This window comes from Abramis brama, assembly GCF_963993115.1.
Source record: "Abramis brama genome assembly, chromosome: 22".
NCBI lineage: Eukaryota > Metazoa > Chordata > Actinopteri > Cypriniformes > Leuciscidae > Abramis > Abramis brama.
In genome coordinates, this window is record NC_139984.1 from 28,877,732 (window position 1) to 29,140,774 (window position 263,043).

The following is a 263,043-nucleotide window of genomic DNA, read 5'->3' on the forward strand; positions in this document are numbered from 1 at the left end:
AGATTTCATGGCCCCCAGAATATTTTTTTATACAAACAAACAAAAAAGATTTATTTTACTTTCATGCAGTCTTTTTTTTTTTTATCAACACTTGACTGTGGGTAAGTCTAATAAAAAAAGCAACGTTTTGAACAAAAAGCTGAGAAAATAGCGTTGTTTTTTTAAAGACTACACTGCGCATAAGCAATGCTGGAAAATTCCATCAATGGCGGGGAAGCGTTGTCTCATAAATGATGGAAAATTCTCTCAATGGCGGGGAAAGAGTTAATAAAAGAGTAAATAAAATATAGGCATTGTATTGTTAATCAAGAATGAAATATTCAATATTTTCAGCTCTGGTCCCATATCTATTAAGCTGCCAAAATAATGGCACAGACAATCCCTCTCGTCTCAGCAGCAATGCATGAATGCATGCAAGTTGTTTTCCATATTTTTCAGAATTCCGAACATGGCACTCATAGCGTGAGACGACAAAAAACAGCAAGATGTGCCGAAACAGCCAAAGACATCCATGTAGTGCATATGTACTAACATTCACATGGGTGAACGTGATTTCACCAAGTAGAACATGTTCCTTGGACATGAACAACATTATTTCAATCAACCAATCAGATTTGAGGGATATTTACAGTCAATGTCAAGTTTAGGGTTTAAACAAGGGTTAGGGACTTATATGCCATTCATATTCACCTATCATTTCCCTCTGATTTTAGGGATAAGTTATGGGTAGGGTTAGGTTTAGGGGTATGGATAGAGTTAGGACTATGTTTTTGGAAAGGAATGTTGTTCCAGGATCAACAAAAGATGTGGATCCAAGAACACGTCTTAATTGCATGATAGAAGACATGCATCCAATGTGAACAGATTCTAGAGAGTGCAAATGAACGCAGTACCAATATAACAATATGAGCATCAAGCATTCAAATCAAACTCTTCACACTGGTACAGTTCCAGTTAAATGGCACTGCCATTATACCCAACATTTACATTTAATTGAGTGCATGGCTTATTCATACAGCATACAGTCAGATTCTTGATTACTATTAATATAGATATCTATTTTTTTAGTATTAATTAACACTAGGAAAATGCATGAGAGCTGACACTTGAGAGCATACGTTTCAATAATAACATTACATCTTGTCTCTATTAATGAAACAAAGTCCTGATTTAAAAACCCTTCAGTGAAAGCATTAAACAGTGCATTTTCACTCGATAAGGGCTGCTGAAGTGCTGTCGTGCATATTAATTGGATATTAATTAGCCCTGGCTCTCTTGTCTCTAATGTGCTTATGAAGTGACGGGAGACGCAGGGTGGTCCTGTCCTTGTGCGCTCATTTAGTGCTCACTTAGGCTGCATTTACACTGCAGGTTTTGATGTCCAATTCTGATTTGTTGAATATATCTGATATTCTTGACAACCAGCTTACATCTTCTTTTAAAAGTGACCCCTATCCGATATCTGCATTTAGCCAATGCACTCGGCGAAACAACCTAAGGTAGAAGTACTGACCTGGAAAAGCTTAGGCCGAAAAGGAAGCAAAAATGGCATGATTTGCAAGATGAAATGATAATACAAGCTTTTCCTTTTAAGCTTTTTATCTTTAAAGGTCAGCAAAACTTTGGGTTGAGCCTTCGTCCTCCATTGAGCAATGGAAAAGAGTCGTGTGTTCACGGTTGGTGTCCACCTGAGTTGACGTCATTCGCCACTGCAGCTTTTTCAATGATGTACGACTCGCATTGAATATCCGATCTGTGGACATACATGGCAGATGCAAATGCACGTATCTGATATATATCTGATATATTTCCACAAATGAATGTGGCCTGAAACCGATTGGAGAGAATTTGCTTTTTTTCTGCTTGCATGTTCATGGGTCATATCCGATCTGTGCCACCTGGGAGGAAAAAATCTGAAAAAAGTAATGTAAATGCGGCATTATTATACGGTTGTGTTTTAAATGAAGCTGTAATTGCAACTTTGTTGTACACTGTTAACAATAAATGCTGGATAGTTGTTGGTCAAGCTGTCGGACCAGTTTGGCCGTGCTGTTCATTAGCAAAACTGTGTGTAACATGACCAACATGATTCTTCTGGTTATGCTGGTTGACCAAGGAAGTCTACTGGGGAGCAAAGTTGTTATCGTTTATTAAAGAATTATTACGAAGATGAAAACTCTTTGAAAATAAAAAATAACAAGTCAGCTTGTCAAAGAATGAAAACAAACTAAAACTAAATATGTAGGCTACTAAAATACTAACAAAAAGTATGCAACTAATTAATAAGGCCACAATATATATATATATATATATATATTTTTTTTTTTTGTCCTGCATGTCTGTTTAGCTTTTTAATGGTTTTGCTATTTTAATTATTTTGCTTTGATCTCTGTTTCAAAATTGAGTAAGATGCCTACCTAGACACTTCATCATAAGCATTACTGATGCAAACTCTGTTCCAAAAGGTAGTCAGTCAACATCATTTGCTGCCTTTTACTCATTTTGAATCATTTCAAAGGCGGAAACGCATGTAAACCTTTACAGAGAATGCTGTGAAAATACATTCAAGACAGCCAATTGAAATGTTGACTACAAATACTTACATTTCATTCAATACAAAAAAGCATTGATAAAAATTATATAAAATGATCTATTTTAGCCAAAATGTGTGATATCAGATTATCACCATTAGGTTAACAGCATGCTAACATCAAACAATGCTGCCTTAGAACGCAAATGATTTCCTGACTATTTTGGGACAGAGCTCAAGAATGTGATTTATTATGTTAAGATGAAAATGGCTTATTGTTGGTAGTGGTCTTTCATTCTTCTACGGATGATGTCAAGAACATGAAGAGAGTTTATGGAAGCCTTCCAGGAAATAAATTGGAAGAGAAAATCCTTCACATACTACCAGAGTGACAGTCGACGTTTGAGACACAAAGCATCAGTGCGTGAGAGAGACTGCAGTGATGCTGCAGAACTGTGGATCCGTCCCAGCCTGCATGACTCAGAGACGCGTGTCTCGCTGACGTGAGGGGGAATCCAAACAGCACGGAGATCTGATGGAGGCCGTTTCTCTTCAGACGCGATGGAAATCTGCTGCACACCAACCAGATTTCACTCACACACACACACACACACACACACACACACACACACACAGAGAGAGACAGAAAGAGAGTATGCATAGCACAGAATAGTTTATCCAAAAATGCAATAGAGTGCTGCAGGGATGACATATTTTTATATGCCAAAACACAGAAATGAGTTTTGCTTTTTACACTATCAGTTCCAACATAATGAAGTCAATGGGTTTTTTGAATGTGTTTTACCCTTTTTCAAAGTTTTGATTTTGTTTTGGGGGGTGTACTAGAAAAGGTTTTCATGCTTGATTGTTCAAAAATCTCATTATTTTCCACATATTTTACATTATTGCAGCTCCTCTCTTCCCAGTCTATCTAAAACTCTTACAAAAGCCACTACATTGACACTGTAATGTTAGCTAGCAGGCTAGCGAAGCCAAATCTTTGTTTACATCATAGCAAAAACATAAAACATATAATTGGAATGGTCAATAGGAAACAAAAAAATGTGTTGTTGTGTTTCCTATTGACCATTCCAATTATATGTTTTATGTTTTTGCTATGATCTAAACAAAGATTTAGCTTCGCTAGCCTGCTAGCTAACATTACAGTGTCAATGTAGTGGCTCTTGCTTTTGTAAGAGTTTTAGATAGACTGGGAAGAGAGGAGCTGCAATAATGTAAATAATGAGATCCATATTGTACCGACAAAATGGGAATTGCTCCGTGTTTCAAGAGAAGCTTATAAGCGTAGCCGACATTGTACTCTCATTGGTTCTGGAAGCTGTCCTTCGTAAAATGTGCAGCACACAGATAAAATAATACATTTTAACCACTGTTTTCCACCTTAGGAAGGCCAAACAAAAGGGTTTTGTAACTGGGGTGGAAAAAACTGCATCTTTTTCATTAACCCTTGTGCTGCATTATATATTTGACTACGTTGAGTGCATTAATGACCAAAAATGGTCACATATTAAACACTGCCTAAAATATTATATATTATTATTATTTTCCACTTTTACTAACTTAAATCTTTTAACCAGCATCAGTCCTCATCATAACTACCAAATATTTATTTAATTTCAGGATTTTAACCCTTTAAATTCCAGTTTTGGTGGCGATACCATCAATTTGTATAAGAGGAAAAAACACAAAAATGTAATTATTTTCCATACACTAAATGCAAAGAGAAAACTTTAACTTTGGATTATCACAGTCTTGAATATGTCAATGATTAGCGGCAACATTATTTCTGGTGCATTTAAAGATTTTGTGTTATCTCAGATAAAAAAAAAAAAAACACCATTCAGTGCGTTAATGACCAAAAATGGTCACATATTAAACACTGCCTAAAATATTATATATTATTATTATTTTCAACTTTTACTAACTTAAATATTTTAACCAGCATCAGTTCTCATCATAACTACCAAATATTTATTTAATTTCAGGATTTTAACCTTTTAAACTCCAGTTTTGGTGACTATACCATCAATTTGTATTCATTTTACATAATTGACATACTGCAAACATCTGCAGTATTGCAAACCTTTTCCTGAATTCTACTAGGTGACTATAACCTGTGCCTGTCTCCCTACACATCAAAATTTGCTCTAGAAAGAAAGCAAAACTACAAGATCACCATGAACATGAACTTTTATTTTTCTAAATTATATAACATAAAACATATCAAAAACTTCAAAACAAAATTGGCTTATCCTCTCATTTGCAGGAGCTGCAGAATTGCAATGTATGCTCCTTGCAGATATAAATGCCACATTTTGAGCAGGTGGTGGTGATTTTTCTTTTTTTGTTAGGGCACACACACACACACACACAGAGAGAGAGAGAGAGAGAGAGAGAGAGAGAGAGAATAGACAGAAAGGGTAAAATATGACCTTCATGATATTGTGATTTGTCACTCGCCTAAACACCATGTTTATATTTATGCCCTACACACACACACACTTTTGTCAACTCAGACACACATTGCTCTTAGACATCCACACATACCCAGAAACATCATTTTAGATCATTGGAGCCATTAAAATGCTTCATAACATTCAATAGTGCCCCTAGTGGAAACCAGGAAAATAACGTGCAATTTCACCCATAGGGAATACCTATGTAGTGACGTCATCTGGTGGAATACACTATATAATGCAAATATAATGCTTTGACTTCAAAATGAAAGGATGTTTCAACATAAATCATGATTCATGTATTAAGGACGGCCCCGGCTTTAAACGGCGTTTTAATGGGTTTCAATGGGCCATTTTTGGTCATTATGGTGCTGAATGGTGCTATTTGTTCTACACAGTGTGTGTTATACATATTTTGCAAAATGAGATCAAATATTTTAAATTTATCCAAAAAGTCACAATTTTGCCAAATTACATACCATTGGCATTAAAACAGCCAAAATGGTCAAAAAAAATTAAACTGAAAATGACCAAAAATGGTCAAATGCAGCATAAGGGTTAAATGAAAAAAACAGCTTCTTCTTTAGCGCAGCTCATGCTCAGGCTTTGTCCCAAATTTTCCTGATTCTGTAGGCTTCACAAGATCCGGAAGAAGTAGTAGTCCCAACGAGCCGTTTGGTGTAGTTCTTGAAAAGTGTTTTCTGTTAAAGTGAATATCTCCCTTTGGAGTGGACTTTGAGCTTTGTGACCTTGCAGATACTTTTAATGCTCAAACAGCAACAACACACACTACCTAAAGCTGAAAAAGCATAATAGGACCCCTTTAAATAAAGAGTTGTCTTAGTTGTAGCTTTTTGCTTCTTGTATTTAGGCTTCAAAATTAATAAAAGTTGTGTTCATTTGTGAAGAATTTCATGACGAACTAAATGTGTAAGAATCATAAACTTTTGTTGGTCACAGAGCTTATTTCCTGCAACAATACAAAAGCCAATGGAAAAATCCAATTGGGTTTTTGTCAAGGGAACCAGAGTGACGAAACACGTCATCACTGCAGCACTCTGTCATCTTTTACTCTTCCTCATGTCTGTTTTTCACACAAATCTATCATATGGCTTCAGAAGAGTTGGAAAACCATGCACAAAAATATGCAGTACTTTTATAATACCTTTTTGGAGTTGGACCGCGAACATATGAGGGTCAGGGTTTGACTCGTACTTCATTTCACTGCAGAACAATCCAGTCCCCTTGAGAAGTGAAACCCAACACATCCAGGCATGGCGGGAGACTCGTGCATGTCCCAGCTGCTCCGATAAGGCTTCACCAATCCTGTCATGAATAGCAGATTCATCAGTTTTACGAGACACTTCACGCCCAGCGGGTTTCAGAGATTTAAACTGCACTACATAAACCAGAGGACAAAGATTTACAGGAAAGTGAGATGAGTCACGATTACGGTGAATGAGGGGACTGTAATAGGTGCAGGCATTGCTGTCTGCTTTGATTTGTAACATTGTGATCACAGAGGAATTTTCGAGGTGAAAACCTCATTTGTGCACATTCGCACATCCACGCACTCTCACAGGAAATTAGAGTCAGAACGCTGACTCACATAAGGATCGGGCGCTGGTGCACGGTTTTACTAGAAACATCTTCGGTTGAAGACTTGCACCATGCTTTCTTAAAAGCATGCATACATGCAATATAGATTTTTTTAAATATTTATTTTAGCCTTTGTTTTGATAGTATAGCTGGAGAGAAGACAGGAAGCAAAATGGGGTTGAGATCGGTAAAAGACCATGAGCTTTAACTCAAACTCAGACCGCCCAAAGCACAACCACACCAAATGTTGGAGCGCTACCCATAAGGCTGTTGGCTCAGACCATGCAACATTGTTTTACAGGAACAGTTCAGCCAAAAAGGAAAGTTCTGTCATCATTTATTAATCATCATGTCATTCCAAAACGGTATGATCTTCTTCTGTGGAATGCAGGAGATGTTTAGCTAAATGTTTTTCCATATGTGACCCTGGACCACAAAACCAGTCACATAGGTCAATTTTTGGAAATTGAGCTTTATACATCATCTGAAAGCTGAATAAATAAGCTTTCCATTGATGTATGGTTTGTTAGGATAGGACAATTTTACTGAGATTTGAACTTCTGGAATCTGAGGGTGCAAAAAAATCGAAACATTGAGAAAATCGCCTTTAAAGTTGTCCACTTATGTTTGCGATTGTGCTGCATTCACTCACCAAAAAAAATAAATGTTTTATGTATTTACGGTAGGAAATTTACAAAATATCTTCATGGAACATGATCTTTACTTAATATCCTAACGATTTTTGGCATAAAAGAAAAATCGACCCGTTTTGACCCGTACAATGTATTGTTGGCTATTGCTACAAATATACCTGTGCAACTTCTGACTGGTTTTGTGATCCAGAGTCATATAATGAATGGGGATGGATTTTGTTGAACTTCAAAAATGAACAAAAAAACAAAAACCTTTGCACTTTTTTTTGTCATTTTGGAGCTTGATATTCTCCTTCGGGGTTCTGTATTGTTTCATTATAAGGAAAAGAGCTGTCTGAACAGGCAAAATATATAATTTTGTGTCCCATGGAAGAAAAGAAAAGTCATACATGTTTGAATGACATGATCTTAAATAACTGAACATTTTGTCATCATTTACTCACCAATGATGAAAAAAAAAAAGTTAAATTATTCGATATGAAGAAACATTGTTTTCTGAATGTCTCAGTCTCCCTCAGTCCTTGTCTTTTTGTCTCGTTTTCTCTCAGAATCTGGGAGACGGGCTCAAGCCGTGTGACCTTTTCTGTGGAAGTCACAGCTGATAGACATGTCACTGTGATCAATACCTCTGTAATGCATTTCCCACGCTTCTCTCTCTCTCTCCGAAGGCTCTTTGTTTCTGTTTCCATCTGCAGAGATTTCCTCCTGGCTCCGACACAACACTAATAATGAAGCATTTCATCTGTAGTCGCCTTAAATATTGCAGTAACTCCATGTGTTCATGTGAGAGGACGGCTGTCATGGTCACTTAAGGCTGATTTGTGAAAACACCCTGAAAATGGAGAAGAAAATGGTAATTATTAAATGGTAATACACATTTCTTGTGGATTAAATTCAAATTATACAATTGAATTCAACCTTTAAAAACTTTTTTTTTTAAAGAAAGAAAGAAAGAAAAAACAACAACAGTGCACGTAAAATGTATAATGAGGAAAAGACCAACAATGTTATTTCCTAAAATATATTTAAAATATTTATTTGATATTTAAATTATTTTAGGTTAAATCAATTTAAAATTCACTGTTAAAGCTGCAGTCCGTAACTTTTTTGGGTTAAAAATTATCCAAAATAAATTTTTGAGCAAGTACATATCCAGCCAGTGTTCAAAACTCTCTGCTTGCCTCAGCTCGATTCATAACAGTAAGCTTTTAATAATGTTTTTAATTCCAGTGGTTCTGGTGGAGCATGTCTTTGCGTCATTACGTCACATCTGTCCACATAAAGAAGAGTCTCGGCTAGTAGGCTATGAGTGTGAGGATGTTGGTGGTGGAGATTTATAGCCTTTTCTCACAGCACTTGATATAATTAAACTTATTAATTTGATGGCGAGTCCAGAAAAGTTCAAATGACAATCAGCAGTGACAACTGGAGATTCACCCGATGTAAAACGCAAAAGACTTCAGACTTCAGACTTCAGACTTCGGAGTGGCAACAGAAAAAGAGACTGCAACCGGCCCATGAAAAAACAAGGATAATATCGGAAGGGCATTAAATGTAGTCACGCAATGCTGATGTTGTTAACATTAACAATTTCAGAACAAAGTATAATTTGCACGGTTTGACGTGATATGATAAGTGATCGTTAGATTTAATCAGTGTGATTTACTGCAATGCTTTTTTTCCCCTTAGTTGGTCAGAACAAAAGTGGATGTTACTTACTTGTTCAGATGACATTTTCCAAATGACAGTATCCACATATCTCCATAATTCCGCGAATAACTGTGCAATTGCAGATTTCGAACAGAGATGGCGACAAAGAGGAAAAACTACGGACTGCAGCTTTAAATAATCTTCCATGCATTTAGCAATATTAACATTTATATTAATGACAATGACAATCAACCATAAAGGCACATTTGTTTAATTTAAAAAAAAGTAAATTCCTAAATAAATAAACACACACACTAAGAGCTAAATGATATTTCAGAGCCCTGCAGTCAAAATATGGTAACAGGGTAGAAATGTGAATAATAATTGCTTGCAATTTTCCACAAAAATATAACAACTCTGTACTGAAATGTGAATTTTCAAAGTCAAAGCCACTAGCACAAATAAAAAGTTATGTCGTGAAACTCTAGATGGCGGCGGCTGATTGGTCCTTAACTCAACCTGCTTGCAATCACATCATTCTCTATAGGGCACAGCTGATTGGTTCCTGCTGTATCAGTAGCCAATGAGATCACGGCTCAGCCCTCAAATACTGGTCAGCATTTGCTGTAGCAGTTGCAGTGCGCTTTCAGAAACCCTCCACCTTCCCCAGCTCCACCTGTACAGATCTGATACGGGTTATTCATGTATATTGTACAGCAGCAGCATGTCTTACTTGCTCACAGCAGCGTGGCGTGTGTGTAACAAATAACCAACAGCAGCAGCAATAACAGCAGTAATAACAGCAGCAGTAGCAGTGTTGCAGATCTATTCGGCCAAGACCAAACAATATTTTCACATCCATTGGTGCCAAACACTCTGAGAGTTGTCTTGACAGAAATCTTTTAATGAAATTCTGAACAATATTAAAATAAACAGTCTGTGATAGGACACAAAATAGGCTTTATCTGTCAGAGCGCTGTTAACTACACATATTTTAATTCATGTCAGTCAAAACAGACTGTTACCAGTGTTTACAAAGCTGGTTATTCCCATTTGTTTTGTGCAGATAGAAACTGCTGAACAGAAGCTGATAAAATCAGTACAACAAACAGAAGAAGGTCCTCAGTTACTGACATAGCAGATTTCAGCTAAGCTGCTTGATGTGAATTGCTTAACAACCGTCACATGAACGATTCCTGCTTTGATCTTATCATAAATCACAGACAAAGCAACAGTTGGTTCATATGCAGAATATATTCAGTTTTTGACAGAGATATGCTTGTTGACTCGTCAAGCAACTCTTATACTATTGCTCATACTTTACTCTTAGAACCCCAATGATACCCCAAATTGTGCGGTTTATTGAGGAGAGATTTTTTCACCACAGAATGTAAAAATAAAACAATTCTTGATATATTTAAATGCACTCAAAAGAACATTATGAACGTATTTTCAAGGTGACCTCATAAGTTGAGTTCGTTACGGTTAGATAAATTAATTTTTCAAAATCTATCAGCTACGAAATATAGCACAGATTGTGAACATAATCGTAAAACATTCAGCTGATAAATACAATACACACAGTCATTGAGGGTCGCCATTCAGGCTGTCAATCACAGGCATGTCAAACACACGCAGCTTTGTGTGAAATAATCAGGTGTGTGATAGCGTGACGGCCGAACACCCGCCACGCTACGTGAGACGGGAAATAATAGCATAAGAATGAAGATTAACAATCTTTGATTTAGCCGTTCCCCATCCACCCACCTCGAGAAAACTTTAATCACGAAAGGTTAAAGAATATTAAAGTTGTGCAGCAGTAATTAGCAGGAGAAAATTGAATCAACCGCATGGATTTTAATACGGAGAGATGAGGAGCGAAAGAGCTCACAGGGATTCATTTCAGTCACGACAATTTACCGAAGAAGAAAAAAAAAAAAAAAAGAAAGAAATATTGGACGAAATCTTTCTCTGCCGTATCTGCCTAAAAGCAGATCTCGCCTCCCCTTCATGGACAGGATTCATTAGGTCATTTCACGACCTTCCAGTGCCGCCCATATCTCAGCGCCGATAAAGAGCAACTCGGAACAAATAGGATTTTTTTTTTTTTTGTGGCATGCGGTCCCCTGATGAAACACATTTGTTTCACCCTGTCTCTATCTGTTCCTCCAGAGATGGATTGAAGGAGAGAGAGAGGGATATTCTAGGTGTTACCCCTGTGTCACAGTGGCAGTGCTCATTCTGGGAAATTTAATTATCGCCACCAAAAGTCTGAGGATCCGCAGCCGCATGAACTGTGTGTGTCACGAACATCGGCTAATGCAACACTCCTCGTTCACCCCCTCCCACAGTCTGTGGCCTACTTCCATAATTAAAACGTGTGATTTACATGGCATACACTGATTTATTTGATAAGTGCATAATCATTTTAGCAAACATCTGCAAAAGCATTTGCCACAGTCTGAAGATGTAAGCGGTGTGAAAGATTGGGCCTGTTTACACCTGGTCACTTTCGTGCGTTTTCTCATGATCGATATCTATATGATTGTGAAAAAACCAGGGGCCAGATTTACAAACAGCTTATGCCAGTGCAAACCCTCTTTCGCCGTAAAAAACTACTGTCAGGATTTACTAAAGACAGTGAAGATTTAGCGCTGAAAAGGCATGGACAGGGTTATTTTTGCGGCTGACCTTATTGCATATGCATTTGTAGGAGTTTCCCTTTCAGATGCAAAAGTTATGGGAGGAGAGTATTCAAATGAATCATGTAATGTGATTTACTAAGGTTTTCGCTTGTCAATTTACTGGTATTTGCGCCATTATTTACCTCCCAAAAAAAGCATGTCTTAAACTAGACTCTGATTTTCACGGCTCTTGATAGATTGTGTTGGTCATTCTGGAAATGATCCGGCTGCGTCTCTGTTTTTTAATTTGTGCGTCGTCATCAGTAATAACACGCAGAACTTTACACTCACATCAGCACTTTAATGAGATAAAAATCTGGCCCCAGGTGTAAATGCCCTTCGAAATTCTTTCGGCATCTGATCACTCAAACCACATAGGGCCTTCATGTAAATGTACTTCATCATGTAAATGTAGTATTGGTAATTACGAAATAAAATAAATATCAACTAAATATTACCTATCCCAATTCTGGGACTCATAGCAAATCTGGCCCTTCAAACCAACCTTCAACAACCTGAAGACCTCTGCACAACTCGAGACACCGTTCCCACATATAGGCCACACTTGAGCAGGCCTGCGTTACCGTGATCCCCATGGACGAAGCGGAGACCACTATTATTAATTAATTGTCAGGCGAAGTAATGAGCTCTGAATGAGAAATCCTTGGCAAGCTTGTGAAGACATGTGAAATATGTGCTGGCTGAAGTAAAGTGACTGTCAGCAACACTGCAGGGACGCAGAGTAGAACGACCTCTCTACACGCTCTTACAAACGCCTTCTCTTTAACCTGGGCCAATTTGTTTCAGGCACAGCGACAATTTATCTATGTCTGACGGTATGGATGGACAGTGCTTGTGTATGTGCGTATCATGTTGTATGGTCAGCCATAAAAAGATACGTAGATAGGAGACATAGAGAGTGAAATATGCAATATATCTTCTATTTTTCTCAGTTTCTCTATGTCTCTCATCTTTTCATTATCAACCATTAATAATATATATAACAAATATAATATATTTGAATATAATAGTAATAGTAATTAAATGCAACTAACCATTTTACACATAGAGGTCACTAAAAGCTGTAACATCAAGTAACATCTGAGTCATATTGTTAAATTTTCCAAGTATTGATTTTAGATTGGAAGGAAATTCTTGATTAATCATCTGTCCACTAAATTGGGTATCATGCATCACTGGCTATATTTCAGCTACAATTCTATTACTGTGACTGTTGCTCTTAAAAATACTTTTTGGCTGTAAATAAATGTATTTGTGTTATTGGAATGTAATTTGCCGTTACATCAAAAAAGTAATGTGATTACGTAATGTATGTTACTTGTAATACATTACTCGTTACATTAAAAAAGTAATCTGATTATGTAATGCATGTTATTGTAATGCATTACTTTACTCGTTACATTAAAAAGGTAATCTGATTACGTAAAGCACGTTACTTGTAATTCATTATTTGTTACATCAAAAAAGTAATCTGATTATGTAATGCACATTACTTGTAATACATTACTCGTTACATCAAAAAAGTAATCTGATTACGTAATGCACGTTACTTGTAATACATTACTCGTTACATCAAAAAAGTAATCTGATTACGTAATGCATGTTACTTGTAATACATTACTCGTTACATTAAAAAAGTAATCTGATTACATAATGCACGTTACTTGTAATACATTACTCGTTATATCAAAAAAGTAATCTGATTGTGATGCGTGTTACTTGTAATGCTTTACTCGTACATCAAAAAAGTAATCTGATTACATAATGCACATTTACTTGCAATGCATTACTTTACTGTATCTGTAATGCATGCATGTTACTTGTAATGTGTTCCTCCCAACACTGCTCATTTCAGATGAGACTGAAAACACCTGATCACTAGTTTTTCCACAGTCTGAAAACATAATTAGATCAATATAGATTATGTTATAACTTATAGTTCAACATTTTCATGAATACAGCAGTCTAACAAAAAGCGCAGGTTTCATACAACGTAGTGTCCTTGTGACCAGGGTCCATCCTCATGCGTCTCACAGCCAAAGCCTTATGGCATCGAACAACATAATTACAAATCAGGCCTCTCCAAGCCAGTGCCAGCGAAATGACACACACTGATAAAGATGGCACAATGATGGGCCACTGGCTGACAGATAGTATAAGCTCATGAATATTCATGACATAGGGTCAGACACCTCACAGTAATGCCAGGCTTCTTTCTGAAATGAGAGACACAAGCACACACACAAATTAATACAAATCTCTCTTGAGAGATCAGGAGAGAGGACACACAAATTGAGATAGCGAGAACGCGTTAAATTCCATGTCCTCATTCAGCGTTTCGATTGGTGGTTGTTTAATTCGACGGCTGAGTTATAATGACCCTCGTTATCAGTCCATCAGGCGTGCGCTTCCAAAAGGAAGTAATGATTACACAAACACAAACATGGCTGAATGAAATGGCTTTCGCTCCTCAATCACAACTGCTTGATGATATTACATAAATACATATGCAAGGAATCCAGTCAATGCATTTAAATCGCAAGCAATTTTACACACACTCTTTATAACACTACTCCTGCTGAATGGAAAGAGACATTCCTGTTATTAAAGCAGCTGGTCTGGGAGCACATGCAGGCAATAAATGAATAATTCACCCAAAAATACAAATTCTGTCATATATACTCACCCTCATGTCGTTTAAACCCATGAGCTGTTACTCTTTCTGTGGAAGAGAAATAAAGATGATACATGAAAATCTTCATAAACAAGTTTAATTAATGTCGAAGCCTAAATACAAGTAAAAAAAACTAAACTTAGGCTATAAAGGAACGTCACTACAGTCACATGACTGCCATGACCATCTTTAAGCTTCAAACATTTTTTTTTTGTCTTTATTTAAAAACATTTTCCCTGAAAGTTTGAGTTATTATAATTTGCAAGAGCGCTATTATAAACACAACGAGGCTGTGAATGCGACTGGTGAATAGATGAGTTTATCTGTTCGACTGATGATGTTTAATGTTCGACAACCTCTGTAGTCTCATTTAGCCAAACCTTCACAAGACAAACAAAAGCTTTAAAAAAATCACAAGGGTTATTACTGATTTTATGTCATAGAATTAAACGTAAAAAAATGTCTTGCGCTTGTATTCACCACAGACCAAAAAAAACCCCACTGACTTCAGGACGATGGAACTGTTAGTGCTAAAATGCAAATTCATGGCTGCATTTCAAAGTCTTACCGCAATACTGGATTTCAATTACAACCAACCACAAATCTCTAGTGATCCAAGTGGGGACTGACAGTGAATATCCAGCTTAAATATAACAGAATTATTGCACATAAAAAAACAAGGGCCATCTGACTGATTTTATAGGAGTCAACCAAATTTTTTTTTTTTTTTTTTTTTATGGCAACAAAATCCTTTATATAGTTTCAGGGAAGACTTCAGAGAAGGAATCATCAGTCCTGGCCTAAACAATTTCCTTATTGCAGAACCAGTTTCATGTGAACACACTTGTGCACTGCAAAAATAATATATTTTTAATTATTCATTTTGACATGATTTACAGTAGAACATATATAAAATGTGTGTGTGTGTGTGCGTGTGTGTGTGTGTGTGTGTACAGGTTTGACTATACTTATGAGGGCCCTTGTATAGTGAAATATTATGCAACCGACTAGTGAGGACATTTCACTAGTCCTCTCTAGTTAAAAAGTGTAATAAATTGGCCAAACCATGTTTTTCTTGAAATCTAGTGTTTTGCTCATGTTTCTGTGATAGGTAGGTAGGTTTGGGTGTAGGGGTTGGGTTAGATCATAGAAAATATTAACCTGATATAAAATCAGTGGAAGTCTATGCAATGTCCTGTAGTGAAACAAACGTGTGTGTGTGTGTGTGTGTGTGTGTGTGTGTGTGTGTGTTGAATACAGATGAGGGGACTGATCATTTGCGTGGTGCAGATAAAGCGCTCAGTGACTGTGGCATTTAAGCAGGTCAAGAGCACTGACCTCAGCTGCCGAGAGGAGACGAGAGGAGAGCGGAAACACACACACACACACATGCTCACAATCTCTCGCACTGCTTCTGTTTCCCTCGAATAGATGGTCTGCACACACACCACAACACACACACACTTTCTGTCGTCTTGATTTATTGAGCATGTTCAGTGTCATGAGTCACTGTATCCCCTTTTAAGATGTTCCCTCTCTGTCTCGTTCATCACTAGCATTAGCATATAAATATTTCCCAGATTCGGACTTGGAAATGAAAGGACCAGTTGGCACTAAAGGGTTGTACAGTCTGATGCCTCTGGGAAAACTTCAAATATTGGGCAGACTGTATTAATATAAACCTCACGACGATGGGCGATGGTCCACATACAACTGATACAGGTCACTTTCTATTAGGTGAACAAACCAACGTTTCAGAAGTCAGCCTTCATCTGTGTGTCGTAAATCAATGTACCCGCACTTTCTTGAAATCAGTAACATTACCATAACGTCATCGCATCATTAACGCAAAATTAAATCAAATACTAAAACCAAAATCAACAATAATATATAACTATATTACAAACAATCCACACACAAAATCACAATATCATTTACAAGTATATACTATTTCAACCACTGTAAACCTTTCAAACCAAACTGTAAAACTTTTGTGAAAAGTCTTTCACAATGACAGAATTTATTGTTAATATTAATTACCTGTATGCATGTTCAGCCACGTGAAATAAAGTCTCAAAGTCAACATGAAACACCATTTGGAACCAAATTTACTGTCATAATTTCGATATATATTTTAAATTTGATATACAAGTGAAAACAGGATACATGTAATATTTTTACTGTATATATATATATATATATAAAATTATTATTATAACTTAGATAGGAATTTAATATATACAGATATTTCAATAAAATATAAAATTATATATATATATATATATATATATATATATATATATATATATATATATATATATCACATTATACTATACATAATTATCATTATAACATAATTTCACGTGTTATTCTTGTTGTTATTATATACTTATTGTTCACATTGTTATATGATTAATATAATAGTATAATACAATTATAACATACTGTATATCTCCAGTTTTGAAATCGAAATTTTCACTGTAAATTTGGTTCCAAAAGGTGTTTCGTGTTGAGTTTGAGACATGTTTCATGTGTCTGAACATGTAAAGCATCATGAGAAGTTTTTAACCAGCATCTCTGTCCTTATTAAGCTCACTCATATCTTCCACACAGACTCAGTTTATGAACCTATCCGTGTTCATCATCTCATTTACAGTATGAACAGGAGACACTGCTGATCTGACACTACGCACTCCACACATTGCAGAACTCCCCCAGTGAGAGATGTTTGAGCTACATCTGGTGGTCTCGCCTCATTGGCTTGATAGAATACTAATAAAACCCATATGACAACAGCATACCAAGTATGCAATTAATATTCTAAAATATTCTACCTCGGCATGTGGCGGAGACCTGTTGCAGTCGCGATCCACACCGGACTGGCAGCTCTGTCTGTGTGGCGGTGAAAAGATGTCCTTATTAACCTTTATTACAGCAGACACACATCCACATACATACATTCATTTACTCAAGGCTTTAAAGGGTAACTCTCGCCAAAATGCAACCTAGGGTCTTTTTGTTATTCTACCCGAGGCAAACTTTCATTTAAAAGCATAATTAGGATGTAAACGCCACTTTTAAGTTTGACCGTATTTTCGTTTTCGGTCAAATTGCCTTGTGAATGGGAGTGAATGGGGCACTTCTATGATAGCATCAAAAATCACTCTTTTTAAAACACTAAGAAGGCTTGACACAACATGAAACTGTGCTCGAAGTATCACCAGGGGCTCTACACATTGAAAACATTGAGTTTACTAAACTAAACATGAGTTTACTAAAGAGAAAGATTTTGAACAACTCACTGTAAAGGTGTCCGCCGGCATTTTGACAGTCAACGTCACAGGGAGGAGAGTAAGGATGGAAAGCTCCTAAAGCTTAGTTCCATATAAATTCACGGATAATTTGTTGTTTTGTCATTAGTGAAAATCAATATTGACCTTGTATTTGAAAAAGGATCCTCATATAAGAAGCAATACTAAAATTCAGAATGAGTCAGTTCATTCACATTCGGAGATCGACTATTTTTGACTGACAAAATGCCGGCGGACACAGAGACAGTGAGTTGTTCAAAATCTTTCTTTTTAGTAAACTCTGTGTACACAAACAATGTTCTCAATGCTCGAGTTCATGTGTAGAGCTTCGGTGATACTTCAAGCAAAGTTTTATGTTGTGTCAAGCCTTCTTAGTGTTTTAAAAATAGTGATTTTTGATGCTATCATAGAAGTGCCCCATGCACTCCCATTCAAAAGACAATTTGACCGAAAACGAAAATACGGTCAAACTTAAAAGTGCCGTTTCCATCCTAATTATGCTTTTAAACGAAAGTTTGCCTCGGGTAGATTCACAAAAATACCCTGGGTTGCATTTTGGCGAGAGTTACCCTTTAAAGCAAACAAGAATGTTCGGAATAGCATACTACCAAACTACTCTGAATTGATATTTATGCATACACACAATATCCAAATTTTACTGTGCACAAAATTCGACTGCTGCAACTATTGCTATTCATAGTTTCAGTTATGTGACAGAGCCCTGGAGGGCAAAATATCTATAGAACTGCAGCACAGGCCTGTCAATCTCAAGCCACGAATATTTAGATCAACTATCAAAGGCAGAAAACATAGATGTGTGAACAAACTGCAAGTCTGGGACACTTGCACTGAAATTCATTTACAGCACCAGCCACAGTATTTCAGTCACACTCACCTAAAGGATTATTAGGAACACCATACTAATACTGTGTTTGACCCCCTTTCACCTTCAGAACTGCCTTAATTCTACGTGGCATTGATTCAACAAGGTGCTGAAAGCATTCTTTAGAAATGTTGGCCCATATTGATAGGATAGCATCTTGCAGTTGATTGAGATTTGTGGGATGCACATCCAGGGCACGAAGCTCCCATTCCACCACATCCCAAAGATGCTCTATTGGGTTGAGATCTGGTGACTGTGGGGGCCATTTTAGTACAGTGAACTCATTGTCATGTTCAAGAAACCAATTTGAAATGATTCGAGCTTTGTGACATGGTGCATTATCCTGCTGGAAGTAGCCATCAGAGGATGGGTACATGGTGGTCATAAAGGGATGGACATGGTCAGAAACAATGCTCAGGTAGGCCGTGGCATTTAAACGATGCCCAATTTGCACTAAGGGGCCTAAAGTGTGCCAAGAAAACATCCCCCACACCATTACACCACCACCACCAGCCTGCACAGTGGTAACAAGGCATGATGGATCCATGTTCTCATTCTGTTTACGCCAAATTCTGACTCTACCATCTGAATGTCTCAACAGAAATCGAGACTCATCAGACCAGGCAACATTTTTCCAGTCTTCAACTGTCCAATTTTGGTGAGCTCGTGCAAATTGTAGCCTCTTTTTCCTATTTATAGTGGAGATGAGTGGTACACGGTGGGGTCTTCTGCTGTTGTAGGCCATCCGCCTCAAGGTTGTGCGTGTTGTGGCTTCACAAATGCTTTGCTGCATACCTCGGTTATAATGAGTGGTTATTTCAGTCAAAGTTGCTCTTCTATCAGCTTGAATCAGTCGGCCCATTCTCCTCTGACCTCTAGCATCAACAAGGCATTTTCGCCCACAGGACTGCCGCATACTGGATGTTTTTCCCTTTACACACCATTCTTTGTAAACCCTAGAAATGGTTGTGCGTGAAAATCCCAGTAACTGAGCAGATTGTGAAATACTCAGACCGGCCCGTCTGGCACCAACAACCATGCCACGCTCAAAATTGCTTAAATCACCTTTCTTTCCCATTCTGACATTCAGTTTGGAGTTCAGGAGATTGTCTTGACCAGGACCACACCCCTAAATGCATTGAAGCAACTGCCATGTGATTGGTTGATTAGATAATTGCATTAATGAGAAATTGAACAGGTGTTCCTAATAATCCTTTAGGTGAGTGTACACCCTACCATATTACATACAGTACAGGCAAGCAGATGAGCTCTGCTAATAAAAACAATGGTTTGAGAAGGTTTTCCATTGTATTCATTAAGTTCCTCATGTTCTCTGAACATTCAAAATGGCCATTTTTTTAAAACATTCTTCCAGCATTATGGGAACGTTACTTTTTAAATGTTCTTTGAAACAAGAAGTAACATTTAAAAAATGTTATCATTTTAAAAATCTTGTGCCATGTAATCTATGTAATCTTGAATAAAAATAACTTCACCACCCTCTTGCAGCATCTCTTCTCTGATGTTGAGGGCGGGGCAACCTGATCCATCCATCCATCCATCCATCCATCCATCCATCCATCCATCCATCCATCTTCTTCTGCTTATCCGGGGCCGGGTCGCAGGGGCAGCAGTCTAAGCAGGGATGCCCAGACTTCCCTCTCCCTAGACACTTCCTCCAGCTCTTCCGGTACAGCGACCGCATTACTGCAGAAGCTGCGCCGATCCGTCTGTCAATCTCCCGTCTGGCAACATGATCCACCAATAGCAAATCATAACCATCTAATCAATTCCCCAAGCCCCGCCCTACATTTGTTCTTGTTCGAGACGCCGTTTCACTCGGATATACATCACAAAATAGAGAAGAATATTGCAACTTGCGTTTCATGACGACTTTAACAGAGTTGCTGCATATATGTGATACGTGATAGTGATACGAGGTTACGTGATAGTGAGGTATTATGAACATAATTTATGACTAATTTATTTAGTCATAAATTATTAATGTATTATTTCCTCTATGCAAATTTGTTCCAAAATCTTTTAGTTATGAAAAGTTACCAGTATAAATGTGTCCTATAAAATCATTGTCTTAAACATCCAGGAAGTTTCTTTTCAAGCACAATGAGTGCAGACACTACATGCCAAGAGAGTTGACCTACATATGAGCCTAATTAACTATTTGGATGGCTTTTCATTTGCATAACCTTCTATTTTCCATAAAATACGATCTGTATATGTACATGTTGAAAATATGTCACATGTTGAAAATATGTCACATGTTGTCAAATATGTTTAAAACGACTATATGTAAGGATTTTCATGTATTAATTTATTTTTTATTAATGTGAGCAGGCATTTACTCACCTCACATGCCCATTCAGTATTCCTCAAAATGAATAAAAACAATGTGAAATGTAAATTCAAACATGCAATAATTAAATGTTAAATGACACAAGTATACTTTATATAGTTAATCTCACTTTATTAACCAATGTCTTTGCTGGTGAACTTTGAGCATCCAATTCAAGCATACGAACGCACAACTTTTTTTATTTTTATTATTGCTTAAGAATGTTGGGCTGCATCCGAATTCGCATACTTCCCTACTATATAGTAGTCGAAAAGCAGTATGTGACAAAAGAAGTATGTCCTAATTCATACCTGTAGTACTCATAAAAGAGTAAGGCCCGGATGACCAACTACTTCCGGTGAGATTCTGAAGTGTGCATACGATGGACACTTTACTATCCCATGAGGCCACGGGAGAGTATTTATGAATGGCAGTGAAGCGACGCAACTGATGCTTTTAGGTCACAAAATAATGACAACATGGCGAATGTAGTACATCCGGATTACATTCCTACACACATTCATACTATATAGAACATTCTTTTTTTAGCAGTCTTGAAGTAATTACTTATTCAAAATAAGTACCTACTCAAGAGAGTATGAGATTTTGGACGTTGCCTTGAACTTCTTCTATTCTTCTGTGATCCAGAATGGCCGAACAGCTGAAAGGTTTGTTTGAGCTGCGCCCTCTATTGTACAGCCGTGAATATGCATTTCCTTCAGCCTGAGGCTTATTCATTTCACTTTTGATGTGAAAGGGCCTTCCCTTTACATTTGCCAAAAATATAACTTTTTTGTTGTTGTTGATGTTGCTGTTAAAAAACAAGCAAGCAAGCCCAGCCCAGGTAAGAAAAAGTAATGCAATGGACGGCGTCGGGATGTTCGTTAACAGTATATTGCTGCAAAGGTATTTATAACTTATTTTTACTTCTAAGCGAAGAACAAAAGACAATTTCGCTGTGAGTTTATCGATGCATTGAATCACATTCAGTCTCTTGTACGTTACGTGTGCACGAGTGCGAACACGAGCAGTAAGTCGCTGGCTGCAGTTCACTTAACGGCCACCGGTGTCACTAATAACAAGGGTTTCTGAAATATACGTATAGCCCCTTTAATACTTGATATTGCATTTAATACTTGATATTGATACTACTAAATCACAGAGCATGAGCAATAGCAATAGTGGTACTTGAATTAACAAACACCACTAAAAAAATCATAATGTGAAGTTTATAAATCTGAAGTTAACAGAAAAACTAAGCACATTTAGTTAAGTCACATCAAAGCATTTATATATAAAAAAAATACATTTTCTATTTAATTTTATGCCTTTTCAGTGCCGATTGAATGGCTCCTTCAGGTTCTCTTCAGGTGGATCCAGAGGGAAAAGGCACATGGCGTTCCCAGCAAACCCTTAAGCATTTCGGCTCTGAACTTCCATTATCCATCCTTGTCCCCTGGGTAAGCTGAAGCACTATTGCAGAGAGAAACCATCAATACTTCAGACCAAACAGGCTTTGTCCGAGTTTGAGGAACAGCTGGCATCCGTCATCCCCGCCACACATTACGGATCTAAAGTATTGTTGGATTGAAATAATTTGGCATAATTGAGATATAACAGTGAGGCTATTTGCATTTGTTAGCATTTAAAGAAACGCATGAGCACCTGGGATAAATCCAGCGCTGACCCCTTTTAGTAGTGGGTTAAACCGGCTTTTCCCAATGTGCAATGAGCATGACAGACCGTCAATCTCTCTGTCAGTAAAGCTTCCTTATCAATGGCGGATTCACACACTGCCATAATATGACACAGAGGTGGGAAGGCAATCATCCGTGAGCGGCGGCTCTTTGAAAATCCAACATTTACTCTTCAAAATTTCAAGGGAAAAAAAAGGTTTCATTCAAGTTTCATTCAGCTCAATATCAAACTTAATATCTACCTTTGAATTGTGGTTAATATAGTCTCATCCTTAGATGGCATACCTTCATATAGTTCACATTCATATATTCATATTTTAATCAAAACATTTTTGTATCAAAATATTAGGAAAGATTTTCATCAGCATTACTCCAGCCTTCAGTGTGACATGATCCTTCAGAAATCATTCTAATATGCTGATTTGCTGCTTAAGAAACATTTCTGATTATTATCAATGTTGAAAACAGTTGTGCTCTTTAATATTTTTGTGGAAACCGTACTACAACATAAACGTAATATAATCTGCAGACAGTGCCAATACTTCAAAACATCACGTAACAAAAATTGTAGTAATGCTGCATTCAAATCACATGGGAATGATCGTCAGAGGTATGTCAGCTACAGATTTATGATGAAAGAAAATTTATATTGATCATAAAAGAATGCTGGCAGTACACATTTTGTGTAATGTTGCCAGAAAACACTCATTTATCTGATTAATGAGGAGACAGACTACATCAGACTACATTTCCCATCATTCTCTGTGACACCAAGAATGACAAAATACAGAGGAAACATCAATTACTCAACTAATGCACATCCTTTGCTCTTCATGATGTTGCATTAGAGCTAAAATGTTTCCTGCATGTCTTGAGAAGTACATAATCGAGTAAAAGCATGCAAAAATCATTTCAACACACATCATGGTGTAATTATGATTTCTAGAGGACTGGAAAGAAGCATTAGTCATTTTACATGTCAATCAGTCAGTCTAAGTGGGTGGAAGATTTAGCTTGTATATTATTGTATATTTATGTATTGGTGCAATTAAAGGATATGGTCTTATGACTTTTAACATGGTGTCGGGCTGAAGATAAAGCAACTGAACTGACTGAGTGACCCTTTGTCTTTTTTCCTTCTGTGTTTTTACTGTCTTTCTAGGTCAGCTGCATCTGCAGGACTCATGTGAACCGACGTGTGAGTGCTCTCCTATATTATTTATCACCATTTCAAGAACAACTAAAATATCTCTGCAATACCGTAAAATGTTCAGAAGCATGAAACGTCATTCGCACGTGTTATACAACGATTCAAACCAAAATCATTGGAAAAAAAAAGCCATTTAGAGACAGAGTAGCTGAAAAAAGACGCACAGAAACACTGCAAACATATCTTAGTAAAGTAAGTCATGCCATGGATAAGCCTTATAACACGTCCCTGATAATGTCTGAATATTTGTTATTAGGAACAAGATTTGTGCATTTACTTAAGGAGTGACACTGATAAAGCTGTACAAACAGGCAGATAGAAAAAAATGTATCTGACTTCCTGCAACACATGTAGGTCAAGTGACCTTCAGAAAGATGGAAACTTATTGCTTCATCGCCTCATGAGATCCCAACACTGAACCCTGGTTCTGCTACATTTCTCACCCAAACGCCAGGCTCTGAATGGATGAACGGCGCCGTTTGTGAAGGTTAGACCAAATGCTCCTTGAGTAATTATGTCACAGCGGACCTGCTCCAGATCTTTCCAGCAACAATCCTCTATTGCATGACAAAAAACAACTCATGTCCAGACAATTTCAGGTAATTTTCAAATCAGGTCAGCGTGATTTTTTTCTGTGAAGACTTACCGGAGGGGCTGAAATCTCAAACTGAAAGCAAAGAAAAGTTTTCCAAGGTGACATTACAGGGATAATTTACCCCAAAATGAAACTTCTGTCATCATTTACTCAACCTTGTGTCGTTCCAACCTGTTGACTTTCTTTCTTCTGTGGAATAAAAGAAGAAGTGAAGTTTAGAAGAATGTTCACGCAGCTCTTTTCCATACAGCGACATTTTATATTGACTATGGCTGTCAAGCTCCAAAAAGGACAGAAAAACACCATTAAAGCATCATAAATGTACTGCATATGGCACTATTAAATCTTCAGAAACCATATAGATTTCTGAGACAACCTACATTTAAGACATTTTTATGTTTCCATTCAAGTTGCAAAATTAATTTAAAAATACATTTGTATGCACATCTTGGAGTTTCCATGTACCATTTTTATGTGAAATCCCAACATTTGCATAAAAATATGAGGATAGAAAACCAGCTACAGATAATCTTCGCCTCCACCAAAGCTCCTAAGTCTTATTCATGTTCAGATTCAGTTTCTCACTTGTCGTAAACAAATGCGACCCACCAGTTCGAATATGCACTTATAAAAATGAAAAAAGGTCCATGAAACTTGGAACCTTTCCATGGACCGATGGCGATTTAAAACAAAATGCGAGAAAGAATGAGATTTGAGAGCTTTAGTCTCTAAATTTGGAATTGTTCAGTCAGATCCTTTCAGTAATCAGTTCTTAAAATAAAAAAAAACTTCTTTTTTTTTTTTTTTGGTCAAGAACATTTTAATAATATAAATATCCTTTTGTGGAATGGAAGTATAGGAAAGAACAGCATGAAATTTATTTGGAAATAATAACACAAACGATTGAAACAACATAAGAGTCAAGCAATGACAAAGGAATCATTAATAGGTGTACTGTCCCTTTAAAGGCCCATTGGAAAACTTTTAGCTCCAGACTGGCAGCTTCCCTAAAACTCCCGGAGACCTTGAGGGAGTATGAAGGATGTGCGGACGAGGGAGGTGCTGACATTCATAGAGGACATTAATAAGGCTGGAGTGATGAATGAACGGAGCGCTGAGAGACTCCTGCACATTTAGACTGATGGAGCTCTAGATCAATGCTCCTCCACAGCAGATTCACAATCGGCCCAGCCGGACAACCCCATTGTTTAAATGGAGTGACGCGTCATTTGCGCTGCGGTAAAGGTTAACGACGAGAGAATCACCAAATTATCAATTCATCTCCAAGCACATTTATTCTCTCACCTGTGTTCTCTCTTTCTTTACATCCTTGCCATCTTTATCTCCCTCTCTCTCCTGGCGTGTTTGGCTTCAGAGTTGTGTTTTTTCCAGGTGGCGTAATTTGTCGGCTTTATCTTGTTGGAGGGATTGAGCTGGCTTTGGGGAGCATGCTTAGATACCGGCTACATCCATTATCTGTCAGAGGATAACCTGATTCAGAGCGGCTGCTGCCAGACAGAGAGAGAGAGAAACAGAGAGACAGGCCTTGTTCTGTGTTTAATTGTCAAGCTGATCAATTAGAGGCCGACTCGCAGATCGCTGCAACATATCTCTTCAACAAGAGTGGCAAAAACAAGATTATGGCTGTAAAAATCCACGGCACTGGATACAATAACACTGATAGAAATGATTGGAAACACATCAGCTCACAATCACTCATTATCCACGTGTAATAATGAGCAAAACAGAGAGTTCTGATCCTAGATGCTGATTGGTCAGAATTTCAGCTATGCTAAAATACAAAAATAAAGTAACAAACACTGGGTTCACTAGATACAGTGCATCACACAATTTTGCTCTATAGAGTAACTTTGTAATAACACTTTACAATAGAGTTCGATTTGTTAACATTAACGCTTTTAGGCCTGGTTTCACAGACAGGGTTTAGATTAAGCCAGGATTAGACTTTAGTTCAATTAAGGCATTTAATTAGCTTATATAAATGTGACTTAACGTGCCAGTAAAAAATATTACTGGTGTGAATCTCGAGACAAAACAATGGCACTGACATATTTATAGATATGTCAATGCAAGTTACTTTTAGTTAATACAACTCAAACATGCATTTTAGTCTGGGACTATCTTAAGCCTTGTCTGTAGGCTTATCATGAAATAATAAATAGGTTGCACTTTGTTTTACAGTGCATGCACTTTCAATGTACTTTCTTACCAAGAAAGTATAGTATAAGGAAACTACATGGGTTAAGATTATGTTCAGGACTAGTACCTAGTTATTACCCAGTTATTGTAATTACTACAATAAGTATATATTATGTACATGCAAAACAGGACTGTAAAATAAAGTGATACCAATAAACTAAAACTAAAACCGTAGGTATCATAAACTAATAAAGAAAAATACTTTACAGCAGTTGTTAATCAAATGTGTGAAGTTAATGTTAGTTTGGTAAAATTTCAAACTAATAAATGAGCATTGATGAAATGACATGGATTAACAAAATTAAAAATAGTATAAATTACACATTAAGAAAATTTCACATAAATAAAGGCTGTATCATGTATACATCTAATGCATTATGTTTTTTTTTTGCAGGATTTTTTGTTTCTTCTAACTTTATTATAAAGTATTGCTGAAAATTTCTGTGATTAATATTTGTATTATATGGTCATTTTTATATAAAAGCAATAATGTACTTAATGTCATTAGACAACAATGAAAAAACATTTATCCTGAATATAAAATAATAAAATAAAATATAGACATGTTATTTAATAAAATTGGAATAAAATAAAATAATGAGTAAATAATGCAGCGTGTCCATTCCATGCGTTCAGGAGAAATATGTGCAAAAGTTTGTGCAAAAAGAGTCATTTAAAGCCACCGTATTTCCATCTTAGTTTATACTTGTGTGTCGTAAGTGAACAAATAATAATATTATTATTATTTTTATGTGCATTTAGGAAATTTTATTCACATCTTGAGATTTTCATCCATCATTTTATGTGATATCTCAAAATGTGCACATGATAAAAACAATTGGATGGAAACCTGAATATTTATAACATTTCCTGCAAAGCTCTGAATTCTCATTTATGTTCAGATATCATTCAGGTTATGTGTCATAAATTCAACCCAAAAAGAATGAGGGAGGAATGGGAGAAAGAATGAGCTTTGAGAACCTCAGACAAGGAGAAGAAATGACCTAAATTTGGGGAAAAAAATTATTTTTTTTTTTTTTTGTTCTTCTCTGAGCCACGTTGTTTTATAAGAAACAGTGTCATGAGAATTCTTTCAAAATAATATTTTAGAATATACAATAATAATAATAATATTTGTCCTTTAAGGGTGAATTCATGGCACTTATACGACCTGTTCCTATAAATCAAAATCATAGTCTCATTCATATTAACCAATAATTTCTTTCTGATTTTAGGTGCATTAATGTTAGGAGTTTGTTTGATTAGGAGCACACAAGACCTCTCACAAAAATGAACTCCACAAATGAGGCTGTCGTCACAAATGTTTTGAATAATGAACACTGGTCGTCTTTAGAGCTAAACAAACACAAAAGACTCAAGTAAGACTATACGACAGCAGATCAGCTTGTGTCTGGTTTTGAAATGAGAAGACATGAAATCTTGATATGAGATTACAGCACAGGAAAGCGTCAAACAGAGACAAATCCCGTCCTCGCTAACGCTCAGCCAACCTTATCAGTGCGCCGTTAAACATTTCATTAGATTTCGGCCGGATATAAACACAGTAACCAGAAGTTTTATCATTCAGTAAGACTGAAAACTATCCTCTTTATATTTGTTAGGCCTACAAGCATGAATAGAAGAACTTGATAATGAGAGAGTAAAAAACTATTGAGATATATGTTGAAATACATCACCTCACGGGTTTTCATTCATCTTCATTTCAGTCCTATCAGCCCGTCTCAACTCACATGATTCATGTCATGAATAGAGACGCCTTTCAGTAAAACGCAAGTATCAATGATATTTTATGTCCCTACCATATTATACAAAGACAAACATGTTGCTATTTGAACTTGAAAAAGGTCTCCAAAGTCCCTACGAAGGGAGTTATTCTTTATATCAGTGTCAGTGTTTCTGAACTCCCTGAAACGCCTCCATTGTAGTCTTGAGTTTTCTTCCGGGAACGAACACATCACAATACTCCTCATTTAAATAATTCATACGCAGAATAAAGGGGCGGGGCCTGGTTGAGTTAGTTAGTAGTGTGTTGAAACTGGCGGTTATGGAAAAGGGCGGGACATTTCCCAAACACGCTCGAAGTGCTCGACCAATCACAACACACCGGTCCAGCCGCCCAATCAGAGCACATTGTGCTTTTCAGAAGGAGGGGCTTCATAGAGACAGGAACTAAACTGGGGTGCATTTCCCAAAAGCAGCGTTAGCCAACTAGTCGCAAGTTCCGTCGTTATCAGCAGTTCAACGAGTCGGTGTTTCCCGAAAACATAGTTCTAACGAACATTCGCAAACAGCATCGCAGAGTTGTGTGTTTGGAACGATAGATCTCAACCTGTGGTTAGAAGCAGAGTTTCTTGTTTGAATGACAGGTGGACTCAAAAAATCCTTATCTTGAGCCAAATGAGCAAGCTGGCATTCAGTAAAATCTATATCTTTTATTTAGAATACATACAAATGTCATTTACATCCTTTAGTTTGTCAAGAGATTTAAAGCGTCGTTTTTGAAGAGTGCGCATGTGCGTACGTGCAGAACGAGTCTATGACTGAATCTGGAAATAAAGCAAAATAACTGAGAAAAGTGAGAAATAGTCCTCAGATGCCATGTCTGTTATTTATAGCAAAACATCTAGCGTTAATTCAACCTCAAACACATTCATTAAAAGAAGTTATTACTCCACCACCTGTGTGACATCATTAACCAACGTGGTTGAACGACCAATTTGCGACAGTACGGTTTCAGGAAACAGTCGTGACTGGCTAGTTGATTTCTTCAACGATGCATCGTACTATGGTAGTTAAGCAGCGATTACATCATTGTACGGGAAACACACACCAGAGCGTTACTGACAGACCGGGAAGAGAGGAGCTGCAACAATGGAGAATATGGGGAAATAATAATGTTTTTTTGAACATTCAAGCATGAAAGCCTATTCTAGTAGACCCCAAAAACACAATCAAGACTTTGTAAAAGGGCATATAGTGTGAGGGTTTGAAAGGTAATAGGATGTCGTCGGATGAAATAAAAAGGATGAAAGTGGTGATTCATCACCTTGTCAGACTCCAGCACCTTTCTCTTATACATCACTCTCTTACACACTCTTCTCACGCTGCTTCTGTCATGACCTCCATCAACCTCATCTTACACTCAGATGCACATGTTCAAACACTCATCCTTATCATTAATTTGACATTTATTTGACACTTTTATCTACAGTGGCTTACAGTAATAACACAAAGAAAGTCATTTTGGAGTAACATTTAGCAGATGCTCTTTTCCAAAGCGACTTACAAAAACAGCAATTACAAATTCGAGATCTGTATGGCATGTTCACAGGTCTAAGTTAAGGGAACACGCCAACTTTTTGGGACTTTAGCTTATTCACCGTATCCCCCAGAGTTAGATAAGTCCATACATACCCTTCTCATCTCCGTGCGTGCCGTAACTCTGTCTGACGCACCCACCGCTAGCATAGCTTAGCACAAAGACTGGAGGTAAACGGCTCCAGCTAGCATACTGCTCCCAATACGTGACAAAATAACGCCAACATTTTCCTATTTACATGTTGTGATTTGTATAGTCACAGCGTGTACAAATAACAAGGTCACATGAGACACAGCCATCTTCTAACCATATACATATACTGGGAACTATATTCTCAGAAGGCGAAGCACTGCTACTTGGGCGGAGTGATTTGCTCACAGCACCTGAGAAGCAGAGTTCGCTCAGAGTTGGAGTAAATCACTCCGCAGAAGTAGCAGTGCTTCGCCTTCTGAGAATATAGTTCTCAGTATGTTATTTTGTCACTTATTGGGAGCAGTATGCTAGCTGGAGCCGTTTACCTCCAGTCTTTGTGCTAAGCTAGGCTAGCGGTGGGTGCGTCAGACAGAGTTACGGCACACACGGAGATGAAAAGGCTATGTATGGACTTATCTAACTCTGGGGGATACGGTGAATAAGCTAAAGTCCCAAAAAGTCTCCTTTAATGTTCAAATCAAGTCAATTCAAGGCCAAGCCTAAGTCAAGTTTTAGTCTTTTTTCACCAGACCATGTCAAGTCTCTAATTCCCTTTGATAACAGTTTTAATTTTAGTTAGTTTTATAAACCCTGTTGCAGGACAATAATAGGATAAAATAAAAAATAGATTTTGTATGAAATTATACATTTATTATATTATTATTTATTTATTAATATATTTTTCTGTGTTGTAGGTTGGTTTTATAAACCCTGTTGCATGACAATAAAATAAAATAAATTGATTTTATATGAAATAATATATTTATTGTATTATTTATTTATTAATATAGTTTGCTGTGTTTCAGGTTGGTTTTATAAACCCTGTTGCATGACAATACAATAAAAATAGATTTTATGTTAAATAATGTTTATTGTATTACCGGTATTATTTATTTAATTAATATAGTTTTCTATGTTGGAGGTTGGTTTTATGAACCCTGTTGCATGACAATAAAATAAAAATAGATTTTATATTAAATAATATATTTATTTTATTGTTATTTATTTATTAATATAGTTTTCGATGTTGCAGGTTGGTTGTATAAACTTTGTTGCAATAAAATAAAATAAAATGAGAATTTATATAATAAATAAATTATATGAAATAATATATTTTTACAAATGCATTATTATAGGGATAAAATAGGGATTTTATAGATCTCCAAACACATTTTCACAGATGAAGAGAGTGACAAAGATTGCACAAGAGGCTTCCTTGTATCTAAATAATTCCATAAAATTCTAAGAAAATATTCAGTGTCAATATATGAGTTGTGCCTATTAGGAGTTTTTAAGTCTCAAGACTTTTTTTTTTTTTTTTGCAACTTAAAGGGATAGTTCATTTTGAAATTAAATTTTGGTATGTTTTAGCTTACCTCAAGGGCATCCAAGATTTAGGTGTCTTTTTTCCGCAGTAGTTTCAATTTTGATATTTTTAGGTCAAACCGTTCTTGTCTGTCAGTCATATAATGCAGGTCTATGGTCACTATCTCAAAGAGCATGCACAGAGAAGTCCAAATTAAACAATTCCCCATCGTAAGTACACATTGATGGCCTAAGACACGAAACGAGCGGTTTGTGTGAGAAAACGAACAGTATTTATATAGTTTTTACCTCTACACAACCATGTCCAAGTGATCTGAGGGCGCGCGCGCTTCCTGGTGTGTGACGTGTGCACGCGTTCTGGCTTAGTCTGCGCAAGCGCCGGACGTGATCTCGGATGTGTACAAGAGGTAAAAACGATATAAATACTGTTCGTTTTCTCACACAAACCGCTCGTTTCGTGTCTTAGGCCATCAATGTGTACTTACGATGGGGAATTGTTTAATTTGGACTTCTCTGTGCATGCTCTTTGAGGTGGTGACCATAGACCTGCATTATATGACTGACAGACAAGAACGGTTTGACCTAAAAATATAAAAATTGAAACTACTGCGGAAAAAAGACACCTACATCTTGGATGCCCTTGAGGTAAGCTAAAACATACCAAAATTTAATTTCAAAATGAACTATCCCTTTAAGTGTGAATTGAGCATGCAATTTAGAGAATTAGTATCTGCTTCAAAAAGTACTTAATATACGTTTTCTCTATCTTCTGAATGCCTGTGTAAATCTCACGCAACAATGGTAGGGTGTTTTACACAATGAGCGATAGTGAGACACCACTTCCATCATATAGTCAGAAATTCTATTTGGAATCCTTTTGGATTTTTTCCACTGCAATTAGGAACCAATCCAGACCCAGACAGCAACATAGTGTCGGCCCAGATCCGGGCCACATCTGGTACGCGTTGAATCCACATGTGATCTGGGCCAACACTATGTTGATGTACTGTTCATTTAGAGCATTCCAACACAACAAAATAACATTATTCCAATACAGCAAGCAAGGCTCTGATAAAGATTGTTCACTAGAAAAATCCTGTAGTAATTTCAGTTTATCCAGTTGGATTTTGTTAATTCTAAGAGGATTTATTATTTGATCCCATCTCAATTCTAAATTATGACAGAATTCCAATCGGAATCTTTACACATTCATTCAGGATCTTAACCATAGATGAAATATCTCGATCAGAGCCTCAGTGGAGCTCATGAACCTACAGCCTTTCAGATGCCATCTCAGATCTCCAACCACACCCCCACAAACTTTCTCTCTTTCATCTTTCTGTTGGCGTTCTCGCTATCTTTGCCTGTCTCTGAAGTTGGAGTGATCCGTGCGTGTTAGCGCTGTGATTTAATGCTCCTTTGAGGTTTCAGGGCTCTGCAATCTTCCTCGAGGAGGGAGTCCGAGTCTCCGTCGGCTGGATTTCATTTTGATCATTAAGATCAGAATTAACCGTCTGACTTTCACACTTCAACCGTGTTAAGCTGTTTAGAAAGGCAGAAACACTGGGATGTGCCGCGACTACTGATGCCCCCCAAAATCAGCTATTTCCACAACCATTAAGAGTCACTTTCACGCCTTAATTTACACAAATCAAACAAATTAGGGAACCGAAGCGCTTATTAGACTTGTGTTCTTCATCCACCACGTGCCGGCCTTTCATTTGAAAGTTCAATCAGAGCCACATTCTGTGCACAAGTTTCAGTCCAAGATGAACCGCTCTGACTGAGGTCTTCCATGAGTAATTAACCCAGTTCTACCTGTCTGTGTCTCTCTGGCTTATCAATAATTGAGCTCAAATTAAAACACAGATTCTATAAGTAGCTTTACTGCCATCAAATAAACTACAGCACACAAGACTAGTAATTTATGCTGATAGATAAAACAATTACATCCTGATAGAATGGATCTGATAGGATCAGAGTGATGGGAACGGTGGCTGGATGACTTCATGTATGAAACTGAAAAACAATAAAAATCTAAAGTATGAGCTATGTGCTGTTAATAACTAATATCATCTTGCCCTGAATGGTGCTGTCAGACTCAGTGCTCGCTCGGGGAATGAGCCGTTTACTTCCTGTGATCGTTCGCCTCCTAGAGGCGGTAGTTCACATCACTGGCCTTGGCATCCATACAACTGAATCATAAATGCCTATAGATATTTGAAATTTATATATATATTGCCTATAGATATGTGAATTTTTTTATATATTTGTATATGTGTGTGTGTGTGTTAAATTTATTTAACATGTTTAATTTCTCACTTCAAATTGTTCACTAGGTTCACAGACTATTTAATATGAATAAACTTGTATTATAAACTAGTAAACATTTATTATATTGAAATTTACAGCTTATGGAAAATATGAATATTATACTAATATTTTTACTGTTACTTAATTATTATTTATTATATTGTTCTCCACAGCACAAATGGTGCACGGCAAACAAACAAAAAATAAATGTACAGCTAATGCAAAATAAAGAATATTAAAAAAACTTTTTATTTTGTTTTATTTTAGTTTTTTATTGTGTATCTCACAAATGGTGCAGGACAAATGAAATAAAAATATTTAAAAATGTATTTATTAACTGTTCACTGCACAAATGCTGCAGGATGAAATAAATAAGTAAATAAATTAAGTAAAATTATAAAATAAATAACGTAATATTTAGCAATTTACCATTGTCATTTAGATAGCCAAAAGACAATTTTTATGCTTTTAAACCCCATTCACCTTATCATTGTGTAGTCAGGCAGAATGCCTCTCCTTCTGAGGCTGGCTGTAATAAATCACTCTTATCTGTGTGTGTACTGGAAGCGTCTGTGGCGATCGGGTAGCCATGACACTGAGATTACCTCTGGAGTCCAGAGAACCCTGGAGAGAACAGGCTGTGCTCTTATGTGTGGATATTGTTGCTCCTAACCGCACCTGTGCTTGAATCTTAGACACATATCAGCTCAAGACGAGGGCGCTGGTCTGTTTTATAGACCTAAAAGACACCAAAAGCAGAGATTCAGGAATTGTGGGTAAGTAAATGTTTTCCTTTAAGCATTCAAACACAAACAAGACTTACAACATTGGAGTATTTGATAGATTCATAATGTTTAAAGCCACTGACACACTGCCTCAGGAAAGTGACGGTAGTTCTGAGGTTTGATATCTTGTCATGTATATATTTAGACATTTTTAAGTGTGCTATGTGTCATTATCTTCTCTGTAGGAGCTTCCCACATCATGGATGGATGGAAAACCACAGGGAAGAGCATGCCACAGCTGGTGGTGAAGATTGTTGGTGGGAAACAAATTAAGTATTTTATTCAAGGGACCAAAAGGTAAATTTGTTCTTTATTCTTTAAAGAATTTCCCCACATAATTAAAAAGTATAAAATGAAATACACGTATACACGTTAAGTAGATACATTTTTACATGATGTATATTATTGTTGTATAATAATTATTGTATAATATTATTATAGAAATGTATAATATATTATTATTGTATAGAAATATAACTATATATATATATAATTTATTATTATTAATTTTATTATATTGTTATATAATAATTATTACTATTAGTATTGATAATAATAATAATAATAATAAATGACATTCAATTATTTAAAAAAAATGTTAGAGAAATTGCAAAATATCAGAAACATTTATTTTTATAAGTTTATATTTTTAGTTTATTATTTTATAATAATATGTATTAGTATTATTAGTATTATTATTATTAAGTAATAATCTCTGACAATTAATAGATGCAAGATAAAAGCTCAAACTGTTATATAGTCCTACAGATCATCTTGAGGTAACAAACAGCTCTGAGGACAGATGCAGTCCACCTAACAGAGTCACGGATGGAGATTTAAGCAGAAAATCACCGTCTCATGACCTGGAGCCTCTGGGACCATTCGAGCAGACAGAGAGCCTGTTAGATGCCCTCAGACAGGTACTGAGAAAAATCAGCCAAAGCATAAATACAATGAAATATAAATATAATATCTACTCATAAACAACAACAAAAAAATTTAACAGCGACTTGCATTTCTGTGTGGTTGCAACTGGCCAGTTTTTTAGATGACTTGAGATCAGTTCAGGCTGATGTATGAGTGCACTGTCCATGGTACTGAAAATACTTACCAGTCAAAGTAATAGCACTGTCCGGGGTCCTGAAATGCACTTCCCATTGTTCACTAGAAGAAAAGTCCTCTAGAATAAAAGCTTTCTGAAGCTCCTGCTGAAGATGGCTGGATACTAATGGTATTGTAATGATCCAGGTTCCAGACAGACAGTGTGTGACGGCACCATGTGGAGATCGCTCGCGCTCCTACATACATCTGAAGTCCACAACCAACCTGGCTTATTCAAAACAACTCATGCAGACTCCTCATATTACAGGGGCAGAGGTGAGATATCATTTGCATGCTGTCTTTAATGGTACATTTTTTTATGTTTTTAAAAGAAGGATCTTCTGCTCATCACGGCTGCATTTATTTGATCAAAAATACAGTAAAAACAGTAATATTGTGAAATATTATTACAATTGAATGTTTTCTATGTGAATATATTGTAAAAAGTATAGTGAAAAAGTACATGGCCCTTCAAAATTCATTTTAATATACAGATTTGGAAACCGTGATACTTCAGGATTCTTTGATGCATAAAAAGTTTTAAAGAACAGCATTTATTTGAAACAGAAATCTTTTGCTACATTATAAAAGTCTTAACTGTCACTTTTGGTCAATTTTAATGCATCCTTGCTGAATGAAGGTATCCCCCCCCCCCATTCTAAATTAAAAACCCAAAATGATTGTCCTTTTTCATCATGTCCAGACAGAGGAGCCCGTTAAATCAGGTCCGGAGCGCTGCCTCCTCTCCTCTGTCTCTGAGGAATTGCAAGACTGGGAACCACAAACATTTCAGAGCATTGAGGAGGAAGTGACATTACTCGACCCATCCCAATCAGGAATCCTCCATCAGTCAGTCCTTACATACCTCTTCCTCAGACTGAAGATCCCTCTGAAGCTCAGCACACTGGCCTGTATGTTCAAATCCTTCAGGGACACCAGCAACCCGGAGCAGGTACATCAGTTATCATCAGTTACAACAAATATTATTATTCAACTAATCATTGTACAGTTTCAGGGGCATTTGCATTTAACAAAATGAAACCCATCGATTCAATCATAAATGTAAACATTCATTCTGATTTCATATACAAGTCACTCTATAGACCATTGCTTATTTTCATGAATAACCTGTTTGTTTGTTTGTTTATTATTTATTTATCCATTAATCCATCCCTGACATTAATTTTATGACAATAAAACATATTGGTATTAAAATATGGGTTTAATTTTCTTTTTCCAAATTTTTTTTGTTTAGTTTTTTGTTTGTTTTCTTTAGATTTTGGGTTGACACATGACATATACTATATATGTTTTATGATAATTACCCAGTTTTCCATTTTGACCCTGTAAATAGGGCTTTTAAATTAAAGTTTTCCACTATGGTAAACTGAGTGAATCTCGTATTCAAGTCATGTTTCACCTTAAAAAAAGGAAATTATATTTTGCATGAGGAAAAATAAACAAATTTTTAATACTAATATGCTTACAGTAATTGTCATTAAAATGACACAATAAATAAATAAATAAATAAATAATCTTTAATAAATAATAATTTTTCTAAACTTATTTCTAAAAGCATCATCATCATCATCATCTTCTTCCGCTTATCTGGGGCCGGGTCGCAGGTGCAGCAGTCTAAGCAGACTTCCCTCTCCCCAGACACTTCCTCCAGCTCTTCCGGGGGGATACCGAGGCGTTCCCAGACCAGCCGGGAGACATAATCCCTCCAGCGTGTTCTAGGTCTTCCCCGGGGTCTCCCAGGAGCAGCGGCTCTACTCTGAGCTCCTCCCGAGTGACCGAGTGACCGAGCTCCTCACCCTATCTATAAGGGATCGCCCAGCCACCCTGCGGAGAAAGCTCATTTTGGCCGCCTGTATCCGGGACCTTATCCTTATCCCTTCGGTCATGACCCACAGCTCATGGCCATAGGTGAGAGTAGGAACGTAGATTGACCGGTAAATCGAGCGCTTCGCCTTGCAGCTCAGCTCTTTCTTCACCATGACAGACCGATACATCGACCGCATTACTGCAGAAGCTGCACCGATCCGTCTGTCAATCTCCCGTTCCATCCTTCCCTCACTCTTGAACAAGACCCCAAGATACTTGAACTCCTCCACTTGAGGCAGGAGCTCTCCACCAACCAGAAGTGGGCAAGCCACCCTTTTCCGACTGAGAACCATGGGCTTGGATTTGGAGGCGCTGATTCTCATCCCAGCCGCTTCACACTCGGCTGCAAACCATCCCAGTGCATGCTGAAAGGTCCTGGTCTGTTGAGGCCAGCACGACAACATCATCCACAAAAAGCAGAGACGAAATCTTGTGGTACCCAAACCTGACACCCTCCGGCCCCTGGCTGCGCCTATAAATTCTGTCCATAAAAATTATGAACAGAACCGGTGACAAAGGGCAGCCCTGCCAGAGTCCAACATGCACCGGGAACAAGTCTGACTTACTGCCGGCAGTGCGAACCAAGCTCCTGCTCCGGTCGTACAGGGACCGGAACAGCCCTTAGCAAAGGGTCCCAGACCCCATAATCCCAGAGCACCCTCCACAGGATGCCGCGAATGCCTTCTCAAAATTAACAAAGCCCATTTGGATTGGATGGGCAAACTCCCATGAACCCTCCAGCACCCTGGAGAGGGTATAGAGCTAGTTCAGTGTTCCACGACCGGGACGGAATCCGCACTGTTCCTCCTGAATCCGAGGTTCTACTATCGGCCATATTCTCCTCTCCAGTACCCTGGCATAGACTTTCACGGGATAGACCTCAATGGAAGACAGGTCAGTGGGATTAAGGAGATCCTCAAAGTATTCCTTCCACCATCCGACGACATCCCTAGTTGAGGTCAACAGCTGCCCACCTGTAAACAGTGTTGGTAGGGCACTGCTTCCCCCTCCTGAGGCGCCGGACAGTTTGCCAGAATCTTTTCGTTGCCAACCGGTGGTCCTTCTCCATGGCCTCACCGAACACCAAATTTTTTGCCTCCACAACCACCCGGGCTGCAGTCCGCTTGGCCTCAGGAGTCCCACAAGCCAGCCAGGCCTGATAGGACTCCTTCCTCAGCCTGACGGCATCCCTTACTTCCGGTGTCCACCACTGGGTTCGGGGATTGCCGCCTCGACAGGCACCGGAGACCTTACGGCAACAGCTCAGAGCGGCCGCATCAACAATAGAGGTGGAGAACATGGTCCACTCAGACTCAATATCTCCAGATTTTCTCAGGATCCTGCTGAAGCTCCGCCGGAGGTGGAAGTTGAAGATCTCTCTGACAGGGGACTCGGCCAAACGTTCACTACCTCACAGTACGTTTGGGTCTTTCGAGTCTGTCCAGCTTCCTTCCCCACCATCAGATCCAACTCACCACCAGGTGGTGATCAGTTGACAGCTCCGCCCTTCTCTTCACCCGAGTGTCCAAGACATACGGCCGGAGATATCCCCGACCCGAAGGCGCAGGGAAGCGAACTTCTCGTTCACCGGGGTGAACTTCAACATGTGGCGGCTGAGCTAGGGGGCTTTAAGCAAACCCACACCAGCCCTCCGCCTCTCACCATGGGCAACTCCAGAGTGGTAAAGAGTCCATCCTCTCTCAAGGAGTGTAGTTCCAGAGCCCAAGCCGTGCGTGGAGGTGATCCCGACTATCTCTAGTCAGTACCTCTCAACCTCATGCACAATCTCAGGCTCCTTCCCTGCCAGCGAGGTGACGTTCCACGTCCCTAGAGCTATTTTTCGTGTCCAGGGAACGGGTTGTCGAGGCCCCCGCTTTCGACTGCCGCCCGGTCGACTTTGCACCGATCCACTTTGCACCTCTTGTAGGTGGTGAGCCCACAGGAGGGCGGCCCCATGTCGCTCCTTCGGGCTGAGCCTGGCCGGGCCCCATGGGGAGAGGCCCGGCCACCAGGCACTCGCATATGAGCCCCAACCCCGGGCCTGGCTCCAGGGTGGGGCCCTGGCTGAGCCATGGCGGGTCGACGTCACGGTCCTCGCTTTTAATTCTATCATAAAGGGTTTATGAACCGCTCTTAGTCTGACCCGTCACCTAGGACCTGCTTTCATACACTTTCAAAGTTAATTATAAATTAATTGGACTTTTTAATATTAATTATAAGATAATTTATACAATTAAGATATAGTTAAAGTGTTTTTAAGCATATATGGTATTCTACAGGAATTATTTGCACTGAAGTTTGTCTTTTTTCATGTGAAAGTGATGATAAAAATGTTTTATGATGTTCAGCGCATTGTACTCACCATCACACTCTGCAGGTGCAATATAAAGAATTGCTGCAGTTCATACAGAGAGCTGTGCAAGATGAGAAAGAGCAAATTGTTGAGGTCTGTAAAAGAGTCTGATAAAAGTACCCAGAGAATTATCTTTTTGGCGGTTTTCTGAAATAAAAAACAAATTTGAACATGATCCCCTTTAGGCCGAGATCTGGGATGGTTCAGTGGCCAGTACGGACCTGGAATCAGTGATCAGTGTGACTGCAGACCAAAGAGAAATGTGGCTTCAGAGGTTCCAGAAGATGGAGATGGCCTTAAAAATGAGTGACACCAAAAACACAGGTATAAAGCCTATCATGAAAATACAGTCTATCTGGTCCCAAGATGCTCATTTTAAAGAGTACCGGTACATCTAGTGTGTAATGTTGCAGTTTGAGCATGAAAAAGCTCTGCAAAGTTACAAAGTGCCTCAAATGGGAGTTATTCTCTATGTCAGTGTCACTGTTTCTTAACTACCTGAAACGCCTCCATTGTAGTCTTGAGTTTTATTCCGGGAACAAACACGTCACAATATTCCTCATTTAAATAATTAATATGCAGATTAAAGGGGCGGGGCCTGGTTGAGTTAGCTAGTAGTGTATTGAAACTGGGGGTTATGGAAAGGGGCGGGACGTTTCCTAAACACGCTCAACGCGGTTGACCAATCACTGATCCAGCTGACCAATCAGAGCACATTGTGCTTTTCAGAAGGAGGGGCTTCATAGAGACAGGAACTAAACAGAGCGTTACTGACAGACTGGGAAGAGAGGACCTGCAACAATTGAGAATGTGAAAAATAATGTGTTTTTGAACATTCAAGAATTAAAACCTGTTTTAGAGCCTAAAAACAAAATCAAGACTTTGTGAAAGGATATGATATTGCCTCTTTAAAGCTATTTAAAACTGTGATGGACTAAGAAGCAATAGTATTTTCTAAGCAGAGATGATATTTTCAACACTGTTTTTCAGGTTATGTGGACAGAGATCAAGCCAAACGTCTGATACTGAACTACAGCCTCATCTTTGATCTGAATCTGAGTCCACTGAAGATCAATGAAATCACACGTAACACTCAGCAAGAGGGCAAAGTTCACCTCGCCTCAGCTGTGCAGCGGCTGAAGGAACTATAAACCTCTTTAACCTTTTCTTAATCTATGCATATACTACAGCATTACAGTCATCCTTAATAACCACTCTGGCAAATATAAATTTTGACCCTGTAAAAAGGGCTTTTAAATGAAAGCAGAGTAAACTGCATATAAACAGACGTCATGTTTCGTGAAGAAAATTAATCCTATTTTTATTACTAATAATTGTCATGAAAACAAATGTTGCGACGGATGGACAGATAGATATAAATATTTTTTTTCTAAGCAAAATATAATTTCTTGTTTTCGTGACATTAACGCCTCAGTTACGACTGTAACTTTGGTTCCTTGAAGAGGGAACAAGACGCTACGTGGTTTGACGCTGTAGGTTGACAATCTGCGTGATTGCGTCGTGAAGCACGTGTGAAATCAGTCCAACATTGGAGCTCTGATTTGGAACATTGATTATTAACAAAGACGCATTCACTACTAATTTATAATTAAACATTGCACATCCATTATTAAGTTTGTGCACCTTGACTTAAACTCAGTTTGTTAATTAGGTACCACGAGGCCTGATGATTATATAAGACAAAAACTCTAATGTAAGATTGCAGATATAACATTCAACATCTGTTCAGACTGTGGAGGATGACCATGTTGTTTGGAGACTCATGTCACATGATCTAGTAAATCAACCAGTTCGACCACTTTAAACACATGGACATAACTTGTATTTACTTTAGACTTGAAAGGAATGCTTCATTCTCTCACTGAGGTGTCATTTTTTATTTGTAGTAAAAGCATTTCACTATACAAATCTTGTAAAACTACATGTGTATACATTTTATTATAAAATAAAATGCATGCATCCATAATAAAATAATAAAAATGTAAAAAAAAAAAAAAAATTTTTTTATAGCTGTGCTTAAATAAATGTTTAAAACTTTTTGCCACCATGACACTAAAATTGACCATTCCCGTTTTTTTAATGGAATATTTCATGTATGATTACATGATGTCAGTCTGATACATTTCAGGTTACTGATGGTCACTCTTTAGTATCTCTGCTGCAGCAGATGATGTTGAAGGTCTGAGGAAGGTGGAAAACACCCATGATCCCATCTGTGTCTAGAGGCTGTGGATCTGGTGGCCAGGAGAAATGAATCCGCTGTAGGAGAGACGTGATGTACAGGAAGAGCTCCGTCCTCGCCAGCGTCTCGCCGAGACAGACCCTCGGACCTGATAAACCAGCACACACAAATATTTAGGCCTAAATTTAAGATCTATGTATTTGAGTTGCAAATAAAACTTCCATCCATTTTTAGTAAAATGAATGTAATGCATATTTGTCAGTCATACATAAATTAAAGATTTCCACACTCAAATCATGGCATCATTTATTATTAACTAATTGCATGTAATTGATTCAATTTAAATAATTTTAAAACAGCATAAATCATTGAGAAAATAATTACATTTATTTAGTTCTAAAGTATGAACATGCATATGACTAGCTGTGGAACAAGCAATTTTCAGTTGTGTAAGACTCAAACAAATTGGATTAATTGATATAAACCTGGTTATTGTGCATTTAAAGCATTCAGTTTATTAGTAAGTACTATTACAGAAATCTTCCCCGTTTCATTCATGTACTGTATGACTGACAAATGTGCATCACATTATTTTGCTTATGCTAAAAACTCTGTTATCCAAAATGGATGTATTTTATATGCAAAAATACATAAATCTTATATTTAGGCCCAAATATTTATTTGCGTGTAATTTTAGTCCAGTAACCTTTGTGTTTAATAATATCAGAAATGCCTGACTCACCCAGTGAGAACGGGATGAAACACTCCGGCTTGCTGAAGTGTCCGTTCTCATCCAGGAAATTCTCCGGGTTAAAGGAGTCGGGATGCTTCCAGTGCTCCTTATTGCTGAAAATTGCTGCTAAGTTTGTTAGGATCATAGTTCCCTGTATGAGGAAAGTTCAGCAGAGTTAAATAACGCTTTTCACAAAACCCGGCGGCATTTTTAACCTCCTATATTGTCCCATGTTTCATGTAATCAGTCATAATTTACACTGGCTTATTGTCCTTACATGATAATATTACATACATATTTATATAAGATTCATTTAAAGGGGTCATATAATGGTACATGCACTTTTACAAGTTGATTGTACTGAAATGTGTGTTGGCAGTGCCTGTACACAACCATCATAAAATGATAAAAATCCATCCAGTGTTTTTTTTTTTAATCTTCTTATACGTTTTCCCCTCTCTCAAATCAAGCCCCTCCCACAATTGTTGATTGACAGCAACGTTTCAACACAGACCCGCTTGTAAGCGAGCTGTCAGTCATAGTCCGCGCGTCATTGTTGATACACTGGAGCACTGTCTATAAGCAGAATGGCGTCTAAGCGATTGTGGTGTTCTGTTCTTGGGTGTAATAAGGAACACAGCAGTCATTTTTATGTTCCTAAATCCGAACCGCTGAAGACGCAGTGGCTGAGTTTGTTTTCGAAGGGAATATTCCCCACGATCAACGTCAATGCTTTCATGTTTGCGCGAATCATTTCACACACCAGAATGCTTTATAAAGGAGGGTCAGTATAAAGCTGGTTTTGCTAAGAAGCTGCTCCTGAAAAAAGGATCGGTACCAACTATTCGTGTTCCTGCTGACCCTCCAGAATAACTGAAGAGAGTGTAACATTTTATTAACCTTTATATTAATATTTATATTAATCTTTGCAAATCACTTGCTGCACGCTTCACGATGAATGCGGCCGTTTACACTCAGGGTACATTACGGCATGTTTTCAATATATACGACGTTCTCAATATAATTCATAATCCCACGTTTATAATGAACAACGCGTTATGGTTATTGTGTTATTGTGTTATGGTGTACGCACAGAACAGAGGGGCGGGGTGAGCAAAGCTCATTATCATTTAAAGACACATGCACTTAAACGGCATGCTGAAAACAGAGCTGTTTTTGACCAGGTAAAATTAGTGTTTTCTTACAATACTAATGATAATTTTTAATTAAAGTATATTACAAACTTTTAATTTAGACCCTAAAGAATCATATTAGCTTGTACAAAAATGGCATTATATGACCCCTTTAATTGATTGGACATGTGATGGAAATGTTTTATGTAATGGCCTCAGAATTGGTCAAAAGGGTATTTTAACATGAAATGTGCAGAAAAGTGCAGAAAAGTGCAGACGAAAGAAGCTCAGGTCAGAGACCATGTACACATCACATGATCAAAGAATCTAGACTTACCGAAAAGTGCTTAACACAGTAGAACTAACAGTCAAATGATTAACTTATGATCATTACAAACCAATCACCAGAACAAATCAGAGTGAAGACTTGAGATTTTTACTCAACTAAGTATTGGATTGTATTACAAGTATTTGGGAAGGGAATTACCATGAGATACTGTATATTATTTTATTATATTATATTATATTAACATCTGGAAGTTTTTTTGAATTGTCAGTGGTGAAGTCAGATTAGTAGGTTGTATTCGTATAGAGATTTTCCACGACAGACAAGTACAGCACACAACTTTCTATAATATTAATATAATATCTAGTCTAGTTTCTTTATACTTACGGTTTAAATTACTAGTGAAAAAAAAAAAAAAAAAAAAAACATGAATATTGACTGCAGCAAGAATTTGTTATTTATGATTGGGAAACAATAACATCCATTTAAAGGATCATTTAAATTAGGCTTTTTCAAAATGATAAACTGGGCAAATCTCAAAAAACAACAACAACAAAAAAAAAAAAATACAAGAAAAAAATAATAATATTTGCATATTTTTAATACCAATATGCTTAATTGTCACTAAAATAATGTCATAATGCAAATGCATTAAAATCAAATCTTAATGGTCCTTAATATATTTTATTTAAATTTTGGATTTAATGTAACTTGGACAATTTCTGACAGGTTTCATGACAACGCAACTACTTGCTTACTGCAATGTAATTTGTTAAAAAAACATAGTGGTCCATTGTGTATTAAGCCTATTATTAACTTATTAATATTTTCAATATTTAATCCAGAAATTGACACAAAAAGGTATACAGATGTGCATATATATATAAGATGTGATTTGTGAAGGAATAAAGAATATAAAAATTTAATAATTGCTTATTTATGATTCAGGTAGCATCTTTATTGCGAGGTTAACTGTATGAAAAGGCTGTGAAAATCCATAAAGCCTTGTCAACAAATAACTCAGATGGTTATAGATTTTAACATATTGCCAAGGAAAAGCCAGGATGTCTTAGCCTGGCAAGCCAGACCTACATCAAGATGTTAGGTCTGGCAACTCACCATAGACACGGCTCAATCCGAGGGGCGGGATAAACGGCTGTCTTTCAAATTCCCTCTGCACGCAATAGGACAGCGCTTCAACCAACCAGAGCGTTTTCCCAACAGCGGAGCTAGTTGATAGATTCAACTTTTGAATCTGGCCGGCAAAACTACGAACACATCTTCCTTTTTTTAAGAATGACTTAAGTGCCGTTCTTTGCTCTTTTCTCAAAGAAAAATTTAACTCCAAGCCCTCCAGAGTCGCGGCCAAAGCCGATTCGACAGACTGTTCTCCAGCAGCAGCCTTTTTGCCATTCTTTGTTTTCAAGTAGCAGGGAACCGCTACAGAGGAAACTCTGTCGTCATTATGTTAAGCCCTCCCCGCCTACTCTATACACGACGTGATTGGCCTGACCCAATTTAGGTTTTTGAAGCTCGAAAGTCAATGGAGAGCTGCTAGACTGCCCTGGCTGCAAAATACATTTTGCTGCCGCTAGGGTGCGTCTAGATTTCTAGGCTAAGGATGTCCATATTTTCAGTGCGTAATTACTTAGATAACTTCATTCATACATTCATCCAGGCTCCATTCATTACCTGAGGAATGTTGTATCCTCGTAGTTTTGTTGGACAAATCGTTTCATGAATCACCCCCAATGGTACAAGGTTGGCAAAGCGCTGAATCTCGTGAACAGTGGCGTAGGTGTACGGTAGTTTGTCACGGTCATCCATGCTGGGAAAGCGGTCGTAACCCAACACCTGAACAATCTCCTCATGACATCGCTCTGTGTGAGAGATAAAAGGAAAATTGCATTGCATGGCTCTTAAAGGTTAGTTAGAGTTAAAGCTTTAGGTTTTGATGCTTAGCAAATGCAAAGGCCGCAGAGTGGAAAATGGTGAAAAGGCCAATAATAGATAGAGCATCAGCTGCTCTATTAACAGTAGGTTATTACAATTTTTAGAAAAATATACTCAACCAAAGAGCACCTTCTGGAATTACTAAACAACCTTCCAGCAAGCAGCGCTCCAAAATGTTTTCGTTGGTAAGTTAGTACACTAAATGGTTCTGAATTAACTGCAGAAAAGGCGTGGTCCATTGATCTGTACAATTTTGCGAATAACTGTGATTCTGAAAGGAATCGTTGCGATCGGGAATTTCGTGTAAGGTTGATTTATACTTCTGCGTCGAACTTACGTCGTAGGCTCTGTATAGCACGTGTAGCCTATGACGTAGCCTGACGTGCACCTCTACAAAAATCTATCAACGTGTCAATTCTACACGGACCGCAAGCGCTGTGATTGGTCTGCAATAAGTGGCAATCTGTCTGCATGTGTAATTGTGCATCAATGTGGACAACAAGGCAGAAATATAAATGAAAACCGATGCATTCAAGAAAGCTGCTTGTTTCGAAAGAGACTTCTGTGTGAGCAGCGCTTTATACTCTGTTATTGACAATTGACTTTATTCAATTAATGAATATTATTTAATTAATGTTTAGCTCTAGTACCTTGTACATCTGGGTTTTGAATCAAGAAGATGAGCCCCCATCTGATGGTGGTTGATGTGGTGTTTGTTCCAGCCTGGAACAAATCAGCTGCTGAAATAACCAGGTTCTCCTCATGAAACGTGGAGTCTTCGTTGGACTTTTGCTGCTCCAGGTGAAACAAATTGATCAGTTTACTACAGCTAAAAAAGGTCTAGTTTTACATATATGCATGTGGGAACCCTTCTTTCAGTAACAGTGATCTCACTTTCTCAATCTCCAGCAGGTAGGCATCAATGAAGTCTCGCGGGCTGTCTGGAACCAGAGTTTCTTTGTGTTCTTTAATTTGTTTCCGGATGAAACCATCTAACTCACTGGCAATCTGCTTGACCTTCTGGTGTGGCCCAGGGAAATGCTTGATAAAGGGCACTAAGTTGAAAAACTAAGATAGACAAAAAGATGATGGGTGCCTTATGTTTAAAATATTTTTCACATTTGAGACTTCTTCTCAGTTCATTTTATTCACGCCATACAAAATAAATATTCATATCATCAGGTAAATATTTCAATATTAAGTAAATATTTTAACTTGCAATTATAAGTTGAGGAACATATGGAAGATCATCCATCACTTCCATTACTTGTTTGCAAAAGTCATCAATATAAAATATTTTAAGGTGGAGTATAACTAAATGTTGATAGATAGAAGTCAAATAAAACAATTGAAAATGCAAAAGTTATCCCAACTTTATACAAATGCATGATGCAATATAGCAATGGGAATGCAGACAGTGCAGGTCACATGATTTGTCACCTGATAAAGTTAAATATGTGTGTCACAGAACAGAAGATGGCAAACACAGGAGTTTGAGTGACAAAAGGGACTTGAGCAGGTGAGTAACTGGATTGCATATTGATATGGTGATACTAGCAGGAAAGTGACAGTTCTTATCTTTTGCAGGTGGTGATGAAGAATTAGAGGAAAACCGGAAGACGAGATGATCCTAGAAGATGGATGAACACTGGACAGTTCGAGACAGGATCGCACTGGTAAGTTTTACTTTCACAGACGACTGACGAAGACTGGACAGTCCGAGACAGGTGGGTAGTCAGGTAAGCGTTAAGTGTTAACGACGAGACCAGACAAAGGTGATCTGAAGAGTGACTGCTTATATGGTGCATGGGCGATGAGTGATTTTCAGTGCCAGGTGTGATGATGGCTGAGTGCAGGTGTGGACCAGAAGGGATGCTAGGAAATGTAGTTCTGTGGTGACTGAGGATTATGACAGTACTCCTCCCCTCCCAGAAAGTTTGAACTCACGCCTAATAGAATCCATCCAAGGAGGGAGGGAAGGAGGGCGTCCTGGTGCCAGCAGGATGGGAAGCCTTGAGGGTGGTACTGGCAAGCCATGGACGGAGCCATGGAGGCGCCAGTAGCTCAGGGAGCCAGGAAGGTATCTGTGGTGCAGGGAAAAGTTTGCAGTGTGGGCATCAAAAGGACAGTCATTCTGAGTGAGGAGGATTAAACGGAAGCATGCTGTAGTTAAATCCTGAACTTGCTGGTTCACAGTGACTGGAGCGGACTCTGGACTGAGTCTCAGGGTAGGAACGGACATTTCTCTTACTGGAACAGACTGAGGAATTTCACTCGAGAATTAAACCCTGGACTTGGGGAAGATGACTCACTGGAACAGTATCTGGACATAATCTTCTTAAGAGCTGTCTTGATGGCCATGATAATTGGTATCGCTAACTTTTCCATCAGGCCCGCACTGTTTGAAACAGCTTTCTTTGCCTGAAGAAAAACTGGAGCACTTGCCATGATGGTATTGAAAGCTGCCATTGCATAGTCGTGAGGAGGGAAGCTGGCGTTGGTTTCACCCACATGGAAGACGTTAACCTCTCCCACAGTGAAGGATGAACCACTTCGCAACAGTGCATAATCAAGCTAAAAAATAAATCAATAATAAATTGCGCTCCAGGGAACAGGTACTAGCTGACGTCAGAATCTGTTGATAAAGGTGCTCCTCTAATCCACCCCAGAAGATTGGCTACAAGGTTCCATTATTCCATGGAACCAGTTTGGAAAGATTAAGAAATTCCTCAACATAATCTTCAATTGGATGACCATCTTGTGAAATGGAGAGGAGATGATTCTCTGGGTCAAAAGATATGATGTCCATAGTTGATGTTGGTTAAGGTCTGGTCTGGTCTGCTGTCACAGAACAGAAGATGGCAAACACAGGTAACTTCCAAACAGAGTTTATTGATTGACATAAGGGACTTGAGCTGGTGAGTAACTGGATTGCAGATGAATATAGTGATACTAGCAGGAAAGTGACAGTTCTTATCTGTTGCAGGCGTAGATGAAGAATTAGAGGAAAACCTGAAGACAAGATGATACCAGAAGATGGATGAAGACTGAAGAAAACTGGACAGTTCGAGACAGGATCGAAAAGGAAAGTTTCCTTTCACAGAAGACTGAAGACTGGACAGTTTGAGACAGGATCGCACAGGTAAGTTTCCTTTCACAGATGACTGAAGAAGACTGGACAGTTCAAGACAGGTGGGTAGTCAGGTAAGTGTTTAGTGTTGAATGACGAGACCAGACAAAGGTGATCTAAAGATTGACTGCTTATATGGTGCATGGGTGATGAGTGATTATCAGTGGCAGGTTTGATGATGACTGACAGAGTGCAGGTGGGGACCAGAAGGGATGCTGGGAAATGTAGTTCTGAGGTGACTGGACTGGTGACTGGGCATTGTGACAATATGGATGCACTACTACTGTTTAAATTCTGCCATTATTTATTTACTCAAAGGGTGGCCATAGCCAATAATCAGTAAATTAATAAAATAAAAATAATGATAAAATAGTTTCTGAGGGAGATTGTGTACATGGATGAGGATAATGCAGAAATAATAAAGAGAAAACCAGTGATGATTATTTTTCAGCAGTGTAAATCTTTTTTTCTTTTTTTCTTTTTTAAATTCAGTCAAAAATGAAGAATGTAATCATACCTGTCCTGCAGCTGACCCTGCGAGCATTAAGTTATCATTCAGGAGTTTCAGAAGGTATGAGAAGCGTTTGTCATCATAATCAAAGCGATCTCCAAACACAATGGAACAGATAATGTTGGAAGCTGCATTCTGTAATGCATGCTGGGGGTTCATTGACTTGCCTACAAAGAAACATGCATCAGTATGAGTGGAAAAAGGCCAGTGCTTTTATATCCAATCCATTTTAAATAGAAACTTGAATTTAAATTGTAAGACCCGCCCAATCGGCCTAACGGTGGTTTCCAATAGAGCAGTTGAAGGTTTCCTGTGCATTCTGTCTTTTTAGTGTGGAAAAATTATTTAATTCCAATTAAACTTTTATCCAACTCCATTTTATCATGACTGAGACAAATCAGACAAAATTATTTGTTATTTTTAACAAATAATCTTTAAAACTCAATCTTGGATCTATGGTCCCATCCCCCCAACAAGGGCAAGAAGGGTCTTGGTTACCATGACTACGATCAGATAAGTTGGTTTTATTGCTGTTAAAAATGTGGTCACGTGGAAAAAGCAGAGGCTATAGGAAAGACCCACAGCCCTTAAAACAGACTTTCCTGAATTAATTTATGGACGAACTGATCTGTAAATGAACATGCACCCCAGAACACTGTGTGAATGATTTACTGTCTTTTGATTCCATTATGTCTTTGATACTATGTATTTTATGATAGAACCAACGGTCAATGTAACCCCACCTGTATCGTGTCTCCTATCTAATTAATCCTCATTTAATGACTCACACTTTATTGTACATCACCTTCTCATAGAATGCAGAGTGTGTTTGTTATATCTATCTGAGTATAAATGGACACAAACAGCAAGGCCTATGTTTAACCACACTTCAGACAGAGCCATAAATCTCTTAGTAGTACTGTACAGTAAGAAAGACATTCCCCTCCCCCGGAAATGAACAATACTTAGAATTAATAAACAATTAGCACTGGGTTTTCACGGGACGAACAGGCGGATTGATTATAATATTAATTTGACTACATCAAGTTAATTCTATTAACTGATCCAAATATTCATAATCAATTATAACAAGTTATGATTGATTATAAATATTTCTTTAGAGCTAATTTGCTACACGACCTTAAATTTAGGTTAGAATGTCAGTTGTTTATTTATAATTTCTATAATAATTTATCTAGACACTTGATTATTCAAACTCTTTATGGAAATTACACTCGTTCATTCAGATTCCAATAACATTTTGAGACTCGCATCGGCCAGGTATACGGATCTCAATCACAAACTCGTCAGTATTGGTCATTAGACAGAGGCAATTGACTGATACCTTTAGATGCCGCACTATGCTTATTTCTAAAAGTATTCTATTTAGTCCCCATAGATCTGTACACACTTAATTAAGGTAAGACTATATCTAACCAGAGGTCATGACCATTACCATAGAAATAAGCTGACCAATTTAACTTCCTCTAATGGTAACTTTATATAATCATGCCATGCCATGTCACATATACACAATGTTTAAGAAAGAGTCCTTTGGGTGCTGCTTGACACATAAGCTAGTTTGAGAGTTCTAATAAAGGATGAACATTTCATACCTTCTGCTTTAAGAATTTCAGAAATCAGATAGCGGCTTTCCTCTATCACCAGATCTTCCACTGATTTCTTCCCCAGGCCAAAATTCCTGAGCGTGTGCAGAGCAAACCTTCTCTGCTGCCTCCAGGAGTGACCAAACGTGACCATTATTATACCTGAGAAAAAGAGAGAACCAACGTTCTAATCTCAAATCTAAATCGTATTGCTAAATTTATAGCCTACACATTTTTGAAGCAGAGTGACTCAAGATCGACCGTACACCATTAAAAATAAAGGTTATTTATCGGCATCTATGATTCCATGAAGAATCTTTAATGTCTATAGAACCTTTTTATTGCACAAAAGATTCTATGTAGTGGCAACATATTTCAAATGTTCCTTACACTATTCCTTACTCAGGTTAATTACCTTATTCACTGAGGATCTTTAGGATCCCCAAAATGGTTCTTCTACAGCGTCGCTGTGAAAACACCCTTTTGGGACCTTTGATATTAAAGGGTTAGTTCACCCAAAAAATTTAATTCTGACATTAATTACTCACCCTCATGTCGTTCCAAACCCGCAAGACTTTCATTCATCTTCGAGCACAAATGAAAATCTTTTTGATGAAATCTGAGAGCTTTCTGTCCCTTCATTGCCAGCTACGCAACTACCACTTTGATCCTTCAAAAAGTTCATAAAGGGATGGTAAAACTAATCCATATGAATTGAGCGGTTTAGTCCAAAATTTCTGAAGATACGCTTTATATGATGAACAGATTTAATTTAGGCTTTTATTAACTTTTAAATATTGATCAGCGAACATAAACGCACACTTGATGTGCGAGAACAAACCTCATTGATTCTTGCAGAAGCTCAAACGTGCTGCGTAACACGAGAAGAAAACTCATTGTTCTCATACGTCAAGCGAACATGCTTAAGCTTACGTTTATCAGAACTGATGTGTGCGTTGATGAATGTTCATATACGAATAAAAGCCTAAATTCAATCTGTTCATCATATAAAGTGATCAAGTCTCCAAAATTTGGACTAAACCGCTCAATTCATATGGATTAGTCTTACGATCTCTTTATGAACTTTCTGAAGCGCCAACGTGGTAGTTGCGTAGACTGTCAACAGAGGGACAGAAAGCTCTCAAATTTCATCAAAAAGATCTTCATTTGTGTTCCGAAGATGATGGAACGTCTTACAGGTTTGGAATGACTCGAGGGTGAGTAAATAATGACAGAATTTTCATATTTAGGTGAACTAACCCTTTAAGAGTGACTCTAAAGTTTAGAATGAAATAGTACAAAATCCACATTTCAAGCATCATAATACCATGTTACTCACCAAGTCCATTAGTTGTCCATTCTATAAGAGGCATAGCCGGTCTTCCAGAAAAAGCTTCCTGAACCAGGGCTTCCTTCGTGACCTGGACTGTGTTGAGGATTATAATCGGCTTCCTCCCAAGATACACAGTGGACATTTCTCCATACTGAGGCATCTACTCAGAGAACATTCACAAGTGCATTTAAACTAAGAAAATGTTTCTGAACATATGTTTTGTAAGTTAAACATCTAATTTCAAAAAAGGTCAGAGTTCAATGATAAGCTCATACCAAGAAAACAGCAAAAACTCACTGATCTAACAAACTCCCTTGGCTCCTTTATAAAATATGGTAATGATCCCACAAAAGGTAGAGGTCTGGGACCAGGAGGAGTTTGACCTCTGTGGGAATTAATCCTGATGATCTCGAACAGAACCAGAAAGATCAAGCCCAGAAACAGAGTCAGGCCTACAGAGGCCAGGTCTAACTTCATGAGAGGCGCCCACATGATGACCGATTCCAAAGACAAACTCAAAAGCAGTGGACCACCGGTGAGCTTTATAAAAGCAAAGCAGAAGAGGGAGGAGACAGTGGGAGAGATTGACATGCTGTGAACCCTTTCAGCTGTGTTAATCCATGTGTCAATCAGCAAAAATGATGAATGCAGCTGTTTTACCTGCATACCAATTTATCAAGCATATAATAATTAACAGAAATTATTATAACACCAATGCTCGAAGTGGGACGGTAAGCACCAGTACGTAGTACCGGCAGTTGTATATTTAATCTATAGCGTACACTCAACTTTTTCTTGCTTACCGGCACTTCTCACATGTTCCCGGTACCACCCACACCGAAACGTAGAATCAGGCTAATTAATTGTATACAATGCACGTTCTGGGCTTTTATAAGTTGTACGGACTGCACGGATCAATTATCTGCTAGTATGACTGTGACTGAAGCCCAATTGTTTAATTTAGCATGAATGGCGTGCGAAATTGTGAGATATTTGTGCGAGCTGTTCCTATCGGATAAAATGTGTGACTCATTTGAATTCTATTGAGAACATAGTAAAATGCAACGGAGAAAGTCGAACATGATCTTAAAACAGTCACTAGTAAAAAGACTGAATTGTAATAAAACCCCCACTTATCTGGAGAGAAGATGTCAAAGAAAGAGCATAGGTCACTGCCTTGCTCATACTCCTCTCCTCGCATATAATGTATCTTGAGCATCCATTGATTTTTCCCTTTCATGTCTGGGACCATTTCATTGTCTGAGTGTGATTAGTGAAATGTTCTCAATTTCACAGCAGTAGAATAGATCATGATAAAACTAAAGAGACTTCTGTTCTCCTGTTGTGGCTGGTGTCTCTTCAAGATCTCTGATATCCTTTGGTCCTCAAGCCCGAAACCAGGTGAAAACCTTTGGGGCACATGAATAGGCCCAATGAAATTCCAAAATATTTCTAAATATTTACAGCTCTTTTGTTCTGGTCTGGATTTTTAAGGGAATCACTGGGATTCTGTAACCAGAAAACCACATGCTAAGGAAACTCACACACTGCTGTGTGTCTCTAGATCTGTCTATGAGCAACTGATGTTATGTGTTTATTATTTCTGAAATGGCATTTTTCTATTTAATTATGTAATTGGCATTGTAACGCAGTTTGTTGTTGTGGGAAGAAGGAGGCGGGAACCAGCGATAAGACTTTAATAACAAAATAAATAAACAAAAACAAAATAAAAGTAAAGACAGCAGCACCTCATGGACGACTGCTGTCACATATACTGTAACAAAATGAAACAACATAAATCCAGGCCTGGCCTCTCTCATCCTTCACTGTCGTCGCTCCTCCTTTTCCGCTCCTCCGTGAGAGATACGAGACCGGTGCGTCGCGCAGATGTCGCTCATTAGTAATCATGCCACCGGCCTCGTCCTGCTCGCCACAGGAATGATACATTTTTACCTGACGAATAAAAGGCTTTCTGTCATGGCAACTCTGAGTGTTTGGCATGGTAATGAATATGACATTGTTGATATGTTTGGTCTCGGTGGAATTGATTTGCTACGCTGCTGCTGCTGTTGTTGCTACTGCTGCAAATGCTGAGACTCGCTAGGCTACTGCAAATACATTGAAGACAGACTGTTGTGAGCAAGTAAGACCTGCTGCTATTTATACTGATAAAAATGATTCTGTTGTGAACTAAATACTGCAAAACAAATGTAATTTCTACATGAAAAAGTTAGTTTGGGCAAGAATTCAAAAAAACATTGTAAATTTTATATTAGTACTCAATTCACGCTTGTAGAAATTAAAGCGTAAATATCAACGTTATAAAATTAAGTAAACCCTACTAAACTTTTCTGATACTGGTCTTCCCATTATGCACTGGGGAATGAATAATTAATAACGTTGATTTTTCACTGTTTTCCAGCTCTGTTTACCCTGTTATCATTGCTTTTGTTGTTGGGTTTAGTAACTTGCTGTTTTGTGACATCTGGAGTTCATTTTCTACTCAAAATGACACATTCATACTCAAAAACGATCCATAATTAAGTTTACTTCATGAGCAAATTTTCTTTCAACACACAGCAAAATTAAGCAGTTTGTACAAAGACTAGTCTTGTTTGATATACGTAATAAAATTATGCTTGATTATTATGCTTGATTATTATAAGTTAATCAAGCTGAATTTTATTTTATTTTTCAGTGTAGGGCTTCACGATTATGATAAATCACACTTGTCGATTATTCCCTTGAAATTGATCAATCACAACACACTGGTCCAGCCAACCAATCAGAGTACATTGTGCTTTTCAGAAGGAAGGGCTTCACAGACAGGAATTAAACAGAGCGTTACTGACAGACTGCAAAGAGAGGACCTGCAACAATGGAGAATATGAGAAAAATAATGTTTTTTAAACATTCAAGAATTAAAACCTGTTTTAGAGCCCAAAAACAAAATCAAGACTTTGTGAAAGGATATGATATTGCCTCTTTAAAGCTATTTAAAACTGTGATGGACTAAGAAGCAATAGTATTTTCTAAGCAGAGATGTTGTTTTCAACACTGTTTTTCAGGTTATGTGGACAGAGATCAAGATACTGAACTACAGCCTCATCTTTGATCTGAATCTGAGTCCACTGAAGGTCAATGAAATCACACGTAACACTCAGCAAGAGGGCAAAGTTCACCTTGCCTCAGCTGTGCAGCGGCTGAAGGAACTATAAACCTCTTTAACCTTTTCTTAATCTATGCATATACTACAGCATTACAGTCATCCTTAATAACCACTGTGGAAAATATTATTTTTGACCCTGTAAAAAGGGCTTTTAAATGAAAGCTGAGTAAACCGCATATAATCAGACGTCATGTTTCACCCAAAAAAAAAAAGGAAGTTTATTTTGTATGAAGAAAATGAATCCTATTTTTATTACTAATATGCTTGTAATGAAAACAAATGTTGCGACGGATGGACAGATAGATATAAATAAAATAAAAATTCTAAGCAAAAAAAAAAGTCTTGTTTTCGTGACATTAACGCCTCAGTTACGACTGTAACTTTGGTTCCTTGAAGAGGGAACAAGACGCTACATGGTTTGACGCTGTAGGTTGACAATCTGCGTGATTGTGTCATGAAAGCACTTGTGAAATCAGTCCAATATTGTAGCTCTGATTTGGAACATTGATTATTAACCAAGACGCATTCACTACTAATTTATTATTAAAAATTGCACATCCATTATTAAGTTTGTGCACCTTAGACTTAATGTGTGTGTGTGTGTGTGTGTGTGTGAGCGCGAAAACGAATGAGCCTCCAGGTTTCCTCTGGTGTCGCTGTTTGATAAAGAACATACAAGACTGGTTGATCATGTTGCAAAAAGCACGAAACTGTGTAAGCACTGTTCGTTTATATCGTGTTCACATATAACCACAAGAAAACAATGCGTTCATAGCAGACGTACGGTAAAAGATAAGCCAATTCCCTGCCGCAATTACATTCACCAGTTATCAGACATAAAAATATGTTGCGGGACTATCGTTAACGAACTTAAGCGATTTTTTTTGCAAACATTTCTTTGAAGAACATGACCGTAAATATGAACACAAGATTGAATGTGACATAAAGAAAATGAAATGATTATTGGCAGCCATGTTGCCTCTGTAGCCGGTGTATGCAGGTACATTTCTCATACCCCTTCGTTTGAAGTGTGGTCCCGAAAAATCTTCGTTTCAAGGGCTATCTGGCCCTTCCCCCTCCCCCTCCAACCAAAAGAGAATCGAGACAACCCTACCCCTTCACGGAAACGCGCAAAACGAACTGGTAGGGCCAAGGGGTAGGGGCATGGGGTGAATTGGGATTGAGCCTTAAACTAAGTTTGTTAATTAGGTAGGGTAGACTGTACAGTTGAGACACCTTAAATAACTTGCATGCGCAGCAGGCACAAGTTGTGATTTTTGCTGTGCACATGCGTAGGGTCCTCTTTGATCGTGGGAAATTTGAACAACGGACGCATCTCCGATCCGAAGATATCGGCAAAAGTTTTTTTTTCTTATGCAAGACGTTCACTTCACCGTGCACTCTCCACAATGAATAGCTTATTATCCCTATATGACTGTTAAACGTAACTGGTATCATCACAAACGTTATTATGTGCCCTAAAAACTGGCATATTTCATGGTATTGTGTCATGCAAGGTCATTGCAAAATCTAGAGAAATGTGCGAGGTGGCCACCAGGGGATAGTTGAGACACACGTGTATCAACTGTACCCCACGATAGAGCTCTATTACGAAACTCGCTGTTTAGTTGTTCAGTGTTATGATAACAGGTTAAACGTCGTAATTAGCCAGCATAGGACGCAAATGAAAATAAAATTTGATATTTGTGCTATTTAAACTGTGTATTATTAATGAATATATTAAATATCTTGTTCCTGTTTTATACATTTTAACCAGTGCTAATTTAAATAAAATTAATTAATTTAAATGGATGAATAAACAAACATGTTGCCCAATTGTTACTTTATTTATTTGTCTTTATTTATTATATTTCCAATGAACGGTTAGTTTTCTTTATATCATTAAAAATGGGTGTCTCAACTGTACCATGGTACTGTCTCAACTGTACCACATATGGTTGGACAAAGTTGAGACAAAAAGCACCTTATTTTTATGAGCTAATTGTGGAAAATATAAAATACTTATGGGTATTATTGATAATATCTTAGTCTACAAGCTAAAGTAATGTCATGTGGCATGTCATGTGGAAATTCACTTCTTTTCAGTATCTATTTTTGTGTGAAAAATCTAAACGCAAAAAGTGTCTCAACTGTACTCAGTCTGCCCTACCACAGGGCCTGATGGTTATATAAGACAAATCAAACCCTGATGTAAGATTGCAGATATAACATGATTTAACATCTGTTCAGACTGTGGAGAATGACCATGTTGTTTGGAGACTCATGTCACATGATCTAGTAAATCAACCAGTTCGACCACTTTAAACACATGGACATAAGTGCACATGTGAGTTGTGTCTCCACCCATAAACCCACAACTGGAAGCTGCACTCTGGTGCAGAGTTTGACAGTACATTTACACATTAATGTTCACTGTTACTGGGAGAAAAAAATAATGAAAAGATACTGTACGTACTTTAGACTTGAAAGGAATGCTTCATTCTCTCACTGAGGTGTCATTTTTTATTTGTAGTAAAAGCATTTCACTATACAAATCATGTAAAACTACATGTGTATATATTTCATTATAAAATAAAATGCATGCATCCATAATACAATTTATATAAATGTATAATATACATTTATAATAAATGTATATACATTTTTTTAGCTGTGCTTAAATGTTTAAAACATTTTGCCACCATGAAACAAAAATTGACCACTCTGATGTCATTCTGATACATTTCAGGTTACTGATGGTCACTCTTTAGTATCTCTGCTGCAGCAGATGATGTTGAAGGTCTGAGGAAGGCGGAAAACACCCATGATCCCATCTATGTCTAGAGGCTGTGGATCTGGTGGCCAGGAGAAGTGAATCCGCTGTAGGAGAGACGTGATGTACAGGAAGAGCTCCGTCCTCGCCAGCGTCTCGCCGAGACAGACCCTCGGACCTGATAAACCAGCACACACAAATATTTAGGCCTAAATTCAAGATTTATGTATTTGAGTTGCAAATAAAACTTCCATTTAGATTACAGAGATTTAACTAAGCAAACTAGTAAAATTAATGTGATGCATATTTGTCAGTCATGCATAAATTAAAGATTTCCACACTCATGCCATTGTTTATTATTAACTAATTGCATATAATTCATTCAATTTAAATAATTTTAAAACAGCATAAATCATTGAGAAAATAATTACACTTATTTAGTTATAATAAAGTATGAACATGCATATGACTAGCTGTGGAACAAGCAATTTTCAGTTGTGTGAGACTCAAACAAATTGGATTAATTGATAAATATATAAACCTGGTTATTGTGCATTTAAAGCATTCAGTTTATTAGTAAGTACTATTACAGAAATCTTCCCCCTTTCATTCATGTACTGTATGACTGACAAATGTGCATCACATTATTTTGCTTATGCTAAAACTGTGTAATCCAAAATGGATGTACATTTTATATGCAAAAATACATAAATCTTATATTTAGGCCTAAATATTTATTTGCGTGTAATTTTAGTCCAGTAACCATTGTGTTTAATAATATCAGAAATGCCTGACTCACCCAGTGAGAACGGGATGAAACACTCCGGCTTGCTGAAGTGTCCGTTCTCATCCAGGAAATTCTCCGGGTTAAAGGAGTCGGGATGCTTCCAGTGCTCCTTATTGCTGAAAATTGCTGCTAAGTTTGTTAGGATCATAGTTCCCTGTATGAGGAAAGATCAGCAGAGTTAAATAACGCTTTTCACAAAACCCGGAGGTATTTTTAGCCTCCTATATTGTCCCATGTTTCGTGTAATCAGTCATAATTTACACTGGCTTATTGCCCTTACATGATATTACAACATACATATTTATGCAACGTTCAAATAGCTCACGGTTGGGTTTTTTATTTTTTATTTATTTATTTTTTTTCACGATTTGGTATGTGCCATGTTCAGGGGGGGGAAAAGGACTACTGTCAAAAAATAAGAACAAATAGTCTAACTTACAGTGGCCGAGAGAGCTCAACGCGTTGCAACTGAAGAAAACGCATGCAAATAGAAAAAAAACCCCCCACCAAATACGCACAACACAACCAAATACAGAAACGCGCTGCAAATAGCACAGACTACAACCGAAGTGTTCTCTTTCATCATCCCGTGTTCGAGATCCACCTATGGGAAGGGCATATTCTGACCTCTGCAGAAGCATCCAATTGCATCAAGTCTGGCTAGACAGACAGAAGCGCGCAGCCAATGCCAGGTAAGTCTCCACCCCCTTACCTGAGAGCAAATAATGCCTACAAGAGCTGCTATTCTCAAGTTGACATTCGCTTCTTGCGATCTCTGCACACAGTTCGGTTGGATTACGCTGCTCACTTGCGTGTCTTCAGGATGAAATATCGCCTGATCAGCCTCCGCCAGACGTGACAGTCGTTTTTTCAGGCTGTTCAGCTGTGTTCTGCATTCGGAGCCGCCCGCGCTCTTTCTGAGTTTTTCACCAGGATGTCGCTGTCTTAATCTGCCAATTCTCCGGGGAACAGCCTATCACGGGCCTGCCCGGCCGCGTGTGGTGCGCTCATCGCCGCTAAGGACCTTAACTCGTTCTGCGTGGTCTGCCGGAGAACCCGGAGAATTTCAGTCATTGCCTTATGCTGCCCAAGAAGCTTTTACGACGCTGTCTTAATGTTGCAGTGACCCAGTGCACCAAGCTTGGCCTTTCTGACTCGGATGGGGGACACGGTGGTGACGACGACGCGCTACCGGGGGACTCCCGGGGCGCCACCTCACTTATTTGGGTTGACCAGCCCAATCCTGCATTCCCCGAAGAGGACATCTTCGCGGGCAACCTCACGCTTGTAGACGAACCAGCCGGTTCCGGCGATGAGGATGAGGCCCTTCTAGGGGTCTCAGAGGACGAGGAGGCCATTCTTTCACACATGGAGGAGAGTGCCTCACACATTCTGAAAGAGGAAAAATCCTCCCTCCTAAACAAGGGAGCGATTCAGGTGGTGCCCCCCAATCTGATGAATCAGGGATTTTATTCTCATTATTTCCTGGTCCCAAAGAAGGACGGCTCTCTCCGCCCCATCTTGGACCTCTGTGTGTTGAACAAACATTTGAGGAAATACAATTTCAGAATGTTAACTCATGGCTCGCTCGCCCACACCATAAAACAGAACGACTGGTTCACTTCGGTCGATCTGAAAGATGCTTTCTTCCATATAAGCATTTATCCGCCACACAGGAAGTTTCTTCGTTTTGCCTACCGAGGCACGTTACGAATTCACAGTTCTGCCGTTTGGGCTTGCCCTAAGCCAACAGGTTTATAATTGTTAATTATAACAATCTTCATAATTGGTTATTTATGACTTGGGTAGCATCTTTATTGCGAGGTTAACTGTATGAAAATGCTGTGAAAATCCTTTAAGCCTTGTCAACGAATAATTCAGAAGGTTAGATTTAAACATATTGCCAAAGAAAAGCCAGGGAGGATGTCTATATTTTCAGTGCGTAATTACTTAGATAACTTCATTCATACATTCACCCAGGCTCCATTCATTACCTGAGGAATGTCGTATCCTCTTAGTTTTGTGGGACGAATCGTTTCATGAGGCACCCCCAATGGTACAAGGTTGGCATAGCGCAGAATCTCGTGAACAGTGGCGTAGGTGTACGGTAGTTTGTCACGGTCATCCATGCTTGGAAAGGGGTCGTAACCCAACACCTGAACAATCTCCTCATGACATCGCTCTGTGTGAGAGATAAAAGGGAAATTGCATTTCATGACACTTAAAGGTTACTAGAGTTAAAGCTTTAGGTTTTGATGCTTAGCAAATGCAAAGGCCGCAGAGTGGAAAATGGTGAAAAGGCCAATAATAGACAGAGCATCAAAGGCTGCTCTATTAACAGTAGGTTATTACACTTATAGAAACATATACCCAAACAAAGAGCACCTTCTGGAATTACTAAACAACCTTCCAGCAAACAGCGCTCCAAGATGTTTCCGTTGGTAAGTTAGTACACTAAATGGTTCTGAATTAACTGCAGAAAAGGCGTGGTCCATTGATCTGTACAATTTAGCGAATAACTGTGATTCTGATAAGAATCGTCACGATCGGGAATTTCGTATAATCTCACAATTCAAAATTTTTTCTTGCAAGGGCAAGTTTCTCACACTTTCAGAGAGAAAAAAATAAAAATAATAAAAATAATAAAAATCAAATTGTGAGATGAAAACTCGCAATTGGCAGAAATAAAGTCAGAATTGTGTGATATAAACTTGCAGTTTGGTGAAAAAACATGTCTATATATTTTTTAGATGTTATTTATCTTTATTCAATTTATGAATATTTAATTAAGGTTTAGCTCTAGTACCTTGTACATCTGGGTTTTGAACCAAGAAGATGAGCCCCCATCTGATGGTGGTTGATATGGTGTTTGTTCCAGCCTGGAACAAATCAGCTGCTGAAATAACCAGGTTCTCCTCATGAAACGTGGAGTCTTCGTTGGACTTTTGCTGCTCCAGGTGAAACAAATTTATCAGTTTACTACAGCTAAAAAAGGTCTAGTTTTACATATATGCATGTAAAAACCCTTCTTTCAGTAACTGATCTCACTTTCTCGATCTCTAGCAGGTAGGCATCAATGAAGTCTCGCGGGCTGTCTGGAACCAGAGTTTCTTTGTGTTCTTTAACTTGTTTCCGGATGAAACCGTCTAACTCACTGGCATTCTGCTTGACCCTCTGGTGTGGCCCAGGGAAATGCTTGATAAAGGGCACGAAGTTGAAGAACTAAGAAAGACAAAAAGATGATGGATGCGATGGATGGATGAGACTTATTTTCAGTGCATTTTATTCATGCCATGCAAAATAAATATTCATATCATCAGGTAAATATTTCAATATTAAGTAAATATTTTAACTTAGTTAAAAGTTAAGGAACACATGGAAGTTCATCCATCACGTGTTTGTAAAAGTAGATAGAAGTCAAATAAAACAATAATTGAAAATGCAAAAGTTATCCCAACTTTATACAAATGCATGATGTCATGTAATATAGCAATGGGAATGCAGACAGTGCAGGTCACATGATATGTCACCTGATACAGTTAAATATATGTGTCACAGAACAGAAGATGGCAAACACATGTAACTTCCAAACAGAGCTTGAGTGACATAAGGGACTTGAGCAGGTGAGTAACTGGATTGCATATTAATGATGATGATACTGGCAGGAAAGTGACAGTTATTATCTATTGCAGGCGGCGATGAAGAATTAGAGGAAAAGACAGGTGAGTAGTCAGGTAAGTGTTTAGTGTTGAACGACGAGACCAGACAAAGGTGATCTAAAGAGTGACTCAAAAATGAAGAATGTAATCATACCTGTCCTGCAGGCGACCCTGCGAGCATTAACTTATCATACAGGATTTTCAGAAGGTATGAGAAGCGTTTGTCGTCATAATCAAAGCGATCTCCAAACACAATGGAACAGATAATGTTGGAAGCTGCATTCTGTAATGCATGCTGGGGGTTCATTGACTTGCCTACAAAGAAACATGCATCAGTATGAGTGGAAAAATGCCAGTGCTTTTATATCCAATCGATTTTAAATAGAAACTTGAATTTAAATTGTAAGACCCGCCCAATCGGCCTAACAGTGGTTTCCAATAGAGCAGTTGAAGGTTTCCTGCGCATTCTGCCTTTTAGTGTGGCAAACTTAAATTTAGGTTAGAATATCAATTGTTTATTTATCATTTCTACAATAATTTATCTGGACACTTGATTATTCTGTTTAACTCTTTATGGAAATTACACTCGTTCATTCAGATTCCAATAACATTTTGAGTATTGCACCGGCCAGGTATACGGATCTCAATCACAAACTCGTCAGTATTGGTCATTAGACAGAGGCAATTGACTGATACCTTTAGATGCCGCACCATGCTTGTTTCTAAAAGTATGCTATTTAGTCCCCATAGATCTGTACACACTTAATTAAAGTAAGACTATATCTAACCAGAGGTCATGACCATTACAATAGAAATAAGCTGACCAATTTAACTTCCTCTAATGGTAACTTTATATAATCATGCCATGGTTTCCCCATGTACACTTTGTTTGAATACTATTACAAAATCAGACATTGAAGCAGTCACCCTATTTAGATTGGTCTAACAACACTCTGTTACCCTAAATGGAAATTCCAATTATTAGCCCCTTCAGTTGAAGTACACATAACTAATGCCAACTGTTAGGTGTAGCTCTAAAACTTCAGTTGACGTGCCCCAATGCTCCACCTAATCTGCGTTTTAGTTTGTTACTAACCTGAGTGTAGATTTGTGGTGTTATAGACTTAACATAATATACTAGTTAATCTACTAGAGTTAATAATTTCAGAGTAAGTCAGAATAAATTCAAATGTAACAATGTATTATTAGTCAGGTAACTGTATCATGCCAGTTACATAATCAATTCAAAGTAAATCAATACAATAACATCAAATGCTCAGACATAATGAGTAAAAGATGCATACCTGACATTAGAAAAACACACAATGCCAAGTGTCTGGAGGACACTCAGCGTTATGGGCTGATCTGCTTACAGAATCGCACTGAGCCCTTTGCAACGTTTCTTTAAAAACTCAGACCAAGACAAAACATCTCCCAAAGTAAGACAGGAATTTGCATTAATCAAGGTCCTGGACCTGGGTAGTATACTCCTTTTCGGAACAGAACGTTAATTTGCTTGAAAACCTTAGTAGCGGATCCACTCTCCTCTGTAGGCAAGATATCTCTAAACTTTTAGAATCTTTATTACCTTTTGGTTTACTTCTGTGGGGATGTGGCCATTGTACCAGTCACATTGAGACATTTCAAATGATATCAAACATTTGTAGTGTTGTATGATAATTGTTCACATTGAATCATATAGATGTGTGGGTGTTCAAATGTTTTCTCAGAAAGTAGCCTCTCTTGGTCCAGACAGCTTGGCATCAGTAAGATTTGTGAAAGTCTCTAAATATGCATCTTCAACCTTTAAATACCAAAATCTCAATGTCACATATACACAATGTTTAAGAAAGAGTCCTTTGGGTGCTGCTTGACACATAAGCTAGTTTGAGAGTTCTAATAAAGGATGAACATTTCATACCTTCTGCTTTAAGAATTTCAGAAATCAGATAGCGGCTTTCCTCTATCACCAGATCTTCCACTGATTTCTTCCCCAGGCCAAAATTCCTGAGTGTGTGCAGAGCAAACCTTCTCTGCTGCCTCCAGGAGTGACCAAACGTGACCATTATTATACCTGAGAAATAGAGAGAACCAACGTTCGAATCTCAAATCTGATCTATTGCTAAATTTATAGCCTACACATTTTTGAAGCAAAGTGACTCAAGATCGACCGTACACCATTAAAAATAAAGGTTATTGCACAAAAGATTCTATGTAGTGGCAAAATATTTTCAAATGTTCCTTACATTATTCCTTACTCAGTTTAATTACCTTATTCACTGAGGATCTTTAGGATCCCCAAAATGGTTCTTCTACAGCAGGGGTGCCCAATCCTGCTCCTGCCGATCGACTGTCCTGCACAGTTCATCTCCAACCCTAATCAAACACACCTGCCTTTAAAGTAGAACTCCGGTCAATTTTAACATTGAGCTCATTTTTTTGTACATTTGGACGACAAAAATCGGTGTTGCCTACACCGTGTTATCCTCTTTTTAAAATTTGCACCCTGTTGACTTCAATGGGGCAAGTTTTAAACCTGCTTTTAGCCTCTTAACATCCTTAATGTGTCATTACAAGTGCACAGGTCATGTGAGTGATTCCTTCGGAGTGAACGCGGGTGAATCATTTTTATTCATATCTTTCACATCTACTGCAGTCAGATTCACCCGCGTTCACTCCGAAGGAATCACTCACATGACCTGTGCGCTTGTAATGATAAAAGCAGGTTTAAAACTTGCCCCATTTAAGTCAACAGGGTGCAAATTTTAAAAAGAGGATAACACGGTGTAGGCAACATCGATTTTTGTCGTTGTTCTCTGTACTGACAGCACTCCAAATGTACAAAAAAATGAGCTCAATGTTAAAATTGACCGGAGTTCTCCTTTAATTTTCAAGTGATCCTGAAGACCTTAATTGGTTTCTTCAGGTGTGTTTGATTAGGGTTGGAGATGAACTGTGCAGGACAGTCGATCGGCAGGAGCAGGATTGGGCACCCCTGTTCTACAGCATCGCTGTGAAAACACCCTTTTGGGACCTTTGATATTAAAGGGTTAATTTACCCAAAAATGTAAATTCTGACATTACTCACCCTCATTCCAAACCCGCAAGACTTTCATTCATCTTCGAGTACAAATGAAGATCTTTTTGATGAAATCTGAGAGCTTTCTGTCCCTTCATTGACAGCTACACAACTACCACTTTGATCCTTCAAAAAGTTCATAAAGAGATTGTAAAACTAATCCATATGAATTGAGCGGTTTAGTCCAAAATTTCTGAAGAGATGCTTTATATGATGAACAGATTGAATTTAGGCTTTTATTAACTTTTAAATATTGATCAGCGAACATAAACGCACACTTGATGTGCGAGAACAAACCTCATTGATTCTTGCAGAAGCTCAAACGTGCTGCGTTACACAAGAAGATAACTCATTGTTCTCATACGTCAAGCAAACATGCTTAAGCTTACGTTTATCAGAACTGATGTGTGCGTTGATGAATGTTCATTTACGAATAAAAGCCTAAATTCAATCTGTTCATCATATAAAGTGATCAAGTCTCTTCAGAAAATGTGGACTTTACCGCTCAATTCATATGGATTAGTCTTACGATCTCTTTATGAACTTTCTGAAGCGTCAATGTGGTAGTTGCGTAGACTGTCAACAGAGGGACAGAAAGCTCTCAGATTTCATCAAAAGATCTTCATTTGTGTTCCGAAGATGATGGAACGTCTTACAGGTTTGGAATGACTCGAGGGTGAGTAAATAATGACAGAATTTTCATATTTGGGTGAACTAACCCTTTAAGAGTGACTCTAAAGTTTAGAATGAAATAGTACAAAATCCACATTTCAAGCATCATATGATATTGCCTCTTTAAAGCTATTTAAAACTGTGATGGACTAAGAAGCAATAGTATTTTCTAAGCAGAGATGATGTTTTCAACACTGTTTTTCAGGTTATGTGGACAGAGATCAAGCCAAACATCTGATACTGAACTACAGCTTCAGGAACTACAAGAACAATGAAATCACACGTAACACTCAGCAAGAGGGCAAAGTTCACCTCACCTCAGCTCTGCAGCGGCTGAAGGAACTATAAACCTCTTTAAACTTTTCTTAATCTATGCACATACTACAGCATTACAGTCATCATTTCAAGCATCATAATACCATGTTACTCACCAAGTCCATTAGTTGTCCATTCTATAAGAGGCATAGCCGGTCTTCCAGAAAAAGCTTCCTGAACCAGGGCTTCCTTCGTGACCTGGACTGTGTTGAGGATTATTATCGGCTTCCTCCCAAGATACACAGTGGACATTTCTCCATACTGAGGCATCTACTCAGAGAACATTCACAAGTGCATTTAAACTAAGAAAATGTTTCTGAACATGTGTTTTGTAAGTTAAGCATCTAATTTCAAAAAAGGTCAGAGTTCAATGATAAGCCCATACCAAGAAAACTGCAAAAACTCACTGATCTTATGAACTCCCTTGGCTCCTTTATAAAATGTGGTAATGATCCCACAAAAGGTAGAGGTCTGGGACCAGGAGGAGTTTGACCTCTGTGGGAATTAATCCTGATGATCTCGAACAGAACCAGAAAGATCAAGCCCAGAAACAGAGTCAGGCCAACAGAGGCCAGGTCTAACTTCATGAGAGGCGCCCACATGATGACAGATTCCAAAGACAAACTCAAAAGCAGTGGACCACCGGTGAGCTTTATAAAAGCAAAGCAGAAGAGGGAGGAGACAGTGGGAGAGATTGACATGCTGTGAACCCTTTCAGCTGTGTTAATCCATGTGTGATAAGTAAAATGTTCTCAATTTCACAGCAGTAGAAGAGATCATGATAAAATTTAAGAGACTTCTGTTCTCCTGTTGTGGGTGGTGTCTCTTCAAGATCTCTGATAACCTTAGGTCCTTACGCCCGAAACCAGGTGAAAACCTGGGCACATGAATAGGCTCAACAACATTCCAAATATTTCTAAATATTTAAATAACTCTTTAATAATTTCCAGCTCTATTTACACTGTTATCATTGCTTTTGTTGTTAGGTTTAGTAACTTTTTTGTGACATCTGGAGTTCCTTTTCTACTCAAAATGACACATTGTGTATTGTGTACCAAGTATTGAGGTGTCTGTGTTCAAAATCTGATGTTACTTCTATTAAGTATCTCATTATCTATTGTACTATTTACTTAGATGTTTCTAAGATGTTTCAAATACACTTTGAAAGTGTGGTTTAATTCTGTATTACATTGTATGAAACTTCGTCTACACTAAAAAAACAAATAAAAGCCAAAATTAAGTTTACTTTATGAGCAAATTTCATTTCAACACACAGAAAACTTAAGCAGTTTGTACAAATACTAGTCTTGTTTGATATATACGTAATCAAATTATGCAAAAAAATCTTTTTTAAGTAAATCAAGCGGATTTTTTTTTTTTCATCAGTGTAGGGCTTCACAATTATGACAAAAATCACAATTGTCGATTATTCCCTTGAAATTGACCAAACACAACACACTGGTCCAGCCAACCAATCAGAGTACATTGTGCTTTTCAGAAGGTGGCTCTTCATAGACAGGAATTAAACAGAGCGTTACTGACAGACTGCAAAGAGAGGACCTGCAACAATGGAGAATATGAGAAAGATAATGTGTTTTAAACATTCAAGAATTAAAACCTGTTTTAGAGCCCAAAAACAAAATCAAGACTTTGTGAAAGGATATGATATTGCCTCTTTAAAGCTATTTAAAACTGTGATGGACTAAGAAGCAATAGTATTTTCTAAGCAGAGATGATATTTTCAACACTGTTTTTCAGGTTATGTGGACAGAGATCAAGCCAAACGTCTGATACTGAACTACAGCCTCATCTTTGATCTGAATCTGAGTCCACTGAAGATCAATGAAATCACACGTAACACTCAGCAAGAGGGCAAAGTTCACTTTGCCTCAGCTGTGCAGCAGCTGAAGGAACTATAAACCTCTTTAACCTTTTCTTAATCTATGCATATACTACAGCATTACAGTCATCCTTAATAACCACTGTGGAAAATATTATTTTTGACCCTATAAAAAGGGCTTTTAAATGAAAGCTGAGTAAACCGCATATAAACAGACGTCATGTTTCACCCAAAAATATATATATAAAAAAAGGAACTATATTTTGTATATAGAAAATTAATCCTATTTTTATTACTAATATGCTTAATTGTCATGAAAACAGATGTTGCGACGGATGGACAGACAGATATAAATAAAATAAAAAATTCTAAGCAAAATATAATCCCTTTTTTGCGTGATATTAACGCCTCAGTTACGACTGTAACTTTGATTCCTTGAAGAGGGAACGAGACGCTACGTGGTTTGAAGCTGTAGGTTGGCTATTTGCGTGATTGCGTCGTGAAGCACGTGTGAAATCAGTCCAACATTGTAGCTCTGATTTGGAACATTGATTATTAACAAAGATGCATTCGCTACTAATTAAGAATTAAACATTGCACATCCATTATTAAGTTTGTGCACCTTAGACTTAAACTCAGTTTGTTAATTAGGTACTACAAGGCCTGATGATTATATAAGAAAAATCGAACTCTGATGTAAAATTGCAGATATAAAATGATTTAACATCTGTTCAGACTGTGGAGGATGTCATGCCACATGCTCTAACTCAACCAGTTCGACCACTTTAAACACAAGGACATACCTTGTATTTACTTTAGACTTGAAAGGAATGCTTCATTCTCTCACTGAGGTGTCATTTTTTATTTGTAGTAAAAGCATTTCACTATACAAATCTTGTACATGTGTATACATTTCATTATAAAATGAAATGCATGCATCCATAATAAAATAATAAAAATGTTTTTTTGTGTTTAAAAAAAACAAAAACATTTTTATAGCTGTGCTTAAATAAATGTTTAAAACTTTTGCCACCATGAAACTAAAATTGACCATTCTTGTTTTTTATGGAATATTTCATGCATGATGACATGATAATGCCAGTCTGATACATTTCGGGTTACTGACGGTCACTCTTTAGTATCTCTGCTGCAGCAGATGATGTTGAAAGTCTGAGGAAGGCGGACGATACCCATGATCCCATCCATGTCCAGAGGCTGTGAATCTGGTGGCCAGGAGAAGTGAATCCGCTGTAGGAGAGACGTGATGTACAGGAAGAGCTCCGTCCTCGCCAGCGTCTCGCCGAGACAGACCCTCGGACCTGATAAACCAGCACACACAAATATTTAGGCCTAAATTTAAGATTTATGTATTTGAGTTGCATATAGAATTTCCATTCATTCAGATTACAGAGTTTTAAAATAAACAAGCCAGTAAATTTAATGTGATGCATGTATGTTAGTCATTCATAAATGACAATGATTTCTGCAAAAAATAAATAAATCATGGCATAGTTTATTTGCAAATTGCAAGTATTTTATTTAAATAATCCTATTTTCAAATCAGTATAAATCATTGTGAAAACAATTAAATATATTCAGTTAAAAAGTATGCATATGAATAGCCGTGGAACAAGCATTATTCAGTTTAATGAGACAAATTGGATTATTGATGATAAATATATAAACTTGTTTATTGTGCATTTAAAACCCATTCAGTTAATTAGTATTATTACAGAAATCGTACCTGTTTAATTTAAGTAGGCTATATGACTGACAAATAGGCATCACATTGCGTTTATAAGTTTGCTTATGTTAAAACTCTGTAATCCACATGGATGAATATTTTATATGTAAAACAAAAATACATAAATCTTCAATTTAGGCCTAAATATTTATTTGTGTGTAATATTAGTCCAGTAACCTTTGTGTTTAATAATATCAGAAATGCCTGACTCACCCAGTGAGAACGGGATGAAACACTCCGGCTTGCTGAAGTGTCCGTTCTCATCCAGGAAATTCTCCGGGTTAAAGGAGTCGGGATGCTTCCAGTGCTCCTTATTGCTGAAAATTGCTGTCAAGTTTGTTAGGATCATAGTTCCCTGTATGAGGAAAGTCAGAGTTAAATAAAGCTTTTCACAAAATCCAGGGTCAATTTAAGGGTTAACATTTTACATGATAATATTACATATATATTTATAAAAGATTCATTTAATTGATAGTACAAGTACAGCACATAACTTTTTTATATTTAATCTTAATCTAATATGTAGTCTAGCTTCCTTATCCTTACAGTTTAAATTAGGAGTCATCAAAAAAAGTACATGAATATTTATTGCGGCAAGAATTTTCTATTTATGACTGGGAAACATTATTATTTTATATCATATATCATATATACCAATGTGCTTAATTGTCACTAAGACAATGTCACAATGCAAATGCATGAAAACAAATCTTAATGGCCCTTAAAAAAATAGTCCAATTTTTTATTATTTTTTATCAGGTTTTTGACAGGTTTCATGACAACGCAATTACTGGCTCACAAATATCAGATGTGATTTACGAAGGATTAAATAATGTAAAATATAATCTCTGTCTAGTCTCTTCATAATTGGTTATTTATGACTCTGGTAGCATCTTTAATGCAAGGTTAACTGTATGAAAAGGCTGTGAAAATCCTTAAGGCCTCATGTACATCATGTTTGTCAACAAATAATTACGGCTCAGCCGATTCATCAAAAAGATCTGACTCAATATGAACAATTCAAACATATTGCCAATGAAAAGCTGGGTGGATGTCTATATTTTTAGTGCGTAATCACTTAGATAACTTAATTCATCCAGGCTCCATTCATTACCTGAGGAATGTCGTATCCTCGTAGTTTTGTTGGACGAATCGTTTCATGAGTCACCCCCATTGGTACAATATTGGCATAGCGCTGAATTTCGTGAACAGTGGCGTAGGTGTACGGTAGTTTGTCATGGTCATCCATGCTGGGCAAGCAGTCATAACCCAACACACGAACAATCTCCTCATGGCATCGCTCTGTGTGAGAGATAAAAGGGAAATTGCATTTCCTGGCGCTTGAAGGTTAGTAGGAGTTAAAGATTTAGGTCTTGTTTCTTACAAGGCTGTTGGTGTTGAAAACGGCAAAAAGGCCAATAATAGACAGAGCATCTAAATGACCTATTAACAGTAAGTCACTCGTTATACTAAATGGTTCTGAATTAACTGCAGAAAAAGGCATGGACACATTTACCGTTGCTCTGCAAAATTTGTCTAGTGAATTTCTGTGATTCCGAAACATTGCGATCGGGAATTTCGCTGGAAAAAAAAAGTTCGATCCCCACACAGTTTCCTTTCGAGGGAATTTGCACTGCGTCAAAGACAACACTTTGGGGAATGCCCCTTAGTGTAATGCGTCTGAAGTATGAATTAAACTAAAAGACGCATTCTTCCACATATCCATCCTTCCATCTCACAGGAAGTACCTGAGGTTCGCTTTCGAGGGGAAGCATTCAAATATCGGGTTCTTCCGATCGGCCTAGCTCTCTCCCCTCGCACCTTCACCAAGTGCATGGAAGGCATCCGTGTGCTGAACTACATTGACGACTGGCTCATTATAGCCTAGTCTCAGGAGCTGGCAGTTTGACATGGAGATGTCATCCTTGGCCACATTCAGAGCTTGGGGTTGAGACTCAACACGAAGAAAAATGTGTTTACGCCCACCCAGCAAACGGTGTACCTAGGGGTGGTTTGGGACTCAATTACGATGCAGGCACAGATGTTTCCTGCACGTATCGAGTCCATCCTGGCCATGGTGACCAGTTTCAGAGGCTAATAGGGCTCATGGCAGCTGGCTCCAATGTCATACCTTTTGGCCTGCTGCACATAACATCACCGGAAAACCGTTTTGACAGACACATCCATCACGGGCTGGGGCACGGTCATGGACGGCCGCTTTATGCTTTACACATAAACTGCCTAGAAATATCGGCGGTCTTCCGGGCTCAGAGGAGCTTCCTCCCAGACCTCAAGGGTCACCATGTTCTCATGCGAACAGACAATATGTTGGTGGTGTCCCATCTGAATCATCAGGGGGGTCTGAGATCGTGCCCTCTATCCAGACTGACGCATCAAATCCTCCTGTGGTCCCAAGATAAACTGTTGTCTCTCAGAGCAATGTACGTCCCAGAGGACCAGAAACCGGGGGGCAGACATCCTGTCGAGGCGGGGGCTGAGGCCCGGGGAATGGAGACTTCACCCCGACTTGAAGTCGATATGCGAGAGGTTCGACCCAGTGAAGGTGGATCTATTCGCATCTTGAGAGATGACACACTGTCCACAGTCCACTGTTTCACCTCTTGGTGTAGAGAGCGTGGCGTGGACCCAGTTAACTGCCTGGTGGCTTCACCGGAGTTCCTCTTAACTCTCTTCTTCGCTGGTCTTACCCCGTCCATACTTAAGGTGTACGTGGCTGCCATTGCGGCTTTCCACACTCCTCTTGGTGATGGACCTTTGGGAGGGTTGGTCGTACAGTTCCTCAGTAGTGCATGGATGATGAGGTCTGCGACTCAGACCAGAGTTCCCACATGGGGTCTGGCAGTGGTTCTTGAAGGGCTGGTTGCGGCCCCCTTCGAACCTCTTGAGTCGGCTGCAACCAAGAACCTCACTCTCAAGGTAGCCTTTCTCCTCGCCATCATTTCTTTTAAGAGAGTGTGAGATCTCCAGGCCCTCTCTACATCTCCTGAGTGCCTGGAGTTTGCTCCCGGTAGAGTAAAGGCTATCTTGCACCCCAGACCGGGCTATGTGCCTAAGTTGCCCTCTAATATGGCACACTCTATGGTTCTGCTGCCTTTTTAATCTTCTCCCTCATGTGATGGTGGAAGATGAGAGACTTCATCTGCTCTGCCCTGTCAGAGCGCTTAGCATTTACATACAGAAGTCATCTCAATGGAGGAAGTCAGTCCAGTTGCTGGTGTGTTTCGGGTCACCAAGGAAGGGGCTCCCCACTTCCAAGAAGACCATCAGCAACTGGATAGTTAATGCTATTTCCTTGGCCTATCAGGTGCGCAGTTTGCCTTCACCTTGCCTTCGCCACTCAACTAGAGGCATGGCGTCCTCTAGAGCCCTCCTTTCAGGGGCTCCTATCCAAGACGTATGTGATGCGGCTGGCTGGGCCACTCCACACACATTCACAAGATTTTATAGTCTGGACCTCCCTTCTACACCGGGCACATGAGTGCTCTCGTCCTAAGTAGGGCCTGAGACAGCTTCACACTAGGTATAGGCAGACAAGGGGTATTCGTTCCCCAAAGTGTCATCATCCACGCAGTGCGAATTCTCTCAAAAGGGAACGTCTCAGTTTACGACTGTAAAGCTTGTTCCGTGAGAAAGGAATGAGACACTGCATCCCTTTGCCATGTCTCCCCCTGCCTGGGAGCGACTTGCTTCATCGCGAAGCTAACACTGTTGTGTGCCGGCGTCGCTTTGTACCTTCCGTGTATGCAGTCACATGCTACATCATGACGCAGTGGCAATCAGGATTTTATTAGTTTCATTCATACGCCAGACGTGTTAAGCTAAGGGGCATTCCTCAAAGTGTCGTCATCGACGCAGTGTCTTGTTCCCATCTCAGGGAACAAGGGTTACAATCTTAACTCGAGACGATTTCGCTTATATTCAAGTTCAAGAAAGCTGCTTGTTTTGAAAGTGATTTCTTTGTGAGAAGCACTTCATACATCATTGCATTCCATTGTTATTGTTGTTATTGACAATGGAATGTGAAATTTTGCTAATGTAAGTGCTATGGAATCTTGTTTCCACCACAAAAAAAACTTGTTTCCAAAATAAAAATGGCCATTTTGCCATAATCAGAATCTCACAATTCTCAGAATCTCAAAATTCTGACTTTTTTTTCTTACAATGGCAAGTTTCTCACACTTTTTTTTTCAGATTTTTTTTCAATTTGCAAAAATTGTCTCGCATCCCACAGCGTTTACGGTCTCACATCAGTACACATCCACATCAAATAATAAAACACAATATAATAAACACCACTTGATACAAAAACCACATATGTAAATACCCAACCAGCTGCAGTCCATTGATTTAGTCCTTTCTATTTTTCAGAATCCTGAGGCCCACTTAGACCCCCAATTCTGATTAATTAATTTTACTGACTGATGACCAAAAGATTTCTGTAATCTGTTCACTAGCATATACTACTCTAATGCTACTTTATGCTACTAATTCTTTCACAGAATTGCAAGTTAAATCAACAATTCTGAGAAAAAAATTATATTGAATTGTGAAAATAAATTCTTGCAATTGCCACAATCTCACAATTCTGTTATTTTTTTCTCAGAATTTAATGTTAAATTGCAATTCTGAGAAAAACGTCTGAAGTGTGAGTTATTATTTCTCTTTATTCAATTCTGCCTTCCACACCAAGATTCCTGTAGTATTCTTATATACGGCTAATGTTTAGCTCTAGTACCTTGTATATCTGGGTTTTGAATCAAGTGGATGAGCCCCCATCTGATGGTGGTTGATGTGGTGTCGGTTCCAGCCAGGAACAAATCAGCTGTCGACATAACCAGGTTCTCCTCATGAAACGTGGAGTCTTTGTTGGACTTTTGCTGCTCCAGGTGAAACAAAACTATCAGTTTACTACAGCTAAAAATATCTTGTTTTACATATATGCATGTGAGAACCCTTCTTTCAGTAACTGTGATCTCACTTTCTCGATCTCTAGCAGGTAGGCATCAATGAAGTCTCGCGGGCTGTCTGGATCCAGAGTTTCTTTGTGTTCTTTAACTTGTTCCCCGATGAAACCCACTAACTCACTGGCATTCTGCTTGATCTTCTGGTGTGGCCCAGGGAAATGCTTGATGAAGGGCACTAAGTTGAAAAACTAAGATAGACAATAAGATGATGGCTGCCTTGGTTTTAAATCTTTTTCACATTTGAGACTTCCTTTCAGTGCATTTTATTCACTTCATACAAAATAAATATTAGTATCATCAAGTAAACATATTTCAATATTACTTGCAGTTAAAAGTTGAGGAACATATAGAAGTTCATCCATCACTTCCATAACTTGGAATTCATCCATTACAGAGCAATTTCTAGTTTATAAAATATTATAATAGGGAGTATAACTAAATGTGTATAGACTGAAGTCAAATAAAATAATAAAACAATAATTAAAAATGCAACTATAGAGTAAACTAAAGTGCAAAATACATGATGTCATGCAATATATAGCAATGAGAATGCAGACAGTTCAGGTCACATGATTTGTCAGAATTTAAATATCAGTGCATCCATACTATTTAACTGTATCAGGCATTATGTACTCGAAGAGTGGCCATAGCCATTAAAGAGATAGTTCACCCAAAAATGAAGATTCTGTTATTAATTACTCACTCTCATGTTGTTCCAAACCTGTAAGACTTTTGTTCATCTTCGGAAACACAAATCAAGATCTTTTTGATGAAATCTGAGTTATGTCTGTCCCACCGTTGACAGCTACGCAACTACCAATTTGACTCTTCAAAAAGTTCATTAAGAGATTGTAAAACTAATCCATATAAATTGAGCGGTTTAATCCAATTTTCTGAAGAGACACGATCGCTTTATATGATGAATAGATTTTTTGTATGCTTTTATTCACATATAAAAAATTCATCAACTCACACATCAGTTGTGTATGTTGAACCAATGATGTTCATTCTTGTGTTACGCAGCACGTTTGAGCTTCCCCAAGAACAATGAGGTTTGTTCTCACGCGTCAATCAGGTTCCGTTGAGCTTCTCTTTATGTTCGTATTATATAATATGATATCATATATCATATGTATCATATAAAGTGATTTAAAAATTTTGACTAAACTGCTCAATTCATATGGATTAGTTTAACGTTTTTTTTTTATTAACTTTTTGAAGCGTCAAAGTGGTAGTTGCGTAAAATCTCAATTTGTGTTCTGAACAACGGGTTACGGGTTTGAAACGACATGAGGGTGGGTAAATAATGACAGAATTTTCGTTTTTAGGTGAACTAACCCTTTAATTAAAGTTTAATCAATAAATTAATTAAATGAAAATAAAAATTATTAATAATTTCTACCAAAAAATGAAGAATGTGATGATCATACCTGTCCTGTAGCTGACCCTGCAAGGATGAAGTTTTCATTCAGGATTTTCAGAAGGTATGAGAAGCGTTTGTCATCATAATCGAAGCGATCTCGAAACATGATGGAACAGATAATGTTGGAAACTGCATTCTGTAATGCATGCTGGGGGTTCATTGACTTGCCTACAAATAAACATGCATTAGTATGAGTGGAAAAAGGCCAGTGCTTTTACATCCAATCAATTTTAAATAGAAATTTGAATTTAACTCTTTACCCGCCATTGACAGAATTTTTCGGCTTTCATTTTCTTGTGTTTACACAGCATGTCTGAGCTTCCGCAAGAACCAATGAGGTTCATTCTTGTGTTACGCAGCACGTTTTAGCTTCTGCAAGAACCAATGAAGTTCATTCTTGTGTGTTACGCAACACATTTAATAATATAAATTTGAATTTAACTCTTTACCGACCATTGACTGAATTTTTCGGCTTTCCTTGTTTTCACTGTTGTACGGTAGGGGGCGCTATTACATATCATCTATAAGAAGACTGAATCTCCTGATCAAAACACAGGCAAAAAAGAAGCAGAAACAAGCGATAGCATATGTAAGCAGATGTATGTGTAAAATAACGCGATTATCAACATTAAACAGTATATAAATAAAAAAAACTGCCAAGGATGAGAGACTGTGAAGCTTTTTGATCATTGTTCTGAATCTGATCCAGGTGTAATCTTTGACAAAACCGCAATTTTCTAAATTGTTTGCTCAAAATTGTTTGCTTTTTTAATGAAACTTACTCACATAAAAGGGTTGATAAAAAAATAATGCATTAAGCTAACCCTAACTTTTTTTCTTTTCTTTTTTTGTCTAAAGCAGAGGCTTGTCCTTTATATATATATATATACAGTGAGGAAAATAAGTATTTGAACACCCTGCTATTTTGCAAGTTCTCCCACTTGGAAATCATGGAGGGGTCTGAAATTGTCATCGTAGGTGCATGTCCACTGTGAGAGACATAATCTAAAAAAAAAAATCCAGAAATCACAATATGTGATTTTTTAACTATTTATTTGTATAATACAGCTGCAAATAAGTATTTGAACACCTGTCTATCAGCTAGAATTCTGACCCTCAAAGACCTGTTAGTCTGCCTTTAAAATGTCCACCTCCACTCCATTTATTATCCTAAATTAGATGCACCTGTTTGAGGTCGTTAGCTGCATAAAGACACCTGTCCACCCCATACAAACAGTAAGAATCCAACTACTAACATGGCCAAGACCAAAGAGCTGTCCAAAGACACTAGAGACAAAATTGTACACCTCCACAAGGCTGGAAAGGGCTACGGGGAAATTGCCAAGCAGCTTGGTGAAAAAAGGTCCACTGTTGGAGCAATCATTAGAAAATGGAAGAAGCTAAACATGACTGTCAATCTCCCTCGGACTGGGGCTCCATGCAAGATCTCACCTCGTGGGGTCTCAGTGATCCTAAGAAAGGTGAGAAATCAGCCCAGAACTACACGGGAGGAGCTGGTCAATGACCTGAAAAGAGCTGGGACCACCGTTTCCAAGGTTACTGTTGGTAATACACTAAGACGTCATGGTTTGAAATCATGCATGGCACGGAAGGTTCCCCTGCTTAAACCAGCACATGTCAAGGCCCGTCTTAAGTTTGCCAATGACCATTTGGATGATCCAGAGGAGTCATGGGAGAAAGTCATGTGGTCAGATGAGACCAAAATAGAACTTGTTGGTCATAATTCCACTAAACGTGTTTGGAGGAAGAAGAATGATGAGTACCATCCCAAGAACACCATCCCTACTGTGAAGCATGGGGGTGGTAGGATCATGCTTTGGGGGTGTTTTTCTGCACATGGGACAGAGCGACTGCACTGTATTAAGGAGAGGATGACCGGGGCCATGTATTGTGAGATTTTGGGGAACAACCTCCTTCCCTCAGTTAGAGCATTGAAGATGGGTCGAGGCTGGGTCTTCCAACATGACAATGACCCGAAGCACACAGCCAGGATAACCAAGGAGTGGCTCTGTAAGAAGCATATCAAGGTTCTGGCGTGGCCTAGGCAGTCTCCAGACCTAAACCCAATAGAGAATCTTTGGAGGGAGCTCAAACTCCATGTTTCTCAGCGACAGCCCAGAAACCTGACTGATCTAGAGAAGATCTGTGTGGAGGAGTGGGCCAAAATCCCTCCTGCAGTGTGTGCAAACCTGGTGAAAAACTACAGGAAACGTTTGACATCTGTAATTGCAAACAAAGGCTACTGTACCAAATATTAACATTGATTTTCTCAGGTGTTCAAATACTTATTTGCAGCTGTATCATACAAATAAATAGTTAAAAAATCATACATTGTGATTTCTGGATTTTTTTTTTAGATTATGTCTCTCACAGTGGACATGCACCTACGATGACAATTTCAGACCCCTCCATGATTTCTAAGTGGGAGAACTTGCAAAATAGCAGGGTGTTCAAATACTTATTTTCCTCACTGTATATATCAAACAACAAAATATTCTGCGGGCCATGAAAATTTTGTAAAGATGATCAAAAAACCTGCCGGTGACCGGCAACAAAAAACAAAAACAAAAACAAACCGCTGCATGGCGAGGAAAGAGTTACATTTTGCAAGTATTTGTAAAAAAAGTTGCTAAATATACATCCTCATCATTTAAATACAAAAATGTTAATGTCATTACAAGAAATGTTTAAGAAAGAGTCCTTTCGGTGATGTTTGACAAAGATAACACCATGGAATGAGTTATAATAAAGGATGAACAATTCCTACCTTCTGCTTTAAGCATTTCAGAAATCAGATAGCGGCTTTCCTCTATCACACGATCTTCCACTGATTTCTTTCCCAGGCCAAAATTCCTGAGCGTGTGCAGAGCAAACCTTCTCTGCTGCCTCCAGGAGTGACCAAACGTGACCATTATTATACCTGAGAAAAAGAGAGAACCAACTTTCTAATCTCAAATCTGATCTATTGCTAAATTTGTAGTCGCATTTTTAAAGCAAAGTGACTCGAGATCGACCGTACACCATTAAAAAAAATGGTTCTTTATTGGCATCTATGATTCCATGAAGAATATTTAATGTCTAATGAATCTTTTTATTGCAAAAAATTATTCAATATAGTGCCAAAAGATTTTTCAAATGTTCTGTATGCTATGGGAAAAAAAGATATATGTGTGTGTGTATATATATATATATATATATATATATATACACACACACACGCATATACATATACTTTAAAGAACTATTCACTGAGGTTCTTTAGGGAACCCAGAATGGGTCTTTTATGGCATGCAAACAAAGCCCCCTTTTGAGACCTTTATTATTAAGAGTGACTCTAGAATTCAGAATGAAATACTACAAAATCCACATTTCAAGCATCATAATACCATGTTACTCACCAAGTCCATTAGTTATCCATTCTATAAGAGGCATAGCCGGTCTTCCAGAAAAAGCTTCCTGAACCAGGGCTTCCTTCGTGACCTGGACTGTGTTGAGGATTATTATCGGCTTCCTCCCAAGATACACAGTGGACATTTCTCCATACTGAGGCATCTACTCGGAGAACATTCACAAGTGCATTTAAACTAAGAAAATGTTTCTGAACATATGTTTTGTAAGTTAAACATCTAATTTCAAAATAGGTAAGAGTTCAATGATAAGCCCATACCAAGAATATAGCAGACTCACTGATCTTATGAACTCCATTGGCTTCTTTAGCAAATGTGGTAATGATCCCACAAAAGGTAGAGGCCTGGGACCAGGAGGAGTTTGACCTCTGTAGGAATTAATCCTGATGATCTCGAACAGAACCAGAAAGATCAAGCCCAGAAACAGAGCCAGGCCTACAGAGGCCAGGTCTAACTTCATGAGAGGCGCCCACATGATTGCTTTCAAGACAAACAGAAGAGCAGCGGACGACTGTGGGCTTTATAAACAGAGCGAAAGAGGGTGGAGACAGTGGGAGAGTTTGATAAGATGTTAACCCTTTCAGCTGTGTTAGTATTACTGATTTGATGAATACAGCTACCTGCATCTTAATATATCAAACAAAATAAACAGAAAGTAAATTTTGCCTATATAACACAGCCCTACTGCATCTTGAAAAGTACAATTCTGCTGATTTGCTAAATTATCTAATATTAATTAATTTGATGATGCCGAGTGCATAAATATCAACAAAAACTCTACATCTCGTACGGTTTTTATTCTCAATTTCACAGCAATAGAAGAGATCATGACAAAACTTAAGAGACTTCTGTTCTCCTGTTGTGGGTGGTGTCTCTTCAAGATCTCTGATAACCTTTGGTCCTCACGCCCGAAAACAGGTGAAAACCTTTGGGGCACATGAATAGGCTCAACAACATTCCAAAATATTTGGAGCAGACATTTGTTACCTGGCTCAGAGGAAGAGAGGAATCATGTCTTTGTAGCAGTTATTCTGGTGATTAAGGGAAAATACAAGACGTCTTCATCTTATACATGGATGTCGAAAGCAAGAATGCTAAGAAATGCATCACTTTGTGAGAAAGTGACATGCTGGAGAGAAACAGGCACTATTTTTGGAATCAGTTCCCCAAAATTAGTAAGAAACAATTATTGGGTTTCATTTAGCAAATATGATGCAGGCCGGTATAATCTATGAACATTCAAACAGAAGGTTTAGACTTTGCTGCCACCTATGAGAGAAGGAAAACACTCCCGTTTCCCATTTACTTTACTTTCCCAGAGGAATGCTTTAAAGTTCACAGTGGTTTCCAAGATCTGGTTTGTCAGACAATAGAAACTGGATTACTGCAGTAAGGCCTATCATGACATCTAATCAGAAAAGTTCATCGTTCCTCATTAAGGATGAGCACGCCTGCAAAAGCACGTGCAAAGGTGAGAAACTCAGTTCAACTAGGACAAAGGTGAAGCAAAATTCAGTCAAAATGATGAAATGAACAATGAAACCACAAGCAATACCTCATTTACACATTTGGTGGATTTTATGTTTGGCGGTACCTTGGTATTGCAAATTATAAAATGTGTAATAAAATAGTGTGTATTTTAAAATACCTCGGGACACCAATAAATACCATGGTGATGAATGCAATCATTCAGTTACATTTATCAAGTTCTGTATCTGATGCAACCTCATGCAATAATTCATAGCGTTTTATGATTTTCAATAAACGAGTAAATAGAACATGCAGAATACCATGGTGAATTTGGCTATTTCTACCACTTTGGAAGTGTCACTGCACAAGATAAAAGGCATCAAATCAGCAAGTGTGCTTTTTCATTCATTCATTCATTCATTCATTCATTCATTCATTCATTCATTTATTTATTTATTTATTTATTAATTATCATATATTATACCTCATAGGAAGAAGTGAAAGTAGGCTACTTATCCCAAAATATGTAAAGGAAAGAAGTAAAAGAGAAGTGAGCTTGTTTTTGATCATCGTCATAAACTGGCGTTTACTGCTTCTCACTTAGCCTAGCTACATCTCATGTCAATGAACAGCATTATCGAATTCTTATATCGTTTTAGATACATTTTTGACATAAGTTTCCGTGTTGATAAATGCAAAATAAGGAAGTGTTTTGTGTTCTTTGCGATCGCCCGTAGTGTTCTTCTTTCTGGGGAAACGAATTAGAAACGAAAGCATAAGGTTTGGCTCGCGAATCATGGTATCGGTTCTTTGTAGTGAATCGATTGAACTGCAAATCAGATGGATGCAGGTTATACCAAAATCCAGGACCGCAAAACGGCAACAATACAACAATTTTCACAGTTGAGTTGACTAATACATTTTTCAAGTGCTGTAGCCTACAAAGGGTGTAAATAGTAGCCCTAATAATGTGTGATAAAAAGAATAACATGATTTTACCATAATATAAACATGCCTCACACTTAGCTTTTTTGTAAGTGTGATATCAACAAACCGAGAAATCTACTTATGACTACCATTGAAATGGTGGTAAATCGCTTCATTATTAAGGTGATATTTCAAAAGAATCGCAGAATCATTTTAACAGATTCACTAAAGATCAAACGTGTCGGTTCAGTAAAATGATTCGCATCCAAATGAGTCATGTTAGTTTAAATACGTTTAAATTCCAGAAGCGGTGATCAACTTCGTTCAAAGTAGGCTGATATATTTTGCTTGTATTTTACTGATCGATTCAACAGTGACTAGCCTACTTCAAATGAACGGAATTTCGCTTTCATAATTAAAAAGATCGGTCACATCGCAGTCGTTAAAGATGTCACAGAACGGTACGGTTCACTGTACAGTACAGTGCTCGCTAAAGGAGAACCAGCATCATCCGATACAAGTGAGTAAATGACAGGTCATTATGAAACTTTTATCCAAAGATCTTCTCGAGAAGTTAACTCGACAGTTTAGCTACACACTTGGTAAGTCTGTGAGGGTAGTTTATGAATCAAAATAGTTCCATGGTTACCTTTTTGTAAGGGGACATTTCAATCTACATGTAGACTGAAATGTCCCCTTTCAAAAAGGTAATATCCCATACCAACTTTTATTACAAAATTGCAATTATGCTGTTGTTGTGCATGTTATACTGTTTAATGTGGGACAATAATATCCATCCACCCATCAATCAGAACCAAGCACTGACCTGATGAAGCTGAAGAAAGCACTTCGGGATCTGATGGTCCAATATCCTGCAGGCGTCCCTTTAAGTAAAGCGCGCAGGTCCTGCCTGCTCCTCCTGGACTCAGTGGTGCTGAATGGCTACGCTTCTGTCCGCCAGCTCTTGGCATCTATGCCTGATGTGGTGATACTACAGGGATTAGGTGTCCAAACATTCCTTGTCCCCGCAGACACTAAACTACAGCACAGACTCTGGAGTGGTAGCCAGTAGACTCTAGACTCTGGAGTGGTAGCCTGTGTTTACGGATAAGTTATCCCTCAATACTCTGCTGTCTAAAAACAGGACATTTGACCAGATGACCAAAGCAGCCGCTACAAATGTGAACATTTTCCTTCACTAAACTGTGACCTCTGCAACCTGGCCTGGATGACCACAGACAATAGCAGTAATAAGGATACATGGATTTTTTTACCTTTTTTTATTTATTTTATTTTTTACTTTTGACCAGATGAAGAATTTTACTCTAAAATATATTATAGAAATCACTGTGTTTACATCTTTGAAGACCACAAAAGGACTTAATTCTTGTATGTGGTCACGCACAAATCAGGAAATATCTGCAAAATTCAGGAAGTTGTATGAACTGATTAGGCAACTCGTGGGTTGTTTTCCTTAGTCTTAGAGTATGAGATTTATATGATTGATTATAACTTTATATAATAATATTTACACATTTTAAATCTTCAAATGTTTTAGAAGAAATGTTCACAAGAATTTATTTTTTAATAAGATTTATTTTTAAATATACTACTTTTGCACACAATACAATACATGCATCCTCCTAAAATGACACTGTAGGTTTGATAAAATATTGTCAAAAAGGATCTGCATTAAATTAAAACTTGATTTTAAAGTATTTGTGTTTTTTCTCCACTCATATGAATAGATTTTTGGGGGCATATAGATATAGTACCATGACATACATGATGCATGAACTCAACCAGTTTCAAACATGCACACTAACAGGGTGGGTTACAGCTCCACGTGAATAGCCATACATCTAGTTTAGACCTGTCCAGGCTTGTCTGTAGTAAGCTATCACATGAGAGATTACATCACGAGAGAAACAAAGCTTTACAGTGGTAGGCCTATGTTACGAAAAAATTGAAGACCGGAAGTACGTCTTTTAGTAGGGATACGGCTCTTCCGGTTAGCTTTTTACAATGGCGGAGTCCGATAGATACTGCTGGACCAAATCTCTCCGCAACCTGCCTGAAGTCACATATGACAATGTGGTTCGGATGGTAAATGAAAACGCTCAAGTGGAAAAGCGTGAAAGCTGAGTTATGGCTGTCTACGTCCTGACGCAGCGCAACCAGGTGCACTACAACAGCAGCGGCGGGCCGTTCGCCAGTAAGGTAAACGTTTCTATGGTAACAGCAAGTTGGACCAATCAGCAGACGTTGCTGCTACGCTTAGGATTGTGGGTAATGTAGTTTTTTTCATAAGATCGCGGATAAAACATGTTTTTCTTAAAACAAGGTTGATTTCATACGAACTTATAGCTTCTACAGGAGCAAAAACCTTCGTTTCACAACCTCATAGCTCGTGGTCAGTCTACCTCGGATGGTTTAGACATTATGGCTGATAATCTAAATCCTTATCGAGAAATACTGTTGACTGGAAGTTCTGAATCCCTACTCCGCGTTCCAGAAGCAGGAAGTGTGACATAGGCCTATTACAACACTGCAGTAATTTATTGTGATATTCAGGGTTTACACTTTACAACAAATAGTACAGCATCCATAACTATTAATCTAGAATATAATTCCTTAGCTAAAATATTAACATCAAGTTTTAAAGCGGTTTAAACCATCTACGGAAGCTTTGGAAACTCCATTAATGCAGGAAAGGTTACTGATGGTCAATCTTAGGAACTTCGGCTGTGGCAGATGATGTTGTATGGCTTAGGAGAGCGGACCGCACTAGCAACCCCATTCATGTCTGGCTGCGGCTCACCAGGTGGCCAGGAGAAACGAATCCGCTGTAAGAGAGAAGTGACGAAGACGAAGAGCTCCATCTTAGCTAGAGTCTCCCCGAGACATACCCTCGGACCTGATATATAGAGATAAAACACAATGGGTTTTAACCTAGTTGGCTTTGCTCTTGGTCTACTGCTATCGTAGTCACAGGTGACTCACCCAAGGAGAAAGGGAGGAAAGACTCTGGTTTGAAGAATTGTCCATTATCGTCTAAGAAATTCTCTGGGTTAAAAGTGTCTGGATACTTCCAGTGCTCCTTATCACTTAAAATTGCTGTTAAGTTAGTCAGTATCTCAGTGCCCTAGAAAGAAGATGTTTGTTAGTGGAACAATTTCAATTAAGAAAAACAACACATACAGGCTCCATTCATTACCTTCGGAATGTCGTATCCTTGTAGTTTTGCGGGCTGAGTGGTTTCATGCATCAAGCCAGATGGTACAATGTTGCCAAAGCGCTGAAACTCATGAACAGTGGCATTTGTGTACGGTAGTTTGTCACGGTCATCCATGCTGGGAGAGCGGTCGTAACCCAACACCTGAACAATCTCCTCGTGACATCGCTCTGTAACGTCATTAATGTTCATGTGTGTACGTTTCTCAGTGTTAAAACACAACAAGAAAGCAACTGGAAGGTTAACTTAATGAAACACTGTGGCGATTTAAAAGCTTACTCTAACTCAAACAATGGTGTGTTTGGGATGGGGCTACCTGTGTGCTACAAGGAAAATCTGTATAAACCTAGTTGCGTTTACAAATTATGTAATATCCATGTGCCTACTTAAAACTCAAAACTTGGGCTCTAGAGCTTTGAAGCAAAATAAAAAAAACAATATTACAGAGCAGAAATCTTCATTGCGGAAAAAACCCCAATTGGGGAACCATGAACTTGCAACTGGTAAAATACACATTTGTGCATATGTAAGACACATCATTGCAAGATTGTTTTGCATATGCAAGAAGGTTTGACATCAATAAGACCAAATGTCTTGGTGCATCTCAAAACCAATCATGACATGCCAAGCCAAGTTTGAATATGCACAAATGAGATTCGAGAGCTGTGAAGGGGATTTTCAGTGAATAATGACTAAAATTTGGTCTGTTTCTTAAACAAAGCAATTGACTTTAAACTTTAAATTATAATGCAGAAAACCCTTAAAATGCATGCAAAAAGAACAGAACAGAAAACTTTATTTTTCACCTTTATATCTACATTTATGTACTTGGCAGATGCTTCTATCCAAAGCGAATTATGCAAGATATACATTTATCAGTTCATGCATTCCCGTTAACATGCAACATGCAATGTTAATCCTAAGTACCTTGTACATCTGGGTTTTGTGCCAAGTAGATGAGCCCCCATCTGATGGTGGTCGATGTGGTGTCGGTTCCAGCAAGGAACAAATCAGCTACTGACATAATCATGTTCTCCTCGTGAAACGTGGAGTCCTCGTTGGACTTTTGCTGCTCCAAGGAAAACAGAAAGCATTTTAATTGAGCCATGCATATCTAGTTATCTAGCAGCCTACCGTGATTTCACCTTGTAGGATATTGTTGGTCCTGGAACAAAATTCCTATAAGGGTTAGAAATGGAATTGGGGCATGAAGAACCTTCAAATTTAAGGGGTAGTTCGTAACAAAAGACGTTCATCCAAGAACATGTGTTACTTGGGAAAATCGCTGCCACCTTTCCAAATAGTAACTACATCAAAGAATGGATTAAACAGTTTCTAGAACGGTTGGTTGTGATGATCTCACTTTCTCAATCTCCAACAGGTAGGCATCAATGAAGTCTCGTGGACTGTCTGGATCCAGAGTTTCTCGGTGTGCTTTGACTGATTCCCTGAAGAAATCCTTCAACTCTTCGCTGTTCTGATAGATTTTCTGGTGTGGCCCTGGGAAATGTTTGATGATGGGAAGCAAGTTAAACACCTGGAAAAGAAAAAGGCTACAGATAACTATGCGGCATTAACAGCAGAAGTTTAGTTTCAACTAAGTTTAGTTTTAGTGCTCCTAAATACCTGCCTAGAAGGTTCTTCCAATTCTGAAGACATTTTCTGCATCCTAAATCACATTCTCTCAGAGTAGATACTTCTTATGAGTAGGTACTTCTTTTGAGTAATTACTTTCTGAGCATTAAACAAGTACTCTCCAGTAGCCTTTTGGGATAGTAAAGTATCTATTGGATGCACCCTTCAAAATCTAGCTGGAAATAGTACATCATCCAGGTACTTTTTTTTCTATGAATACTGTGAATTCAACATACTGTTTTTCACCTACTATATAGTGGGACTGGGAAGTATGCAATTTTGGGTGTAGCCCTTTATAAGCTTTGTGAGTTTGTGAGTAAACTCTTGTAGGGCTGAGCAAGTATGGGCAGAACTCTTTACTACCCTAGTACTTCAGAAATCCTTTTAAAGGTATACATGTAAATTAAACATGGCACAATGGCTCTTCATCATCACAGTATGCTAATGCCTATCTAGTGCAAGAGGATTTCATCAATATGCTGATGGAGGACTGTTGGAACACTCCAGGCACAGGATGGTTCTGTCGGGAGAGACAGAGTCATTTGCACCTCAATGCCTTTTGTTCTTTTGTTCTGATTATTGGTTCAAGATAGCAGCGTAAGCTTGCAGCCTTACGAAGGTGGACCTCCAGGATCAGGATTGGACATCTCTGGTCAGGTAGTTCCCTTTGTGGCATAAAGCCTTATTCTTCAGATTTTAACAAGCAAATACACAAAATTGGAGACAACCTTGATGTAGGTAGTGTTGGTGATGAAAATGACAGCCATTTACAGCAAAAAAGCAACAGGAGCACTTACTTTCAGAAAGCTGAGGTTTTGATGCGGTACAAATGTGACCGCTGGTAAGGTTTAGCACATTATTGCTAAAGATTAACGATGCAATGTGTCGACAACCTATGGGAATGCAGACAGTAGAGCAAGATCCGGTTGGATACTGGGACAGTTAAGCAAAAAACATTTTTAACACTTGATCATACCGCCCCAACAAGTGACCCTGTATGATTGATGTTCTCCTTCAGGATGTCCAGAAGGTATGCGAAGCGCTTGTTATCGTAGTCAAAACGATCCCCAAAGACGATGGAACAGATAATGTTGGAAACACCATTCTGTATTGGGTGTTGGGGGTCGAAAGGCTTGCCTTCAACAAAGAAAACCTTGTGTTAGTTTTTGGCAAGGAGTATTTTAATAGTTTAAAAAGAAATACCACATTGAAATTATAGCTGGCTTGCTGAATAACACATTTGGTTTAATGACATTTGAATACTAAGGCACAATGGGACTATGCACTTCAAATATTTTGGCTAAGAATTCATGTCCACATACTTGCAAGAGCATGTTTGAAGTTTGTTTAGAACTTGACTCAAGTACGAGGTGGGACATGACAGAGTACAGCACCTCTAAACATTGAAAACATTCACAGATTAAAATCCTCAATAACCTTCTGATTTGAGCATTTCAGAAAGCAGGTAACTGCTTTCCTCTGTCACACGTTCCTCCACAGATTTCTTTCTCAGGCCAAAGTTTCTGAGCGTGTGCAGAGCAAACCGTCTCTGCTGCCTCCAGGAGTGACCAAATGTGACCGTTATTATGCCTAATGGAAAGAGAACAGACCTTCAGAGTTACGAGGAAATACACAGAGAAGTTGAACAAAGAAAGACAGACAACTTAAACTTGGATGTACAGTACTAGTACCCTACAATTAATACAATGTATTACTGACCATATCCATTACTGATCCAGTTTAGAAGTGGTAGAGGTGGCCTTCCTGAAAAAGATGAAGCATTTTGGACCAGGGCTTCTTTCACGACCTGGATTGTATTGAGGAGTATCGCTGGCTTCCTCCCGAGATAAAAAGTGGTCATCTCTCCATACTGAGGCATCTACTCAGAGAAGATTTCACAGCACTTCAACACAACTTAAGTGGTTTAGACATCATCTCACTTGCGAGTGAAGTCAACATAGCTCAACAGGGTTTTTCCTGGTTCAAAACTAGGCGGAGGTGAAAAAATCCTGATCATGTATTTTAATGATAAGATAATTTAACTTGTATTTTTCATATACCATCATATAGCCTGCTGTGTTTCCCACAGTATTTTTTTGGGTGGACCTCGGTACCTCTAGGGGGGTCCGGGGGCATGCCCCCCCGTAATAAATTTTTTAACATTTTAAAGGTAAATTCATTCATCTGGTGCACTTTAAGTCACCCGAATCCGCTGTAAAAAAAAAAAAAAAAAAAAATCCACCCGCCAACCGCCCAAACCTATGATATTCTTTGATTTAGATATCTGCATCTGATCATCACATTACAATTATTCTAATTCTTAGTGTTAAGCATAATAATATGGTAAAATATCACACTGAAGTAGGCTGATTTAAAAATAACATTTTTTGGCAAAATTACATTTCCTTAATAGCCTAAACAGAGGCTTTACTCCCTCCAAACTTAAATTGTCAGTGTTTCATTAAATCACTGTTGGAAAAACACTCTTATCAGAATAATTTTTTTACCTTTATAAAGGGCTCCATCTTTCATTTCAAATTCTTAAATTTGATCAATACATTCAATTAGAATAATTAAACACTAGGCTGTTACCAATCAAATTAAATAATTTACAATGAAAAAATACAACTGTATTAAATGAGATTATTAATTGAAATATTTAAAATTCTCTTTCACTTATCCCTTCAAAAGAAAAAGAAAAAAAGAAGAAAAAAAACATGTGTCCCAGACAAGCGTTAATTTGTGTAATTTGTGGCGGCACAAAATTTGACGGAGGCGGCCGCCTCATAATTATATGCAGGAAAAACCCTGGCTCAAGCACAAGGAGAACATAAGATACCTTTGAACAAAAACAAAGCCTCTGTAAAATAAGCTCAAAGCAATGACTCACTGATCTCAGAAACTCCATTGGGTTCTTCAGAAAATATGGTATGTTACCCACAAAAGGTAGAGGCCTGGGACCAGGAGGAGTTTGACCTCTGTGGGAATTAATCCTGATGATCTCGAACAGAACCAGAGAGATCAAGCCCAGAAACAGAGCCAGGCCAACAGAGGCCAGGTCTAACTTCATGAGAGTTGCCCACATGATTGCTTTCAAGACAAACAGAAGAGCAGCGGACGACTGTGGGCTTTATAAACAGAGTGAAAGAGGGTGGAGACAGTGGGAGAGATTGACATGCTGTGAACCCTTTCAGCTGTGTTAGTATTACTGATTTGATGAATAAAGCTAGATATCTGCATCTTAATATATCAAACAAAATAAACAGAAAGTAAATTTTGCCTATATAACACAGCCCTGCTGCATCTTGAAAAGTACAATTCTGCTGATTTGCTAAATTTATCTAATATTAATTAATTTGATGATGCCGAGTGCATAAATATCGACAAAAACTCTACATCTCGTACGGTTTTTATTCTCAATTTCACAGCAATAGAAGAGATCATGACAAAACTTAAGAGATTTCTGTTCTCCTGTTGTGGGTGGTGTCTCTTCAAGATCTCTGATAACCTTTGTTCCTCACGCCCGAAACCAGGTGAAAACCTTTGGGTCACATGAATAGGCTCAACAACATTCCAAAATATTTGGAGCAGACAGTTGTTACCTGGCTCAGAGGAAGAGAGGAATCATGTCTTTGTAGCAGTTATTCTGGTGATTAAGGGAAAATACAAGATGTCTTCATCTTATACATGGATGTCGAAAGCAAGAATGCTAAGAAATGCATCACTTTGTGAGAAAGTGACATGCTGGAGAGAAACAGGCAGGGCTTAATTTGAGCCGGAACATGCCGGAACATGTTCCGTCACCTCCGACATTGGATCCGGAACCTTTTTTATTGGATCCAGCACCTCCTGTGTCACTATGGAAAATTAATTGCCTAAATGAAAAAAATAAAATTACTGTTTGTGTAGTGTTCAATGTTTGTGACACATGACTTGCGCGCTTGTTGTACTAGTTGAGATTGCTGTTAGCCTCGATCGTTTCACTCAGGGGAAAAATGTCAAAAAGACAGATAAGTTTGCTTAACTTTTTCAAATACGCTGGCCAGTCAGATCCCAAACAAGCAAAAATCGTTTCCGCTGATCAAGAATGTGGAGACCACGGTGGACACAGCAGTAGCCTAGTATCGGCATAATATCTCGTTATTTCGACAAAATAAGGGGACATTCTAATCTGCATTAAGCCACATTAAGCGTTCTTATAATGGTTTTCTATGGGAGGAAAATGCTTAACGTGTAATTGCGTTCATATTCTGGGCTCATCTGATTTTTTGTACATAGCATAGCCTACTTTGTTATGATTTTAGTATCATAATGATTAATAAATGCACGCACAATTATCCGTGAACTTGATTTGAACAAATGCCTTTCAACTTGTGTGTGCAAAATTCAGAACTAAATGAATGTGCAGCAATTTGTACAAATAGAGAGTATAGGCCTACTATACAGTTGTAGCCATTAAAAAAAAGCATTTAGTTTCATATTTGTTAAAATATTATGTTATTTTTTTTTCCCATTTATGTTGATTTCTGAAAAGTGAACAGCACGACTGAGTAACATAGGATGCGCAATATGAGACATGAAGCGGGTCAGACATGATTTTGACCACTTCATCAAGTTTTGTTTTGTAGAAAGCCTTTCTTTAAAGTGAATTTCGTTTTGTATAAATTGTATCTTAGTTTTAATCAATTTTTCATCAACCAATTGCCTGGATTTAATGAATAAGAATATAACAGACAATCACGGAGGCGCCCGCGCGGTCACTTGCATTGCACGTGAACTGGAGCACATCTCATCCTAAGGCCGTGTGTCCACCAAAGCGTTTTTAGCCAGCTGAAAACGCTATGCGCTCTGCTGAAAACACCTATCTGTGGGCGATTGAGAGCGTTTTGGCAGCGTTGCGTTGTTTTTCAGTTGAGACCGAGACACGTTGCTTGTTATGATACTGAATATCCGCGAAAGTGTTACTAGTATCTCATTTCACACATATATTTTGTTTCTGTGTTGATTCTATATTAAAATGTCGATACAATGTAATGTATTTTCTCTAGCTTTTGTTTTAAATGATTTTGTTCCGTTATTATGCTTGTTGTTGTCATCTGTTGACGTTGTACAAGCAGAATGTGGCGGTTGGTCGGTGTGGTATTAGTCCCGCCCCTCCTCCATTGTGATTGGATGGTTGGGTAAAAAGTGACAGTAATGAAAAAAATGCTCAGCGCCTCGCTACGCTCATGGCGTTTTAAAAACGCGCGCTCCCATTGAAAACAATTGAAAAAACACGCCAGCCGCGTGAAAAAACGCTTTGGTGGACACACGGCCTAACTTAACGAAACTCAGTGTATGCCTCACACAGACATGAAAAATACATCAAATACACAAAGCTTTAAATGTCTTTAAACGAAATAATTCAAAACGAAAAAAGAAAAAGGCTATCTCTGATTATGTAATCCATTAGGCCTATTTATGTGCATTTCTCTCTATAGGCGCATTCACACGGAGATGGCGATCGTCAACTTCATCTTTGCAGCCGAGTCGACACTGTCAAGAGAAAACACTTGTTTATTAATAAAAATCAATACACACGTCACCGGATTTACAAATGCACATCTTGCTTGTTGCACGCACACATATTATGTCGAAATAACGAGATATTGTGTTGAAATAACATTATTATTATTAATAATAGACTACATCTTTTAGAATATTTCATTGAATGCTGAATGTTGCGCTTGTTCAATTTAATAAAATTAAAACTTTAATTGTGATCAATAACATAACTGAATATTAAATATTTAGTGGCCAAGTTTTGCGCAGCTCCCCCCGTCAATGATCTAGCACCCCCTCAGCACATGCGTTAAAAATTCTCTGGCGCCGTCCCTGCAGAGAAGCTACGTAGGCAGTGTAATTTTTTTTTTTTTTTTTGTTCTGTTACCTCCAACCCCCGTTTTGAGTCGCCGGATCCACAGACCCTTTGCTGTGAAACTCATATATTTAATTCAGGTGCTGTCCATTTCTTCTGATCATCCTTGAGATGGTTCTACACCTTCATTTGAATCCAGCTGTGTTTGATTATACTGATTGGACTTGATTAGGAAAGCCACACACCTGTCTATATAAGACCTTACAGCTCACAATGCATGTCAGAGCAAATGAGAATCATGAGGTCAAAGGAACTGCCTGAAGAGCTCAGAGACAGAATTGTGGCAAGGCACAGATCTGGCCAAGGTTACAAAAAAAATTCTGCTGCACTTAAGGTTCCTAAGAGCACAGTGGCCTCCATAATCCTTAAATGGAAGACGTTTGGGACGACCAGAACCCTTCCTAGAGCTGGCCGTCCGGCCAAACTGAGCTATCGGGGGAGAAGAGCCTTGGTGAGAGAGGTAAAGAAGAACCCAAAGATCACTGTGGCTGAGCTCCAGAGATGCAGTCGGGAGATAGGAGAAAGTTGTAGTAAGTCAACCATCACTGCAGCCATCCACCAGTCAGGGCTTTATGGCAGAGTGGCCCGACAGAAGCCTCTCCTCAGTGCAAGCCTGCATGGAGTTTGCTAAAAAACACCTGAAGGACTCCAAGATGGTGATAAATAAGATTCTCTGGTATGATGAGACCAAGATAGAATTTTTTGGCCTTAATTCTAAGCGGTATGTGTGGAGAAAACCAGGCACTGCTCATCACCTGTCCAATACAGTCATGGTGGTGGCAGCATCATGCTGTGGGGGTGTTTTTCAGCTGCAGGGACAGGACGACTGGTTGCAATCGAGGGAAAGATGAATGCGGCCAAGTACAGGGATATCCTGGACGAAAACCTTCTCCAGAGTGCTCTGGACCTCAGACTGGGCCGAAGGTTCACCTTCCAACAAGACAATGACCCTAAGCACACAGCTAAAATAACGAAGGAGTGGCTTCACAACAACTCCGTGACTGTTCTTGAATGGCCCAGCCAGAGCCCTGACTTAAACCCAATTGAGCATCTCTGGAGAGACCTGAAAATGGCTGTCCACCAACGTTTACCATCCAACCTGACAGAACTGGAGAGGATCTGCAAGGAGGAATGGCAGAGGATACCCAAATCCAGCTGTGAAAAACTTGTTGCATCTTTCCCAAAAAGACTCATGGCTGTATTAGATCAAAAGGGTGCTTCTACTAAATACTGAGCAAGGGTCTGAATACTTAGGACCATGTGATATTTCAGTTTTTCTTTTTTAACCCTTTCACGCATAGTGGTCACTACAGTGGACAGCTATTAAAAAAGCATTTTCTTGAATTTGCACGGGTTTTTATGGCAAAGTTGCACATCAATCTCTTCATTGGACCCTGGTGCATCATCCTATAAATTGCAACCAAGTGGCAAGCCTTTGTGTTTTGATTTTTTCCCCCTCCAAACCAAGATGGCCAAGGGTCAGTCAGACATGCCAAGTTGCTCCAGAATATCCACCCATTCCTTCTATCCTAGGAGACTCTTGTAGGTAAAAAAAATATTGCAGCATAAAGCAATATCTAATGAGTCATATCACAGTAAAATTTTCCAGGTTTTGATTTTAGATTGAGAGAAAACTCTGATTAATCACATGTCCACTGTAGTGGACGTCATGCGCAATGGCTATATTTCAGCTACAATTCATAATTATAATGTGAATATTGTTTTTGAAATTTAAAACTTAAAAACTTAATATGCATTGACTTTTTCTACTGTAAATAAATGTATTTGTATTATTAGAATGTAATTTTCATTGACATCGAAAAAAGTCATGTGATTACATAATGTATGACACTTGTAATGCATTACTTTACTTGTTAGATCAAAAAGTAATCTGATTTTATAATGCATGTTATTGTAATGCGTTTTTTTACTAATAACATCAAAAAGTAATCTGATTACGTAATGCATGTTACTTTTAATGCGTTTCTTTACTCATAACATCAAAAAGTAATCTGATTACATAATGCATGTTACTTGTAATGCGTTTCCTTTCTCATAACATCAAAAAGTAATCTGATTATGTAATGTGCGTTATTGTAATGTGTTTTTTTACTCATAACATCAAAAAGTAATCTGATTACGTAATGCATGTTACTTGTAATGCGTTTCTTTACTCGTTACATCAAAAAGTAATCTGATTAGGTAATGCACATTACTTGTAGTTAATTACTTGTTAGATCAAAAAGTAATCTGATTAGGTAATGCATGTTACTTGTAACACATTACTTTACTTGTATCATCAAAAAACATGTAACATTACATGTTACTTGTAATGAGTTACCCCCAACACTGATCATTTCAGATGAGATTGAAAAAAACGTATCACTAGGTTTTGTCAGAGGAGGGCTATGATAGAAATGTGCATGTCCATCTTGAACATAATCAGAATTATCAGCTAATAAGGGTAAATCTCCATACCCTGGTACACTGGAGGGAGCCTCTGAGTGGTTTCCACAGTTGTACCTTGACAGGCTGTAGAAAATTCTGATGGAATCACGTCCTCATGTTCTGATATCATAGATACGCAAAGTGCAACTTGTATGAAGTTGTATGAAGCCATTGCAATATTTTGCATTTATATTTTTTGTATATATTTTATAGTTTTCACATGATTTGATATAATTGCATTGATTAGTTTGTTAAATTCACATACTTTATCTGTTTGATTATTGTCTAATATTTAATACAGTATATCTTCAGTTTAAACCAACCGCATGCTGTCCACTCAAGTGGACATCTGAAGATCTCTTTGAAAAATTTGTAAAAAAATAAAATAAAAATCAATTCTTGTTTTTCATGCCCTAAGAGCAATAAAAACACATAGGAAAAAAATCCTGACTGAGGTTATCATAATTCATGCATGAAAGGGTTAATAAATGTGCAAAAATGTCAACAATTCTGTGTTTTTCTGTCAATATGGGGTGCTGTGTGTACAATAATGAGGAAAAAAAACGTAAATGATTTTAGCAAATGGCTGCAATATAACAAAGAGTTTAAATTTTAAGAGGGTCTGAATACTTTCCGTACCCACTGTATAAAAAGACTGTCTGTTTTCTGTGTGATTAGGTTCTTTCTCCTCTCACTGGGTAGCTGCGGTGATTTGTGTGACCAAGCCTCTTAAAGAGAATAAAACTTCTTCTCTTTAATACAATTTGACTCTGAATGTTTCTTATGCCTTGATGCTGTTTGTTAGTTATTGTTTTTGCCACAACAGGTTTCATTTAGCAAATATGATGCAGGCCAGTGTAATCTATGAACATTCAAACAGAAGGTTTAGACGTTGCTGCCACCTTTGAAGGAAAACATTCCCGTTTCCCATTTCCTTTCCTTTCCCAGAGAGAATGCTTTAAAGTTCACAGTGGTTTCCAAGAACTGGTTTGTCGGACTATAGAAACGGATGACTGCAGTAAGGCCTACCATGACATCTAATCAGAAAAGATAATTGTTCCTCATTAATGACACGCCTGCAAAAGACAAGGTGAGAAACAGTACAACTAGGACAAAGGTGAAGAAAAATTCTGTCAAAATGATGAAATGACCGATGCAACCACAAGCAATACCTCATTTACAAAATTGGTGGATTTTATGTTTGGCGGTACCTTGGTATTGCAAATTATAAAATGTGTAATAATAGTGTGTATTTTAAAATACCTCAGAAGTCGGAACACCAATAAATACCATGATGAATGCAATCATTCAGTTACATTTATCAAACATATTTGATGCAACCTCATGCAATAATTCATAGCATTTTATGATGTTCAATAAACGAGTAAATAAATAGAACATGAATTTGGCTATTTCTAGTCACTGCTCAAAATAAAAGGCATCAAATCAGAGTGCTTTTTCTTTTATATTTATTTATTTATTTATGTATGTATTTAAATTTACCTCATAGGAAGAAGTGAAAGTAGGCTACTTATCCCAAAATATGTAAACTAAGGAAGTTAGTAAATGAGAAGTGATCTTGTTTTTGATCATCGTCACAAGAACTGGCGTTTACTGCTTCTCACTTAGCCTATAGCTACATCTCATATCAATGGACAGCATTATCGAATTCTTATATCGTTTTAGATTAATTTTTGCCATACGTTTCCGTGTTGATAAAAGGCGTCGTCTGTATGCAAAATAAGGAAGCCCGTACTTAGCGTTCTTCTTTCTGGGGAAACGAATTAGAAACGAAAGCAAAAGGTTTGGCTCGCGAATCATATTTTGGTATCGGTTCTTTGTAGTGAATCGATTGAACCGCAAAACGGCAACAACAATTTTCACAGTTGACTAATACATGTTTCAAGTGCTGTAGAGGGTGTAAATAGTAGCCCTAATACTGTGTGATAAAAAGGATAACATGATTTTACCATAATATATTAAACATGGCTCACACTTTGCTTTTTTGTAAGTGTGATATCAACAAACCGAGAAATCTATACTTATGGTCGTAAATCGCTACGGCTACATTATTAAAGTGATATTTCAAAAGAATCGCTGAATCATTTTAACACATTCACTAAAGTTAAAACGTGTCGGTTCAGTAAAATGATTCGCATCCAAATGAGTCATGTACATGTTAGTTTCGATACGTTTAAATGCCAGAAGCGGTGTTTAACTTCGTTCAAAGTAGGCTGATATAGGCCTATTTTGCTTGTATTTTACTGATCGATTCAAAAGTCACGGGTCAGTGACTTCAAATGAACGGAATTTCGCTTTCATAATTAAAAAGATCGGTCACATCGCAGTCGTTAAAGATGACACAGAACGGTACCGGAGGTTCACTGTACAGTACAGTGCTCGCTAAAGGAGCACCAGCATCATCCGATACAAGTGAGTAAATGACAGGTCATTTTACTACTTATGAAACTTTTATCCAAATATCTTCTCGAGAAGTTAACTCGACAGTTTAGCTAGCTACACACTTAGTAAGTCTGTGAGGGTAGTTTATGAATCAAAATAGTTTCATGGTTACCTTTTTGTAAGGGGACATTTCAATCTACATGTAGACTAAATGTCCCCTTTCAAAAAGGTAATATCCCATACCAACTTTTATTACAAAATTGCAATTATGCTGTTGTTGTGCATGTTATACTGTACATTTAATGTGGGACAATAGTAACCATATCCATCCACCCATCAATCAGAACCAAGCACTGACCTGATGAAGCTGAAGAAAGCACTTCGGGATCTGATGGTCCAATATCCTGCAGGCGTCCCTTTGAGTAAAGCACGCAGGTCCTGCCCGCTCCTCCTGGACTCAGTGGTGCTGAACGGCTACGCTTCTGTCCGCCAGCTCTTGGCATCTATGCCTGATGTGGTGATACTACAGGGATTAGGTGTCCAAACATTCCTTGTCCCCGCAGACACTAAACTACAGCACAGACTCTGGAGTGGTAGCCAGTAGACACGACTCTGGAGTGGTAGCCTGTGTTTACGCATAAGTTATCCCTCAATACTCTGCTGTCAACTTAAAAAGTGGACATTTGACCAGATGACCAAAGCAGCCGCTACAAATGTGAACATTTTCCTTCACTAAACTGTGACCTCTGCAACCTGGCCTGGATGACCACAGACAATAGCAGTAATAAGGATACATGGATTTTTTTTACCTTTTTATTTTATTTTATTTTTTTACTTTTGACCAGATTAAGAATTTTACTCTAAAATATATTATAGAAATCGCTGTGTTTACATCTTTGAAGAGCACAAAAGCACTTAATTCTTTTATGTGGTCACGCACAAATCAGGAAATATCTGCAAAATTCAGGAAGTTGTATGAACTGATTAGGCAACTCGTGGGTTGTTTTCCTTAGAGTATGAGATTTATATGATTGATTATAACTTTATATACTAATATTTCCACATTTTAAATCTTCAAATGTTTTAAAAGAAATGTTCACAAGAATTTATTTTTTAATAAGATTTATTTTATTACATTTGCATACAATACAATACATGCATCCTGCTAAAATGACACTGTAGGTTTGATAAAATATTGTCAAAAAGGATCTGCATTAAATGAAAACTTTGATTTTAAAGCATTTGTGTTTTTTCTCCACTCATATGAATAGATTTTTGGGGGCATATAGATATAGTACTATTACGTACATGATGCATGAACTCAACCAGTTTCAAACATGCACACTAACAGGGTGGGTTACAGCTCCACGTGAATAGCCATACATCTAGTTTAGACCTGTCCAGGCTTGTCTGTAGTAAGCTATCACATGAGAGATTACATCACGAGAGAAACAAAGCTTTACAGTGGTATTACAACACTGCAGTAATTTATTGTGATATTCAGGGTTTACACTTTACAACAAATAATACAGCATCCATAACTATTCATCTAGAATATAATTCCTTAGCTAAAATATTAACATCAAGTTTTAAAGACGTCTAAACCAGCTACGGAAGCTTTGGAAACTCCATTAATGCAGGAAAGGTTACTGATGGTCAATCTTAGGAACTTCGGCTGTGGCAGATGATGTTGTATGGCTTAGGAGAGCGGACCACACTAGCAACCCCATTCATGTCTGGCTGCGGCTCACCAGGTGGCCAGGAGAAACGAATACGTTGTAAGAGAGAAGTGAGGAAGACGAAGAGCTCCATCTTAGCTAGAGTCTCCCCGAGACATACCCTCGGACCTGATAAATAGAGATAAAACACAATGGGTTTTAACCTAGTTCGCTTTGCTCTTGGTCTACTGCTATCGTAGTCACAGGCGACTCACCCAAGGAGAAAGGGAGGAAAGACTCTGGTTTGAAGAATTGTCCATTATCGTCTAAGAAATTCTTTGGGTTAAAAGTGTCTGGATACTTCCAGTGCTCCTTATCGCTTAAAATTGCTGTTAAGTTAGTCAGTATCTCAGTGCCCTAGAAAGATGATGTTTGTTAGTGGAACAATTTCAATCAAGAAAAACAACACAGGCTCCATTCATTACCTTGGGAATGTTGTATCCTCGAAGTTTTGTGTGCTGAGTTGTTTCATGAATCAAGCCAGATGGTACAATGTTGCCAAAGCGCTGAAACTCATGAACAGTGGCATTTGTGTACAGTAGTTTGTCACGGTCATCCATGCTGGGAGAGCGGTCGTAACCCAACACCCGAACAATCTCCTCGTGACATCGCTCTGTAACGTCATTAATGTTCATGTGTGTACGTTTCTCAGTGTTAAAACACAACAAGTAAGCAACTGGAAGGTTGACTTGAAACACTTTGGCACTTTAAAAGCTTACTCTAACTCAAACAATGGTGTGTTTGGGATGGGGCTACCTGTGTGCTACAAGGACAATCTGTATAAACGTAGATGCGTTTACAAATTATGCAATATTTTTTTCCAATTCAGCATTTCCATTTGGCTACTTAAAGCTCAAAACTTGTACTCTAGAGCTTTGAATCAAAATAAAAAAAACAATATTACAGAGCAGAACAAAAAAAAAAAAAAAACCGACAGGGGAACCATGAACTTGCAACTGGTAAAATACACATTTGTGCATATGTAAGACACATCATTGCAAGATTGTTTTGCATATGCAAGAAGGTTTGACATCAATAAGACCAAATGTTTTTGTGCATCTCAAAACCAATCATGACATGCCAAGCCAAGTTTGAATATGCACAAATGAGATTCGAGAGCTGTGGAGGGGATTTTCAGTGAATAATGACTAAAATTTGGTCTGTTTCTTAAACAAAGCAATTGACTTTAAACTTTAAATTAAAATGCAGAAAACCTTTAAAATGCATGCAAAAAGAACAGAACAGAACAGAAAACTTTACTTTTCACCTTTATATCTACATTTATGTACTTGGCAGATGCTTCTATCCAAAGCAAATTACAGAGCATGCAAGATATCAATTTATCAGTTCATGCATTCCCATTAACATGCAGTGTTAATCCTAAGTACCTTGTACATCTGGGTTTTGTGCCAAGTAGATGAGCCCCCATCTGATGGTGGTCGATGTGGTGTCGGTTCCAGCAAGGAACAAATCAGCTACTGACATAATCATGTTCTCCTCATGAAACGTGGAGTCCTCGTTGGACTTTTGCTGCTCCAAGGAAAACGGAAAGCATTTCAATTGATCCATGCATATCTAGTTATCTAGCAGCCTACCGTGATTTCACCTTGTAGGATATTGTTGGATTAAACAGTTTCTAGAATGGTTGGTTGTGATGATCTCACTTTCTCAATCTCCAGCAGGTAGGCATCAATGAAGTCTCGTGGACTGTCTGGATCCAGAGTTTCTCGGTGTGCTTTGACTGATTCCCTGAAGAAACCCTTCAACTCTTCGCCGTTCTGATAGATTTTCTGGTGTGGCCCTGGGAAATGTTTGATGATGGGAAGTAAGTTAAACACCTGGAAAAGAAAAAGGCTACAGATAACTATGCGGCATTAACAGCAGAAGTTTAGGTTCAACCTGCTCCAAAACACATGCCTAGAAGTTTCTTCCAATTCTGAAGACATTTTCTGCATCCTAAATCACATAATCTCAGAGTAGATACTTCTTATGAGTAGGTTACTTTTAGTAGAGTAATTACTTTCTGAGCATTAAACAAGTACTCTCCAGTAGCCTTTTGGGATAGTAAAGTGTCTATTGGATGCACCCTTCAAAATCTAGCTGGAAATAGTACATCATCCAGGTACTTTTTGTTCTATGAATACTGTGAATTCGACATACTGTTTTTCACCTACTATATAGTGGGACTGGGAAGTATGCAATTTTGGATGCATCCCTTTATAAGCTTTGTGAGTTTAAGAAGTGTTTTGAGCTAAACTCTTGTAGGGCTGAGCAAATATGGCCAGAACTCTTTACTACCCTAGTACTTCAGAAATCCTTTTAAAGGTATACATGTGAATTAAACGTGGCACAATGGCCTTCATCATCACAGTATGCTAATGCCTATCTAGTGCAAGGGGATTTCATCAATATGCTGATGGAGGACTGTTGGAACACTCCAGGCACAGGAAGGTTCTGTCGGGAGAGACAGAGTCATTTGCACCTCAATGCCTTTTGTTCTGATTATTGGTTAAAGAGAGCAGCATAAGCTTCCAGCCTTACGAAAGTGGACCTCCAGGATCAGGATTGGACATCTCTGGTCAAGTAGTTCCCTTTGTGGCATACAGCCTTATTCGACAATCAAATTGTTTGTTGATGGTTTTAACGAGCAAATACACAAAATTGGAGACAACCTTGATGTAGGTAGTGTTGGTGATGAAAATGACAGCCATTTACAGCAAAAAAGCAACAGGAGCACTTACTTTCAGAAAGCTGAGGTTTTGATGCGGCACAAATGTGACCGTTGGTAAGGTTTAGCACATTATTGCTAAAGATTAACGATGCAATGTGTCGACAACCTATGGGAATGCAGACAGTAGAGCAAGATCCAGTTGGATACTGGGACAGTTCAGCAAAAAAACATTTTTAACACTTGATCATACCTCCCCAACAAGTGACCCTATATGATTGACGCTCTCCTTCATGATTTCCAGAAGGTATGCAAAGCGCTTGTTATCGTAGTCAAACCGATCCCCAAAGACGATGGAACAGATAATGTTGGAAACAGCATTCTGTATTGGATGTTGGGGGTCGAAAGGCTTGCCTTCAACAAAGAAAACCTAGTGTTAGTTTTTGGCAAGGAGTATTTTAAAAGTTTAAAGAGAAACTCCACATGTTGAAATTATAGCTGGCTTGCTGAATAAGGCAAGGCAAGGCAAGGCAAGGCAAGGCAAGTTTATTTATATAGCACATTTCATACACAATGGTAATTCAAAGTGCTTTACATACTATTAAAAATAATCAGAAGAAATAAGAATATACAAAACAGTTTAAAATAAAGAAACAAGAAAGAACTAAAAATAATTAAAACAGTTTAGAATAAAGAACAGTTTAAAATAAAGAAACGAGAAATAACTAAAAATAATTAAAACAGTTTAGAATAAAGACTAAAATAAGACACAGTATAAACAGTCGGACAAACAGTGACACAGTGCTCATTCATTAAATGCAAAGTTAAACAGATGTGTTTTGAGTCTGGATTTGAATGTGACTAATGTAGGAGCACATCTGATCTCCTCTGGAAGCTGGTTCCAGCTGCGGCTGGCATAATAGCTAAAAGCAGACTCTCCTTGCTTAGAGTAAACTCTTGGAACTTCTAGCTGATGTGATCCTAATGATCTGAGTAATCTGTTGGGTTTGTATTCCGTGAGCATATCTGCAATGTATTGAGGTCCTAGGCCATTGAATGATTTATATACTAGTAATAATACTTTAAAATCAATCCTATAAGTAACTGGCAGCCAGTGTAATGACCTGAGGACTGGTGTGATATGATCATATTTTCTGGTTCTGCTAAGAATCCTGGCTGCAGCGTTCTGTATGAGCTGCAAATGTCTTATGGTCTTTTTGGGAAGGCCAGTGAGGAGTCCATTACAATAATCCACCCTGCTGGTGATGAAAGCATGCACTAGTTTTTCTAAGTCTTGATTGGAAACAAAGCATCTAATTCTTGCAATATTTTTCAGATGATAGTATGCTGATTTAGTTATTGCTTTGACATGACTATTGAAACTAAGGTCTGACTCTAAAGACACACCAAGATTCTTGACCTGATTTTTAGTTGTTTGACCTTTAGAGTGAAGGTATGCGTTCACCTTGAGAACTTCATCTTTGTTTCCAAACACAATGATTTCAGTTTTGTCTTTGTTTAACTGTAGAAAGTTTTGGCACATCCAGCTGTTGACTTCATCAATGCATTGAAGCAGAGAGTCAATGGGGCTGTAATCATTAGGCGATAGGGCTAAGTAGATCTGTGTGTCGTCTGCATAGCTGTGGTAAGAGATTTGGTTCTTTCTCATTATTTGGCTCATTGGGAGCATGTACAGGTTGAACAGGAGTGGCGCAAGAATTGAGTAACACATTTGGTTAACCTGAATACTAAGGCATAATGGGACTATGCACTTGAAATGTTTTGGCTAAGAATTCATGTCCACATACTTGTGTAAAGGAGCATGTTTAAAGTTCGTTTAGAACTTGACTCAAGTACGAGGTGGGACATGACAGAGTACAGCGCCTCTAAACATTGAAAACATATTCACAGATTAAAATCCTCAATAACCTTCTGATTTGAGCATTTCAGAAAGCAGGTAAGTGCTTTCCTCTGTCACGCGTTCCTCCACAGATTTCTTTCCCAGGCCAAAGTTTCTGAGCGTGTGCAGAGCAAACCGTCTCTGCTGCCTCCAGGAGTGACCAAATGTGACCGCTATTATGCCTGATGGAAAGAGAACAGACCTTCAGAGTTACGAGGAAATACACAGACAAGTAGACAGACAACTTAAACAGATGCATAGGTCTACCAGCCCCAAACATCTTGACCAAGACCATGTTGACCTCAGCCTCATTGGCCGGTAGATTCTCAGGTCTAGACTAGCAGTAGACTGATCCAAACCAAGACCACATTTATGCAAGGTTTCAAGTATCAACTTCACTGGCTGGTTGCTCCACTGATCAAGACTAGCTTTAGAAGACTATAAAAACCATGTAAGAAACTTTTAGCTTCATTTTCCAGCAGGGCTAGTTATGGCAGCTATCAACAATTATTTCCCTTTTTCCATTTCATCAAAACTTGGATGTACAGTACTAGTACCCTACAATTAATACAGTGTATTACTGACCATATCCATTACTGATCCAGTTTGAAAGTGGTAGAGGTGGCCTTCCTGAAAAAGATGAAGCATTTTGGACCAGGGCTTCTTTCGTGACCTGGATTGTATTGAGGAGTATCGCTGGCTTCCTCCCGAAATACATAGAGGTCATCTCTCCATACTGAGGCATCTACTCAGAGAAGATTTTACAGCAATTCAACACAACTGAAGTGGTTTAGACATCATCTCACTTGCGCAAGGAGAACATAAGATACTTTTGCACAAAAACAAAGCCTCTGTAAAATAAGCTCAAAGCAATGACTCACTGATCTCAGAAACTCCATTGGGTTCTTCAGAAAATATGGTAGGTTACCCACAAAAGGTAGAGGTCTGGGACCAGGAGGAGTTTGACCTCTGTAGGAATTAATCCTGATGATCTCGAACAGAACCAGAGAGATCAAGCCCAGAAACAGAGCCAGGCCTACAGAGGCCAGGTTTAACTTCATGAGAGTCGCCCACATGATTGCTTTCAAGACAAACAGAAGAGCAGCGGACGACTGTGGGCTTTATAAACAGAGTGGAAGAGGGAGGAGAGTAAGTTTGACATGCCAGCTCATGCTTGTGAAATAGTTATATTAGTTATTACTATTAATGCTGCAAAGTTCTAAACAATCAAGATATGAAGAAGCAAAACACAAATTTCCCCTTTATAAATATACTAGCTAGATCTAAGGGAAGAAGTTAATTCACTGCAAAGTGGGGCAAGTTTAGTAAATAACTGACTAGCTCAAAGCTCTCTACGACATGCCAGTGGAAACGGACAAGTCCACACCCTAATCTCTTCTTTGTTATTGATATTAGGCAAAAGGTCAGGAAAGGGGTGTAACAGTGACAGTAAAATTATAGCAAAGGTAAAGCACGAGTTTCCATTTCAGATTGTTGCATCATGTTATACATTTTGAAGCATTAAAAAAAAAAAAAAAAAAAAAATATATATATATATATATATATATATATATATATATATATATATATATATATATTGAAAATAAAAGGCAACACAGCAGCATGTTGTTTTGCTTTTTCTTTATTTTATTTTTTTGGTCTTTTCTTGTTTTTTTTTTCTGCTAGGGTAAAAATAGGGGTATTCAAATATTTGACATTTTGTATCACAAATCAATGTGATGAAACACACAGAAATAAAAGGAAAATCAAACATAAAAACTGTACAAAAATGATAAAATCCATTTTAAAAAGTTTCCAAATGATGCAAAGTTAGTCTTTTTTCTATAAGGACCTTGGGCATTGGTTTACAAAGTAAAGTGTCATTTCTTCATTTCTTCTGCTGAATGTAGTTGAGATTGCCGTGTCGGCCGTGTTGAATAAGTGGGTAATGTTGATTTGCCACCACTGAACCTGCAAGAGGAGAAGAAATGTGCGGTTATGAGCAGACACTTTTCTTGATTTCTCAGTGTAAAAACTATCAAGAAGAATGAATATTCAGAGTTAACTAGATGTCTATGGATAACATTTGTTGTACACATCAAATAATTACAACAGGACAAATAACATAAACAGCAATGTCCTGAAAACATATCCAGGTCATAATCAAAAATAAGTAAATTAAATACTATTCTACATAAAGAGAATGAAGCCAACTTTTACCAACATTATAGTCACCATGAAATCAAAATTGACAATTCTTATTGGAAGATTGCTATATTTATTTGTGCACATCTTTTAATTTTTTTTTTATTATTCATGTCCCTCGTAAACTTGAATCAAAATAACTTCCCATCTCTCTTGCAGTGACATCTCTTCTCTTCTCTGATGATGTGGGCAGGGCAACCTGTCACTCACATGAGCTCCACCAATAGCAAACCACAACCATCCATCAGTTCCCCAAGCCCCGCCCTACATTTGTTCGTTCGAGAAGCTGTTTCACTCGGATATATACGTCACAATAGGGACGAAAAGACTATCACAACTTCCATTTCCATTTCATGATGACTTTATTTTAAATTATTTTGTATTGTGTCATTAAGACAATTATGCAGGACTACTCTAAAATAATAAAATATAATAAAAAGGCAACACATCACGTTGGTTTGCATTTTCTTGATTTTTTGGTGCTTTCTTTTTTTTTGCTCTTTTTTTGTTGTCTTTCGTTTGCTATAGGAAAGGTCTTTAGCACAACATAATTGACTTATTGGGTCGCTATGTTTAATTTGCCAAGCTAAAGCCAAAATAAATTAAATAAATAGTGAAATTCAATCGATTCTTTGTAGTGAATCGATTGAACCGCAAATCAGATGGATGCAGGTTATACCAAAATCCAGGACCGCAAAACGGCAACAACAATTTTCACAGTTGACTAATACATGTTTCAAGTGCTGTAGAGGGTGTAAATAGTAGCCCTAATACTGTGTGATAAAATGGATAACATGATTTTACCATAATATATTAAACATGGCTCACTTTTTTGTAAGTGTGATATCAACAAACCGAGAAATCTACTTATGGTCATAAATCGCTACGGCTACATTATTAAAGTGATATTTCAAAAGAATCGCTTAATCATTTTAACACATTCACTAAAGTTAAAACGTGTCGGTTCAGTAAAATGATTCGCATCCAAATGAGTCATGTAGCCTACATGTTAGTTTCGATACGTTTAAATGCCAGAAGCGGTGTTTAACGTCTTCGTTCAAAGTAGGTTGATATATTTTGCTTGTATTTTACTGATCGATTCAATAGTCACGGGTCAGTGACTACTTCAAATGAACGGAATTTCGCTTTAATAATTAAAAAGATCGGTCACATGATCGCCGTCGTTAAAGATGACACAGAACGGCACCGGAGGTTCGGGTTTCATGACACTTTACAGTGCAGTGCTCGCTAAAGGAGCACCAGCATCATCCGATACAAGTGAGTAAACGACAGTGACATTTTACTACTTATTAAACTTTTATCCAAAGATCTTCTCGAGTTATCTCGACAGTTTAGCTAACTTACACACTTAGTAAGTCTGTGAGGGTAGTTTATGAATCAAAATTGTTCCATGGTTACCTTTTTGTAAGGGGACATTTCAATCTACATGTAGACTGAAATGTCCCCTTTCAAAAAGGTAACCATCTTTACGTTAATATCCCATACCAACTTTTATTACAAAATTGCAATTATGCTGTTGTTGTGCATGTTATACTGTTTAATGTAGGACAATAATATCCATCCACCCATCAATCAGGACTCAGGGGTGCTGAACGGCTACGCATCTGTCCGCCAGCTCTTGGCATCTATGCCTGATGTGATGATACTACAGGGATTAGGAGGTGTCCAAACATTCCTTGTCCCCGCAGACACTAAACTACAGCACAGGACAAGTCTAGACTCTGGAGTGGTAGCCAGTGTTTAGGGATAAGTTATCCCTCAATACTCTGCTGTCTGAAACAGGACATTTGACCAGATGACCAAAGCAACCGCTACAAATGTGAACATTTTCCATCACTAAACGGTGACCTCTGCAACCTGGTCTGGATGACCACAGACAATAGCAGTACTATGGATTCATGGATTTTTCACCTTTTTTTTTTTTTTTTACACTTTTGACCAGATTAAGAATTTTACTATAAAATATATAATAAGAAATCGCTGTGTTTACATCTTTGAAGACCACAAAAGCACTTAATTCTTGTATGTGGTCACGCACAAATGCACAAATCAGGAAATTAGGATCTTCAAATGTTTTAAAAGAAATGTTCACAAGAATTAATTTTTTAATAAGATTTATTTTATTACATTTGCATACAATACAATACATGCATCCTGCTAAAATGACACTGTAGGTTTGATAAAATATTGTCAAAAAGGATCTGCATTAAATAAAAACTTTGATTTTAAAGCATTTGTGTTTTTTCTCCACTCATATGAATAGATTTTTGGGGGCATATAGATATAGTACTATTACGTACATGATGCATGAACTCAACCAGTTTCAAACATGCACACTAATACCCCTTTTCCACCAAGGCAGAGCTGGTGCTAGTTCGGAGCCAGAGCCTAGTTTCAAATCGGTTCTTTGTTTTTCCACCGCCAAAGCACCAGCTCCGAACCAGTAAAACTGGTTCTTAAGTAGCACCAAATCATTGCAGGGTCTAGAACGGAGCCAAGAAAGAACCGCTTGCGTCAGGGGCTGGGGGCGGGGTTACCGTGACCAACAAGACGAATAGAAACTTGTGACCGCCATTTTTAAATAGCAGCTAGTCGAGCTAATAGCAGCTCGATTATAATATCCGTCTATGTAAGTTACGGCGAGCTGCACGAACGCGTTGGATTCCGATGTATTTTTGCAAACCCATGAGCATCCATAGTATTGCAACGTCCGTTATTGTTGATGGCTTGTTCGAGATGCATCGGAGCGGCGAGGACCGATCGGAGCTGCGGGAGTGTTTGGAGAGCATACGACTCCTTGTGCTTTTAGATCGCTATCGCAGTGCTTTGATGTCATGCGGCGATCGATCTGCGAGAAGCCGATGCATCTCGAACAAGCCTGGCGTGTTTGTGTTTGGCGCTACCGCACTAGCGGTTGCTGGGCAACATGAGACGTATACAGTGACGTAAGATCTGGCTCTGTTGTGGCTCTCTAGCCGGTGGAAAGGCAAACCGGTTCTTAGTAAGCTCGTCAGTCGAACCAACTCTGAACCAGCTTTGGCTCTGGCTCTGAACCAGCACCCGGTTCTTGTTGGTGGAAAAGGGGTATAACAGGGTGTGTGTGTTACAGCTCCACGTGAATAGCCATACATCTAGTTTAGACCTGTCCAGGCTTGTCTGTAGTAAGCTATCACATGAGAGATTACATCACGAGAGAAACAAAGCTTTACAGTGGTATTACAACACTGCAGTAATTTATTGTGATATTCAGGGTTTACACTTTACAACAAATAGTACAGCATCCATAACTATTCATCTAGAATATAATTCCTTAGCTAAAATATTAACATCAAGTTTTAAAGACGTCTAAACCAGCTACGGAAGCTTTGGAAACTCCATTAATGCAGGAAAGGTTACTGATGGTCAATCTTAGGAACTTCGGCTGTGGCAGATGATGTTGTATGGCTTAGGAGAGCGGACCACACTAGCAACCCCATTCATGTCTGGCTGCGGCTCACCAGGTGGCCAGGAGAAACGAATCCGCTGTAAGAGAGAAGTGACGAAGACGAAGAGCTCCATCTTAGCTAGAGTCTCCCCAAGACATAGCCTCGGACCTGATAAATAGAGATAAAACACAATGGGTTTTAACCTAGTTGGCTTTGCTCTTGGTCTACTGCTATCGTAGTCACAGGCGACTCACCCAAGGAGAAAGGGAGGAAAGACTCTGGTTTGAAGAATTGTCCATTATCGTCTAAGAAATTCTCTGGGTTAAAAGTGTCTGGATACTTCCAGTGCTCCTTATCACTTAAAATTGCTGTTAAGTTAGTCAGTATCTCGGTGCCCTAGAAAGAAGATGTTTGTTAGTGGAACAATTTCAATCAAGAAAAACAACACATACCGGCTCCATTCATTACCTTGGGAATGTCGTATCCTCGTAGTTTTGTGGGCTGAGTGGTTTCATGCATCACGCCAGATGGTACAATGTTGCCAAAGCGCTGAAACTCATGAACAGTGGCATTTGTGTACGGTAGTTTGTCACGATCATCCATGCTGGGAGAGCGGTCGTAACCCAACACCTGAACAATCTCCTCGTGACATCGCTCTGTAACGTCATTAATGTGCATGTGTGTACGTTTCTCAGTGTTAAAACACAACAAGAAAGCAACTGGAAGGTTAACTTAATGAAACACTGTGGCGCTTTAAAAGCTTACTCTAACTCAAACAATGGTGTGTTTGGGATGGGGCTACCTGTGTGCTACAAGGAAAATCTGTATAAACCTAGTTGCGTTTACAAATTATGTAATATATTTTCCAATTCAGCATTTCCATTTGGCTACTTAAAGCTCAAAACTTGTACTCTAGAGCTTTGAAGCAAAATAAAAAAACAATATTACAGAGCAGAACTCTTCATTGCGGAAAAAAAAAACCCAATTGGGGAACCATGAACTTGCAACTGGTAAAATACACATTTGTGCATATGTAAGACACATCATTGCAAGATTGTTTTGCATACGCAAGAAGGTTTGACATCAATAAGACCAAATGTCTTGGTGCATCCCAAAACCAATCATGACATGCCAAGCCATGTTTGAATATGCACAAATGAGATTCGAGAGCTGTGAAGGGGATTTTCAGTGAATAATGACTAAAATTTGGTCTGTTTCTTAAAGCAATTGACTGGTAGAAGACAGAATTAAAATGCAGAAAACCCTTAAAATGCATGCAAAAAGAACAGAACAGAACACTTTACTTATCACCTTTATATCTCCATTTATGCACTTGGCAGATGCTTCGATCCAAAGCGAATTACAGAGCATGCAAGATATACATTTATCAGTTCATGCATTCCTGTTAACATGCAGTGTTAATCCTAAGTACCTTGTACATCTGGGTTTTGTGCCAAGTAGATGAGCCCCCATCTGATGGTGGTCGATGTGGTGTCGGTTCCAGCAAGGAACAAATCAGCTATTGACATAATCATGTTCTCCTCGTGAAACGTGGAGTCCTCGTTGGACTTTTGCTGCTCCAAGGAAAACAGAAAGCATTTTAATTGAGCCATGCGTATCTAGTTATCTAGCAGCCTACCGTGATTTCACCTTGTAGGATATTGTTGGTCCTGGAACAAAATTCCTATAAGGGTTAGAAATGGAATTGGGGCATGAAGAACCTTCAAATTTAAGGGGTAGTTCGTAACAAAAGACGTTCATCCAAGAACATGTGTTACTTGGGAAAATCGCTGCCACCTTTCCAAATAGTAACTACATCAAAGAATGGATTAAACAGTTTCTAGAACGGTTGGTTGTGATGATCTCACTTTCTCAATCTCCAGCAGGTAGGCATCAATGAAGTCTCGTGGACTGTCTGGATCCAGAGTTTCTCGGTGTGCTTTGACTGATTCCCTGAAGAAACCCTTCAACTCTTCGCCGTTCTGATAGATTTTCTGGTGTGGCCCTGGGAAATGTTTGATGATGGGAAGCAAGTTAAACACCTGGAAAAGAAAAAGGCTACAGATAACTATGCAGCATTAACAGCAGAAGTTTAGTTTCAACCTGCTCCTAAACACCTGCCTAGAATTTTCTTCCAATTCTGAATGAGTACGCAGGATGATTTTCACATAGTTTTGAAGCAAATATTCTAGGCTACCTGATAAAATTTTCAAAAGTCTTGTGAAGAAATAATCAGTATGGATTTCATGACCTTATTTCAGTGACATTTTTTCACAAACCACGCATAAACTTCATTAACTCAAAACTACAAACTTTTACATACATGCTGCTGACATATTATTGTAGTAGAGTTTGTGCTAAATACAGTGTAATCAGACTTTAGCTATGAAAATGTCACAAGTAACAGAAATAAGCACAAATGTCAGAGCATGTCAGAACACCTCCAGGACCCAGAAAACACCTCAGACCCCAGAGGGTTAAAGAATAAGAGGTTAAATAATAACAACAACTTTAATGGAGTCAGATTAATTATATTGGAGTCAGATAAATATTTGAATTATACACGTCATCCTTCAACTGCCTTTTGTTCCGATTATTGGTTCAAGATAGCAGCGTAAGCTTCCAGCCTTACGAAGGTGGACTTCCAGGATCAGGATTGGACTCTGGTCAGGTAGTTCCCTTTGTGGCATACAGCCTTATTCGACAATCAAATTGTTTGTTGATGGTTTTAACGAGCAAATACACAAAATTGGAGACAACCTTGATGTAGGTAGTGTTGGTGATGAAAATGACAGCCATTTACAGCAAAAAAGCAACAGGGGCACTTACTTTCAGAAAGCTGAGGTTTTGATGCGGCACAAATGTGACCGCTGGTAAGGTTTAGCACATTATTGCTAAAGATTAACGATGCAATGTGTCGACAACCTATGGGAATGCAGACAGTAGAGCAAGATCCGGTTGGATCAAAAAACATTTTTAACACTTGATCATACCTCCCCAACAAGTGACCCTGTATGATTGATGTTCTCCTTCAGGATGTCCAGAAGGTATGCGAAGCGCTTGTTATCGTAGTCAAACCGATCCCCAAAGACGATGGAACAGATAATGTTGGAAACACCATTCTGTATTGGGTGTTGGGGGTCGAAAGGCTTGCCTTCAACAAAGAAAACCTTGTGTTAGTTTTTGGCAAGGAGTATTTTAAAAGTTTAAAAATAAACTCCACATGTTGAAATTATAGCTGGCTTGCTGAATAACACATTTGGTTTAATGACATTTGAAGCTAACCTGAACACTAAGGCACAATAGGACTATGCACTTGAAATGTTTTGGCTAAGAATTCATGTCAACATACTTGCAAGAGCATGTTTGAAGTTTGTTTAGAACTTGACTCAAGTACGAGATGGGACATGACAAGAGTACAGCACCTCTAACCATTGAAAACATATTCACAGGTTAAAATCCTCAATAACCTTCTGATTTGAGCATTTCAGAAAGCAGGTAACTGCTTTCCTCTGTCACACGTTCCTCCACAGATTTCTTTCCCAGGCCAAAGTTTCTGAGCGTGTGCAGAGCAAACCGTCTCTGCTGCCTCCAGGTGTGACCAAATGTGACCATTATTATACCTGATGGAAAGAGAACAGAAGAGGAAATACACAGACAAGTTGAACAAAGAAAGACAGACAACCTAAACAGATGCATAGGTCTACCAGCCCCAAACATCTTGACCAAGACCATGTTGACCTCAGCCTCATTGGCTGATAGATTCCCAGGTCTAGACTAACAGTAGACTGCTTGAGGCCCAGATCCAAACCAAGACCACATTTATGCAGTCTTGAGAGGTTTCAAGTATCAACTTCACTGGCTGGTTGCTCCACTGATCAAGACTAGCTTCAGAAGACTTTAAAAACCACGTAAGAAACTTTTAGCTTAATTTTCCAGCAGGGCTAGTTATGGCAACTATCAACAATTATTTCCCTTTTTCCATTTCATCAAAACTTGGATGTACAGTACTAGTACCCTACAATTAATACAATGTATTACTGACCATATCCATTACTGATCCAGTTTGGAAGTGGTAGAGGTGGCCTTCCTGAAAAAGATGAAGCATTTTGGACCAGGGCTTCTTTCGTCACCTGGATTGTATTGAGGAGTATCGCTGGCTTCCTCCCGAGATAAAAAGTGGTCATCTCTCCATACTGAGGCATCTACTCAGAGAACATTTCACAGCACTTCAACACAACTTAAGTGGTTTAGACATCATCTCACTTGCAAGCGAAGTCAACATAGCTCAAGCACAAGGAGAACATAAGATATCTTTGCACAAAAACAAAGACTCTGTAAAATAAGCTCAAAGCAATGACTCACTGATCTCAGAAACTCCATTGGGTTCTTCAGAAAATATGGTATGTTACCCACAAAAGGTAGAGGTCTGGGACCAGGAGGAGTTTGACCTCTGTGGGAATTAATCCTGATGATCTCGAACAGAACCAGAAAGATCAAGCCCAGAAACAGAGCCAGGCCAACAGAGGCCAGGTCTAACTTCATGAGAGTTGCCCACATGATTGCTTTCAAGACAAACAGAAGAGCAGCGGACGACTGTGGGCTTTATAAACAGAGCGAAAGAGGGAGGAGAGTAAGTTTGACATGCCAGCTCATGCTTGTGAAATAGTTATATTAGTTATTACTATTAATGCTGCAAAGTTCTAAACAATCAAGATATGAAGAAGATCATACTTCTGCAAAACACAAATTTTCCCTTTATAAATATACTAGCTAGATATAAGGGAAGAAGTTAATGCACTGCAAAGTGGGGCAAGTTTAGTAAATAACTGACTAGCTCAAAGCTCTCTACGACATGACAGTGGAAACGGACAAGTCCACACCCTAATCTCTTCTTTGTTATTGATATTAGGCAAAAGGTCTAGAAAGGGGTGTAACGGTGACAGTAAAATTATAGCAAAGGTAAAGCACGAGTTTCCATTTCAGATTGTTGCATCATGTTATACATTTTGAAGCATAAAAAAAAAGAAAAAAAAAAGGTACTGGTAAAAAATATATTGAAAATAAAAGGCAACACAGCAGCATGTTGTTTTGCTTTTTCTTTATTTTATTTTTTTTGGTCTTTTCTTGTTTTTTTTTTCTGCTCTTTTTTGTCTGTTTTCTTGGTTTGCTATAGGGAAGATTTTGGCACTACATAATTGTCTTATTGGGTCGTTATGTTTGATTTTCCTATCTAAAGCCTTTGTCCTTATGCAAGCAAAATAGGAATACGGCTAATAAAAATAAAGTGAATACATTTTAAATCCTTATTTTACACATAAAATAAAAACACTTTTTTGGACCCCTCCAAAAATAGGGGTATTAAAATATTTGACATTTTGTATCACAAATCAATGTGATGAAACACACAGAAATAAAAGGAAAATAAAACATAAAAACTGTACAAAAATGATAAAATCCATTTTAAAAAGTTTCCAAATGATGCAAAGTTAGTCTTTTTTCTATAAGGACCTTGGGCATTGGTTTACAAAGTAAAGTGTCATTTCTTCATTTCTTCTGCTGAATGTAGTTGAGATTGCCGTGTCGGCCGTGTTGAATAAGTGGGTAATGTTGATTTGCCACCACTGAACCTGCAAGAGGAGAAGAAATGTGCGGTTATGAGCAGACACTTTTCTTGATTTCTCAGTGTAAAAACTATCAAGAAGAATGAATATTCAGAGTTAACTAGATGTCTATGGATAACATCTGTTGTACACATCAAATAATTACAACAGGACAAATAACATAAACAGCAATGTCCTGAAAACATATCCAGGTCATAATCAAAAATAAGTAAATTAAATACTATTCTACATAAAGAGAATGAAGCCAACTTTTACCAACATTATAGTCACCATGAAATCAAAATTGACAATTCTTATTTCTTTATGGAAGATTGCTATATTTATTTGTGCACATCTTTTCAATTTTTTTTTTTATTCATGTCCCTCGTAAACTTGAATCAAAATAACTTTCTATCTCTCTTGCAGTGACATCTCTTCTCTTCTCTGATGATGTGGGTGGGGCAACCTGTCACTCACATGAGCTCCACCAATAGCAAACCACAACCATCCATCAGTTCCCCAAGACCCGCCCTACATTTGTTCGTTCGAGAAGCCGTTTCACTCGGATATATACGTCACAATAGGGACGAAAAGACTATCACAACTTCCATTTCCATTTCATGATGACTTTATTTTAAATTATTTTGTATTGTGACATTAAGACAATTATGCAGGACTACTCTAAAATAATAAAATATAATAAAAAGGCAACACATCATGTTGGTTTGCGTTTTCTTGATTTTTTGGTGCTTTCTTTTTTTTTGCTCTTTTTTTGTTGTCTTTCTTGGTTTGCTATAGGAAAGGTCTTTGGCACAACATAATTGACTTATTGGGTCGCTATGTTTAATTTGCCAAGCTAAAGCCAAAATAAATTAAATAAATTAAAAAATAAAATATATGCAAACATGTTTCATGTTGACAGAAATTGAAAATTCCATGGTTACTTTGGACATTAAATACAGACATATGCATAAAGTTTGAATGTTTTATCCTAACATGTCCCACAAACATAAGAGAACAGGTACCTTGTGAGATGAAGGGTTTGTTGGGCTGCTGCATGTAGGGCGGCAGACGGTAGGGCATGAAGGATGGAGACAGGGAATACGGAGCAGCACCGCCGTGCTCCCAGGATCGAGAGCCCGGACTCACACCCCCAAACTGAGATGGGAAATTAGGATCTGAGATGGAGAGAGAGAACCATGAGCAAATGGCTCAGTAATAACAGAGATGAAAATAAACAACAGAAGGACTCAGAATCGTTAAACTGTCACTCACCACTATGAAACCACAAGCTTTCATTGCCACCTTCTTTATTGAAACTAGTCTTAAACTAGCTATAGCTTGGGCTGTTTGTGAGTAATAGACATCATTATGCCATTAAATGTGCCTTGAATGTAAGGACAACCAAGGTTTCATTAGACTGTGGTTTCAAAGCGTTACAGGGTCCAGGGATTCGTTTTTAACTAGTTTCCAGTGCTCAGTCTAACAGATGTGGAGTCACCCGTGCACCCAATACACCTGTGAGACTTACCTGAGCTCACCAACACCACCTGCTCTCAGTAAACAGACACCAAACTCATCTCACTGATTCATCAAATCAGAGCTAATAGTCATGCTGGATGAGCGTACTTAAGGTTACGATACTACTGGTTAATAATTGAAAAATTAAGCATCTTATCTGTCCTATCTGGACATTTTGCGTATGAAATATTACCTTGACATTTTACCTAGTCATTGCATTTTGATTACATATTAGAAAATTTACAACAATTAAATTTTTTACAATTTTATTAAAAGTTTCTAAACTGTACCAACAGAATGAACGTCCCTCATCAATATTTTATCATTTTTCCTTGTGTTTATTTAGTGAAAAGTTCTTACTAAAATTAACCAGATTATTTATTAATTATGAAATAAAAATGTGTGTTATCGGTTATCAGTTTTATTAGTTAAATAAATAAATAATAAAATCAAATCTTATAATATTATTAATATTAATATGCAAATATTTACAGTTGTATCTTGCAAATGTAGTTTTTTTCAATTTAAATAATTATTTAATTATTTAATATATAAAGAAAATTAGATTCTGTTTTATTACAGTAGGGTACTAATTAGGTGTTATGTGCTTAATTGACATGAAAATGTCACAATGTAAAAAAGGGTCCAAAAAGTAGGCTTCATTTTCTTTCTTTTTTTTGTCCTTTTGATTGTGAGGATGAAATATTATGGTCATACATTTTGATGACAGATTAGAAAAACAAAATGATTTTGCACTGACTGTGTACTAAATACCACGGACAATTGCTAATAAAGTAAATAGGGTCATTTTTAATTCATGAGTAATATGACACCTGTAATATGACTATTCAATTTCATTAAATTCAAAAAAATATGAGGAAAAATTGGGGAAAAAATTAACACACAGATAGCAGCTCTGTTCCAAAACTTAGTGAGCTGCCTACATATGATTTAAGGGATTATTAAAATTACACAATCATATTGTATCCATTGTAAAGTTAACAATCTCAGAATGCACTATGAATTTACTACGCATATGATCATTCTAAATGTTTTTTTATTTTTTTTTATCTAAAGCACTTTGAATTACCATTGTGTAAGAGATGTGCTATGAAAAATAAACTTACCTTGCCTATGCTGAGTGAAAAAATATATCAAAGCAGAACTTCAAATTAAAGTTAAAAATGATAGCGATTATATTAAAAATAGACAATTTACCCAATGTTACGTGTTATTTATTTGGATAATTATTATATTAAATATTGTCCACTTAAAGGTGCTCGAAGCGATGTTCGGTGACGTCACTTCTTCTTGACGTTCGAAGTATTGTCAAACAAAACGGAGGCTAGCTCGACCCTCCCTCCTCCTCATCCCGTCCCCTCCCCCTCCCTTCAGTGCTTCCAGAAACAGTCATGAATGCGCATTTCTTAAATGTGTGTGTTGGCCATATCAAAATTCAAAAGAATATAATTCTAACGTTAGTCGTTGTCTAGGCCATCTCTCTTCTAGCTTACATTACACACTAACCCCCCCCACCCTAAATCATTCTTGTCGGTTATTGGCTGGAACAATGTTTGTGGTCCAGGCTGGGCCAGTTTGTTTTTGTTGCCGTTTGTGGAGCCTGGGCTGTCTACAGAGACTGCGTTTTTTTACAGTGTGTTAAGGGGACAGGCAGCTAGCGGATAGTGAGGAGATGTTTGCTGTCTGTGACAAAAAATGTTTTTGGCCTAAAAAACTTGTGACATCGCTTAGAGCACCTTTAAAGCTGTTTATAGCACAAACTGATGATCTATACACAGTTATTGAACTAAACTGAATCAACACTAAACTGACTTTAGCTGAACAATGACATTTGTCTTTTTCACAGCAGAATTTGTCTCATATTTGATGAAGTTTGCATCATTGATTCTGTTATTTTGAAACTAGCACGTTTGTATTCGTGCTGCCAACACATACTGTGAGAACCACGTGTGTGTACCTGTCTTGTTTACAGTGCCATTTCCCACCAGTGGCCCTGGATTGAGATGGTGATTGTGCCAGGGGTGCCCCCTTTCTCTGCCCGGGCCGCCCACTCCACCAGCCACCCGTCCCGCCGATGGCTGAGCGAAGATGATGCTGGGGTCGTTCAGGTTCATGGGTGCGGGATTCACCGGCTGCCCGTTCCCGCCGCCTCCTCGGACGGCAAACTTCAGGCCCGGAGAGGACGGGTGGCCGGAGGCCGTGGGCGCCCCGGAGCCCTGGATGAGAGGGCCGTGGATGGGCCAGGAGCCCGAGGTCAGGGGCGAGTGAGCCTGCTGGGGGTGAGCGGGCAGAAGGCCCAGTGCAGAGAGCCCGGCGTGGTACTGGCCCGGGTGGGAGTGTGGAAAGCTGAAGATGGGAAGCTGGACCTGGGGAAGCTGCTGCTGCTGAGATTGGGAGGGTTTGGACAGGCCAGAGGAGGTAGAGGAGGAGGAGGAAGGCTTGCTGTTCTGGGGAGAGACCGACCCCTGGCTGTATGGAGACGGCTGAGGAGAGTATGGAGGAGTCTGACGCGCATCAGACTGGGTGGAAACACACACAGAAAAAGATTCAAGGGTCAGTCTGCACAAAAATGATAATGAAAGAATACAAATAAATGTGCTGTTGTTGGGTTATATTGAAAATTTGTTATACATTTACAGTGATTTTGATACCAGTATCATGCTAATATCAATGTACCATCATAGTAGTTTTTGTAAGTCATTATGTTTAAGTAGAGTAAAAGTTTCTGAAAACTGTGCCAGGATGTTTAATTCATGCCCTTATTTCAAGAAAATGAATTACTGAAAATGCATATATTATTTATTAATTATATTAGAATTGTATCACACACACACATGGTATACAAGTACAATTCTTTTTTAGTAATTTTCACAAAATATATATTTTTTTTATTGAAAAAAGAATTATATATTATTTGTGAAAAGTAATTTCTAAAAGTAATTATATGAAGTCATTCTAATTATAAATAAATAATATAGTATAAATACAACTAAATACAAACTTTAAAAAATTTATTTTTAAATTAAGTGAATTAAATTAAGTGAAGCTAAATCTACTTGGAAACAATGGATGTTGAAGGAGATGGATTTATAATCCCTTCTCTTGTATTATACAATTAATTGGAAAATTATAGTTTTCTTAAAACCAGTGTATCTATTCGGATATTTCTGTTTCTGACCCATATCAGTGTTTGCTCATTTAGCCACCCTTCCAGAGAATATTAACCTGTTTTGTAATGAATTAATTTGCTCATACAACCAAATTATTCAAGAGTCTAGAGATATTTTGTAGAAACAGAATTGTCAGTTTGAACTTTATTCCTATTCACTCTATTCTGCTGTTTTTATGATAGCTTGTAAAGACAACTGTGTCTATGCTCATTAAGATCAATAACACACTACATGTATCCACTAACGCATATGCATACTTGGTATGTTTAATTCTTTTTAGGGTTTAAAGCACCATTGATCTAGCCTAGAAATCTAGACGCACCCTAGCGGCAGCAAAATGTATTTTGCAGCCAGGGCAGTCTAGCAACTCTCCATAAACTTTGGAGCTGCAAAAACCTAAACTGGGTCAGGCCAATCACGTCATGTATAGAGTAGGCGGGAGGGGCGGGCTTAACATATGACGACAGAGTTGCGACGGTTACCTGGCTGCGACTTGAAAACAAAGAATGACGGCTGCTGGCGAACATCTTTCGAATCGGCTTGGAGTTAAGTTTTTCTTTGAGAAAAGAGCAAAGAACGGCACTTAAGTCATTCTTTAAAAAAGGAAGATGTGTTCGTCGTTTTGCCGGCCAGATTCAAAAGTTGAATCTATCAACTAGCTCCGCTGTTGGGAAAACGCTCTGGTTGGTTGAAGCGCTGTCCTATTGCGTGCAGAGGGAATTTGAAAGACAGCCGTTTATCCCGCCCCTCGGATTGAGCCGTGTCTATGGTGAGTTGCCAGACTAAACATCTTGATGTAGGTCTGGCTTGCCAGGCTACCATTGATCACTATATGTTAAACTATGACTGTGAATCGTGTGTAGAATTTTTTTTCAGTGCTCTGTGCTCTTCTGTTCCAGTGAATTCCTGATAAAAACTCAACCTTCGCCTATATCTAATTGAGCTTGCAGCAGTTGTTTTATTATTATTAGAGGCATGTGACCATGCGTAAGGAATCTACAGGAGAGTTCAAAATTAGGTCAATTCAAAAGGCTGTCAATTCGAAGAGTCATTCAAAAGGCTATGGTTAAAGTCCCCCTGTGGTGATCAAGCTTTTAATGTTGTTTATATGTCTCTGTAGTGTTTTTAATATGCTTTAAAGGGATACTCCACTTTTTTTGGAAATAGGCTCATTTTACAACTCTCCCAGAGTTAAACAGTTGAGTTTTACCGTTTTCGAATCCATTCAGCCGATCTCCGGGTCTGGCGGTACCACTTTTAGCATAGCTTAGCATAGATAATTGAATCGCACAAGACCATTAGCATCTGTCTCAAAAAAATGACCAAAGAGTCTCGATATTTTTCCTATTTAAAACTTGACTCTTCTGTAGTTACATCGTGTACTAAGACCGACGGAAAATGTAAAGTTGCGATTTTCTAGGCTGATATGGCTAGGAACTATACTCTCATTCCTGCATAATAATCAAGAAACTTTGCTGCCATACCATGGGTATGGCAGGCGTAATGATATGACGCAGCGCCTGAAAATAGGCTAACTTCCATCAACATAACCAACGTGACAACCTGCTTGCCGGCTGAAACTACACAAACTTAGTCCCGGTCACGTTGGAAGTTACCGAGCTGGGGACTATTTTCAGGTGCTGCGTCATATCATTACGCCTGCTGGACTCATGGTACGGCAGCAAAGTTTCTTGATTATTACGCAGGAATGAGAGTATAGTTCCTAGCCATATCAGCCTAGAAAATCGCAACTTTTAATTTTCCGTCGGTCTTAGTACACGATGTAACTACAGAAGAGTCAAGTTTTAAATAGGAAAAATATCGAGACTCTTTGGTCATTTTTTTGAGACAGATGCTAATGGTCTTGTCCAATTCAATGATCTATGCTAAGCTATGCTAAAAGTGGTACCGCCAGACCCGGAGATCGGCTGAATGGATTCGAAAACGGTAAAACTCAACTGTTTAACTCTGGGGGAGTTGTAAAATGAGCCTATTTCCAAAAAAAGTGGAGTATCCCTTTAAGACAAACCATGTGCAAATTCATCAGTCAACACCATTGCTGAGTATTTTCTCCTTAAAACTGCAGTGAACCAAAGACAGTCTCAAAAACACGGTTTGAAATCGCTGGTGTTTCTGACGTCACAAACTACCTTGCAACCAATCAGATCAACGTGTGATTGTCAACGAGTGGATCTCTGAACTGTGTGAGTGAGTGGAGGCGGGTCTCATTTGCATATTCATAGAACCACGTATACTAAACGAGGCTAGGGTGTTGAGTTACATTCAAGCTATTTTAAGGAATGAAGAATTTTATTTCAAGGCAAAATGTTTAAATATGTCATTTTGGAGATCAAAGATGAGTTTTAAGGGATAAAAATATTGACAAAAAAATTCTCTCTATATCACCCAACCACAGCTGCCAGTAAAGGGTTTTGTTGACGGAAGTTAATCAATCAAAACTAACTTTAGCTGGACAATAACTATTCTAGAGCTGTTGTAAAACCAAAACAATCTCTGTTACTTTAATTTCCTATTATCACTGTAAAGCTGTTTTGAAACAATCTATATTGTTAAAAACACTATATAAATGAAGGTGACTTGACTTGTTTCTTACACATTCAGAGGACTGCCTGTTCCTCCCGACCCGCTCCTGGCCTGAAGCACCTTGAGGAATGGGGATGGACTGAGAGCTCGCCAGGGCCCGGACCATGTGAGGGACTGGAAATAAACCAGAGAAATCACAGTCAAACTCTTTTATATGCTGCCCCCTACAGGCCACAGATCGTGTCAAGACTGAGTTACAAAATCAACACTGATGATACAACATAAAACTCAATATAAATGTCTTATGCAAAATGTATAAAATTCATAAATATTTTTTGTCTATTTATCCAAGAATTTTTTTTATTATTTATTATAAATATTTATTTATTTAATATATTCATGAACTATAGTGGTTAATTATTAATAGTGAAAGGTAATTACTAAAAATAATTAGATTACGTATTAATTATAAATATATAATATTAATATAAATATAAATTTAAAAACTATTTTTACTGTATTTTAGTGCATCGCACATTTTAAATCTACTTGAAAAAACTGACAGAATAACTATAAAATAAAATAACATTTTAACTATATTTTGAATAAATAAGTCTATTTTTAGTAATTTACACAAAATAAAATAAAAATGATAACTGACATGGTATGTATAATATAATATATACAAAAATTACTAAAAATAATTATATTTAATAATAATATTGTAAATAAAATCTATAGTTTAATTAATTAAAAAATCTATTCATTAAAAATAATCATAAAAAAAGGATTTTAAAAATAAAAAGTGTAAAATAATCTTAATTGTAAGATTAATATTTACCTATTTACCATTTTTTATTTTTACAATTATTTGTATTTACTTATTATAAATATGTATTATATTAAATTATTTTATTAAATATATTCATGAACTGTTTGGGCTTATGAAAATGCTCTAGAGAAGCTGAATAAATTAATAAATAAATTTTCAAATTAAATAAATAAATAAATACATTTTCAAATTAAATAAATAAATAAATAAAATATGAAATAAATGAAGTTCAGCTGTACCTGGTCCAGGCGCTCCTCTCTGACGGAGGTGTTTGTAATCGGGACAGTCTCTCCTAACGTGACCCATATCGCCACACTGAAAACAGCGTCTTTCTCTGGGCTCTCGGTCCTCCTCCCTGATCTCCTCATCGCGCTCGTTCTCCTTTTTCTTCATTCTGAAAACAAAAAAGACAAACTAAGCACTTTGCGTCCTGTGCTATAAAAAGTAATAGTTTCTGCAGCATATGTGAACAGGGCACCTGCGCCTCTTCGGGCAGTCCTTCATATAGTGACCGATCTTCCCACAGATCCGACAGCAACGGTCATTAGGAGCCAATTCACCGTCTGTCAGAACCTTTGAGTCAAAGAAGTAATCCTGAAAGAGGGATAAAGAGGGTCTGAACGTGTACAGAAGGAGAGGTATGAAATTAAGGTCAAAGGGGTGGTGTAATGCCCTTTTCACAAGATGTAAAATAAGTCTCTGATGTCCCCAGAGTGTGTGTGTGAAGTTTTAGCTCAAAATACACCACAGATATTTTTATACAGCATGTTAAAATTGTCACTTTTTGAGGGTGAGCAAAAACACACCGTTTTTGTGTGTCTCTTTAAATGCAAATGAGCTGCTGCTCCCGGCACAGAGGGCGGAGCTACAACAGTTTGTGTCCTTTTACCTCACACAGACATGCACTGAAAGTTTCAAAAACTTTCAGCCTTTTATGTTCAAACCGGAGTCAGACAATGATGGAGAGACTCAAGCAGAAGTGACAACATGTAGAAGCAACAGGACATTTCTGAATGGTTAGTTGATGAATTTATTAAGCTTATGTGTAGTTATCTTCTAGTCATTGATTAGCATATTCTGTCTTGATAATCTATAAATCGTGTTCAGGGGGCGGGGTTTATGTAAATTCTAGGGTTGGTGATGTCACTAACCCGGGAGGAATGTCGTGTAGTCTCTACCAGCCGTTTGTTGTAGTCCTTAAAAAGTGATTTCTTTAAAAGCAAATATCTCCCTTTGCTTTAAACTTTGAGCGTCGTAACTTTACAGATGTTGCTTATGCTCAAACAGCAACAAAGTTAAAAAAGTGAAATCATAATCAACCACCCCTTTAATAGCGCTCTGTAGGGACTGATGATCTGTTTTAATGGGACTCACGGGCTCTGTTCCACGCTGAGGGTAAAACGGGGTGCCAAACAGCTTCCTGCCGTTGATGAAGGCCTTCATGATGAAGTTCGTCACTGTGTGGAGAAAGCAAAGAGAACAAGTTGGACTCAATCACCCGTATATTTACCAGAACTGCACTTCAGAACAGGGAAAAAAGCTTAATGGTGTGGAACGGGAGACTTTGGCTTACTTTTGCGCGAGACACCAGCCCCGAGATTGTGATTCAAGTCAAAGGGATCTGTCAAAAATAAAATAGTTATGTAAAAATAGAACATATGACATTTCACCTTACCAGGGGTCACGCAACATGTTTGTCTTGTTAAAATTAAATATTGCAAAAAAAATCTGAAATCAAAATAAAAGTGTCACATTCAGCGATGATAATGATGATAACTTTGGTCAATCTATCTATCAATAATTTTTCTTTGCGTATTTAATGAAATAACAAATAATAATAATAATAATAATAATAATATTACTTATAAATTAAAAATGAGATTTTTATATATATATATATATATATATATATATATATATATATATATATATATATATATATATATATATATATATATATATTTATTAGGGGTGTGACGAGACGCTTACTCCACGAGACGAGACGAGACACGAGATTGGGTTCACGAGAACGAGACAAGACGAGATTTTTACACAATTTTTAAGAAATCCTCAATGATGAAATATATGAATGGAAAATAGTCTTTTATTCAACTGAAAATCACAAAATGCAAAACAATTTAGGTGCATTTTGAAATCAACTTGTAATGAATGTTATTTTACTTCTATTTTAATGAATTCTATGCAGTAAAGGACATGCAAACACTGCAAAATGTTTTGCTATAAACTCTACCGTCTGGCTTCTCCCCTGTACGATTTCACATGAGAAATCGAACTCCTTTCCACAAATCGAACATAAAAAAAATAAAACAGTATAAATAAAATAAATATAAATAACTGAAATAACACTTTAAATGCAAACAGTGTGTATCCATAATCAAAGTACTGCTCTCTCAAAACTACATGTTCAAACAGAAACAAATTTTTTCTTCAAGCATGAAAAAGAGATAAATTAACTACACAGAACAGACTAAGATTATGGTCATGTTCTTTTTCAAGAATATAAGCATGTCGACGATTTCTGGCAGCAGTTGAGACCTTTGGGCAGTAACTAGGGCTGCACGATATGAGGAAAAGCTGCGATGTGCGATAACATTGTTTAATATTGCGATGTCGATATGACTTGTGATATGTGAATGTTAGCTATACTGTTCCCATGTCTTAGTGCTTTAATAGGTTCTTTGCGCGATATGTCAAATGTTTATTACCTGCCTGTTTCAGATTACACTATTTTAGCGCGATTTTGGCACGATCCGTTTCGTGGAGATTCGTAAAGGACAACGGGCGTCGGGACGCAAGATTCGATCGTTTCATTTCGTATAGTGTGTCATAGTGGGCGACAACCTACGCGTCTGCGATGCTTCAGGACATCACGACAGAAAGACTAGCATGTTTAATTCATCTTCAATACTAATTTCACCCTCACGCTCCATCACGCTGACATCACAACAACTCACGAGACAAAGTTTCACCTCGACGAGAAATCTCGTCGCGTTTTAATCTCGTCACACCCCTAATATATATATATATATATATATATATATATATATATATATATATATATATATATATATATATATATATATATATATATATTCTCATTTTTAATTTAATATTTTTCTTTGTGTATTTAGTGGTAATTATTAAAAATAATATACATATATGTAATACAATTATTTAAAATATATATTTTTTAATTTATCAATTAATAAGTAAATTATAAATAATATAAATATAAATTATAAAACTTTTTTTTTTTTTTTACTGTATTTTAGTGCATTAAACATTTTATATCTACTTGGAAACTATGGATGGAACAACTATAAAATAAAATGTATTATGTTTCCTGTTTTAGCTTTCTAAAAATGTATTTAATCTTTAAATTTTAAAAAAAAAGTTTGAGGAAGCCAGCTCTAGAAAAGCTGAGTTAAATAAAGGAATGGATAAATAAACAGAATAAATGACGTCTTGAGTGTTTCAGAACAGAGCGAGAGCAAATGTTTTGAGTCACTGCGTGCCGACGATGAGTTTCAAACCTTCGATTGCGATGCATTTGGACGTCCACTGTTTCTCAAAGGTGGTGAGGCGCTTGTGCTGGCGAATGGAGATGACGTGCTCTTTAAAATCAAACTCTTCTGTGTAGAAGCGCAGCAGGCCGAGCCACAGCTCCCCGACAGACTCCTGATTCTGATGGAGCTCCGGGAGCCGCCGCCGCTGGACACACAAAACACACACATTAACTCATGCATCTTGAGTGCACTTGAAAAAGCATTGGGATGCATTGTTTACACAGCATCCAAGTGAATAAACGCTAAATCAAACAGGCAGAATGAAACCTCCTTGAGACACAAACAAACATGCATTATCAGAAAACACGCATTATATGCTCACCAGCTCATCAAGGTCATTGAAGAAGTAAGCATTCCAGCCGTCCACCATCCTCTGAGGAACAGTGTTCCCATCAAATATCTGTAGAAGAAACACGACTCGAGCTGAACAGAACCATTCTAGCTACAGAGATACTTCGGCAACGCTTTACAATATATTAATTTCAACATTTACTAATGCATTATTAAAATCAAAGGTTGTATTTGTTAACATTAGTTAATGCACTGTGAACTAACATGCACAGCTGTATTTTTAACAACTAACATTAACAAAGATGAATAAATACTGTAACAAATGTATTGCTCATTGTTAGTTCATGTTTATTAATACATTAACTAATGAAGCTTATAGTAAAGTGTTACCGATATTTCTTAGCAACACAATCTTTTACTCACTCACAAAAAAAGCCATGTTATTATGGATTTTTGGACATTGTATAATAATAGCACTATTGCTAATGGTACTAATGTTACCTCTTGTAACACCGGGATGACTGGTGGTTGTCTCTGTTGTAGGAAATACAGCACCATGAGGATGTAAGCATAGGAGGAGAGACTCCCTCTCGAGGCATCGCCAATGTCACAGCGCTGACAAACACACACATTTACACATTATAGTGTGCATGTATTCAATACTATAGTACACAGTAGTTTCCTATGCAATGACATTTAATGAAGAGAGCAGAGACATGCTACATTTCATTTAAAAATAACAGCATTTTCTAATTCTTTATTAATAAATATACATAGTTGTATGACCTCTTATTAATTGAGAAACTACAACTCAATTGAGGCCATAAAATTAAAGGTATAATTCATAATAATAACTTGGCGGTTTCTTTTTATTCTTTGAGTCATACACTACCATTTCAAAGTATGGTAAAAGATAGTAAGATTTTTTTTACTTCTTTCAAAAACATTAAAAAAATCTTACTATCTTTTTTCTCCTCATCAAGGCGACATTTATTTGATCAAAAATACAGTAGAAACAGTAATTTTGTGAAACTTTATTTGAATATATTTGATGATCCTTCAGAAATCATTCTAATATGCCGATTTGCTGCTCAAGTAGTATTTCTTATTACTATCAATGTTGAAAACAGTTGTGCTGCTTCATATTTTTGTGCAAAACCTGATACTTTTTTAGGGTTATTTAATGAATAGAAAGTTCAAAAGAACAGCATTTGTTTTGAAACAAATCTTTTGTAACAGAAAGAAAATCTCAGTAGTGTATAGTAGTGTAAGAGTTTAATTAAACTAAGTTTTGAATAAATGTAATCAATTTAATCAATAATATTATGATCAACAATATTTCTCTAAAGGTTGAGGCTTTTCAGGTTGTGAATGTAATAATCAAAAATCTTGTTATTTATCAAGCACTCATGTATGTTCGTATAATGTGATTGGCAGCTGTCTGAATGCACGTTTGAATACTTAGGGAATATTTTACGCTTCTATCTGCATTTTGCACAAAAAAAAATTATTATTGTATTTTTTACTTTTTCTCATATAAACATTACACTTCAATCAGATGTACATCAGATACTATATCAAATATCTTCATATCAAAAACATACACACACAAAATACAAATATATGCCCATACATACACCATACAGTCGTGTTTGCCATACATCTAAACTTTTTTTTTTTTTAAAGGTGCATTGCGCAAGTCTCTGAGTTTTTGCAGAACTATGCCCCCTCTGGCGACAAGCGAAACTGCAACCAGAGGTGTGCACGCTCATGGACCACACGCACACGCACGAGCACGAGCACGAGCTGTTCATAACCAAAGGAGCATCAGCCGCACAAATCTTTTGTTTACAGTCATAATGTCTTCAGAGGTAAAGTTATAAATCTGCAAGTCATTTTAAACATGTGAAAGGAAAGGCATTTGAGTAAATTACACACTTATGTGTGAGGGGAAAACGGGGGTAGTAGAAAACTTCGGTTTTTGTTTCCATCTATCTCCATGTTGAACTGTTTTATGTGTTTACTGTATCCACTTATGATTGTATTATTATGGAAACACGTTCATGAACAATATAAGTTATTACTTTGTTATTACTTTGTAAAAGCTCAAAATAATAATCATACCATACACAGTTGGTCAACAAAGTACACTCAAATGTCTCAAGGTAATATTCATAGATTATTACATAATTTGTTGTCATAGATTTGCCGTATCAGACATTAGAGACTGGGCTATATCTTACCGTTTTATCAAGAAAAAAGCCAACTGAGGATCCCGTTTGAGCCCTAGAGCAGACCGGAGATTCCAACGAACAGTATTTATATCGTTTTTACCTTTTGTACACAGCCACGTCCAAGTGATCTGAGGGCGCGGGCGCTTCCTAGTGTGTGCAGACCGGAGATCTCTCCATTTGTTGAAAGCCTTCCCGATGTTGACTCTCGTCTTATTCCGACGCCTGTGGCACTAGACAAAAGTTTTCTTTTCTTTGTCTTACGTGGAGTTTGCGTTGGGGTTTGGAATGAACTACAAGCCGGTCTCTTTGAATCCATCTTCTACTTTTGTCGAAAGTTGACTAAAGTTTTGTCGCTCGAGTTGTCTTCGCTGATACGGAGAATGGCGGCGAATACACAAACCTGCCTGCCAGACATTACCAGGTGAGCGTGAACGCGCATGACGTCACGCCTAGTCTCAAATTCCGTCCCGAATCCCTCTTATTTATTTTACTGTACAGGATTATAGAGGCAATCGCAGTGATCAGAGAAGGGCTCATTCAGCCCATCAGGCAATTGTTTAAGCATGTATGGGTTAGAAAAACGGGTATTTTTAACATGAAATGTTGCGCAATGCACCTTTAAACAAAACAACAACAAAAAAGAGGAATAGAACCATGTACACGTAGGGAGTGCATTTTTGCAAATTAGATAGCAGATATCTGGTCTTACCTTGGCAAACACTTTCATAGTGTAGCCCAGATACTGCACACGAGGGTCTATAGCAGCATATTTGGCTAGCATCCGGGTGTTGTGTTGTGCCTGACACACAAAACAGGACATGAAAAAAAATAAATAACTAAATGACAATAACAGCTATATTTCATATATAGACACATAACATAACATGCGAGTCTCACCAGTGTGTTGTAGAGGCTGATGTCTCCCTCCAGTCCGCTCTGCCTGTGTTCAAACTTCACTATAGGCACTTTAGCAGTTGTGATAGGCAAGATATTCCTCAGACCTGAACCACACAAACAAACGAATCAGTCAGCGCTGAATAATCTGACTTAATTTATATTGACATACTGAGTTTTAGAATCAGTCAGGCACCTGTGTGTTTCTTCAGCACCTTGGCTAAACCCTCTATGATCTCCTTACAGTTCAGTTTCTGCAAGAGGGGCAAGAGAGCGAGACTGATTAAACATTAAGAGAGTTGATAATTGGCTAAAAAAAAAATGTTTTGATGGACAATAATACGAACCGATCCCCTATTGAGTGCTTTTACACAAAAAGTACCGTTTAAACTAAGTGAAATCAGGTATCAACACAATGCATATTATAAAGGAGGGCAACCTTGTTCAGAACTTTTTAAACCTATATGTAAAAAAAAGAAAAATAATTAAAAATAAGGTATGTTTCTAATATTGGCCTAACCATAGAGATATTTAAAGGGGTCCTTATATGTTTTTAGTTTTTTTTTATGTTCATCTTTTTTTAGTGTGTAATGTTGCTGTTTGAGCATGAAAAAAACTCTGCAAAGTTTTCTTCTAGGAATGAACACGTCACAAAATTCCTCATTTAAATAATTCATAAGTCGAATAAAGGGGCGGGGCCTGGTTGAGTTAGTTAGTAGTGTGTTGAAACCGGCGGTTATGGAAAGGGGTGTGACATTTCCCAAACAGGCTCGAATCGCTTGACCAATCACAACACACCGGTCCAGCCGACCAATCAGAGCACAGTGTGCTTTCCAGAAGGAGGGGCTTCCTAGAGACAGGAACTAAACAGGGGTGCGTTTCCCAAAAGCATCGTTGGCTATGATCGTAATTTCCATTGAACTCTATTGCTAACGATGGAACTTGCGACCATAGTTGGCTTTGGGAAACGCACCCCAGAGCGTTACTGACAGACTGGGAAGAGAGGAACTGCAACAATGGAGAATGTGAGAAAAATAATGTGTTTTTGAACACTCGAGCATGAAAACCTGTTCTAGTGGAGCCCAAAAACAAACTCAAGACTGAAAAAGGACATAATAGGTCCGTTATATAAAAAAATCTGGCATATCCCATAAATGTCCCTCTTTTGAAGGGGCAACAGTATTTATACCTCAGCGGTGTCATGACCCTCCAGTGTCATACAGATGTCCAGGTCACTGTCACGAAAGCCAAAGCCGTTCTTAGAAGAACCAAACAGACAGAGCTGGGCCTTATCTAAACAGACAAACAGAATAAAGATACATTTTCATCAAAAAGTAGGAATATTGCAATTAAACAATCTGCCAATAATAATAAAAACTGTGAAATCAAGATTTTTCTCACTCTGTTGGCATCCATAGACAAAAGTTTCTACAACAACTACTTCTGCATTTTATCAGGAAGTGCACTGTTTCTCCATTGTTTCTACGGACAGCTTAGAGTAAGGGGATATGATGTCATTGACAGGTGATGCAATGTCACTGGTTAAAATTGTGGATTTATCTGGATTTAAACGTTGGAAACATTTGGGATAACGCAAATACAAAAAGTCAACAAAGTCTGTTGTAAATCTAGTTATGTTCAAAAATGTAATGCACATTAATAACACAAAACTTTGTGTTAAATTACCTTGGCATGCCAATTTGGCAATTACCAAAAACCTGGCTAACACATACTGGTGTTTCTAATTCAAAGGTTGAGGTAGTGACAGTAAATGTGACATCTCTTGTGAGTGCAGTAATCAATCTCTCGAAGTTAGTTTGTTCTTTTGAAAAGTTGTGAAAACGCTATAATGGAATTTTTATTTTGCTACTAGAGGAAACTATATTTGCATTAGGATTCGGTTCACCACTGTAGCTTCTGCTTCTGAAAACCCTGGACATGTGAAAAGGGTCAATTTCCACTTTATTTCAGCTAACTAAGCTATTTTGCTACAGCATGTTTTTTTGGTGATAACCCTGTTGAATATGCATTCGCACCGTTGTACTCTTTTCTAATGAAGTGCTCCAGACTGGCCAGAATCTGCTCACGCTTCTGCTGCTCTACGAGAGACGGCGACAGCTCACCTACAAACACAAAAAACATCACATTTGAGCCTTCGGGATTGGATTGAACCTTAGATATTAAAAAGAGATGATGGTATAGTATGGTATGGCGCTCACGGTAACACAGCATGCAGAGTCCGTCCAGGATTTCTCTGAAGTGCTCGTTCATGGGAGGCAGAGGCTTCAGCTCGATCTTCTTGAAGTCTTCAGGGCAATCGTCTTTAAGGTGGCCGTCTCGCTTACAGATGCTGCACACGACCGTTGGCGGCTGGACAGAAAAACACCACCACACACTTCATTTCTGGATCACAGCATCAAATAATTTACCATAGTAAGGTACATACATGCGATGAACATGTGAGCAATTGTGAACTGAGTAGTGACTGCAGAACATTAAATGATTGCACATTTAAAAGGCTGTATTTTAATTTTTTTTCATTTACGTTGCAATTTTTTTGCAACAAATTATTTGTATGCTTATTTTCCACCTTCTCTCTTTAAAATTAAAGAGCCTATTTTTTTCTGCTGTGCCTACAAGCCTCTTATGTACACTACTGTTCAAAGGTTTTGGGGTTAATACAATATTTCTAAAAGATATTAATACTTTTATTCAGCAAGGATGCATGAAATTGATCAAATGTGGCAAAGACATTTAGAAAGTTTTCTAAGAAAAGACTGCTCAAATAAATGCAGTTTTTTTTTTTTTTTCTATTCAAAGAATCTTGAAAAAAATCTATCACGGTTTCCACAAAAAATATTAGGCAGCACAACCGTTTCCAACATTGATAATGATCAGAAATTTTTCTCGAGCATCAAATCATCATATTAGAATGATTTCTGAAGGATCATGTGACACTGAAGACTGGAGTAATGATGCTGAAAATTCAGCTTTGATCATAGGAATAAATTACATTTTAAAATATATTTAAATAAATAAAAAAAGTATATTTTAAATTGCAAAACTTTCAAAATATTACTGTTTTTACTGGGTTTTTTGTTTATACGCAGCCTTTGTGAGCAGAAGAGACTTCTTTTTTAAAAACGTTAAAAATTCTTCCCAATCCCAAACTTTTGAACTTCTCCCTTCTCATGTGAAATTAGGAGTTCATAAAATTCAGACCAATTTGAGAGCGATACAGTGAAAATAATAATTCGCTCACAAATCGTTTCAGTGGCTCGGAAGCCAGTTTTACTCCACACAAACTCTACACAAGATAATTATCCACCTGATGTTAGCACTGAACATAACTATAGCTAGAAATGTATATTCGCTATAGAATTCCAAACACTACCAATCCTGGAAAACACGATTTCCAAAATTCCCTGATATTTCCAGTTTTCCAGAGGTTTGCACGATCAAGCACCACAAATATTTCTGTATCCCGTGCAATTACCTTTCCTCCCGTGAAGATCATCCTGTCAAAGATGTAGTGCATGTCTTCTGGAGCGATGCTGTCCTGTTCCTCCATCTCTTGATCTCTATCCTCCTCCTCATCATCATCATCACTGTCCATCAGCAGACCATTCAGGACAGAAGGAGATACAGTTGCGGCGAGTTCCCGGGAAACGGCTTCACATCCGGCGTCAATCCCACCATCTCCCAGCAGAAGCTCGGTGAACCCCGCTCTCAGGCTCTCCTCTTCCTCTATATCCCTCTCTTCCTCATCATCACTGCTGTCCCCGTCCTCCTCGCCGCTCCTCTCCACGCTGACATGGCGTCTGGATTTCTTCCTCAGCCTGGCGTTCGCTCCGTTCCTGCTCTGAGGACAGGCGAAGTACTTGTAGGCCATGCGGAAACGCTCCTGGATGTACTCAAACACCATCTGACTGTTCAGACTGCGAGCCACGTTCCTCTTCAATGCGAACGGATCTGGAAAATCCAACATTGGATCATTTAAAAGTGCTTTCATACTGCAGCTGTTGCTCATTTTAATATGCATCTTAATGTAACAAAACTGTAAAATAACTGGGGAGATGTGTGTTGCATTAGCGCTGTCACAACTGGCTACCGGTAGCCTATAACACACTCTCAAATGTTTATTTTTTTACCATTTTGGGAAGAGTAAAATTTACATATGTAGCTCCAGCAACCCGATACATTAGCGATACATTAGTGTTTCCACTGTCGGGCCAAAAGTGTTTCCACTGTCACTTCAGGGCTTGATCGGGCCTCGTCTGGGCTTCCTCTGGGCCAACGGCCAGGGTTATTCGGCCCGTCCAATACCTTGGTCCAAAAAAGCGGGATAACTGGGGCTTGAGGAGTGGTTTTGAACAGAGGCGGAGTTTATCTGAATCTGGAGACGGCAGCGCCACGGATTTCATATACCAGCTAATCAGCATTAAAGACTTTTGGTAACACTTTACAATAAGGTTCATTAGTTAACTACCTTAGTTAACATGAACTAAGAATGAACAATACTTCTTCAGCATTTATTAATCTTAGTTAATATTATTTTCTACATTAATAATATATTAATTTCTATATTAATATCAATTAATTCGTTATTAAAAGCAAAGGTTGTATTTGTTAACTTTAGTTAATGCTGTGAACTAACATGAACAAACAATGAAAAGCTGTATTTTTATTGACTAACATTAACAAAGTGAATGTTAGTTAAATTTAGAAATACTTATATGCGATGCAAAAGACTATGCGCGCTAACCATTACCATAGTAAACATGGTAAATATGACCGCTTGAACAAATCATATAGGCTATAACAATTGTGTATTTATTTTATCTGTCAGTACGTCTCGTCTCTTATTACCGGACTGTCTGATATCCATTTAGCTCCGCATATGTCATCAAATAAAGCAACTCCGGTTTTACGGGAGCTTCCTCTGTTTCTCTGACTGAAAATATAAGCTCCTCAGGTCGTATTTTTGGTGGCATATTTGTAGAAATTATCATTCTTTCTCAATGTGATGTAAACATACTGTCCTGTGACTACGAATAAACAGACACGACTGAATAAGTAGACTACGCGTGTCCTCTTTTTTTTTTGTGAAATAACGGCAAACCACGCAATCTTGACACAAATTAATTCATTCAATGTATCACCTTTGTATTGTAAACCTTTGGTAAAACATTGATTGTTTGGGTTTTGCAATCTCGCTAGATTCCAGTGATTTCTTTTTTATTCGTTTTCTGATTAAACTTTTAATGTGTTGGAGAAATGATGGTTTTGTGTGACGTTGTTCCAGAGAGGCGTGATGCGGGCGGGTTTTAGTGAAGCGCTGTGGAGCTTCAGGCCCGACGGTGGAAACACAGGATGGTTTTGGGCTCGGTGCTACAGCTTCGATGCTATTAGCCCAGCCCGTTGAAACGCCCGGCTCGCACTGGCCAGAAAGCCCGCTGCTATTTACACACGTCCAGTTTCGCCTGGAATGCGTCTCAAACCACCTCATGAAGTGGTTTGAGTGATCGGATTTAAATCCGTCTCGAAAGCGTTTAGGGGGGCATTTTCAGGATTGGATATCTATCTGATCAGAGAAAACACATGACGTCAGAGAGCAAGATATAAAGCCAATATAAATATATATAAAAACATATATATATATAAACACTGTAACCAACTAGGCACTCAGTATTCTGGTAAGTTTGTGCATACTGGGAATTATTATTATTTTTTTTTTAATAAAGACAAGGTAACACTAATTTTGCATGTAGCACACAGTGAAAATTACATGAATATGACATAATGGCCAAATGGATATAGCGCAGCATAGTTTGAAATCAAGGGTTTATAGTTGAAGTGAAGCTGAACTCTCTTCCTGTCCGCATTCAATTCACACAAACGGACAGAGTAACATGAGTTTTTATGCTGTCTACAAATACACACTTCAGAAAAGTGTTTGCTGAATGCTGACTGTATTTGAGAAAATATTATAGTGCTTGCCATCCTTTTACTAATAACAGAAAAGCAAACGCTGTATAATACTTTGTCGTATTCTGTAGATCGATCTGAGCCACGCCAGATCTCAAACATCTCTCTGCCTACCCTCGATGGCGAGTCTGCGGCGAGGCCAGTGCTTGAGCTCTCGCGGCAGCAGCTCTCTCAGACGAATGCTGATGATGTGCTCCTCCAGCGCAAACTCCAGCGTGTAAAAGCGCAGGAGCTCCAGCCACAGCTGCCCCAGAGAGCCGCTCACCGGTTCCTCCAGCGTCAAACGAGACTGCAATCAAAACACAGTTTTCTTTTACAATCCCCAAGACAAATTTCTCAATACTTTTCAAAACTCTTCACACAGTGAAATACAACAGAAGTCTATGTGGGCTAAACTGTGAATCATTTATCATTAGCCATGTTTCCATCCACCTATTTTTATGCGCATTTTGGGATATTCCATTAAAAAAAATATATTCTAAAAATGCACATAAAAAATGTTTGCACTCAATTAAGGCAGATACATTTTTTATCTGATAAGAAGACATGCACATAAACGACGGAAACACATTTGCTGAATAAATCCCTCGATGTCACTCAGCAGAGGATGTGATTGGATAACTGGACTAACCAGCGGACCAAAGTCTGTCATAGGAAAGATTTGGTTTAATTCCCTCCATAAGAGTCTCACACGATTGTGTTCACAAACACCAGCATCCAATCACACGAGAACATGACAGTGTTTATTGTGTTTCATCTGACGCTCTGAGACGCTTTACACAGCAAAAAAATATTTTCTTACTTAGTATTTTTGTCTTGTGTCCAGTCCAAATATCAAACATTTCTTAAATCAAGATGCATTTACTTAAGTAGTAAAATGACATAAGATATTAAGTCTTGCTTTCTGGGGAAATTAATCAAAATTAAGTGAGTTTTTGCTGAAAACAAGCAAAATTATCTGCCAATGGGGTAAGAAAAATTATCTTGTTTCTGTTTAAATTAAGATTATTTTTCTTACCCCATTGGCAGATCATTTTGCTTTTTTTAAGCATCAACTTGATTAATTCCCCCTGAAAACAGGACCTAATATCTTATGTCATTTTACTCATCTAGTAAATGCATCTTGATTTAATTTTTTTTAGATATTTAGACTGGAAACAAGACAAAAATACTAAGTAAGAAAAGCATTTTTTTGCAGTGTAGTCATTTATGATGGAGGAAAAAGAGCCACAGTGGCTTTCCCGATTGCTGCAACTTCCATTTTTTATTAATTTGCACCAGTTTTCAAGGAAGTGTCGATTTTGTTCTCTTGAACACATGAGTTGGAAATGCTGCTTTATTCGCAAATTAATTATGCGATATTCCAGTTTTGTCAACTTAGAAACATAGCTTCTGCTTAGGCACAAAATGATTACTTCTTTCAAATAACATTAATTGCTTTCTCACAAAATCACAATCACCACCAAATCTCAATGTGCCTACAAGCCAATTTACACGTTTACATACTGTAAAACTTCGAAACCTAACCCAATGCAAAACTGAATAAGACAGCATTTTGTGACGTTTCTACAGTAATACCATATTGAAATATACTTTGAATATAAAAAATTAAATAGTATCAAAGTACATAGTAGATGTAGCTGAACACCTATAACTTTCAACTTGATTACCATAAATATAAAAGGGCAAAACTTAGGAATAATTTTGTACTGTAATGTAAACATGGACAATGTAACATACAGCACTGAATACTAAACTATAGAGAGTCATTTTAGTTTTGTAAAGAAATTGTACAAAAGCAAACATTCTATAATGCATCATGTTGTTGGTGTTTTTAAGGTCATTGTTTTAAGAGAAACAAAGGGTGTTTTGGGGTGAAAACCTCTGCTAGTGTTATGGCGAGAGTGAATTTGAGACATGTATGAAGTTGTGTGGTAGTTTGCATTTGAATGTGAAAATAACTGCTGTGCCAAGCTGAACGTTGGTTAGGAGAACTGTGTGAAGAGTTCTGAAAAAGTGTTGAGAAATGTGTAAAATACTATAACACTTTCCTTAGGGTTTCTTTACTACAATCATGCATATTGGGGAAACGTTCACCTTGCCCCTAGTGTATTCGGCCTTCTTCTCTTTCTTCTCCGTGTGGGTTTTGGGTTCAGGTTTGGTTTTGCCGTCCGTGCGGCCCTCGCCAGCAGGAGCGGGTCTGTGCTCCCAACTCACGAATGTGCCCGACTCCAACCCCGTCAGATGAAACTCATCCACGCGCTTCACATCGAAGCCCTTGATCTGAACAGAACCACACATAGAGAATATATATATATATCACATTTATTTAGATTTACTTTTGTTTGAGGTCCACTAAAACATCAGTTCTTACCCAGTAGTGAGGAAAAATATATATATTAGGGCTGGGGGAATTCAAAAAAAATAACGCAATTAACGCAGCACTTTTTTTTGCCTCGTTTTAATGATTTCCTTGATTATTGAAAAAGAATAATATATTGATGTTTAATATTATTTTAATATAGGGCTATTTTCTGTTCCTTTTTTTCCTGTGTTGTTTAATTTAATTAGGTGATTCTAAGTTTAAATATTGATGATTACAAGCTTGGGGGAAATGCAATTAATTACAGCAAATTGTGCAATTAATTGGTTTTTTATTTTATAAATTCCCATATATATATATATATATACACACACACACACACACGTTGGGGCTGTCGATTTAACACATTAATTTGGTGCGATTAATTATGGATGAAATATAATGATTTTATACAACAGTTCAATAAACGAAGTTAATATTGTGCTAAATTTTAGACACAGCATTGCCTGTTTTTGCTCAATTTCGCCAATGAAAACAGTTCTAATGAAAGCCAGAGCAGAAGTGTTGTGCTTCTCCGTGCAACACACAGCGGTGTTTCATTACTGAATGAATCTGTGGTTTTTAACAAAACGAGTGAGCCAGTGATTCAGTGACTTATTCATAAAGACGTTCACTTGCTTTGTTCCTGAACGAATCAGCCGTTAGAATGAATCGGTTGAGTGAACGAATCAATGACTCGCTCATTAAGTGACTTGTTGCCACCTACTGTTTAATATTTAGAGTATCATTTCATTTTTCATTCATATTCATACATTAATATTCAAACAGTCTGTATAAATATACCTAAATCATGCCACTTCAGATGCTGATTCTGAAAAAAAAAAAAATGCTATAGCGACATTGTAGCTTTAAAAGTTTATGTGTAATAAATTCTATGCTGAATCAAAATATTTATTTCTAACACTACTTTTTGTAATGTCTATTCAATGTATTTATTGTCAAACACAATGATGACTTTAAATGATCTTTTGGGGGAAACTTCTCAGTAGAAAATGTATGTGGAATTCATTTGGTTAATTAATTGGCACATCATGTAATTAATTAGATTTAAAAACGTTAATCACTTGACAGCCCTAACACACACACACACACACACACACACACACACACACACACAGAGTATTTAATAATAATATTTACATTTCAGTTTTAGATATTATATGTGAAAGGTATGATTCTTTTTTCTTTTTTACTACAGAACAAAGTCAAAAGTATGTCCAACTCATACACGCAACAATAACATAGACATAGTTATTATTTATTTTGTTCTAGGCTTCCTAAAACATCAGCTCTCACCCAGTGTCCAAGATAAACGGGCAGGATGGGCTTCGCTCTCTGTTGCAGGAAGAATATGACCATGAGAGACAGCGAGTAGGATGGGATTCCTCCCTCCGCCTGGCAGTCGATGTGGCACAGCTACAAAACAAAAAAAACACACCATCTTGTTAGACCTTGGTGAGAAACTGCTACAGTAATCTCGGGCAAGTGTGAGCGTGAGTCATACGTTGGCCCAGTATCGGAAGGCCAACACCAGAGGCACGAGCCTCGGCTCCAGTCTGGCCAGAGCTGCAAGGTGATTGGTGGTGAGGCACGCGACATCATTTCCTGCGCTCACTTTGCACATTAACCCACTGCAGAGACAACAAACAACTCGCATCAGCTACGATTTATTATTATTAATGTCTTCAAACTGTTTAATCTTTGTGTGCAGCAACTATTTATAGCATCTTGGTTTTTTTGCCAACATAAAACTGACCTCGCCACATCTCTGCAGAAAACAACAGGGACTTTGGCATGAAAATCAGACTCCACCTCGGCAAACGCCACTGCAAACAAAAGCGAAACTAGAGTTAATTTGGGCTCTCGAAACTCAAGTCTTGAGCATACATGAACTTTCAGCTGTTAGAGCTGCTCAATAGTCAAATGAGGCGCATTTATGATTATAGGATCTGTCAAACGTCTGAATTTGAGTCTAATAAAAATTTTAAAACTGTCTGATCTAAAGGGTTAGACTTCTGAAATGACTTTTGTAAACATAAATAATATAAAATATAAGCAAATAAAACTTTACATGTATAAATTTTCTGTTTTCAAAGAGTTGGACAAACTCGTCACTACTATCATATATATCTATATAAATAAATAAATAAATAAATAAATATATTATACAAATAAATATTTAAAATGTTGGACAAACATTTGATTAAAACACATACATTTTATGTATATATACATACACACACTACACATATTCATATGTTCATATATTCATATTCAGAAATGTACAGTACAGTAAAAAATATATTGTTATATAATAGAAAATTATATTTATATTCACTTTTCCTTGACTCAGGACTACAGGAGACCCTATTAATATATGGAATTAATTTGATTGATTAACTGGCATATGTAATTAATTTTAAAATGTGTTTTGACAGCTATATGTATATAAATTTCTTTTCTTTTTTTCTTTTTTTACACACTCATATATACAAAGAGGTTTTATTTTCCAGGCAACAACATGCTTATTCACCAGTCGATTTAAACAGTGTAAGTTTCTAATGGTTTGTAGTTGATGTAGTTGAATGAATGGGAAACTCACCACTGTTCTTTATGATCTCCAGCACCTGGATCAGCACATCAGGCTGAGTCATCTACACAACACAAGTGTGTGTTAAACACACAGTAAAACATTAATGAACACAGTAAAATGTATTGTCACATATCCACAAAAGCAGCTCATGCTCGTCTGTTCAGACTCACAGTGGAGGGGTAAGAGACGTCGATGTTGACATCACTTGTTTTGAAGGCGAAGCGGGTGAAACAGGAGCCGTAAAGACGGAGAGAGCAAGCTATGTTGAACAAAGCACAAAAGAAGTCATTCTAACCTTCACCAAACTGAGAAAAACACTTTCTTGACCATTTTTACTTTTTACTGCAAGCTATTATACAAAGGACACTACGGTTCAAAGTTTGGGGTCAGTAAGTGTTTTAAATGTTTTTGAAAGAAGTTTCTTCTGCTCACCAAGAATGCATTTAATTGGTCAAAAATACAGTAAAACCAGTAATATTGTGAAATAACAGTTTTCTATGTGAATATATTGTAAAATGTAATTTATTCCTGTATTCAAAGCTACATTTTCAGTATCATTACTCCAGTCTTCAGTGTCACATGATCCTTCAGAAACCATTCTAATATGATGATTTGATGCTTAAGAAACATTTGATTAATATCAATGTTGAAAACAGTTAAATAAAATAAAAGATTTTACTGTCACTTTTGATCAATTTAATGTATTCTTGCTAAATAAAAGTATTAATTTCTTTAAAAAAACATTAAAAATAAAAACTTACTGACGTTTAAGTTTTGAAATGCTTAAATTGATAATGCACCACATTTGTGGAAACTTTCAATTTATCCCCTATCCATGAATACAGGTACCACAAAGCAGGCCAGTTTCTTGCATACTTCGCAAGTCCACTTATGGACGATAATGAACAGAATAGATGTAAAGCGTGTCTTAAGTTCGGCAGGTAAACCCATGTACCTGTGAGTTGTTTACGTATAATACCCTCCATCCGGAGAACCACGGCTTGCCTCAACGCAAAGTCTTCCTCTGAGATGCCGTGCACCTCTGCCGCCTCCAGGACGGCGCAGTCTAGCGCCCTCAACTGGGCCGGAGAGGGAAGAGGAAGCGCTCGCAACTCATTCTCCTCCTGCTTTTCCTGCAAAACACACATAAACAAGAGGATGAACAAAACCAAAACAAATCAGAATGAGTCAAAAACTTGATATAAAATATCAAATATAATATCTTTGTTGCTGGTGCTTTGACGGTGATTAATTCAGAGATGCATCTTCTCTGACAGGGTTTTAGTGGGTTATCAGTGACTCGCAATCAGTTCTTTTGCATGTTTGCTAACAGTCTAACGGAAACTAGCACAGTAAAACCCTTTCTAAGCTTAGCAGAGAGCCACTGTGGATTATATAGACCACAGAACAAAGCTGCATCCTCTCACCATGATGTTCTTCTTGTGACGTTTCTCTTTAATGTGCTTGTGAGCACCCTGGATGTTCTCCACGTGGACTGAACACAGTTTGCATAGATACTGGAAATTCGGGTACTCCGGAGATGGCTGTGGGAATACACAAAGACAGAGAAACAAATTACATCACGTGACATCAATTCACACATCTGACGTGCAAACGGGAGAAATCAGGAGGCTCTTAACGACTACCCGACTTGCTCAGGTTGTTTCAGATTCAGGGTTATTACCCTTAACTAAAACTATCAGGCCCTGGTGTCCACCAAATAATTTTTTTCCAGAGGGCTAGCATATTTTTCCAAAAATAAATAAATAAACGCCATGAGCGTAACGAGGCACTGAGCGTTTTTTTTCACGCTGAAGCACTGAACGCCCGGTATTTTTTACAGGTCGCCGAGAGTTGAAGAATGTTCAACTTTGGGTAACACGCAGGGCTCATCACTGTCACTTTTGACCCAGCCATCCAATCACAGTGGAGGAGAGGCGGGACTAATACCACACCGACCAACCGCCACATTCTGCTTGTACAACGTCAACAGAGGACAACAAGAAGCATAATAATGGAACAAAATAATTTAAAACAAGAGCCAGAGAAAATACATTACATTGTATCGACATTTTAATATAGAATCAACACAGAAACAAAATATGTGTGAAATGAGATACTAGTAACACTTTCGCAGATATTCCGTATTATAACAAGCAAAGCGTCTCAACTGAAAAAAATTGAGACTTGACAAATTGAAAAAATATTCAGCTGGCTAAAAACGCTTTGGTGGACACACAGCCGAAGAATGTTCAACTTTGGGTAAAACGCAGCGCTCATCAATGTCACTTTTGACCCAGATGGCCAATCACAGTGGAGGAGAGGCGGGACAAATACCACACCGACCCACCACCACATTCTGCTTGTACATCCATAACAAATGTCAACAACAAGCACATCTCTTCATCCAAAACTAGTGCCAGAGCAAGTTCTTTACATTGTGTCTACATTTTTATATTCAGAAACAAACTGTTTGAGAAATCAGATACTAGTAACAGGTCTGCGGAAATTCTGTATTATAGCTCATATAGTGTCTCAACTGAAAAAACGATGCGCCGTCAAACTGCTTTCAGCTGGCAAAAAAAGGTTTGGTGGACACACCATTTCTCTTACTTGAATTAAAGCTGAAAACTAATTAAAAATATATATACAAGTTGAAAAACTAAACGAAAATTAGAAATGTTACCTTGGCATTAAACTGAAGATTAAGTTTAAGCACTAAAATTATTAACAGTTAATAAATATAAACTAAAACTAAATCTGAAATAAAAATCTATTAAAAATGACAAAAGCACATTAAATTAAACTAAAATTAACATGAAAACCTAAAATATAAAAATATTAATAAAACTATAATTAAAAAAAAATACAAATACAAATAACACTGATTTAAACTAACAGTGTGACATGAGACACCGAAAAGAATAACTCATTTGTCAATCCTGAACACAGCAGTAACAATGCCAAAAACCCTTGAATATAATTAAAATAATCCTTTAAAATAAAATTATTTAAAAATATATTTTTGTAAACGTAAAGCTGCCAACTGTACACTGACAGGGCAAGAAGTGATTCTATAGCACTAGTTTCATGTAGGGCTGCACGATTAATCGAAATAAAATGCGATGTGGCTTAGTGCGATGATCAAACTGTAAAATTTAAAGAAATAAGTATGTGCTGCGTGTTTCAGAGTGAAGCGCAGCACTGTTTACTTACATTCAAGCAGCTCATGTGTTTCTGGTGTTGCAGCGTCTCAAAGTGGCTCAGTTCACAGTAAATACTGATCCACACCAACTCATCTATCCATCTGCTCTGAGTTTGGGTTGCTTTAACATGCGTTTGCAACATCATTGCAAGAGCCAAAACATCTTCCCAAACTCATCAACAAAAGAGAAGCTTTTACCCTTAAACAGGCAACATGCACCACAAGATACAAACTCTCTAATCTCTAGAGAAATAATTTTTCATCCAATGCTGTTATAATTATCATAGTTGAGTCTGTTTGGAGTGTGTGGGTCACATGACTAGATTAAAATGTTCTGTGCTCGTTTTGTCAGTTTGACCTTAAGCCATAGCATGTCCACCCATGGATTTTTTGTGTACCGAAATAGGGCAACGTATTCCTGGGAGATATAACTCATAAAATCCAAACTATATCAAATATTAAAAATGTTTCATTTTTAAAAAAAATATTTTTTAAAATCCAAACTATATCAAATATTTATTTTTTTTAATTTTTAAAAAAATTAAAAATTTATATCAAAAATGACTTTGGGTGCGTTTTATTTAGGTCCAGATGATATGAAAAGTGACATGAAATTATTATTTTTTCATTTTCCACTCTTGCCTGTTCAAGGGTTAAGGGCTGCCTGCGGTTTTCCATCCAAATAAAAGTTCAATGCAGCTATAAATATTAGTATTGTAATTTTACAGTTCCATTTTGGCATTTTTATTTTTGTATTTCTTTTTTTTCCCCTTTTTTTTGTAATTTTTTTATTTCTATTTAGTAATAATAATAATAATTTTTCATATTCACATTGTGTGCAGGAGTGTGTGTTACCTTGAGCAGCCGGTGTATGTAGTCTCTCTGCAGCCTCTCCTCTGCCTGTCTGAGTCCCAGCTGTTGGTCAGAGGTCAGGTTTCCCACCTCCACGACCTCTGCTGCGACCTCGACCCTCTGTCTGCGATCTGAGATCTCCACACCTGAGATTTAAAGGAACAGACAGCAGAAACAAACCCAAACATAAAACTTTACTGCCATAGAAAGAAAAAAAAAACACAGTAAATACACCAATACTAGCACAGAGAACACGTTAAAAGTTTTGTCAGATAATAAACACTTTCCGTTTTTAAATATCTTTTTTTTGGAACTATGAAATATGGAACCTTGAGACTCAGATCTTTCTGACAATATGTGTTTCGTCAAGATTAGAAAAGGTTTTGATCATAAATTATGAAACATGACGACGCCCAAAAGGGGAGGAGCCCGATAAAATAATTTACAGTACCGTTTCTATGGTAACGCAACGTCCAATTTCAAAACGGTTTTCACAGGATTAATTCTGAGTTCGTAAGCTTTCGAATGATACCTAATTTATGATAACTACTAAAATATGTGATGTAAAAAAAAAGTGATTAAAAAAGATATTATACTTTAGAGGATAATATTATTTTATAATTTTTTATTGACAAATACTAGATTATATGTTTTATTATGAACTTTTAGCATGAAAACCAAAGTTTCAATTATTAAAAGTGTGTGAGTCGTCTTTTTGTGACAAAGGTCAGAACCCCTGTTATGATGTAGATTTTTTTGAGGTGCACTCGTCATAAGTTCATCTATTACTGTTCCTGCATAATTTGTAACAAAAAACAGTGGTAAAATATATATTTAGGAGTCTTAAACCTTTCCAACGATATATAGTTTGTCATGATTAGATTAGGATTTAATTGTATATAGTGAAGTAAACTTAGGTGTCCCGCTAGCGGGACGGTGACAGTTAATTAAACAGTAGTGTAGGGTCACTCCAGTACAGATATCAGCAATAAAAAAAACTGTAAAAATAACCCAAAATTCATTTGATGATGATTGGTGTGTATTTTCTCACCAGGTATCTTCTCTTTAGCTGTGATGGTGTTGTTGTGTGTTGAGCTGTCCTGTGCTGTGCTGGTCAGCAGTGTTGCTCCCCCATCCTTGACTTGTCCACCAGTGTTTCGGACCGGCGTTTTCTTCTCCTGCGTCTGCTGACGGGCTTCACTGGGCAGGGGCTTCCCTCTCCCCCTCTCGCCAGAATTAGTTCTGCCCGTCAGCCTGCGGGCTTTGCCCTTGCCCTGCTCCTGAGGGCTGCCGGTGTGGCCACCCTGGATCTCCTCTTTCACCCTGGGGACGCCGTCCTTGCATCGGCTGGGGACTTTCACGCTCTCCCTCTGGGGTTTGGAGGACGACGCCTTGCCCCCGCTCGAGCGGGAAGGTTTGACCACCTTCACGGGGCTTTTGGGGTCCTCCATGCCACTCCACTTCTCTCCGGACGAGACTGAACAAAAGCCCAAAGGGCTCTGGGTTGAAGGTTTCTGGAATGGAATCATGATATAATCAGATTGTGGGAATCCATAAATGTTTGTGCATGGAAAGTTTGAGAAATCAGGGAGACTTTGACGACAGGGAATGCTAGGTTAGTACTTAATGAAAACCCACTATTTTTTTTAAACTAGCAAGTGAACCAATAGACATTATTCCATGATAAATGTAAATGTTTCAATCAGTGTATTGCTATACTTTGCACGTTCAACTCAACGAGTCATGATTAAGTCATGATTTTGGATCTAGGAAATAAAAAACTAATTTGCATCTTTAATTCACAAAAATGTCTAATAATTTGATACAACTGCCAAAAGGTAAGTGAAAAAAAAAGTCTAAAGCATTGCAGCTGATATTATTTCAGGTTAACTCATCACACTAGAAATGCAAAGTCAAGTCGAGAACATTGCAATGTCGAACACATTATTCCACACACATTATGTTTATAGAAGGACATGTATTTCATGTACACTGAAAATTCAACCATTAAAATAAATATTTCTTATCAATCAGATTTAAAACGCATCAGCTTGAGGCTAGAAAACTAGTCCTCGCCATCATTTCTCAAAACATGTCACTTTGTCAAGAACATTCTTGGTCTCAACATCCTGTCGCCAATTCAAGACCTTCAAATGCAAAGGATAAATCTCCAGCTGGGTCAATGACATGACGTGCATATTTTGGTGTACAAGTGCATTATTTATTTTTTTTATGTGATAAATTCATGATATGCATCACTTTATTCTATAAAACCTATTTAGTTTCTTATTATCAGTACATTCAAATATTACATGTTATTTTGTGTTTTGGTATCTTAAACCCCCAAAATGTCAGGTGGCGCAACATCCACACAAAGAAAACTTTCAAAATAAATACTATGGCAATTTTATGTTTGAAACCTTTCACAAACAAATTTTATAAATATCAGTAGTTTTAAAGCTGTTAAGATCTTTGAAAAACTTTTGTCCGGCAAATAGTTTATTCTCAAATGTCAGGGTGGCACAACAGCGAGCATGGCTCTTTTATTATGAATTGACAAGGTAATAACAGTAAATATGATAATGCATCATTCAGAGGAGCCCAACTGATCCTTGTGGGAAAAGGTTTGTAGATCTCTCTCAAATACTGGTCAAAAATAACTACTTTCAAGTATGGGTAGGTTGGTACACTTTCCATGTCAGGTGGTACAACCAATGTAAAACTAGGAAAATGCTATTTTATCAAACTTATTTGTTATTTAAAAAAAATAAAAGTATGAACTTGATAGCATAGGCAAAAGCTAATACAGGCATCTAAGAAGAAGCTGTTCAATGTCAAATTAGTTGCAAAAGTCAGGTGGCGCAACTGCAATGAATGTCCCTATATGATTTCTTTTAAAAACATTATTTAGGCTAAATAAATAATAAATTTAAGCTTATTCTATTTTTTTAATTATTGTTCTAAAATGTTAGTTTTAAGTTAAAGATGTTTTAAACTTTCAATTATTTTCTTGATAATGTTTTTAATAGTTTTAGATGCCACTATCGCATCAAGTAAAGGAAAATCGGTCACACTTTATATTAGGTGTCTTTAACTACAATGTACTCACATTAAAAAAAAAATTGTGAGGTACGAAGAACTTGTTTGTGTTGTTTTACCAAGCACTTGTGCTACTATTGAGATTGGATACGGGTAGGTTATGACACATTTGGTGGTATGAGTAGGTTTAAGGTTGGGTTAAGGGGTAAGGGAAGGGTCAACAGTGTAATTATAGATGTCATTACAGATGTAATATGCAGGCATTTTTTTTTCAAAATATAAGTCCAAATATTGGTCCAGTATTCATTGGTCCATTCCCTCTCATTTTAATGTTGTCAGGTGGCACAACAGATATACATCAGGTGGTGCAACCATGTCAATTCTTGATTTTAACCAACACATACTGGTCAAAGTGAACAAATGGCTTAAAACTAATTGTGATTAGTTATTGTATTTAATGCATTTACTGGTTGATTATTTTATATATATATATATATTTTTTTTTTTTTTTCTTTAAAGACAGAAAAAAATACCTATATATATATATTTTTTTTAATGCTATAGATACTAAAATACCAGGCCACTAGAATGCAATAATTATAAATTAATATGAATAAAACACACAACCAAAAATGTGTTAGGCACTGTAGACACTCTAAGGGTTACTTTGCTATAATATATACACACACATATATATATATATATATATATATATATACACACACACAAATATTTGGTTGTACCACATGACAAAAAAGTAAAAAAAAAAATTTAAACACATTAGTAAATATTGTTTACTAATTGAAACTTGTTTAAACACTGTTCATGACTCAAAAATATGCATTACATCAATTTTGAAAAGTTTTTTTTTTTTAAATATATATTTTTTGAAGCTTTATTTGTCATTGACCCAGCTTTCAAATCTCCTGTCCCGCTCAACACATTTAATACAACATGAATGTATGCATTACAGATATAACATGAATATAAGAATACAGACATGAAATGCAATCATATGCATGCTTCATATTCAACATTTCCCTTACACTGAGCACACCATACTATATATTTCAGAAAGAGCAGTATGTTTAGTTAAAATATGATACTAGTTAGAACATGGCACAACAGAACAATTATCTACTAATTACTTAGTACAGCACTGTAGTATACATTTAGGCATGCTTTAACTTACAATGCATTCAAGCATTTTATCAGTTCATGCATTTCCTGGGAATCGAAACCCAAGCTCTTGCCGTTAAATAATCAAGCAATAAAGGCAATATTCACAGCTGATAATAGGCTACTTTCAGTTCATCATACTGGAGATGTAAAAGTAAAGCGCAGTGCATTGTGTTTGGTTATATACTGTATATTTTAGTGGGTCACTATACTATATGCTATACACTGCAGAAATGATACGAGTAATATGTTAGTATGCTTTAAATCAAATCAAGTATATTTTTTTAGGTCAGCATTACTGCCAGGAAGAAATTACATAATCATTACCAAGCAATTTTCTTTTTTAAAATCTTAAGATTTCAAACATACATTTAAGCAAATATATCTAGAATAACTATATATTATTATAACGTCTGAAACTAAATATATAATGCATACTAGCTATCAATTTATTTAATTATTTAAAGCATTAGACGTTGTATTTAAAAAAAATGTGTTTGTATCATGTGCACAGGTATTCAATCTTTCACAAGTTTAACGATCTTTAGGCCTGAACAAGCACAAAACTACAGTCGTACAGAAACTACAGTCACACATTAGAGTCCTAACATTAATTATGAGACCATACATGTAAGTTACCTGCCCTGATACTGTATCCTAAATGTTATTGCTCGGTTCTAATTTCCTATTCCCACTGTAAAAACACTGCATGTAATGATCAAACACTAGCACTGCACCATTACCTCCATACTTACATGTAGAACACATTTACATGCAAGTAATACACACTTAGAACTGTGTATCATTCACAAAAAGTCTAATTTCATAGTGATTCCCTAAACTTTTGTCAATGTATTTAGACTTAGCTCGCGCGCTGCGCTACAGACGGCTCGCGCACCTCTTCCTCACTTGTGTATTTACTTTTCTGTCTTACCTAGATTCACAAATGTGCGGTAGATCAGCAGTACATGCTGAGAACGATCATAAGGAGCGGGGACGGTTTGGCGTCGCGTTAAACGCCATGTATCCCGGCGTTGATGATGTTGTTGTTGTTGTTTTCGGCCCTGCTCGAGACTGTGAGCGCACGCGCCATGTTAACTCTGCTCGCGCGCTGCATTGTGGGCCGCGTCAGTGCGGCAGGGGGAGAACCCGAAAATACACTGGAGACCGACGCGACGCTTCGACGCGCCACATCGTCGAAGTGACGCCTACAGACGGCGCTCTGAGGCCCAAACAACACAATTAGCCTACTAAAACTCTAAAAGAAAACCAGAAGTGTATTGTTGATTGTGAAAACATGTAGTCTACTATTGTAGTATTTTAGAAAAGAAGAACCTGGACCGTGGGGATATATTTAGATTATGCCATTTACCATTATTTACATTTACTGTATTTTCATAGTATAAAATAATGCTTTCAAGTTTGCAAATAAGGTACATTCACCATGTTAAAAACACATACTTGGGTTTTGACCATTTTGACAAACATCTTATTAAGATATTATATTCAAGATGAATGGCTGAAATCACTGTATCAGTGTTAATATGCATATTAAAAACCATATTTCTAGAACATAACACATGATTATATTTTTTTTTTTAAATGAGACTATTATTATATACAGAAGTAATTTTGTAGCTAAATAAATAGCTGCAAATAGTTAAATAGCGCTATATAGATAATAAAAACTATTGATTTATATAAATGATTAGCAAATATTAACTAGCCTATTTTCCACACGAGTATAGCTGCTTTTATTTCTAGAATATCATCAAGGCTGTTAGTGCTACATAATACAGCAAACATTGCATTGTAATACACCCATACAAAACAAAACAGAGTAACAGCCTTTTAATATTTAAAAGTGCGGAAGAATAAAAATGTTTCCAAACTCTAAAATGAAACTCGAGACCATGGGACTTTAAGTAGCCTATTAAATGTAACTACTAGAGAAATAAACTGAAGACCCTGTGCTTTCATAAAATAAAACAATATTTTAAAAATAGACTAACAAAGCCTAGTTAGCCAGCCTAGTAGGCTATGTAAAATATCAATTTATGATAATATGTAATAAACGTTTACCTTAATTATAAACAATATATAAACTTTTACCATACCTATCATGCAGTTTGTGAAAACATTTATGAAGTTGCAAGCGTTCGCTCGCGTCCAGAGGAATGAGGAAGCTTGTGATTGGTTGTTCGAGGCGCGCGCGTCATTAAAGTTCCGCTTATTCCGCTCTAGGTCTGTTGATTTTCATTCCGTATCGGACCGTCCCGTTCACTTATCTGTCTACTCTACATCAGAGGAATCTCATCTCGCTGCATTATGGGGATGTTTCTAAGAGCACTTACTTTGCTGACTTTATCATGTCTGGTTGAGACCAAACAGAAAGACTTTTACACGTTTAAGGTGGTGAACAGCAGAGGGAGGTTAGTTTCTCTGGATAAATACAGAGGATCGGTGAGTCTCCAGAAATGAGCTCTGATGCTGCAGACGTGTGATGCAACTAACGTGCATGTAAGACAAGCCTGCGATACTAACGTGACATCACTGTGTGGCTTTCTGTTGTTGAATTTCCTCACTTCAAGTATTTTCTTTCTAACAACCTACTAACCGGCAGACTGGAGTGGTCCTTCATTCATTCTCAGTGTCTACGTGGCAGCTTCATGCATCTCAGCTCCTGCTGTGATTCACTCTTGATAACTCCTGCATTTCGGAATAACTTTCAGTAATTATATCAACAGACATTATTGCATTAAATAATGCTCTAGAGATTAGTATTGCATGTACATTCAAACAGAGCGAAATCAAATTGATTGGTTTTGAATGTCGAACTAGTCCAGATTTAAACAGTTGGCCTATAAAGTTTAACTTTGCAAATATTATTTAGTATTTTAATAGTAGCCTAACAATTTACATGCTATAATTTAAAGCATTAGAAAAGACACATGTTGTGCTACACTGCTTTTTTATGCGTAATTTATTATACATAAAATAATAGATTGTGTGGTTTTAAACAGAACTGAGTTTGCACAACTCGTTTTGAGTCACTAGGTGTCGATGTTGAATAACTTTGAAAAGCTATTCGTAGATCTTTGAAATCTGATACCAATCAGCAACTATAGGCTATTATATTATATTATATTAATTATATTCTATTGTATTATATTATATTGAAAATTATAGTGAATCTATAGCTAAAGTTTCAGGGGGGTTCATGAATAATGTATAAATAATGTTAGTGCTGACATTTTGAGAACATTATTAAAGACCAGATAATTCTGAATGAACATTCTATTAACGTTACATGAAGAACGCTTGTTCATTACTTTGAACCTTGCCAGAACGTTTGCTGAAGCTCTGAGAGCGTTCTCTGTTAGCCTGACTAAATTATCTACACTGTAAAAAAAAAATAATTCATGATTTGTTATTGTCAAATCAGCTTAGATAATTGTGGTTCAGATAACATATTTTGAGTTTCTATTTATTAAACCAACTTCCAAAATTTTTAATTTTAAGGCAGCCAGGTAACTTACCTTGTAATATTTATTGCTACCCTTACTAATATCACTTTACTACTACTACTACCACTCCTCCTCATACAACGACCACTACGACTACTTCTACTACTGTTTTTGAAAATAAATAAATAAATTTGTATTTACCAGCTCTTTACATGCAATCAGCCATGCATGCTTTTAGTGTAGTTGTAACCTATCAGACGAAGTGGGTCAGTTTTAACACTAAATAATGAATAAAAAACATGAAGTGCTTTAATAACAGCAGGCTTAATGGAGGTGAGGTGTGTTTCAATCTGTATCAAGAGCTGATATTATAGGGCTGATGTCAGCAAGTGTGTAACTAGCATCTTTAGAAAAAAACGGTAACACTTTATTTTGATGGTCCCTTTTGAACATTCTGTTGACTATAATTAACTTTGCAACTACATGTCAACTAACTGTCATTAGAGTATTAGTAGACTGTCTGCTTAATATCTGATAACTCTTTATTGTGATGCTCCTCCAACAGACACTCTACTATAAGTAACTTTGCAACTACATGACAACTTATTCTAACCCTAACCCTACCAGTCTACTAATACTACTCTAATGAGAGTTAGTAGACATGTAGGTGCAATGTTACTTCTAATGTGTTAAAGGGACCATCAAAATAAAGTGAAACCAAAAAAAAACAAATATACACACGGACATTTGTACATTTGATTATCATGAGAGGTCTTCAAAACTTCAAAAGAGAGAGGTAAAGCAGACATTGACGTCACTCCTCTCAGCTCTCACGCTCCTCCGCTGCTGCTGCTGATTGGCTCTAATGGCTTCATTTGGCTTTTAGACCATGATTGGTGTTCATGGTCATATGCTTCAAAAACCTTCCTACAGTTTAAAAGCAGAGACACTTGTGATTATGATCACAAACCCTTAATCTGATTCATGGACAACACAACTACTCTTTAAAATTGTTTTTTCTAAGAAAATAAAACAAATTACTGGAGTATGTTTATCTATCTATCTGTCTGTCTGTCTGTCTGTCTGTCTGTCTGTCTGTCTATCTATCTATCTATCTATCTATCTATCTATCTATCTATCTATCTATCTATCTATCTACAGTATCTGTCTGTCATCTTCATTTATAGCGCTTTTACAGTTTTTCTCAGTCGCTTTGGTGCATTTCTCACATCACTATTTACATTTGCACAACAGTTAGTTCAACCTCCACAACATTTAGTCATTTGTGCACATCACAGTAGCAGTTTCTCATTCCTTCCAACAAATTGCAAATGCTTTTGGACATGCATCAATTGCTTTCATAGAACTCTCTGCTGTTTTATAACATTATCATTTGCTTATGTCATGTCAGTCAAAATTAACTATACTTGTGAATGCTGAATAGTCATTCCATATAAAACTAATAGTCCTCATTTCATTGCTTGAGTCATTACATACAAATATGTTGAACTAGTTGTCAAAATCTGTCAAGCAAATTTTACACATTTTTTTAAATCTTTTTTTTCCTGAAAATGTCTCCTAAATGGAACAATTTCTCTCAGGTGAATCTCAGCTTTCACTGATGAGGAACGTCTGGATGTGCATGAATGATTACAGTACTATGTATGTTGTATGTTCAGTTACAATATGTACTGCAATATTCTTACAGTTGTGCACAGCTCTACCCAAAGGGAGTTTATGTTTGTTGTAAATAAGGGTGTATTTTTTCTTTTGCACAATGCTGTGAACAAATTAGAATTGCAAAGAGCATATGCAGTGAAAATGTGAAACATACATATTCAGTGTCTTGTACTCAGTTACCTCACTAAATACAGTAATGTGTAGCTTTACTGTATTTTTCAAATGGCTGTGAAAATAGTATATAGTGCTGACTTGATCATTTTCAGGTAGTGTCACCAAGATCTGACTTTTTTGCATTGGAAAACATTTACAGAGTAAACTGTCATAATGAAAACATGACAAAGCCATTTGACTATCTTGTTCATAAACAATGGTGTCAGGACTTTTCATCTTGATGACACTGACACTTTCATTGACATGAATACTTGCTTTTGAGGAGTGAGCTATCCATTTTGAGCAAGTGACACGCTTTTGCAGGTTATCAACTAGGTTTTGCAGTTTGTACTAATTGTTTTGAGAACTGCATTAACTGTTGTGCAAATGTAAATAGTGATATGAGAAATGCACCAAAGCGACTGAGAAAAACTGTAACAATGCAGATTGTTCCAAAGCAGCTTTACATTGATAATAGGAAATTATCTGTCTGTCTGTCGATCTTTAACCCTGAATGCAGTAGACATATAATGTATGATGTTGTTGATTTCCCTGTCCCATGTTTGTAGGTTTCACTGGTAGTGAATGTGGCCAGTGAGTGCGGTTACACTGACGAGCACTACAAAGACCTCCAGCAGCTGCAAAAAGACTTCGGGCCGTTTCATTTCAATGTGCTGGCATTTCCCTGTAACCAGTTCGGCCAGCAGGAGCCAGGCAGCGATAAAGAGATCGACAGCTTCGTGCGGCGGGTCTACGGGGTTTCTTTTCCCATCTTCAGCAAGATCGCTGTGGTTGGAATAGGGGCAAATAACGCTTACAAATACCTTGTGGGTGAGTGGAACAGGTTACAGAGGGATCAAAAAGTATTTAGACTATAAATCACACTTTAAAAAATCAGTCATTGCATTAGATACAAAATATAAAATCAAGTGTTTGTTGTGCAATGCCTGATCCCTTTGTGGCAAATCATCCTTAATATTTGCAAAGAAGAATGTGCAGTCTCAAAACAATTCGTACAAACAGCACCACAAGCCTGTTACTTACTCAAAATCTTTAGATCATCTCTCAAAAGTAAGTATTTATGTCAATGAACATATCAGTGCCATCAGAATGAAAAGTCCTTGTGTCATTGTTCACAAACAAGATAGTAAAAATGCTTAGTCATGTTGTCAATAAAACACTGCACTCTGTTAGTATTACCTGATGTAATCTATGGCAGTTTGGGTGACAGTTACTGTATTGAAATGTACAAAGCTGGCTTCTTCTGTATGCCATATATCCATCAAAAGTACAAATTTACACACTACTGTACGTGAGTTATTGATTGAAAGTGGATAGGATTCAGTTACACTTTTACTAGTGCTCTGACAAAAAGAAAAAAAACATTACAATATTATTATGATATAGAAAAGAAAAAGAAATAGGGGCACAAAGGTGAAAATACAACATTAGAAAGGCAAACACAGGAAAGACCCCTTAGGCAGAACTTAGGCAGCTCTGTATATGCTTGCCAATCGAAGGTGCATGAGATGCAACTCTGAGCTATTTCAGAGAACTGGTTTCTCATTGGTTGATCTACATTCTCTTCATTAGTGAAAGTCAAGATTCACCTGCACAATTCATCAATTCATGGCACATTTACAAAAAGTCTAATAGAAATGTGTAGAAAATATGCTTGACAGTTTATGACAACTAGATCAACCATTTTGCATTTAATGACTTGATGACTAGATGTTTTGAGGGGTAAGACTATTGCACAGAGAACTATTTAATACATTTTGAGCAACACAGCATTATCAACTGATAATGTAGGAAACCACAGACAATTGTACATAATCAATTGCATGAATGTACCATGAATGTACCAAAGCAATCGCAACTTGTTCAAAAGAATGAGAAACTGCTTTTATGATGTGCACAAGTGACTAGATGATGTGGAGGATGAACAAGTAGTTTTGAGAGTTTCATTTCTGATCTGAGACTTTTTCTGAGAAAAACTTTAAACAACCGTCGCTCTCTCTTCTAATTTCAGAGGCGTCTAGGAAAGAGCCGACCTGGAATTTCTGGAAGTACCTCATCAATACTGATGGCAAAGTTGTTGATGCGTGGGGTCCTGATGTCTCCGTCAAAGAAATCCGCCCACAGATAGCGGATATGGTTCGGAAGCTGATCATCAAGAGGAAAGAAGAGCTTTAAGTCCTTTGAATCTTCTTCAGCTCTGAAAACTGTCAACACTCAGACCTCAGAAACAGATTCTTTGAAGAAACAAATGCTAATTTAGGCCTATTTAAAGTACGAAGTGTGAGATTACACCAGCGCAACCCACTTTAAACGAACATATATCCTCTCATCCAGTTGTGAATCTTTCGGTTGTGAAAACTTTGTTGCATCTGTTTGGAAAGAGAAGCACTGAGAATTAAAGTGATAAAAGACCACTTTTATTAATAAACCACTTCATGCTTACACTAAATGACATCCTACACGTTATGTCTAAAAGAACAACACCAAAAAATAGAGCAATATGATGAACTGATTCTGGAGTAGAATTTATATACATATATATTCCCGCTATCTTTTTGTTCTGTGATCTTCCTGAAAGATTAAAAAACACCCTTTGACCTTGTTATATTTTAGTTTGGTGGCTCCATTAAAAGTTTTGCCCTAAATTTTCAGTATTTTGTTGATTTGGAAGAAAATGTGTGTGGTGGTGCTTGCCCGTGTCAAATTAAAACTTAATCATTTTTTAAAAATATTTTTCTGAAGAAAATGTGAGTTGAGGTGCTTGCCCGTACAAAATAAAAATAAATTATAAAAAATGTATACAAAGTTCTGTCATGAAACTCGCAGGCTGATAGTCCTTAACTCTGCTTGCAATCACATCATTCTCTATAGGGCACAGCTGATTGGTTCCTGCTGTATCAGTAGCCAATGAGCTGCTCAACAATCAAATACTGGTCAGCATTTGCTGTAGCAGTTGCAGTGCGCTTTCAGAAACCCTCCACCTTCCCCAGCTCCACCTGTATAGATCTGATATGGGTAATTCATGTACGCTATATTGTACAGCAGTAACAAGTCCCGCACTTGCTCTGCAGCAACAGCAATAACAGCAGCAGCAGCAGATTCGAAACATATCAACATTTTCATATCCATTACCCTGCCAAACACTTTAAAAATTAAAAATGAATTATGATAAATATTATATTTTAATAATTTCTAAAGAAAATATGTGTGGTGGTGCTTGACCATGTCAAATTAACCATCATGATGTCAGACTTGGCCTGTGCTCTCCAAGCATTTTGATCAGATCAGTGAAGGAAAATGTAGAATAAATAAATACACATTTCAATTTCGTGAATCGTAAGAATATTCTTTTCCATAATTTGTCCAAAAAGGCTGCAAACTTAAACACGTGAAGGTACATTCAAAAGCAAAATATTATGTCCTTAAATTATTTTTGTGCAGAGGATGAGAGAGCAGAACATCTTTACAATTCCCATTTACACATTCATGGCGTTTTCTTAAAGGTGCTCGAAGCGATGTTGGGTGACGTCACTTCTTGTTGACGTTCGAAGTATTGTCAAACAAAACGGAGGCTAGCTCAACACTCCCTCCTCCTCATCCCGTTCCCTCCCCCTCCCTTCCCTGCTTCCTGAAACAGGCTAAATTCGGGACTTTGCTTTTCCTTCTCCTTTTCCCTCTTCTTTGGTATTTGTTAATCGGAACATCGTCTCTTTGGTCGTGTGTCGGCCATATCAAAATTCTCAAGAATATACCATTTTAACGTTAGTCGTTGTCGTTGTCTAGGACATCTCTCCTCTAGCTAACTTCCCTCTTCATGCTTCTCTCTCCTCCACTCCACACCCCCCTTCATGTGCACGCGTACTAACCCCCCAACCCCCACCCCCAAATCATTCTTGTCAGTTATTGGCTGGAACACTGTTTGTTATGTTTCGCGGTCCAGGCTGGGCCAGTTTGTTTTTGTTGCCGTTTGTGGAGCCTGTGCTGTCTACAGAGACCGCGTGTCTTTACAGTGTGTTCAGGGGACAGGCAGCTAGCGGATAGTGAGGAGATGTTTGCTGTATGTGACAAAAAATGTTTCGGCCTAAAAAACGCACGACATCGCTTAGAGCAACTTTAAGTAAGTGCTCAGGGTTACTTTGCAGCCAGTTTCAAACATTTTATTAGTAAAAATGTGCTAAAGTGTGTATTGGAAAACTCAAGGTGTGATTTGTATTTCACATTCAAATTAATATTAAAGGTTTTATGGAATGTACAAGATATTAACTCAAGGTCCTGGTGTACGCTGTGCCCTCTTTAGACTTGAAGTTGAATGGCTAAATGCTTATAAAGCCAGTCAAATCTCTCTTTGGAGTAATTGATTTACTCCAAAAATCAATCACACATCCCCTAAACAAGCTGCATTATTTGAGGTATGATTCATGCATTACATTAGTTTAACTCCCAAAAAGCAATGGTAATACTGATGCTTGATTTTTGCTCAAAGCAAGATGAAACCTTGGGAGAAATCAAGGTTTATTTTTTGCATCTATTACAGCGGAGTTTGATATGGGAAATGATTTCCCGACAGTGTTTTACCATTTTTTTTTTTTTTCTGGGTCCCACTGACAACGTTCGTCAAGGTTTATTTAATGAATGCTTGTGCTTTTTCAAGCCTGATTCTGCTCAACATCTTTTGTGTTCCACCAAAGAAAACAAGCAGGTTTCATATGAGTCAGAGTCCATGTTTTCTTCAGATTTTATTTCAAAAGATCAAGGAAAAATGATTTCTCATTATGTGATGCCTGTAATACAGACAATTTCGTAAAGCAGTTTCTCCTCGGTGTATGTTGGAATTCATGTAAGTGACATTTGGATTGTTTTATTTTACAGAGTCATTTGAACTTTTTCTTGCCACCCACACCAAAGTTAATCTCTAATGATTTTATTAATTTCTTCAGACCGTGATAAAGAAATATGCACCTTAAGACTTTAATCTACTTACACTGAATGATTTTCTTCCTTCCAAAACTTCAAAAAAGATGTACATGACCTTTTCGGTATTATGTGACCGCCTGAAGTAAATTAATTTGAAATGACCTAAAACAAGGCCTCAAGGTCAAATCTTAATCATCAGGTCATGGCTTCAACCTCAACTATCTGTCCTTAATGCGGAAATGTAATGTTACAAAGGAATAGTAAAAAGGTAAAAAGGTTTTCTTTTTAAATTCCTTTTTAAAAAGGTAATGGTAAAAAGGAATTTTGTGTGAATATATTGTTGAGTGTGAATCCATATTTAGTGGTGCATGCTAAGTATTTTAAAATATAATAAAAGACCACTTTTGTTAATAAACAATAAAAGACCACTTCATGCTTACACTTAATGACACCAAAATAATGAAATATGATTTTTTTTTTTTTTTCAAAAAAAAACAAAACATAAAAAACCCCCAAAAAACTAATTATTACAAATTATGGGTGAATTATGGGTGAATGGGATTTTGCCATTGAAATGACTTGGAAAAAGTGTCCCTATCAACCTCTATCAAAGTCACCCCTATATATAAGCACCCACAACACCCTTGCAATTGCACTGTAAGTTATGCAGAAGATGGCATAAAAATGGGTCCAACACAATCATTCATGAAGCACACTGCACACGAAACCAACAGGGAGACAGCAGGGAGAAGGCCTCTGGAAACTCGCTGTCTTTTGAATTAAATGCACCGGCCAGAAGGTTTCTGAACAGCAGAGCAGAAGACGATGAGGATGGAATATCTGATGAGATATCAGTCTGATTAACCAATGCTTTTAAAGGCTAAACAACACTTCAGTATCTTTGAAGCAGGAATTTTAATTTCCCTGATCAGCAAACATGACGTGGCTGCTGTCTTGTTATCCACAGTCACAATTCAAGACCTTTCTGATTTACCAACGTTATTATCAGAATATCAAATAGCTTGTTCAAACAGCTTGTTCACAGCGAATATCAAATAGCTTGTTATTGGCACACCTCCACTTTTACACTATCATTATTTATTTTTTATTTGTCTACTAACAGTTTCCAGCAGTAAAGAAACATGCATCATATCTAAAATTATGTATTTTGTTTAACATGTATTGTGCTGTGAATGACGTAATAAAACATTTTCGGAATAAAATTGCAAACAATTTTGTCTAGTTTCATAGCCAGCACTTGATGTGATGTGTCCTAAAGTGTCATGAAATGCCCCTGTTTTAGCATTCACATCTCAGATAAAAAATAAATTAAAAAAAGACTCAAGAAATGGGCGTGTAAAGTTGTGGAAAAGTGGGATAAAACACAGAATTACAACACAAAAAAACAAGTACATTTTTGGAACATTATTAATTACATAACATTATTTTGGAAGTTAAAGGTGCTCTAAGCGATGTCACGCGTTTTTTAGGCCAAAACAATTTTTTGTCACATCCAGCAAACATCTCACTATCCGCTAGCTGCCTGTTCCCTGAACACACTGTAAAAAAACGCGGTCTTTGTAGACAGCCCAGGCTCCACAAACGGCAAGAAACACAAACTGGCCCAGCCTGGACCACGAAACATAACAAACAGTGTTCCAGCTGACAAGAATGATTTGGGGTTGGGGGTTGGGGGTTGGGGGTTGGGAGGGGTTAGTGCATGTGCACATGAAGGGGGGTGTGGGGAGTGGAGGAGGGAGAAGCATGAAGAGGGAAGTTAGCTAGAGGAGAGATGTCCTAGACAACGACAACGACTAATGTTAAAATGGTATATTCTTGAGAATTTTTATATGGCCGACACACGACCAAAGAGACAATGAATAGGGAACAACAAAGAATAGGGAAAAGGAGAAGGAACGCAAAGTCCCGAATTTACATCGGAAAAGCGTTCAAAAGGTGGCGAGAACTCCGCCGGCAGAAGCGCTTCCAATCCGACATTCAGGTGGCTCTGTTTTTGCTGGACAGGTGGGTAAATCCAGTTTGTTTTTCTAAATGGTTCATGACTGTTTCAGGAAGCACGGAAGGGAGGGGGAGGGGACGGGATGAGGAGGAGGGAGGGTCGAGCTAGCCTCCATTTTGTTTGACAATACTTCGAACGTCAACAAGAAGAGACGTCACCCAACATCACTTAGAGCACCTTTAAAGAGGTTTTTACGTAGAATTCATAAGCCCTTGTAATTAGTGACACCGGTGGCCGTTAAGTGAACTGCAGCCAGCAACTTACTGCTCGCACTCGTTACACACCAGAGACGGAACCTGATTACCTGCCCTGATATATTCACTCTTTTTCGTTCTTTGCTTAGAAGTAAAAATAAGTTGTAAATACCTTAACTGTTAACTTTTTACTGTCATTACTATCATTTATTGTTTAACGAACATCCAGACGCTGTCCACACTGAGAGAGACGGTAAGATGAATATGTAAACATGTGCTGCACGCTTTTACTCATTATCCATAGCACTTTCAAAGCATGGTTCTTTATGGAACCTTATAAAAAGGTTCTATTTAGCACCAAAAAGAGTTCTGCTATTGTTACAAGACGGAGAACCCTAATTTGGTACTGTTTAGAACCATTTTTCATAAGAGTGAAGATTTTAACAAATACTGTGATATAGACCTACTTCACTTTTTATCTGACTTTTCCATTTCAGCATATAAAGGGTTCTTCAGGATGATACGGTTCTAAATATAACTTTATACGTGTAAATAACCTTAAAAGAACCATCTTTTTTTTAGAGTGTTGTGATGTCAGTGCGGGTCTCGCAGCGGCTGAGGAAGGTTTGATAGGTTTTCTGTCACATCACAGCAAACAGTGCGACTCCACATCCCGTAACCAGATTAAGACTGTCAGAGTCTTTCACTTTCATTTCCACACCTTCAAAGCAAAAGCTTTACCACCTGCCAAACAGATCAAGCACCTCTAAACAGACTCTTCTATAAATGATTCATAAATAAGTACTAGTTTACCTCTTCAACTTCTATTCACATTTCAGCAGTTTATTGTAGTGAATTGCCATCCATCAGTGACCACTGGTCTCATTTCTGATCATAGATAAAAAGCAAAAGTGAAAAAAAGTTAAAGAAGTTTAAGTTTACTGTAAAGCAAATGTACTGAACTAAAAAAAATAAATAAAAAAAATCTAAAACTCATTATTGAAGTTACAAAAGCTATTCAGTCAAGAGCAATGAGTGATTTCCCTGTCTTTTGTTGTTTGATTAACATTAAAAACACAGACAGCAGGAATATTAGTCTGCTGTCACTTTAAGATATAACACACTGATCCAATACACTGATACTGATACACATGCATTTTCTTTCTCGGCTGTTTACATTCACTTAAGACATAACCGACTATGTTTACTGGGATACTCACCATGACAGTTTTTGTGTGAATTTGTCCATTCAAGTGCAAGACTCAATATTTCCGTATAACATTTACATCTCTGCAGGAGTTATACAAATATTCTGAGTGAGAGCGTGTTCTGAGGCTGAGTCGAGAACGTGTTCACAACATCATCTCATGCATTTCATTCCCATAATTAATTCCTCCTGGGACAAAGCATCCAAATCTACCATATCTCAGTCCTATCACAGTTCTAGTGTGCACTAGTGTGCAATAAATTGTCTTTTAGCTTGGACTCTTGAAAAACCACAGAGCTTAAAATCTTTTTCTCACCACAAATAAGGATTTACCGATGCATTTCTTAAAATTTGTCAAACGGTACAGCACTCTTTTGTCCAAAAATGAAAATTCAGTCACACAGAATTTAAATATTCTATTCACCCAGTTCAGACCTGGATGAGCAGTAAGTTTGACATCAACATGTTGTTTTTTATTGAATGCCGTGATGCTTCAGTCTCTTTCAAGCTTCTTAGTTTCACACAATTTATCCACTTCCTTTGATCAGTTTGAAATTACTGAAAATAATTTTAAATCAATTAAAAAATAAATAAATAACTAAAAAAGTAACAAATGAAATAAACCAAAACAAATAAAAATGATAAATAAAATTGTAAACATCTGGGGCCTCATTTATAAAACTGTGCGTAGGATCCTTACTAAAAGTGTACGTGCGCCCGATAGCCAAAAATGGCGTACGCAAAAAAATATTCAGACTTACAAAAGCGTTCGTACGCCAGAACCTGCGCAGAATTCACTTTATAAATCCCAGTCAGCGGAAGATTGTGCGCACATGCGTCTCCACCCCGAAATAACCATATATGTAGCTTACAACGCCTAGTTTTACTATGCAGATCCTCATCTGCATATAATTTGCATATAATTATTCATCCACGTGATAACGTTTAACGGTACAAGACACATTACATTAATAAAAATCAAGTAGTTGCCTATCCTTGCCTTGTTTTTGAATACATAAATCAAATAGCCTAGTGTAAAATACATTTCAGAGAAAGTTTTTTTCTCAATCTTTTCCACTGGCCGAATTGTATTTTTAATGGAAACGGATAGACCTTGTGCATTATTTGCACTAAACTATTTTCTCAGACAATCTGGTATTATCATGATAAGCAATTATCTCTGTGGTTAAAACATTAAAACACAACACGCCACAGGAAAAGTGTTCAAAAGCATCGCATCCACAACAAATATTTCTATTGATTGAATATAAAAAATTTTGTAACTTCTCAGTATGATTTCATGTTTAAGTGTTTAAATATTTGAATGGCATATTTAATCTAAATGTTTATATCAGAAGTAAAACATAGTTTAAATCATTATTTTATTTATTTAAACTGCGTCAGTTTCACTAAATGGCCAACGCGCGCGCTGGCGGGGACATTTAAGAAGGCATGGATATTTGCTTCAAGTGATAGGCTTGGTGAGTGAAATTATATTTGTATTATCTTTCTGTAGATGTTTAATTTTCTTTAGATTTTCTGTCTAAAAGTGACCAAAAAGACACTAATCTCCAGCTCACCATCGGTGTCGCCAAACTGCTCCATCTCCAAAACGTTCGTACGCATGGGTCAGAGTCTGCGTACAGGTGCGCACATTTTCCCGTCAAGTTTGTTTTTATAAATCACAACTTATGCGTCGGAAGTGGCGTACGCCTCTTTCAGGGCCTGTTTCGTGCGTACGCAACGGTTATAAATGAGGCCCCTGGTTTGGATGATTTTTTTTTTTTTTTTAACCAAAAACATAACCAAATGATAATGAATTAACCAAACATTAAAGTGTTTGGTTTCTCTACAGATTATAAATTATTTTATGATCTGCACCAAAATAATTATTATTAGGCTGACAAACTAAACTATACCATCCAGACCATCTTACTTTTACATTTATTTATTTAGCATATGCTTTTATCCAAGGCGATTTACAAATGAGAAATACAAGCGATTGATCCTAAAGAGGCATTAAACACAAGAAATTCTAGTAGTAAAAGTTTCAGACATGTGCTATACTTGTAAAAGAAAGTTTAATTCTTCTTATAGCACAAACATATAAGAAAAAAGCTAAGCCAACCATTTATTTCAAGTCTTTCTAATCCCAAAAACCTTTCAGCACAACTTTTCAGAGCCGGTCAGAATTCACTGAACCCTGAGAGAATAAATCCAGACAATCACAGCTGGTCTGTTTTGATATGATAATATCCTGTCTGCCATCAGACCTCCTCTCAAACACTTCACAGTTTCTCTGAACGACATGCTTGGCATATTAAAAACAATGCTTAGTCTTGCAGGTGTATATGAGAGGAGGAACTGAGTAGGACTCATTGATACAAGACAACTACAACTATTAGAAATTCATGCATTTATGAGATGTGTACGAGTACCTGCTGATTCAAGGACTTTTCAACATTTTGAATTCTCTAATCAACATTGTTTTTACATTCGTGACACACGTCTTAATCTTGTGAAACTTTCTTTGAAGTGTACAGTTCTGTCAAACTGGCTATTCATGGAAATTAAAAGACTGAAAAAGCTCCATCTCCAGTCCACCAAGACCATTTACTGAAACAAAATGGCAAACAAATGGTTGTTTAAATCGTTGCATTTGTGATGTTAAAGCACATAAGAACGTGGCTGAACCAGATATTGACTGAAAATTGGACACACACTTTAAACATTCTACTAGTCAAGTCACCTTCATTTATATAGCGCTTTTAACAATATAGATTGATTCAAAGCAGCTTTACAGTGATAATAGGAAATTAAAGTAACAGAGAAAGTTTTGGCTTTACAGCAGCTCTAGAATAAAGTTATTAGCCAGCTAAAGTTAGTTTTGATTGATTCACTTTAGTTATTAACTTAGGGGCTGCTAACACGACACCGAAACAGAAAACTAACAGAAAACCCTTAATGCGCTCCGGCCGCTCATCTACACAACAACAGTGCCTGGTGGCTTGAGAACGCAAACCTTGAAATAGGTTCAAAGGTACAAGCCCTGAAAAATCTCTGCGCAAACTTCAAAAAACGCGAACCTGTGAGAACGCCGATGGCGTACACATGCGTATTACGTGTTTAGTCTATAGGGATGCGCATTTGAATATATATGTGCGCAGGCGTGTAGTCCTTCTTTACAAACCAACCCTCAACAAACTACTTGTCTGGCTTTAAAAAATTATAATACAGAATTTATCACTTTCGCGAAGTCACGTGAACTGGAATTATCCCAACAACGTTTTATCTGTATAGAGGTAAAGGGAAGGAGGCCTTCACAGGGGAGAGACTGGGTGACACTTCAGCACTGCGTTGTCATCATGTTCAGGCGCAGGTCCTTCATCAGATCTGGATACGGCCTGGATCTGGCAGACTGCGGTAAACCTCAGGATAAACAGAGAGACTAATATTAGCATAGACGCCATTCTTCTTATGATGTAACATGTACATCAGGATTTGGGGAGTGTTCCCAGTTATGGCTGACCTAATCTATGCAGCCAAACAGTGAATTATAGAAGTCTATAATGTGTTATGTGTATGCTAGGTCAAAGAGATGTGTTTTTAGTCTAGATTTGAACTGACAGAGTGTGTCTGCTTCCCGGACAATGTTAGGAAGACTGTTCCAAAGTTTTGGTGCTAAATGGGAAAAGGATCTACCGCCAGCAGTCGATTATTATCAACTGGCCGGAATTTTGAGATTGCAATAGACGTGAAAGACTATAATGCGTTAAGATCTCGCTCAAGTACTGGGGAGCTAAACCATTTAGCGTTTTATAAGTAATCAGCAATATTTTAAAATGTATACAATGTTTAATAGGGAGCCAATGCAGTGTTGACAGAACCGGGCTAATATGGTCATACTTCCTGATTCTGGTAACTCGAGCTGCTGTGTTTTGGACCAGCTGTAGTTTATTTATTAAGCGTGCAGGGCAACCACCCATAAGAGCATTACTAACTTCAAGTAACTTTGCAACTAACTCTCATTAGAGTATTAGTAGGCTGTCTGCTTAATATCTGCTAACACTTTATTTTGATGCTTCCCAACACATTCTACTGGCTATAAGTAGCTTTGCGACTACGTCAACTTATTCTACTAACCTGAACCCTAATCACAACCGAACAGTCTACTAATACTCTAACGAGAGTTAGCTGACATGTAGTTGCAGTGGAACGTCTAAAGTGAACTATCAAAATAAAGTGAAAGCCAAATAATTACAAAGCAGCAGCGAGGAACACATTTAATTAAAAGTGAAATTGAGAAGTAAAAGACAGAAATAGTATTTTCTTTACTCCAATAATCTTCTGAAAGTCACTTTTTACAGTGTATTTATGTGCAAACCGGTAATCTGCAACATGCTGTTTGTTTCACATGAAAAGGTTAGCCAATCAAAGCAGAGGTCATTTGCATGAAGTCTTAAAGGCACACTGAAAAAAACAGCCTGATTAGCTAAAGATCAGGAAGAGGTGTAAAACTGCAGTGTGAAACTAAATTATCACTGTATCTGAGGCAAGAAACCTTCACTAGCATTATACTGTAATTGGACTTCAGGGGAATTATTTAACATCCTTTAAAAGTGTGATATTAGTCTTTTGAGTGCACTTTGAGCACATTATATGCGAAGAAGAACAACTTGAGCGTGATACACTGGCTTGATATTACCACGAAATCCAAACTAGATGAGGACAAAAATACCTTTAATGGTTTTTGCAACGATTTTTCAGGATGCATTACCTGGTGTTGAACTCAGACGCTGATCAGTCTTTGATTAAATAAAGCACAGAAGAAAAGTTCATGTGATTTTTCCAAAGGTGCAGTTAGTTTAGAGATAAAAAAAATTGTATGGCATGACAGATGCAGTATTTTGTACAGCACATTTCTTAGCCGTGCTGACTGGCAAATCATTTTTAATGTTGGAACTGATGAGGCAGAGACAGTACAGCAAAAGCACAGCATCATGAAACCTTACAGAAGACAGCAGCTCAAAACAAAGATAAATCCACTTTGAGACAAACTTCACCGACGAATCGTCTTGAACCGACCATCAATGACTCACGAAAACTTTGGAAACGCAACAATCTTTAACGGTACATCAATAGGCAATTTTTATCAAAGCATGTTGAAATCAAATCAAATCAATACAAGTCAAGGCAGCATGAAGTGTTGAACTAAATAATAGATCACCGGCTCACAAAGTACAATTCAGTGCGGCTTTGGCCCTCAGCGTGACACAATAGACAACACATTCACCCATGAAAACAAATGGAAAAGAAACCCTTTTTTCCTGGCCATAAAAAATAAATATAAACAATGTTTTTTGTCTACAACATCTTAAGGGTACAAAACTTTGCACTAAGGTCAAAAACAAGGCTTAACCATTTGCAGTTTTTGCAACTCTGTTATGAAAATAGTTTAAAACCCTGATGTGACCATTTATAATGAACGTATAGCCTATATATATATATAAACACAAAAAATGAAAATGTAAACATTACTTGGCATGGACCAGCTAGTTTGGACCACCTAATTCTGTTTTTAGTTGATAAACAAAATAAATTAAAAAACCCATAAATCTTACAAAAAAAAAAAAAAAAGTTGTTTGATAGTTTTCTTTTTATAACTTTGGTAACAAGGTTAAATTGTTGAGCTTAACAACAAAAAAAAGGGAAAAATGGAATTAAATGTACTAATCTTTTAGTCATGCTGTAAAAAATAGTCCTGATGATGTCACATCCTGGATGCCACAATTTTAAGGAATCTTCAGCAAAATCAGCAGCAACAAGGATGTGCGTGTCTGTCACTGTTAAATGCACGTCTACAGGTTATTAAAGTGAATTACTAATTAAGACTTTACAATTCATTTCAATACCAATTCAACAGATTAGCTGTGTATACAAATGATGTCCCTTTTGCATAATCTTAATTGGTTCATACAATTGAAAAGGTCAATGCATGTGGGACAGGCCAAATTCACCAGGGAGTGTTTAATACTGGCTACTTTCAGCCCCTGTTAATTTTTCGTTAGATAACACTGTATTTGATATTTAATGAGATTAAGTAGGATTTGTACTTGCTGTAGTGTTGTCAAATGGATTAATCTCAATTAATTGATTCTAAAATAAAAGTTTGTGCTTATATAATATAATATAATATATGTGTGTGTGTGTGTGTATATATATATATATATATATATATATATATATATATATATATGTGTGTGTGTGTGTGTGTGTATATATATATATATATATATATATATATATACACACACACACACATACATATATATGTGTGTGTGTGTGTGTGTGTATGTATATGTATATATATATATATATATATATATATATATATATATATATATATAATACATGTATTATAGAAACACAAACTTTTATGTTAGAATTGATTAATCACGATTAGTTTATTTGACAGCACTAACTTGTTGGTCTTGAAAGCTTCAGCTTTCTGAAAAGTGCCTTTGAATGCACATAGTGTGTCTCAAACAGGCAAATGACTGACTCTTGCAGGATATGAACCCTAGATTGTTCAAACGGCACTCATAGCTGTTTTAAAGACACCATTAGGACGGAGGCCGAGGAGGAACGTGCTGGTGTGTACGCTCTGAAAACCCTGTTTGAGAGATAGACGGTTTATTGTGATTCTCAGGATTCGGGAACAACAAACTCTTTGAGTTCAGTTCCGTCTTTGGTTCAGCTGCGGACACTAAAACTGCTTCACCAAAAGCATTATTATTTCTTTAAAGCAGCAATTACCGTTCTGAATACTGATACTGAAGTCTTGATGAATGTTAATGGTTTAATTAGTTTCTTGCCTCAAAAACAAATCCAACGAGCCTGTGTGCAGCTCTACTGAGCAGATGAAAAGCATACGGTTTGAGGGCAAATTAAATGATAGTACATTTTTTACTAAGAGGTTTGAGGCAATTGATTTCATTCAGTTTGTGCTACAGAATCCAAAACCTCAAACCAGAATCGTTGAAAATGTTCCATCAGTCGCATGATGATGATTGGCTAAAGCCACTGAAAGGACTCCTGGGTGATGTTGTTCAGCTCCAGGGCTTTATGAAGGTCCCTCTACATTGATGGTGGTGACCGTAGCCATGAAGCAGCGCTGGAACAGCCGGTCCGGATCAGGCGGCTGGTTGTCACAGTCTAGTTTGCCTCTTAGGAAATGCTTGCGGAAACCTTGCGGTCCTGACGGCGCGCTGGCTTGGCTCGGACCCTCCTGTGGACTGGCCCCAGATCCTGAGAAACACAACACCGACAACATTAAACATTCTTCTGGAGAAAACGTGAGTCGCGCTTAACTGAGCAAAACCCGCAGGCAAGTATGAGCAAAATCAACAGTGACGCTCGTCCACAAGGACACATTCTGTAAAAATTGTATGATCAGTAAGTTATGACAGCATATTACTTGGCATGGACCAGCTATTTTGGACCACCTAATTATGTTTTTAGTTGATAAACAAAAAATATAAAAAAAGTAAATCTTTTTTTAAAAGAAAAGTTTTAAAACTTTGGTAACAAGGTTAAATTATTGAGCTCAACAACAAAAAAAGGGAAAATGGAATTAAATTAACTAATCTTTTAGTCATGCTGTAAAAAATAGTGCCAATGATGTCACTTTAATTTAACTTTAATTTGATTTTAAGTTAAGCAATTTTCAACTTTTAAAAAAAAACCTTTTTTTCTTTTACAGTGTACAGAAGTACATAAAAATATAGAAATAGTCTGCAAAGAGTGCTACTTGGGTATCCGTTAATATTTACTTGTGTTCTCAGGGATATTTAGTATTGTTTATATACTAATATAGAATGTATTAATACTTTACATGTTTATATTTTTAAATTTTCAGTTTTTATTCTAAATTTAAGTTTTCGTAATGTATAATATGCTATTTGTAATTTTTAGTAGATTTCTATGTGATATTTCCCCGGTTTGAGTGCCTTGGACTACTATTTGTTTAAAATATGAATAGGCCTATTTATGTGAGCATTATGATGCATTTGCAAGAGCTTTGAGGATGTCTTTGCACAGCTCTCGTGGGGCACTTTAGAATTTAATAAATGTTGAAGAGGGTGGGATTGCCTATCAGCATTTATACGCTGAAATACTGTCATGCATACTAACAGAACCTCATTGGTAAGAATATCCAATGTAATACACTGCTTGCATTGACAATAATGCCTCCATACAAGAACATGCATACCACATTTCCCTATTTATGTTTTGCTGGGGTAAGTCCTTTAAAATTAGAATTAATAAATGTATTAATGAATAAAGGACAGAAACAAACAATAATATATATATTTTTGAATATACTGCAAATGTGTTAAATATTAATATTGCATTATATTGCAGGCTCTTAATTATTGAATTAAATATTTTACATCAATTAAATGATTAGTTCACTCAGTTTTACTCACCCCCAAGTCATCCAAGATGTTTACGTCTTTCTTTCTTCAGTTGAAAAGAAATTAAGGTTTGAGGAAAACATTCCAGGATTGTTCTCCATATAGTGGACTTCAATGGGGTCCAATTTTTGGTAGTGAAGTTTAACACTACCTCCAGGCTGTCCTATTTGGCATTAGTGGTGTTTGGAATTTCATGCATCATTTAGATGCTTTGCATTATTTTCATTACATTTAAGCACATTTTCATTACTGTAATGCCTCCAGATGTTTATTTTTAACTTTTTAAAATTGCAGATAATGATTCTCATTTGAATCTTGTTTTTCAGTATATAATTGATTTTAAGTCATACAATTAAATTCAAGAAATACTACAATGATGTATTTAACGTTTTAAGACATAATTATTTTTAACATTACAGTAACCATGGTAACCATACCATTACAGCTAATGTTGGGGGGAAACATGATTAATTGTGCACTTACACTTACACAAGCTTGAAAACATTAAGGTTTTTAAGGTTTTTGAAAGTAGTCTCTCAATCTCCCCAAAGCTGCATTTATTTAATAAAAATACATTAAAAACAGTAATATTGTAAAAATATTAGCCTACTAAAATGTAAAACAACCATTTTCTATTGTAATATATTGTAAAATGTAATTTATTCCTGTGATGCAAAGCAGAATTTTCAGCATCATTACTCCAGTCTTCAGTGTCATTTCTTCTTATTATTATTAATGTTAAAGTTAAAAAGAACAGCATTTATTATACATTTTATAGGCTATTCTATATATATATATATATATATATATATATATATATATATATATATATATATATATATATATATATATATTAGTAATTTGTTAATTTCATAAATGTATTTACTGTATTTTTTTGATTGATTTAATGTGCCTTACCTAAATAAAAGTATTAAAATCCGTGCTACGTTAGATTTCACAAACGTAATTCCTATCGACCAGCTCACTTAGCACGGCGTTCGTGACTCGATTAGTCGAGACTGTTTTCCAAGATGACGCCTGTCTGTAAACGCGTAATGTACTGTCTTTATAAAGTATCTTCTTATTAAACTGTCTGTACACTTACAAAGTTCTCAATGCTTCGGTTTGCATGTAGGGACCCTCATTATGCTACCGTGTTAGTGTGAGGCTATTTTGAGCCTTGTTAGTGGTATTAACTAGCGATTTACTTTTACTTACTCTGTGCCCCATATACTAGTGTTATAAGCTAATCTGTTTTTAAAGATAAAACTCTATACATTCGATTTTCATGAAAACGCATCGCCGGGAACGATTGACTCGGTAACCATGTGTTAATTACCCCTAGGTTCATTTTTCACTGGATTTGTCCTTTAATTTTAGCAAGTAGAGAAACATGTGTTCTCATAATGAGTTAACAGGAGTAATTATAACCCTTCAGGTCTTTAGAGAACATTACCGCTCAACACATAGAGCTGAATGTGTTCAGATTGTCTCATTAAACCTCTCTTCTCTGAAGATCTCAACCCTCCTGCTCATTAAGCCTTCTAGTGCATATTGTTTAGACCTGCATTACGTGCACAGTTCTTAATAAAAGTTATGATGAAGTGTTAAAATGATACTTCACAGCCGTAGGTCCTCGAGTCTTGTTGGATTGAAACTGGATGGAATTTCATTAACTCAAACTGGATGATAATTTGGGTTAATGTTCTTAAAGTGATGGTTCAGAGTAAAATCAACCTAGGGTCCTTTGCACCATGACCTCGAGCCAAACACCCCCCCAGAAGCCTTTTTCCCTTGGTAGAACATTATTAGGTTAGAGCTTATTTAGAGATATCAGCCGAATGCCTTAGTGCAGCCGCTAATGGATCCAAGGCTGTATCTCGTAAATTACCCCGCTAATAATGCCCAGAATGGTACCAAACTTCTACAGTAGTACAAATAGGTTCTGTACTCATAAAACGAGGCATTGGAAAGTTCATAAGTACATCAGGAGTTTATTTAAATAACACTTGCCTGATGGCTAATGCTACCGCTAACCCGCACGTCGAGGTCACTTCAGTGATTAGGGAAAAGCGTGAAAAGTCCTTCTGTTCAAAGTTCATTTCTGTTCATAATTTCTTTGTATGGCAGCCTGGCCAAAATTCCTGCACAACTTGGCATGTTTCATTGCGTCATCACAAATAAAACAATCGACTCCAAGAACAACTACACAATACGCTTATAAAAACACTTTTTTAATAATATTTGAATAAATATTGTCAATTTTCTTAGGCTGGACATCACTCCTGTCCACTACTGAATGTATCTATATTTGTGAAGTTTGAGTTTCATGTGTGCGAGGCACTAGATTTCTTATAGCAAAAAATACTAGCTTTGTCAATACAACAAGTGAGTATCACTTGGTTCTGCATCTCTTAGGACTTACAGCAAGTCATCTATTCACCTGACACTGACAGAGAGTTCTACATGAGCTCTCGAGCCTTGAAAATCTATAGCTTTTCTTTGATTTGTTTCCTTCCTGAGCCGACAGGTGTGAGATGTATGAAACCTTTTCTCACACAAAACAAGCTTTTGAACTGCTATTGGTGAAAGCGTCGCCAGATAAGCTTCAATATGTTTGTTATGCTGCTCAAGCCTTGTAAAAACATAAAAAAAGATCAACAAATGAACCACATTTGAGTCTAACGTTTGAAAATGGTGACCTTTGCAATAAAGACTTAAAACAATCCATCCTAATTTTGCATAAATGAACCACTATCGATGATGAGAGATGCATAATCATCACCCCTTGTCTCTATAGAAACTGTGTTCATGATTAACTCGATTCCTTTCGCAGCGCATCCGAGACAGAAGCACGCAAGTGCAGTTCAGTGCGTTTTATACTTTTGGAAGTGCAACCAAACAAGAGGAAGAAAGGGACCTCACTTTCCATTTTTGGCAACTTCTTTTGAGTTGTTACCTAGCTACTGCTAGAACTCATGGTGTTACTAAAGCTGATGACGCAAAAATGTGATGTGGAAATAGCTAGGGGTGGGGGGGGGTGTCTTCAGATCTTGCAGTCAAAGCAGATGCGAAAGAGCCTAAAAACTGTCTAAAAATAGTTTAGAGATTATAATCAATAGACCATTTGGGAATGGACGTCACGGTTACGTCAATGCACTATGGTGGCAAAAGGGTTACAAATGGAGAAAAACGGTTGAGAAATTGTCTTCTTGTGCCTTTAGATGTCTTCATTTTTATAGAATACCATCGTCGAAGACGGCCTTTCAAGCTAAACACAGACGCATGGTTGCATTTATGATTTTATAACTCACAACTGCGAGTTTACATCCCACAATTCGGAGAAAAAAGTCAGTATTTCGAGATATAAACACAATTATTATTATTTTTTAATTCTGTGACAGAAACAAGTTTCCAAACTGCTACAGCAGAACTGTCACGTTCTGCCACAAAATGCTCTATAACTGCGAACATCAGGCAAAAGTTGAACAGATCTCTAGAATTACTGATTCTGATTGGTCAATCGTAGCATTCTGGGGTCATATAGTTTTGTATTATGACTGTTCTCCCAGGAATCACTTTTAAATCTCACATTACAAAATAATTTCCTCGTTAAAGTATACTGTAGTACATATTAAATATGTATTACATATTTAAACTTCTTTTCCTTAAAAAATGTTCATGCCTTAAAATAGCTTGAATGTAACTCTACTAATGAGCCCCGCCTCCACTCACTCACACCAGCTCAGAGATCCCCTCGTTGACAATCACACGTTGATCTGATTGGTTACAAGGTAGTTTGTGACGACAGAAACACCAGCGATTTCAAACTGTGTTTTTGAGACTGTCTTTGGTTCACTGCAGTTTTAAAGGGTTCAACCTAGGGTGTTTTTGTCTCTACCCGAGGCAAACTTTCGTTTTAAAGCATAATTAGAATGGAAACGCCACTTTTAAGTTTGACCGTATTTTCGTTTTCGGTCAAATTGCCTTTTGAATAGGAGTGTTTGGGCACTCTTAAAAGTACCTCTTAAAAGTGGCATTTCCATCCTAATTATGCTTTTAAATGAAAGTTTGCCTCGGGTAGATTAACAAAAAGACCCTAGGTTGCATTTTGGCGAGAGTTACCCTTTAAGGAGAAAATACTCAGCAATGGTGTTGAATTTACACATGGTTTGTCTTAAAGCATGTCTAACACCACATAGACATATAAACAACTTTAAAAGCTTGATTTTCACCACAGGGGGACTTTAATAGTTTGTTTATTTATTTCCCAAGTAGATGTACAAAAAGAAGGATAATGCACATTACCCCTTTACATATTTATCCATTTACTCACTGTATTTACTTAAAGTAAATGTGACAGATGCCATCAAATGGATGTGTAAAAGATTGTTTGTCTGCTTGAGAGTATTTTTTCATGACTGTGCTGATTCATTTATGCACCTGAATGTAATCGATTCATTCACAATCAATGTCTATATATATTATACAGTGTATTAACAAATAATACAGTAGTCAACGTTTGAAGTGGATCAAAAAAGTTCATCAAAGTTGTCCTAAGACAAGAACGGGTATTGTTCAAAATTCATGTATAACTTTGATGAAAGGTTTTGATCCACTTCAAATGCTGACAACTATAGTATGACAGAACAATCTAAGTTAATAGAAGACTTCCCAGTAGTAAATATAATTAATTTTTCACATCAACAAGTTTGTGTAAAAATACACTATGAATGAGATTAAAGTCCTTAGCTCCTCTCTTGGATCTCAAGGACTTTCCTCTCTAGATGTTTTCATAAGTAGAAATTGCTGAAGCTGTATTCATACCTGGTGCTCTTAGAGGCAGTCCGTTGTCCAACCCTCGGGGTTTAGTGGCGATGAACAGGTAGCAAAGCACACAAAGAGTGATGATGAAAGCTAGCAGCACCACAGCAGCTATAGACAAACCAACCAGAGCTCCCAAACTGAAGGACAGAGAAAGAGAGAGAGATTCAATTGTTTACATGTAGACTATGATGGCATCAAATACTCAGAGCACAACAGCACATGGATGCACTGTGCCATGTTTGATGCCAACAATATAAGAGAGAAACAGAATTAAGGATTGAGTGAGGTAACATGAAATCATGAGAGAGTTGCAATATTATTAGTCACTAGTCAGAAATAGGTTTAATGTAGGCCAACAATGCGGGAGAGCAGAGATATCTAGCAAAACCACAAAGGTTTTTCCACCAAAAAAATAAAAAATATCACTTTCAATTATTCCATTACTTGGTTAGATGTTTTTCCACTTTCAAACAACTCCTTTCAAATATCCTTCTCCCCCACAAAACCATGATGAAAGGATAATGACTTGTTTTAGATTATTAAAGCGTGCCGACGCACATCTGCATGCCTGAGAACAAATTATAACCAGCTTTGAAAAGAGCAAATGAGTTCTTACATAAATCAGTTAATGTTAATGGATGGTTTCGCATTAATTGTTTAGCGTGGAAGAGGTTGTAGAGACACTAAAAGCAGCAGAGCATCACCTGTGGAGAAACTGCACTTAAAGAGCCACAGTGGGTCATTTAGACTACTTAACCAGTAAAAGGTCAAACTTAGCAGTGCATTGGCGTTAGAATTTTACATTTGGGAAAACATGGAAAACTTGTTGTTGGGTGGTTGATAGGTGACCAAATCAAAAGAGCCCACCTCATTGAAGGCAGGTGCTGATATAAAAATAAAGGCTCTTTATTGGCATCATGGTTCCATGAAGAATCTATGCAATTTTCCATTGCACAAAATGTTCTTCACACTAAGTAAAAAATGGTTCTTTTAGAACTGTTCGCTGAAAGGTTCTTTTTTGGAACCTTTATTTTTAAGAGTGTAGGTTATGGAACAGATCTCAAGATTCTTATCACACTCTTTTAAAACTCTATAAAGCTCCAAGGGGTCAGCATGAACAACCCCTGTGTGCGAGTCACCACTATTACTGCTTGTCCACAGACTTCTCTGAAATGTCATGCTGTAAAATGTCATGTCATGGTGACGTGTGAACAGTCATAACAGTTCCTTGTGAGAGTGATCCAAGACGGCTTGACCTAATAACCTGAAGATTATAGCAGCCAAAGTACATTACAGTAGGCACTAGAGAAGCTTTTAATTGACCCTGAGTGACAGAAAGTGGAACATTTGGATTTGTATCACCTACATCCTTCAAGAACATGTCCAGGCCATGTTTCACCACACAATCAAAAGAAGAAGAAAAAATTAGGCTGATGATCACAAATGAGTATTGGGGTCTCACTTGGGAGACCAATCCCCTTCGAGGGGTAACAAAATGAGCCAATGGATATTGCCGAGACCGGGATCCCAGCCGTTCATTGGTGGTTCAGGGTTGTGGAAGGAGGGACGTAACGTCTTCGTTTCCTCCTTCAGGGAATGAGGGTTACATCAGTAACCGAGACATTCTTTATACTATCGCTGATGTTTCTTCTAGACAGCAATGAAGTTAAATGGAGAGCAAATGGATACATTATCAGTGCTTTTGATTATTGCCATCAGTAAATTGCCATCTTTTGTGACATTTGGAGTTAATTTTCTACTCAAAATGACACATTCAAACACAAAAACGATCCATCAAATGTTACCGTCATTGTGTATTGTCTGCCAAGTATTGAGGTCTCTGCGTTCACATGGCATAACTTCTCACATGTGGATATGGTGTCTCACACAATATCTATTGTATTAATTACTAAGATATTTCTAAGTAAAGCATATACTTCAACAGTGTGGTTTAATTCAATGTTATACTGTTTGAGTGAAATATATTGCAAAGGAAACATCAACTAAATAGATATTACCTTTTACTGGCCAAGTTAAAATTACTTATTTTCTTTGTTACTTTCACTTAACTTAGTTAAGTAGAGTTTACTTAATTCCATATGTGAAATTTACTTAAAAAATATTTGTGCAAAAACTTGCCAAAGAAAAATTAAGTAAATTTTACTTATTGTTTTTTTCAGTGTACTTTTATTTCTATCAAGGAACTTTGAGAGACACACCTGAGATTAAATTTACACTTGAAACATAAGTGATTACTCTAACTCTCGAGAGCTATGAAAAAGCAACCTTTGAGCAAAAATAAACTTTCTCTGTGAGCATCCAGTAAAACTACAATAGTTCTAATTAACACCTGATGGAAGGTGTTCAGCCTCCTATAAAACCAGGTGTTGTGATTTGCATGAATTCCCAAGTAAGCATTTAACTAAACTTCAGTCATGAATATTGATGATTAATTCAAAGGTTGTACTTATCATCAAATTAATGAGAAGATTCAAGAAACATGCATACATTTTCACCATTCTTGATGTAAATTGCAGCTTTTAAGTTATTGCAACAATTTACATAATAATGGATCTATGAACAGTGTAGGCTACATAAGTGATGCAGTTCTTGCATCTTGAATTGGTGGTGTTTTATTCTAATTACATATGATGGCATCGAAAAGTGGAACAATTTGCATTAATTAATTAGTCATTTAATTAGGCTACAGCTTAATCGGTCAATCAAAGCTCAGGTATTAATACCATAAATATAGCATTTTCCATGACAGTGTCTGTTCTCACTTCAAGTCTTGTAAGGTCCTTATTAAGTGACTGTGCAGAAAGTGTTCTTCAAATCAAGACTTAATTAAGACTTGAGAGTGTGATTAGATCACTTGCCATTTCTTTTGTAAACATGTCTACATTTAATTGTTTTTTTTAGAGAGTTTGTCTTTGATTTTTGGTTGCAGCTCCTGGAAACGATTTAATTTCTTTAACCCTCCTTCTGATCAATCAATGGACCCATTAAACATTGATTAACAAAAATGTTAATGTCCAATTATGTTAACAGATTGCCTGACAATCCTGTTCTTAATTAGTAGGCTATCTCTGTAAACATGATGATGTAAACATCCTTAAATCAAAATAAATTTTCCTGAGAAGCAGAATACAAATTATTTTGGAAAAATGACAAGCACTCTTATATTCAAGATGCATTCAATGAAAACAAGTCTTAGTATGTTTCTCAGTTAAACTTTCATCTCAAAAAATGGTAGCGCCAGCGTAAATTCACTCAAAAAATAAAGAACACTGTCTTTCAACATGTATGATTATCCTCCTTTTGTGTAACACAAAATGTTTAGCAGAATATCGATATCTAAACAAAAAACAGGCCAATGAGGGCGCTTCGCGCCCTCCTCGCCACTTCCCGCCGAGACGGGCGTGGCTTACCTCTATAAAAGGAGCTCGAGAAGGCTGATTCACTTGATTTTGATCGCCGAGGCGAACCAGAGTGAACCATACGCACAGCAGAGAACGCAGTACTCGTTCCCTCTTCTAGAGAGAACCGAGGTTACGTTAGTAACCGAGTACGTTCTCTTACGAGAGTTCTCTCGTACTGCGTTTTTACTAAAACGCTACGGGAACCCCTTGTAAAACGCTGTGCGTGCTGGGATAAAAACACCGATCACCGGAAGCTATTTCAGGCATACAGTGCATAATCACCAGATAGACTCACACAGAGTCAGGGAATAAGGGAGGGGAGCCTTAATTCCCTATACTGTAGCGTCCGCAGGCTTAACGCGACCTCACAGGGAGAGTCTAAAGACAAGAGGGGATTCCCTCCGTCCTTATATAGACATGTCCACAGACGCGAATATGACATCACATAGACAGGGTAGGGAGCCTGAACTAATGTGGGAAATGTGGGTCTTACACAGTTCTGCCCAAGATAGTCGGTAGCGCATTGCGCCTGCGATTTCAGAGGTCTAGCTAGACAGCTGAATCGACTACACCGACAAAAGCTTAGCCTGTAAGGCGGGAACCTCTAGGTTATAAAACCTGATAAATGTAGACGGAGAGGCCCAGCCTGCCGCCGTACATATATCCTGTAGGGAAATCCCGCTAGACCAAGCCCACGAGGAGGCAACGCTTCTCGTAGAGTGCGCTCTAACTCCCAACGGGCATTGAATGCCCTTGACAGTATAAGCCAGCGCTATGGCGTCAACTATCCATCTGGATAGACTTTGTTTCGAAACAGCCATTCCTTTGGAACGTCCGCTGAACGAGACAAAGAGCTGCTCTGTCTGTCTGAAGACAGCAGAGCGGGACATATAAGCTCTTAAAGCCCTAACAGGGCAAAGAAAACTCGAGTCCCCCTCCTCACTCGATGCCGGCAGGGCAGACAGGGAAATAACCTGAGCCCGAAAAGGCGTGTTGAGGGATTTCGGCACATAGCCTTGCTTAGGTTTGAGTATGACTTTAGAGTCATTAGGACCAAACTCCAAGCATGCCGGGCTCACGGAGAGCGCGTGCAGATCGCCTATGCGCTTCACTGAAGCGAGAGCCATCAAAAACACTGTTTTGAAAGACAAATGTTTGAGGCTAATAGACTGGATAGGCTCAAAAGGGGCACCTTTCATGGCCGCCAAGACCGTAGAAAGGTCCCACATAGGGACTGAAGGAGGTCTGGGTGGATTCAGTCTCCTAGCTCCCCTGAGGAAGCGGATGACTAAATCGTTCCTTCCCAGTGACTGACCCAGCGTTGAACCGGAGAACGCTGAAATAGCCGCCACATATACTTTGAGCGTGGAAGGGGATCTGCCCTTATCCAACAGCTCTTGTAGGAAGGAGAGAACCTCCGTTACCTCACATTCGAGGGGTGATAGGCTCCGAGCTGTACACCAGCCGGAGAAAACCGACCACTTCGAAGCATAAAGCCGCCGAGTCGACGGTGCTCTAGCCTGAGTGATGGTATTCATGACTCCCTCTGCGAGACCAACGGATATCCGTTGAGCGCCCACACATGAAGGGACCACAGCTCCGGGTGTGGGTGCCAAATCGAGCCCCCGGCCTGCGAGAGGAGATCTCTCCTCAACGGCACTGGCCATGGAGCGATGTCTGCTAACTGCATCAGGACTGGGAACCATGCTTGGTTCTTCCAGAACGGTGCTACAAGCAGCACTGGGCATTTTGTTTCCCTGACCCGTTCCAACACCTGTGGCAGGAGGGAGACGGGGGGAAAAACGTATAGCGGGCAGCGCGGCCACCTTCGGGACAGCGCGCTATCGCTCTTTGAAAAGAACGCAGGGCAGTAGGCGTTTTCGTGGGACGCGAATAGGTCCACCTCCGCTCTGCCGAATCTCTCCCACAACAGCCGGACTGTTTGTGGGTGTAGAGACCACTCGCCCGGGGGAACGTTGTTCCTGGACAGTCTGTCTGGGCCCACATTCTGAAGCCCAGGTACATGCACTGCTCTCAGCGAGCGTAAGTTGTGCTGAGCCCATATTAGGAGGCGTTTCGCCAACCTGTACAGGGATGTGGATTTCAGACCGCCCTGGCGATTTATGTAGGACACCACAGCCATGATGTCCGAACGGACTATGACGTGTTGGTCCTTGATGTGGGGACAAAAACGCGTCAGCGCGTTGTGCACTGTCAGCATTTCTAAGTTTTTGTGTTGGAGCTTTTCTCGTTCCGACCACAGGCCGAAGAACGGTCTGCCCTCGAGCAGCGCTCCCCATCCCGAGGTGGATGCGTCTGTCGACACCATCCTCACTCCCGAGGAAGTCCCCAGGCTTACACCTGATCGGTACCAGTCGTCCGCCATCCAAGGCACCAGGGCTGTAACACAGTTCTGATCGACCTTGAGGCATAATCGACCGGACACCCGCGCTTTCAACCAGAACTGCAGCGGGCGCATGCGGAGCAAGCCCAGCCGGAGAACTGACGATGCTGAGGCCATAAGACCCAGCATCCTTTGAAACTTCCTGAGCGGGGTGAAAGCGCCGCGGCGGAAAGACTTCGCCGCGCGCTGAATGTGCAGCACGCGCTGTGGCAACAGCCGCGCTGTCATAGACTGCGAGTCCAGAACGATACCCAGAAACGAAATCGTTTGACTGGGGTTCAGTGAACTCTTCGCCCAATTGACCGTGATACCAAGATTCTCGAGGTGATCGAGTAAAATGGTTCTGTGCTCCACGAGCTGAGATCGTGATTGGGCTAGGATCAACCAGTCATCCAAATAGTTCAGCACTCGCATGCCTCTGAGTCTGAGAGGAGCGAGCGCTGCGTCCATGCATTTCGTAAATGTATGAGGTGCCAGGGACAAACCGAACGGCAGGACTGTATACTGGTATGTCTGACCCTCGAAGGCGAATCTCAAGTATCGCCTGTGATGTGACGCTATCTGTATTTGAAAATACGCGTCCTTCAGATCTATTGACATAAACCAGTCTCCTCGGCGAACATGCGCGAGGATTTTCCTGGTCGTGAGCATTTTGAAACTGCGTTTCACTAATGCTTTGTTCAGCCGTCTTAGATCCAGTATGGGTCTGATACCATCGTCCTTTTTGGGGACTAGAAAGTATCTGTTGTATAGCCCCCCTTCGCTTTGAGCTTGGGGCACACGCTCTATCGCCCCTTTGCTTATCAGTTTTGATATTTCGGCGCGAAGTAGGTGTGCTACTTCTGAAACCACCGTAGTTGGACGCGCGCTGTGAAGCGGGGAGGGCGTCGACAAAACTGTAGCGAGAAGCCTCTCTTTATAATGCCTAGCACCCAGTCCGAAACCCCTGGAAGCGCTGCCCATGCTTCTGCATGGTTGGCTAAGGGCTGGATGCGAAGCGCGCTCTGTTCGCCGTGCGACAGAGGCGCTTCGGGGCGCAATAACGTAGGCGTTATGCCTGTGGCATTCGAGGCGGGGGGCGCGCTTATTACAGCGGGCAGAGCGCTCGTCCTCGACCTTACTACAGCGCTTGACTGAGTGAGGGAGGGCTGAGCGGGTCCCGCGGGACTCATGTCTGCGAGTAAATGTGGGCGGGAAGCGGGCACATTCACTGCTTTGGGCGCGCTGTCTGACTGAGCAGAGCGAGCGCGCACAGGTCTCGTTTTTACAGAGAGCCTGTGGTCTGTGAGACATAGTGTTTGTGCGGGCACTTTCACTATGTTGGAAGCGCAATCGACCAGAGTCGATTTTATGTGCGCGAGCCCTAAGTGTAGGGCTGTGCTTGTGTGTAGAGATGGGCACTGAGGAGTGGGCATCGACACTACACTTATAGCACCATCAGCCGTGGCCGGGACACCAGAAAATACCGTGAGTAAGTGTGGGCTTCGGTAGAAGTCCGGCCATGTACCACGTGCTCGTGGGCTGCAAAAAACACGTCTGCAGTTGCCTCTCGGGAAACAAACAGAGTGATTGCATTCGGCGGCATAATATTTTCTGTCGGCAGGCCTGGGATTCGAACCTCGGATCCCCCGCGCGAAAGTCTAAGAATCTACCACTGGACCACAGTGAAGATACATAGACAACGTCAGCGCGAGTATTATCCACACTGGCGTTTGCTTGCAGGCATATACCACGTGCTCGTGGGCAGCAAAAAAAACACGTCTGCAGTTGCCTCTCGGGGAACAAACAGAGTGATTTGCATTCGGCGGCATAAATATTTTCTGCCGGCAGGCCTGGGGTTCGAACCTCGGATCCCCCGCGCGCAAGTCTAAGAATCTACCACTGGACCACAGTGAAGATACAAAGATATAGTCAGCGCGAGTATTATCCACACTGGCGTTTGCTTGCAGGCATGTACCACGTGCTCGTGGGCAGCAAAAAACACGTCTGCAGTTGCCTCTCGGGGAACAGACAGAGTGATTTGCATTTTCAGACGCCTGCAAAATGCCAGAATGTGAGAAGAGTGGATATCGCCCAGTTTCAGCGGGGCTGAAACACTCCATTCTCCTTTCGCCAGTGACGCACGGGAACCGTAGAAACGGTGTTCGGTTGCAGGCAAGCGGGTACTACGCGCTCGCTGGCTGCAAAATGCATCTCTGCAGTCGCCTTCAGGGGACTGACAGAGCAAAGCATTGGCGGCATAAATATATATGCCGCTAGACCGGGATACGAACCCCGGTCCCCCGTGTGGAAAACGTATAATTCCACCACTGAGCCACAGGGGGATACAGGCTTTTGAAAGCGGCGTCAACATGTATTCTTCGGCGTTTGCTGGCAGGCAAGCGTGTAACAGACTCACTTGCTGCAATAATATTTCCAGTTGCCGAACAGGGAACTGAGAAATGTGAGAGAAAAGAGGTCAGACCGACCAACGGTGGGACTAAGAACACTCTTTTCTCCTTCGCCGGTGAATGACGCGTGCAGAGGCAGGGTAGCTTTTCTTGTAACGTAAAGAAAAACTAATCCCGCCATCCGCTTCCAGGAAGGGCAGCCTCGGAAAGGATGCCCGGCGAGTCCTCAGAGTCACCGTAGGCAATTGGCTCGGAGTGAAGGCGTTTCGCCGTCAGCGAGCGCGAGCGCTGCATGAGAAGGCATCTTGAAAAAGACGCAGCTCTTTTAGGGGTGCGTGTTGCAAAGCGAACACACACACACACACACATACACAAGAACAAAGAATGTAAAGGATATGGCGTCGGAAAGCGCAGCAGGTACGGCGGTAGAAGGCGGCGTTGGCCAGCGGCTTCAAGGGCTCGTCCCGCTGAAGTGCTTGCATCAGACGACACGTGCTTCCTCGTGATCCAGCGATGCGTGCGCTTCGCTGAAGAGATTAAAATCAAGTGAATCAGCCTTCTCGAGCTCCTTTTATAGAGGTAAGCCACGCCCGTCTCGGCGGGAAGTGGCGAGGAGGGCGCGAAGCGCCCTCATTGGCCTGACGTCACCCCAGGCCTCGCTCGATAGGCTTATGCAGTTGCCGCAGAGCAGCCAATGAGCGAGCAAGCCGTCTCGCCATAGCTGACTGCTGCTGCAACGCGTTTTACATATATGAAAATTAAAGGATAATTTTTTGCTTCAGTGTTTCGTGAAAAGAGACTTTTCCCGTAGCGTTTTAGTAAAAACGCAGTACGAGAGAACTCTCGTAAGAGAACCACTTTTGTAGAATGGAAAAGCATGTGTTCAACAAAATAATGAAAGGTTCTGAAGGTCAGCATGAGTAAATTTCAATTTTGGACAATTAGCCCAATAGCCTACATTTTGAGTGAAAATTCCCATTAAGTTGTTGTTTTAGTAAAGACAGAATCAGAGAGTGTTGTTTTAGACAAATGTACGATACTATCCATAATTTCACACAATATCACAGTTACTCCATCAAACTTTGTCATTTCTCTCGTTTACTTTTTTATGATAGTGGTGACTGCAAACTTGTCATTGTCAAGATAGCCAACCATATGGCTACATAGCCTAATTTAAAATTAAGCATCCATAACAAATAGTAGTTTCACAAAATATCGTCTTACCTAAGCCACCACATGTATCCATATTCATATGGGAAAAAGCTGTTGGGATCGTCGCAGCAGTATTTGACGTCATTGAACCCGCAGCAGAATATCGCGCGCGCGTCGCTGTCGGGTTTGGGGCACGTGAAGCCGCTGACAAACACGTTCTCCGCGTTGTAATATCCCGCGCAATCCGCGTTCATGCTGCCTGCGACTCGAACCCTCAAGCGGCCACTTGTTAAAGCCTGAACACTCTTATCACATCCTCTGGATTTTCAGTAGTCGTCTGAGAGTTACTCCAGTCAGATTATAAACAGAGATGTGAAGACAGTCAAAGACGCGCGAACATCTGAACGTGAGATGCTGAGAGCTTTCTTTATGATCTCTCTCTCTCTCTCTCTCTCTCTCTCTCTCTCTCACACACACACACACAATCAATCAATCACCTTGTCTCTCTCTTCTATCCACTCTCACTTTCTGTCTTTCATATTCTCTTATCCGTTATATCTTAAGTTTTGTTGTAATGACTACACACTAGATAGATAGATAGATATAAATATATGTAAATATAGATAGATTGATAGATAGGCAGATAGATAAAATAGATGTGAATTAAGAACTCTGTGTTAAGAACATGTTTTTATGTTATTATTATGAAATATTTACATATGAACATATGTTATAGTAAAATATAGTATACTTTGTTATAGTAGGCTATAGCCTAATTCTGATCTAAATATTTTCCAACAAAGACACAGTTTGAGCTGCTCTAGAGAAACTCATCAGCACAAGAATGAACGTCCTTGAAGTTTCCGTACACACCACAGTTTTCTCTCATAATATTACACAATTAATTTCCTCATATGATCTGCTTCATGCTTGCAGAACCACATTTAATTATATCTTGATAAAGAGAAGAACATTTTCAAATTGTTTGGATGTTTGGTGGTGCTCTACCGTTGATGCGTTGAGAACTTTTCAAAGAAGAAACGCATGTGAGTTTTCACATTTTGTATCCTACATGTCAGTAGTTTTAGTGCAGTTTTCAATAATTCAGTTTTTTTGTTGTTGTTGGATTTTGTGCTGAAATGGTGGAGTATGTTTTTTTTCTTTTTCATATTTTCTTGTGTTTGTAAATCAAGGAATATTAATGCTGCTCTGTTTTCCACAACAGAAATATGTTTGCTCTGCCTATGAATAAGACCAGCTTTAAAGCATCCAGATTGCTGAAACTGATGCAGTGTTGCCACAGTAACACATCATGCCTCAAAGTTCAGCTTCAACACTTCAGTCCAGAGGCAAATGAGCCCAGGTTCAAGTCAGCAATAATACCCAATATCAGTGATGCAAGCAAACATTGCAGATGCTCAGGTGAGGAAAAAAAGGGCAATCCTCTCATTATTACTATAGAAAACATATAAAAATAAGTTAGTTACACACTATAAAACACCTTTAAATTACTTTCATATTATTTATTTACATAAATATGTCTGTTGTTGGCATAATGCTGGAATTGGTAAATGAGCAAAAGTAATGTTGTGCATTACTGACAGAAATGACTATTTATTATGGATATTTAGATACATGGCACTGCAATTACATTTGCAGGAATAATGTTAAAACGATTTTTATATGAAATACTTTTATATGAAACTGAAACCGCCAGTAGGTGGCGGCAAGTCTTAATTAGTCAGTCAAAGAATCATTCATTCACTGATTTATTCAAACCAGCTGCTTCATTCATGAACGAAACACCACTCTGTGATGCAGAAACAGAGCAAAACAGTCAAAATTGACATTAGTGTGTTTAAAATGTTAAAATTGATAACTTATTTATTGTTTACTGAACTGTTATTTATTAAAAAATATTTATTATTTATTGAAAATATTTAAATTATTTAGTGCTGATATTGGGGAAAACAGCACTTTTGCTTGTGTGATATTGCTCAATTATATCACATGATATATAAACATAAAAAACCCCAAAATCTCATGCAGGGAAAATTCATATCTTGAATTTTGCTGACATTTGTATTAATTTTGGTGGCATTTTCGACTCTGCACGACGCTATTTTACGCCAGACTCGCTTTTTTTGTTGTTGAGCTTAATGTATACATTAAACATAATTAATGTATAATGTATAATTAATGTATAATTAGCCCTATAGGGTTATTGCCGGTTAGGCTAGCTCTATGTTTAATTTGACAGCAAAGCTTAGGGTAAACACACTATTGTTACCTGGCTGTCACCAGTGAACGCTGCATGGTGGCCATGATGAGGCACATACTTAATTGAGAATTGATGCCATGGGCCAAATTTTAATTTAAAGGGGTGGTATAATGCCCCTTTCACAAGATGTAAAATAAGTTTTTGATGTCCCCAAAGTGTGTATGTGAAGTTTTAGCTCAAAATACCCCACAGATATTTTTATATAGCATGTTAAAGTTGTCACTTTTTGAGGGCGAGCAAAAACGCACAGTTTTTGTGTCTTTCCCTTTAAATGCAAATGAGCTGCTGCTCCCAGCACAGAAGGCGGAGATTCAACAGCTTGTGTCCTTTTACCTCACACACACATGCACTAAAAATTTCAAAAACTTTTAGCCTTTTATGTACAAACCGGAGTCAGAAAGATGTAGAGACTCAAGAAGAAGTGACAACATGTAGAAGCAACAGGACATTTCTGAATGGTTAGTTGATGTATTTATGCAGCCTAGCTTATGTGCAGTTATCTTCTAGTCATTGATTAGCATATTCAGTCTTGATCATCTATAATTCGTGTTCTGGGGGCGGGTTTATGTAAATTTTAGGGTTAGTGACGTCACTAACCCGGGAGGAATGTCGTGTAGTCTCTACCAGCCGTTTGTTGTAGTCCTTAAAAAGTGATTTCTTTAAAAGAAAATATCTCCCTTTGCTTTGAACTTTGAGCGTTATAACTTTGCAGATGTTGTATATGCTCAAACAGCAACATTACACACTAACTATAGTTAAAAAAGTGAAATCATATTCAACCACCCCTTTAAAGGGGTGGTAAAACGGCTTTTTTCGAAGGCTTGATTGTGTTTGTGGGGTGCACTGTAACGTGTTCATGCTTCGTTTTTAAAAATTCGCATTATTTTTCACATATTTAACCATTATTCTACACTGCTCTGTCCCTCCTTGTAAAAACGGTCGGATGATTTCCGCGTTCTATGAAGCCCTTCGTTTACTTCCTTGCTACAACGTACAATTAACAATACAAACTATTACAGGAAAACACAATGCCGAAAAACAAATCATACTTGCAGGTTGTGGCCCGTAAACAGTTTCTGTTTTTAAAGTTGGAACTGCTCCATCTAGCCTTTGTGCGAATCCTTCATCGGAGGAGGGGTTTATGTAAATATTGGGCTTAGTGATGTCAGCAAGCCCGCAGGAATGTCATGTAGTCCCTACTGGCCGTTTTTTGTAGTTCTTAGAAATTGATTTCTTTAAAAGCAAATATCTCCCTTTGCTTTAAACTTTGAAAGTTGTAACTTTGCAGATGTTGTTTATGCTCAAACAGCAACATTACACACTAACTAAAGTTAGAAAAGTGAAATCCTGTTTTACCACCCCTTTAAAATAAACTAAAAATGCACTTATGACTTAGAAAAGGGAATCTAGTCAGAGACCAAACGGGCAGGTGCTTGAGGACCACTTGGGGTCTATCTATGCATGTGCCAGCAAGCAGACGTCTATCTGAAATATAACATACTGATTTGTGTTATTAATGCATGCTTGCTGACTAGATATTTTACCCATGGACCTGCCTGAGCTCTATTGGTTGTACTTCATCTAATGAGTCAGCTGCGCTGTTGGTTGTACTGATCTGAAGAATGTGGAGTAAGAAAAGGCATATATGTGGGTCAGCGAAGGCACACAAAGTCTAGGAGAAGTAAGCAAAGCAAAAAGCTAGAGAAAATAATTAAAAGTTTGGTAGAGAAAGAGGGGAAGACAAAAATGACAGGTAAGAGCCGATAAGTGGAGTGATTGAAGTTGATGATTTGACCTGGTGGTCAACCTCTGTTTGTACTGATTCATGCCTGTACAAGTTCTTGCCTTGCCTCAAAAATAGAAAGTGCATTTTTATCTCATCTAAATAACTGTGTTTGACAGACTCAGCAGGAGAACGGGAAAAACATTTCAGCTTTCTGCCTCATTCATTGTGTTTGAAAGGACATTTTGAAGGCACAATATTGGCAGCCATGCTAAACATCCAAATTGCCATTATTTTTTGCTCTCCAGCCCTCTAAAGATCTCACTGTTGGACCTTTAAAAACTGTTAAGACTGTAGTCAAGTCTTTTTATTTGTGTAGTGTTTCCTAAACCTAATCCCTATATATATTAGTTGCTAGGAATGTTGAACCACACATTCCGTTTGGAAAATTCAAGGTAGGGGAGAACATAACACATTTTGGTTTTGGCTCAATTATTAAAAAAATAATTAAGTTAGATTAATCTTTTTTTTTTTACACAAGGAACTAATACAAATGAACACTTAAAGTGTTTTTCTAGGACCTACCGTTTTCGTACAGTTGCACTGAAAGTGATAGAAGTGCAAATGTTACAACTTACCCCATATGCGGGGTTCGTGGTAACACTTGTGTGTAACACACATAATTCAGTACTATTTTATCTGTATAGTTTGATATTGTTTGTACATGTGTATAGATAGATATCCATACATCCATCCCTGATCCAATCATCCTTCTATTATGGATCAATGTCATGGATAGAGATATATGAAAGGGCTGCACAGTTTTGCAATAAATAAATAAATAATACCATCAAATATTGTAATTGCTATTGAATTATATTTGTGGCAGCTGCATGCAAAATTAGTATTATTAATGAGATCAGTAACAATAATAAAAACGAGCTCAAAATCACATTTTAAAGGGTTTATTGCATGAAAAACAGGCTTTTTAGTGATTGATGCATAGTAAACAAATGTGAAAAAAAATCATACTTAGACATTTAAATTCCAACATTGTGAAAGTCCAACAAAGTTAAATGTGGCAAAATAAATATACAAATAAATATACAAATAAATACTCAAACCTGAAAAGTTGTGTGGCTCGGCTCCCTGTTTTCATTTCATTATCGTTGTACACTTGGCGGCTTAGTTGTAACACTGTGCTACAACTAACCCCGGGGTGTAAAAAAATAGTTTAAGCCAAATAACAGTTTGCTAGGAGTTGCTGACATGTTTCAAAATGGTGCCATGTTTTAGCTAACAAGACAGTGATTCAACTCAGAAAAAAACGTATGATGAAAAAATGTACATGCATGGTGTCAAAACACTCTGTCCAGTATCTTCACAAAATCTTATCAAAACTTTCCATAAATCAGCGGGAGACCGTCTTCTGGCAGCGAGAGAAAAAGAGCAGAAACACAACCTGCTTGATCCTGACTAACTATGTAAAAGGTCCGTGTTACATTTAACCCTGCGTTAGGCTGTGCCCCACGCTCCCCTACACTCTTAAAAATCCAAAAGGTTTTTTTATTTTGTATCATAAAAAAATGATACCATATGTATCATATCTCCTGAACCAAACATGATTCAAACTAACTCATCTTTCAAGAGCAAGCGTTTTGCAAATCCCGCGTTGAACTCCGAGATTTGACAAGCAAATCAAAACATAGGGGTAGATATCACATTTTCTGTTATCATGTTTGGTTCAGGAGATATAATACAAAATACATAATTTGGTTATGGCGGAAAGCAAAATGGCCGCCAGGAGGCGTTTTTGTGATGGCTCGATTTCTGAAAATGTTCATGGCTGCGAACTGTACAAGTGTACCAAGTTTCATGCTTTTATGAAAAAGTGAACATCATTTTCACATATCGCCTGGATTATAAGTAGTCTCAAACTTATGAAATCTTTTATATGCTTATACTATGTGAATGTCCAATAGTTAAGTGGTAGGATTGTCGATTGTGATGAAACTACCCTTGTTATTGACATCAGTGCCATTTTTTCCTGATGACTTTTGAAGCAGTTTTCAGATGACTTAAAAAGAGTCTCCCTGAAGAAAACAAGAAAATTTAGTGGTTAATGCATATATTCCTGATCTATTGAGCTCTACTGCTCAACAAGGTTGGGCAAATTTCTAAATGCATTGAATTGCACATGCCCATAGGATGTTGAATTGGAAGGGAGATTTTTACAATTCAAAGAAATGTAACAATCACAAGTTTCCTGTCACTCTCTATTGTCCTTAGGCACGTTATTATCATAGTGTAAAAATGAACCAGAGAAAAATTAGGTAATTTTGAGAATTGGTTTCCTACTCGCCACTCTGGCCACACTAAGCCTCTTAGCTGGAGTATTAGCATTGATGGTCAACAACCTCCTCACATACTCAGTTTATTCTGAGTCATTGTCCATCATTCAAAATTCTCTGCTAGAATGGCAGATGATAGTTCTGCTGTCATGGATATTATTTACTAAAAGCTGGACACAAATCATCAGCGCAATTTTAAAATTATGGACAAAAAAAAGTTAATTGCCAGAGTGTTCCAGGCATTTGTTTTCTGGAAAAAGGCTGGAAACTGCCCAATTGCAAGTCAGTTCTAGCCTCTAGATATGCCATGAGTCCATCTTTCAATGTAAGTCTACAAAACAACACCTTCACTCAACAAGCAGACATGTCATTCATGGCAGGTACACAAGTGAAACACCAACAACAAGTTTAATAGGGTTTTTTTTTTTTTTTAAAAGATAGCAAGATAAATGTCATGTGCTGCCTTCTGATGACAGAGACATTAATATTATTAATGAATGAGTAAATGTGCATGGCAGCGGCTGGGCATTTGACTAATCTCTGCTAATCCTGACCTGATGAAACCAGATTGAGCAGAAATATTGGCAAAAGAGTGGGATTACTGAGCATGGAGTCTGGGCAAACATGTGACGTGAGGGATGACGAGACAAACCAAACACACAATTGTACAAATGTGCAAACATGCAACCTTGCACACGCACATTTACACTGGCATTGTTTGCATGTTTTTCTGATTGCAAAATAACACTAGACTCGATGCCATTAAAGAGGTCGCGTCCGGAATGGTGTCATGGGATGGTACACGTAGAGGTAAAGAGAGGTCTATCTCTCAGTGTGTGCATGTGGGACGGCCAAACTGAGTCGGATTACTCTACTGGTAAACATCCGCTGACGGCTGTCCTGACTGAAATGTATGACGCACAAGTCTCATATCGGAGTTGTCTCCATGACCTAAAAATCTCTCCCTCTGTGCCTTACGTCAAACGAGAACATCAGCCTCTTCCACATTATGCAGATTTCAGACAACAGTTTGTTTGTACATAATGCTGGGAAACTTTTGCGACTTTTTGAGAGAAAAAATTGCAGATGATTCAGAATAGTGCTGGAGTTTGACTTGCTGTTTTATCAACACAATATTTAGCAATTTTGTCACGTTAAAATCATGTTTTTTGTTTTTGTTTTAGAATTCTTTAGAGCTGAAATTCTTAAATATGTGTTGTAGCACTGTTATTTGTTAACACAAAACATTTACCTAATTTGACATTTCTGCCTCTTTCTGTCCTTTGTTATGGATCAGGAACTTGATTAGACTTTTGTATAAAGCTAATAATATCATAACATTTGTTTAAAGCTAATCATACTGACTACACAATAACCCAAAAAGCTTTTTGCATTTTCAGAATGTCATATTGTGGAGCATGGCTGTTTTCATTTGAATGGAAAGAGGAATGTGAATATCCTACCAAACAACCCCTTTTGTGTTCGACCGATGAAAGAAAGTTATACAGGTTTGAAATGAGGGTGAGTAAATAATGACTGAGTTTTGAATTGAATAAAATTCCTGTTAATAAACAACTGAAAATAAAAAATATATATACTGTAAAAAAAAATTACATCCCCAAGTAAAAATTTCAAGTGACCGATAACATCAAAATTTTTCAAATTTTTTTGAAAAATTTAGATGTTATCGGTCACTTGAAATTTTTGATTTGGGAGGGTTAGAATTTTTTTACAGTGTATATATATATATATACATATATAAACATTTCCTTAAAGGGATAATTCACCCAAAAAGGAAAACTCTGTCATTAATTACTCACCCTCATGTCATTCCAAACCTGAAAGACTTTCGTTCTTCTTCGGAACACAAATTAAGATCTTTTTGATGAAATCCGAGCGGTTTCTGTCCCTCCATTGACACCTACGCAACTACCACTTTTGATGCTTTTCCACTGAATGGTATGTCTCGGCTCGGCTCGGTTTGCTTTTCTATTGCAGTTTAGTACCGCTTCAAAGTGGGTGGGATTATTGACTGATCGTTATTGTTGCACCGCCTGTTGTATAGTTGTACGGTGTATAGTTGCACCGCTGTACTGCTGTGACATAATCGTAAATGCGACACAAACAAATCCATAACACAGGAGCAATGGAGCATATCGATGGAATGGTGTTCTTGATTCTCGGCATGTGGATGTTTTTGCTGCAAGACGAAGAAGTTTGTTCGGTTTGGTGTCTCGTGTCGCAAATCCAATGATACTGGTAGTGACGATTCTCTCTGATCGTTTACACGTCACATTTTAGTATCGATACGCCTCGCTTGGAACCTCTACCGAGGTGGTGCTATTTAAGTGAGCCGAACCATGCAGTGGAAAAGCGCCATTTGACGCTTCAAAAAGTTCATAAAGAGATTGTAAAACGAACCCATATGAATTGAGCGGTTTAGTCTGAAGAGACTCGATCACTTTATAATATATTGGTGGAGAGGAGACAGAGGGATGAAGCCAATGAGTATATCGGGATGATTAGGAGGCCAATGGGCAGATTTGGCCAGGATGCCAGGGTTAAACCCTACTCTTTTTTTTTTTATTGAAAGACTTCGTTTGATTTTTAATAACCACAGAGAGTCACAACCTCAGTTTAATGTCTCATCCGAAGGATGGTGCTTACAGTATAGTGTCCATGCCTACAGGGCTACAGGGTGATATGGCTGCTGGTTGATGCATTATTATATGATGAACAGATTTAATTTAGGTTTTCATTCACATATAAACATTGATCAGCGGACATAAACAGAAACCTGTACCTGCTCGACTCGTGAGAACAAGCTTCACTGGTTCTTGCTGAAGCTCAAACATGCTGCGTAAGACGAGAATGAATCTCATTGGTTGTCGCAAGTGAACATGCTTGAGCTTCCGTTTACCACAACTGATGTTTGAGTTGATGAATATTTATATGTAAATAAAAGCCTAAATTCAATCTGTCCATCATATAAAGTGATCGTGTCTCTTCAGAAAATTTGGACTAAACCGATCAATTCATATGGAATAGTTTTACGATCTCTTCATGAACTTTTTGAAACGTCAATGTGGTAGCTGTCAACGGAGGGACAGAAATCACTCAGATTTTAGTAAAAAGATCTTCATCTGTGTTTCAGAGAAGAATGAAAGTCTTACGGTTTTGGAACAACATGAGGGTGAGTAATTAATGACAGAATTTAAATTTTTGCATGAACTAAACCTTTATTATGAAAATGCTATAGATAATGCATTCAGTTCCTTTGGAACTGGCAAAGAGGGAAAAAATGTGTAAGTCAAATTATGTCTGACTGCACAGGATGTACAGTATGTACAATGTATTTCAAGCAATCAATCATTACCACTTTCGAAGATGCTCTGACAGGTTCACCACATCGGTTTAAGTGCAGTTTATTTTGGTCTCAAATGGACCTTTAGCTGTCACATTAGTACCATCACCATGAGTATTGAGAGGCTAGTTCATATACGAGTCGTCTCTCACAGGGGTTCAGCGGGTTTAAATGAAGAATCTGAAAGGCACATTATCAAACACATTCTTCCACTAAAAGCTCTTCATTTGTTCGTTCTGTGTAGCGACTGACCCAGCGCTTGTGCCCCTTTCGAGAATCATTGATGAATAAGACAGCTGGAGTGCGATGCTTAGCCTTCGGCACTCTGGATTAATTGTGAATGAGGAGCGGAGATGTGTGTGGTGTGCCGGGATTATGTCATCTAACGCTCGATCTCCTCTGCAAAAAATCACTGACTGTGCAGATTGCGTACACCACTTTTCACACTATATATTATTTTAGTTTATCATTTTGATTCTTTTTTTATTCACATACTGTTAAAAAGCTTAGGGTTGGTAAGATGTTATGCTCACCAATGCTGAATTGCAAAAATAGTAATATTGTGAAATATTATTACAATTTAAAATAACTGTTTTTTATTTGACTATATTGTAAAATGTAATTAATTCCTGTGATCAAAGCTGAATTTTCAACATCATCACATGATCCTTCAGAAATCATTCTAATATGCTGATTTGCTGCTCAAGAAACCGAGATGCACTTTTTTCAGGATTCTTTGATGAATAGAATAAAAAGAAAAGCATTTATTTGAAATAGAAATCTTGCAACATTATAAATGGCTTTACTGTTACTTTTGATTACTTTAATGCATCCTAACTTTGGTCACACTTTAGATTAGGGTCCAATTCTCACTATTAAAGGCAGGGTAGGTAGGAATGGTCTAAAAAACTTCTTTTTCAAATTTGTTTAAACTTTATGTACATATCAATACATAATTAAAATGTAAGTACTCTGAAAAAGAAAGTATAAAAATCGAGTGTCTGTAGACCTCTCAGGACTGTTTTAAAGACAGTTCATTATTTCCATTCACTCCACCCCCTCCCTTCTGGGCTCCTTCCAAAGCCACGCCCCCAAAACACATGAACGCGCGACTCCAACCGCTGAGCTGAAGACGCATTATTTACCTGAGAGAAGCAGAGAGGAAGGAGCACAGTGCATGTAGTGACATCATGTCAGAATCACATGTAATAAAAAAATCTAACGCTAATTGCTTATGAATATAAACAAATAAGATGTATTTTAGTACTCACTATCAAGCTAGCATATTGATATTGGTAAATTTAAAATATATATATTTTTTGATTCGTTAACGAGCTAGTTATATAAGCTAAAAACAGGTTGCATTGATACACTTTTTTACATTACCATCAGTTATATTGTGCTGAAGATGAATTTCGTGTAAGATTCATAACATATATGGTGTTCTGCATGTAGGGGTGGGAGATATTGACAAAAATGAATATCTCGATATTTTTTTCCAATATCTAGATATCGATATTCAGGCGATATTTTTGCCATCCTTCAAAGAAATGTGAGCAAACTGGCAAAAAAGGTCCAGTTGGTCTTTTGACTTGCTGCATTTGACCTATATTATTCTAGGCTATAGAAAAAAACAATAAAGGAGCTAACTAAACAGAATCTGTGGCAGCCCCTACTTTTTCCACTTACAAAAAAAAAAAAAAAAAAAAAAAAACTTAACTAGGCACTTCTTGCAACAGTGATTATTAAATCAAACAACAATATTGTTGATGATCAATTCAAAGTAAAAAAAAAATAACATTTTCAAAACAGTATAAATCCATTCATTTTTCCCCCAAAACGCTATAAATCCATCTTTTTTTTTTTCTTCTAAATTTATGGTTTGTCTTTTTAAAAAAGTTTTTGTCTTTTATTTTTCGTGTTTGCATTTATGAGGAAAAAACAATATTACTTGACAGTTCTCCATTATGGACGCGAGCGCTCTGAAAGCTGCACTAAGACTTTCAAACTTTAACAGAGACCTCAAAACAGAAAGCACAAAGCCTTTCTTTAAAACGAATTTCGTTTTGTATTAATTGTATCTTAATTTTAATATTTTTTTTTTTCATTAATTCATTAATATTTTCATTCCTGGATTAAATACATAAAGTAAATATAGGCTATCAATCACAACATAAGGTGCTTGAACTGGAGATTATATCATCGTGAACCGAACCGTAGCCTCGCCTCACAGGCCTAAAAAATGTGGAATATATTTACAGAAATCTGGTTCTAAACAAAACCATCCAAAACAAAATAAAACTATGTAGCCTAAATGTGCATTTCTCCGGTGCATGCGTTCACTAGCCTACTGCGAAGATCGCGAGTCAAATATCGTCAACTTCATCTTTGCAGCCGACACAGAAATTAATAAACAATTAAAATGTCTTATTGCAATATTTTACACATTCATAATCATTACTTTTGCTGGTTCTTTGAGGCAGCTTTTTAGGTTTATGGCGTTTTGGAAAAGAGCTCTTCACGTACGTACAAACACCGTTTCACCAAGGCACAGCAGCCCTTCAGCACATAAGAACAAAAAGAGAAAAAGCACGGACTTACTAATTACGAAACTTTGATGTGGTTGAACAGGTGAAACAGTCACAAATTCCTTTGCAACTCAAACCTTCTCAGTACGAGTTATGATGGAAGAGAACAGCATTACAGTTTTCAGCGCGTCCTCCTTTGATTGCTGTGTTGTGACTGGAAAAGTGCATGCAGGAGCACATGCGCAAAATGTAGGTTTGTAAAATGTCCTTTTGTAAAATAAAAATAATTTTAGGGCGAAGCAGAGGAGGTCGTGCAAGAGGCCGTGGCGTGCAACTAGGGTCCGAGGAAGTAGAGGCTGAGGACGGGGTGGTCGCTGGAAAGCCACGATGATATTGACACGCGTTTTATTTCTTTGTTTATCCAAAGACTTTTTGTTCATTGCCTTTTCTAGAACTTCTAGTCTTCTTTTTTTGCCTTGTTTGCCTTCACTAACTGCATGCCGGTAATGTGAATTTTGATTGCTCTTTGTCTGCCATTGTTTTGCTATTCCTAGGTTCCGTGCCTCTCGAATTCCTCAAATCAAACGTGCGCGCGCAAGAGGGCAGATCCCGTGGCAAAAGGGTGGTTGCCATGGTTGCGAGAGAGAGTGACAGTCGCCTAAGCCAATCCTTTGATTCGTCCCGAATCGAAATAATGAGCTGTGTTTAATACAGATTAAACGGTCTAGAGTCACTTGATTTTTATACTCTTTTTTTCAGAGTACTTACATTTTAATTATGTATTGATATATATAGAAAGTTTTAACAAATTTGGATCTTTTATTTTTATATAGTCCTACCTACCCTGCCTTTAACTATTAACTACGACTTTTGCCTCAATAAACTCATAGTTATTGCCTATTAATAGTTAGTATGGTAGTTGTTAAGTGTGAGTATTGGGAAGGATTAAGGGATGTAGGAATAAGGGATGTAGGAATAAGGCATTAATATGTGCTTAGAATAAATAGTCAATATCCTAGTAATATGCATGCTAATAAGCAACTAGTTAATAGTGAGCCATTTCTACCATTTAACTATACATTTCTACCATTAACTACCAATAGTAGAACTAACTAACAATAACTACCATTTCTTTAAAAAAAAGAAGTAATTTTTTACATGCATCATGTCTAACAATGACCTTTACCAAGATTACTTACTCAATATTTCATACATATATCATACATCAATTTCTTAAATATGCTATGCACATTTCTGTAGAATTGGAACTACATATCTAATGTTACAAATAGCATGTTCAGCTCTTTAAATGGTTATGCTACTAATAAAAGTGAAGTCATTAAGAATCAGTTCAAAGTTTTGCATCAGCTGTTGCACTTTAACCTCAAACTTCCATTCCCCCCTGAAGAATGCACAAAGATATGCATCTGTAAACAACCACACGCCCATAAATGAGACCATTTCTCTTCATTCAGTGTCATTTATAAATAGATCCAGCCAGTTTCATCTTCATTTGATGCTCTGTGTTTGTAATCCAGGCCACAGGCCCCTTTACACAGCGTGCTTTTGCTAATAGGATTGATGCTGCCCGCACTGTGCACAACACCAACTGTTGCTCGCTTCCTATTGGCTGAGCTGGAAGGTGGGCGGAGCTGATCCGTCCCGAATGGGCTGGAAATAGTGGAGGCTTGAGAAGTGTGATGGTCTTCTTAGTCTATCGCTGCATAGGGAAGAACGAGAGACGAGAAAGAAAGAGTATGAGAGTTTTACCCATGTTCTGAGCAAAACTGCAATTATCTTTCTCGTTCACGCTCTGTCCAAGGTGCATCTGCGCGGGTCGTTCTCCCATCTGGATCTGGGTGGTGGATATATGGAGATCTGCTAGTGTGGCTGGTGTTTTGTGGACGTGGGACACACGATGGCCGTGGCGCTGGATGCAGTGTGGGTGCGAGTGAAAGGGGTTTGTAAGCAGAACGGCCTGCTGATCCTCTCAGTGTTGGCCGTGGTTATCGGATGTCTTCTCGGCTTCTTCCTGCGCTCCAAGAACCTCTCGGAGCAGGTTAGTCATTCTGTCAACAAAGCACTGTAAAATTCTCCCCAAAAACCTCCCAGAAATACCTTTCCAACCCTGTCTATAGTGTCAGTATGGTCACAAACTTGGTCTCATTTGGTCCAAATGACCTGTGGGTTTCATTTTTTTTAGATGACTTTCCAGTAGAAGGCTAAAATCAGGGGTTTTTAATGGTTATTGTTTGATCAGTATGGGTTTTACTATTAAACTATTGCTTTTGGTCCACCCCAGTCTTGAATAATTTGGTTACGTTTTGGCATCAACCCCTGTTTTGATTTTGAGATTTTATTTTCCATCAATATACTTTTTATCCATCACATATATATACACATCTCATTTATCGTTTGAACTGGTGTCTCAAGTCATATTAGGATTAAGGCAAAAAAAATTTGATATATTTCTTGTTGTACAGTACAAATATCTAAACATTATTAAATCAAGACACATTTACTTGAAAAAATGAGTTTATGCTTAAAACAAGAAGAAACAAAATCTGCTAACCGGCATCAGAAAACATTAACTTCAAAAGGAAGCAAGATTATTTTTGCTTATCTCACTGGCAGATATATTTTTGTCATCGTTATACATTTTCAGAATGTAAGACTTCATATCTGAAGTAATTTTGCTCCCCAAGTAAATTTATCTTGATTTAAGAATGTTTAGATATTTGTAACGGAAAATAAAATAAAATACTGAGGAAAGTCATAGTTCTTCACTAGATTAAAACTACAGTGTCTGAATGAACAGCAAACAAAACGTGGCATTTTTTCCCTCCATTTCACGTTGGTCGCTTTGACTAAAACCTCCGTTATGATTCTCAAATACGCCTAAAAATAAAACCTCCAGAGGCCATTTGCTGTGACGGCCGGGGATTACTGTCCAATCATACAAATGCTCTTAGTAATTGTACATTAAGCAAATACTGCTTAACCTCACAGCATTTAAAGCAGGTCGGTGATGCTATCGGCCGTTTCAGCTAAATTGGAATGGGCTCTTTAAAAAAAAAAAGGCTTATTTTGCAAGAGAAACCCAGTTTGAACCTATAAAAGAAAGAAAGAAAATGTTACATGCATTTATGTATTTGGCAAATGCTTTTATCCAGAGCGAAGTTTTGCCAGTACATGCATTCACTGAAAATTGAACCAATGACCTTGGTGTTGCTAGTGTTAAGCTTGATAAGTTGAGCTACAGGAACATGGCAATCTAATTCATGTACACTACTGGTCAAAAGTTTGGAATAATTACATTTTTTTAATGGTTTTAAGAGAGTACAGTGCAAACAGTAATAGTAGGAAATATTATTGCCATTTTAAAATAGCTGTTTTCTATTTTAATATATTGTAAAATGTAATTTATTCCTGTGATCAAAGCTGAATTTTCAGCATCGTTACTCCAGTCTTCAGTGTCACATGATCCTTCAGAAATCATCCTAATATGATGATTTGCTGCTCAAGAAACATTTCTGATTATTATCAATATAGAAAACATTGTGCTGCTCAATATTTTTGCTGAAACCAACAAAAAAATAATAATAATATTTTCATTCAGCAAGGATGCATTAAATTGACAAGAATTAATTAAATTAAATTGATGCATTAAATCCCATCATTAAAGGGACAGTAAAGACATTTATAATGTTACAAACGATTTCAAATAAATGCCGTTCTTTTGAACTTTCTATTCATCAAAGAATCCTGATTTGTTTGCATCAAAATATTCAGCAAAAACTGTTTTCAACATCTATAATAATAATAAACTTTATTTTATAAAGCGTCTTTAAAAGCAGCTTCTCAAAGCGCTGTTCATAGAATAAGCAATAAATAGCTCAAGAAATAAAAGTAACATCAAAAAACAAATCCTAGTTTAAAAAAATATGTCTTAAGTCAACCTTTAAAAATGTCATAGCTCTGAGATTCCCGACGTTCAAAAGGCAGAGAATTCCAAAGGGCAGGAGCAAATGAAGAGAAAGCCCTGTCACTCTTAAGCGTTTTAAGGAACAGCCAACAAGTTGGATTGTGAAGATCGCAATCTATGATTTGGGGTATAGACTTTAACAATTCAGATAAATAATGTGAAGCCAAGCCATGCAATGCTTTATACGTCAACATCATAATTTTAAAATCAACTCAGAATCTGACTGGGAGCCAGTGTAAGAATTCCAAAACTGGAGTGATATGATCGCATATCCTGGACCCAGTCAATATCCCGGCGGCTGAGTTTTGCACATATTGCAGTTTGTTTAGTGTGGATTTAGAAATGTATCATTGGACGCAATCTTGATATATTTCTGAGGTGAAAAAAAGGATGATTTAACTGTACTCTGAACAAAACAATTAAATAAAAAAATAGTCTCAAAAGGTTCCTCGCTTTACTTAGAATCTCCAAGACCAATTTGATGGAAATTGGGATGGCGGGAACCAATGAGCATAACTTTCATGCTTTCCAATTACTAATTAAGCACCAAATCAGAATATTTGCCTTCACATTACTAAATTACATTTTAAAATACTTTCAAATAGAAAACAGTTCTTTAAATTATAATAATATTTCCCAATATTACAGTTTTTTACTGTATTTTCAATTATATAAATGCAGCCTTGGTGAGCAGAAGAGGGTTCTTACAAAAACATAAAAAATCTTAATTAAAATGTTAATTATTCCAAACATTTGACTGGTAGTGTGAATTAATGCAATGCATGTTCTCACAATCTGTGACGCACGAGAATCAAATTGCACCAATTTCTCAAAATATGTTCCAATTGGCTATTGGCTATTTCCAGTCCAGCAGCAAATATTTGCCTCACTTCATACACCGCTCTATTATCTCTCTGTCTCTCACACACAGTCCTTTGAGGAGATCCTTAGTAATGGGAAGAGAATAGCTTCTACAAGTATCTCTCATGCACTGTTTACATGTTTACATTTAGAGTATAATACACCATTTCAAACATATAATGGGATATTTATGTACAATACAGTGCAAGTACAACTATATCTCTCTATTGATTTATTTCTATACAAAATCAAACAGAAAACAGGTTAAGAGCCTATGATGTGTGGAGGTTTTGCATAAATTATGTATGAGAGTCATAAGAGGATAGAGAAGAGACTTAACTAACCCGAAAGCACCAGTCACACACACACACACACACACACACACACACACACACACACACACACACACACATACATACACACACGCACGCACACATTTAGCAAGCCATTTTACTACAGAAAATTGTATATTATTGTGTTTAAACTAAGCTACAACTGCAGATCATAAAAGAGAATTTATAGGACAAATTAATAAACTAATAAACAAATTTAATTTTAAAGGATGTCAGATTTTGTTAACTTTTTAAAACTATCAATTCAGCAGTTGTGATAGTCTTTTCTTCTCTATTGTGACATGCAGTTGTAATTGAAATTATTGAACCTCGATTATTGAACCAAAATTTACAGACTTTCAGCTGTTTGCAATGAACAAATCAAACTAAAGTAATTGAAATAGCTCAACACAACAAATGTATATCCAAGTGAAACAGCCTCTCAAACAAGAACAAATGTAGGGCGGGGCTTGTGGAATTGATTGGATGGTTGTGGTTTGCTATTGGTGGATCTCATGTGAGTGACAGGTTGCCCCGCCCTCATCATCAGAGAAGAGATGTTGTTTTAATTCAAGATTACGAGGCACGTGAATTAAAAATAATAATAATGTGCACAGATAAGTCACTTATAATAAATACTGAAATATTGCATAAACATACAAGAATTGTCAATTTTGATTTCATGGTGACTTTAAAGTGTAGCAAAGCAAATACACTCACATACTTTTAAAATTTGCAATAGGGAGTGTGTGCTTGTTATCATGAAAATATGTAATAATTTGTCAGTTTATATGTCCATGTATTTATATATGATGTATTTTTAAATCATCTTGTAAAGCGATCAAACTATTTTTTTCCTGCGGGATAATAAAAACTATTTTGATGTTCGACTTTTTTTTTCTTCTCATAGCCATTGTTGGACATATTTTTTCCCCAATACAATTTTTATACACAACCAACTTTGACATGCTTTTTGATCAATGTAAAACCCTGCTGTCAAAGTGCTTCTCCTAGAAAGATTTCCAAGCCGATTTCAGAAAGCTTTCTCACAATTCAGAATCTCTTTTGTTGTTTGCATTGAGGAGAGCGCTGCTCTGAGTGGTGCTCTGTGTTTGTGTGTAAAGCTTAGTGATAGCAATGTAATGCCTCCACATAATCTCAGCGCTGGCACGGAAAAGGTGCTGTGGGCCGCGAAGAGGTGGCCGTCAGTCATGCTTCACATTAGTTTGAAAGGCTGTGTTTATCATGTTTTTGGCAAAGCAAATGGGAGACAAAACACTAACAGACACTTTGAAGAAAAGGCTTTTTCATCCAAAAAAAAAAATCTTAAGAACCCTTAAAATGCACTTTTGCACTTAGTGTAATTTGAACAGCAGCGTTTGTTCATTTTCTTTCGGATGCGAGACAACTCCTGTGTTTGCCGTGCCGTGTGTGACTATAGCAGCAGTGAACAAGAGACAAGAAGACACAGCATGCACATGCTGAATAGTGGCATTGAGAAAGTCTGAATGCTTTGAGATTGATATAGTCACAGATGATCACAGAAAATGTGCATATACAGTATATATAGACTTCATCATTCTGTAAAAGCTGGCTAAAACCAAGGAAAATTTTGAAAAAGTTGAATAAACAGTTCAAGTTAATTATTCCCATTTTTTTCTTATATAAAAAAGAAGTAGAAGTTTAAAAATAGTACTTATGAAAACAATTGCTTTAAAAGAATATACTTAAGCATGAAATTACTGTAATGTTTTTGACACTTAATTGCATGTTGTTTGTAATTACATGAACTATAGTTACATTTATTTTAAATGCAGTTATTTGAACTTAAGAGTGTTTTAACCCACTTAAGTAGAACATCTTTATATGTAATATAATTACCTGTATTGTTTTTGTAATGGTTAATGTGTTCTACTGAAACTTGTGTCATGCATTTTAATATATTTGTAAATACACATTTGTAATGATAAAGTTGCAATTTAGAACATTTACAATATATTAGCTTTAAATGTACACATTACAGTTCAAATTATCTATAAACTAAATCTTATGTGCTTTAGTATGTTAGTCAACATCAAAATGTGTATTTTTTAATGCACAACAGATTATTAAAACAATTATTTAAAATACACTTTAAAGTAAAAATGTGACATTATTAGAAGTGCCCTTTTTAAAAGTGTAAGAGTGTTAGTCATGAAAGTGGACTCACTTTAAGTACACTTCATTGTCCTTTAATTTCATTAATATTATATTGTCTGCAAGTACAGTTTTAAAAATATATATACTTTTAAGATTTGCAATACTCTACAAGCCCACACTAAATTCAACTAAGCACACTTCTTTTTTATGACCTATGCCTTCTGGGGCCGGACTCGTATCTCAGTGTCAAACCAGCTGGACGTGAGTAGAAATGCAAGCTCTCACTGAAGCTCAGCAGGCTTTTGTTGTTTTTAAAGCATGCTAGTATAAATTGAATCCTTCAGCGGATGGATCATGGATTCAGAATCCATGATGCTCCGGTTCGTGAAGTCAGTATATCAGGAGTATCTCACACATTCAAATAAAGCCAGCAAGAGGTTTGGAAGGTTCTAAGTCTCTAACAAACTGTTCCCAAAAGAGATGATGCTGTGATTCTTTTGTTCCCTTGAGTGAGACATTTAAAAGAGTGACCTGAATGGGAGCTCACGTGCATCATGATTGCGTCAGGTCTAAATGTCTGGGAGAATTGAGAGCAATGGTGGAAGGTAAGATTTCATTCAATAGCAAATTACATTTTGGGGTGTTCCTCACATAAAGCTATTGTATGGCCTTAGAAAGCTTGGAAGATATCACACAAGTCTTATGAACTCATTTATAGTGGCTTTTGGAGCTGGACAAACGGTAATGGTGTCTATTTTCACTGTATTGTAAAGAAAGATAGAAAGTTATACAGGTTTGAGGTCAGTAAATGATGACAGAAGTTGGATTATGGGTGATTTATTGCTTATCCCGAGGGCATCACCTTAGATAAAGTATGGACGTCATCACACCTCCACACGGCCGCAGGATATTTGAATACTCATATATCTCCTTTTTAAACAAATCTGAGGGGTTTCATTTTCTTAAGCCAACTTTATTGGCCACATTAAGTCAAATCAAATTTATTCAAAGCCGCATTACAGAAAATCATGATGTTGTTTATAATATCTTAATATCTTCATGCCTTTTAGTTTAGTTCATGCCTTTTAATATCTTCATGCCATTTAGCAGATTAGAGCTGGACATTTTGGGAAGATTTAACCAATCACACAAGCGAGATTTGCTGTAGAACATTAATTGCTTTACGTGAGTATGCTGTACATGCACACAGGTATAGAAGGTTGTACTACATAGCACAGAATGCATACTGCTCATTTCCATAGTGACCATGTCTGTCAAGCTCCAAAAATTATCTTATTTATCCAAAGTCGTATCATCATTTTGCGTGAAAAACAGACTGATATTTAAGTCTTCAATTTAGAATTCAGTCTGATCTTCATGCAGTGCTATTGTGTGCAATCAGATGGAGATCAAGTGTGTGAGAATTAGTCCACTTCAATGTTCTTTATGTGAAGAAATCCATTCTTTGCTTCAGGAACAATATTACCTGATTAACGGCTGCTCTTCAGCTCCACTCATCTCATGAGAAATTAGTGGGTTTGTTCCACTAGATGGCAGGATTCAAGCAGGTGACCTGGGGTCTTGAGGAAGAAATTCCTCAAATTCCTCTGAAATTAGAGTGTTCACCAAGATGTTAGCTTTTTTTATAGAGTGATATGCTGACTATATAAATGTACTTTTTTAAACTAAACTAAAACTTTTTGGCATCCAAATAGCATCCCCCTAATAGATGAATCGGGCTGCACGATAGTTCTTAGTTCTGTACTTAATTCCAATCATTCAAAATTATTTTCTATTGCATAAGGGCATTTATTTACCAACCATGATCACAAACAATACAGTCGAGATTCATATTAGGACTTATTACAAACCACATGGCTACATTCAGACTGTCAGTCCAAATACGATTTTTGTGCATATCTGATTGAAATCCGACTGGATGAAATCACATGAAATGTGATTTTTACAAAATAGTTTCGAACTGCATTCTTATGTGGTTTGAAAACCTATTCAAAAAGTCTGGCTGCTCTGATTGGACAGGATTTCGCGTGGTCTATGTGACTTCCTCACTCCAAGTAAAACGTAAACATCAGACGTTGTTATAGGAAACATGCAGAAAGTTGCTGCAGACACAAGCTTGTGTTGTTGCAAAGTGCCACAAATGTTGAACAGAAAATGACAATATAATGGAGACGAAAACCATCTCCGGTTATATTGTCATTGAAGACTAAAATTTCATCTTTTAATATAATGTATGTATCTGTATTATTATTCTATATTAATATTCATAATCAGTTGTATTATCTTAGGGAGTTTTAAATGCATGTGTTTGAATGCATGTGCATACTATAGATAGCATGAATCCATGTGAGGATCACATGTCAGACAGGGGGAAAGCTATATTTTACTTAGAGGTGTGTGTTACATGTTCATTGAGCAGAGATTTCCCACTGATGCAATGTACCATGAATGTATACACCAAGGTTTCTTAATATAGAAAGAAGACTGTGCCATGTGCTTGAAAAGGAGTAAGAGGATGCTTAGGTAGCTAGCTTGAAGCCAATGGGGCTGTCAGTAAGAACAGGTCCAGTCTAGTCACTCTGGTGTTAAGGTCTTTATTTTCCTTCCAAATCAGGTATTGGATATGTGTGTGTATGTAGGGGTGTATGTGTGTGTGCGTGTGGTTTCTACAAAGAACAGAAATACAATGTTTTAGTTTACAATAATTAATAACATTGATAACATAATTACAACATTGAATTCACAGGAAATAAAGCAAAATAAACACATTTAGGACAAACTTAAAGGTGCCATAGAATGTGAAATTGAATTTATCTTGGCATAGTTAAATAACAAGAGTTCAGTACATGGACATGACATACAGTGAGTCTCAAACACCATAGTTTTCTCTTTCTTATTTAAATCTCGTTTTTGAAAAACACCCCTGAAAAACGGGCGAATCTCCACATAACACCAACTGTGACGAAACCGATGGGATCATTAATATGTACGCCTCTAAAAATTTGCATATGCCAGCCCATGCTCAGTGCCAGGCGAAACTGCGCAGCCGAATCATCAGAAGTTCTGCAGGTGAAGAAACAAGCAGGAGGAGGATCATAGGGAAAATGGCAGATCTATCTATAATCTATCTATCTATAATCGGATACCGCTACAGTTTAATTCGAAGTTGTTTAGTTGCTCTGCCCATTTCACCACGGACTGTTACAACAATATCAAGCAGCCAGGCTTCTCTCGGCGTCTCAAACGGACGAAGGGGGCAATTTCAACTAACGTTATATTCCCGCAAGCGGCAAGTAGGGATTTTATTAACGATAATTTACATTGTGTTATCTAGATCCAGCGCGATATTGTTTTTTCCTCGAGAGACATCATGGCTTGCAAACGAGCGAACGAAGCATGGCAGTTGCTCAGTGTTTGGTTGTACAAATGAACACAAAAATATTTTTTTGCTCCTTCATCCGAGCCTCTGGAGAACCAGTGGGTTATGTGAATTTCTGATGTGTAATTGTTCAAATTCAGACAGATAATCTTTCTTTCAAAGTCGTTCAACACTGTTTATGCATCAGTATATCGCGTTGCAGTGATAAGATCTTCATTCACGCGATCAACAGGCTGTCATCTGCTCAGTGCTCATCACTGAAACCTTTTATGTGATGGGAATAGATCTAAATACTTAAACTTCTCATGATTCGTTAATCCCGATAGCTGTAATAGTAAAAACATATAAAAGCTGTAATAGTAAAAGTTTTCCAGATAGCTCTACATGTAATGCCAGATATTTCATATGCAAGCATGTCAGCCAATCACAGCAGTGGGCAACAACACTGAAGTCTCACAGCAGACACGCCCCTTCAAACAGAGTGTTCAAATCAATGGATGAAATCAGGCTAGGAAATATGCCTTTTATTTCTAAATTATAACAAATTTTGATCTAAAAAACATACTAACATTATAAGGGCACCCCAGGAAACATTATAAAATAATAAAATAATCCATTCTATGGCACCTTTAAGAAATACAGAATAATAGTTAAGTGTCAAACAAAAGCACTTACATGGTCAAATACGGACACGCAGGAAAAAACAAAGGAGAAAGAACTCAGTCCTCTGCACAGTGCATCCATGTGCACCAGAATGAAGGTGCTGTGGGCACAGGTGCAATTTATAAAGCCTGATAGTGTCCTAATTGGCTTGAGATCAGGTGGGTGGAGCTAGAAGTTAATAGGAAAATTAACAAGCTAAGAGGGGTGTGGCACATGCTTTGCACCTTGAAGCTTAGGGACACACAACTTCTCAACAATATACGTTCCATTTTTAAAGCCTAAGCAACATGTTTTTCTACCTTACAAGGAAGTTGGAAGTCATTCAGTGATGTATATAAGCTCAATCTTACTGTACTGACTCAGAATAACACAGAAGCCTGGCATGAATACAACATCTTTTCAAGTTTCTCTCCTGACATATAAGAATAAAGATTTTTCTTGGCAAGATAACTGGTGTCCGGTCCCCTGAATCAAATAATAACAGGGAAAAGGCTTAATTCCAAGTCATGTTGGTTTTCATACAGTCATGTTGTTGTTGTTTTTGTTTTGTTTTTGTCAATGTTACCAGTGCAAGATGAAAAAATGTCAAATTGTCAAAACATTTTTAGGACAAATAACCAGCGAGACAATATTCTAGGATTTGAAATTCTGGATGGATGGATGGATGGATGGATGGATAGATTTTAATTTAAGGAATTTAAATGGCCTGCCAAAAGGTTTTGAGTTAATGAAATGCTTGGAATACTGCAATAAATTACAGTGTCAGATGTTACAAAGACCAAATTTTGTTGTAATTGGATGCTTTCATACCAGAGCTTTTGGTGTTGACAAGTTCGTTCGACATCAATTCTCTTCTCATAATGTATGTGCGTTCTCCAACTGATGCAGTGTCGCAAAACTGCCACTGAATCTCCACAGCAAAACAGACAGCGTGACCAGTGTCCGATTCCAAAACGAATGACTCTTCTTGTGAGCGGTTCTTTTTAATAAAACACATTCAGTGTGATGAGTGTAGTACGACTCTCATGAGCAGGTTAATGGATCACGGAGCTTCCAGCGCGCAGCCACTGCAGTTCTTTAAATGAATCAAACTGTGACACTTAAATCAGTGTAGTTGCTGACTGTTTTTTTGTATGAAAATGTGTAGTTAAAGATGCACATTATGAGTTTCGTAAGTAATATTTTTTTTCAATAAAAATAAATGAATGGAATCGGTTTCCACATTTGTTAAGTGTCGTTGTTAATAATATAGCTATAAGGCTAATTATTGGATTGCATTTATGACTTCTAAAAAGTCTAATTAATTTTATTTAATATATTTATTTCATTGATCCACCAGAATTGTAAAGAGGTGCAGGAACCAGAACAGTGAAACTTTATGCATTTAATCTCACTTTAGTAACAAAACAGTGCACAAAAACAGATTCAGTATTCCTCAAAATAAATAAAAACAGTGAAATTCAAACTCAGAGTATTACACGAACCTGCACAAATTAAATATGTTAAATAGCACAAATATACTTTATGCATTTAATCTCACTTTAGTAAGCAATGTCTTTGCTGCTGACCTTCGATGATCCAATTCGACCACACTAATAAGCAAAAATAACTGTAGATAAACATCCCATTCGTGTTTTATTTTTTGTTTTTATTGTTGAAGAGCGCTGAACTTTCTTGTCTGAGTTGTACAGATGTGAATTTGCCTTTCCTTCAGCCTGAGGCTTATTCATTTCACTTATGGTGTAAAAGGGCCTTTACATTTGAATAACTTTTTTGTTATTGAAAAACAAACAAGCAAGCCCAGCCCAGATAAGAAAAAGTAACACAAACGTAACGTAACGCATTACTTTCCATAAATTGGACATTGTGAAGGCTATCTCACAAGGTTAGTTAGGTTAGACTAGGTTATACTTTATAGTCCCAGGTAGGGAAATTTGTCTTTAACTCAGAACACAGTATAGATTATCAGTTATATATACAACAGTATGTAAACAGTTTCATTCAAAATATACAAAGTGCCCCAAAGGGTTCTTATTCTGAGATCTCGGAAAGCTCTTCATTAAGGGTTTAGGTGTTCAGTGTACAGCCTCTTGAGTTTTTGCTCTTAAACATCAACTAATATGTTCCGCTCAGCAAGGTCACTAAAGCACTTAAATTGCTTTTTAGAGTCTAACAAAGAAACCTTGTACTCTAATACTATGGAGTGGCTTTTAGAGCACAGCAGACTGCTAGAAGGACTTGTTCTTGTTTTGCTTGTAAACATCCCGTACTAGATGGAGGAGCCAAAAGATAAGAATATCCATAATAACAAATAAAATCAGTGCATTTTTTATTCTTATTTTGAAACCAGATAATTTCTTGAAGTACTTGTCCCTCTTTTTAAAATAGCCAAAATCTTTTAGTTTGCTTAACAGCATTAGGTGGAGAAGCATAATCTTTCTAGAGAGCATTTGATTGGACATCTGCATGTAAGTGCAAGATGATGTAAATAATATTCTTGTTATGTTTTGAATTACTCCTAAAAGTTTATTTGGACAGTTTTCACTTTAGAAATGAAAGGTAATAACAATAAGGTTAATGGGACCTTATTGTTATTACCTTTCATTTCTAAAGTGAAAACTGTCCAAATAAACTTTTATGCAGTAACTAACATTAAGTAACAATAAGCAATACATTTGTTACAGTATTTATTATTAATCTTTTAATGTAATCAATTTTAAATGTTGTAAAGAAATGGTATTTTATTTAGTATTTATTAATGTAAATTAAAAATTAAACTGTTAATTGTTAGCTCATAGCTCAGGTTCATTAAATAATATTAACAGATACAACTTTTGATTCTAATAATCGAGATTAACATTAAAGGTGCAGTAAGCAATTTCTGAGAAATATTGTTGATATCTGTTGATATCGCCAAAACAAACACGCCCCTACCCAAAAAGATCACACCCCAATCTTCATAGCCCCGCCCCCAAACTAACCAATAGGCCATGCAACACAGGCACCTCGCCCCTCATGAGTGGACACGCCCCTTACTGCTAATTGGCTACAAGTGTGTTCTGGTGCGGTCTGATCCACTTTCAACAGCATTTCTCAGAATTCGCCCACTGCACCTTTAACTAAGAATAATAAATGAGTTAGAAGTGCTTTTCATTGTTAGTTAACTTAAGTTAACAAATGAAACCTTATTGTAAAGTGTTTCCCGTAACTGTAACCAACTAAACTTCTTCCTCATCTTGACTTGTTTGGAAAATATCCCTCTCTGCATTTTCAATATAATTCCATGCTCTTGTTTTCTTGTTTTCAGTCTCTCCAATGTGTATATAACTCAAGGCAGTTTGTACTATTTAAACACAACTTTAAAGTCTTTTGTACTGTTGTATATCGCCCCTTCATTGTTTAACCATTAAAAAGATGCATGATGTTCCTTGTTACGCTTTAGGAAACAAGTGTGCCATCTGGCCTCTGCCATCGCACACAGATGAGCCACTTATGCACAAATCAATGGGTAATTTTAAAAAATTGCTTTGGAGTTCATCTCAGAGTGTAGGAACAAAGGCATAATTCCGCCGCAAAAACTGAGCATTCAAAAACAAAGCATTGGATGTTCTTAAAGAAATAATGGATTGGCAATCATTGCTCCATTGTAAATTATGGATCTGTATATCTTACAATATGAGGAGAAAATACATGTTCATCCTCGTCCTTCAAGACTTGCGGATGGAAGTGGCTCCCACTATAATTAAAGTGATCCAATCCATTCAGGTAGAAAGAGAACATCTTTTTTTAAATTGAAAAACGTTAAGTATTTTAATGTAATTGCATTAGATCAAAATGTCAGAGCAATACATTTATTTTAAACAACACTAAAGCACACTTTTTGTTTGGTTTGAAAACAGTTGTGCTGCTTAATATTTTTGTGCAAACATTTTCAGGATTTGTTAATGTTAATGTTAATAAAAACATTAATCTCTTAAAAAAAAAAAAAAAAACTTTTGCACAGTAGTGGACATGAGGCCACTACTGTTCAAAAGTTTTTTTGTTTTTTTTTAAAGAGATTAATGTTTTTATTCAGCAAGGATGCATTAAAGTGATCAAAAGTCAGAATAAAGATGTCTATTTCAAATAAATGCTGCTCTTTATCACTGTTTCCAAAAAAATATTAAGCAGCATAACATTTTTTTTTCAACATTGATGATAAACAAATGTTTCTTTAGCAGCAAATCAACATATAAGAATGATTTCTGAAGGATCATGTAACTGAAGATTAGGGTGATGATGCTAAAATTCAGCTTTGATCACAGGAATAAATTACTGTGGCGAGGGGGGCGTGGTTCAGCGAGGTCTGCAACGGGATTGCGATTGCGTCGTGATTGGCGCTTCCGTCCTCAGAACATTGTGACATTGGTGCCGAAAGCCGAGAAGGAACAAGAACTGTCATGCAAACCCCGTCAGGTTCGCCATTTGCGGATGTCATCCATTCGCTCACGGGAATCTATCAAGAGCAACATCAGGCGCTGGTGGACATGAGGGAGGATCAGACACGCCGTTTCAAGGCCCTTGTCCAGACGCACATCGGGGAATCCCTCTACATCGGCCCTGCACACACATGTGCCTCATGAAGATGGGTCCCCAGGACGACCCGTTGGCGTTCCTGGACCTCTTCAAGAGGACTGCTCCAGGGGCATGTGAGTGGCCCCAAACCCACTGGTCGGTACGCTTCATCCCCTGCAGTCGGGGGAGGCGCAAATGGCAGCACAGCAACTACCGGTCCAGAACCTACTGGTCTACGAAGACCTAAAACGAGCCATTCTTCAGCGGTTCGGCCTCAGCCCAGAGCAGCAGCGCTTCAGGTTACTAGACATTGGGGAGGGAGGCCGACCCTTCGTGATGGCTCAGCAGCTGGACCTGTCCATCCAACTGGCGGAGGACCAGATGGTTGTGTGTCCTTGGTTTCGGCACCAGTTTAACAATGTTCAGAGGAAGGAAGGAAGGAAGGAAGGAAGACAGGGTCGGCTTACTGAGACTCGTGCTGTTTATTTGAAATGAAAAGGAACACAACCAAACTCCCGTCCGCTGTAAACAGAAGTGCTCAGTGACAGTCATCAATAGTCATTGCTTTCCAGCTCTCATAGGCGGTCACAGCATGAGCTCTCTCCTCGCTCACTGTTTCCCAGCAGCTTATATCCGGTCTCTCCATGCCAATTTCTGCAACAAGACACAGGTGTTTGTCATTTGCACTTGACCTTCTTACTTACTTTCTCTCTCCCATCACAGACCTCGCTGAACCATGCCCCCCTCGCCACAATTACACTTTCAAATTGTTATTTTACATTTTTACAATATTACTGTTTTTCTGTATTTTTTTATCAAATAAAGCAGCCTTGCTGAGCAGAAGAGACTTCTTTCAAAAACATATAAACATCTTACCAACCCCAAACTTTTGAATGGTATAGCTATCTTACTTTCATATTTGTGTGTTTGTGAGCAGTCGATGGAGAGCCGCTCTGCCGTTTTAAGATGGATTAATTTCTCCGCTCTGGCAGTCCTCTGCTCTCATAGCAGACCACAAAACAGACATAGCTTAAAGCAAAGAGGCTTTCTCAGAGTCCTGACCGCAGGCCAAACATCCAACCAAAGAGAGAGCGAGAGAGAGATTTGGGCATTATCACTGGGCAGTTTCTTCAGTTTTGGACTGCGGTCGCTGCCGACTGCCAGTAAAGAGAAGCGTGTAGGCAGCTCAGTAAGATCTGCTGATTCCAGCTGTTTTCTGCCTGAAGTTAAACAATAGAGGCATAATTGTGGGTCAAAACCTCATTGTCTTTGGAGTTTTTTTTTTTTTTTTTTGGAAATATTAAACGTCAAAACTTCAACATGATGTCTGATGGCCATTTCATTCCTACTGTATGAAAGCAAAACCTGATCATCTTGAAACAAGCCCTGACCACTGAACAGCACTTGCATGCAACTTTAAAGCTGAACACTGGGAAAAAAGCATAAAGGCCAAATCCACCATAGCATATCAATAATTCTCTCACATGTTGATTCTCAGTGTTTTCTGCCTTGTTGAACTGGTTGTAACTGGTCTTTTTTTTGTTTATTTTTGTTTATTTTTTCTCCTCCAGGAAGTGAAATACTTCCAGTTCCCTGGAGAGCTGCTGATGAGGATGTTGAAGATGTTGATTTTGCCTCTGGTCGTGTCCAGGTAAGACTTAATCACTAAGTGAGGTAATAATCACTATGGATAACAAGCTGATTTTATGTCTGTAGAGCTCCAGTTCCTGCTTTATAAACCATCTTAATGTGTTTTAATCAAACGCTATGTCACGACCAATTTGTACGAATTCGTACGAGTGAGCAAAAGGTGGCTAATTCGTACAACCTCACTCGTACGAATTTGTACGATTTGTCTAAACCCCAGTAATGATTAGGTTTAGGGGTGGGGTCAGGGGTAGGTCATTCGGACGAATTGGGCAACTCGTAAAATATGTACGATTTAGCAAAAAAATGTATGAATTCGTACGAGTGAGGTCATATGAATTCGTACGAAATAGCCACCTCGTAAAATTGGTATGAACTGCCGTGAGATCGGGTTGGTTTTAATATGAAGTTCTACTGTTCAAAAGTTTGGGTTTTTGTAAAAATGCTCACCAAGGCTGCATTTACTTGATAAAAAATACTGTAAAAACACTAATATTCTGAAATATTATTAGAATTTATAATATCGGTTTTCTATCTGAATATATTTTAAAATGTAATTTATTCCTGTGATGTAAAGCTGAATTTTCAGCATTATTACTCCAGGGTTCAGTCTCACATGATCCTTCAGAAATCATTATAATATGCTGATTTGCAGCTCAAGACACATTTCATATCTTATAGAATAGAAAGTTCGAAAGAACACCATTAATTTAAAATATTTTTTTTGTGATGCTATAAATGTTTTTACTGTCAATTTAATGCATCCTCAATAAAAATAGCTGGTCTAGTCCAAGCTAGCTTAGGTGGGTTCATCTGCTGGCTAGCTTAAAATGCCCTATAATACAATTTTAAAGGTTCCCAATTTTGTTTTGGAGTCTCCTACAACAGGTTTACATGCATCAAAGGTAAAAAAATTAAATAAAACAGCTAATTTTTCTCATAATATACATTGTACATCACCATATTTTTAAATGATTCTTGTCAGATGAATCAGTCTCTGTAAATCCCTCTTTTCCGCAAGCTACTGTGCTCTGATTGGCCAGATGGCCCAGTCTGTTGTGATTGGTCTACCTCTTACAACGTACTATCGAAGTAAAATAATGACACATTTTTTGGAAGCAAAAAAAGCTTGTTGAATTGCACTAATTGAAAAAAATATGCATTGCATTAACCGTGATTGCATTTACTGTAAATGCATTGTATTTTTTAGGGCTTGCATTTGTATGGGCTGAAATTCAACATGACTGAATATTTAAGATGTGAATATTTCAATTCAAAACATTTCACACACATTTTCATTATTAAAAATTCAATAACCCATAGTCACCTTTCAGATTTCATTTGTGATGATTATCAGGGCCAGTAGTAGCTATATATGGAAAAACTGATAAAGACACAAAAGCTGTGTTTACATTTAAGTCTTCAAGGTTACTTTTGTACATGTAAGCAGCATTCTCTACCGTGAACGAGATTACAACGTTATTCCCTGATGCTGATGTACAGATCGAACGTTAAATCTGAGGTAGTAGACATATATTTTTCTCGGTTGTTTAGTTTCCTTAACTTTATAACTTTTTCCTTAACTTCACTGTACAATGACAGTAATGATGGCATCAGTTTTACCATATCAGTCCGAGTGCGAGTCTGATGATGAAACATTGGAAGAACTAGTTATTCAACACGAACCTCCATCGCAAGGACGACTTGAACAGAACGTTTCTCAGAGATACGCTACTCAGTTTGAGGTACATTATGAGATGTTGCAACTGTAATTCCTCACCATCAGCATTAACAAGAGTATGTCTATCAACAAACCGATGTGTATATTTCTAATTTATTGCGCTGCACATGTGGGAACTATATCAGTAACGGTGCATATGTTCACCCAGCACTAACGTGAATGACTGATGTAACATAAACGTTTGTAAAACAAATCTTGCTCCATCCTTTATCTTTACTCAAGGTAGTAAGAACAAAAGACAATCTGCATTAATAGACACAGTTTTAGATAATGGTGAGCCTTAGCTGATTAGCAGAAGTATTTCCGTAAGACAGTAATAACGTGAGTTAGCCGGTTAGTGGGAAACTTACACAATATAAAACACAAAACAACGTATAACACCTGGTAGAAAATATATACATCAATAATTATTCATACTTACAGGCTGTGATTCTTAGGAGCAAGCTGGTCCAAATAAACTGAGCACTGACCCATCTTTCAAGAGCAAGCTTTTTGCGAATCCCCCGTTGAACTCCAAAGTTTGAGAAGCAGTCGTCAGTAAAATGACGTTTGACGGCTGGTAAAGTTGTTCGCAGGTGGACAACGTACAACATACGCAGGCATTATGCAAATGTATTTTCTAGTGACCTAGAACCGTCACACAGTGGAATTTGAATAACAAACGACTCGTTAAGGCGGTTCAAAGTCAATTCTTTCTTTTGGGAGACAATAACTTTATGTATCGTGCACTTTCGACTTTACAACTTTGCAGAACGCTTACATTCACAAACAGCTGCATGAAAGGGAATATTCGAAAAACCATAATGGGGACACTTTAAGGTGGTCAAGCTGTTTTTTTTATATTTTTTGTTTTTTTATTTGGTAGTTAATTGGTGGTTTAAGACATTGCTGCTGGAGCCGACCAGAGTTCAACCACCTATAGCTTGAACCAGGTAGAAACCATGTTCCAAACGTTCATTATCTTAAGCTGGTTTTATCTGGATTTTCAGAAGTTATAGACTGCAGCTTTCATCATTATGAATATTAAACCCAGCAATCCTGGCTTCAATCTCACATGCCTATCATCAGCTCATTTTAATAAACCTATTTTAATTGCTTAATTATTAACAAATCAGCCCAGCTGTACTAAATTAAGAGCCATTCTTGATTTATCCATATGAATCATGCTCATAAATGCAATGCAATTATAAAGAAGCAACCTGATCTGGCAAAACAAGCACAAAATAAGCGACCACCAGAATCCAAAATATCAGCCCTGGTTTTCATAAATGGTGTCAGTCAATGCTGATGCAACACGGCTAACCATGTTAGGAAGCTCTGAATGCAAATAATCTTTGGGAAAAAAAAGATGTAAAAGGAAAGGTTGAGAATGTCATATGATTTTAGCACAGCCAGGAACTTAAAACGTCCATTTGATGCAGAGAGGAGTGTGAATTGCACAGCAGCAAGTTGAAAGTGGGTTAGGAGTGTCCGTCATCAACGGAAAACAGGAGCTGATTTCTGAGAAAACCCCATTCAGTTCCTGGAAGCGCAGAACCCTTGACATGTGCCTATTTCCTTTGAGTGTCTTGCTTATATGCGAGAACTCTCTCATCCTGCTCTTCATACGCCCTTTTAGTGGGAATGTTTGAATTAACTGTGTAAACTCTTCTTACCAGCCACAGAGGTCAGTGCGGCCAAAACAGATGGTGGAAAATCAAATCCAAAATCTGAACCTTAAATAAGCAGATAAGCATTTATAATGTTTGCAATAGCTTGTTTGCAAAGATATTACGATCTACAGTATTTTTATTTATTTATTTATTTATTTATTTATTTATTCTCTACATTGTTGCTACTATCATGACGGAGCAATTGTTTGAATTGAATTGTCTGAGACTTAAGAATGTTACTGCATTGCATTTTGTACAGTACATCTATTGTTTTATTTATTTATTTATTTTCAATTTATTACAAAATAACAAGTATTCTGTCAGTTTTCTTTTCATGTTTTATTTCTTGTTAATTTAGCCACTGTATCAAATAAATATCTAAGGTTGTGTTTGTTCTCTTCTAAGATAGTCGAAAAGTAAGCAGATCTAGCCGTTTTTAAGGCCTTTCTGTATGCAATAATACTTTCCTCCCACGAAATGCGAAATATCGATGCGAAATGCGAAGTTTTTTTTTCTTCCAGCTGCGCTCCATTTTTTGGGCTGCTTTCTTGAAGTCCCAGGTGTGCTCGTTATACCACGGCGTCTGACTATTTTCAGAACTGCTTTATAGATGAAATTAACTTGAACTGAACAACTATGGAGCTTAAAATATGACAATATGATTTGAATTTGAATTGTGTAAATTTGAATTATTTACAAGTGAAATCTAACAAAACTGAATTTTAGGTGGTAGTTTAAATAGTTCTGAATTTGATTTTTTTTAAACGAATTTTGAACATTTGAAATTTAACAAATTGAAATGTTTTTATGGCTGAATTTTATAGACCTGTATTTTCAAACAGCTAGTTTTTTTTGTTCTGAATTCGTATACTGCAAATATTCAGTTTAAAAAAATACAGATTCAAGTTTTCAAGATGAAGAAATTCAGAACTTCAAATTCAGTTTTCAAAAATTCAAGTTTAAAAATTCAGATCTTACAGAAAGTAGGTCACAGGTCATCCACAGGGAAGAGTAAAGGATCTCAGATAAGTCAAACAGAGCATTTTGGCTGCACTGTTTTCTGCCGCAAACGCGGTGGTGGTTCAAGATAATCCATGTATCTTTCGTTCAGTCGTTTTTTTATTTAATATTAAGAGTAGAAAAATGAGAAAACAGCTTGAGTATTAGATTTCTAATATAATAATAGTCCGCTGCAGCAGTTGCACGGAGCTTACAAAACGCGTGTATTGCAACTATGGGCTACATTTAATTTTCTCATCAAACAACTAGACTAACGAATGGCTCGGTACAACAGAAGAGCTTAGAAAGGGCTTTTTCTCTGTGTAGACCAGCAGTTGGTCTGAATTTGCTATAACCTATAGCCTATTTTCTGGACTGTATAGGCTAAGTCACGTTTTATCATGAAACGCTGTGATTTATTCCAAAGTGACTCAGGCATTTAACGTTAAATAATCTAAATGTTGACTTTCAAAAGTAGGCGCGCCAAGAAGGCTATTCTCTGTATTTTGGTTCATTTTTGGTGTGCGCCAGAAAGATCTAAAGAGACCGAGACTAAAGCAGCGCATCATGTTGTTTTATTTATTTTTCAATTACATGATATTTTGTAGTCATTTTGAATACACAAATAAAAATATACATTTTACTGTTTCGAATGATGTCATATTATCTGTATGACTATAAATAACAGAGTATTAAGTTATTTCCCAGCAGTGGAACAAATCCAAGAGATGGCGCTCGTGCATCGCGCTCTCACACAACATAGTAGGCTATCAGTTCTGGCGTAGTCTCAGCCTCAGACGTCACGCCCACGGAACGTTGGCTAAACGTCTGATGCATATGGTACACTTAACTGGAAACACTTCAGGAATGTCGAAGTCGTCATCTGATTGGTTGAATTTTATCGGATTTCCGGGGGCGCGAGAGTCGCGTTTATTTTCGGTCCGCCGGGAAACAAAGCGCAGACGTGTGATTGCGGAAGAAAAACTGTTGTGTTTACATGAGTGACAATGAGCATTTATCAAGATCAGCTAAACGTAGGATTCTCAAAAGTATGCGAGGTTATACGTGCACGAACAGATCAATGACTTACTGCTTGTTTTCTTCTCCTTCTTTGATTTTCTATGCTGACTGACTTGTTGCACGCCGGTCTGTTGTTGTGGGTCATTTCCACGCCCCGAAACGTGATGCTGAACGAAACGAACTGTAATTGGTTGTTTGACATGTCGGTCAAACGGCCTTATGGGCGGGCCTTGGCCAAAGAAAGCTGCTATGAATTCCAGACCTTCAGCCGTCAGTCTGAAGGTCTGGCTACGCGAGACTAGTTCTGGCGTTGCTTCATATCGCAGACTGCTCATTATCAAAATGAAACACAGTCAACCAAACATATAAAAAGTTATTCTGCCTAATTTAATTGGTCTGCGTACAATATAAAGGGCAAGCTGTGCCGCACACAGTCCTACTTGTTATTCCAAACATTTCCCTTGCTGTGAATACGCTGATTTAGCCTATACGTGTATTTTGGGACTCGACTGAAGTATGAAGCCTTCTTTATATTAATAGTTAGCACATGTTACGTTGCAAATATGAAAACTTTTGACTGAATGAGAGATGCGCGACCGTTTCGATTTAAATAAATTTGTTTAGGCTTGGCGTTTAAAATAGGCTAAATGTTGTTTGTAATAAAGGACACAGTATAGGCTATTTTTATAGTCTATGTAGCCTATATTATTTTATTATACATGGCTACTTATTTTTCATTCTTGTTGTTTTCTGCATTCATTTGTCATACAGTAAGGGAAAGTAAAATAGGCAACACATAGCCTACATGTTAATAGTGTTTATCATGTAAATGTTGTTTATTTACAGGTCTTTTACACTATTGCGGAATAGGCTAATATTAAATTTTTTTTTTTTTTTTATGGCGCGTTTCTCTCTCAACATGATCCGGTGTGACTTGCACTCATGTGCATGCGACTTTTTTTCTGGCAAATACGGTCAGTTAATTTTTTTTGCTGTATTATTACAAAATGCATAGAGTGGAGACCATTCGGGCAAAAAAAACAAACAAACAAACATATTGTGTTCATTACCCCCACCCACATTTGGGCTTAATCACTGTTATTATTAGGAAATGTATTTAGGTGTAGACAAAATCAGTTATGTTTATTTATAAATATGAACGTACCTCGCATCTCCCGGACACTAGCCGTTAGTCTACTTCTTTGGCCTATTTTTTTTAGCTGGCCAGTTCTCAAAATCTGTGTGGAAAAGCTGCGGAGCGCGGAGAGAACGCACAATGGCTTTGCTTTGGAAGTTTGCTTTGGCCCTTGTTTTAAATGATTTTGTTCTATTGTTGTCTTCTGTTGGCATTGTACAAGCAGGATGTGGTGGTTGGTCGTGTGGTATTTTCGTGTGTTAAAGTCGTTAAAGATTGTTTTTACAAGTTGACGCACATGAATGCCACCACAAAGTCGTAAATACGAGTGGGAAGCTCAGGATTTTCTTTAAGCCCCGATGTTTACAAGTTGGGGGTGTGTCAGTGAGAAACGTGGCAGAATACCACAATATTTATATTTAGCAGTGACATTGTCATGCATTTTTATTTACAACAAAATAAGATAATTGCCTGCACAAAATATGAAAGCATTGTAATCCAACAATATAATATGTTACGAAGTTTACAGTGGCTTCATAAACTAATAAAAAAAAGAGCAAAACACACCTGCTGCACATTCACTGTTATGCATTTTCTAGAAGTAGAGTTTAAAAACATTGCTGTATTTTTGTGAGGTTAATTAAGAGAAGGTACACCGCCCTTGCTCCAACGAAGTGACTTGAACACACCAGACCTCGTAAAACACAACTTCCCAAGAGGATTTGAATGCACCTTTTGTCCCGCCCCTCCTCCACTGTGATTGGACGGCTGGTTAAAAAGTGACAGTGATGAGTGCTGCGTTTTACCCAAAGTTGAACATTTTTCAACTCTCGGCATCCGGAAGGAAAAGGCAATCACTCTGCGTGAAATAGACGCTCAGCACCATTTAATTTAAACACACACCGCTCCCATTGCACAACTGAAAAAATACACTGGACTTAGGGGAAAAAAACGCTTTGATGGACACATGGCCTATATACTACTATAGTTTTTATTTTTATTTTTAATTTGCCATTTTCATTTTTAGTTAAACTTTTAGTAATTTAATTGTGTTTTTTGTCATTTAAATAAAACAAGTTTTACTTTTTTTAAACGTCTATATAATTTTTAATAATTTTTTTATTTAGTTAGTTATTTTAGTACACTGGTAACCCCGTGTTTGAACTGCTTGTTTTTCTATCATAGTCACAGAATTCACAATTGAATGACCCTAAAATATGCAGTGATTTAAATGGTAGCGAGGCTTCCATTAGCATCTGTGTTCACGTTAATCTTGCATCAATTTTGTATATTCCATGATTTTTGTCTAGTTTGATTACTTCTTGAGGGATGGAAGTAAACCACTAGGTTATGTCCATTTGAGTGTACGTCAGATGAATTATAAAATCGATGTGAAGTCTCTGTGGTCTTTACTAGACACAAAATTACAGGTAGCTTGATGCAGTTTGGAGGGGTTACTGCTTCTTAAATGACCCTCTTGCACAAATGGCTGAAATGTTCTCTTGCATTGTGAACTTCTGACATGTTACAAGTCTTCTTAATAGTCCACATGCTCACTTGATCTCTTAGGACTGAAATGGCCATAATTTCCGTAAAAACATGTCTTGTAGAGCATAATTGCCTTCGGTTATAATCTGTGCATGGCTGCATGATGAACTTTCAGCTTTGGATTTGGCGACTAATTGACAACCTAGGATGGATCGTTTGGCTAAAATAGCCCATTTACCAGCAATCTGACCTCAGCGACGAGGCAAGATCCTGACTATAGCTGTAATCTGAAAGGAATACTGAATGCTCTCAGGGCTTTAATTGCATTGAGATTAATTAGTGGGAAATAGAGAGGGTTTTCATTGATGAGATGCATTACAAGCCTTCAGATTGCAGTTTATTTCTGTATGCAATTCATGGTTCTTTCTTGGGGTTTAAAAGACAATTAATATTCAGTAATATTACTGATTTAACTGCATTGAAACTATCGGATGAGAGCTGAATTGAAACTAAATTGAGCTGAATAATAGCACTGTAGAGCTGCTTTACAGATGGAACTGAATTAGTTTCATAATGAATTTTGCCACATTAACATCGTTATTTGCTTGTTTATTGATGTGAAGCTGCTTTTAAACAATCTGTATTGTGTAAAGCACTGTATAAATAAATGTGAAGGGAAGCAGTGCATCCTAAGAAAACTGGAAAGAGCAAAAAGACAGGCAGAATTCAATCATGTTTTTTTTTATAATGCAATGCACTTTCCAAGGCCATTGGTTAACCAGAAATAATGTCAGTCATGATTTTGAATCATCTTGACTTATTATTTGGTAATAGTGTCAAAAGGTAAGACATTTTTACACAAAATTAGATTTTAAACAACCATGATTGTTACGAACTGCTCCGAGACTCGAAGGTAAAGATCCAAACGCAGCTTTATTTAGGGGTAATCCAAAGAACAAGCAATAGGTCATACACTGGAAGGCAGTCCAAACAAACAAACAAAACAAACAAACAAAACAGGCAGGGACCAGAGGCAAGAGAGTAATCCAGGGACCAGAGGCAAGAGAGTAATCCAGGGAACAGGGCAAGATATCCAAAAACCAAGAGACACAAAACCAGGGAAAAACGCTCAGAAGTGCAGTGCAACAACATACAAAACTTCGCAGTGAGTGATGGGGTGAACCAGGCTTATATGGGGTGAACTAAACAAGAAGATGAGATACAGGTGAATGTGATAATGAGTGCTGATGAGTCCAGGCAGAGAATGATGGGAGATGTAGTCTGTGAGTGAACATGAGAGTCAGGTGTGGAGTGCCCTCTGGTGGCTCTCAAGGGCACTCCAGCTGGTTATCGTTACAATGATTAACAAGATGATATCTTGATGTTTCTCATTGAATTGATGTGTGACCTGATGAGGTCATTTGAAATGTGTGCTTTTGCAGAATGTATTCTAGAATTCAATCTTGAAATTAATTACATACTAATAAATCATTACTTTATTGTTACACAGAGATTGGTAGGTCTATTTATAAAATCCGTTGACTTTAGCAATCTTTGTTGCATTATATGCCAACTCTGACAGTTTAAAAAGCCATTTTAAAGTTTTTTTCCCCAAAGTTTGCATACCTGTGACTCAAGAAGTATTAAAGATATCTTAATTTCCTTTCAGAATTTGGTTCGTAACAAACTTTTCTTTTGATACCCTATCTGGTTTAAAACCAGAGTATTGGGGATCTCAATATGGATCCAAGTATAAATTGTTCAATTGTACACATTTTCAATAGTCGAAAACCAAATGTGGTTAACTTTGCATGCAGCTGATCATTTTTTCTTTTAAAGAGGAATGTCTGAAGTTGAAACTAGAAATGTATCTATTTCTGAGAACTCTTAGTGAGATAAAATGTTTCGTGAATACAGCCCCTGGTGTTGATGAATATCTCCCAGAACATCGTGAGAGCCAGTAACTGATGTCAGTAAATCTGATTTCAAGTTCTTGGCAGTTAAGCACGTTTAATCAAAACATGCAGATATGACGCATTTCCATAATCTAGTAGCTTATGGCCTTGGGAACTGTTTAACAGGCAATCTTACTCCATTCAGTAGATTTCAGATGCTGGTGCAATCAGTTGTTTCATGCTTACAATTATGACCTTTTTAGATTATGATTTATTGTAATGCAAATAAAAAATGGTCTATGCAATTGTCTATGATTAAGCATTTGTATCCATCTAATGTAGAAAAAAGACACATTTACTTATATAGTGCTTTATAAAACAAAGATTGCTGTCAAGCAGCTTCACAAAAATAAACAGGAAATTAATATTTTTAATGTTGTCAAATTCATCAGTAACGGAACGACTTCAATTTCTGTTAAGCAGCTCTACAAAGACAATATTCTCATTAATAAGCTCATTTTAGTTTTATGTTGATTTAGTTTAGTTCAATAATAGTGTTGATGATGCAAAGTTCATAATTTATGAGACAAATTTTAAGACAATAGTGTCACTATCCAGATTAATTCAGTTCAAGTCAGCGCTGTCAAATCGATATTTCTTTCAATATTTCTAATTTTTCTTTGTCCCCTGATGTCAACCATTCAATGCACAAAGTCATATGATAGAAGCAGATATTATTAACCTTATAAATGTCCTGAAGTTAATTGGTTTAATTGTAGTGAAAGTGTTAAGAAACCCCCCGTTTGCACTGGTCATTTCATACTGCAATTGTAAAAAATAAAATAACACAGGCTGCAGGTAAAGAGCTGTTCGGTTGGTGTCATTTCACACAAAAAATTAAATCTGTAAATGTTTTTCATCCCCAAGTCGATCCAAACCTTCTTTCATCTGTGCAACACACACAAAAAAAAATTCTGAAGACCATGTTGGTTAATTTTTTTCCATGCAATTTTTCCCATGCAATTACAAGTAATGGGGACTGACGCTTTTGAGCTTCAAAAAAGACCCTGAAGCACCATAAAAGCATCATAATTGTGATTCACACAACCAAACTTATGTCATATGATGGCTTTGTGTGAGAAACAGACTGAAATTTATGTCATTATTCAATTAAAATAATTGGTTGTTGAGTCAGTGAGATGAACTCGATATAACTGCACCAATGGAGTCATTGAAAACATCCGACTCAAAAGAATGACTCATTCATGAATCGGCTGATTCTCTCTTGAACTCCAATAACGTAGCCAAGGAGAGCAGGATGAATGTAAAGATGTCAATTTTGGTGTGTTCTTCAGACAAAACTCTAATGTGACAATATAAATAACACTAGACATGCAAATGTTGCATGAACTTTTAGTCAAGTCAAGTCATCTTCATTTATATAGCGCTTTTAACAATATAGATTGATCCAAAGCGGCTTTACATTGATAATAGGAAAATAAAGTAACAGAGATTGTTTTGGCTTTACAGCAGCTCTAGAATAAAGTTATTGTCCAGCTAAAGTTAGTTTTGATTGATTCACTTCCGTCGCAACGATCATTAGTTATTAACTTAGGGGTCGCTAACACAACACCGTTTTAACAGAAAACTCTTAAGTTCTCTCTGCGCAAACTTCAAAAACGTAAACCAGTGAGAACACTGATGGCGTGCACATGCGTATTACGCGACAACGCTTTATCTGTACAGAGGTAAAGGGAAGGAGACCTTCACAGGGGAGAGACTGGGTGACACTTCAGCACTGCGTTGTCGTCATGTCCAGGTGCAGGTCCTTCATCAGATCTGGATACGGCCTGGATCCGGCGGACTGCGGTAAACCTCTGGAAATATTTTAGGATAATTATGGTTCTTTTGAGTCCTTTATAAATTCATTAAAGTAGTGGCCTGATGTGGAAGATTCATTTATTATTGTCCAACTTAAAATGTAAAAGCTCAAAAGTAAGTGTGTTAGCATGAACATATGGTTCAAAGTTTCATCCATTTGAAACCATGGCTGTGCTTATGCATAGGACTGGACAATATTGAATATTTATGATAATAATGAAACATAGGCCTATATACAGTATATATATATATATATATATACACAGCTTTGATTAAATATATACACAGCTTTGATTTGCATTTAAAGATACCAGTATAAGGGTGTTTACGCAGAGAGAGAGAGTGAGAGTGAGTCACGAGTCACTTGAAGGAAAGAGCCAAATGAAATGGAGAGCAGCTCTCTCAATAATTGTATGTGTTTTTCTAGCACAGTTGTGAAGGTACATTTATCATGTCATTTCACCATGATTTCCTCAAGAGATCCTTCAGGAAAAATCCCCATAATCAAATGTCAAACATCTTTTTGCCAGTCACTCTCCTCTCAAAACACAAACAGACACCCACGCACACACACACTCACTCACACACACACACACACACACACACACACACACACACACAGTTGATTCTACTAATAACTGTTGCAAACCAGCTGAGAAAATGTCTTTGAGTTCAACCGTCAATCTGATGGTTTTACATTTGACAGCATTTCAATAGCTTGCCTATTATGATTATTTTGAAATCATTCACCAATAGACAGTCCTGTGGTGTTACTTTGAAATATCAGCATGCGAACAATTCTTGTTTTTTACTAAAAAAAATAGCTGTTTTAGCTTTTACAGAGGCATGTTATTAAAAAAGTACGAGTGGCCATCAATTGTGCTCATTTTAGACGGATTTAAAGGAATAGTTCACTCTGGTTACTTAAGTTATAAAAAATATAAAAACTTATCTTATAAAACAGCTTCTTTTTTTTTTCATGGCAGACTCCAAATATATAATGTCTTAATGACAAACATGTTGAAGGGTTATAGAGCAGCGTTTCATTTATTATGTGGTTAAACTATTTCCACACAAAATCAGTTTGAGGTCAATGTTTTTGTCAATGTTATCACCTCAATAGCTCCAATGAGTTTAATAACTTAATACTAATAATATTTTTTATTTGAGACATGCTTTAATGTGTTAAATCACCAAATGAATTTGATCTTTTTTTCATTATTTTATTTAATTGTGTTTGTATAATTTTATAATAAATTAATTGTATTTATTTTACATAAATAGTGAGTATAATGAGAAAAATTATATTGAAGGTTATTTGAACCGAGAAATGTCCTGTACAGTTTATAATTTTGTCCAAAAACAGTGGAATAGCTTGATCATGGTTCATAACACTTGTTGTAGAAAGGTTATAAAGGCAGCTCTCCTGTGCGTGTGGCTGTTTCACACCACGTCGGCTCACTTATATAATGTCCTTTATCTTCTCTTAGAACCTTTTATCCATCAGAATGATGATATAAGAAATTATGTAATTTATGCAAGGTGTTTGCAAACACTAGACCTGTGCAAGGAAGTACAACATTTGAACTCAACACAATTTAATTGGCTTATAACAGGATTTTCTGTAGGCGTTAAAAGCGGCATGTTGTATTCTATTAAACGTTGTTATGCAAGCTTTAATTCTTGTTTTGATTATAAATGTATACGGCAATTTGCGTGACATTCTCCACATTGCTGCAAGGTTCGCCTCCTACTAATGTAATGGCGCAGCAATTGTTTGAAGAAACACTGCATTGATTTTGTACAGAAAATCTATTGTTTTATTTAAAGGCCAATGTTCTCGTAAATTTCTCACCTCAATACTTCTTTCTCCTTATTTTTGATTGAGATATAAAGTGGAATTTATGCAACACTATAAAAGTGCACAAACCTTTTTAGCTTTGTAAGCTTTAATTCAGGCATTGTTTAGTTCAGAAATGTAAACAGCAATATGCAGGACATTCTCCACATTGCAAATGTCATTGTATTGCATTTTATACAGGTCATCTCTTGTTTTATTTATTTAAATGGCAACAAATTTCTTTTTTGAGAAGTGTGCAACGTTCCATTAAAATAAATGTCACTCATTTTGACATGTTATCATCTAATGCGATTACATTCAGACATTTTGAATTGTGACTTAAGTGCCCAAATCATATTTTTTGCACAACAGTATTTTGTGTATCCATACAAGGAGATTATGATGCTCTTTTCAATGGTAAGAATAAACTGGACATAGGCTTCATATTTCTGTTATGAGTTTCTAATGATGATTGTTTCCTCTCCACTGTGAAAGGTCAGCGAGGGTGAAAACGCACTGTAAACGGGAGGGGATAAAGTAGAGAGACATAGATTTGACATTTCCTTAATAAATCCATCAGCACGCAAGCCCAGATTGAAACGTCACTGCGACTGGATACGGATTACCCACAATGCTCACCAGGGGTCACAGCGTTGAACGAGAGGAGGCGATGCATACAAATATGGCCATTTACACTGACCCGACACCAGCTGTGCCATCATAGCATCAGAATGAGAAGCTCATGGGCTGTGGCCAAAATCGCCCCCTATACCCTTAAATATGGCACTATTGAGGGGACAACCATTTGTAGTGGTGTCCGAAACCACAGTGGACGTTATCGAGTGCACTCATTCAATCCCATAATGCACCACAACAACGAATATGCAACCGATGTATACTCAACGGCTAGAGAATACCCATAATGCACTATGACGGTCATGCCAAATGAGATAGACTCCAGTTATATGGCATGTGGAGTTTTAGAGATCTCAACATTTTCTCAGACTGTGCTCTGCCTCAGATTGGCCAAAAACCAAAATGTTCTGGAAGTAAAAAAACAAAATTTTCTCCATAGAAAATTGATTTTTAACAATAGGCACGTTTCCGTTACAGATTTGCGCAAAACTCTAGCGATTTTTTTTCTAAATGTCGACAAAAAACTATTGTGAAATGACAGTGTTTCCATTAACTGATGTTATGCGACTAAAACTTTTTCCTTTGGCGATAAGTCATTCCAAAAATCATAGCAACGGAAGTAGGTAGGTTTATGTATATCTCAGCCACCGCACTGCCCATTATTATTAATCAAAGGAGACGTATGTGTGTTATCCAGTCATTAATGGCAAGGAAAGACCCTTAGCCTATACTAGTGAGCGGCACATGGGAGTTTTTGCTAAATTGACGTGTTTCCATTGGGCGTATTTTCAATTCGCAATTTGAAGGGTAATGGTAATGCGGCTAATAACTTACAAACCTTTCAAGAAAGCCCTGATGTGAGCTATGAGGAAGTTAATTGATGGTATTTGCTTCCGTCAGCCTAGTTTTAAAATAATCGTGTTTAACAGGGCGGCAGTGGCTCAGTGGTTCATGTAGGTTGTCTACAAACCAGAAGGTTGGTGGTTTAATCCCCGGTTCCACCTGACCAAGTGTTGAGGTGTCCATGAGCAAGACACCTAACCCCAGCTGCTCCCGACGAGCTGGATGGTGCCTTGCATGGCTGACACCGCCGTCAGTGGGTGAATGTGTCTCCCTAAGTCTCTGAAACAATAAAATATATTTTGAAGGAGGAAGCTAAATATGAATTACATTTTCTTGTTCACCTACATCTGTGACTGTATATCATAACCTTACTGTGCTCGAAATTATCTCTGATTTAAAAAAAAATAATAATCTGAATCCATCCAATGCAGGAAAAGGAAATGATGTGAATGTGAAAAAGCAATATTTTAGCTTGAACCTCTCATTGCACGATGCCCTGCGGTCATTAATATGTAATCTCTGGCTGATGGAGCCAGCTGTTCATCTGCACAACAGAGGCTGTTTAGAGGGCATCTTCTCCAGCGATAATCTCGCAGCTTTTGTGTGGATGACTGACTGCTCGCGTCGTAGTGAGGTTTAGCTGTATTCCCAGAGGGATGAGCGCGTGTGGACATGATGACAATGGTGTGCTTTTTATAGGCACCTAAAAAATTCCTGTTAAAAGGCCTTGAAAGGTCAAATTGTGAGTCAAAATTTGGTCTGCTAAAATACCATCAGGATGAGACAAGGGGCCCTATTTGAACGATCTGAAACGCAAGTATCAAGCGCGAAACGCAAGTAACTTTGTGGGCGGGTCTTGGGCGCTGTTGCTATTATACCGGCGGGATAAATGACTCTTGCGCCCGACGCAAATCTAAAATGGGTTGGTCTGAAGTAGCTTCATTATTCATAGGTGTGGTTTGGGCGTAACGTGAAATAAACCAATCAGAGCGACATCTTACATTCCCTTTAAGAGCAGGCGCGCTTGTTCCACGGCGGATTGCTATTATAACGGCGGATTTGCCAGACGCACGCCAGGAGCGGTTCACAGCCGAGGAGACCGACGTTCTCGTCAGGGCCATAAAAGACAGAGAAGTGACATTGGGGATGGGAGAAACCCACCCAAATTAGCTTCGGTTAAAGAGGCGTATGATAATTTGGGTAAATGTGTAAGCTAGATTTATGCATATTTTTTCACATCTTCATGGACACAACAATGATTTCCCTCGTGTGTTCATATTTTTCCTTTAATAATGTATGATTTGCAAAAATGAAAACTGCTGATTCTGTGTGGATGAGATAAGCAAAGTGTATGAGCGTTGTGCACACGCTACATTGATTATGGCCAAGCATGCACCCTTAAAATAGCATATGAATAACATGCGCAACGCGCCACTGACTTTAGACTAGGTTTTTCCTGGTCAGTGGCGGAACTGTTTTCTAAACCTGCAAAATAGCATCAGGGAACGTTTGCGCCGAAACACGCCTCCTCTTTTCGCTGCACCACCCCCGGGAGCGCAAGTTCACTCCTTAGTTTACCGACATGCGTCTGTGGAGGGAAAAGTCCGCTGTGCGTGGGAGCAAAATAGGAATGATTCATGCGTCGTGTACAAAGTCAATTGCGCTGGGTGCAAAATAGGGCCCAAGGTGTGCTGCAGAATAAAACAATTCAAGGTCATATTCTACACCAATTACACATTTTTTCCCTGACCATAAGTAACTGTTAAGACAGTTATAATGTTACAAAAGATTTCTATTTCAAATAAATGTTGTTCTTCTGAACTTTCTATTCATCAAAACATCCTGATTTTTTTGTGAAGCACAACAGCAGTTTTCAACTGATATTAATCAGAATGTTTCTTGAGCAGCAAATCATCATATTAGACTGATTTCTGAAGGATCATGTGACACTGAAGACTGGAGTAATGATGCTGAAAATTCAGCTTTGATCACAGGAATAAATTACATTTTACTATATATACACATAGAAAACAGCTATTTTAAAAGGGGGCACGGCATGAATGTTTTTTTATTTTATTTTAATACGTCCCTTATGGTTCACTGATAATGTTAATAAAAACCAGATAGGAGGAAAAAATATACATTTCGACCCTCATTTTGACATCTGTCTGAAACGATTTTAACAGGCGGTTCCTTAATAGCAAAAGTATCAACGTCCCCTCGCTATTGCACCTTATTCTTTTGAAAATATTATCCATATAAAACCAAAGATTAATGAAATAGTTTACTTACCGTTTGTGATGCAGCTGCTGTCAGATCCAATACATTCGGCTGCTTCATCTTTCAACTAAAGTTTCTTTACGAACTCTCCGTTACACTGTGCCTAGATTCAAATTCAAAGCAAAAGTGAAATGCTCCGAACAAACATATAATCCTCAGATGCGATTAAAAATAAACCATCCACTTGTTCCTGATGCTGGAATACTTCTGAAGTCTGTAGAGACACAAATGAGCTGTTTATATGGACTCAAAGCGGATGTTCTTTCACACTTCCTCAAGCGTCTGTATATCCAGTGTAGACATTGTCAGTGATTATGGCTACGTTTACACGTGGCCGGCTATTTTCATAAACGGATATTTCGCCCTCTCCGTTTTCAAAAATAACATTGTGCACACCTGTCAGTTTTCAGAAAAGTGTTCGTTTACACGAACCCGTGTATATATGCCGTCAAGAGCATGCCAGACCTGTAGGTGGCAGTGTAACGAGAAGCTCAAGCCCACGTTAGCCAATCAGAATCCCGAAAATAGCAACAACAGCAACGAATACTGTGACGTCGGTTGCCTAAAACTCAGTTTTTCTCAGTTTACATGCAAACAAAGTTTTCCAAAATCTCCACTCTGGCCGGAGTTTTTAGAAAGAATCGTTTTCAGAAGCGAATTCTCCGTTTTCGTGTAAACGAAGGGCACAAACGAAGGGAAATGTCTCCATTTTTCAAAATAACCATGTACGTGTAAACGGGGCCTATAATGGCTTCTGTTTGCTTTTGATGCAACACTCGCCTCTGGTGCAGACAGGTGTCAACCGTTAACTGAACACCAGTGGGCGGAGCCTATGTGTCTGGAACAATAATATCCAAAGTAGCCATTTTTGGAGCTTGATAAAATAAATACTTTGTTTATGAGGATGTTTTAAGCTATGAAAATTACAAGATTATTTAATGATAAAAAGACCACTTAGCCTATATGTCAAAATATCATGTTATGACCCCTTTCATTTGTATTAATATTTCCCAAAATTACTGCTTTAATAGGTTTGATCAAATAAATGTGTTTTTTAAAAACATTAAAAAATCTAACTGACTGCAAACTTTTGAACGGTAGTGTTATATACATCAAGTCACCTTTATTTCTATAGGACTTTAAAGGTAGGGTTGGCAATTTTCAGAGAGGCTAGCAATAGTGAGCTAGCTTTGAAATCATAAGCTCCTGCCATCCCTTAAGAAAGTCTCCAAACCCATTCCTCCTTCAAAACCCCTTAACACACACAGTGTAAAGCGTCACGAGATGAGAGACGGCGTTAAACTACCTCATGTCTCAAAGCACATAACATTACTATAATAATAAACAACTTAAAGAGCTCTGACCTGTATCACCTGACTGCTGCAGATTCATTTCGCCGTTGATAGTGTTGACATTGTAATGTATAAATTCGAGTCACAAACCTCTCCGATATTGTCATGTGTTTTCATCTCATCCAAATTACATTAGTTATGGTGATGGCAGCATAAGCTCATTGTTTTGGTTCAGGAGGAACTGTAAAAGGCAGCTGCTGTTTCGTTTGTGCTGCTCGGTGACTGACGTCTGTCTAACTCATTGCATGAACATAGCATGAAACGCACTGATGACGTGTTGATAGGCAGATAGGACCGAATGCAATGATTGGACGAACATTTTATGGTACGCCTTCCACATATGAGATATATACATATAAATACATTGTGAAGAGATTTTCAGCCAGCATAGCAAAAAAAAAAAAATCTGGAACAAATCGCCACCCTGCCTTTAATGCAGATTGTTAAATAATAGAGTTAATTTCAGCTGCAGCTCTACAGAAGGCAATAGTGCCATTATTCATTCACTTTGAGTCAGGTTCAATGTTGATTAAATTCAGTTCAATTGCAGTGCCAATGTAGCAAAATTAGTAAATTATAAAAAAGTCAAATTAGCAATAAAGCAGCTCTACAGAAGACAAGGGTGTCATTATCCAGCTCAAGTCTGTTAAATATATCTCTGTCTGCTCTCCGTCAGTTTGATGTCCGGTCTGGCGGCGCTGGATGCAAAGTGTTCCAGTCGGCTGGGCCTCATCACGGTCTCCTACTACCTGTGGACCACCTTCCTCGCTGTGGTGGTGGGAATCGTCATGGTGTTGATCATCCATCCAGGTGGAATGGCACAGAAAGAAGATTCAGAGGACAGCGGGAAACCCATCATGAGCTCTGCCGATGCTCTCCTGGATCTCATACGGTGAGAAAGCCCTCATGTTTCTCCCTCATATATTCCATGGAAAATATATGTTCTATGGAACACAAAAGAAAAGAAAGTCAAACATCTTTGATCCAGAAACATGACTCGTGATATTAACCTAGCTACCAGGGAATGTTCTCAGAACGTTCTGGCAAGGTTCTCTCAAAGTTATGAAGAAACATTCTCCTAGTAACATTAATAGAATGTTCATTCAGAGTTATCTGGTCTTTAATAATGTTCTCAAAATGTTAGCACAAAAACATTAATAGATCGTTCATGGAACGTTTTATTCGGATGTTCATCTCACATTTGTTAAATGTTACTACTTGTTTCATAATGTTCAGAGAACATTTAAAAGTAACGTTCCCATAATATTTGAAAAATTATAACGGAATGATCCCTTAAAATTCTAATAACTAAGATTTTTTCTTTTTTAAACATTTGAAAAAAATGGATAACTTAATTGAAACGTTAGCAAAAGTTCTTTTTTTTTTGTTAGCTGGGAAATTGCCATTTTCGTTATCAACAATACCTGGCAAATAAAAACATAATTTGACTTATGAATTACTAGCAACTTGGTCAGTAATATTTTACAATGAACTGCAATCACGGATACAATCTCCAGCAACCTGATTGTGTTTTGATTGAAGGTGTAGCAGTCATAATCTCACATGACCTGTTTGAGAGCACTCGAGCGTCTAAATGAGTCACAAACACACGTCTAGAAGGATTGGGAAACTATTGTAGATTTGAGTGTTTTTATAAATGCACAGTGACCCTTAAACGTACTTGGACACTTAAGACACATTGCAAATAATTGCATTAGATAATAGAATGAACTATAAACAACACTATATCTATTGTTTTAGGTTTGTGTGTTTTTGCTTGAAAAGTGTGCTTATGATAAATGACCCTTGGTTTCATATTTTGTTATCTAATGCAATGATTTAAACTTCAAGTGTCCAAATGCATCTTTGTACCGCTGTTTGTATGAGCTCAGCATCAACCAAATTTTCAATATTTGTGTCATTTATACTAATGCCTGTGTTTGTAGCTTAAATAAACTAATATATATATATATATATATATATAGACAAGCTGTACACAGAAAGTGAATTACTGACCCTGCTTGAGGCAAATGCAGCCATTATTTCCGCCTCCAGGAATCCACATAAAAGACCTTCACATGGACTGCTGGCAGGATTATTTGGTTTAATCATTTATTTAATTAAAATAACAGATAAAAATGGTTTGCAATGTCATAGTTCATTCCTGCCCACGTAAGAATAATATCTCAAAATAACGCTCTGGTGCTGTTCTGAAGATGAATGAAAGCCTTACGGGTTTGGAATTAAACGAGGGTGAGTAATTAATGACAGAATTTTCATTTCTGATATCTATCCCTACAACTATCTACAACTATCCCTAAATGGAATCTGAGCATTAACATTTTATATATAAAATTCCAAAATGTATATGTTCAAGAACATAAATTATTGAATTCATGAATTCATCCCATAATGGATAATGTAAAAATATTTTTCTATTTCTAAAAATGTCAACATCGGTCAACAGCAGAATTTTTTATTTTTTTTTGTAACTATGAAGTGACTATGAAGTTGGCCTTCATTCATTGTGCTTTTTGTTTTCGTTCAGAATTTTTAAGGATACTAGAAGTATGTGCATGTTATGCTTTTTAGAAATGTCTTAAAAGCGTTCAATAGTTCAAAGAAACTCAAGTACTCACCTAACTGTAATACATTGTATGTCCCTGAACAGAAACATGTTTCCAGCCAACCTCGTTCAAGCCACATTTCAACAGGTAAGAATCCACAGTTAGCCATGAATTATTAGTCACTCTCCTTATAATGTGTAGGGAAAATATGACAATGAACCATCAAATTAATACGTGCAAAACATGAATGCACACTTGAGAATCTGCGATTCAGATGCAGCCACTGCTTTTTTTTAGCACTCGCATGAGCACCTAGATGTGAATAATCATGCACTGCAACAATGATTTTCTTTTTCTGTATTTTTGTCTTGTTTTCCAGTACAAATATCTAAACATTCTTAAATCAAGATACATTTACTGGAGAACCAAAATGACTTAAGACATAAAATCATTTTGAGTGATTTAAACTTAAAACAAGAAAAAATATTTGCCAGTGGAGTTAAAAAAAAATAAAAAATAAACTTAATTTAAAGAGAAAACATTTTTCTCATGTCTTGAGTGTATAAACACTTATCTTGTGCATTTTGCTTCTCAAGTAAATGCATTTTGATTTAGGAATGTTTAAACATTTGTAGTGGAAAACAAGACAAAAATACAGAGGAAGCAGGTTAGTTGCTCTGCAATTAGGATTGCTGACTAAGGGGCCGTTTACAAGACAGTGTTTTCAACTAAAACAGAAAACGTTTTATGCATTTTAGCCATTCAATTACTTGACAATGGCATGTTGAAGGCCTGAACATGCAAACATTTGAAAACAGGTTTCAAAGTGCACGTTTTTGAAAAGGACAGCGTTATGGTCTATGTGTAAACTACAAAAATGACAATTTGTGAAAGCGGTGCCGTCATGCATATTATATGTTCAGTCTATAGTGTTTCTTGACAATGTCACATCGCCACCTACTGGCCTGTTAGCAGAATACAGCGTTTTTAGTCGTTTTCGCAGATCAGTGTGAACGGGTAACGATTTGACAACGTTGTCGTCTGTACACAAAAACCGTAATTGCATTTGAGGAGCTTCTGCTTTGATCACAACGTGCTTGACAAACTGAAATAAAATAAAGAGAGATTCATTAAAAAAAAAATTCTCTTTAGTATCGTACCAACAGTGTGCCCATAATGAAGACGCCCAAGACGACAGTGGCCACCAGTCCGATGGAGAGCACCACTCGCCGCACGCTCATCTACGGGATTCAGGACGATAACGGGACGGACATCCAGAACTTTCAGCTGGATCTGACCCCGCCTCCTGACGTGGTGATGCGAACGCTTCCTGGCACCAGTGACGGCATGAACGTCTTGGGGATTGTCATTTTCTCTGCCACCATGGGTGAGAATACTGCAACAAATGACATATGTGTTAATATTTTTATATTATATCTCACATTTGCATATCGCTGATCATTTTTGCGCAGGCATAATGTTGGGCAGAATGGGTCCTAACGGCAGTGCACTGGTTAACTTTTGCCAAAGTCTAAATGAAGCGGTGCTGAAAATCGTTGCGATTGTCATCTGGTAAGATTTTTTTTTATATATAAATATATAAATTAATTTATTTATTTATTTTGCTTTGATTTTAATGTTAAGAATATTAAAACATTACCTACTTAAACTTGTAAAGCCTAACATATGAAGTGATAGTTAGAAAAATCTAGTTTATTGAACATTTAGACAAATTAGGAAAGAGTTTTTATGTTTTTAGGCTCTTATGGCTCACATAGTATGATATAGTGAGAATATGGAGCTCAAACTCGAAGAGGAATAACAGCAAAACAAACTGAGCAAAAATATGCAACTTTATGAGCAAAGCTCTGTAGTTTTAAAACATATAATGCAATGCAATACAATAATTATAAAGATTAACAAATAAACCTTCCTCAAAAGCATGATGGATCATATTTGATACATTTTAATGTTTAAAAAAAAAAAAATGTATGGATAATCAAAAAAAACTAAGTTGCTTCAGTCTTGAAATATCACTAACAATATAAAAATTATTCTTAAGTTTACTTCATAAAAATCTGTAAAGAATGCATAGCAAAAAGACTAGCAATTATACTAAATGGCCTTTTACTTGCTAAAAAAATGTATGAACTATCAATCAGATGACAGAAGGCATTTGGTAGATTGTTCATGTGCAACAGGTTTTGATCATATTGATCATTTATAAACTTTTGTTTCAAATATGATACAGTAGGCTTTATATGGTTAAGCAATAAAGTATAAGAGGATAAATTTTGAACGTACTGTTTCTGTGCAGGTACTTCCCGTTTGGCATCGTGTTTCTGGTGGCCGGTAAGATTCTGGAGATGAGCGACCCGTCGGCGATGGGGAAGAAGCTTGGCTTTTACGCTATAACTGTGGTGATGGGCCTCATTCTGCATGGCCTCTTCATCCTGCCCAGCATGTACTTCTTCATCACCAAGAAGAGCCCCATCGTCTACATCCGAGGAATCCTGCAGGCGCTGCTCATCTCACTGGCCACGTCCTCCAGGTACAACACACACCGACACCAGCGAAGGACAAAAACAAACATCACATTCATCCTGTTAGTCTTCTGTGGCAAAATCCCTTTAACTAACAAAAGCCAGTTCCTTAATGACACCATCCTCCAAGAAGTGACTATTTTTGGTCGTAAAACAGCGCAAATGTCAGTATTAGCAACACATTTGATGAATTCTGTGATGTTTTGTGGTGTTAGCTGCTTTAATGGATAATACCAACATTTTAGGAGACATACTGTTCAAAATGTGGTGTCAGTAAGATTTTTTATTGTTTATGGAGGAAGTATCTTATGTTCACCAGTAAATACAGTAATATTGTGAAATATTTTTATAAATTTAAAATAACTGTTTTCTATTTTAATATAATTAATTCCTGTGATCAAAGTTGAATTTTCAGCATCATTACTCCAGTCTTCAGTGTCACTGATTTGATGCTCAAGAAAAATGTATTATCATTTTCAATGTATACTTTATATATACTTACTGAGCCCAAACTTTTGAACAGTAGCTGGTAAATATTAAAAACTTTAGCTCATTATTTCCATTCTGTTCATTTTCTTGCCTTTGTGCTGCTCGCATTTTTTTTTTTGATGAAATGAAATGAATGTACTATTTTATATTTTTGTATTTTTAGGGGATTTCATGGTACTAAATTATATTTATGGAATAGTTATGATCCATTTATTACCTGTTAATCACCTTTTGAGTATAGACCTGAAAATGAAATTTCCAACTTAAACTGTCGTAAATCTAGAATGCTTTGGAGCACAGACTTATTTTTTAAAGAAGACACTTGGCAGATTATTGCTGAAGTGAAAAAAAGTAAAAAAAGTGACACTAAAAATAAATAGAGAAGTTTAAGTTTATTATCATGAAAAATGCATAATTCTATTTTTAAATTTACATGAAATATATATTTTCCAAAAACATGTTTTACTCTAAAACTGAGAAAATTAAAGCCATAAATCTAAACAAGTTGTGTTCCAAATTTAAGGTTGATATCTCCAAAAATTTGTTTCCTCTAGATGAAATTCGCTTCCCATTCATTTCAAATGTGCTCATTTTTGACCGCCAACAGTACAGTTGTTTTTTTAGGACCATTTAACCTTTTCAAATCGTGTGTGTGTGTGTGTGTGTGTGTGTGTGTCAAAACCTTTACCCAGTTTCTTACTATTCCGATTAAGTAAAAAATGAAACAAACTGTAATTTTTCCCTCAAAAATAACCGAAGAGCACCAGAAACAAGAGCATGTGTCTGAAAGTCTGGAGTACAATTTCATAGCAATATACCCATAAATTACAACACAAACATATTCATTTTTAAAGTTAGAGTAACAATCCCATTCATTTTCCACTCAATGAACAACATGTTTTCTGACATTCTACGGTTTGTGTCCCAGGAAAGTGTGTGTATCTTGAGAGGTTTTGTGTGTGTTTGGAGTGCTTACAGATTTCAGCACAGGCCTAGAGCTGTAATTTCAACCTACACACCATCAGGAGGAGGTTGTGACCCTGCGTCCAGGATAGAGAGAGAGAAAACATTTTAAATATTGCACAAGCACTCATACACATGAGACATTTCATCAATAAATGTAGCCTTTTGTCAGCACACTTTGCCAGTGGCTGTAGTTCACATGTTGTGTCCAAAAGAAAAATGAATAAAAAAAGTATAATGGTTGTGATTTTTCTCTCTCTTGTGAAATACTATACACTTAAAAAACATAGCTCCACCACACAACACTCATCTGTACTTTATTCATAACAACCTCAGTCTTTATAGCAGTAGTTGCATGATTTGAGTGTTTGCACATGAATATATTGTTGTGTGAGGTCAACCAGTTATACAATACGAAGAGAATCTGTTGCAACAGGTGGTGAAATATTTTGGGTCACACGGAATTTGCACAACATCTTTATTAGCATTTTCTACCGGGATTATGGAGATAAATATGTGGATTTTCTCAGAATGGCAAATTGTGTTTCTGATGGTAGCTGTATATATGAATAGATTAGCCACAATACTAAAACTATAAATCTAATAAACAAACATGCACGTGTTAGAACAAATCTAGAAGTGTTGAATTATAGGAGTTAGAATATGTTTGAGTTCATATTGAGATCTTTTGATTGCAGACTTTGGTATTTAGGTAAAACTAAGTTGTTGAAATCTCTTCTGGATGGAGTGTTATTTTAGTTTTATTGATATTTTAAAATAGCTTTTAGTGTTAGTTTTCATGAAGATTTTAGTTTAATATTTAGTCATTTCATTCTGTGCTTTTGTCATTTTGTCTTTTGTCATCTGATTTTCATTTAGTTGAAGTTTTTCAACTAATATTTTACATTATTTTATTTAGTTTTAGTTAACAATAGTTACCCTGAATGAGAATGAGTTTTAACATGAGATCCTTTTTCATTTGCAGTTCTGCCACTCTGCCTATCACCTTCAAGTGCCTGCTGGAGAACAATCATATAGACCGGAGGATCATTCGCTTCGTGCTTCCCGTGGGAGCCACCATCAACATGGACGGCACTGCGCTGTATGAGGCGGTGGCAGCCATTTTTATCGCCCAAGTCAACAACTACGAACTAGACTTTGGCCAAATCATCACTATCAGGTTTGTTTGCAAATTTAAGTTTGTAAAAACATTTGTTTCTCTTTGATTTTTTCCCCCATAAAAAGGTTTTATTGAAATACAAAGTTCTGTCATGAAACTCTAGTTGGCGGCGGCTGATTGGTCTTTAACTCAATCTGCTTGCAATTACATCATTCTCTATAGGGCACAGCTGATTGGTTCCTGCTGTATCAGTAGCCAATGAGCTCGCAGCTCAGCCCTCAAATACTTGGTCAGCATTTGCTGTAGCAGTTGCAGTGCGCTTTCAGAAACCCTCCTCCTTCCCCAGCTCCACCTGTATAGATCTGATATGGGTAATTCATGTATGCTATATTGTACAGCAGCAGCATGTCTTACTTGCTCACTGCAGTGTGTCGTGTGTGTATTAACAGTATCAAGTCCCGTACTTTTTCAACAGCAACAGCAATAACCAACAGCAATAGTAGCAGAAATAACAGCAGTAGAAGCAGTGTAGCAGATATATTCCACCAAGACCAAACATATCAATATTGTCACAGCCATTACCATGACAAAGACTCTTTGAGTTGTCATGACAGAACTAATATAAGTGCAAATATAATGAAATGCATACATAGACTGCATGAGGCTGAGTGATTGCAGTTAGCTAAAACTAAAATCAAAAAATAATTGTTTCTTGAAATAAATGTAACTTTAAATGAAATGAAATAAAACCTTAAGGTACACTGTATAGGAATTTCTCCCATCTAGCTTGAAATTGTATTTTGCATTCAAACGAACAGTGCTCTCTAGCGCCTCGCTTTTTCAGATGCGTGTTGCAACTACGGTAGCCGTTATGTACCAAGAAGCTATGACAACATGTCTTCCAATAGCACTTCATCGAGTTTAACTATACATGTTCTACTGTTATGCTCCCTATATAATGAATTACACAACCAAGCACTTGTAATTTAGACCATAACTTTGACTTACCTGTCGAGAAGAAAGAAAGTTTTACAAAAACTGCTTCTACGGGGCCATAACGTAAGATACAAGGTAATGGAGCCTTTGATACATTTTCATGTTTCTCTAGAAATAAATAATGGACAAATGGAGTCTTTAAACGCCTCAGATGTAAAGTTATTCGCTGTCAAAGTGACGCCAAAATGAATGGGAGTCAATGGAATGCTAACGGCAGGTGATGGTCTGCTAATCAATGGCGGCCCCCGGGGAAGCTTCGGTTTCCGGCGGATGGATTACCCCCTTGTGACAAGCGCCTCTCACTGATCTCCTTGTCCGTTTCAGCTGGTTTCAGTCACATGACGCTGGCTCTGAACGCGTTGAGGTAGGCTAGTGCTTTTCGTCCCTCTCTGCTATTATAGTTTTTCAATATGGCGGTACGACATGGAAGCCTCCTTGGACTTACCCGTCCAATGTAAATTAAGATAAGAAATTCTTCACTTACGAGCATGAGTCAGATCATTGGCAGTGGTAATTTTACACCAATGAGGACATATTTATGAATAAAGACTTATTTTAGCTAATAAAATACTTAAAAAACTACACAGTGTACCTTTAAACTCGGTTTATATTTGGCTAGTTGCCAAGGCAACATCTCTCATCTCATTTAGTATAACTTGATGCAGTAAAAGTAACTAAAAGTAAAATAAAAATGAATAAAAACTATAAAGACATTTTAAAAAATCCACACACACAACAAAATTAATTTAAATTGTTAATAAACACTAAAATAACACTGGTATGAGAAATGCATCACTAGTTGACCCATCCACCCATCAATCTGTTCACCAATCTAGCTAACTGGCTAGCTCTGGATTTACAGTATTTCGCACATGCAGATCTTCATGATCCAGAGACTGAATGAAGCCGAAGAGACACTTTAATCCAGCTGCGTGATGCACAAAAGAGCGTTATGTAATAGCAGTCCATTATTTATGCAATTGTACAATTTTAGAGGAGTAACAGAATAACAATGCAAAGATTTGACCATTTCAAAGCTCTTTCCATATGTTGAAGTGGCCCTTCAATTTATACCAGTTAAACGAATTCATAGAACTTGAAGTGCTTCAGTTTAAAGAATTTAAATGCAATTTCAAGTTGCATTTCTGTCTCAATAGGAATGAAAGTATACAAATATAAAATATATATATGAAAAAACTATACCTATAATATATAAATATTCCAAAATATCACCATACCAGTTTCATGTTGTGCTCAGTTTGAACTACATAGAGTAGTTGCATGCAGTGTATTTATTTTGGCGCCCATATTAACAGGTTACAAATGCATAGCAGAGTTTCAGTGACTATTTTTGCTGAAATCAGTAAAAGTGCGCCCGCCTTGCATGCCAGAAACGCTGGTTTGAATCCCACTCGGAGGACCGGAGGAGTTACACAGGCTCAAATATGCATTTACTAAACCTGACCAAGAAATATCATGTAAACGGTGGAAATATAATATAATAGAATTACTTTCTGGAACATTCTGAAATTTTCACTTGGCATTCAAATGTTTTGCACATAATTTACTCTGTTAGCTTCACAGGCGTGCTTGATAGAAATACCATTGGTTAGATCTTTTGGCATGCAGCATTATCCCTCCATCATCCGGTCTGGACTAAAAGGAACAACAAGCACATAAATCGAAGTGCATACTTCAGAGTTCACTACATCATAGAGTGACATGGAGACCTCACATGTCACAATCTTGCGAACGTAAGGTCAGATGAAGAAGTGGAGGGTAAGGAGATATAGGGATAGAGAGCCAGAGAGCCAGAGAGTATTTTGGGCTGCGCTGTTACAGGGATAAACTCCGCTGTCACATGGTTGTCTTACCACAGGATTATTGTGCAGTTTTCAATTGTTCCCCCCACCCTTCCCAAAATCCATCAACTCTCTCTCTCTCTCTCTCTCTCTCTCTCTCTCTCTCTCTCTCTCTCTCTCTCTCTCTCTCTCTCTCTCTCTCTCTCTCTCATCCCTTGCTTTCAAATGCTCTGTTGCCAGTGTTGGGGGTTGAGCGAGCCTGTTTCATGCATAAGCAGGGCAATAGCACAATGCATTTATTGCGATGCCCATGTTTACAGGTCACAGAATTCACTCTACATTGCATAAACAGGTTACACCAATTCACACTGTGATCAGTGCAATATCAGTGTATATTTAGTAGTGATACAGTTTAAACAAGTGACAGCACTCATTCTACACACATAAGCAATGCAACAGCAGCACACATTATTGCAGTGCCTTTATTAACAGGTTGCTGCTTTCATTTTGCATGTGTAAGCAGCACAATAGTTGCATATATGTTTTGAAATGCCCATATTAACATGTCATATTTACTCTGTAAACAGCACAATAGTGGCATATTTAAAGCGGTGGCCATATTAACAGGTTACTTCATTTACTCAGCAAACGTAAGCAGTGCAATAGCACTAAGCATTTATTGTGGCCCCTGTATTAACAGGTTACTGTATTCATTTTGCAAGTGTAAGCAGTGCAATAGCACATACTATGTACTAAAGTGCCTATACATGTATATTTTCTCTGTACACATAAGCAGTGCAACAATGACAAACATTTATTGCAATGCCTGTATTACCAGGTTACAGAATTCACTCTGCACACGTATACAGTGCAATAGCAGCATGCATGTAATGCAGCTTTTATATTATAAGATTAAAGCCTTCACACTGTAATCAATGCAATAGCAGAGTATACTACTTACTGCAGTCCACATATAGCATTAGCAAGTGACAGAACTCATTCTATACTATAACTTCTATTACTTACAAATTGTAGTCCATTAATGATTTCATATTACATGACAAAAATGGTCATTTTAGATAAGAGGTAATTTTAGGTAATGACAGGTACCTCAAGCCGGGACTCATCAGAACATCATTACTTCACAAGAAAAGGCCAGAGCGTCTATTATTCATCCTGTTGCATTAAAAAATAATGTGTAGAAGCAATGAAGCAATGCACATTATATCACTGGGTGTTGAAAAACGTGTCAAACCTTGAGTGTGTGTTACTCGAGTTGACTAATGTTCTTCTAAGCCTGCGAGGGAAGAGTTGTATATGCATGCATGCAGCAAGAGCTGTTTTTTGTTCAGTTGCTCATTCTGTGTTTGTTTTATGTGTATGTTTTGTTTGCTTTCATCCTGTAATAAATGAAGGCTGGTTATCTGTCATTCAAAACAGTTGCAAGCAGTTGTTGCTAATATAACGGGATAGTTCTCCCCAAATTGAAAAGGACCTCATGTATTTACTCTCAATGGTCTCTTTTTTGTTGTGTAATGATTTGTTTGCCATGTTTTCCAGTATTACAGCGACAGCAGCGAGCATCGGTGCAGCGGGGATCCCACAGGCCGGCCTGGTCACCATGGTAATAGTGTTGACATCCGTAGGACTGCCCACCGATGACATCACTCTCATTATCGCTGTTGATTGGGCCTTGTAAGTATCAACATGTGCTGTATATTTTTAGACTTTCACGTAGAAACCACTTTTTTATCAGTGCACTGTTAGGCAGTTCACAGATGTTTTAGCATTCTACTGCGCTGTTTTTCCATTCTTTTTCTACATAAACATGTGCTAGGCAAACATATTTGAGCACTTGGTTGTAATTTTCTCATTTTTTTTCCATCTATTTCCGCTCTATTTTTATCCATCATTTGTATCTATCTATTTGTTTTATCCATCAGTGTTTGTAAAATTCATTAAAGGGGACCTATTATGTCGTTTTCCAAAGTCTTGATTTTGTTTTTGGGCTGTACTAGAATATGTTTTTATGCTCGTATGTTCAAAAAAACAAATTTTCTCATATATGACTTTGTCTCTTCCCCATATCGAGGTGCATTTCCAGAAAGCATTGTTAGCCATCTATGGTCGCAAGTTCCATCTTTACCAGGAGGGCTTGACATTTTTTCAACGTTCAACTTTTAACTTTTTTGCTCACCAGCCACTGTGGCTAATGGTTTTCCAAAGTTAATAGCAACTCAGCATTTTCACTGGCCACAATTTTGACATCGATACCATGGGGAAAAACTACCATATAGATATTTGTAATATTATCTCATAATTTGGCAGCAGGAATTTTAGGCTGCTGTCACTTTAAGACCTGACGAACTGATCCATTATACTGATACACATGCGTTTCTTTCTCAACTGTTTACATTCACTTAAAACATAACTGACTGTGTTTGTGTAAATACTTGCCAAGAACAGCATTTTGACATTATTTTGTGTGTATTTGACTGTTGTGCATACCTGCTCTAGTACACTCTGCGAACCCCGAAGTGACGTAAGAGGGAACTTGCGATTTTAATGAAACATCTGGAAATGAACAAAAACATGGAGAACAAAAATAGCAAAGTAGTCTTCAGATGCCATGTTCATTAATTAATTGATGCAAATACTCTACCACCTGTGTGACGTCATTAACTATTGTTGATCCAACGTGGTTCGAATGTGTGACAGTTAATACGTTTTCGGGAAACAGTCGTGACTAGCTAGTTAGTTTCTCCAACAATGCATTGTACTATGGTGGTTAAGCATTGAGTTGTCGTTGCATGGGAAATGCACCCTTGTTTAGTTCCTGTCTCTATAAGCCCCTCTTTCTGGAAAGCACGACGTGCTCTGATTGGTCAGCTGGACCGGTGTGTTGTGATTGGTCGAGCACTTTGAGCGTGTTTGGGAAATGTCCCGCCCCTTACCATAACCGCCAGTTTCAACACACTACTAACTAACTCAACCAGGCCCCGCCCCTTTATTCTGCGTATGAATTATTTAAATGAGGAATATTGTGACGTGTTTGTTCCCGGAAGAAAACTCAAAGCTACAATGGAGGCATTTCAGGGAGATCAGAAACACTGACACTGACATAGAGAATAACTAATGCTGGAGGGACTTTGAAACTTTGCAGAGCTTTTTCATGCTCAAACTGCAACATTACACACTAAAGAAAGATTTAAGTGAATTTTAACATCATGTCTGTTTGTCCTCACCTCTCCAGAGACAGATTTCGCACCATGGTCAATGTGATGGGAGACGCTCTGGCCACAGGAATCATGGCCCATATCTGCAGAAAGGATTTCATCAAAGAGGGAGATGGGGTGAGTTCCCTAAAAACATCATATAATATCTGTAGTTGACAAATAACATGGACATTTTTAATTCCATCCAAATCAAGATAAATCACACATAAGATCTTGTATTGCCAATGCAAGAGTCCAGCTCTCTGTAAAGTCTCCTCCAGCACATCCCAAAGACTTTCAATGAATTTAAGCTCTGGACTCAGATGAGTGAAAATTATTCTTCATTCTCCTCACAACCATTCTTACACAATCTGACCCTGATGAATCTTGACATGGTTGTTTAAGAAATGAAAAGCTACACACTCCATCACTCCATCAGTTAGGGTTAGAAGAACTGTTCCCAAACATATATACATGACTTTTGTAACCCACTATATATATGGGAACGTAATGTATGTTAACGTATTGGATTTAGATGCAACAGAACGACTTCAGGAAACCGTTTCCACACACTCACACCTGTTTCCAAAGCAGCTTTACAAAGTATAGCAGTTCACACACCCCACTGAGAGGAGACAATGGCGGGGAAAAACCTTGGGAGGATCGAACTCAATACAACATATATACATATATTTACACAAACACAAAGACTGAGTTTGATCCTCCCAAGGTTGACTCCTCTCAGTGGGGTTTGCGAACTGCTATACTTTGTAAAGCTTCTTTGGAAATAATATGAATTGTAAAAAACACTTTCTTTCAACAATTTCTCAAGATTACAAGTTGCATGGACACAGTCCTCACTGAATGATATTTTATCATATCATAAGTTCATGTCTTTGTCAGTGTTTCATGAGGACAGATATAAGTGTAATCTTAATTTTACAGCCACAACGTGATAATGATAGTGAGGGAGATGTGAATAGAAAATAAGCATGTTTTGTAACTGATAAATATGTTTCTCAATAACACAGGAACACAGGGTTTCAAAGTTGTTTCCTTGACATTAGGAAAGATCACCTGATTCATAACGATGCGTGCCATAATCACAAACACATCTCAAGGATACCATATTGAAAATCAGAACAAACTAAGTAGTGTGAGGAGAGTTCATGATAATTGCATGTGTAGATAATCACGACAAGATAGAAAAACAGGGTTTCTTAGGAACTATGTAAATATGACATGATACCACAGTCATTTTCACAAAACTTTCATGGACCCCAGAATATTTTGTTAAACACACAAACACAAAATCTAGCTTCATGCATTCTTCTAAATATAAGCATTTAAAACTTGCAGTCTCTCATTTCCGCCAATATGATAAATGATTTTGATGACATCAGCTCCTCCTCAGATTTTCTGTCCAATCAAATGCTCAGTAGAATCTCAGGCTCCGCCCCCTACATTATAAATCCGATTGTTAAGTCTGACGTTTATCCTCTTCCGGGTCCAAGCACTCCGCTCGTCCAGATCCAATAACAATGGTGGAAACTGTGAATTTATTTACGATCACGTCCTTCTTTAGTGAGCCACCCATGGCGGTCAAAAAGGATTTAAATTCTTTTAACTCCAACAGAGTGGTTAGTGTAGCTCATCATTCAGGTGCATAATTAAGGGTAGAGTCCAGGCATCAATGAAAAAGAAGGTTTATGAGGTTGAGGTGAGAATCTGAAGCTGCAGCTGAAATCAGTCACTTGTTCACACATTTACTATGTTCTACATGGTGAATGGCACATGGTGCACTATAAAGGAGATAGGGAATGATTCAGAGAGTGTAAATATGCTTTCCATTGGGGTGAATGAAGTCTAAACACTATTGGCTATTTATAAAAAAGGAGAGGAGCTCTTTGATATGTCCCGCCCTGTCTTCCTGTTTCAGTGGAAATTACATCAACACATTGAATAATGCTCTGTTTTTCAAGGCACTTCAGTGGGCCTTTAAAGGCGAATTTGACATCTTTCTTTCTTCTGATCACTGTAATCAATCTCTCAATATTTTCTCATTGAACCCTATCGTGGATTTTTTATTTTGCTATTGGAGCCAATGGGAATGCAACACATATGTTTTAGTAGTTTTCATTGCAAATAGTTAGGGAAAAATCCCATTCGCCTTTATTTTTTGCTAAAACCTGACTGACGGCATATGTACACCATGTGTTGGGGGCCGTTTCCAATTATTCTTCAGGACATTTGAGTGCTTCTGTGACCGTGATGATCTCATTTTTCCACTCTTAGTAATTAGGAAGTGATTTAGCAGACGCTTTTATCCAAGAGCCACTTGTAGTTCAAGGACTATTTAACTGATTAGTTCAAGAGCAAAATGATGATAGCATATTTAACCCCTATGAAAAGTGCCCTCACTACATGATATTTGCTTGGATTTCATGACAAAAAACCCATTGTAGTCAAATCAAAACTTGCATCTATAACTGATGTGAAACACACAGCCGAATCATAGCCATGCTGATATTCACTAAACAGCATGTGTTCGTAAAGTATTGCTTAAAAACTTGAGTAAGCAAATGTTCACTTTTAGAAATTAATATATTCTTATAAAAGCAAATATGCATTAAAAGTCAAAATCTTCCTGACAATTGCCACTTGATAAATAGTTAAATAGTGTATATATCAAATATATTATCTGCACTATTTCTATTTCACTACTTAAATATAATTTTTTGTTCTGTGGATGTCAGCTCAAGTGCTGCTGTCATTAAACCAAAAGGAAGGTTTACATTTTCAATTATGCTCTCATACCATTAGTCAACATGAACTAACAATGAAAAAAAGCATTTTCTAATCTTAGTTAATATTAATCTCAACACATTTTATCTGTTTACATTTGTTGATGCACTGTGAACTACCACGAGCGTGAACATTTTTATGAACTAAAATTATCAAAGGTTAATAAATGCTGAAAAATATATATTGTTCAGTAGCCATGTTTCCATCCACCTATATTTATGAGCATTTTGGGATATCGCATAAAAAACACTGGATGGAAATGCGCAATAAACTACGATGGAAACACAATTTGCTGAATAAATTCCTTGATGCGCAACAGAAAGCTCATGTGACTTTGCCTCAACAGAGGCTGTGATTGGATAACTGAACTAACCAGCGGACCAATCACATCACAGCATCTCAAATGTTGATTTTATCGTTCTAAAATGCCTGATACAAAGTCTGTTATCAGAATGATTTGGTTTAATTCCCTCCCAGAAGCGTCTCACACGATTGTGTTCCCGAACATTAGCATCCGAGCACAACTATAGAGAATTAGCTCAAAAAAGGTAATGTATAATTAATAATTAATTATAATTATATAATCATACTGGTTATGATCAATTATTACCTACATATTTTAAATAGCCCAAAAAGGGGATACATAGCCCATGTATTTGTATTAGGGTGACCAGAAGTCCTGAAAAAATCTAAGCTGTTGTCCCGAATCCCGAATCCGGCCCTAATTGTCCTGAAAATTATACTAAAGCAAAATCTTGAGTAGTTATTGTCTGATAAAACATTAAAACTGTCCGTGGAGGTTGAGTCGTCCTGCAGCCTCTTTTTTGTTTCTTTTTTTGAAGTTCTACAAAGATACCAGGCGAATTTAGATATGCATTGATAAGCAAGCGCAAGTTGCAGCAGCCGCGAGAACAGTGAATGTGCAGGCAGTCGTAAAGAGTGATTGATTGGTCGCGGCATAAGCATAAGGCTTATTAGCGTTAGTCTATCACCTGAAAGGTCTGATTTACGCACTGTTATCTCTCTATAAATTACAGGAACGTCTGTCTGTCTGTGTGTGTGTGTGTCTGTCTGTGTGTGTGTTATTCGCATATCTCTCGAACCGTTAGTCCGATGGATTTCAAACTCGTCAGATGTCTCGCTACGGGCACAAGTAAGTGCAGTGCCAAGTTTGACGTTGTTTGGATGAGAAATGCAAAAGATATTGTTAAATATATCATTTTTAAAAGGTTGTGGTTTAAAAATAAACATTCTGACATTAGGGGCTCTATCTTGCACCCAGCGCAATTGACTTTGTACACTGACGCATGTATCATTCCTATTTTGCACCCGCGCAAAGCGCGCTTTTCCCTCCACAGAAGCACGTCGCTAAACTAGGGAATGAACTTGCGCTCCCTGGGCGGTTCAGCGCAAAAAAGGAGGCGTGTTCCGGCGCAAACGTTCCTTCATGCTATTTTGCAGGTTTAGAAAACAATTGCGCCACTAACCAGGAAAAAATAGTTTAAAGTCAGTGGCGCGTTGCGCATGTTATTCATATGCTATTTTAAGGGCGCATGCTTGGCCATAATCAATGTAGCGTGTGCACAACGCGCATACACTTTGATTCTCTCATCTACACAGAAGCAGCAGTTTTCATTTTTGCAAATCATACATTATTATGATAGATAGATAGATAGATAGATAGATAGATAGATAGATAGATAGATAGATAGATAGATAGATAGATAGATAGATAGATAGATAGACAATTTATTATAAAAGCATACATCTAGCTTACACATTTACCCAAATTATCATACGCCTTTTTAACCGAAGTTAATTTGGGTGTGTTTCTCCATCCCCAACGTCCCTGACGAGAGCGTTGCTCTCCTTGGCTGTGAACCGCTCCTGGCGCGCGTCTGGCAAATCCGCCGTTATAATAGGAATCCGCTTTAGAACAAAGCGCGTCTGCTCTTAAAGGGAATGTGAGATGACGCTCTGATTGGTTTATTTCACGTTACGCCCAAACCACACCTATGAATAATGAAGCTACTTCAGACCAACCCATTTTAGATTTGCGCCTGGCGCAAGAGTCATTTATCCCGCTGGGAAAATAGCAACAGCGCCAAGACCCGCCCACAAAGTTACTTGCGCTTTGCGCTTTGACACTTGCGTTTCAGATCGTTAAAATAGGGCCCTAGAGGGTTGTATCGGTCAAAGAAGCCCCAAGAAGGTCGTGGTTTAAAAATAAACATTCTGACATAAACACTCAGTCAGCTACACTGTTTACTTCTGAATATTATAGTTTGGTTCCAGAACGTGATAAATCCATTTTGATTAATTTTAGTAAAAATGTGTTTTCTTTACCAAGAAAGTGGCAAGATGAAAACCACTATTTTCTGTTTCAAACTTTCACATAGCATCTTTAGGTTATAATATCATAAAAAATTCAAATCCAGATTTGGATTTTCAAAGATCTATTATAAAAACAGATTATTTTCCCCAAAAAAATGCAGTAAATTCATGACACTTTTTTTTCAAAATGCTATCATATTGAAACTGTTGAAATCAGCCTCACTAAGAAATATCTCCTGAACTTTTTTGTTCAGCGATCAGCTCACAAAAACTGATTTTGCACGGGCACTTTGCACTGCTCCCTGAATCGACGCGCTTATTCATTTGTGGATGTTAACTGAATCTGTAAGTCAGCTATGCTGTTTACTTCTGAATATTATATTTCATTCTGGTGCTCTTAACGTTATCGCTACTGTGTAAATGCTATTCACCAACTAAACATATCCTTTTCAATGTGTTCACAGTCTCTTTCACGGGCATCATTTGTAGTTGCCTATTCACAAACTGTTTGCTCAAGCGTAGCGTTTTCTCGGAGTTCACTGTGTGCTTTCTACCATGCACAAATAAAAATGTCACTGAACTTTTGCTGTATAATTGTAACAATGAGCACTCAAACACACCAAACCAACAATTACTAAAAACACACTCAAAAACTGATTTTGCACTAGCACTTAGAAGGTTGTGGTATACATAAACACTCAGTCAGCTACACTGTTTACTTCTGAATATTATAGTTTATTCACAGCCATCATTTGTAGTAACCTAGCCTGCTCCCTGAATTCAATGCGTTCACAGTCTCTTTCACGGGCACCAAACCAACAATTACTAAAAACACACACAAAAACTGATTTTGCACGGGCATTTTGCACTAGTTGAATTAATGTTATTAAATTCTGTCACAGAATTTATTTCACATCGAATAATCTGTTTGTCCACCGAACCGACAGTACAATCTTCTTATCAACTCTCAAGAAAGGTTATTCTTCTGGTCATGAATAACTATAAAGTACTCAACAATATAAAAGCTTGTAGCTTAAGATCTCACATTTAAGAGACTTTGTTAGGTGAGCAGGAGACAGAGGTAATCAAGCGTATAATGGGTTTTAATAAATGAAACTACAAATACATACGACTATACTTAAACTTAAATAAAGAATACATATAAACAGAATAACGAAAAGTAAAGAAAGAAAGAGAAAGCAGATCACAGAATGGCAAATATCACAAACAGTTAACCTGTGAGAGCCAACAAATAATCAAATCACCTTAAAGCAGGGCCAAACAATCTTAAACGCATCTAAATCTCGATAGAAATAATACTTGCATGGATCTTTGGTGCTGAGCAAGAATGTGTGTGTGTGTGTGTGTGTGTGTGTGTGTGTGTGTGTGTGTGTGTGTGTGTGTGTGTGTGTGTGTGTGTGTGTGATGATCCTCGCTGGGTCCTGAATTTGAAGCGTTCTTTCAGTTCTTCCAGAGAGCGCGTCGTTCGTGGGAAGTTTAAAAGGTTTACTTGAAAGCAAAGTTGCCCGGAAATTCAGATTAAGTCCATTTCACCCGGAGATAGAAATTAATGAGCACGAAAGAAAGACTAGAATGTAGGACGTAAGATGTAAGAACTAAGATAGCGATGAGCCATCATCCTTATCCAAAGGATGGTACACATAGTATAATACATTTTATCGTAACCTACTATATATATCTATATATCTATATATATATATATATATATATATATACATAGCTAAGGCAAATTGAGAGGTTTAATTCGGTACCAAGAAAGATATGTCTGGAAGTTACAAAAGTAGAGATACATTCTTACACTTGAATATAAGCGTTTAGAGTTTAACTAACACAACTAGAAAGTCATAACTAGGCTAATATGAGGTGGGAAACATACATACATACACATATATCATATATATTTTGGAATGACTTATATTATGAGTGAAATGGAAAGAATGTTTGTGTATGTATATTGGTGCATCTCTCAAATGTCTATCCATGCCAGTTGAGTTGATAAAGATCTTAGTAAGCTCATGACGGAGTTTATAAGTGTTTCTGTTTAACCTCTGCCATGCTACTAAAGTGACAATGGGGCAATCTGATGCAGACTCATTGGCGCTAGGCCTGTGATTTACATGAATGAGTCCATTAGGTTAAAAGCTTTCTGAAGCTTAGAATGAATAAGTCATCGTGATTTCGTCCAGACGCTACACAAGAGAACATGACAGAGTTTGTGATGCAAGAAAAAAAAAAGTGACTGGATTCACCAATTGCAGCAGCTCAACAATATAAAAGCTTGTAGCTTAAGATCTCACATTTAAGAGACTTTGTTAGGTGAGCAGGAGACAGAGGCAATCAAGCGTATAATGGGTTTTAATAAATGAAACTACAAATACATTTGGCTATACTTAAAGAATACACATAAACAGAATAACGAAAAGTAAAGATCCTTTTATCACAGATAATTTGTGCTAATTTCCCAGGAAGTGAAAATTTTGTTCTGTTAAACACATGGGATTGAAATGCTGCTTTATTTGCAAATGTTTTATCTGAAATTAAAATTTTTGAAGCCCAAAAAAGCGCATCCATCCATCATAAAAGTAATCCATACGACTCCAGGGGGTTAATAAAGGCCTTCTGAAGCAAAGCGATGTGCTTTTCTAAGAAAAATATCTATAATTATAACTTTATAAACTACAATCACTGGCTTCTGGTAACGGCCGTATGCGAGTCGAGTTCCAGCAGAAGAGTGATCTCTGACCCGACGCATGACGAGTGACCTCTGACCCGACGAATAACGTAGGATGTAGGAATAGCGTAAGCTTAGGTGAGAGTCGACGCCTCTCGCGGGTCCAAACTAATGGGGCTGATGGGCAACAAACTCAAGCTCTTCTGACATTTCTCTTTAAATATTCTCGTTTTAGACTTCTAATTCATGACAGGTGTTTTGTTTTGCTCTATCGTCAATGCATTCGTCAATAGGTGTTTGGTGTTTTAAGCCCCCAACGGCGCCTTCCAGGCAGCGAGGGGATGAGTAGGTTTAAGGTTGAGGGTAGGGTTAGCTGCCTCTAAGGAGCCATTGGGGGCTTAAAACACCATCGAGCTTCGTCAATACGTCATACATCGGGCCATTCCATCCGCTGGAACTCGACAAGCGTGCGCCAGTAATTATACTTTATAAAGTTATAAATATGGATATTTTGCTTACAAAAATGCGTGGCTTCGCTTCAGAAGGCGTTTATTAACCCCCTGGAGTCGTACGGATTACTTTTATGATGGATGGATGCACTTTTAGGGCTTAGAACTCAGTTACCATTCACTCCCATTGTAAAGCTTAGAAGAGCCGGGATATTTTTTTTAATATATAACTCAGATTGTGTTCGGTGGAAAGAAGAAAGTCATATACACTTGAGGATGAGTAAATTATGGGATAATTATCATTTTTTGCTGAAGTAACCCTTTAAATCTGCAACTTTGGATAGAAACATAGCTTTTAACCAATGTTAACACATAAGACCTTATTGTAAACTGTTACATAGACTTCATTCGAGCAAAGCAAATAAAATAATTGTTTCATTTGTCTTTTCTTGTTTCTCCATAGGTCCCTCTCATCTGCGAAACAAAGCCCGTGACTAACCCGGGTTTGCCAAACTGTCAGCAGAACAATGGTAGTTTCCAGCCCCCGCCACCCGAGGGCAAACCCGAGCACATTCCTCCAGATGTGGCCCGTCTCATGCAGCTGGAGGAAGGGGTTCGTCCACCGCCTTCAGATCGGAAAAAACCTCCCATACCGCCGCGCCACCTGAAACACAGAGACAAGGAACATTGTGCCATCGATATGAACGGTCTCGAGACTAACGTATAGCGACCATCGAAACCTTTCAGACTGAAAAAGAATCCACGTACACGGGAACGGACGACATGTATTATTTCCTTTCCGTTTTTCTCTGACAGTCATGAGGCAACACATGGTATGATCCTGCACATATGGGCCAATGCCGCAGTAATGCCACTGTTGGCAGCACATCCCAGTTGACCCATTCAGAGCATTAGATAATGCCAGGATGGAAAGAGAAACCAGGTCACCAAGCCAGCCTGTTTCTTTGGGTTCAGAGCGAAACTTTTCCTGTAGTTCAACAGAAACGTGATTCAAGACTGTCAAAAAGCACGAGTGAATTGTAAATACAACATAGCTATGTACTCTATGCGGTGTTGTTTTTTTATTTCTCAAGTTTATATATAATTTTATATCTTATATTTGATTCTCGTCTCTTCAAGCAAGCCTTGTAAAATATTGTAAAGATCGCAGATGCGCGTGAAAATCGACATTGACTGTGATGTTGAATGTTTTATGTTATCGGATGCACTGTGAAAAATTATTTTCTTGCTCAGTATTTTTGTCTTGTGTTCCAAGTACAAATATCCAAACATTCTTAAATCAGGATTCATTTACTTGAGAAGCAAAACAACATAAGATAATTAGACTTGTTTTCTGAAAAGAACAAATCTCTGCCAGTGGGGTCAGAAAAATAAACTTGTTTTTCCTTTCAATTAAAAAGCAGAAAACCCTTTTTTTCTTCTTTGTTTTATCACTTAATTTTGATCATTTTTTAAGAAAACAAGACTTATAATAATTATTTTGCTTCTCAAGTAAATGTATCTTGATTTAAGAATGTTTAAATATTTGTAATGGAAAACAAGAGGAAGAAAATCAGTTTTTCAGTGGACATTCTCCTCTCCCGTTCTTGTGCGAAACACATCTGGGTCGGTCCTACTGTTAAGCGAATTATTGCAACGACTAATTCAAAAAGCACTGAGGAAGCCACTTTAGGTAAGCAGTGCTAATAAATAAAAGTGTGATCCCAGTCATATATGAGCTCCCAGTCATATATGAGCTGTGAAATTGCTGTATGATTATTCAAAAATAAATACTGGTATGTAATATACCATGCACATCTCAGAAAGTGTGCTAAATTAGTCCAGAAACACTTTACGCAAGTATGAAAACTCAGAGAATCCTTTGTGAGGAATATTATCTTACTGAACTTACATGAAACTGTCTGTACATTAACCTTTATAAGCTTTTCCGTAATTTTTGAACGATTTCATATCATTTTTATAAAAATGGTTAAATCTTGCTTTAAATCTTGGTGATGTTTTGAATCTGAACAAACATGACGAGTCATGTTATTTTTCTTTAAAAAAAAAACAGATGGCATCAATCTGGCCCAAATGCACAATAAATGTTCATCATTTTTTCAAAATTCTTATACGTAAGCAATACTGAGAATAGTTGCACTGCATTATGAATAGTTTGTGTCACATTTCAAAAAGCAATGTGTAAAATCATGCATGTTTGTGTTCATGTGCACTGGTTACAAACCTACTCAAGTTACCTTCATATGTCTGTGCCAATAAACTGGATGTTTATAGCCAGCTACCTGAAAAATAACTTGTTGGCAGCTTATCAAAACTCATTTACTGAGCCAGACACCTTTATTCTATTCTTCTAGACATTTTATGCTAATGGTTCCTATAGAGTGCACCTTATTGGCATCTGCGGTTCCGTGAAGAACCTTTAACATCCAAAAATAAAGGTTCCAAAAGAATGGTTTTCGCTGCAATATCATAGAAGACCCATTTTGAGTTCCAAAAAAACTTTCAGTGAACAGTTTTTAAAAGAACCAATTTTTTCTCAGTGTGAAGAACATGTTAAAGGATGTTCATTGTAGAACCTTTATTTTTAAGAGTGCGGATTCTTTATAATGAAACAAGGTTCTTTAGGTTATTAAATGTTCTTTACCTTAAAAATAAAGGTTCCAAAAGAGGGTTTTCACAGTGATGTCATAGAAGAACCATTTTTGGTTCCCCAAAGAACCTTTTCCAATATAAATAACCTTTTGTAGAATGGAAAGGTTCCATGGATGTTAAAGGTTCTTCCTGAACCATTGATGCGAATGAAGAACCTTTATTTTTAAGAGAATGGTTCTTTTAAGAACTTTTTAGGCTGTGTTCACACCTGGCATGATTGGTTGGATTAAATCGAACTCTGGTGCGATTGCTCTGTTAGTGTGGTTCATTTGAATAAGTGTGAACACTGCCATCTGAACCCTGGTGCCACCAAACAAGTGGACCGACACCGCTGAAAAGATATATATATATATATATGAATGGACCAAAGACATCTAAACAAACCAAAAACAGGACTTGATGTCACAAGATGCGACCCTAAAAACGTCAAAAAAAAAAATTCTCGTCATATTCATGATGTTGCCCATCACAGTTCAGTTCAGGCATCAGAACTGCGTCTCCTCGCAGATCTGTGTTTGTGTGTGTGTGTGTGTGACGGAGGGATTCCTGCCGCTGTTTTGACTCCTTTACTCATTTTATAAGCTCTTCACGAGTTCAGCTGGTCAAAATACCATCATATGTAGCTACGCACATACAACGAGCGCATTTATCCCAGAACACAGCATTGTTTTTGATGTTCAGTAAGTTCCGTCACGAAATAAACGTAATAAAAGCCGACCAATCAGGTTATGAACATATCCCTAAAGCCAATGTGAGCGCTAAGCGGACCAGGACTACGCGTTTTTTTTTTTTTTGGGGGGTCCGGACCAAACTAACCGACCTACAAGTGTGAACACACCCTAAAAGGTTCTTCAGGGAACCTAAAATGATTCTTCTATTACATTGCTGTGAAAACCCTCTTTTGAAACCAATATTTGTAAGAGTTTTGAAGCAACACTGAGAATCTGGCAGTAGTTGACCTGAAGACAGTTTGTGCCAATACCACCTCTTACGGCAATACTGAGCATCCAACTGTATTGCACGTTTCGTAACTCAGAAATAAAGCATTTGCGCTGATGTACTTGCGTAGAGTATACTTCAGGTCTCACTCTGCAGTCAAACGTGTATGTCGCGGTCTCTAATCTCTGATGAAACTCATTTGCGCTGATTACGAAGGCCAGTAAAGCCGTGGCACGCGGGCCGGTTCATGGCCGGCTGCTGCCGTCTCTCAGAGCTGATTAAAGCACTCAGCTTTTCTCATTGAAATATATAGAGTGTTCCATGTGGTCTTTGTGATTAACTGAATTAGGATGAAATCCCTCTCTCAGCCTTTGACATTGATGCACAGAATCTGTTCTCCGTGGATAAACGCGGACGGGATTTCCATGCATGGAGGAGAAATGCGTTAGGTTCTGCTCCACCTATGTGGAGAGAAGACGTGCGGATATTTGATTGACAGCAGCTTCATTGGCAATGCCACTTGTTTTCTTGTGATCTCAACTTTTTCATAAGGGAAGAAATTAAACTGCACATCACTCACCTTTTCTCTGTACAGATGCATCTAATAAACTTCCTGCACTCTCAAGTTGGCAGGCAATGAAATGAATCGTAGTGTTGGACACTGATTTCGATCACTAAGAGACAGCTTGAGGGCAGCAGCAGATATTTTGAGCATAGAAACATCATTATTTACCTCCAGACTAAAGAAAAGCGGGAGAAGATGACATTTAAACAGCTTTTGTTATGTTGAGCTCACAAGGTCAAGTTTAATAGTGACCTTGACAAAGCAAGACAAAAACAATAATGCATGACATTTTAGCTATTCTGTTCAATAGGAGAGATCTCAATCTCAATGTTGAGTTGCTGTTTCTACAAAAGGAAGGAAATGCATTTATAATTTACTCACCTAATCCCATTTTACTCTCATTCTGCTGATTAGCGAGTGTTATTATTTGGACCGTGACGCAAGACACATTGATGAACATCTGTGATCCCCACTTCCTCAGATTACGTCTGTTCTGAAGATAATTAATGATAGAATTCATGGGCCAATATTTTGTTAATACTGTGGGGGGAATGCATCAATAAAGCATTTATATACACTCATTTGATCATGATGATTAGGCAATAATGCTGCAAAGAGTTATTTCCTTTCAAATAATTTATCCTTGTTTAATAGGCTACGCATCACTGATAAATATGCTTCAACACCCAAACCTCACTTAACACAACATGATGAGATTACAAGTGTGTTTGCACAATCTGGAAAGCACACGGCTCGTGCGCTAAATGAACAAGAATTAATCAAACATTGTTACCAACAAAAGGAAAAATAGCAGGGTTGCTATTCTAAATGCGAATGATAAAAATGCAACCAAACACAATAGTGCACAGCTGAAAAATAAATATCAAGGGATCACTTTACTTTTGTTGGTGGTGTCCAAGGTTGTGAGAGTAATATCAAAACCTGAGGACATTTTTCACACATTTATCTGTCACTTGTTTACAGCTAGTGAAATTAGACAGATGCTATGAGTAGCCTATGACATGCTCTTTTCCTCAAAACGCACACGAGGTAAAAGAAAATGATAGATAGGCTACATTAAATAAAGGTTTGCTCGGGGAAAGGATAAATATTTTGTGTGGTGAATTATTAGCAGAGAGGATGAAATTTGGAAACCAATTAGCCTAATAGGCTACATTTTAACATGTGATTTTAACCATGTTGTGTTCCAGTCACTTTGACCCTGAGAGGATTTGCTAGTTAATGTTATCGCATTGGACTAAAACATGCTGAATTTTCTCACACAGGTCATAACAAATTCCCAAAAACGTTTTGATAATCTGTGTTACACGTGTGTGGTGTTCCCGATCAAAAATAACATTTTAACAAATTTTGCTTCAGCGGTCTAACAGCGCTTTGCTAATCAGATCAAAGAAGGCGGGGCTTAATGTTCGCTGAAGACGAGTGTG

At 37.5% G+C, this 263,043-nt stretch overlaps 11 protein-coding genes and 1 long non-coding RNA gene across 15 annotated transcripts; 4 read left to right on the forward strand and 8 right to left on the reverse strand.

The window, feature by feature from the left end:
- The first annotated feature begins 34,388 nt into the window (after nucleotides 1-34,388).
- On the forward strand, nucleotides 34,389-41,735 carry c23h1orf87 (chromosome 23 C1orf87 homolog). Its single transcript, XM_084099659.1, has 8 exons — nucleotides 34,389-34,504; nucleotides 34,699-34,810; nucleotides 35,274-35,433; nucleotides 35,762-35,890; nucleotides 36,318-36,566; nucleotides 39,879-39,947; nucleotides 40,040-40,178; nucleotides 40,845-41,735. Exons 2-8 carry the CDS (start codon nucleotides 34,713-34,715, stop codon nucleotides 41,003-41,005), a joined length of 1,005 nt encoding a protein of 334 aa, XP_083955785.1. The 5' UTR covers nucleotides 34,389-34,504; nucleotides 34,699-34,712; the 3' UTR covers nucleotides 41,006-41,735.
- A 198-nt stretch (nucleotides 41,736-41,933) lies between these two features.
- LOC311072919 (cytochrome P450 2B15-like) lies at nucleotides 41,934-53,235 on the reverse strand (the record flags this gene model as incomplete). The annotated part of the gene is made up of 9 exons (XM_084098288.1): nucleotides 41,934-42,205; nucleotides 42,800-42,941; nucleotides 45,902-46,089; nucleotides 46,813-46,954; nucleotides 47,057-47,230; nucleotides 49,810-49,970; nucleotides 51,420-51,572; nucleotides 52,750-52,903; nucleotides 53,041-53,235. 9 exons carry the CDS (start codon nucleotides 53,233-53,235, stop codon nucleotides 42,015-42,017), a joined length of 1,500 nt encoding a protein of 499 aa, XP_083954414.1. The 3' UTR covers nucleotides 41,934-42,014.
- A 5,385-nt stretch (nucleotides 53,236-58,620) lies between these two features.
- LOC311072918 (cytochrome P450 2B15-like) lies at nucleotides 58,621-67,799 on the reverse strand (the record flags this gene model as incomplete). The annotated part of the gene is made up of 9 exons (XM_084098287.1): nucleotides 58,621-58,863; nucleotides 59,485-59,626; nucleotides 61,467-61,654; nucleotides 62,279-62,420; nucleotides 62,521-62,694; nucleotides 63,286-63,446; nucleotides 65,053-65,205; nucleotides 67,314-67,467; nucleotides 67,605-67,799. The coding sequence occupies 9 exons, from the start codon at nucleotides 67,797-67,799 to the stop codon at nucleotides 58,673-58,675; spliced, it is 1,500 nt and encodes a 499-aa protein (XP_083954413.1). The 3' UTR covers nucleotides 58,621-58,672.
- A 2,080-nt stretch (nucleotides 67,800-69,879) lies between these two features.
- LOC311072912 (cytochrome P450 2J5-like) lies at nucleotides 69,880-82,422 on the reverse strand. 3 transcript variants are annotated; one of them, XM_084098272.1, is made up of 9 exons: nucleotides 80,898-82,422; nucleotides 80,609-80,762; nucleotides 79,978-80,130; nucleotides 77,197-77,357; nucleotides 75,781-75,954; nucleotides 75,538-75,679; nucleotides 71,896-72,083; nucleotides 70,995-71,136; nucleotides 69,880-70,356 (listed from the first exon to the last, which is right to left on the reverse strand). In XM_084098272.1, exons 1-9 carry the CDS (start codon nucleotides 81,090-81,092, stop codon nucleotides 70,166-70,168), a joined length of 1,500 nt encoding a protein of 499 aa, XP_083954398.1. In that variant the 5' UTR covers nucleotides 81,093-82,422; the 3' UTR covers nucleotides 69,880-70,165. The 3 variants fall into 3 exon arrangements, with proteins under 3 accessions (XP_083954398.1, XP_083954397.1, XP_083954399.1); XM_084098271.1 differs by having other exon boundaries at nucleotides 75,538-75,682; XM_084098273.1 differs by having other exon boundaries at nucleotides 75,538-75,682; nucleotides 80,878-81,012.
- Nucleotides 82,423-84,605: 2,183 nt separating this feature from the next.
- On the reverse strand, nucleotides 84,606-90,995 carry LOC311072914 (cytochrome P450 2B4-like). Its single transcript, XM_084098275.1, has 9 exons — nucleotides 90,775-90,995; nucleotides 89,604-89,763; nucleotides 89,322-89,474; nucleotides 88,861-89,021; nucleotides 87,613-87,786; nucleotides 87,177-87,318; nucleotides 86,232-86,419; nucleotides 86,018-86,159; nucleotides 84,606-85,931 (listed from the first exon to the last, which is right to left on the reverse strand). Exons 1-9 carry the CDS (start codon nucleotides 90,967-90,969, stop codon nucleotides 85,747-85,749), a joined length of 1,500 nt encoding a protein of 499 aa, XP_083954401.1. The 5' UTR covers nucleotides 90,970-90,995; the 3' UTR covers nucleotides 84,606-85,746.
- A 6,712-nt stretch (nucleotides 90,996-97,707) lies between these two features.
- Nucleotides 97,708-99,893, forward strand: LOC311072925. Its single transcript, XR_014604083.1, has 2 exons — nucleotides 97,708-98,682; nucleotides 98,997-99,893. It is a non-coding gene; the product is annotated as an uncharacterized lncRNA (long non-coding RNA).
- On the reverse strand, nucleotides 99,758-106,130 carry LOC311072913 (cytochrome P450 2B4-like). The gene is made up of 9 exons (XM_084098274.1): nucleotides 105,820-106,130; nucleotides 105,524-105,683; nucleotides 104,968-105,120; nucleotides 103,292-103,452; nucleotides 102,035-102,208; nucleotides 101,759-101,900; nucleotides 100,796-100,983; nucleotides 100,586-100,727; nucleotides 99,758-100,499 (listed from the first exon to the last, which is right to left on the reverse strand). The coding sequence occupies exons 1-9, from the start codon at nucleotides 106,012-106,014 to the stop codon at nucleotides 100,315-100,317; spliced, it is 1,500 nt and encodes a 499-aa protein (XP_083954400.1). The 5' UTR covers nucleotides 106,015-106,130; the 3' UTR covers nucleotides 99,758-100,314.
- A 3,141-nt stretch (nucleotides 106,131-109,271) lies between these two features.
- On the reverse strand, nucleotides 109,272-115,182 carry LOC311073831 (cytochrome P450 2B4-like). The gene is made up of 9 exons (XM_084099844.1): nucleotides 114,955-115,182; nucleotides 114,635-114,794; nucleotides 114,060-114,212; nucleotides 113,583-113,743; nucleotides 112,458-112,631; nucleotides 112,022-112,163; nucleotides 111,058-111,245; nucleotides 110,844-110,985; nucleotides 109,272-110,757 (listed from the first exon to the last, which is right to left on the reverse strand). Exons 1-9 carry the CDS (start codon nucleotides 115,147-115,149, stop codon nucleotides 110,573-110,575), a joined length of 1,500 nt encoding a protein of 499 aa, XP_083955970.1. The 5' UTR covers nucleotides 115,150-115,182; the 3' UTR covers nucleotides 109,272-110,572.
- Nucleotides 115,183-115,675: 493 nt separating this feature from the next.
- On the reverse strand, nucleotides 115,676-151,658 carry tut4 (terminal uridylyl transferase 4). The gene is made up of 30 exons (XM_084099843.1): nucleotides 151,460-151,658; nucleotides 147,359-147,821; nucleotides 146,311-146,453; nucleotides 143,678-143,794; nucleotides 143,206-143,383; nucleotides 142,421-142,509; nucleotides 142,260-142,311; nucleotides 141,414-141,483; nucleotides 141,162-141,288; nucleotides 140,954-141,073; nucleotides 139,372-139,557; nucleotides 137,389-137,563; nucleotides 134,783-135,258; nucleotides 133,506-133,656; nucleotides 133,323-133,409; nucleotides 132,476-132,579; nucleotides 131,483-131,540; nucleotides 131,290-131,393; nucleotides 131,102-131,191; nucleotides 128,660-128,773; nucleotides 128,190-128,267; nucleotides 127,835-128,012; nucleotides 125,854-125,901; nucleotides 125,655-125,737; nucleotides 124,759-124,874; nucleotides 124,520-124,674; nucleotides 123,519-123,622; nucleotides 119,692-120,253; nucleotides 117,218-117,370; nucleotides 115,676-116,219 (listed from the first exon to the last, which is right to left on the reverse strand). The coding sequence occupies exons 2-30, from the start codon at nucleotides 147,756-147,758 to the stop codon at nucleotides 116,137-116,139; spliced, it is 4,401 nt and encodes a 1,466-aa protein (XP_083955969.1). The 5' UTR covers nucleotides 147,759-147,821; nucleotides 151,460-151,658; the 3' UTR covers nucleotides 115,676-116,136.
- Nucleotides 151,659-152,767: 1,109 nt separating this feature from the next.
- On the forward strand, nucleotides 152,768-158,497 carry gpx7 (glutathione peroxidase 7). 2 transcript variants are annotated; one of them, XM_084099444.1, is made up of 3 exons: nucleotides 152,768-152,988; nucleotides 156,395-156,656; nucleotides 157,858-158,497. In XM_084099444.1, exons 1-3 carry the CDS (start codon nucleotides 152,854-152,856, stop codon nucleotides 158,019-158,021), a joined length of 561 nt encoding a protein of 186 aa, XP_083955570.1. In that variant the 5' UTR covers nucleotides 152,768-152,853; the 3' UTR covers nucleotides 158,022-158,497. The 2 variants fall into 2 exon arrangements, with proteins under 2 accessions (XP_083955570.1, XP_083955571.1); XM_084099445.1 differs by having other exon boundaries at nucleotides 152,942-153,045.
- A 12,306-nt stretch (nucleotides 158,498-170,803) lies between these two features.
- Nucleotides 170,804-187,209, reverse strand: LOC311072923 (protein shisa-like-2A). The gene is made up of 3 exons (XM_084098293.1): nucleotides 186,926-187,209; nucleotides 177,486-177,622; nucleotides 170,804-171,489 (listed from the first exon to the last, which is right to left on the reverse strand). Exons 1-3 carry the CDS (start codon nucleotides 187,105-187,107, stop codon nucleotides 171,305-171,307), a joined length of 504 nt encoding a protein of 167 aa, XP_083954419.1. The 5' UTR covers nucleotides 187,108-187,209; the 3' UTR covers nucleotides 170,804-171,304.
- Nucleotides 187,210-200,802: 13,593 nt separating this feature from the next.
- Nucleotides 200,803-259,716, forward strand: slc1a7b (solute carrier family 1 member 7b). The gene is made up of 11 exons (XM_084098270.1): nucleotides 200,803-201,159; nucleotides 216,606-216,685; nucleotides 236,120-236,335; nucleotides 238,115-238,157; nucleotides 239,163-239,397; nucleotides 239,483-239,582; nucleotides 240,328-240,561; nucleotides 242,991-243,185; nucleotides 247,484-247,618; nucleotides 249,177-249,276; nucleotides 257,882-259,716. Exons 1-11 carry the CDS (start codon nucleotides 201,019-201,021, stop codon nucleotides 258,143-258,145), a joined length of 1,743 nt encoding a protein of 580 aa, XP_083954396.1. The 5' UTR covers nucleotides 200,803-201,018; the 3' UTR covers nucleotides 258,146-259,716.
- Nucleotides 259,717-263,043: the final 3,327 nt, after the last annotated feature.

Excerpts from the sequence above, each read along its gene's own strand:
- c23h1orf87 (XM_084099659.1), top strand. The coding sequence starts at position 34,713 with ATGGATGGATGGAAAACCACAGGGAAGAGCATGCCACAGCTGGTGGTG. Across the intron at positions 35,434-35,761 it reads TGTTAGATGCCCTCAGACAG|GTTCCAGACAGACAGTGTGT; the intron begins GTACTGAGAAAA and ends GTAATGATCCAG. Across the intron at positions 36,567-39,878 it reads ACACCAGCAACCCGGAGCAG|GTGCAATATAAAGAATTGCT; the intron begins GTACATCAGTTA and ends CACACTCTGCAG.
- LOC311072912 (XM_084098271.1), bottom strand. The coding sequence starts at position 81,092 with ATGTGGGCGCCTCTCATGAAGTTAGACCTGGCCTCTGTAGGCCTGGCT. Across the intron at positions 75,955-77,196 it reads CAGGGTCAGCTACAGGACAG|TTTTTCAACTTAGTGCCCTT; the intron begins GTATGATCATCA and ends TGTCTATCTTAG. Across the intron at positions 71,137-71,895 it reads GAGGATACGACATTCCTCAG|GGAACTATGATCCTAACAAA; the intron begins GTAATGAATGGA and ends TTCCTCATACAG.
- LOC311072914 (XM_084098275.1), bottom strand. The coding sequence starts at position 90,969 with ATGTGGGCAACTCTCATGAAGTTAGACCTGGCCTCTGTTGGCCTGGCT. Across the intron at positions 89,475-89,603 it reads CTGGATCAGTAATGGATATG|GCATAATAACGGTCACATTT; the intron begins GTCAGTAATACA and ends TCTTTCCATTAG. Across the intron at positions 87,787-88,860 it reads CAGGGTCACTTGTTGGGGCG|GTGTTTAACTTGCTTCCCAT; the intron begins GTATGATCAAGT and ends TTTCTTTTCCAG.
- LOC311072913 (XM_084098274.1), bottom strand. The coding sequence starts at position 106,014 with ATGTGGGCGACTCTCATGAAGTTAAACCTGGCCTCTGTAGGCCTGGCT. Across the intron at positions 102,209-103,291 it reads TAGGGTCACTTGTTGGGGAG|GTGTTTAACTTACTTCCCAT; the intron begins GTATGATCAAGT and ends TTTCTTTTCCAG. Across the intron at positions 100,728-100,795 it reads GAGGATACAACATTCCCAAG|GGCACTGAGATACTGACTAA; the intron begins GTAATGAATGGA and ends TCATCTTTCTAG.
- LOC311073831 (XM_084099844.1), bottom strand. The coding sequence starts at position 115,149 with ATGTGGGCAACTCTCATGAAGTTAGACCTGGCCTCTGTTGGCCTGGCT. Across the intron at positions 112,632-113,582 it reads CAGGGTCACTTGTTGGGGAG|GTGTTTAACTTGCTTCCCAT; the intron begins GTATGATCAAGT and ends TTTCTTTTCCAG. Across the intron at positions 110,758-110,843 it reads TTTCCTCCCTTTCTCCTTGG|GTCCGAGGCTATGTCTTGGG; the intron begins GTGAGTCGCCTG and ends TCTATTTATCAG.
- tut4 (XM_084099843.1), bottom strand. The coding sequence starts at position 147,758 with ATGGAGGACCCCAAAAGCCCCGTGAAGGTGGTCAAACCTTCCCGCTCG. Across the intron at positions 128,013-128,189 it reads TCAATGACCTTGATGAGCTG|CGGCGGCGGCTCCCGGAGCT; the intron begins GTGAGCATATAA and ends TTGTGTGTCCAG. Across the intron at positions 124,675-124,758 it reads GACTGCCCGAAGAGGCGCAG|AATGAAGAAAAAGGAGAACG; the intron begins GTGCCCTGTTCA and ends TTTTGTTTTCAG.
- gpx7 (XM_084099444.1), top strand. The coding sequence starts at position 152,854 with ATGGGGATGTTTCTAAGAGCACTTACTTTGCTGACTTTATCATGTCTG. Across the intron at positions 152,989-156,394 it reads TGGATAAATACAGAGGATCG|GTTTCACTGGTAGTGAATGT; the intron begins GTGAGTCTCCAG and ends CCATGTTTGTAG. Across the intron at positions 156,657-157,857 it reads CGCTTACAAATACCTTGTGG|AGGCGTCTAGGAAAGAGCCG; the intron begins GTGAGTGGAACA and ends TTCTAATTTCAG.
- LOC311072923 (XM_084098293.1), bottom strand. The coding sequence starts at position 187,107 with ATGAACGCGGATTGCGCGGGATATTACAACGCGGAGAACGTGTTTGTC. Across the intron at positions 177,623-186,925 it reads GGATACATGTGGTGGCTTAG|TTTGGGAGCTCTGGTTGGTT; the intron begins GTAAGACGATAT and ends TCTGTCCTTCAG. Across the intron at positions 171,490-177,485 it reads ACTGCCTCTAAGAGCACCAG|GATCTGGGGCCAGTCCACAG; the intron begins GTATGAATACAG and ends TGTGTTTCTCAG.
- slc1a7b (XM_084098270.1), top strand. The coding sequence starts at position 201,019 with ATGGCCGTGGCGCTGGATGCAGTGTGGGTGCGAGTGAAAGGGGTTTGT. Across the intron at positions 247,619-249,176 it reads ATCGCTGTTGATTGGGCCTT|AGACAGATTTCGCACCATGG; the intron begins GTAAGTATCAAC and ends TCACCTCTCCAG. Across the intron at positions 249,277-257,881 it reads TCATCAAAGAGGGAGATGGG|GTCCCTCTCATCTGCGAAAC; the intron begins GTGAGTTCCCTA and ends GTTTCTCCATAG.